This window comes from Pezoporus occidentalis, unplaced genomic scaffold, assembly GCF_034315485.1.
Source record: "Pezoporus occidentalis ecotype Australia unplaced genomic scaffold, CSIRO_AGI_Poc_V1 ctg151, whole genome shotgun sequence".
Taxonomy (NCBI): Eukaryota; Metazoa; Chordata; class Aves; order Psittaciformes; family Psittacidae; genus Pezoporus; species Pezoporus occidentalis.
In genome coordinates, this window is record NW_026913328.1 from 119911 (window position 1) to 363848 (window position 243938).

The 243938-nt window shown below is 48.9% G+C and overlaps 12 protein-coding genes across 56 annotated transcripts; 6 read left to right on the plus strand and 6 right to left on the minus strand.

The window, feature by feature from the left end:
- The first annotated feature begins 23029 nt into the window (after nucleotides 1-23029).
- On the plus strand, nucleotides 23030-25145 carry ESPNL (espin like). The gene is made up of 2 exons (XM_062611091.1): nucleotides 23030-23133; nucleotides 23223-25145. Exons 1-2 carry the CDS (start codon nucleotides 23044-23046, stop codon nucleotides 24714-24716), a joined length of 1584 nt encoding a protein of 527 aa, XP_062467075.1. The 5' UTR covers nucleotides 23030-23043; the 3' UTR covers nucleotides 24717-25145.
- A 47-nt stretch (nucleotides 25146-25192) lies between these two features.
- Nucleotides 25193-29297, plus strand: KLHL30 (kelch like family member 30). Of its 5 annotated transcripts, none has more exons than XM_062611088.1 (8): nucleotides 25193-25321; nucleotides 25630-26407; nucleotides 26492-26657; nucleotides 26871-26957; nucleotides 27190-27345; nucleotides 27433-27621; nucleotides 28156-28301; nucleotides 28851-29297. In XM_062611088.1, exons 2-8 carry the CDS (start codon nucleotides 25634-25636, stop codon nucleotides 29097-29099), a joined length of 1767 nt encoding a protein of 588 aa, XP_062467072.1. In that variant the 5' UTR covers nucleotides 25193-25321; nucleotides 25630-25633; the 3' UTR covers nucleotides 29100-29297. The 5 variants fall into 5 exon arrangements, with proteins under 5 accessions (XP_062467072.1, XP_062467071.1, XP_062467073.1 ...); XM_062611087.1 differs by having other exon boundaries at nucleotides 25221-25321; nucleotides 25567-26407; XM_062611089.1 differs by having other exon boundaries at nucleotides 25249-25321; nucleotides 25603-26407.
- A 3115-nt stretch (nucleotides 29298-32412) lies between these two features.
- On the minus strand, nucleotides 32413-43431 carry ILKAP (ILK associated serine/threonine phosphatase). The gene is made up of 11 exons (XM_062611092.1): nucleotides 43273-43431; nucleotides 42448-42513; nucleotides 41157-41279; nucleotides 40314-40440; nucleotides 39308-39414; nucleotides 38741-38834; nucleotides 36746-36833; nucleotides 36260-36381; nucleotides 34357-34476; nucleotides 32896-32977; nucleotides 32413-32693 (listed from the first exon to the last, which is right to left on the minus strand). The coding sequence occupies exons 1-11, from the start codon at nucleotides 43316-43318 to the stop codon at nucleotides 32553-32555; spliced, it is 1116 nt and encodes a 371-aa protein (XP_062467076.1). The 5' UTR covers nucleotides 43319-43431; the 3' UTR covers nucleotides 32413-32552.
- A 610-nt stretch (nucleotides 43432-44041) lies between these two features.
- On the minus strand, nucleotides 44042-85060 carry KIF1A (kinesin family member 1A). 29 transcript variants are annotated; one of them, XM_062611103.1, is made up of 51 exons: nucleotides 84902-85060; nucleotides 79284-79435; nucleotides 74515-74591; nucleotides 74241-74420; nucleotides 73673-73738; nucleotides 73302-73480; nucleotides 72843-72954; nucleotides 72413-72490; nucleotides 72029-72094; nucleotides 71739-71756; nucleotides 71316-71391; nucleotides 71124-71202; nucleotides 70710-70852; nucleotides 70275-70301; nucleotides 68710-68843; nucleotides 68113-68192; nucleotides 67715-67790; nucleotides 65583-65662; nucleotides 65188-65294; nucleotides 64491-64574; nucleotides 64202-64382; nucleotides 64049-64121; nucleotides 63693-63786; nucleotides 63414-63562; nucleotides 63083-63261; nucleotides 62856-62993; nucleotides 61778-62035; nucleotides 58453-58571; nucleotides 58285-58370; nucleotides 57806-57944; nucleotides 57463-57631; nucleotides 57040-57130; nucleotides 56573-56691; nucleotides 56337-56395; nucleotides 55798-55906; nucleotides 55610-55676; nucleotides 55434-55518; nucleotides 54784-54889; nucleotides 52993-53019; nucleotides 51533-51556; nucleotides 50068-50182; nucleotides 49691-49824; nucleotides 49483-49544; nucleotides 49226-49371; nucleotides 48905-49117; nucleotides 48669-48746; nucleotides 48248-48372; nucleotides 47961-48107; nucleotides 47650-47842; nucleotides 47456-47574; nucleotides 44042-46924 (listed from the first exon to the last, which is right to left on the minus strand). In XM_062611103.1, exons 2-51 carry the CDS (start codon nucleotides 79387-79389, stop codon nucleotides 46882-46884), a joined length of 5415 nt encoding a protein of 1804 aa, XP_062467087.1. In that variant the 5' UTR covers nucleotides 79390-79435; nucleotides 84902-85060; the 3' UTR covers nucleotides 44042-46881. The 29 variants fall into 29 exon arrangements, with proteins under 29 accessions (XP_062467087.1, XP_062467079.1, XP_062467078.1 ...); XM_062611095.1 differs by having other exon boundaries at nucleotides 61778-62011; nucleotides 68710-68918; XM_062611094.1 differs by having other exon boundaries at nucleotides 56337-56392; nucleotides 68710-68918.
- A 1816-nt stretch (nucleotides 85061-86876) lies between these two features.
- AGXT (alanine--glyoxylate aminotransferase) lies at nucleotides 86877-90986 on the plus strand. Its single transcript, XM_062611125.1, has 11 exons — nucleotides 86877-87171; nucleotides 87277-87469; nucleotides 87811-87875; nucleotides 87954-88054; nucleotides 88285-88355; nucleotides 88683-88767; nucleotides 89025-89120; nucleotides 89372-89441; nucleotides 89559-89654; nucleotides 89862-89990; nucleotides 90390-90986. The coding sequence occupies exons 1-11, from the start codon at nucleotides 86938-86940 to the stop codon at nucleotides 90495-90497; spliced, it is 1248 nt and encodes a 415-aa protein (XP_062467109.1). The 5' UTR covers nucleotides 86877-86937; the 3' UTR covers nucleotides 90498-90986.
- A 65-nt stretch (nucleotides 90987-91051) lies between these two features.
- MAB21L4 (mab-21 like 4) lies at nucleotides 91052-94376 on the minus strand. The gene is given in 6 exon segments (XM_062611284.1): nucleotides 91052-91161; nucleotides 91333-91574; nucleotides 92246-92516; nucleotides 93597-94031; nucleotides 94033-94155; nucleotides 94157-94376. Coding segments are annotated over 6 exon segments (1233 nt in total). The 5' UTR covers nucleotides 94247-94376; the 3' UTR covers nucleotides 91052-91089.
- A 9093-nt stretch (nucleotides 94377-103469) lies between these two features.
- Nucleotides 103470-123574, plus strand: SNED1 (sushi, nidogen and EGF like domains 1). 4 transcript variants are annotated; one of them, XM_062611126.1, is made up of 33 exons: nucleotides 103470-103808; nucleotides 106416-106703; nucleotides 107181-107321; nucleotides 108026-108188; nucleotides 109059-109184; nucleotides 109341-109454; nucleotides 110327-110440; nucleotides 110607-110720; nucleotides 110852-110968; nucleotides 111472-111597; nucleotides 111879-111983; nucleotides 112440-112553; nucleotides 112707-112823; nucleotides 113305-113421; nucleotides 113503-113619; nucleotides 113829-113942; nucleotides 114025-114198; nucleotides 114391-114504; nucleotides 115274-115387; nucleotides 115786-115899; nucleotides 115984-116097; nucleotides 116664-116960; nucleotides 118143-118326; nucleotides 118416-118528; nucleotides 119047-119325; nucleotides 119694-119838; nucleotides 120046-120116; nucleotides 120892-120978; nucleotides 121219-121335; nucleotides 121797-121887; nucleotides 122460-122543; nucleotides 122777-122814; nucleotides 123225-123574. In XM_062611126.1, the coding sequence occupies exons 1-32, from the start codon at nucleotides 103599-103601 to the stop codon at nucleotides 122811-122813; spliced, it is 4332 nt and encodes a 1443-aa protein (XP_062467110.1). In that variant the 5' UTR covers nucleotides 103470-103598; the 3' UTR covers nucleotide 122814; nucleotides 123225-123574. The 4 variants fall into 4 exon arrangements, with proteins under 4 accessions (XP_062467110.1, XP_062467111.1, XP_062467113.1 ...); XM_062611127.1 differs by having other exon boundaries at nucleotides 121800-121887; XM_062611129.1 differs by having other exon boundaries at nucleotides 116898-116960.
- A 1364-nt stretch (nucleotides 123575-124938) lies between these two features.
- On the minus strand, nucleotides 124939-126185 carry MTERF4 (mitochondrial transcription termination factor 4). The gene is made up of 3 exons (XM_062611130.1): nucleotides 125836-126185; nucleotides 125568-125752; nucleotides 124939-125481 (listed from the first exon to the last, which is right to left on the minus strand). Exons 1-3 carry the CDS (start codon nucleotides 126137-126139, stop codon nucleotides 125122-125124), a joined length of 849 nt encoding a protein of 282 aa, XP_062467114.1. The 5' UTR covers nucleotides 126140-126185; the 3' UTR covers nucleotides 124939-125121.
- Nucleotides 126186-127339: 1154 nt separating this feature from the next.
- Nucleotides 127340-150524, minus strand: PASK (PAS domain containing serine/threonine kinase). Of its 6 annotated transcripts, none has more exons than XM_062611132.1 (18): nucleotides 150364-150524; nucleotides 149575-149788; nucleotides 148249-148478; nucleotides 147123-147293; nucleotides 145616-145756; nucleotides 144945-145079; nucleotides 143889-144182; nucleotides 143422-143521; nucleotides 141674-141848; nucleotides 138905-139782; nucleotides 138055-138236; nucleotides 133934-134101; nucleotides 133007-133132; nucleotides 132252-132386; nucleotides 130757-130956; nucleotides 129108-129241; nucleotides 127943-128089; nucleotides 127340-127751 (listed from the first exon to the last, which is right to left on the minus strand). In XM_062611132.1, exons 2-18 carry the CDS (start codon nucleotides 149744-149746, stop codon nucleotides 127651-127653), a joined length of 3489 nt encoding a protein of 1162 aa, XP_062467116.1. In that variant the 5' UTR covers nucleotides 149747-149788; nucleotides 150364-150524; the 3' UTR covers nucleotides 127340-127650. The 6 variants fall into 6 exon arrangements, 5 of the variants coding, with proteins under 5 accessions (XP_062467116.1, XP_062467117.1, XP_062467115.1 ...); XM_062611133.1 differs by having other exon boundaries at nucleotides 150350-150369; XM_062611131.1 differs by lacking the exon at nucleotides 150364-150524 and adding an exon at nucleotides 150002-150163.
- Nucleotides 150525-150666: 142 nt separating this feature from the next.
- Nucleotides 150667-167648, plus strand: PPP1R7 (protein phosphatase 1 regulatory subunit 7). 2 transcript variants are annotated; one of them, XM_062611137.1, is made up of 11 exons: nucleotides 150704-150822; nucleotides 151554-151631; nucleotides 151799-151921; nucleotides 157024-157079; nucleotides 157886-157951; nucleotides 158603-158733; nucleotides 159506-159668; nucleotides 162799-162915; nucleotides 163878-163982; nucleotides 164928-165014; nucleotides 167255-167648. In XM_062611137.1, the coding sequence occupies exons 2-11, from the start codon at nucleotides 151589-151591 to the stop codon at nucleotides 167429-167431; spliced, it is 1068 nt and encodes a 355-aa protein (XP_062467121.1). In that variant the 5' UTR covers nucleotides 150704-150822; nucleotides 151554-151588; the 3' UTR covers nucleotides 167432-167648. The 2 variants fall into 2 exon arrangements, with proteins under 2 accessions (XP_062467122.1, XP_062467121.1); XM_062611138.1 differs by lacking the exon at nucleotides 151554-151631 and having other exon boundaries at nucleotides 150667-150822.
- A 2682-nt stretch (nucleotides 167649-170330) lies between these two features.
- Nucleotides 170331-209498, minus strand: HDLBP (high density lipoprotein binding protein). 2 transcript variants are annotated; one of them, XM_062611139.1, is made up of 28 exons: nucleotides 209360-209498; nucleotides 190092-190159; nucleotides 189438-189550; nucleotides 188410-188564; nucleotides 187674-187889; nucleotides 185797-186003; nucleotides 185123-185338; nucleotides 184088-184294; nucleotides 183757-183864; nucleotides 182556-182660; nucleotides 182030-182108; nucleotides 181274-181413; nucleotides 180866-180970; nucleotides 180472-180585; nucleotides 180059-180145; nucleotides 179774-179905; nucleotides 179253-179471; nucleotides 178204-178425; nucleotides 177765-177983; nucleotides 177107-177245; nucleotides 176186-176340; nucleotides 175451-175555; nucleotides 174618-174752; nucleotides 173952-174095; nucleotides 173582-173767; nucleotides 172073-172189; nucleotides 171476-171604; nucleotides 170331-170867 (listed from the first exon to the last, which is right to left on the minus strand). In XM_062611139.1, exons 3-28 carry the CDS (start codon nucleotides 189511-189513, stop codon nucleotides 170781-170783), a joined length of 3804 nt encoding a protein of 1267 aa, XP_062467123.1. In that variant the 5' UTR covers nucleotides 189514-189550; nucleotides 190092-190159; nucleotides 209360-209498; the 3' UTR covers nucleotides 170331-170780. The 2 variants fall into 2 exon arrangements, with proteins under 2 accessions (XP_062467123.1, XP_062467124.1); XM_062611140.1 differs by lacking the exon at nucleotides 209360-209498 and adding an exon at nucleotides 194193-194325.
- Nucleotides 209499-209563: 65 nt separating this feature from the next.
- Nucleotides 209564-232322, plus strand: SEPTIN2 (septin 2). Of its 3 annotated transcripts, none has more exons than XM_062611143.1 (13): nucleotides 209564-209668; nucleotides 211967-211999; nucleotides 213112-213232; nucleotides 217952-218038; nucleotides 218917-219040; nucleotides 220892-221026; nucleotides 221263-221380; nucleotides 223011-223112; nucleotides 223346-223491; nucleotides 226003-226086; nucleotides 229121-229178; nucleotides 231532-231639; nucleotides 231993-232322. In XM_062611143.1, exons 2-12 carry the CDS (start codon nucleotides 211991-211993, stop codon nucleotides 231634-231636), a joined length of 1089 nt encoding a protein of 362 aa, XP_062467127.1. In that variant the 5' UTR covers nucleotides 209564-209668; nucleotides 211967-211990; the 3' UTR covers nucleotides 231637-231639; nucleotides 231993-232322. The 3 variants fall into 3 exon arrangements, with proteins under 3 accessions (XP_062467127.1, XP_062467125.1, XP_062467126.1); XM_062611141.1 differs by having other exon boundaries at nucleotides 232050-232322; XM_062611142.1 differs by lacking the exon at nucleotides 209564-209668 and adding an exon at nucleotides 210247-210478 and having other exon boundaries at nucleotides 232050-232322.
- The last annotated feature ends 11616 nt before the right edge of the window (nucleotides 232323-243938 follow it).

Below are 243938 nucleotides of genomic sequence, written 5' to 3' on the forward strand. Positions count from 1 at the left end.
AAATAATGAGTAATAGGGGATGCCATTATATTACATCTTCTTTGGAAGCTGCCTGCCTTGCTCACTGAAAGCTTTGCCATCCCTGTCTTTCCTATATCTTTCCTGGTTCTCTGAGCATGTTGACAATATATCTTCACAATAGTTCTGTGCCATTAAGCGTGGTTTTTATTTTGCTTGCAAGCTGACTTTGTCCCTTTGACTACAGTTTGCAGGATGTGAAGAACATTAACGTTGTAGATTTATTTGAGTTATGCTGTACAGGTCAACAAATTCTACTTGCAAATATGCCTCTGACAACTTTTAGTCAAAGGACCTTAGGGAAATTTAGTGAAATACTCATCTTACATAAAAAGATGAACACTGGCACAAAACTTTGTGCTTCCTTTCGCAGAAAGAATGTAGCTATCTCTTTCCATTAGTATATCTGTTTTGTCCCATCAGTATTTTTAAGGGGAAATGGATAATTACAATGAATCTATTACTAAATAGATTATATTATATTATACTGGATAATTACAATGAATCTTTTATTAAAAACATAATGTCCTCCCTAATGGTTATCTCCAGCTGTCTACATGGTATAGTCTCACTAAGATGCAAAAGTTGGACTATTCCAGTGTCAAATATCACTTCTGGAAAAAATAAATCATGTCTCAAGTATGTAGGACTGGGCAGACAAAGCATGAGAATTTAATAAAGGAATTCATTCTGAACATGTCAACATGACCTCAAAAGCATTTATCAGACACACAACCTCAAAAGTATTTATCAAACACACACACCTCAAGATGTAAGGTTTCAAAAAGAATTACTAGCTTTAATGTCAGCTAAATTGGTTTATAAGAGAAGTGTCACCTTTCAAGTCAGGCATATGCCTCTTCAGAAAAGAGAAGGACTTTTAGTTTACAAATATGTATCTCTTAGTTTATTTACCTGCAATTTTTTGAGGAGAAAAAAAATAAATTGAAGCTTTTTTTTTCCTCCATCCATTACATAAGTAACAAAAAGGATATATTGAATATCAGAAGCATGTTGAAATGCTTTCTGTAACAAATGGGGAAGTGAGGGTGGGCATATACATGCTCACTAGAAATAAGCTTGTATTCGTGAAAATATTCTTCATTAATAATTCCAGTCAGTAGAATTTTGTAAACCTTTTCATTAGATAGCACAATGTCCTTGAAGCATGAGTGACATTTGCTGTTGTATTTTCTCTCCTCCAAAGCAGAAGCTTAGTAATTATTTTTTTACCAGCTGAGGCATAGCAGAAGATAAACAGAGAGAAAAGGGAACAGGATCTTTTCCAGAATGCAGAAGAACCATTAAAAGGAGAATGAAGCTTGGAAGAGTCTCCAGCAAAGGATGATTCATTGCAGTAACAGAATCCTTTAAGTAGCTCAAAATATGTGCAATAAAGAAAAGAAACTATGAGCCTGATTATCATTCTTACTCTAATTCTCTACAACTTTGAGGTGGGACCTGTAAGTAGGGAGCTTTTTCTTCCCTTGCCCTAGTAGTGCAAGCAGCTGTGCAAGTAGTGCACAGCAGCTGTGGAAAGGAACTTCACCACAGAGTGCTTCTGCTTCTTGGCTTTTCACCTTTCTGAAATACTGCAGTGAGTTCTTAAACCAAAACATTGGGACATTCCTCTCCTGTGGATAAAGAAGCTGTAGCTCCATTATAGTTTTCAATATATAAGTGAGGGCTGTGAAATACTTCATCCTCAGATTTTAATTAGGCTGTAGTTTCCTGCTCCTCCTCCAGATTTCTCCTTCAGTAGAATGGCTTACCTTGTGTTTTGACAGAAAGCGATTACGCACCTATAAATTCAAAATGGTGAGGAAGTATGAGAGCACCAGCACACTTTTCTGCTAGACATGTGAAGCAAGAGTGACATATAGTGGTCAATTCTGGTAATTACGGCCATATTTACCCAGTAATTATTCCTGAAAGGAAATTCTGTAATGCTGCTTATTTTCCACAGAAAATGGAAAGCCCTACTCACCTGTAGAGCGAAAGTACTTTACACATAAGAGTTATTTCAACATTGCAAGCTTTTTAGGAACCAATGACGTTTCCATTGCCAGTTCGTCTTCCCACATTTCTGAAGTCCCTGAACCTCAAGTCAGGGATTAAAGGACTGAAGTCCCACTCATTGTCAAAGATCAGGTTTGACACCACTTGAGGAACCTGAACATGCACATATCCATGGAACCCACCAAGATGTATCCCAGAGTCCTAGTGGAACAGGTAGGTACGGTTGCCAAGCCCCTCTGTCCAGCATACTTGAAAAGTCATTGCAGTCAGGTGAAGACCCCAGTGACTAGAGATCCAGGAATGTGAGCTTTGAACAACTTAATCTAGTGACAGATGTCCCTGCCCATTGCAGTAGGGCTGGACTAGATGACCTTGCAAAGTCATTTCCAGGAAAAAAAAAAGAAAACAACAACATTCTATGATTCCGGTTCTTGTGCTGCACTGTCTATCATGGAAGGATGGACTATGATGGAAGGGTCCTCTGAACATTTTACAGAACAAACTCCTGTTAAAAAATCAGGACTGACTTGCAAACTAGAGCAAATTGCTCAGGGTCCATTCAAAATTTTACAAACTCTAAGACCAGGGGCTCCACAATTTCTCACAGCAAACTGGTTTAGTGCTTAAAAGTTTTTACATTTTTTTCCTTCTGTATCACCAGAATTTCTTTTGCTTCAGTTTGTGGCCCTGGCCTCCTGTCCTTCTGTTTTGCACCTCTACAGAAAATCTTGCTGAACTTTCTGTCAAGTATAAGGAAGCAAGGAGGTCCACCCAAAACCTTGTCCTTTGCAGGCCAAATGGGCCCATTTCCCTCAGCATTGCCTTCTATATTGTGTGCTCAAGCCTGCTGATATAGTAGCTCTCCACAAGACATGCATGAGTTTATAGTTATTTCTTTCTTGTAAGATCCCAAAATGCACTCACTACATTTGTAGTACCATGAGTCCTAAATAGATGGAAATAAGCACTTATTCTGTGTTGGTTGCACTCATGATAATGCACCTCTGTAGGTGTAATCTCAAAATTTGGATGCAATTTGTGATCTCATAGAATCATAGAATCATAGAACAGTTAGGGTTGGAAAGGACCTTAAGATCATCTAGTTCCAACCCCCCTGCCGTGGGCAGGGACACCTAATGCTAAATCATATCACCCAAGGCCTCGTTCAACCTGGCGTTGAACACTGCCAGGGATGGAGCATTCACAACCTCCCTGGGCAACCTATATGAAATTGAAATTAAACTGATTGATTATACATAAAGTCCTTACAGGTAATTCTTTCTCAAGGCTATTTGAAAACAAAAATTTTTTTAAAATCACTCTTTTTTTTTTGCTTTTTTCCCCTTAATAATTTCTATTGAGAAAAACTATAGCATAAATTGTCTAATGCCTGAAGATTACACGATAATAAGATCATGCTTCTGTCCTGATCAATTCTATATACTGAGATTAGGAAAAATACAGAAAATTAATCATAAATTTTTAGTTGCATTTTTAATTTTAGTTTTAATTATTACCACTATACCAAATCTTAAAGAAAGATTATAGTCAGTATTAAGTCTTTTTCTCTCTGGAATATTATTATTTTTTTTCTTCTTTTTTTTTAAAATGTTTGTTATATTTTCAAAAATAAAAAAAAATCTTTTCAGGCACCTCAGTTCATCTTTGCTGACATTCAAATATCAGTGGAGGATGAAAGTCTGAACATGTTGCAAAAAAAAAGAAGAGCAGTTTTTTACTTTGTCTTGAGTTATATTTGTAAGAATATTTTTAATGGTGCCAGTGGTAAAATAATATAAACAGATTGTCACATAGAAGAGTTTATAATGAAGGACTTAGTTGTTCTTAGGAAATAGAATGGTTTTTAATATATCAGGTTGGCATTTTGCTATTTCTCAAATGAAATTAAATATTCCTAAAAGCACAATAAATAACTATACTTACATTAATAGAACACAAAATAACTGTGACCAGAGCTTTAAGCTTTACTGGTCACTTGAGCTAAGAAGAGGTTTCCTACATCAGTGAGTGTTAATCAGAACCTGAGAGTGTCAAAGAGCTACATTTTTCTTTGAAAGAAAAACAGAAAGAACTTGCATCCCTTATTTATCTATTATGTGTGCCAGGGCTTGCCAGGTACTAAAAAAAAAAAGCCCAAAACAGCGACGGTTTGTATTTTTTTCTGTATCTTAGCACAAATTGCAGAAAAAAAAAAGTGCGAACTTGGCTAATAAATATGCATTAAGCATCCTAGCATGGCGGAGGTCTTTGGAACAAATACTGAAAAGTGAATGGTAGCAAGTGACTTCATGGCCAAAGACAGCATGCTAAGTAAGGTGTGAAAATAGACTCGTGAGTGGTCTTGAAACTTTAGATTAAAAAAAAAAATCAAGATTGTAATAGTATTTCCTTCTCAAGCTCCAGGCTGAGAGGCCACCTTTACTGCTGGCAATAAAAGGGGTTTTAACTACAGTGTATTTCTACTGCCTTCATTCTGTTAGTCATGAACAAGCTAAAAGAAAACCAGAAAATGCAAACAGGTCCTTTTCATTAACTTTGAAGAAAAAAAAAAAGTAGAACTACAATAATATTTTAAATACATAGAACCACAATACTATTTTAAATACATGTTTTATTTACATGAAAAGATGTTTCAGCAGTATCCTGTTTTGGTACAGTTGATAGTCTTAGTAGATATTCCAGATAAGACAGAATTTCAATTACATATGACATTTTCTTCACAGAGACTTCACATATGACTTCTCTTTGTAAGTAGGTTCCAAAGTAGATAATGTACACTTCTTTTTTCTTAAAGAAATAGTTAATAACTGGAATTTTCTTTAATAAGAAAGCTTACAAAGTTGTATGATAATACCTTCTAAGAATGTCTTAACTGATAAAATACAGTTAGTGTTAGTAAGTTCATAGAGAGAAAGAATAAATTCAGGTACCTCTATTTTATGTAAATAGCAAAGTCCTCAGCAAAAAAAAAAAAAAGCAAAACAAAACAAAAACAGCACAACAAAAGCTATTTATAGTGACAGTTAAGTTTAGAAATGACTATGAACAGCATTCTAACAACGTTAAATCAAATGTGTTGTACCATCAGCAAAGATGGCAGAGGAGCAGAAAGAGTTAAAAAAATTAGAAGTCCATTCGCTAAAGCAAATAATTTACCTCTTCTTATTTCTATTTCAAAACCTAGGGAATGTTTTTTTTCCAAACCTGCATGATGTACAGTACACAGGGAAACATTATTTGGATCATTAAATAAAAAAAACCCACACATTTATAATTCATAAATAACATATGCCCCACAGTCAGGACTAGCATTTAATAGAGCAACAAACTGCTCTCAAAGTCCAAGCCTGTCAATCACAATGATGAATAAAGGCTTCTGGTGTAGAGGTAAAGATTTAGCTGGAGAGACAGATGCAGGGGTAAGTCATAGGGCAACATAGTGTGACTATGTAGAATTCAGCTAGAAGGCTTAGACTGCTTAATCGAAGGAAAAAACAACTCAATTGAGGGTATAGTTATTTCTTCAGTGGAACTAAATCTAATCAAACTTAACCAAGCTGCTGATTTCCTTTCCTAAGAATCTTTTAATTTTGTAATGGGAAAAAGTAAGAATAACCTTATAATAACAGATCGCTATTTAAAGACTTTATTGCATGTAGGTAAGCAGAAAATTTAACCTCTAAGAAAAGTGGCTGTGAAATTTGTAGACCAAGAAGAAACTTTCATATACATTTTAAAAGTCATGCTGAGCAAATGAGAGCATAAACAATTTAGGCTTGAAAATAGATGTTGTCATATAGACAGAACAGTTAAGCATATAGAAAACAGACATTTCTAGAGTGTACACAAGACTAAAAGAAATGGACAATAAAGCTCATCTTTAATACTTTACATTTTAAGGATACTGCACAACTAAATTTACCTATATGTATTTACCGACACCTACTCAGAAGTAGGAGACACTTCACTACCACCATGCTAAATGTTATTTTTAGCGGGGAATGCCAAGACCGCATATATAAAAATCAATTTTAAAATATGTATTGGAAAAAGTCATTATTATACACAGCCTTACACAAAAAAAAAAAAAAAATTCATGTGCTATTTTCCGACTGCTGTGATTTCATCAAAATTGCACGTGTAAAGAAGATTCTAAGGTTTAAACCTCCTGGCTCTGTTATTTGCTGACCTTCACCTTAACTTCACTAGTTAGTCTTTCTACTTTACATTATTTATTAGGTAAATTTCTTAACTCCCTGAATTTTAACTGCAGTTTTAAAAATGCACTGTTGCTGGGATGAGTGATTTCCCTACATTTCATGTCTAAAACTCCAGAGTCAGTAGGTCAAAGAAATAAAATCTGAACATTTGTAACTTACTGAACACAACATGGTTTATAAATTAAAATACCTCCCAATATGTGATTTAGATGATCATTTGTTTTATTCCGTTTTAGCCCACACTTCATATTGAAGACTCCAGAGTCAGTAGGTCAGAGAAACAACATCTGAACATTTCTGACTTACCAAACTCAACAGCATCTTTTATGCTTTATAGCCTCTATTTGATTTAGCTGGTCATTTGTATCATGTTCCTTGATAACTCTTATAGCTGTATTAATAAATAAGTAGCTTTGGAAACAAAATTGTCAGAATTGCTGGTAACTGAGTCATTTGTTCTTTAATTTTATAATACAGCAGATGATGCTTTATTGCCTATTAAAACACTTTTATGAACACATAAGAGATTTGAAATACAGGTAATGTTTTGTCTACAAGTGATATTTTAAAGTAAAATAAATGTAAAATATGTTATTCTTTAATAATCTCTTTTTTCTATTTGGATGGTCATCTATATTGTATTATTAACAAATTTTATGATTCTCTCAGCAAAATAAATCCATGAATGAAATATGATCAGTCAAAATTTAATTTGAAAAAAATACAAACAGTAGCTTTATAATTTTTCCTCTTAGAAAAAGGCTATAAGTTAATTTAGTATTTAATGGATTTTACTGTAGAATTTCTGTCAAAGAGGAAAAATATAATGAAAGAGAAGAAAATACTCATGTATTTTATATATATATATATATATATAAACTTTCTTACATAACACATTGTTAATAGTTAACAGAGGAGACATTTTCCTGTTAATGGTATGCAGGTATTTATGAGTTTTAAAGCTTTAAATTGGAAATAGTACTAATTACATTACTTTAATATTTTTATGTTTATGTTTAAATGTTGAAAGAAGTACAAGTCTTTAGTACAGAATATGTTTGTAACCACAGTAATTGTGTGTATAGAATAAGTTAATTGCTGACTGCTTTGTTCACACAGCTTGAATCTGTCACTTCATTTAAGGACTTAAAAATCATGCTAGAAGAATTTTGCTATGGAATATAGATGTGTATATAAAACTTGGGGAATTATAGAACACAGTAATGAGAGCTTTTAAAAGATGGGTAAGTGAGGCCACTCTATAACTTCATAACACTTGATTAAATTGAAATTCATTAACAAAAAATACACATTAGAAATTATTACATCTTAATAGCCATCAATTATTATCACATATTCAGAAAATTATCCCTTTAACAATTTTACTGTACTTTACCTGTGATCTTAAAGTACCTGGAAGCACATGCTGTGCAGTTAATATTGCTGAATATGGTTCTTGACGCTGTTTGTCCTGGAGACTAAAGTGGTCAGAGTTAAGAAACCTGAAAATGAGAGAGCAGATGGCTTAATGTCCTCAGACTGCTGTACACTTGCCCTCAGACCTGAGCATGACAAGCAAAGGAATGAGTTTCAGACCACCACTCAGTCCCCAGACAGTCTGAGCTTCCTGGTCTATAGTTGCTAGGCAGCTTATTCTTACAGTGAACCTGTATAGAAGTATAGCTAAAATACATAGAAGTATAGCAAAATATCAGATTTCATTAGCAGAAAAAGATTAATTCAGGCTTCCTGAAACTATGGGCTGCTTCTGGGTTCTAGCACACATGTGGTACACAATATGAAGTCCATAGAGGTTTGATGAGGACATGAAACGTACAGACTCTTTGCACTGAAGCTGCAAATCATCCTGTTTCCTCAAAGCTGTAGTTCAGTGATAAACCTTCCTTTCAATAATTTTTCCACTACGGAGCAGTGGCTGGACATTTTCAGTGTTAGAGCTACACTCTGGCTAGCATGAGAGAGCTTGACGCATCCAGGAGCATAGTATAATAGTTCTAAAAATTAGTTTCTTGGGTATCAAACTGGGATCTGAATAAGAATCATATCCAGATACATCTTCTACCGCTCTACCATATAGAAGTATTTATCCAAATATATGCTTAAAATCACACTAGGAGGAAATATTCCAACGCAAGTTCATTTTTATATGTTAAAAAATGTGTCTGTTCTTACTGCATCCAAAGGGCATAAAGAGCCTCAGAACCACCTACTTGTAGTAATACCCATCAATGCAGAGTTTGTGTGTGGGTGTTACAGACACAAATAAGCAGACCTTTTATTATTACTATTATTTACTAATGGACTTTGTAAAATACAGAGGATGTTTGAGATTGTTCTTCCCTTACTTTTATCCTTGCGTGTCCCGTAAAGACAGTTGGAACAGTATTTTGTATCAGAGGCATGTGTGTCTGAATTGTCTTTATCCTTGTTACCTGCATGTCATAGTATTTGCATCTTGGAAGGTCAGCAGTGTATAAACTGCTGACCTATAAGTGAATGAAAGTTTTAAGACTTTGCAAAACTTAGACAATCAAGTACTTCTTAATATCAGAAGAGCTTTCAATTTAAAAACCAATTCCTTTCACTGCTGTGCTAGTGGAAGTGATTGTGAAAAATTTCTTTGATCACAAGGGAAACAGTCATAAGGAAAACCAGCACTGTTTCAGTGAGATGTTGTTCAGTATTTAATTTTATTTAACTCAATCCATTTTCAATTTTCCTTTTTTTTATTATAATGTGAGCTATTATCAAGATATGTTCATTTGTCTTGTTTAAACAAGGTCTGGACAAGTGAAGCAGTCATGCTTCCATGAAGCAGATGGAATCGGAGCTGGCTTCCCCATGCAACTGATGGTTATTACTACAAAATAGCTGGTTCTGAGGCTCTTTATAGACTTTGTTCTTAACTCATGGGCTTGGTTTTTTTTCCCCAGATTCTCCTCCCCATCCCACTGGGCTAGTGGAGGGGAGTGAGCAAGCAAGCAATGCATGGTACTTAGTTGCTAGCTGGGGTTAAACCACAACATTTGGCTTAAACAGACAAATAAACAAATAAAACCACTAAACCTACCTTTTTTATGTACACATTTGCCATCTACAGGTTATCTTCATTTCCATATACAGTTAATTAAGATTTGTTTTACTGGTATAGTGTCTTCCATTCTAACACCTGAAATATTTGACATACATTAATTAAGTATCCCAAGATTCCTGTGAGATCCATGAGTGAGTTATTACATCCATTTTACATGGATATATAATGGCACTCAGAAAGATTAATTGTCTTGGCCAAGGTTTTAAAGCAGGTTTTTCACAAATGAGAAGACAATAGGAGATTAGTGGTTCTTCGTCCTAGTTCCCTACAGGCTCACCTGTAGAGTAATTGCAGGACAAGCTTTGATATAAATAGAAAGCTTATAAACAAATAGGCAGTGTTTTCTGATACTTATTATTATATACTCCCTTTAATTATTCACCATGCTTTGTTCTGCTACATCATACAATAAGGTAAGGGTATATCATGTTATTTGTGGACAGTATTTTGTATTCTTCTACAGCCATTCACATAGCTTTCGGAAAAGTAAATCAGCAATCTTTGCTGAATATTTATGAAAATATCAAAAGCTGATCCATCTGAACAAAAAGCCAACAAGAAAAAAAAAAGTTATACAATGTGTAACAAAGCAGAGGAGAATGGAAAGGGAGGGGGGGGAAGTGTGAAACATCATTGCAAAACCTAAGGTCAGAGAAGGACAAGATGCTCCAGGCAGCAGAGCAGAGATTTACTGCAGCCTATAGAGAACCCTGCACCAGAGCAGGCTGATATTTCCTCAAAGACCAATGCTGGAGCAAGGATAAAGTGTGAGCTGGAAGGATTGGCAGAGAGAATCTCCTTTGTACTGGCTGTAACCTCCCGCACTCCCCACCTCTCTTGCACGGCTCAAAGGATCAGGGGAGAAGGGGAGAGGAGTCAGGAGAGACAGTGAGCATGGGAAAGGAAGGGAAGATGTTGGGTTTTGATGTTTTCTTTTTTGCTTCTCCCTACACAAATCAATTTAATCAGCAATAAACTGTTTTTCCTCCAAGCTGACTCTGTTTTGCCTGCAAAAGTAGTTGGTAGGCCTTGGTGAATGATCTCCCTGTGTTCATCTCAACGTGTTTCAAGTATGAAATTTCTCAGCTTCCTTTCTCCTCAACTATCCCTCTGAAGAGGGTATTGGCTGACAGCTAAAGCTCACGTCTGCCTTTCCCCCCATTTTTTATACCACTAGTTAGTTCATATGAAAATTTGGAATGTTTACTTTCTAAAATAAGGGGCTATACATTAAGTAGGACAAACTCAAAGCTCCTTTGGCAGTAAAATAAGAATCTACTTGACGGTGTCCAGTGGCTTTCCTGGCAGACTGTCTCCATTATCAGCATGCCAGACATGGCTAGGAGGCTGCTGTACGAAGGACATCCTCACCTGCCATGATTTTTAGCTTCCTTTGAGTTGTGCAAGTAGGTCTAAAGGCTTTAGAAAACAACAAAAGTCTAGTTACTCACTGCCATGAAACTACCTATGTTCCTCTATGCCTTTGTTACACTGTAAAGCAATAGAATTGAATAGACTTCAATCTTATGAGACTGGCTTTTAAATCAATGTTAAAAGTGTATTTGGAGGAGAATGCATGTGTGAAGATGATTTTGTGCTCTCCAGTATTTTAGAAATATTGTCTAGACCATCACTTAACCACTGCTCAAGTTGCTTCAGAAATAGTAAGTCCTGCCTAGAATTCAGTATTTTCATGAAGAGTTGAAACTTTTACAATGCATCACATAGGGCAGAAAAATGAGAATGACCAGAGGGACTTTCACAGGTTTCATGTGGATATCCTGGAGCCAAGGAAGATAAAAACCTACTCATCGGGTATACAATCCAAGGAAAACCACACTGAATATATTACTCTAATGCCACAATCTTCATAGTTAAAAAAAAGTTAAATAGAAGTGTGAGATGAAAAGTTACCTCATCAATCACATGCTATAAAAAGTAATATTTTCTCAAGTAGTTCCCTTATGTGACCTGTTCTTAATTCCACTGTCATTGCACAGGAAGAAAAAAAAAAAACCAAAACACAGCAACAACAACAACAAAACCACAGGAAAAAAAATAAAAAAAAAAAAAAAACAGAAAAAGAAAGAATCCTGTTATTTAAAGGAGTGTTGTGGTTTAACCCCAGCTGATTGGTTCCTTCCAGGTAATTGCCCACAGTTTCTATACCGAGGGTGATATGTTGTGGTATGGAATACCACTTTGTCTAGTTTGGGTTAGGTGTCTTGTCTCTGCTTCCTCCCAGCTTCTTGTGCCCCTCCTCACCAGAAAAGCACAAGACTGAAAGTTGTTTGTCAGGGTGAGTACTGTTTATCAACAACTAAAACATCAGATTCATTAGCAACATTATTCTCAGACTAAAACAAAAACACAGCCACTAGGAAGAAAATTAACTCTACCCAAGCCAAAACCAGGACAAGGGGATATTAGGATTAGAATTACGAACAAGAGATGCAATTTTCATTTACAGTATTTTCACTTCTATTATAAAGATATTGGTAACTTCTATTATAGTATTTGTTCTGAGTACAAATTTTGTGTTGAGATCTAACTTCTTATTTTATCACAAGACTACCTAAACTATTCAGTCTTTTTGCATATATTTAGAGAAAAAAGAAAATTGACAGATTTACTATTGGCTACAACCATCTACATCTAAAATAGTTAACTTGTTCTCCTGTTTTCAGTAACAATAATGATCTTAATAGTAGTAACCAGTCTATAATTTCCTGTGCCACTTCATAATAATGCCAAGCAATGGGTAAGCATTAATATTTCTGCTTCCATCACTTTTAAAACACATTGGTGGACTTTCATATAGACTGCTGGGATGAGTCTTCCATGCAAATTTTTACTTTGATTTGCATAAGACAAGGGGTCACGGGATCAAACTTAAACAGTTTAAGTTTAGACTGGATATAAGGAAGAAATTCTTTACTGTGAGGGTGGTGAGGCACTGGAATGGGTTGCCCAGGGAAGTTGTGAATACTCCATCCCTGGCGGTGTTCAAGGCCAGGTTGGACAGAGCCTTGGGTGACATGGTTTAGTGTGAGGTGTCCCTGCCTATGGCAGGGGGATTGGAACTAGATGATCTTAAGGCCCTTTCCAACCCTAACCCTTCTATGATTCTATGATTCTATTTCCAATGAGAAGATACGGTACTCTGTCCCACCAGTGCTACTACAATGATCACCCAGTTACAGCACAGTAGCCTCTGGTTACTGCCCACACACATTTCATCTGCAGACTGATAATTATAGGAACAAGGGCATCATTGCTAAGTAAATGGAAACCTTACCTGTGTGACAGTGAGACACATGTTCCTGCCATTCCTGTATTGTTATAAGAGGAAAGGTGTTTCTATTCTGTCCAAGCACCTCCTGGTGCTGAGAGGCACAAGTTTGCGCAGTGCTCTCTGCATAGCTCATGCAGACATCCTTGTCAGCATTATGCAGTCTACAGTTATGCATTGTTGTCAAAACCAAACTCTGTTACAGGATTATTTTTCCAAGTTTGGGGTTTTTTTTTAAACAGTCACTGATAAGCTAAGAGAGCAGCTTTCTGCCAGGAAAGTGAGTGAGCAGCAAAAAGAAGGCCATTAATTTGAGTGAAAACAGAAATGAAATTTGGGTGTCCATTACCCTCCAATGTAAGAAAACAAAATTGTTCTGCTTACTGTACTCAGATTTACTGTGTTTGTAAATATTCCAGTCATATCTAGGACATAATTCAATTGTGTCTGCTAGATGGTAAAATTAGCTCGAAGATCTATAAATATGATCACTGCCCTTTTTGCAAGAAGTGTACTTCTAATCAAAGTATTCTATTTCATTTTTTTTAAGAACTAGGGAAAACTGCTTCAGTAAATCAGAGGAAGCAGACTGAGTTATGTATCTCTTCTTGGAAGCAGCTATGAATGTCATGTAGATATTGAATATATGTGAATATCTTCATTAATTTTATTACCTCTGGCACAGTTTGGATGGAATTAATTCTAACATGTCTGCTGTTTTAAAACAGATGAAGATGGGGTTTTAACATAACCGCATGACTTTGAACAATTATACAAGAGACAGATTGCAGCACTGACTAGGAGCATGGCTGTAAATAAGGGCTAGTCAAATGCCTAATGTTAACCCAAAAGAAAAATTCTCTCAGGCTTGGAATTTGGCAGACACAGTCTGTGTATAGGAGCAATTAATTTTTTAATTCATGTTGCCTTTTAAAGGGTACAAGACTGATGCAGTAACACTTCTTTAATTCTTTTTAAATCAATCTACTTCAGGAAGACTCTACTTGTGGAAACATAAGTTAGAGAATGGAGAGCAATCTACACAACTAAGGCTAGGGATGATAAGAAACATTTTAGATAAACAGGATGCATTTACCTAGGATGAAATTAGAGAACACGATGATGACTTACGGTATTAAAAACAATCTTCTAAAGCTGTTATAAACATCTGCCATAATAATAATCCTCAAATTTTCATCCACCCGTTACCACTCTGTCAGAGCAGAGCATCTTTCAAGATACTGTAACCTTTTCCTTCCCATGCCTTTGCACACACAAGTCACTGCAATATAATTGGGAAAGATAACACTAAATTTTCCGTAGAAGAACTAAGAGGACAAAAAGGCTTCAGGGAATTCTGTGGTGAACTTCATACTGAAGACAAAGTAACAAGTAGCTTTCAAAATTCCAAGAACATCTTCATTTTAAAGAAAGTTGTAGAACTCATTTGTCTACTATAACTGATTACAGACCTGTTAAATCGGGATTTTTAAATTCAGTTTACTAATGAAAGAGTATTACAAAACAGGTGATGTTTGATCTTTGTTCCACAAGACACATTTATTCTCTGACAAAATATACATGTTATTACCAGAACATTTCATAATAATTCTGATTTCTCTCAGATTCTAACTGTTGGTACTGTAAACTGTTATTCAATAACTTCTTGTAATCATATAGATTTAATATACGACAATAAATGGGCAAATGATGGAAGACGAAAGTATGTGAAGAAAATCTCAGATGCAGCAACTGGGCTGATGACTTAAACTCTTCCTTTTTAAATCAGTTGAAGGTAATACAAGCACTTCTAACAGCAGAGATTTTACAAATCCGAACATTTGAAGATACGTGGCAGTTTCATAGACATGAGTAAGATGCTCAGAAACAGTGTATCCTTGCCTGAGGATCTTGAAATAAATCAGTTCAGGTTTTTAACCTTACTCCTAGTAGAATTCATTATTTTAAAGAGCCTGTCCTGTATATCAAAAATGGCAGATGGGCATTTGTTCTTCAGTTCTCCTCTTTCCCTCTTCGCTGATTGCTTTCCAAGAAAAACGTTGCCAAGCAACAGAACATTCTCTGGCCACCTATTCTGAGCACTGAAAATACAAGTATGTATGCTGAAACCAAGGAAATAGAACTCTTCTGCTTTCCACACAGAAAAAAAAAAAAAAACAAAAACAAGCATTCCTTTCCACAGTTCTTACAGATAGCAAAACTGAGCATTTAGTAAGCAAAAGGTGCGCCATGTTGTAAGCAAGAGAGTACTCTGCACACCTTCACTTTGCTCTTAAAATGAGAGACCATCTGCAGAGAATATTCCTTGACATCACTAGGCTGTTCCTGACTCAGATCATTTTTGACCTGTAATGGCTGCATATGACCAAAAAAAGGTTCTAATCAGGGAAGGTGAATCAATTATAAATTTGTAGAAATAGGTTACTTCTAAGTCTTCAAGACCATGAAATTTTGAAATCACACAAGAAAACAGTGTGTTCGGTGAAAGCATCTTTTCTTTACAGTGCTTATGCATTCAACATACAGCCATGAAATAAAATAAAGAAATATTCTCTTAGTCCAGGTGCCTAGATATTGTCAAACTGGTGGAAATCTCAAGACCTACAAAGCATTTGGTGGAACACAGAAGAATTTAAACAAGATATGATTAATGGCACCAAATGGGACTTTCCTCTCTAAAAGAGCTATCAGGAGGTAGTGCACATCCAGAAATCGAAGTACCCAGATCATATATTGCAATGTAGCAACTATTTATATAAAATTGCTGCTAGTATTAAAGAACATGAATGGTTTTATATAAGAGCAATCCTGCAGATAGCAACTCTCCAGGTTTTTTAGTATGAGGGGGAAAGTTAATTTTATCATTTGCTGTTAAATTGCAAATACACAGATTGCATCTACCGTAACACATGGACTTTACATCCAGCAGGCATTAACTCAGGCCTCAGTATTTCTTCCTATTTTGTCAAAACAAGTCATGTTGCTATGATAATGATTATCATCATTAGGTTTTGGGGGTTTTAATAGCTATTCCTCATATACAGAAAATAATTGAGCTGTAGAATCTGTGAAAACATGCTTACTGCAAAATACAAAGTTTGAATAATCTGACTCCATCTGTCTTTGTTATGTCTAAGGAAAATCTAAATTTTAAAATGTGTCTAATAAATCTTTTAGCTAAAAAATGACAGGAAACTTTCCAAGCTCTCCACACAGCTCCTCTGACTTTGTCTTAAGACCTGTTACATAGTACAACATGAAAATTTGTGACATCTTAAAATAAATAATTTCAAAGGAAATGCAAATAAAGTCACAGTTGCTTTTTGCCATTACTAGCATTACTCGCTGTGAGAGGAAAAGGTCGCAATGGTAAAATTTCCATGAGCTTCTACATGTACAAAAGTCTAACAGCTGAAGGTAGAGAAGCTCAGAGATCTTTTGGACATCTGGCTGTCACTTTACAATTCACCAAAGCATGCCATGGAGATTACCGTAAGAAAACGCTATGTTTCAGAAGCATATGGACCCAGCTCCCCTGAGGGCAAACTGCAGGTATCTCTTTAAATACAGAAATTTTCAGTTCTGCTCCAGCTGTTGGATGAATGGTCTAGGCATAGCTAACACCTTTGAATCACACAGAAAATAATCTTGCAACTGCTCTCACTAATCTCTGTGAGGAAATACACGCACACTTTATTTTGTCAGAAAAACAAATTTGAAATTTCAGGGATACTCTAGATGCCTTGTTCTTTGAAGATAAAATAGTAGTGGTGTAGAAGCTACCTTCTTCATGTTCAGCACTGTGTACTGGTTGAAATAGTATGCTACTAAGTGCTGAAAGAGAAATTCAGTTTCACCGAACAAGGTCAGAGTGAAGTCACACATTTTTACGAAAGGAATATGTTAGCATCCTTAGTAACTGAGATATAAAAGTGCTTTTTTGCATTCCATATCTATGCCAGTTAGTCTTCCACATGGGTCCAATCCATTTTTCTTCTGAGAGTTATGTATGTTTCTAAATTAGCAGCAACATCCTCAATGATCAGAAGCAAAGGTATAGTATGTACACTGGTTTTGCCACCTGTGATGAAAGGCTAACACTTGAGAAAATGATAAAATCCCTCAGCAGCCTCCCTCAACTCATGTGACTTGCCAGATTTTGGGGTTTTGTTAAGACTGATAGCTAACATGGCCTTATCTTTCGCATGCATGACAACTAAACTATGCAAGAATATATACAGATGAGGACAAGAATGTGCTTCCCAGGGGATAAAAGAAAAGCATTTGCTTGGACTGTGGAAAATATCTGCTCCATTTCATGCAGGTATAAATATTTAGAAAGCATAAAATTATATTTTACATATAAAAAAATAAAAGATTGATAGACCTATTTATGGAACATATTTATAGTGCAGTATTTTTTGTTTACCAAGCAAAAGCAGTTTCTGTCTCTTATGTGCAGGTGCTTCCTACCAGTTTTTGTCTTTACCACTCAACAACAGGCATAAATAATTTCTAATCAGTATATTCACTTTTGTAAGTTCACAATTCTCACTTCAGCAGAGCCTTTTGTCCTGGTCATCATCCCACTGATGTGCTGCATAATGCAATGATATCTGGCTGCATTTCAATTTACAGCAGTAAATCATTTACTGATGCTAAATCATTTACCAACGGAAATACAACTTTACAAAGAAAATACAATAGCTCACATTTATGAAAGTTAACACAAAGTATTCCAGCTAGAAATGATGGGAAGAGTTGCTGCTGAAGGAAACTGCATAGGTTGTCTCATATAACAGAATTTGTAGTTTCAGCTTGCACAGTTCTACCTTTGACTGCTGTTATATCAGGAAATAGCAAATGCAAGCACCTCCAGAACATCAGATCAAAGGGAGAAAGTAAATTAATGACTAGGGAGACATAAAACCTCCCATGTGCAGTGAGTTGTCTCCCTGAGGAAACTACCTGGCTAAGTTACACCCACAAAATTCCAGGACAAGGGGGAATGGCTTTGAGCTGACACAGGGGAGATTTAGGTTAGATATTAGGGAAAAGTTCTTCCCCATGAGGGTGGTGAAGCGGTGGAAGAAGTTGCCCAGAGGAGAAGCTTTGGCTGCCCCATCCCTGGCAGCATTCAAGGCCAGGTTGGAAGGGTCTTGGAGCAACCTGGTCTGGTGGAAGGTGTCCCTGCCCGTGGCAGGGGGCTGGAACCGTTCTGTGATTCTATGATTATTCAGAATGCTGTGGTGCCATCTTGTGGCAATCCTTTTTATAGCCTTTTTGGCATTCAAGATTATGCGAATGGAATGTTTCAAAATAGCACTAAAATAACCAGAATTGCTGTAGTGAGAGTTTAAGCTATATCTTTTAGAATTTTTTCTTCGGAAAAAAAATATTCAGAGGAAGCTCAACATCAGTGTGCCAACGCTATCACAATATTGCTGTATGTAAACCTGAACTCTGTTGAAATTTCTTAGCCTGCAGTTATTAATGTAGACAAATATCAGCAGGGTTGTGCTTTCCTAATAAAATAAAACAAAAGCGATTGAAAATTTATATTAATAAAAGTTACATTGGGCTACAAATTGTTGTCAGTTTTCCCCTTGAGATTAATCTCAATAGAAGGATACACACACACAAAGGAAAAAAAAAAAAAAAAGAAATGAACAGTTTTCTTGCCCTTTTCCATTCCAATTTGGAGGCATCACAAAAAATGCTGTCTTTAGAAGGACCATGTTTCTCTAAGAACATTTCTCATCACTTAGTTTAGGAGGAAATTCTGGCTTTTTTTCAAATAATTGTATTTGTTACTTATTACCCACTGCTTCTATCACTACATCAGTGATAGAAGAGTTAGATATTGCAGTTATCTTAGTTGTTATAAATAGAAGAGATTTACTGGCATTTTCCTTTTTTTAAATCTCAGCTGTTCTTAAATTAGCTGTGTTGGTTTCTCTGAAGCAAAGTCAGTTACAGAATTTTTTTCTTTTGGTATCAAAACCAGCTATTCAGTAGCAGCATATACATTTTACTGTAGAACCAGCATTGTCCAGACTTCTTGTTCTACAGCATACCATATATTTATTGGCAATAATCATACCCCATCTTAACTTTTGCCTCTGTAAGCCAAGGCCAAAGCATGTTAGTAAGAAGAGCTAGGTTGCTAGACATCATCATTAGCACATAGCCTAGAGAGCGCCTTTCAAAGCAGAACCTGGATAATCATAACTGTGCAGTATATTTAAGGTAAAAGAGGATTTTGGCCCCATATAGCAGTGTCCGTCCCTCCCTAGTTCTAACTGGAACACACCTCTATTTTTCTGCATTTGCTCAGTTTTTCCATCCCTAGCAAAATACTGGCTCATAGCCTGTCTGTAATCACTACTAAAATCCAGTCGTTCTCCACCTTTATTGTGGCTGGTAAACATCCAGCTTTAGCATTTGTATCTCTCACTAGTTGATCTTCTAGGGTCATAAACAACATATTAGGCTTATCACAGATCACATTATTTGACTTAGACGAGTGGAGTTTATGCTCTTTAGTATTGCTATATAGGAAATCTCCCAGCAGAAAGTTATTACTCTAATTTCTTATTAATATCTTCCTTAGACCAGCTGAGTTTGCCTTGCTTAGTATTCATACAGGGGTAGTATTCCAGCAGAAAGTTAATCTTCTACTTTTTCATCAAAATAGGATTGTATCACTTTTTCTGTATATATCTACAGGGGTTTTGTCATTTATGGATTTATCACTTTGAAGCTACAGTACACTTGGATATGACTACAGGTTGCCAGACACATTATAAGACAAATAAACACCTGAAGTAATAGGATAAAAATTGGTGAAAGCTGGACTTCTGCAGTTCAAATAAGGAGTTGCACTCTATAAGCCTATATGCTGTAACTAGCAGTAACGAAAGAGTCAGGATGATACTGTGGCAGCTCACAAAAGGATTTCCCTAGGCACTAGAACACAGAAGAGTATGAGCCAGATCACATAACAGACAGAACAGCCTCAGTGCTTTACATATGCATATATGCTAAATATGTGCATACATATATTTTATATAAGATATATAAATATGCACATTTAAGTACATGAGAAGTTGTAATTCAAACAAAGGAGATTCACCTACTCTGTGTCACTAAAAAGCTGCCGGTCTTAAACTCACAAATTGTGGTTCATTGAAGAGTTCCGTAATGCAGGCATCTGGTACTGCTCTTCTGTACAAGGGTGGATTTCATCCACTGAGAAAAGAAAAACGTAAGCAATACACTGGACACTGTTGATATAGTACGTAATTTCAGGGAATACTAATAGGATTAACTGTCCATAGGGACCTTTAATTTCATATGCATGCAACACCAATTGTTCAGTGTTGTAAGATGAGTGATACTGCTATTCAATACTATCTCTTTTTCAAGTCTGTTTAATTATTGAAATAACAACAGTACTGAAATTACTAAATAACCAAAAAGGAAAAAACGAAGACAGTCCAAACTGAAACACATGGAATCCTATTCTGAGTGAGACAAACTAATAATTTGTTAAGTTAAAGGAAATACACTAACCAGTCTCTAAAATCAAGGAGGTTACTCAGGTTCCAAGTTAAGACTTTACTGTTTGGAGCACTTGCAGAACTGAAACTCAACAGGCTGACAGATAACAGTTTTGTTGGTCATGCAATAGTTTGAAAGATATTTCTCATGAATGTTCAAAGACATTATGTAGCTTTATTTTTGTGCTCTTGTTTCTAGGAGACAGCCTCCTCAGTGGATGGGTTAGGACACAGGAAATGACAGAGTTCTGCCCAAATACAGGAGTCAGAATTTCCTTTGGCAAAAATTTAACCACCACCAAATTACTTTTATTTTTTTGAGCATAGGTCTCATTTTCAGAAGTGATCCAGGAGTTCACATTTTATTGACATTATTTCAGATATTAATAAAGAGTTTTATAAAACAGTCAGTAAGTGAATTGTGTGTTGTACATTTGTCGAGTGCAATCACAACTCAGTTGTGGTTTAAGCCCAGACAGCAACTAAGTACCACACAGCTGCTAAATTTGGCTGCCACACTGAGATGGGAAGGAGAATTTAAAAAAAAAACAAGGAGAGATAAAACCTGTGGGTTGAGATACAAACAGACACAACACCCTGAGACTGTGCCAAGCAGATCCCTGGAGGGGCCAGTGTCTGCTCTCCTGAAGTCCAGAGTAAGGAAAGCGGCTAAGATGGAGGTTCAGGGGAGACCATCCTCTCTTTTCCTAATCCTGCAGAAGAGGACTGCCTGTGAGAGGAGCTGCCCCAGCCAGGATGTGCATTATATTTAGGGAGTCTCTTCTTCAGGAAAACATGGAGCTCTTCCTCATTTCGGGGCACCCTCAAGAGCTTTGTGGTGGCAGCCACATGGTGGCATGCCCCAAAGTGCCTGGCCCTCACTGCTGTCCTGCTCCATCCCTCCCATGGACCACTTAACTGGAGAGCTCCCGGCACTGGGGCTGAGCTGCTGCCCACACCTGCCTGCCACCTTTCAGAATCTGCTTCCCAGGGAGCAGGCTGAAACACTGGTGTCAAGAGTTTTGGGGACCACATCTGGCACAGCAAGGGCAGCTGAGCATGGGGTGAGGCTGCTCAGGGGGACCACAGCCTCTCAGTGCCTTCTGGGCCCCAGAGACATATGCAAAGATTAAACTCTCATAGAAATTTTGATTGGAAAATGCTGGCAGGGGGAGGTGGCTCTTTGGTAGCTCACAAAGGCTGCCTCTGAGCAGAATCCTCTTATCAGAGGTCCCAAGCCATGGAGGTGGCTTTCTGTCCTTCCCCAGCGCTCCAGGGGAGCAGGAGGCAGGATGTTTGAGAGCAGCTCTCTGGTACCCAGAGGAAGACCCAACCCTTGCAGGGCTTTCAGCAAAATCCCCCCTTGGCACAGCAGCTGGCAAAGCTCCAGCCTTCTCCTTCCATGCCAGCAGTAAGACACAGGAGCAGGCTCGCATGTGGCTCATATCACAGCTCGCAACATCTGTCTGCTTAACCTGAGATATGTGGCACCTCCAGCACTGGGCCATGTTCCCGTGTTTCATACCACATCCCCATTAATATTGCAGGGTGCCACACTGCTGCAGGCACTCCGTAACCCACCCCGGAGCTGCGGCTGTATTGCAGGGTGGTGTCAGCTCACGTACCCCACAAGCGCCACCCTGTGCCAGGAGTCATCTGGGCTGGGGAAGGATTGAGAGGCTGAATCTGTAACGGATCCTCACTGGGTGACTGGTGTTTAAGGCTTTGATCTGCTGCTTCTTGATTGTATTCCAGCCCCTTGATGGAATTTCTCACATGTAACTGAGCCCCACTAATCCATCCTGGCCATATATAATGGATGGCGCTGGATTGAAGGAACACAAACGTGGCTGAATATCGGCAACAGATATTCGGCAGCAGTGTGGTGGGTCCCCCTGCCAAAGATCCCCCACTGCCAGTACTTGCACCATGTGCCAGCCAGTGCAAAACACGTCTTGTCCCCAAAACCTAGCGTGGAGGTAGGCACAATGACCAGCTTTGGCCATTCTCTGTTGGCCTGAGGAGCGGGACAAGGCTTGGAGCCAAGCCACCGAGCCACTATTTCCAGGACTGGTGCCGGTGCCACCCACTGAGCTCCAGCACTGCCACTCGATGCTCCGGTGAAATATTAATGCAATGCTCAGTGCGCTCCCTGCCCCAGCGCTGCAGCCGCGGCCTTAGCCCGCTCCAGGGCTGCTCAGCTTCCAGCCTTCCCTCCTGCCTAGTACTGAGCATTGCTTCTTGAACAGGGGTGCAGCTGCACCCACTTTTGGGTGTTGCCCGGATAGAACCCGACCTCCTGCACTCAGCGGCGGGCTCCCAGGTGCCTCCTGTCCCCGGGGGCTGGCTCAGCCCCCCCCCCTCCGCAGAAGGTAAGGCCCCGCTGGGGCTGTGGGTGCCCCCATCCCCTGGGAAAAGCCAGCCCGCCGTGGGCATGGGGCGCCCGGAGAAGAGCTGGCGGAGATGTGGGCGGCCCCGGGCTTGGTCATCAGCTGCGGGGGCATCGCGATGTCCCCCGGGGAAAGAAGGCGCAGCAGATGTTCTGCAGCTCCATCCCGTTTTCTGACGGAAACGCTCAGCAGTGGGTCTTTCCAGGGGAAGGTTTCCCTCAAGAGCTGGGGCGATGTGCTGGGCATCTTCACGGAGTACCCCTTACCCTGTCCTTCCTTGGGGGCCCTGGGAGTGTTGGGAGGGAGGCATCTCCCCTTGCCTGCCCTCCTTCTCCAGGAGGAAGCCTGCGCCTCTCCCCCCGGCAGCCACCCGGCCCGGCTGGGGATGGAGCCCGGCGGGTTGGTACCGGCGGAACTAAAGCTTCGCAAGCCCTCACAGCGAGCCAGGATCCCGGCGCCCTTCTTCACCCACCCGGTAGGTCGCTGGCTCCGCCCGCGGCCCCCGGCCTATCCCCCTCGAGCTGCCCCCCCAACCCCGATCTTCCCGTGACTCTGCCCGCGCAGCATGGAGCGGCCGAGCCGGCGGAACCCCCGGGGCCGGACCCCGCGGAGGCAGAAGTTGACTTCCTGGTACCCACACACGACGAGAGGGGCCGCCCCATCCACGAGTGGAAGAGGCAGGTGATGGTGCGGCGGCTGCAGGCCCGGCTGGTGTACCAAGAGGAGGCGGGCGGCCAGGTACGGGCGTCCCGGGGATGGGAAGAGACCGGACCCACGCTGCCAGCCCGGGGGCCGCCGGCTGACGGACCCTTTCCGCAGAACGAGGGCTCCTGGAGCTTTTCGCCCTCCCGTCAGGCCATGTTGGGCCCCTTCGGGGAGCTGTTGACCGAGGCAGACCTGCAGCATCTGGAACGGACGGTGGAGAGCCTGCGGCTGCGGCGCCGGGGCGAGGCGTACCAGAGCGAGCTGCGGCGGCTGGCGCGGGAGCTACGCGCCCTCCTGCCTGCCCCGCTGCTCAGCATCACCGTGCGCAGCCCCCCGCCCGCTCCCGGGCAGCCGCTGCCCCTCTGGTGTGGCCGCTTGGCGGGCGCCGTGAGCAGCCTGGCCGCGATGCTGGCACACGCCGAGGGGGCGCGGGTCTCCTCTCTCGCCGCTTCCCCCGCCGGTGCCCCCGCCGCCGCCGTCGGGCAGCCCCGAGAGACGGCGGGCAGCCTGGCGCAGCGGGAGATCCGGCAGTACGGGGTCTGCGTCCGCAGCCTCCGCGGGGCCTTCGAGCCCGCCTGGGGGGCGGTGGAAGAGAAGGCGGCCGGAGGGAAAGGTACGGAGGCCGCCAGCGACTCGGGCATCAGCTGCGAGGAGGGGTTCTCCGACGGCGGCGGCGGCGGATCCCCGGGGCCGGGGCCGGAGTGGGGCAGCCTGAGGAAGGAACGGATCGTGATGCTCTTCCTGAGCCACTGGAAACGGTCCTCTGCCTACGGGCCCTCCTTGCCGGCCGCCGGGGACACCCGGGAGGCAGCGGCGACTGGGGAGTGGGGGACGGCCCGCCTGGCGCGGCAGAGGGAGGCCATCCAGCGGCTTCTGGGCGGCTGGCGGGAAGCTGCCTCCCGCCGCCCCCCGCCGCCGCCGCCCCCTACGAGCGCCCTGCTCTCTCCAGAGCAGTTCGTGGTGTTGGCCGGGGGGAAGGCGGCAGACTACGACAGCCTGTCGCTGGAGCTGTTCATGCTGGGCTATTTCCGCATCCTGGAGCAGGAACTGTCTCCCGAGGAGCGCCGCGGCCGCCACCTCCTCTGCTTCGAGGTGTTCGAGCAGCTGGGCCGGCATGGCTGGCATGCGGTGCGCGCTTTCCACCGCGCCGTCACCGACGAAATCGCAGCCGGCCGGCGGCGCTGGCAGGACGGTTTCGAGGACATCAAGGAGAAGTATTTCGGATCCCCCCAGAGCTCAGCCTGGCGGCTGGGGGAGGCTGGAGGAGATGGAGAGGAGATCTGCCGCTACATCGACCGCAGCTTCGCTTTCTGGAAGGAGAAGGAAGCCGAGATCTTCAGCTTAGAAGAGTGATGCCCACCCGCTGGCGGGGAGGGCTGCGTGAAACCGCGGGCTGTAATAAAGGCCTCTTTTTTCTGTCCGAGCTGAGTGAAGCTTCCCGAGGTGATGGAGAAAGCTATTTGTGTGGAAGGGGGACTGCCCCAGCACCCTGACCCCCTCCCACCCTCTCCAGGACCAGTGTTTTGGCCCCTGGGGCGGCCTCACTCCCTGCGGTGAGGCGGCTGCCGCTGCTTATTTGCGGCCGAGGAGGAGTGAGATAACATCCTATATTTAACACATCACAACGATAGCCAGAGGGAGTAGGGACATCGCAGAGACGCCCCCGACGGGAAGGTCGGGGCGATGCTGCAGTAACACCCGGGCTCGTGGTGCCCAGCTGGCTGCAGAGGGATGCCTTCCAAAACAGCAAAGTCACGAGGCGACAGGGATGGGGAGGAGCAGGCAGCTCTGCCTGTACGGTGCCTTTAAGAGCAGGGAGCGGTGTCCCAGTGGCGCCTAAAAATAGCGTGCTGCCTTGTCCCGGCTGTTTCCCGTGTCTCAACAAGAGTGTCCCTCCCCAGTGCCGGACCGCGGCCACTTCCCTCCCGGCGGGCTGGCCGGGGGGCTGCAGAGCCCAGGTGAGAGCGGGAGCGAGCGAGACAGAGCGGGGCTGAACTCACCCCAAACACCACCGCCCACCCCCTAAAAATCGGTGGCAGCTCCGACAGGGCAGCTTCGGAGGAGCATGGGGAGGCCACCGGTGCACGTGGGAATGGGGGGGTCCAGGGAGCACTTCCCTGGTCCCTGCTGGTGCCTGTAGATCAGGCGCTGGGAAGGTGCGGCTGTGCGGAGGGAGGGAGATGTCATCGCCTTTCCCTGGCAGGGGCACCCCTGCCACGCTCCGCGGGGTCTCTCTCAGCCAGCGAGGCACTGCGCTCATCCCCAGCACCATGGTGAGGAATGTGGACGACTTTGACTTCTGCCTGCCTTCACATGCCCAGGGCATGCTGGAGGGGCTGCAGCGGCTGCGCTCCAACCCCAAGTTGGCAGATGTGACGCTGGTGGCGGGCGGGCGGGAGTTCCCCTGCCACCGCGGCATCCTGGCCCTCTGCAGCCACTACTTCCATGCCATGTTCTCCGGTGACTTCGCCGAGAGCATTGCAGCACGGGTGGAGCTGAAAGAGGTGGACGCTGGTGCCCTGGAGATGCTGCTCGACTTTGCCTACACGGGGAAGGTCACCATCAACCAGGACAACGTGGAGGGGCTGATGCGAACCTCCAGCCAGCTGCACTTCCCCACTATCCAGACGGTCTGCAGCCGCTACCTCCGGCAGCAGATGGATGCCACCAACTGCCTAGGTATCTGCGAGTTCGGCGAGAGCCACGGCTGCCCTGAGGTCTCCTCCAAGGCCTGGTCTTTCTTGCAGGAGAACTTTGAAGCTGTTTCTCTGCAGGAGGAGTTCCTCCAGCTCTCCAAGGAGAGGTTGGCTGTCTACCTCTCCAAGGACCAGCTACAGGTGCAGGAGGAGCAGAGCCTGGCTGAGGCTGTGCTGCGCTGGGTACGCCATGACCCAGGGTCCCGAGCCCAGTTCCTTCCTGAGCTGCTGGAGCTGGCTCACCTCGTCTTGCTGCCTGACCAGTACCTGCAGAACCTGCTTACCACTGAGCCCCTTATCCGTGACTCAGATGCCAGCAAGGCCCTTGTCACACGATCCCGCACCACGGTGGGTACCCCTGCCCCAAATCCCACTCCACAAGCTGGTGGCTCAGCTTGGACCCTGATGGTCTTGTCCTGGCCTCTCCATCAGGGCCAGAGTGATGCTGGTGCGCAGAACTCCCCCACCTCACTGCAGAAGCTGGAGGAGGTGCTGGTGGTGGTTGGTGGCCGCGTGCTGGAAGAGGGTGAGGATGAGGACAGGGAGCTGCAGATGCCGGCCACCCCCAGGAACTTTGCCTTTTACAACCCCAAAAGTAGTAAGTGTGCATGGCATGGATGGGGCAACTGTACACCCATTACATGTTAATTAACCCTCCATCTACCCCAAAGCCACCTCTTGCCAAATGATCTGAGGTCAGGAGGGGCGCTGGGGAAAAAGGGGGGCGGGGGGGGGAATGAAACAGGGCTGGCTCAAAAGCATCACCACTGTCTGAGGGGGGAGCTCTTCACTTGGCTCTGCTGGGTTTCAGGGCGATGGATGGCTCTGCCAGATTTCCCCGATTACAACAAATGGGGCTTTTCCCTGGTGGCTCTCAACAATGATGTTTATGTCACAGGTAGGTGCTAGCGCAGGGTGAGTGTCCCCAGAGAGTGGGGATGGAAGGTGAAGGACAAAGATGTGGGCACAGAGCACTGTCATGGGGCCAGGGGCTACCCTCCTCTCCCAGCAAAACCCTCTCCTAGCCCCCCTCTTGGGTGGATCTGGCAGGGGATGGCAGAGACGTCTGGCAGGGGATGGCAGAGACGTCTGCACTCAGAGGGGTGTCCACCTGACCTGTCCCTTCCCAGGTGGTTCCCGTGGGTCCCAGAACGACACATGGTCAACAACCCAGGCCTGGTGCTTCTGCCCCAGGGACGGTGCCTGGAAGCCCATTGCTTCCATGCTGAAAGCCCGGACAAACCACACCAGTGCCATCCTCAATGGCGAGATCTATGTCATTGGGGGTAAGGCTGCAAAGACCCCGCGGGTGTTGCTGGGGCAGGGGTTTGTGGGTGCCCCAGAGCAGTGGGCAGTGTCCTGCCGCCTTGCAGGGACGACGGTGGACGTGGTGGAGGTGGAGCGCTATGACCCATACAACAAGAGCTGGTGTGCCATCAGCCCGGCCCTCAAGTATGTGAGCAATTTTGCAGCAGCCAGCTGCTTGAGCAAGCTCTACCTGGTGGGTTCCTGTGCCGTCAAGTACAATGCACTCACCCTGCAGTGCTACAACCCTGTCCAAGGTGAGAGCTGGCCCTGCCGCTGCATCCCACCAACACTTTCCTGGGAAGCAGGACTGAGGGTGACCCCCCAGACAGGCAAAATCCTGTGCCACTGGGCATGTTCTTGTGGGATGCAACCGGGTGCCAATGGGGCTCTGGTGATGGCTGTGGCACAGGGTAGGGGGCCATCCAGGAGTACAGCTGCTGGCAGCACAGCCCAGACCAGAGCTTTAGTGGAGACGAATCCCTGTGGCAGAGGGGTGAGGGAATCCTGCCTGCCTTAGGGAGAAGCCAAACCCCTGTGACAATGCCACCTCCTCGGGTGGTGGTCTCCCACACCACCACTACAAAAAATATCCCCCCACACACACATTTTTTAATGCAAGAGTCTCATCTGGAATGGGAACCATGGGTGCCATCCTGCCTGGCTGCTCTGTCCCCTCCCTTTCAAAATGCCCCTTAAATAGCCATGGGATAGGCAATGCTTTTTTTGGTCACTGGCAGCTGCATCAAGAGCCAAGGGTGGGACACGCTGCTGATGGCTGCTCCTTGCAGATTTGTGGAGTGTGATCACATCCCCCTTCATCCCCAAATACCTCTCTGCCCCACGCTGTGCCACCCTGCGCGGGCTCATCTACCTTATCGGGGACAACACCAAGAAGGTCCACGTGTATGACCCAGAGGCCAACATCTGGCAGAAGGTAGTGGGATGGTGGGCTGGGGCAAAGCACTCCTATGGAGGTGGGGCAGGTGTTCCCCCCCTGTCAGCACCCCACAATCATACCCTGACTCTGCTCCTTCCTGCCTGCTCATCCATTTGCTCTATTAACCCCTGTGGACCTGAAGATGCCCCAATCATTCCTTCCCTGCTCCACCGTCACCCGCACTAGGTGCATGGCTTTTGTACAGAGTTGCTCATTTTAAGCTGTATTCACAATGCAGAAGCCTACAGGACCAGGGTTTTCCAGCAGGGCTTGCAAGCCTCCTGCCTTGGCACTCTTAACAAAATCCTGCCTGTCCCCTCCACTCACCCCGGGCCCCCCACAGCACCCCCAACCTTGCTCCTATACAAGCACACCAGGGAGATGCTGCTAAAAGCAAGACGTGCCTGCAGGGACTCCCAAACCTTGCAAGGAGGATGGGGCAAGGGAGTTGCGCCTGGTGGGTTAATCTCTTCAGTGGGATTGGGAGCACCCCAAGGAAGGTCCCAATCATCTCAGCAGGGTGAGATGCTTGGAACCCTCACACAGGTGCAGCTCCTCCACACGCTCCATGAGAATGGCGGGATGGTAGCACTGGGCGACCGGCTCTTCGTCACTGGCGGCCACTGGAAAGGCATGAACGGGGACTACCGGGTGGAAATGGAGGTGTACGACTGCACCAAGGACCTCTGGACACGGGAGGGCTCCCTGCCCTGCCTGTGGCTCTTCCACAGCTCCTCCTCCATCTTCATGGACACCTCCAAGTGGACAGAGGCTTTCCAGGGTGACCATAGGTAGTAGGAGAGCCTGCAGCACTGTCACCCTGTGCAGCTGCTCTTTCCCCTCCTGCCTCTCCTCTCTGCCAGCTCAGCTCTGCAGAGTGAGGGGAGACAGAAACCCCTCTGCTGAGCTGGCCAGGGCATCAGAAGCATGTGTATCCCCCTGCCCAGCCACCACTGGGAAAATTCTTTTCCTTATAAACATGCTTTGGCTAACTCTCCTTTCATCTGGTGTTCTGGTTTCAGTTTCTTTAAGAACTGCCTTTTCCCCATCCTCCAAAACCACAAAGCTTTCAAGAGTATTTAGAGGCCTCCTGAAGTGTGGCCTATTCCATCAGACTGGCATTGCTGCTGGTGATCATGGCTGCTTTCCCCATAATGTTGACATGTAGCATGGGGGAACATGAGGGGGATTGGGTGAATCCTCTCTTTCCTGACACCTGAACTTCCCCAGCACTTTGCTTGCCAAGACTGAAGTGTGAGACCTGCTCCAGAGTCATTTGATGGTTTAGCTGTTCTGTGTAAGGTTTCTACTTTTGAAGCATTAAAAATGCACACTGTAGGTTGCGGGGAGCCCCACAGGCCACATAGGGTTTTACATACAGAGGGTCACTTGTAACAGCCAGTGGCCAATCTCCAGGAAGATCGTCCCAGGCTATTGCGTGCATCTGTGTGCCAGGCACTGCCCCTGCACTCACTGGGGGACCCGCTGTGCCAGGAGAGCTGCTCAAGGAGCTACAGCTTCTGCTGAAAGATACCCACCAGCCCTGGGGCATGCTGTAGGAAGGAGGGGCCAAAAGGGGGACCCCAGAACAGGAGCAGGGGACAGCAGAGATGAGGTACCATGGAGCTGGACGGCAGAGCTAGGCACTGTCGTTTTGGGGCCAGGGAAACTATAGAATGGTTTCAGTTGGGGTGTCCAACACAAGAAGGACATGGAGCTGCTCAAGTGAGTCCAGAGGAGGCCACAAAGATGCTTCCAGGGCTGGAGCACCTCTGCTATGGAGACAGGCTGAGAGAGCTGGGCTTGTTCAGCCTGAAGAGAAGGCTCCAGAGAGACCTTGGAGCAGCTTCCAGTGCCTAAAGGGGCTTTAAAGAGAATATGGAGAGGTATTTTTACAAGGACATGTAGTGACAGGACAGGGGTGAATGGCTTTAAGTAATTTCTCTCTCAGCAGATATCCCTGCCCAGCTTCCCAGCAGCAGAAACCAGGTTACTTGTATCACTTTAACTTCCCTGCAATGTATTAGCAGCAAATGTTTACTGGCAGAAGCCATTGTCCTTTGCAACTAATCTTCAAAGCAGAGCAATATCCTGATAACACTGCACATCCGATTAAAGCAAATTCCTTCCCCATGGTTTTCCATACCAGGCATTCCCTGCCCATGGCACAGGGCCCAGGCTGTGGGCACCACAGATACGCTCCCTGCTTCATCTCCGATAGCCATCTGAGGCAAGGACGGGCACAGGTCTACATGCCTGAGCAAGGGCTGCAGGAGTGGTACCCGGGAAGGCTGGGCATGGGGCAAGGGAGCCACAGAGTTTATTTCTTAGTAGCACATAAGCTGTGCCAGCAACACTGCGAGACAGCCTGAACTGCACGTGGCTCTACATTCCCTGAGGGATCCAGGCACACAGGCAGGGGGGAGGCAGTCTCCTTGGGCTGGACCTTACTCAAGATGGCTTTCCTGTGTATTATTTTCCAAGTTGGATTTGTGTTTTTAAGTTTTCATTTTTTTATAAGAGGGAGGGAGGAGAAGAGAAGACAGAGAAGGACAAGCTGATGCTTCTCTCGCCAGCTCTTGTGCTGGACTTAAAAGGTGCCTCCTGGAGGGAGCACCAGAGATGGGTGCTTGGCTCAGCTCCCACAGGACAGCACACACCTCTCCCTAAAAGCTGTGAAAAGCAGGGAGGTGAGAAGGGAGGGTGAGCTGCCCTTCCTGAGATCTGCCATCAGGGTTTCTTTTGCCACGGATTGACTAAACTCTATGCTGCTCCATCTTGGCTCTCCAAATCTGTCTTTCAAGAGCAGAAGCAGCAGTGCAACCTTACATCAGAGTATGCAGGAATATCTGGGAGCAGAACAAGGTGGCAGTGGCAAGCACTACCTGATGTATGTGCTGGAGGCCCACTTCCTTCCTCAGTACTCTACAGAAGTGAAGAGTTAGTGCAAGCTAGGCCGAGTGAGCTGAAGCGTTAGCATAAACCCATGAACTTTAGCTTAACTGACTTCTGCTGTAGCACAAATGGATGAGATGGTCAAGCCACCTGTCCCAAACAACAGGATAGCTTTTGTGTGCTCAAGAAAACAGACAGCCTAGGATCCAGGACCATCTCCCAAACCTTCAGGGAACATAGGGAGCAGGAAAGATACAAGGAAGCCTCACAACCCTGCACAGAACTATGCACAAAATGGCAGATACCACAGTACCAACCTCCCTCTAAGACTGCACAGTTTCTCATGCAGATCAAGGAGGCTGGGCAAAAAACCACAGACACAGTGGCTCATCTCCCTCATTGCACCTCTGACTCACATGATGGGAAAGTTGCATAATCTGGAATTTATGTTCTTTGGGAGCCCATTTGGTTTAGCTTTCACTCTGTCATTTGGTCTGAAGCCAATATTTCTCTGGAAAACAGCACACTGACTCTGCAGCAACAGCTGGTGGAGGAATGGGGACAGGATGAGATACCAGACACTTAATAGCAGCAAGTACCTAAAACCCGAGATGCCTGCTCCTCAAATAGCACACAGACAAGCACAGGACCTGCCTGTATCTCAGCTGCCTGACAGATCCATTTATTGAAAACACTTTCCCAATAAACATCAGGAGCAAACTCCAGCAACTTTTGCTGTATCAGCAACTGGGACAAAACCCCATTGTTTTCTGCTAACAGAGGGAAGGTACACTGCTGCTCTGAAAGCAGTGTTTCTATCACTCAAGCTGCATTTAACCTCACAGCTCAGCTTCAGAACCAGAATATCTCCTTCCCAGCACTAAGACAGCCCACACCACATCCCGAGTCAGTGGCCTTGGTACTGCACAGTCCATACGGTACAGCCTGACTGGGAACTCCCACCGAGTCCTAAGAGCTCATGACTCTCCCAGGGCCTCATACAAAGCTCAAAGTAATGAACAGCAGAACTACACCAGCTGTCAGAGTTCATGCCCACAGATACCTGCTCTTGCTAGCACCTCTGCCAAATGGATTTATTTGGTTTGCCAAGACATTGAAGGAGGGTTGACAGAACAAGAGATTCCCCCGTAGGCTGATCCACTCTGGCAGACACTTAAAAAACATGTTGGCCAAGTGAACTACAACTATTAGAAAAAAACCAACCCAACTTTATTTACACTGAAGAACACCCAGCAGGACCCTCCCTCCCCTGGCCACACATGCACACACCCAGACTTCTCCCTTTCCTTACATCCACCAGAAGCTGGGGAACCTGCTGCCGCTCCTCATCTCTCAGTGCTCTATCCGCACCACCATGACTGTGACATTGTCCGCCGACCCTCGCTGTACTGCCTTGTTGGCCAGTCGGTTACATGCAGCTTCATACCTAGCATCTGCTTCCAGCTTCCCTTCTCTCATCTGGATGTTTTTATCCTGGTGGGACAAGGAAAGACAATACTGATTGCTCCCAACAAAGCATGTAAGTGCCCCAAATAAGGACAAAGTGCAAAACAAGTAAGGACAACCTCAGGTATAAGGGAGGATATCCGGCAGAAGTACATTTCTGCAAGTCAGAATCATTCTATTCCATGTGCCCTGCCTTGACAAGCCCAGCCCCCAGCTGCCTTCTCCTCACCTCAAGGCAGGAAACAATGAAGTTTACAGCTTCTTCTGGTGTAAAGACTTTAAAGAGGCCATCACATGCTATCAGAATGAACCTAGAAATCAAGCAGAGACAAGTTCCAAGGCTGAATCTTTGGCACCCCAGTTACAGGAAAATCCCTCCAAGCTATTTTATGAGTACCCACACTCCAATCCAAATGGAAGGTGCTATAAATCTCATCTGAAAATCTGTCAGAAACACCAGATGTCCTCTGGTGCTCCAGAATCTACTACTCACGGAACTGAAGAAATTCAAAGAACATGTCAAAGATCCGAGCAACCAATATAAGACCTAGAACAAGACATCCTGGCAGACCCATTGATACTGCACCATTAGCCAAGGCCATATACCATGCCCTGCTGGAAACCTTCATTATTTCTTTTCGACTGCTTCTTTTCTTTAAGTCCTTTTCATTCACCTAGTTCCCTGTGAAGTAGCTAATGCAAGGAAGTAAGAGAAACACAGCCAGTATGTGCACCACTTTAAATCCTTCACATTTCCACACCCCTGAGGTATGCAGTATCTTAATTTAAATAGAAACATTCAAAGGAAAACCAAGCAGCTTAACCCAGAAAGAGAAGCATAATTGTGATTGGAAACTTCTGCCACAAGGTACTCCTGCAGGCTGCAGATGGTTGAGGGGATACAAAGGCCAAGACCAGGAGAACTGAGTCATGGCTCCTCATCAGAGGATGGGGGAGCCAGCCTGCTGTGCACTCCCTGCCTGCACGGGTGACTGCACTAACCAGAAGCCCTAACCACAGTTATCGGATAAGGAAAACCTCAGGCATCCCACAGAGGTGTCCAGCCTGCCAGAGCAGCGCCTGTCTCCGAAGACATAGTTTCAGAGCTGATGCTCAGAATATCTCTAGAAATATTTTAGTGGATCACTTGATATGGAACTCTAATCCCAGAAAAAGCAGCAGTACTGGGTTACATTCTCACCTCAGAGGGCCTGCAGGGTCATACTGACATAAAAGCTCACAGCAATTTGTCGTTGCCAATCATATGTTAGAAAAGTAACTCAAATCTTCAAATATCAGAGTCAAATGCAACAGTGTTTGCAGGCAACACAGCTGCTAGGAACAACTCTTGGACAAGATGGGGATCCAAGGATTGAAGCCTTAACTAACTGCTTGAGCAGTGGTGTGTAAACTTATTCAGAGAATGAAAGAAGTCTAAGGCTCATGTACGTTGTCACCGCTGCAAGACCGGTTTCTCCAGCAGAAGCCTTCACAGTATCTTGGCAGGGTAAGGCAGCAGCATTATCCCACTACACTAATAAGAAACAGGAGCAGAGAGACAGCAGCAGTAAGAGCATCTTCTCATTCTGCACGATCTGAAGTGCCTTGGGAGTAACCGCAGAGCACACAGGGTCGTGCAGCTGAGCAGACCTAAGACACAGCCATCCCCCCTCTGTGAGGCACCCTTTACCTGTCATTGTCTGTGAGTTGGCAGCGTTTGATATCTGGCACAGAGATAACACCACAGTGTTTGTACTGGCCATCCCCAATGGAGCGGGAAACCTCCAGCACTCCCAGGACTCTTCCATCCCTGCATAAGGGAAGAAAACATTGAGAGTCCTCCACACACATGCACATCTCACTGCAATGCCTGACCAGGACATGCTTCATGGTGTGTTCAGCTGCCTCCTACAAATCCTGACCCACTCCCCCAGCAAGTTCCCATCTTCCGTTCAACGTCTCATTCCCTTTCTGCACATTTGTGTGAAACTTTGGGAAACAAGTTGAGAGGAGGAGGAAGAAATGCAGTTAGGAGAATTCAAGGCTGTTTTCCATCTCCCTGCCCTAACTCAAATCCTGTTTGGCCTAGCAAGCCAGGGAAATAAGAGTTATATGCTGAGCTGAATTCCTGGAGGTGGAGGTTTGAATTCACAGATTATTTTTTGGCAAGGCATCCAGCAGACTGCATTTCAGTAAAAGCACATAATGGCAGCAGGCAAGACCATGTCTGAGCCAGCAGTCCCTCTCCTGTGCTCTGCCTATCAGGATAACAACCACTATAGACTGGCTCAGCTATGGGCAGTTCCAAGGAGCAAGAACCATGGCACTTCCTCCTGATCATTTAGTCTTTACTAACCACTGATTACAGCAACCAGTTCTGTGAAACCCAACTTAAAATTCTCCTTAGGAAGCATTTCTGCTTGCTAAACTTTTCCAATTAACTGAGTGCTGCTCCAAAAGAAGCAGCTTCCCACACTCCACCTTTCCAAAAACAGAGCATCTTCTTCCCAAAAGGCTCTTCTGTGCACCCTGGAAAGAAAGAAGCTCATTCATCTCAGAGTCTAAACAGCCCCACTTAACAGAAAAGCATGTCACAGAGATTTGATACTCATACGCCATGCAACTTTTCTCCTGGGTCCAAAATACTGAACTGTAACCAGTGGGAAAGGCTCCCAGGCAGCCAGGGAGATGTTTCCCATTCTAAAAAGAGCTAAGAGACACTGGCCCATTTCTTTCCTGTATGCAAAGATAGATCAGTACTAAGCATATGAAGCAGCATTTGTTCTCCAGAGATAAGGGGAACAAGGCACTCTAGACACAGCAATGTGACAGAACTGAACCCACTTCTCGCCACAGGGCATTCTGCCTCTGCAGGCACCAGGGTACTTCACCTGTACAGAGTTCTCTCTTGTGACAATACCGTTAAATCAAGAAACAGCATTCACAGAAGGAAGAAAACCTAGACAGAGAAATCAGACACACCTGTTGTGCTCAGCATCAGCTGCCCAAGCAGCCATGCACATCCATATGCACAGGAATGTTAATATATATAATGTTAATATATATAACATAATCCCACTATGGCTCCAGAAACCTCCCTCCTACTGCGGGCCTCCTCAGCACCTCAGCTAACCCCCAGGAGAGCAACGCCAACCAACATCAAACACTTTTCATGCCCTCTCAAACCATCACCGGGGAAAGGTGATGCTGCAAGGAAGTGAGTTCTATCCAATGCCACAGTGTGAAGTAAGCATTAACTTCTTAACAATCAAGTTCAACTCTGTAGGTCAAGCTTAAGCATGTGCATGCTTGCATCACGCTGCCAGGCTTTCATGCAGGCTCCCGCCTCTGCAGCACACCACCTCACTGCCATTGTAAGCCCCTGGGAAACAAACTAGCCCCTATCAACCAACTCAAACCACTGAATCCTTAAACACCTCAGGCACTGCTGTGCCTCCCATAGGCAGCAACAGATTCTCTCCATGCTGTCACTACCATGAGTGCTGGGCACAGGAAACTCCAGAAACTCAATGCTCAGGCCCATAGTTGGGCCAGGGTTTAGATCTGCTCACTCACACCGTTTAGGCATTTACCTGACATTTCCTCCAGCTTTCTGTATCCGCATACGCTCCTCATACTGGGTAGGGTTATGCTCCTTACTGAGGCTTAAGGCTGTATGCTTTTGACTGCCTTCATTGTAACGACACAGAATCGCCTGTGCTGACAAAAGACCTTTGTGAGCAAACAACAACAAAACTACAGAAGAAAGTCTTGAGAGAGAGAGCTGCAAATTGTAGTGAATGGGGCTACATTTACGTACTGTTAGATATTTAGCACCATCAAGAGAATGCTAGCACATTAGTTGTTTTATGGGAGACAACACAGTTGTCACCCTGCACTCAGCCAAAACAAGATGCTTTGTGGGAACATATAGGGAGCACCCAGGCAAAACAAGATGCTTTGCAAGAACATTTAGGGAGCTCACAGCAACTGGAGCATCCCACACACCTCACCCATCAGGGTGAATAAAGCTGTTGGAAGAATAAAGGCTCCAGCAGTAGGCTTCCTGTTCTGCTTACCCGGCTGTCCCCGAGGTTGGCTATGTAGAGAGTGTTGTCGACAGCTAGGACACAAGTAGCTGTGGAGCCATCCTTCCATGCTGGCTTCCTGAAGGGAACAAGAATGAAATTATTAAGGAGGGAAAACAATGTTTAAGAAATTAGTCACAGAGTGCTCCCAGGGTACTCAAGGAAGTTTTATGTGTATGCGTGTGTGTGTGTGTCTGCATGTTGTGAAGCGTTGTGTGCCAACATGCTACAGTCAGCTAGCACAAGCCCAAAGCAGCTGCCTCAAGCGGCTACGGAAACTGTTGATGGTGAATAGTGAGCTGGACAAGAACAGCAGAACTGCAGAGTACCACCTTCTAAATGCATGGCCAATGCCCAACTGGTTCAAATACTGCCAGCCATGCTCCCCACACCAGCCCTTCCTCATACTCGGCTCCCAGGAAAGTTCAGCTGTGGTTGGAACAGGCTCAGCCCCAATGGCTGCCCAGAAGCTACAGCACTGCAAGCAAACAAGTTCTCCAGACTCCTCAGAAGGCTCCTCATTTGCAGTAAAGGAAGGCACAGGCACAACTGCAGCAGGGTTGCCTTCCTTTTTGCTTTAATATCCCTTCCTTTTTCTCATAGTACCCCTGCACACCTGCCTCTGTCCTCATAATCCCACCTCAGCAGCAACACCACCCATTCAGTCACTCTCCTGATATTTCACTTGCTGTAGTTAAGCTTGTAAGTCTAGAGCTCCAAGTAAAATGAGAAGCCTTTCTTAGATTACAGATGCCAGACTAGTCCTCCCCACAATTAAGCCCAACTACGATGCCACTCTACTGAAACTAGCTTTGAAAGACTGATTTATAAACATATATAATCCAGTTTTCCTAACTTCGAAGGTGCATCTGAATGAAGAGCGTTTATTTAGTCAGCAATACAGCTATCACTAGAAATCCTTTGTAGTGCCTTTGTCATAAATCATATTTCTGACCAAATGGAGACTAGTTTGGGAATGACACTGTTGTGACAAACTCAAAGAAGCTCTTTTCCTTTTGCCTGGTCAAACTTATTTATCTTATAAAAGACTGAGCCAGTCTTCAGTATACTTAAAACTGAAAGTTTGCAAGGAATCTCAGAATTAGATGCATCACCAGGCTCTCAATCTGCATTAGAGGTGCACTGGGAGAGTGTGCGGGGAGGGAAACAAACAAACCCAAACATTTAAAGGACTGGTAGCAAAGTGACTGTGTTTTAAATGCAATCCACATCTCCCCTAGTTCACACAGTTCAGCAGAGAATGAGAAAAGGTAGCTTGCTCTCAAAACTCAGCTGGAAAGTGGGCTGGCATTTATCCCATTGAAAGTAGCTGCTGTGCTTTTCAGCTTTGTTTCAAAAGAAACAGCTTAAGATGAGGAACATTTTTCTTCAACATCTCCGTTTTCAAAAGATGCGAAGAAAGCAAGATTTCAGCTTACATTGGGAGAGTTAAGTCTTTCAACACACAGCATTAAAAACAACCTGAGAGATGTGCTCCAACCTGGCAAGCACACACTTGCTAACAGGAATGCGGCTCTAAAGAAAGCTGCACACAACAGCCAGCAAAGTACTGCTCTACAGATACCCTCTGCCACACTTCGAAGCCATCAACACAGAGATCCCATCTCAGGCAGTAGGGGATTAGCCACTTCACCAACATGGCAAGTCTTTAAAAAGAAGACAAACAAGATGCCCTGGTAAGGACAGAAGTGCACTCTTGGTCACATTTTGTCTCCTTCCTTTACTACAAAGGTGTATTTTGGTCTAAGGGGTCCTACAGACTGCTTTCCACAGAGTAAGACCAGAACATGCCACGATCTAGCTTTAGCAGGCACTCAGATGGCACAGTTGCAGCCTGGCACACCTATGTTTGGGGTTTTCCCAAAGCACAGACACAACTCAAAAGTTTCCTCTGCCCTGCTCAAAACTAAGGTCTGTGAGATGCACGCAAAGAAATACAAATGCATGGGAAGCATTTACACTTACTGGCTGGATGCCTGCTTTAGAAACTCTTCATCTGTGTGTTTGAAGGTATCCAAAAGGCATCTCTTCACAGTTTTCTCCACACTGGCTACCTCACCTGTCAGACAGGGAAAAGAGCAACTAAGTTCCAGCTAAAACATATCTGACCTATCCGAGTCTCTCCCTTCACCCACTCAATATGCAGTCAGCCAGTGCATCTCTCAGACCCTGTGCACAGCAGCTAAGGTACATCCTGGGTTCACACTACCAAAAATCTGTGCACTAGTATGTATGAAGAATTTAAGACACATCCCTCTCCCCCACAGGGATATTTTCATGCTTGAAGCAGCACTGCCAAAACTGGCAACAGTGCATCTCACACTTGTTTAGTGGTTCACAACTGGCTACTTGTACCCTTTTGCCTAAAAGGCTTCCAGCCCTCTTCCCCAGGAGACAGAGCAGTCTTGCAGTAACTCCCTGGGAATAAAGGATAGGAACTGTAGAATGACACCCAAATAAACCAATTTCCCTATCCACTGCAAGGCAGAAAAGATGATGGTTGTCCTACAGCCCTAATTCCAATTCTCTCACCTTTAGGAAATTTCTTAATCAGGTTCTGGTGCATGTTCTGTGCTGCAAATTTTGAGGCTCGGACTCCCCCATGGCCATCAAACACAGCAAAGTATGAGACACGTGTGCTGTGAGGGAACAAAGTGTAGCAGAAAGGGGCTAAGAGAGACAGTTAGGCAGACAGTGGGATCGAGCACATTCATCTCCATAATGCCCTGTCCCGTGTTAGCCAGACTGAGTAAATACTGTTCTCCAAGGCACAAAGGTAGCAAGTCTGTAAACTCACACATTCAAGCATATGCCTCACCTCAAGGCCACTACAACTCCCCAGCACTACACAGACATCAGCCTAAGCAATCCTACAGTTCTTTCCATGCCTAAAATTGTTGAAACCATTCTACAGACAAGAAACTCGGATCCCTCTGAACATTAAGCTCTCAGGACAATTACTAGTTCAGAAGCTAGATCCCATATCAGGATGGTCTTTGAAAGCATTCCTTTAAACACACACACTCCCCCTTACACACACTTGTACGTGTTTTTTTGCTGAAGGATTTCAGCTTTTCAAGTAAAAGAGTTTCTCTTCTTTAAGCATTCTCCAGTGCCACAGTTAAATGGCACACTTAACTGTGAAACACACTGTAAAATCCCTAACATAAGGCCTCATTACTTATAATTAAATTGAGGGTCTCTAAACACCCATGACGACACTTGGCTAACATTAGGCTCAATATCCAGAGTTACTGGGCCCTCACAACCCTTGTGAATTCAGTGACCAAATCCACTGAGCATCACTCAAAGGGAGGTATTTGCATACAGTAGTCCCGTGATTTGCACAGAGCACAGCTATCCAGGTCTCCCAGCAACAAGCCCAAACTATACAACACGACACAGGTGTAGTCAAGAGCATGAGCTGCTTAAAGCAAAAAGGATCCTATCATGGGCTTAGCTGAAGCAAGCTGGAGCTCCTTCACCCTTGTGATGGCTGCCATCCACAGCTTTATTCTGACAGTTGTGGCACACTTACATTTGGGAGGGCAGAGGCTGGCATTCCTCAGTGATATCATTTAAGATGACATGTGCATCCTGCATGTCTTCTCTTTCACCTTTCCTCTCTGCCACATAACCCTTCAATCCAAGAATGCCCACTGACCCTAAAGGGGAAGAAAGCACACACATGCAGGCAAATCAAACTCCACCATCTTCTCAACTCAGGCTAAAAAAAAAACAGCAATCTGTGATCACTTTTCAGCCTTCAGAACCCTATTCTGACATTTGTAACATGGGATTTTAAGTGACCCCAAGGTGAGCAGCTATAAAAGCTGCTTGCCCCCATTCCGGCAGGCAGCTATAACCAAGCAGGACTGCTGGGCATCAGACAGGGCTCTTACTAAATGGTGTGGGGAGAGCAGGGGAAGTGTGCGACTGAACCTGCAGATTAACAAAGCACGGCATGACAGGCAGGCACCTGCACTGAAGTCAAATGCCCTATGTATAACAGCAAGTCTCTTTTTTAGCAGCCACCCAGTGGAGAGATTTGTGGATGTGGCAAAAGAAACTGGTGTGGCTCTAGCCTTCCAGAAGTTTCACAACCAGTACCCCGTTTGGCAGTACGGTAACTTATCCTGCAAAGGCTGAGCTGCTTGCTGCTCAGCTTTTGCCACTTCAGCAGGGCTGGTAAAAAGACCTGGGTGAGGGAGGCAGAGTGCCAGGGAGCAAGAAGGGTTTCCACAGACTGCTCCAGCAGTCTGTTCCCTACAAGAGGCTGAAAACACAAGCAGACTGAAGAACCTTAGCTTTGGTCTGGACTTACTAAGCCCAATGTCAAAAGTACAAATTAAGTACATTTGTTTTCAAACTGTCTGAAAACCTTTACAAACTTTCTTTTCCACAAGTTCTTCCCTGCCATTCTTTTCTTCCTCCTCCAAGGACTTTCTCTTCTCCCCTTTCCCGTGGCTCCCTGCTGACGAGACCTGCTCAGTAGCACTGGAAGCTGAAAGAAAGCAAAAATGCAGATGATTGAAATCTGCCAGCTCTGTTTTACTTGCATGAATTCAGCAGCAACTCCTTTTTATACCGAAGCACTCCCAGGGGTGCAGGCTGGCACTCTCACACAGCATTAAGTGACCAGAGTTAGCACTGAACAAGACATATTAACTGCCCACAAATGCACACACCCAACTTCACTCAGCATGTACAACCCACAGCACATATTGATGACTTGATCACTTTACATTACATGGCCTACCTCAGGCACAGCACAGCTGTGCTCAGCTAGGAAGCTGCTGATTCTCCCCACCAACCCACATTTTGTTTCTTAGCTACCAGCCTTTTTTGCAATTAACTGCTAAGGAAGTTAAACCATGTCCTGGGCTGCATCAGAAGGATCGTGGCTAGCACGTTGAAGGAGAGGATTCTCTCCCTCTACTCTGGTGAAAACCCCCTGCAGTCCTGCATCCAGCTCTAGGACCCCAACACAAGATGGATGTGGAGCTGCTTGAGCAAGTCCAGACGAGGTCACAAAGATGCTCTGAGGGCTGGAGCACCTCTGCTATGGAGACAGGCTGAGAGAGCTGGGCTTGTTCAGCCTGGAGAAGAGAATGCTCAACAAAGACCTTAGAGCAGCTTCCAGCGCCTAGAGGCCAATAAGAAATCTAGAGAGGGACTTTTTACAAGGGCCTGCAGTGACAGGACAAGGGGGAATGGCTCTGAGCTGAGAGAGGGGAGATTTAGATTAGATACTGAAAAAAATTCTTCCCTGGGAGGGTGTTGAGGCCCTGGCACAGGTTGCCCAGAGAAGCCCTAATGCCCTGGCAGTGTTCAAGGCCAGGCTGGACGGGGCTTGGAGCTACCTGGTCTAGTGGAAGGTGTCCCTGCCCGTGGTCAGGGGTTGGAACTGGATGAGCTTTAAGGTCCCTTCCAACCCAAACCATTCTGTGATTATCAAAATAATAAATTAAAAAAAACAACAACAACAACAAAAAAAACAACACAGGAGGAGAGTAGCTGCTCTGCACACATGTGCCGATCTGATAAACCCACTGGTTTTATCCTGTCTATCAAAGAAAAGGGATTGCACTAGTTTCATCTCAAAATGATGCTGATGCAGAAAGCATGCAAAGCCAAAATAATAGAAGAAATAGGAAATAGAGCACCCATACCTGAGTCAGCACTGCTGGCTGGTGGGAGATCATCAAAGAGGAGAGGTCCTTTCTGGGCTTCCTTCCCTGTAAGGCACCAGGACAAAGTAAGGATCCACTGCATGCACTCAAGGGGTGGTTTCTGGAAGGACTGCCCTCCAGCTGAGCACAGGTGGGGTGACAGAGGAGAGCCTTGGCTACCTTTTGTCCATCTCTACTTTAGGCAGCTCCTACATGTGCAGGACAACCACTTGCTAGGGGATGATGTGAACTTTTATCTTGAGAACAACTTGTTTGTTTGGTTTCTAGCAATCCACACAACCTGTATTACCACCCCTCACCAGCCAAATTGAGATATTATAGCATGGGAGGGGCCAAAAAAGCACCAACTTATTTCAGGTAACATTACAGCTCTCCACAGTCCCACGACCCGCAGCACCGCAGTGAGGGGAAAAGCTCCAGCATGGCCTAAATCTTACGGATAACACCCTGCATCCGAACGAGCCCCAGGGAAAGAGAACAGCACAGAAACCCCACCAAAACGAACCCAAACCGAGTCATCCCCTCCTGCAGCCGCCTCTTCACCCGCCCCGCTCCCTTCTCCCCCACCCCTCAAGCGCTGGGAGTCCTCAGCTATCACCGCCCCGGTGCTCGCGCTGCAGGTGCGGCCCGGAGCCGACACTTCGCCCGCAGAGGCTCGCTGAACACAGAGCGCTGCAGCAGGCCCGGCGGGGCCGCGCGGCCATGCCGTGCCGTGTCGTGCCAGGGCGAGTCCCGGCCCCGCGGCCCGGCGCGGACAGGGCAGGACGGGAACTGGGCGCCCGTCGCGGGGCAGCGCCCGCTCACCCGCCGCCGAGCAGCCGGGTTCCGGGAGGTCCCCAAACAGATCCATCGCGCGGGCAGCGCCGCCGCCAAGGCCGCTTCCCCGTGCCCAGGCGCCGTCCCGCCTCTTCGGGCTGACAATCTCCTCTCGCAGCCAATCAGCGACCGCAGATAGACCGGAAGTAGGCCCTCGACGGGGCGGGAGCGGAAGGCCGCCATTGGCTCCGCCCCCCAAAGGCCTCTGTCAATCCCCGCAGAGGGAGGTGCTGCTCCCGTCAAACACCCCCCGGGCTGCCGCTGCTCCGCCAATTGGAAAGCGGGACCTCTGTGCCAATCAATCCCGTTGCACCCTCCCTTTCTTTTCCAGGTTGACCAATCCCGCGGCGGGGATGTCACGCCCTCCTGTGCCTAACCAATCGCTGGAGGGGGCAGGAAGGGAGCGCGGTACCCCCCTAAGCTGCAGAGGAGGGCTGTATCCGGTATCCGCGTTTACGGGTGCCCGTACCCGGTGTGCCCGTACCCGGTGTGCCCCTACCCGGTGTGCCCCTACTCGATGTGCCCGTACTCGGTGTGCCCGTACCCGGTGTGCCCGTACCCGGTGTGCCCGTACTCGGTGTGCCCGTACTCGGTGTGTCCGTACTCGGTGTGTCCGTACCCGGTGTGTCCGTACTCGATGCGCTCCTCAGCCCCCTCGCCCGCAGTCCCGGACCGGTGTGGGCCTCCCCGCCGCCGAGCAGAAGGCGCCCGCCCTACCCACCGTGGCCAGGAAGGAGAGCGGAGCGGCGCGGGGCTGTTCTGCGTTAAATGCCACATTTATTTCAGAACCGAACAAGCCTCACGCGTGCACGGACGGCCGGGACCCGAGGCTCCAGCCCCGAGCACGGAGAGGGAGGGCCGGGACAAGAGGGTACAGGGGGCAGACGCCCCTCAGGAGGTCCCGCCCCGCCCGCTGGTGCTCGCCCACCCTCCATGCCACTGTCCCCTGTGAGATTTCCCTTCGGATGGGGCTCACAGTCGTGCCTATACATCAAGGTTTGCGTTCCTCATCCCGGGGGGGGCTGCGGTGAAGGAGGGGATGGGAGGTATAACGGGGAGAGTGCGTTGTGCTGGCGAGAGCGGGGCCAGGAAGATGGCAAAAGTAGCCTGCAAAGCCGGGGACATCCCGCAGGGATGCTGCCAGCCGGGTCTCCCTCAGCGCCGTGTCCCTCAGCCGAGCTGTCTGCTCTGCAGGTTTGCTGGCCTCAGGCAAAGCTTCGGCTTCAGCTCCGGCTGGAGGATGTGCCCGCCCCGCAGCCGCCCTTCGCCTGCAGCACGGGCAGCGCTGCCCAGCCCTGGCTGAGGAACCTGTGTCTGGTCGCTGGCAGACGCAGATTCCTGTCTCCACCAGAAGCTGCCTCCGCCCTGGTAGAGCCTCCCCTCTCCCCTGGGGCACCCAGTGTTCCCTAGCCCCTTACGCTGAAATATGGCATGGCACCAACTAGTCTTTGCTGGGACGTCACAGCCCAGAACCCTCCTCCACCCCAGCCGCAGCTCTGCCCCTCCATGACCCCCGAGTGAGAACCTATCCCTCTATAAAGGGCACAAGTTGGCTTCTAGATCACGGGACGGGGAATAACCCAGTTTGATGGGGCGGACAATTTGCCACCTGCCTGGGATGCAGGGGTGGGAAAAGCAGCCCTGCCACAGCTCCAGGCCAGAGCAATGGGATGAGATGCCCAAGGAGCTGCAGCAAGGCTGGGCAAAACCTGCAGGGGCTCAGGATCCCAAAACCCTTTTCCATCACCTGAAACTCAAACTGAAAGGCCTCTGATGTGCAGCGAGGGGGTCCCTGCAAGCCTCTGCCCATCTGCCATGTCCCTTCCTGTCCGTGCCCCCCAACAACATGAGCGTAACAAGAAGACAGCACCAAGTCCCACACACACACACGCGCACACACACACACAGACAGTGCAGGGAGGTGTGGCAGAGCCAAGGCGCAGCCGTGCTGTGCAAGGAAAGGTAAGCCACCGAGGCGTGACAGCGAAGCTAGGGGGGTGCCCGGGGGATACATGAAGGAAGATGCTCGCCTTCCCGACGGAAGCTGTGCTGGATCCAGCTGACCGCTTGGGAAGCCCCAGCTGAAAGCATCCTACCCCCCTCACAATGGATGAGAGATGGAAGATGGAGGAGAGGGAGAGCTGCTGCTGGGGAAGGTGGAAGCAAGTTATGGCTGGAGGAGAAGGTCCTTTCGGCAAAGCCACCTCTGCCGTGGGAAGCCCCCTGGATTAACGTGCCGATGAAGGCAGGGTGGGAAGGAGGTGAGCACTCGCTTCTGCAGCAGGGAAAGAGGAGTGAGAAAACACCAAATACAACAGTAAAAAGAAGCCCCATCCCCACCTCAACACCCCCACCCCAGCCTCTCCCTGCCCCTCTGACTTGCTTTGAGCGTGTTGTCCTGCTGGGAGGAGAAGGGATGTGACAGCCCTCTTGGGCAAGGCTAAAGAGGGTCCTGTGGATTGGAATAGCCATTTCTAGCCTCAGCTCTTGGGGAACTTTTCCATCCAGTGTTGGAAGCAGCCACCTGCACCTCCACACTCCCTGCAGGGATGGGACCCTTGGTGTCCTGTCCTAAGAGGGGAGGAATCCCTTTGGACAAGCCCCCAGGGGCTCCTAGGCTGAGACAATGGAGGTGGCCCACATGCTTTTGGGCAGGACAGCTCACACAGGCAGAGCCATCCCCAGAACCCTCCTTTTCCCTCCAGCAGGACCAAGCTCCAAAGTGAGGTGACGTGTCCACATGGATGTGGAATTCTCCAGCCCACCAAGATGGTGGGCTCCTCCTTTCCAGAGGTAGATGGGGCAGGTAGGAATTGCCTCCTTTGGGAAGACATGGTAGGCTGTCCAGCCACCACTTAGGGGAGAAGTAGTTTAAGCTGCAGTGGGGTGCAAAGCAGAGGGTTGGGGAAGGGCAGGAAGCGAGGGCAAGAGCTCTGCTGCTGCCGGGCACATGCCAGGGATGTCCCAGGAGAGGCATCTCTGGGGCCCCAGCCCACTGCCAAGGCTCTCCCTTGCCTGGGGGAGGCATTGTCCAGGGGCCAGGACCCATCTTACAGGATTTTTGTGATGTAAATAAATACTTTATAAATATCATCTTAAACTACTGACACCTGATCTTACTCTGCTGTCTCTTGCAGAAACATCAATAAACTAGGAAATCCTCGTACTTACACTACCCCTTTCCCTTCATGTGGAGGCAATTCCTCCTGCTCTCCCACCTCCAAGCTTTACCACACTCCCACCCCTGTAGATCAAAGACCAGCTATTAGCCAAAACTGCCCTCCTCGCTCCCTCCCCTCTGACAGGGACCTTTCTGGAGCATTACAGATGGTGTGACATGAAGGTCACCCATGAGGGAATGGGCAGAAGATGGCACGTGCACAAGAGATCCTGCCCAGGCAGGTCGAGGCTTTTGCAGCTACGAACGGAAGTGAGTTTCCTCCGCGAAGGTGTGAATCGAGACAGATCCTTCCATGGAGCAGGCAGCTGGGGCAGCAGATGGTGTGAGAGATCAGACGTTAACATGGGGAGTCTTGAGACAGAATCAGCTATCTTGATCCTGTTGGCAGACGGATGAGGTGAAGGGTATTTTTCAGGTTAGATTCTCATCTGGGCTGTTCTCCTTCTGGAAAGCTTGGACCTGGTTTGGAAAACAAGGGAAAAAAGGTGTCAAGAGATGTGAACAAGGAGAGGTGTGGTCCCCCTGTGTTTGGTGTCCTGGCTCCAGGCTGGTACCTGAATCCAGCCAGAGCTGGAGGGACATGGCATTAATGTCTTTTTAGCCAGAGCACACAAATTTCTGTGCATTTACTCCTGTTCCCTTAGTCTTGCCACTTGAGATTGTCTCAAGAGCGAAGGGCCAGTCTCCCTGCCGCCAGCAATGAATGTCGCTTTGAACTCAGCACAACAATGCCTCTGTACCAGCCAGTATCTGTCCCTAGATTGAAGAATTTAAGCCAGAAGGAGCTGAAATAAAGATTATCATGGCCCAGTTCTGCCAACTGAGAGCACCTCTAGACACAGCTCTGTGCAGCAGGTGCTCCCCACGTCTGGCTGGAGGGGTCTGCACCAGGGAGAGCACTGGGTCCAAGACAGGGAGCACACTTGGCTGCTCACAGACCACCCACCAGCAACTTCTCTGCACCACCCTTCACCCAGCTGCCCCTGGTACCTTATGGACCCAGCCAGGAGGGGATTGAAGGCGTAGAGCCAGTCGTGCATGTCCTTGTCACTGCTCGCCTGCAGCAGGATGCCACGATGCTCTGTGCACACTGCAAACGTGTTCGGGGTCTGCCAGGAGAGAGCCATGGATGAGTCTCCTGCCTCAGTGGGTGCATGGAATGGGGCTGGCTCCTGGGGCCCTACCTTGAGCATGGCCTGCTGGTCCTCACTGTACTCCACCTGGGCCTTGGAGAGATTGAGTATGGCCCTCTCGACCATGTCTTTGTCTGAGTTGTAGATGTAGACATATGGGCGCCGGACCACCACGAAGCGCTTCACCCACCCATTGGTGTGAGGCTCCAGGAAGTGCAAGTAGCCCTTTTTGGAGACGATGGGGCTGCAGAAGGGACCGAGGTCAGGGTGGGGCATGGACCAGAAGGAGGTGGCGATGGTAAGGCATGGTCCCCCCTCAACCCCGAGGTGTTCCCTTTCCTGGCTGCCCCAGTTGCTCCTACCTGACCCGGATCTCCTGGATGTCAGGCACCAGCAAACGCTGGGGCTCCTTCTCCTCCTCAGGCCGGTGGCCTGGGGACTTCTTCTGCTCTCCTTCTACTGCGGGCTCCAGGTCAGGGCTCTCTGCTCTGGAAGAGACTTGGGGGGGTCTGGGGAGGGAGGAAAGGCTAGGATGTAGGAAGAGTGACAGCTAGGGAACACCCTTTGACCAGGATCATATCCCAGTGGTACAGCTGACCTGCTTGAGGGATGGTGGGACATCACCCAAACCTCCTGGCCACCTTCTTACCTGACGTCGATGGCATTGTAGCGTCCTTCCACCAGTGATGGGCAGGTTGAAGAGGGGGTAAGAGTGGTGACCCCAAGAACTGGCATGGATGGGTCTCTCATCAGGGTCACAGACATTTCAGACAGCTGTGGAGGAGTGGAGGTGTGGACTTGAGTTTCTGCCTGAAGCTGGGCACAGGCAAAGGACCAGGTGCCTACTCATACAGGGAGAGGCAAGACCTCTGGCCAGCAGGGCTCTCCCCCGGCACAGTCCCAAGAGCCACCAGCTCCAGGAACCCCAGGGCAGGTGAAGGGAGCAGGGACCCCAGAGCAGGGACCACTCGCACCAAAGTGCCCACCTGGCCCTTGCCCAGCCAGCTCCTCTTAGCCGCACATCCCTCCCAGCCCCCAGCAGCCCGGTGAGCCCAGGACACTGGCAGTACCTTGCTCTCACTGGCGCTAATGCAGACATGGCTGTGGCTGTACTCCCTGTTGAAGGTATGTGTGAGCAGGCGCAAGCACTGTGGAGAAAGGAGGAAGATGGTAGGATAGGAGGCACCTTTTTCCACCCTTCTCCTCCTGCTCCTCTTGGGTTTTCTCCTGCCGCAGTCCCCTTGCACCCTATGGGAGCCCCTTCCCAGCTTCACCCCTGTGAGCTGGGAATGCTGCAGAATGGTACCTTCACAGCCAGTTCCTTCTGCCTCTCGCTGGGGCTCTCAGGAGGTGAGGTGCGGTTCTCAGCAGCCCCATCGACAGAGAGCGGGGAGGAGACGCAGGAGGTGCTTCGGGACTCAGAGTCCTCACTGGAGCAAGTGGACAGGGTCTCCAGGCCCAAGCGCTGGGTTGTCTCCAGCTTCTCACGCAGGAGCAGGTAGTGCCTCGTCTTCTCCACCTGGGCAGATACATCACAGCTCAGAGGTGGCCGCTTCCCCTTACTGACATCCTTCTGGGGACCATGCGTCCCATGCCCCATTACCCTGTTTCTAGCCCACGCTCTTACTTCTTGCAGGAGGCTGAGTTTCTCCAGCTCCCATTGATGGTCAAGGATGAGGCTGTCACTGCGGGGCCGCCAGCCAGCCAGGTTCTCCTCTCCCCGCACATAGGCTACAGAGGTGTCTAGCACACGCCGGCGACGTCTCTGCATGCCTGTGGGGACAGACACATACTAGGGGGAACAGATGCACAGACCCAACCCCAACCACCATGCTGTGCCTGCCAGCCTTGTGGTGACCACCCAGGCAGAGACATGGCACCCACCTGGGCTGCCGGCATCTGCCACTCGGCAGAGGCTGAGCTCGTAGACTCCGGTCACACGGTTGCTGTGGTCAAAGGGAGATGAGGCATTACCAACTCTATCCCATCCGCATGCCCCCGTCATTTCACCCAGGCTGCTGGAATGCCCCAGAAAGGCCCCAGTCCTGGGTGATGGCTCTCCTCTCCCAGAAAGGCAGGAGCTTCTCAGTACCTCTCAGAAGCCCGTAGGCTGCCACTGCCAAAAAGGTTGCGGATGGAGCGGGAGGCAGGAAGCTTGGCATCCCGGGAGTAGAAAACCATGCAGAAGTCTTTGGTGATGACGGCAGGCTGAGTGCAGTTCTCCATCTGCAGCAGAGCAGGGGGAAAACGTGTCATGGTGGGGGATGGGGACTGTCTCTTGGCAACCCATCAGGTCTCTCCCACCCCTGGTGCCCAGTGGTTTCCATTCCTGTGGTCCCACCGGGAACCCCAAGCACTAGGTTGCACCCTGTCAGCATTGGTGCAGGGTAAAGGAGGGGTTTACACTGGCTGGATCCCAGCAGTAGGGGAAATACCAGACTTTGTTAGCACTACAACAAAGGTCCTTGCCTCAATGTAGGCAGACAGGGTGATGTAGATTTTCTCCCTGTACGGGGTGACACGGTTGAGCAGCAGCGAGTTGTGCATGGAGCTATCCCATGCTGCCTCAAACTGGTAGAAAGTCCTGCAACAAAAATAAAATAGCAGAACTGGTAAAAAAATGTCCCCAGAATGCTAGGCAAGCGAGCAAGGAGATGCTTTTGTCCCCCGCTGCAGCAAGGCCTGCAAGGACACATGGACATGCACACACCACAGGGACAGATGGGGACAGCCACTCCAGAGGACACAGGCTCAAGGCAAAGGGGGACAAGTTGTGGCAGGAAGGGGATGTGGCACCCTTGACATGGCCAGGAGGCCGGGGTTCTGGGGAGGAGGGACTGTGGGAGGAGTGGGGGCTCAGCTGGGGTGCAGGCAAGGCAGGGCAGGCTGGGAAGGCAAAGGAGGGCAAAGAAGGGTGCATGCCCCACCGCCATGCTCAGAGTGGGGTCTGCCACACCAGCACACCCAGGCAAGGTCCCCACTATCCAGCCCACGGCACACAGCACCTCCCAGCCCCTGCCAGGAGCAGCTGTCACCATTCAGGTGGCCAGAAGGGAGAGGAGGGAGGATGCTCAGCCCTGGGGAGTCCGATACCAGCCAAGTTCCCTTCCCCAGGGCTGCCCCACCTGCCAGCCCTGAGCCCCACCAAGACCCAGGGACCACAGTTTTTTAGTTGGCCCCTGCTGGGCTGTCTCCCTCAGCTCTTGCTCTCCCCTCATCACCAGCCCCATTCCCACCAGGCTGCCTCACTCTCCTCGCTTGGTTTTCCATAATTCCCAGGTTGGGGGAAGGAGCAGGGGACACCTAGCCCCACTTGCTCAGTGCCTATGGGGTCCCATAGAGGATGGCAAAGCCACCTAGAGCAAGAGTGGCTGCCAGCCTCTTCAGGTCAAGCAGTCAAGAGTGGGGGAAGCAGGAGGCATGGGGGATCCCTGTTTCACCTCCTGCCCTGCTCCTGAGCTGCCATCTGGGCCAGCCTTGGGTTATGGGACACCCACTCCCCAAAGCCACCTGTCACTGCTGCAGCCCTGGCTCCTGCCTCAGCATCGTCAGAAAGCAGCAATGTCTCAATGAGGATGCTTCAGCACGTCCCTGAACAGCACCCAGGTGGCTGAGGGGCTTTTTGAACATGAACCAGGGCAGCCAGAGGGAGCAGGGAGAGGCTCTCAGCTGCAATTGCCCCCGTGTAGGAAGAAGAGGGAGAGCGACGCTTTCAGAAGGTGCATAAAATACATTAAAAAAAACCCACATGAGACAGAGCCAAGGCGAAGGATCACTTTTCAGACACAGGTCACTTGAGAAGGCAGTGCTCCCCAGGGAGGAGGAAAATAGGAGCCTCAGGGGAGGGGGGGGGGAAGAGCAAAAAGCAAAGGGAGGCAAAGGAGAAAGAGAGAAAAGCAGGTGGGACCAGACCGAGCAGGTGCACGCAAAATACCTAGTGTCATTTCCGAACGAAATGCTATAAGTGGAAGGCGACCCAAGGACAAACACACACACATACACACACAGAAAAACAAAAGGTCAGAAAGCATCGTCTGTACAGGGTTGGCGTTGGAGCAGGACCACAACCATGGAGAGCCCCTCTAGAGGGGACTCACCCTATGTCAGCTCTGCTGGCCAAAGTAGCTCCTGCCCAGCCGAATGCTGAATCATAGCCGAGAAGGAGCTTGGCAAGGTCAGAGGTTTACCTGCATGGGTGAAAACCCTCTGCCACCCACCTTCCTTGCAGTCTGGCAGCTGGGAAGCAGCACATGTGCTCCACATCCCCTTAACCCTGCCCTCGCTGCCATTCCAGGGCAAGGAGCTGCTGCCCAGCGCAGCCCCTCAGAAAGGTGACCCTCATGGTACCCACACAGCAGGAGATTTCTTGGCCCATCCCTGGTCCACAGGGAAAGCATCACTGTACCGACAGCCCACAGGCAATGCCAATATGACCCCACATCTCCTGAAGTAGAGGGGTTGTATCCATGCTGGATCCATCCTCCTGCATCCTGGGATACTGGAGGGACAGATCTGCCCCCAGGCATCTCCAAGCAGGACCAGCTTCTAGCTGATGAAGGAAGGACAACTTCCCAGCTACAAAGTTATGGAGCCCACCAGGACTCAGGAGACCCCAACCCCTGTCTCCCAGACGCATCTTCATCTCTTTATCTACCACAGGACTCCCTCCTCTGGGGCCTTGGTGATGCTTCCATCCAGAGGCTGGCAGCAGCATCTGGATCTGTTGGCTCTTGCCCATACACCACATACCCATACACCCATACACCAGGCTCACACTGCAGTCCCAGCTGAAGCCCCCACCTTCCTCAGAAGCCGATCCCCACCATTACACAGGGGTACAACAGTCTATGCCACATTACGGTGTGTGTGTACCCACCATTGCACCTACGTACAAACACACCACCACCCATATGCCACATCTGCACCCACAAGTCTACTGTGCACCCAGCGGTCATCACCAGGTGTCCAGGGAAGGACTGGAGGTGGCCTGAAGCTCCCACCATGGTCTACACCAGCCCTGCAGCTACTCCGAGTGGTGCTGGGGGCTGAACCTGGGTGGGAGGCAACGGGGGAGCGGCACACTTAGCACCCGATGCCAAAGAGATGAGAGAGCAGTGAAGTCAAAAAGAAAGAAATAAACCAAAACCCAAATCAGGCGATGGGGACGCAGGCGTGCGAGGGGAGCAGCAGCCAGCGAGAGCGCGGCCCAAACAAACAGCAAAAGAGGCTGGTGAGCAAGAGGTGCCAGGATGGGAGGGAGAAAGGATGGGGCATGTAGAGGGATGTGGGGCTGGATGTCCAAGTGCTGCCTCCGGCCGGAGTGAGTGCACCAAGGTGAGGGGAGAGAAAGAAAGAAGGGAGGGTGGAAAAAAAATCAATGGAAACAAATAATACCTAGGCATATCCGAATCAAGAAACTGCCTGTGAAAACACAAAACAATCACATGGTTAGTGTGGGCTCTGATGGGCAGCAGCAGCAGAGAGAAGCAAGGGGGGACCCTGGGGGCTGCCCCCCACAACTCCTCCCTGGGCGCTCGATGCAGGGATGGATGGGTATTGGGGAGTGAGCCATATTGCTCCCTGGTCTCCTGAGTAGCTCCAGGGAACCGGAAAGGCTGGGATGGGGAGGGGAGCTAGGGCTGCTCTGGGCAAAGGAGGCTGCACGGCATAAGGCAGCAAAGCAGGGAGCACAAGCAGCCGGGAAGGAAGGTGAAGCGGGCCCTGGCTCTGCCTGCTGTCCTCTCTTTGCCTGTCCTAGCAGGCTGGTGGGGCTAAGGCATGCACGCCTGCATGCAGGATGGAAGCGGGGAGGGCCCCTCAGCATCCCGCAGGAAGCCGGCTGCCCACTCCTCCCCCTGCCTGGCCCTAGACAGGCTCACAGGACGGATAATACATGGCATGCATACTGGTCTGCAGCCCAACTGGGGCTGGCCCTGAGGCACAGACCCACTGACAGCACAGGTGAGGCAGGCCCTTGCAAATCCTGGGATCAACGGGCCAGGTCAGGAGCTGACATAAAACAGGGCAGCCCCAGGAGCCCACAGGTGCCACAGCCACCAAGCTCCCAGCAGCCCAGAAACCACTGCAGCTTTGCCTGGCCAGGCCCTCCTTGCCCAACAGTCCCCACCCGGCCTTACTGTTGTCCCCATGGCTTTGCCAAAGTCTCTTGGTCCACTGCTTCCACGCATATCTGACCCCATGGTGTGGCTCTGCTGCCCAAGCACTGCATGCCTGTCACCCATCATGTCCAGAAGCAGCTCTGGGATCACTGCATGGTGGCACCTCCCGCCCAGACCCCTATCATCCCAGCCCAAAAACACCCTGCCTTGGGACACGTCATCTTGATGCAGCAGTGACTCCAAAGAAAAAAGGAGAAAAGTGCTTCCCACTCCCCAGCAGGATGCTCCTACACTGGAAACCGCCATATGCACAGCCCAGGACTGGTCCCTGCTGCTCCCGGTGATGCCAATGACCAACCTTGTCTTGTCACAGCTACCTGCACACACGCATTCTGGCCAGGGACCCCTGCCAGCCTCCTGAGTTTTGCCAGCAGCCCTGGTTCAGAGGAGAGTTTTGCTCTCTGCACCCACTGGTTCCTCACACCACCACAGGACCCAGCCAGAGAGGTCTTTAGAGATAAAACCCCTCTGGCCCTGCTGCTCCCACAGCCCTGCCAAACCCACAGTGGGAACACAGTCCCCCAGGACAGGCATCGCCAAGGTCACCCACTGGCATCCCCCGGTGCCCGTGAGGGATGGCTTTCCTGCATCACTCCCGCACAGACAGGGACCTGCCATGGGCACCAAGTGGCCTTTCCTGTGAGTTTGCTGGGACATGGGACAAATAACCCTTCATGGCAGGTCCTCTCCAGCCACGGAGTTGATACATCCTCCTGGCAGCAGTACCAACCGGCTCTATGTGCCAGGCAGTTACAGCCACCAACAGAGAGCAGCATCACCACCCAAATTCCCTTTCATGCCAAAACCTAGTGCAGGGAGGCCTTGGGGAGAAGGAGGGAGGAGTCTGGCAACCCTGAACCCCAAGACCCTCTGCAGCTCCAGAAAAGTACCTCCCAAGGCAGCAACAGGTCAGCAGGACCCTCCAGAGGGACTGAGAGGCTCCCCATGTCTCCCCTTCCAGCCCTCACCACAGTGCAGGAAGAACAAGAGAAGCAGCAGCACTCACCGGTCATCCTGGGAGGGGTGGATGTACCCAGAGGAGAGGATGTTCAGGGACAGGATGTTGGGGTCGATGAGAGACTCATCTGCTTCTGGGGTGTTCCGGATCCGACCTGCAAGTGTAACACAGGGATAGAATCATAGAATAGTTAGGGTTGGAAAGGACCTTAAGATCATCTAGTTCCAATCCCTCTGCCATGGGCAGGGACACCTCACACTAAACCGTGTCACCCAAGACTCTGTCCAACCTGGCCTTGAACACAGCCAGGGATGGAGCATTCACAACCTCCATCAGCAACCCATTCCAGTGCCTCACCACCCTTACAGGATGCCTCTCAGGTTACAGGAAGTGGGCAGCTCACCTGTCTGCATCGCCCCAGTAACCCCCCCATTACAGACAGCAGCCTCCCAGTTCTTGTCCACTTGGTGCCAGAAGCCCTAATACAGCTCTTGCATGTGATACCCAGGACCAAGGCATCCTGCCCACACTGTCCCAGTGTCACCTTCTGGTAGCTTTGCTACTGTGGGGCAGGAGAGGAGACAAGGCAGGTGCAAAAGCTCCACATAGGAACACAGGTGAGAAACAGACCAAGAGGATGCTTGGGAGCTCGGTGGGGTGGGGGTTGCTCACAGCCTATCCAACCTAGCTTGGCTTACCTACAACCAGCTCCCGCACTTCCTTCCAGCGGATGAGGCTGCCTGTTTCATGCACCAAGGTGACAGTGATCCTCCTCTGGATGCCCTGAGACCCGCAAGACCAGAGAGAATGGATAGGGGTTAACAAAGCTCCTAGCAGGAGTTAGACCCAGAACAGCATCTCAGGGATGGAGTACCTGGTGGAGGAGGAAGGTTCCATGGCATGGCATGCCTCCACGGTGGTCCACAACAGCAGGGATGTAGCTGGAAGAGAGGATCATGGCATGACACAGAACCCCATCAGCCTGTGCAGAGGTGTCAAGCACTGACCAAATTACTGTGCCACCTCCCTCTCCTTCCCACTCCCCTTTCCAGCAGGACTTACTCGCCATTGGCTTCCAGCTCACAGATCTCAAAGAAGACCATCAGGTCATACTTGCACTGGCATGGGCCAGGGCTGGGCCGAGTCATGGTGCTCAGTTTCGTTGCAGGCACTATGGCAAGTTGGAAAGACAGCTTAAAGGGTGATCTTGCTGCTGGCATCTGGAGTGTCTGATGGCAAGCAGGATACAGGCAGAGCAGGCAGGGGCCACAGGAAGACACATGGAGGTGGCAGCAAGGAAGGAGGGAGTGCATAGAGGGGAACAGCCCCATCTCAGGGACCTTGCTGACCCCTTGCTGAGCCATCCAGGGTGGGTAGCCTCCTCCTTGAGATTCCACAGGAGGTGGGAAGGGGGATTTGTATCATCTGGGTAATGCAGGAATGGGAGCAGGCCTTTAGGGTGTCCCTGGTGGTAGTACGTTTTGGTCCACAGTACGTTTTGTGGTGCCCTGGGGTTCTAACTGGTTCCCTTAGGGAAGGGGACACTGTACCTAGCACAGGGACTATGGGTGGGCAGAGAAGCAGGAGGCCAAATCCCCTACCTGGTTTGGAGAGTGGCATCACACGGGGCAAGTGGCGCCGGGATGGCCTCAGTGGGCTGGAGAGAGAACTGTCTCAGTTAAAGCATCCACAAGGACCCCTGAACCAGCCAACCTCACCTACACCCCAGGGCCACCCCCTCCCACCACCTAGCCCCCTTTTCCAGGTCCCCAGGAAGCCAGCTGTACCAGGTGCTCTAGTGGCACCCAGCGGCTGGAGCAGTCCAGGGTGCACCCACCTCAGGACATCCTTGCAGAGGGGTGGGAAGGGATGCTGCTGGTAGTGCCCAAAGACTTCAAATACAATAGGCTGGCTCTTGATGTATTCAATGAAGGATTTGGTCACCTCCACAGCAATCTAGAAGAGAAAGAGCCATCAACAGCACAGTTCAGCTGGGAAAGGGATGCAGCCAGCAACAGCACTGGGGAAGTGGAAGGGTGCAAGCCTGTCCGATCCCCTGCAACCCTCACCCACCCCCTTCCTTGTGGCTCAGTGATGCTCTTCCCACAAAGACCACTGTTGTGAAATCCCAGCCTTTTGGGGTGGCAGATTTTTGCTCTTTGCCCCACACATCCACTTTGTCTAAGGCTGGTTTAGCTAGGCAGCTCTGACTATCTTCTCTGGGGAGAAGATCCAGCCAACAGCCCTGCAGAGATCATAGCAGCCATAGGGGTGAGGGGATGTGGGCAGGGCAGAGGTACTCACATTTTGGACGTGATAGAAGCCCAGTGGCGGCCCCCGTCCTGTGTTCTTCAAGGGCTCTGTTGAAAAGGCCTCGTCATGGCGATGGATGAAGCTGCAGAGGGAAGGAAAGAGACTCAGGAGCTGTGGGATAGGGATGTGCTGGAGCAGGGAGGAGAGAGATGGAAGAGGCTAGGACAAGAGTTCCCCTCAATACCTTAGGCTGGCACAGAATCCCTCGAACCTGGTGGGAGCCTCTCCCTGTCTTTCTCCAGAAACCAGAGAAGGTACCAGACAAGTGCATGGGCTCATCCCACAGCCTTTGGGTTTGCCTCCCATCCCTGAAGGGCTCAGAGATTCTGGGGCTCCCCTACATTCATCACCACCCCAAGGCAATGACCAGAGCGCAGTGGGAGATGTAGGGCTGGAGGGGCATAGGGGACTCACTTGAACTGGCAGAAGATGTCTGCGTATTCTGCAGAGATGCTGGAGGCTTGCAAGACTGTCACACGGAATGTGAACATGCTGCCCAGCTTCAAGTGGTCCAGAGCCGTCTCCAGTGGCCCTTCTGACACAGACTTCTCTGGGCTGTCCAAGAGAAGGTCCTCTGGTGTCACTGCAGGGAGGGAAGGGTCCTCAGTAAGTCCTCAGTAAGGTGAGGCATCGCACCCCCCAGCATCTGCCAGCAGCCCTGCACTAGGGCAATGGGCTTTTGATGCTCAGGTGGGTGGAAGAGGCTGGGTGTCAGGAGAGGAGGCTGCTCCCCAGCCACTTGTCAGCACTGCCTCACCTGTGCAGGTATTGTTGTTGACCTCATCAGCAGAGGGACCCACGTCGCTGACCTGCCCCTGGCCTTCGACAATGCGCAGCTCCTCCTGGGAGGTCCCCGAGCGAGACATCCCCACAGCTGGGCATGACTCTGACTGGAACTGCACCAGGAATCATGGAATCATAGAATGGTTTGGGTTGGAGGGGACCTTAAAGATCATCCAGTTCCAACCCCCCTGCCAATGTCAGGGACACCTTCCACTGTGGGGCTAAGGGATGCTGGTGTTGTCCAGGGTGGCTCTGCTCACACAGCTCATCACTGCCCTGAGCAGCAGGGCATCTCCAGCTACCCACCCCACAGCACCTGCCCTAGGACACAGTCAAGAGCAGGGTGATGCCTGCACCTCTAGGAGCCTGGTGGTCCCCATGAGGGAGTGCTGCCATGGCAGGCAAGGGGTCTGTGGTACCCAGGCACCCACCAAGAGCCAGCTGCCACCATACCTTCTCAAAGTGCTGGTCATCGAAGGATATCTTGGCCGTCCCCGACTGCCGCACGCCAGAGCCATAGTCAGGGGCTTCCTCATCCGCTGGAGGAGGGATGGGGGTCAGCCAGCACGGGGGGTGTGGGGGATGTGAGGGGCACATGTTTGGGGGGGGTCCCCCTCCTACCTGAGATGGCCTGGACTGCCACACGCAGGAAGCCCTTCACCTCGCCCTTCTCACTGACGATGGCCACGCGGTGGACCAGGGGCACAGGGTAGAGGAGGTTGCTCAGGTAGACGAAGGCCCTGCCAGTGAGGGGAAGGGGGGAGGGACACACAACACGGGGGGGGAGAGCGGTCACTGCTCCCACCCGCGGGTGCCCAGGCGCAGTGGCATGGCCGGCGCCGGCCGGGATCCCAGGTCACCGCTCACGGCGCAACCACGGCGCTGCAAAGCAAAACTAAAGAGAAGGCAGCCAGGGCCAGCCAGGAAAGGTCGGGAACGGGCAGCGGGCAGGCAGCGGGCAGCGTGCCATGGGCAGCACCACGAAGCAGACCGGCCTTGCCTACCTCTCCGGCTGTCACCTCCGTGGCGGGCGGGGAGGGGAGGGGGGCTGCGCTGGTGCCACCGTGAAGCTGGGAGGGAAGAGGACCTTCTCTGTGGTGGAGAGCTGGAGCGCTAGGGCAGGAGGTGCTGCGACATGGCTTGGGGGCAGCTGCGGAATCACCGAGGGGGACAGGGGCAAGGCGGGGTGGGGGAAAGGAGGGTGATGAGGGAGGTAGAGACCAGCGGGTGTGAAGGAGAGGAGAGGGGGAGGTCCTGGCTGGAGGCCAGAAGCCTCCAGAGATGAGCCTGCTCTGCCCGCAGTGTTGCGGCCTGCTGGTGGCTTTGCCCTGCTGCACGACATGGCTGGCAGCATTGGTGGCAAGTGTCCCCCTGACCCCATCCCTTCTCGTGTATGACTTCAGGACCCCAGGCTCCACACCAGCACATCACAGGCAAGGGGCCACACTGGGGTTCAGCATGATGTGACAGCTGCCCCATGTTGCTGCTGACAACTCCTGTCAGGCTGCAGCTCCCTGTTTCTCACATGTTTTGACTCCTCTTGCTGCCTTCTTCAACCTCCCCGCCAGCTGGCTCGCTCTTCAACTGGCTCCTGGCACTCTGGTGATGGTGGCTGCCATGCCCTCAGCAGTGACAAGTCACCTACATAGCCTTTGGCATCAAGCTCACTGCTGAGTGGTGCCAACTACTCTTCCCAGCAAGAGGGTGCAGGGTGCATGGCACCCTTCCCCAGGGCACCCACCAATGTCTTGACATGCAGTGTCTTCAGGTGTCATGGGGCCAGCCAGGACACTTCTGCTTCTCTGCATCTCCAGGCACCTGGCAGTGCTTTCTTCCTTGCAGACATCATTGCAGACATCCAACAGCACCCAAAGGTGGCCCAGTGGGCTCTTGCAGGAGGCCTCAGCCCCATACTTGCAGCCCAAGCCCCAGACTCTGGAGGTTCCCTCTTGCTCTGGTGAATCCCATTGACTACCAACCACTGCGTGAGGCTTTTTCCACCCAAATCATCTCCAAGGATTCAAGTTTTGAAGCAAAGGCGATGCCCCATCACTGTCTCCTGCTGGGGCAATCTCACTCCGTGTCTTTGAGGCCACCAGGGACAGGTGGCTGGAGTGGGCCAGGGCTTCTCGTGTGGCCCTGTGGCCATGGATAGGTCTTGAAAGTGCATGGATCTGGGTGCATCCACCGTCCTGAAACAGCAGGGCACCTGGTGTTGAAGCCAAGGAGGTGGAGGGGGGAGGAAAGAGAGGAAGGGAAGAGGGGGAGGAGGGAAGGAGGAGGGGGACATGTGTGTCACTAGAGGAAGGAGGGCAGGGACACTAACCACAAGATTGGTGAGGTGCAAAGATGGCATGCTCAGACCAAAGAAAAGCCTTTCCAAAGGAAGACAAAAGTGAAATAACCCCAATTTTAGCTAAAGCTTTGGAGAGACAGAGCCAGCAGCTAAAAAAAAACAAAACCAAACCAAACCAAAATAAACCAAACCAAAAACCTTAAAGGAAAAAAGAAAGGAAAGGGGAAAAAATCAAATACAAGGATCCAATCATAAACCAATCCAAGCACACTTCACAAGAAATGTGGCCGGCGGAGCTGCTGCGTGGAGAGCCAAACCCAGGGCAGACTCAAAAGAAGTCGGAATGCGCCAAGCTCCAGGGAATGTGTCCCCGGCATGGAGTGGGGCTGCTGCCACAGGGCCTTGTTTGGTTTTTTTGAAGCACCCCCAAGAGTTTTGGGGTTTTTTGATGTGTTGGTCGTTTTGTTTTTTAAAATAAGGGAAAAAGGAAAAAAAAAGGGGAAGAACCCAGCTCTTTCGGTCTGAGGCTGCAGGACTCTTATCCCACCTCCGCCCTCTCTGCCTACACTGGCCCTGCTCCTCCCCACCTCACTGCTCATACTCTGCCTGGCAGCGTTGAGCCTGGCTTTAGCACACCAAGGAAGAAAGTTCCACTGCTGCAGCTCCACCCCAGTTGGAGCAGCCCCAAGAGGGAGAGGTTCACTGTCATGAGACCCTCTTGCTCCTGCATGGGTCAGAGGCTCCAGGACGAGCTCTGGGCACACATCACCTTGGGAAAACCCTGGAGCAGAGCTGGCAGCAACCACATCCCATCTTGGGGATAGGCAGATCTAGACTGGATTTGGTAGCTGGTAAGTTTCTATAGGCTAAGACCGATGGAGCTCACAGGCATCTCCTGGCCAACAGGTATGAAAACTCAAAGCTCTTGCTCTTGGCTGGAGCTGAGGAAGAGTTGGAGCCTGTACCGAGGTCCCCATGGCCTTCCTGAACATCTCCTGTTCCAAGTTGGCAGGGATGGCCGCAAGCCAAGCATTGGGTACATGCAGTGAGAGAAAACACCTCTTTTCAGAGTCCTCCTCTCCCTCCTGCACGCTGGTCTACCCTTTCACCCATCAGCTTTGTCCTCAACTGCCTGGGGACATCCAAGCCTCATGTCTGGGGGGGGGGTGTCACACTGACCAACTCAGCCAAGATGGCCAAGCCGGTGTCAGAGGCATGCATGGCTTCAAAATGCCTGTATGTCCCCAGCCAGCAGCACTGCAAGGAGTCACCCTGGGCCAGGTCCACAAAAGTACCCAAGACCAAGACCACCATGCAGCTTTACTGGCTGCTTCAGTGCCAGGGATGCAGGAGAGCTTCCCTTTGTGGGGGCTGCCCAAAGAGGGACCTGCCTAGAGGGTCTCCAGTGGAGTTGATGTTATCTGACTCCTCCTGCTCTCCCCTACTGCTTCAATGCTTGTCACAGCCCTACCTCGGTGGGCAACTTGTTGCCCCATTGGGTGCCCCAGGCTTGGCAGCAATCCCGGACAGCTGGCCACCCACCCCCTGCACCTCCAGCACGCCTCGGAGGTGGGAGTCATGTCCGAAAGCAGTTCTCTCATGCGAAAGAGCTAGTTCCTTCCCGGCATGCTCTCCTAAAACCTCACCAACCTTCCTACTAAACTGAACAGGGGGGAGCGGTCGTAAAACGGATCCCGGCCATCACACAGTGGGCACTCCGGAAAGATGTCTTCCTCCAGGTCCTCCGCCTCCTCCTCCTCCTCCTCCTGCCCCTGGTGCTGCTCGTCAGCAGGCTCGGTGATGTCGGAGTCGGGGTTCGAGAAGGTAGGGGAGGGGGTGAGATCAGCCATGCGCTCGCTCATGCATGTGTTGAAAAGAGGAGAGCTGTTGCAGCCAGAGATATCTGAACTAAGGTTAGTACAACAAGATAGAAGACAGGTTAACACCAGCTGTTCCAAACAGAGAGAGCAAGAAAAGGAATTTTGGGGTTTTTTCTAGGTTGTTTTGCTTTTCTCCTGGTTAGGTTTTGGGGTGAGTGGGTTTTTCTGCTTAAAGCAAGGGACGTCAGGAAGACCTGCCCATCCAGTGTGTCTCCAAAAGGAAGCCACCAACCACCGTCAGCTATAAAGGGTGGAGAAAAGAGTGAGCCAAGGAACTGGTGCAAACTGTGGGGATTCCCCTTGCTGAGGCTCGCTGCCACCCCTGCCGCCAAAGGGAATCTCTCCACGCGCATGCGGCTCAGCCCCCTGCTCCCCCTGCCCGCCAAGGCAGACCCACTCTCCAGGGTAGCCCATTGTTGCTGCTGGCACGGCACCCTTCTAACCAGCATGCGGGAGGTGCAGTGAGACACGCGGCACATACCAGACAGACAGATACTCAACACCAACACGTGCTCATGTTCGCAGAGGTCACAACAACACAGGCTCTTGGCCTGCTGGACAGTTGCGGGTCCCCCACCTCCCGCTGTCAGCAAGCCAAGAGCCCATGTCTCACAGCACTGGGTTAGGGCAGGCAGCAGGAGCATTGTCAGGGGCTTGCAGGTCCCTTGGGGTCCCAGCAGCCAACGCGGAGGAGAGCCATCGCAGACAGTATGGGCCCCGACCACCATTGTGTGGGGACAACACATCCTTCCAGCGCACAGCCCCAGAGAGGTGAATGCCAGCAGTGCTTCCTCCTGCAGGCTGCCTGCGGGTCCCAGCTGTGCTTAACAAGGAGCAGAAGTGCTCACCTGCCCACCAGCCTGAACCAGGGAAAGCGGTCATAGAAAGGATCTCCGCCGGTCACCACGTTGTCACAGTCGTCAATGACACTGGAAGGCACTTCTGCTGCACGGTCATACATTTCACGCATCAGGTCCAGGCGTTGCCTGCAGGCAGAGGGGAATGCAGTGGGCAGCAGTGATAAACTGGGCTGAAGCCATCCAAGCCCTCCCTGGTGTGGGCATCATTCACCCACCTCAGCTTCTCCAGGGTCCAGTAATGCGTTGCCCCGTTCTTCTGGTCCTGCACCTCTACAGCCACGATGGTCCGGGGGAATGGCCGCTTCTCCCGGTCTTTGGCAGCATCAGGAGGCAGCAGGTCAGGAGGGAGAGGTGAGTACAGCGTGTCCGTGAGGAGAACAAACTGGAACTGGACCTGAAGAGGGGTAGAGGGAGACAGTGAGCCACCTGTGAGTACAGCAAGCTCCAGGAGCAGTAAGCTCTTCCTCAGCATTTCCCTAGCTGCCCATGCTTCTGGCTTCTGCCATTGGTGCTGCAGCAAGCCAGAGAGGAGCCCCAGGCACCCACCTTCTTCTTCAGCTCCACACTGATGGCATTGGCTTCCTTGAGGAAGATGGCATTGCCCCAGAGCAGGTCACGGAGGGAGGTGAATTGGTACCACTTCCACTTCCTAAAGGCCCAGAGGGCCAGCTCAAACTCCCGCTCCGTCCACTGCACTGTGGGGGCACAGAGGGACAGTCACCCCACCACTGGGAGGGAGCATATTGGCACAGAGGTGCCCAGGGGACCCACAGTCCACTCTTCTGCAGAAAGCATCAAAACCCTGTGGCGGCACATAGCCCTCACCTTCATCCTCAGGTTCTTCTTCTTCCTCATTTGCCTCAGGGTAATACCTAGAGTCCATCTGCTTCTGCAAAGCCTCCAATTTGCTCTCATAGTCCTGGGGGAAGCAGGGAGAGGGATGATGCAACCCACAAGGTATGACCTCCTTCCATGCAGCCACATAGCACTTCTCCCCCTGCTCCCCGCCCCAGAGGAACCTGGCATCCTTCCTCCTCTGGATCCGTGTTTATGGGGACAACCCCAGGAACAACAGGTTTGCCCTTATTTTTAGGACACTCAGAACCAACCCTTGCAAACATCTTCCATGAATTCAGACATGCCTGAAGAGCCTAAGAAGGAGCAAGGTCCTGGACACCTACCAGCCTTTGCTGCTCAAGAAGATAGTTTGCCTCCTCCCGCTCCCTCCGGTACTGGTCCTCCAGTTCTTGGAGCCTGAGAGGAATGGAGAAGGAGTATGACCAACCTGGAGGTGGATACCCGACTCCTCATTACCGCAACCCCTGTGCCCTCACCTCTGCTCCATCTCCTGCTTCATGTCGATGCCCTGCTTCTCCAGCAGCTCTCTTTGGGCAAAAGCCCAGTCTACAGGCTCAGCTGGGGTCTCGGCACACGGGGTCCGCTCCCGCTCCTGCCGAGCCTGCTCGGGGTGGTTGAAGCGGAAGACATGGCTCTTCCCCATGATGATGCGGTTTCCTACAGGGATGCATGAGGGGAGAAAGGGCATGGGTTTAGTGCAGGGCCCCTGTGAGACAGAGGGAGGTGGGTTAGAGCAGTGCTGGCATGCCAGCTGTGGGGACCCACCTGAGCGCAGGATGCTGGGCTCCGTCACCTTTTTGCCATTCACGTAAGTGTCAGCACCTTCACAGGGCTCCAGGGTCACTATTACTGGAGAAACAGCCAGAGGGGAAAAGAGGAACAAAAGATAAGTTGGAAGTAGAGGGATAAATCCTGCGTCCCTTACTCCACAGCTCCTGCAAGCTCAGAAAGGGTAAGCTGCCCCAGCCAGCACCCCAGGCATGAAGTAAGGGGACACCAGGGTACCCACTGGCAGCACTCACACCCCAGGCAACCAACAGGGCTTGGCCACCCTTGGGTTAATCAGAGCAGTCCCAACGACTAAAAGCAGCTGGAGACTGGATGTGAGAGGAGATAAGAGCCTCCAGCATGCATTTCCAGCCTCCCCAGGCTTGTCTCCCAAAGCCCTTTCACCCTCAAGTTCCTGCTGGTTTGTGGTGTGGTCTTTGCTCCTTCTCTGCTATGGTCTGCTCTTCTGTCCCACCCTGATCTCTCTGGCTTGCTTACCATGGCAGCTTCCACATGCCTTGCATGGGCTTCCCTCCCAGCTAGGTCTCACTCTGAAAGTATGGAGAGGCCACGGCTATGCAGGATAGGCCCCCTAGTCTGAGGAGGGCAGGACCACTGCCTGTGGCCAGGTTCTGGGGACATGCAGAGGGATTAGGGTCTGTGGGGAGGTGGAGCCCCTCCAGACAAGGAATACCTTCACCACCGGTTTTGTTGTCACTGCGGAAAAGGCAGTGCTCTTCCTTAATGAAGTGCCCACTGAGAACGATGTCCTGCCTCTTCTCGGCATCTTCCCGGCCAACCCTGCCAGGGAGAAACCCAAGCCTGAATCTTCCTTAAAGCAGCCCCTCCCAGGGCCTCCCCCCAAAACCATCCTTGGGATTGACAGAAGCAGCCCTTGGTACACAGCAGGACCAACATCCCTAACAAGATTATACTCAAACATGTTTTTCCCACATGGCTATGGCACTTTGGGGATGGCCTGAGAATGGTGCCCAGCCTGGGGACAGCTGTCACCCAGCTGCCCACCCAGCAAGTCAGGCACCAAGATGTAGGCTAGGTTCCCACTGCTCCACAGGACCTGGCCCTCACCTTGTTATCCCATCCTTGATGTAGTAGAGAAGACACTCAGACATTAGCGGGTCCTCATTCAGGTTGACCAAGTGGGGTGTCTGGGAGAGATAAACAAGGAGTCACACCAGTACACCTTGTCTATCCAGATGCTGAGGGATGCTCCCAAAGGACCTCACGCTGCCCCTAGTATGGGCTCTCCTGCTGTCTGCAGCCCCAGGACAGCATGTGAGGCAGGTACTTTTCAAGGGGACCGAAGTGAACCAAGCAGCTGGGATGAGGATGACCTGCCTCCACATGCCTCCTTACTTTCCTCCTCAAAGGGCTGAGCCCTGGACAGCCTTTTCCCAGCTGCCTTTGGAAACTTATGTTCCAAACAGGCCCAGCATGAAGCCAAACAATTCCCATGGGGAGCCGCTGATATGGCTTAGTGTCTCCTGGGGCAGGACCCTGCTCGCCTGCACTGTGTGTCCACAGGCCCTTACCTCACCATAACATCCAGCTGTGCTGTGGACAGTGTGGCTGAGGCAGAGACATGTCCCATGCAGAGGTTGGTTTAGGATGAGAGGAGCTAAAAGTGCCTGTTTTCCTCCACTGATGGCACAAGGACACATGAAGCACTCAAAAGAGCAGGTCCCAGACCAGATGTTCAACCAGAAGTAGTAGAGACCTGAAGCCATATCTTCATGCTGAATTTAACACCCTGGTCTCCTTCCTAACAGTTCCCTCCATCACTTTCTTCCATTGGATCACAAACCACTTTGCTCTTAACAAGAGGAGGTTTCTCCCCCAACCACAGGTCTCTCTGGCTGCAGCTAGCTTGGCTCACCCCATCATCAGCTGCTGAGATTGCACCTTCAGGCAACAGGAAAAGTCCTGGGAGCATCAGTAGGTGAAGTTCTGAGTTTCCCAGAAATAAGAAGAGACCGTAAGAAACATCTTATCCGCCCACTGACACCTGGCAGGCAGACAGAGGTTTCCCCTTCACAACAGTGCTACAAACCCTGGCTGATAGGAGAGACTCACTCCAAATAGTGCAGAAGAACTGGAGGTCAAGGGAAATGCAGGCTCTTCTCCATGGTGGCTGACAGGACTAAGTTGGCTGTAACATTTAACCTCAGGCCCCTCCTGGGGAGACACACAGCCCCAGGGCCTGAGATTCCTTCAGCTTACAGTTTTTTTCCAGAATGGTGAGGCTGGCTAGCAGAAGGCAGATGCTCTACCTTCCACTGGGCTCCTTGGAGACATAACCACCCCAGCGGTGGCATAGAGCAGGACAATGAAGTCCTGCCCCGCTTTGCCCTTATTAAAATGGAGTTTTGCATGCTATCAATGCTAACTTTCCTCGCCAGCCACTGGAATAGCCAGAGGAGTTTCCACCTCCCAGACAGCTGAAGAGCAAGGAGGAACCAAGACCACGACAGCAAAACCCCACCTCCCAGACTAACTTGCTTTGGGGAATAAACCCCCATGCTTTGTATGCAAAGGTCTGGGGTCCTGACAAGCAGCAGCTGAAACAAGAATGAGAAACAAAGATAAGAGGGTAGAGATTTGTCCTCAAAGCCACACCAAGGCAGGCAAGGGGAAGGTCCTGAAGCCTTCATCACCGAGTGTCACCACCTCAGCTGGGGACACACACATCTACTAAGGTGTCTGGCCACACGATGGTTACGCAGACGAGCAAGGGGCAGCAATGTGCTATAACTGGTGCTTGGCAGGGTTCACTGGTACACAAACTCTTCGGGGCATGGCCGGTATTTGCTTAGAAAATACCTTCCAGCATGCTACAAGCAGTAAAGAGTACAGAATATTTCTGCACCCACATTTGTCAACAAGGACTTGCCAGTTTCAGGGGCAGCAATTTCAAATACCCCAAAGTATGGATTTTTGTAAGCTAACACTGAAGTCCAACACAGCAAAGCCCCACTTGAGCAGACACAACATCCAGGCAATGAGAGCTGTACATTTAGCCATGTGTTTCTAATGATGTTCGTACCCAGCAGAGTCAACACTGTGATTTCCCCTATCTGTTTCGGAGGAAAGGCTAGGAAAATATTTGGGGCTGGCCAGCAGTGACAGGGCAGGTTGGAAGGGGCTGTGGGGTTACAAATCAGCCCTTGTTTGCCAGGAAGAAGAGATTAAGATGATCCTACCTTCTTAGGAGAGAAAACACCCAAGGTGCCTCCATCCTCCCTCATGGCCACCCCCATTTCGGCAAGCAACGCTTCCCTGAAGGAGCAAGGGAAAAAAGAGCCTGTCAAAGCCCCATGAGTCCCTGGAGCCAGCTCTAGACAAGCCCAGGACAGGACCTGAGCTCATGGGATTGCCCCATAGATCACAGCTGTAGGGCTTGCTTCAGCTCTTTTCATGTCTCAGGAGGGTTTCTCAGAGCAGACAATGTTTGTAGAGGCTAATGTGGTGGACACTGGTGTGCCCAGGTACAGCCAGACAGTCAAGTTGCCAGGTGCCCCAAGAAGGGAGGAGGGGAGATGCCTGAGGACCCCCACCCCATGCCATCCCTTGCAATCCCATCCCAGTCCAACCCACCCACCTTTCCATCCGGATTGCTTCTGTCCTACGCAGCTTCTCCTCCCATGTCTCATTCAGCTCTGCAATAATCTTCTCTGTTTCCTGGCAAGCAGAGGGTTATCAGGGGTTAGGACATCCTCCAGGCAGCACACCTTCCTGCTCTTGCCTGGCTCTGGCCAGCATGCCGCAGTGGGACACTGGTCCAAGTTTCAGGCTGGTTTACAGGAGCCACAGCAACATTCACCCACATCTTTCCATCATCCCTATCCTCAAAGAGGAACAAAGACCAGCCTCTCCATCCCCTTGCTGCCAGTCTGCTCTTCTGCCATGCTGAGCCAGGAATACCCATCCCAAGCCAGGAGTGCCCATCCCACAGGGCAAAGGCAGCAGTCACCCCACAGGGAAGACAGCAGCACCCTACCATGCCAAGTCCTCTCCCATCTGGAAATCCAGAACACTGGGCAACTCTGGGTCTGTCTGCTCTGCAAGAGCACAGCCTAGCATTGCTTCTCATGAACATTCCCAAATGGGTTTCCAGAAAATACCGGGCGCCCTTCACAAGCCTGAGTGCAAGAACATTTTGCTGAGGCCTCCACAGTGCTGGGCACCAGTCTCTTACCTTGAGCCTTTCGATTGCCTCTTCGCTGCCTGGAGCAAACATGATGCGTTCATGGAGGCTGGCGACAGAGGCTGCACGGCTGGACAAGGCTGACAGGGATGAAGAGGGGCTGATCCCAGCGATGGCATTGGTCACTGTGGAGAGATTGTCATGGCGGTGACTCAGCTCTGTCCCTCTAGCATCATTATTGTTCTCAAAGTCGGACACATCTACGGGTGAGGAAGGAGGGATGGGCCAGGGAAAGACACACGGACAGGAAGAGAGAGAGAAAGAGAAAGAGAAAGACAGAGACAAGAAAAGCTGTTGGGAAAAAAAAAAAGTGGCTGGATGCATTGAGAAAAAAGCCAGGAATTACAAGGAAAAAGCACATGCAACAGCACAGCAGCATAGGCAGCAGCAGAGTAAGGGCATATGCATGTCTCCCCCAGCCCAGGCAGCCTCCCAACAACAGCCCTGGAGACTTCCTAGACTCTTGTAAATGCTTTTTGGAAACACCAGATCCAGCAGCCATCAGGTCTATTATCAACCTCCCTCCCAAGAGTGCCACTGTCCCTCTTGTCCTCCCCCACTGACACAGCACAGATGATTTTCCTTGTCCAGCTGCCCCAGATTAGCTGGATCTGGTGGCAGGGAATGAGAAAGGAAGGGCAGGAGAGTTGGTGGCCTTATGCCCTACAAAAGGGTCCAGAGGATGGAACAGGAGAAGCCGTGGGATGCCCCCTTCCTGGCAGAGTCCAACCCCTGGCATGTTGGAACATGACCCTGGCCAGGCATCCAGAGAAAGAAAAATGAGAGCAAGGTGGCAACACTCCCATTACAGGCACTGGTAATCAGCTGCCATCAGACCCTGTGGCAAAGGGACCCAGGCATAAGGAGATGCTCCTCTAGTCTCCAATTGCAGGGGCTCAGCACGCTGTACCAGAGGCAGGCATGGCACAGGTTATCGGGTGTAGTTTGGCCAGCCATCTCTATCAGCCTGTGTCTGGGGAAGCTGAGCCAGGAGGGGAGGGGGCAGGTCCCCATCTCCTAGTGGACTCACCGTAGTCTGGCTGCACTGCCTGGCCCAGGGTTGGATGGGGGATAGTGCTTATCCACAGGCAAAAACCTACTGGCCATCCCCACGCATCCCTCTATCAGGAGAGCACCCTACCAGCCCACCCAAGCACTGTGCTGGGCTCCAGTCCCAAAGAGCCTCAATGTCAGCAGAAGCAGCAGCAGCGACAGAAATCCTCATGACAGTACGGAGGAAGGAGTCCCCACGGGGATCAGGCCTTAAGCACAGCAGAGGGGGAAGATGCTGGTCCGTCCAAGCACTATGCTCAGCCCAGGTGCTAACCATGACTGCCACCATCCCCTTTGCCTGCTCCCTGGAGACAGCCAGCCTGTAGGCAAGTAACAGCTGGATTTGATGATCTTAAAGGTCTTTTCCAAACTAGTTAATTCCATGATCAGCTGGGGCTGGCTACGGAAGCCCTTCCCCATGCTGCATAGGTGCCCCCAGGCGCAGCCTACACCTCCCAAAAGCTATGAAGCAACAGAGAGTACCAGTGATGGGGAATACACACATTTGGATCCTCCTGCAGCAGGATGGGCTAAGAAAGAGAGAGAGGGCAGGGAGCAGGAGTAAGACAGTGAGAACAGAACAAGAGTGGGTTCATCTCAGTAGGATATCTGAAAACACACAGAGGAGTGGCCACAGGCAGGTACAGCCCCATGAACCTCTGCCTGGCATGGGATGCTGAAGACAGGAGGGGGAAGGGGAGAAGGGGAGATCTGCTGGTATAAAGCAGCTCTTCCTGCTTACAGGAGTGGTATGGGGGTTGCAAATGTGCACACAGGGGCTCTCCAGAAGCACCCCAGACACACATGGGCAGCATGATGCTGCCACGTGGCCAGCAGAGCAGGATGCGGGGCAGCTGCAGGGATGCTGGCCCCGCAGGCAGGGGGGACTCCAGCCTGCTGTCTGGAGCCATTGCCAGGGAGCACCGGGTGGTACCTACTGTCAATGATGTCCCCAAGGCCCTGGGCGTAGAGAAGGTCACGCAGGCGTGCCACCTCATCCTTCAGCTCCCGGATGAGCTTGTTGTTGGGGTCCTCATTAATGACAGCATTGCAGCGGATCTGCTTTGCACGGTCAGCGTACCTAGGGAAGGGCAGAGCCCTGAGCAGCAGCAGAAGCAGGGCAAACTCCCACGTGCTGGGCAAGCAGGAGTGCTGCCAAGCCCCTCCAGCATGTGATCCTCTGGAGGATCCCAGCACCAGGACAAGCCTTTGGGCTCTTGCCTGAGGTTGCAGGTTCCCCACTCGCCAGCCAGGGATGCCACAGAGGTGAGGAGAGCATGTGGCAGTGCCTGGATTTCATAGACCACCCCTACCCTTGACCACTGTGGAGGTACAATGGTAATTCTTCCTACCTGAGAGTGCTGAGGGTCTCATCGTAGTTGATGTCAGCAGGACTGAGAGCAGCGACCATGGCTGTCCTGGAGTTGCCCCCTGCCCAGAGAGATACACCTCCATCAGGAAGATGCTGGTCCCACGCCAGGCATCACCATTCACCTGGCAGGCATGCCCACCACCAAGCCCATATCTCCCACCCACTTCCTCACCCAGGTTCTCTCGCAGTAGCCAGGTCAGCACTGAGTCCCGGTAAGGGATGAAATCTGTCTTCTTCTTCTTTTTGTTCTGGGGATGGAGAGTGGAGGGAAGAGCTGTCAAACTGCCTGCTTTCTTCCAAAGGAAGGTGACAGCTGGTCCTCAACCATGGGGACGTGGAGGAGGATGGCTCTGCCCAGCCACCATGACCTTAGGCAGCTCTGCTCAAATCCACAGGTCATTAGGGGGGGCTAATGCTGGGTTTTTATTCTGGGTACCTAGAGCCACAGGGTGATAAGCATGCTGAGGGCTCTCAGGCTCTAGAAGTGTGGCTTGGATCCAGGCAGAGCCTCACACCCAAATCACCCTGTGACCCACTACCACCCAGCTGTGCTAAAAACCAACCTTCCTTTTCCCAGCCCAGCCATAGCACCTACCTTGTTCGGCCCTGAATCCTGTAAAGAAAGTAGAAAGACTGTTTCAGTGGGCTGTTCCCCTCCTTAGCACCCACCACAGCTCCCCAGCCCCAGGCAGAGGGCAGCAGGCACAGGTTCCTGTGGAGATGGTATCCTCACCAGCCCAGCTTGTCCCAGTCCCAGGGACAGCTTGGGGTATATCTGCCCATCCCTTGGAACCAGGATGATCCATCCCTCAGAGCTAGCCCATCCCTGCTAAGCTGAGCCCATTCCCCATGGTGCTGCTGCTCTCCTACACTCCAGCTACCTACCATTTCGGCTAGGGCAGAGATGACTTTCCCCAGTGTGGTCAAGGACTTGTTGATGTTTGCTCCTTCCTGGTGGAGAGAGGAAAAGCTCAGACACTCATGTAATTTCAGAATGGTGTTAAAGCCCAGTGCATCAGGGGAATGGGGAAGTCCCAGTGCAGGGTGGGCAGAGAGCAGTTGCTCTTACTGGGTAACCAGCACCTTCCAACTGGGACTCATAGACCCTGATACAAGAGCACTGAGCAGCTTTCAAACAAAACCCTGTCAAGGATTTTGGCAGTGTAGTGGGCAAGGAACCAGGCAAGGAAAGGAGATGTCACAGCTGAGGATGAGGGGACTGGACACGGCATCCCTGCCAGCAGAATGGGACTTCATGCCAGCTCTCACCTTTAGTCTTGTGCCCTTCGCACCAGTGGAGTCAGCTCGCTCACTTCCTGCCAGGTCTACCAGGCTGATTTTGCTGACCTGCAGGCAGAGATGAGACTGTCAGCCCCAGCACAGAGCCAAGGAGGGAGCAAAGACCCCTTGACGGATGACACTGTTCTGAAGGTAAGGGTGGGCTCTGCAGGGTCATTCTTGCCAGGATTTGACTAGAAGCAGGGCTAACATCCTTGCAGGCAGAGCTGGAAGGCACTAGCTGCCAAATATCCTGTCCAGGGCCAGTCCCTTGAGAGACTGTGAGACCAGCATGTGCCTGGGACTTATCTCCAGCCGGTTCTGAGCCTCTATCAGGCTGCACCATCTCATCCCAAGTGCTGTTGATAGCACACAAAGTCTTTCCTGGGTTCATGTGGATTCCCTCAGGCTCTGCTCTCACCTTCTCAGTGGTGATGTCTGTCTCGGCATCATGCCGCTTCTGCGTGAAGATGATGTTGAACACGGCATGGGAGCGGCTGCTGGTCTCGTTCATGTTGGTGGCAGCCACCGTGCTGCAGGGAGAGGAGGACAGGAAAGTTTGACACTCTGCAAGGGACACTGGAGCAGCTGGCGATGGGGCCAGGGCTCATCTCAGGACAGGAAAGGCAAGCCTGGAGAACAGGAGAGGACTCTGGGAGGAGGCATGCAGAAGTCCAGGCCTTTTCCTGCTGGCTTCCAGGCATTTTGAGAGCAGGAAAGAGGTAAGGTGAAAATAAGTGGGGGGTACCCAATGCTCAGACAGGAGGCAACTGCCACTCTCAGAGCAGCCAGACCAGCAAAGCATGGAAGTTAGGCAGCACCTTCTGGAGATGTCTGCAAGCTCTCCAAATCATGACCATCTCCTGCTTCCCCAACTCACCGGGCCTTGTTCCCAGAGTCCATCAGGTCCTGGATATCGTTGTAGGAGGTCACAGCCAGCTTGGAAAGGTCTTCAACATATGGGCCCATGAGGGGATGCTCCCTTACTCGCAGGTTCCCCTTGTTCTTGGGGTTCAGGAGGTCCCTCACACGCTCACAGTATATCTCCATGTAGCTCACCTACAGCAGAGGGTATGGGCAAATCTAGTGACCGGCAGCATGTGGATGCTCAGTTCATAGGCAGAATGAGGCCCTGCCCACCCAACCCACATCCAGAGATGGGACCCCCTAAAGAGGGGTCTGCACACCCCCATGGCTTGCAGAGCTGGGTGGGAGGCTGAAGCTGGACTAGACAGGCAATGGGGTGCCTACCTCCACTGAGTAGGACATGTTGTCATTTGTCGTGTCGTTGATGCGGGAGAAGAGGTCCTCACACAGCTGCAGAGAGAAGAACCAGGCTGCTCACCCCCCCTCATCATAAGGATGCAGAATGCCCAAGCCACAGGGATTTCTACCTTCTCACTCCAAAAGACAGAGCCCCCTAAGTGCTGGGACAGCTCCTGGGGAGCTGGCAGGCCCCCCACACACACACTGATATGGGGGCCTCAGCATTCCCAGACCCCTCCCGGTACCCTCCTGGTCCAGCATGCAGCAGCTCTTGGTACACACAGCTGCTGCTGGCTGGCACTTGGACTGCAGCTTCTCACAAACACGTTGTGTGGCCAGACTCTAATTTATCCAGTCTCAGAGAAGTCCAGTGTTATGCCTTATTGTCCCCCTGCCCTCCATTGAGCACCTTGCTGCTGTAACAGGGTTGCATCAGACTTTGGTCAAGCCTGGCCCTGGTCCTTCCCTACTTCCCTCCTTCCTCCCCACTCCACTTTTAGTTTGGGTATCCCGCTGTGGCCAGGGTAATGGGTAGCTTTTCACCAGGTGGTACCTGAGGGATGATGCCTTGCTGGTCCTTCTCCTGCTTCCCCATCATGGTGTAGGATTTTCCAGCACCCGTCTGCCCATAGGCAAAGATGCAGACATTATAGCCTTCAAACGCATGTTGCAACATCTCCTCACCAATGTCCCGGTACACTTGCTTCTGAGATGCATAGTTGATATCTGCAGGCTGCAGAGAGGAGGGGGATAAGGAGAAATTTGGCAAGGAGGTCCTCCTGCCCTCCCCAGCCCAGTGCTCCAGGCTCAGGCCTCCTGATGCTTACCGTAGTGTGGGACCAATAGGAATAGTCAAAGCTGAAGCTTTTTGGTGTCTCTTTGGGCTGCTTCGGGTTCAGGATAGCTAGGGGCAAACAGAATGGAATGTGAGGCCACCCAGTCACACACGGTACCCTGCCACCTGCATCCCACTTCTGAAGGGAGAAGGGTGTGGGGTTCAGTCTGAAGCAGTCATAGAAAGCAGAACTTGCGACCATCCAGCTCCACAGATGTGTCCAGAGCTCCCAGACTCAGTCACAGCAGAGGAGGTGGGCACCATGGCCCCAGAGCCTACAACAGCCAAAGGAACCGGGCAGAGTCTTGTCCAAACATCCTGCTGGGCAGTGTGAGTGAAACAGTTCCTTCCTTTGGGCTCCTTTCTGCTTGTTGGAACCCAGAACCAGTACCAGCACCAGTATGGGAGGATCACAGCCTTCCTTCACCCCATGGCTGGGGGATTCAGGCCCAAGGCCACGCGCATTGGCACGGTGAGGTGGGAGCAGCCATGGCCCCATCAGGGCTCCCCCAATCCCTCTCCAGCTCCTGTCTCTCCTCCCCTGCTCTTTCTTTTGGGTACCCAGCCCCAGCAGAGTGGTTAATGCCTTGTGTTACACTGGCAGCGGAAACAAGAGCCTGCTTTTTCCTATCCCCTGGTGAAAAGGACGTTGCCATGGAAATTGGAGACTGCATCACTTCTCGTCCTCGATTCCCCCCCCTCCTCCCTGGGCATTTATGATGTTTTTTTTCTGAAACAACAGATGCGTCAGAAGAAACCCAAATCAGCGGGGTAATCACGAGATCCAGCCACCAGCCATGTCAGGCAACATTGAAATGACCTTGCGGCACAGCACAGCTCCTGTGCCCATAGCCCCCTGCTGCTCCCTGACACTGCTGGGGACCAGGAGGCTGCACAGCACCAAGGCTGATGGAGCTCCCCCCATCACAGCCCCAACCTGCTCTGCCTGGGGCTGGCACTTAGGCAGGGCTCGTGCCCTTGGGATTCAATCTGAGGCCTTCCCAACTGGCCCCAGGATCCAGCCTTGACCATGAAACTGCAGCATGGTGCTGCCCAGATGCCCCTCACTGTAGGCACGAGCCCAGCACCAAAGAGAGGCTGGGCACTGGTTCCCTGCCTACTGGAGGCAGCATGACTCATGCTCCAGATGACTACAGCATCCAGGACTAATTAACCAGGAGAAAGGGCTGGGAAGTGATAGCTGCATAACAACTGCCCATCCTGCAGGTACAACTCATAGAATGGTTTGTGTTGAAAGCAATCTTAAAGCTCATCCAGTTCCAGCCCCCTGCCATGGCCAGGGACACCTCCCTCTAGACCAGGTTGCTCCAAGCCCCGTCCAACCTGGCCTTGAACACTGCCAGGGATGGGGCAGCCACAGCTTCTCTGGGCAACCTGTGCCAGTGTCTCACCACCCTCACAGGGAAGAACTTTTTCTTAGTATGTAAAGCTGCTCTAAGCCCCTGAGCCTTCTTCAGACTGAATACCCCCAGTTCTCTCAGACTGTATTCATAGGAGAGGTGCTTCAGTTTTTTTGGGCTGGGGACTTGGAAGTCCCCACTGAGATACAGACTGAAATGGCACCAGGCTGTGGGGGCTGCCCATCCCTGTTAGTGACTGGTTGGTGTGTTGAGGATGTGTGAGCAGCCATTGCAAAAGAAAGCAATGTAAGGCCATGCAAGAAGCCAATGGAGCAACTCTAGTGGCTCCTGGGGTTCCCCTGGCACCTCTGCCATGGTACCCAGCCTCCCAGTGCTCAGCCTGGGTCTGTCTCTGCCCTGCAGAAGTGACCCTCACCAGAGCCAAAAAGGAGTACAACAAGGGCAAAAAGAGGAGCAGACAGAATGGGGCAGCACAAGGCAGCTGTTCTACACTCCAGTGCCAGCTCACGCTGGGCACGGGGCAGAGGAGCAACCAGGGATGGCACCGAGCAACTCCGGGCATCCCAGCTGCATCCATCCAGCTGGCCCGGCAGAGCGGAGACTGGGACACAGGCAAGAAGGGAGCACTTCGAGAGCAGCAGTCTGCTGTCCCTGAGCAGAAATATGCTCCCCATGCCACTTTCATTCCAGTTTATTTGCCCCTGCTCCATGGCTGGATGTCATGGGTGACTTTTTCCCTCTCCTGTGACCAGGCATCCCAGGGCTTTTTGCAAAGCTTCTGCAAAAGATCCGTGCTCTGGCCAACGGGGGTTAAAAAAGGCAGGGAGGGCACAGAAAGAGGACTGAGGCAGACATACAAACACGAGCAGGATGAGGAAAACGTATGGAGATGACCCTTGTCTTCACCCTGAAGAGGCATGGCAGAGATAGCGAGAGGTCAAGCACCAAGCAAGACAAAACCCAAGACCCACAAGAGTGAACATAATCACTATATTTCAAAGCCCACAAGACTTGTGGCTTCAGCTAGAGAATATTAATGGCCTCGAAGGATGGAAGCCAGGGTCGCTTCCTCGCCGTCCTGATGGGAGCTGCCAGGAGAGGGGCCGGGGGGGGGTGCTGGTAGCCGGGTTACGCCCCGCAGCCGTGCAGAGGCGGAGACGCCACAGCAACAAAGCAGCGGTGTTGGCAGCCGCGGCGCAGCAAGCCAAGGGGTGGGAGCTGCAAGTCCGCGGAGGAACAGGGCAGCAGAGAAGAGCTGACCCCTTCCTGCCCCGGTGCCCAGCCCGTCCTGGCCCCGAGGGCTGAGTGCATTAGGCACAAGAACAACGCTCGCTGCCCTGGCATGTCCAGGTGTCTCCGCAAATAGCGCTGGGAAAGGGGAGACTTGTTCTCGCCCCACGCAAACACATTTATTTTTGGCTTCTCTGCAAGGAGCCGGGGGCCCGAGACAGCCCCGCTCTGCAGGGGAGCAGCCTGCACCACCGCGTCCCCTGCCTTCCCCAGCCAGCAGCAGGAGCAGGACCAGAGCCTCCCTGGCGCCTGACCCCAGGTCGAGGGGATTAGCCGACGGTGTGTCCACTCATGCAGAAAAACCTCGCCGTCAGCAAAGGGCTGGCGAGCGCTGCCCCTGCGCCTGCCTGCAGCCCTGCCAGCCCTCACAGTGCAAGCAGGGGTGAAGGGCCGGGGGCACAGCCCGGGGGGGGCTCGGTGGAGCAGGATGGCCATGCACAGATTGCTCTGAGCAAACACGGCCATGGTGGAGGTGGGGGATGCCCAACGCTCTTGACCGGGAGTGGCTTCCTCGCCATGAGGGAAGCAGCTCTGCACCACGGGCAGACAGAGCATCCCTGCATAACGGGGCAGGGAGTCCCGCCCCGGGATGCCAGAGACCAGCAAATACTACCTTATGGACCCACAACTCCTCATTCCGTCTCCACAGGTTCAGGGTAAGAAGGGGACCTAGCAGGGCCACAGAGCTGCCCTGCACCTTTGGGTACCCTCCTCTCTCTCTCACTGTGGGTGTCACAGTACCCACTGGCACACTGTGGGGGTAGCTGGCGCCAGCATTTCACCCACCACCGTCTGTGAGGCAGGAAGCCCTTGGCAGGCAGGCAGGGAGTTATTTTAGACTCTATCCTTACCTGGTGGCTTCCACAGCCAAAGAGGAAGCCGCCTTCCCCACCCCATAGTTCCAGCCCATATGCTGGGCTGCATCAGAAGGAGCGTGACCGGCAGGTCAAGGGAGGACATTCTCCCCCTTTACTCCAGTGTCTGAGATCCCCCCATAGACCTGTGTCCAGCTCTGGGACCCCAACACAAAAGGGACGTGGGGCTGCTCACGTGCATCCAAAGGAGGCCATGAAGCTCCAAGGGCTGGAGCACCTCCGCTATGGAGACAGGCTGAGAGAGCTGGGCTTGTTTAGCCTGGAGAAGGCTCCAGGGAGAGCTTAGAGCAGTTTCCAGTGTCTAAAGGAGCTGACAAGAATTCTGGAAAGGGGCTTTTTACAAGGATCTGTAGTGACAGGACAAGGGGGAATGGCTTTGGGCTGAAAAATGGTAGATTTAGGTTAGATATTAGGAAGAAACTCTTCCCTGTGAGGGTGTTGAGGCCCTGGCACAGGTTGCCCAGAGAAGCTGTGGCTGCCCCATCCCTGGCAGTGTTCAAGGCCAGGTTGGATGGGGCTTGGAGCACCTGGTCTAGAGGAAGGTGTCCCTGGCCATGGCAGGGGGTTGGAACTGGATGAGCTTTAAAGTCCATTATAATTCACACCATTCTATGGTTATTTAAAGAGGGGCAAATGCCAGATAGGCCTCTGATTGGATAAGAAGTCCCAAGCTCCTGTGCTACATTCCCCCTCCCTGAGCACACCATTCCCTTGGCAAATCCCACTCCCACTCCTCCATCCTGCATGGTTCCCCACGGAAGTGGGGATGGGTCCCGGCACAATGTGGTGCATGGTGCCTGGGAGCCAGTGCTGTCAGGAGCCACTCACTGGCTAGTGCACAGCTTCCATGCTTGGCCAAGCAGCCACAGGCTGGGCATCCTCAGCCGCACATCCATGCACCAGCATTTCCAGGCTCTTCTGATTCTCCCCCTACCCCGTCACCTGCTGGGGGATCCTGCCCCATTCAGTATCACCAAAACACAAGGGCTCAGTGCCGTGTAGATTCCGATGCTGCCATTTCAACAGCAGGACTGCATTTCCCTGTGGAAAACATGAAGACCCCCCCCAGACTCCCTCTTCCAAAGGACTCCAGGAATCCACACCAAACATCTAGCACCCCAGTGCTTGCTGCTGCAGCCTGACTGCACATGCTCCAACCCAGGCAGCACCCAAAACCTCCCCAAGGCCCCTCTGTCACCAACGCTGGCACTCACTGGTGGTGCTTCCTGACATCTGGATAATGCATTTAGATTCCCGGCTCATCTCCCGGGAGTTGAATGGCCGGACGCGCACCGCCACCTTCACAGATGCTCCTGCCATCGTGCCAGCTGGAGGTGGGTCCTGCTAGCAGGGAGCAGTGGCTGTCCTGCAAGGAGGCAAGAAATGGGAGTTAGGAGACCTCACATCCCAGTCCCCATCTTGTGTGTGTGTCAGATAAATACCTGTGTGACAAAACCTCCTGGGTACCCTGGGTTGTCTCTGCTTGAAAGATGACATTCTGTTGCATCCCTTGATCTGCCCATGTTTTGCCTCTTCCCCCTTCCCCTTATGTTTCAGGTGAGGATCACCTGGTCAGTCCCAGGGGACATCCCTTCCTGCCCTTACCCCAGCGCAGCAATCAGAGCCCTGCAGCGTCACTCGGTGGGTAACCACAACAGGGTATAGGGCCACTTGGGCACAGTCAGCAACAGCATGACCCCCAAGGAACAGTTATTCCATCCCAGGGTGCCAATGGCACTGAGCAGGTAACCCTTCACCTGCAAGCAAGCCTGCAATGCCCTGCCCATCACCTGAGCCTCCTGCCTCCAGTCCAGCCCCAGCAAAGCCTGGAATGGGCAGCAGGACTGGGTGGAGGGCCAGATAAATGATGGCATTCATATTGAGAAAAGAGGTGCTTGTTGAACACAACTGCTGATATTTGCCTCTCATTCAGCTCCTAGCAAAAGCAGATGTGCAGCATCAGCAGGAGCAGCACCAGCCAACAAGCGGGTGGCAATCACACTCAGCTGAAGTTCCCATTTTGTGATCATTTGTCCACTCCTTTTACTAATAAATTATTAATCACAAACCTTACAAGATGAAATGGGCCACTCTCTAACATCTGCCAGAGCAGCCACTCATTCCAGCACTGATGTCCAGGCTCTCTGCAGCTGGTCCCATCTTCCCCAAGCCTCAGTTAAGCCTCACTAGCTTTGGCCAGAAGAGAATGCTGGGGTCCTTCCCTTGACCACTGGGTCAGTATCAGTATCATTCAGTATCAGCCCTGACAAAATCCATTCCTGCATTCTAACATCAACCCTCTTTCTTGCCTGCCTCCTGCCCCCTATGCCCTTGCCAATGGAAGAGGAGCTCAGCATCACACAGCATGAGCTCCTCCAGCATCCCTGCCTGTGTGACTCCTGCCTGCTGGATTCCTGCAAGGGTGTTTGCAAATGCCCTGGGGTTTTTGAACCTGCTCTTTGCCAGGAGCGAGCAATGGCACAGCTGTGGTTATGAAGACCGTGACCTGATGGAAGTGGAGCAGTAAGGATGTGTCCTCAACATGAGATGGGTTTTCCCACAATGGAAATGAAAAATATAGATGAGTTTGTAGGGAAAGGGGTGGGGATGGGGGAGGGAGGGTTGGAAGAAAGAAGAAAAGAAATCCAAAGAATGGACAGTGTCCCAGGAGAAGAGGATGGCTTGAAAACAAACCGAGGTTTGACAGCTCCAGTTTTATTTCCAGTGGGGTTGGGAGGAAAGCCAAAGGCAGGTATACTAATGGTGCAGTGGAAAAATTCACAGCCAGAAAGTGTTACAAGCTTGGTGCTGTCTTTGCTTGCTTTAAAAGCCAGCCTGCGCTCCTGACAGTAGGAGGACAAACCTCCCATTCCATTTCCCAAGCCCTCCTCTCACTGCCCACTCCAGAGCTCCCACTGTGCTCAGCCAGCAATCACATCCTTAAATCCCACCAGCTCCAGAGCTCAAGCATTTGGTCTCAGGCTTTCCTGAGCATGGATTATTTTAAGCGGGTGCTTAACACCACTGCTGAGTCCCTGAGCCTGCAAGTGGGCTGCCACATATCAACAGGCCTCTGCTTTCCCACCCTGCTGCTTTCTCAGATGGGGAGAAGGAAAAAATTAAGCAGGACTCCTTGCCAAAGGGGAATGAAAAAGTTGGGTTTTCCCATAAAACGATGGGATATATTCCTGGGTGGAAAGGCTACATCCTCACCGGGCCATTGGCTTGAGCTGCTCCACCCTGTGGCACCACTGGTGATCAGGGATGATGGAGCACCCATTGCCCACACAGCAGGCAGCAAGTACCTGTGTCAAAGTCTGCCCTGTCCTCCTCCACAGCTTGGATAGCTTCCTTCCCCCCTGTTCCCAGGGCTGTAAAGAGGTGGTTCAGGCCCCCAGGCTCCCGACTTGCAGCACAGCACTTGGCAAGAGCCACCAGCACTGGAATAGTACCACCCATCAGTGACCCCACCAGCCCTGGAACCGACTGCTGCTCATTCCATCCCACCCCTGTGCCGTTCCCATCACAGCCCCTTCAGCCCTATCACTTCCCACGAAGCAGCACTGGTTTCTCTTTCGTCCCACTTTTCTGGATGCCTTATCTTGCTGTATGCCATCTATTGATGGCTGCTTGCCCTCCTCTGCCAGGAGGGCCCACTCAGTCCCACTGTTAATACCACCACAGCCCACCCTCGCTGGCTGTGAGAAGCCCCCTCATCACCATCAGGACCTCTCCTCTCCCTGTGCCATCCTGATGCCCACGTCCCGGTGTATTCCCAGCAAGCCATCTGGCTTGCCTAGTCCAGGGCGTGGGCTCCTCTCCCTCCCGGTATTCACTGCTGCAGAACCACAAGCTCAGCTCCATTTTCTAGCTCCATCCATTTCCTTCAGCCTCCTCGGTCGGCAATGTGCCACTTGCTTCCTTCCTGCTCCTCTGCAGTGATCTAGTCCTATCTCTGACACAGCAGTGCGAGGACTCCAGACAGCAACGTGCACCTCCTGAGAGCATCAGCAGCCCCCTCCCCAGCTCTCTCCTGAGCCTCTTTTCCTTCCCCCAACTCCTATTTTCCTGGCTCTGCAGAATCAGCCTGCAATCCATGCAATGTGGCAGCACCACCAGCCACGGCCAGCACTCACATCCCTGGCCGCAGGTTCTCAGAATTCCCCAGAGAGGGGGCACGCTCCACGGCGGGCAGGCAGGGCAGAGGCAGGCAGCCTCCCCCCAGGGCAGCGGGTGGCTCAAGCCCAGCTTGCTCTGCCCGGGGATAGTCAGCCACCGCCTGTTTAATCTGCCATCGAGAGAAATTCAATAAGCTGCTATCAGCCTTTCCCTGGGAGCGGGCCAGCACCGTGGCCCCACTCCTGGCTTCCTCCCTGCAACCTCCCGGGACCACCCCACACACAAAGGAGACAGTGGAGGAGGGCAGTAGAGACCACAGACTGTGGTGCCAGGGGGCAGGAAGGTCCAGATCTACCCCTCAACTGTGCAGGGCATCTCTCTCCCTGCTTCTTGCGCAGCCCACAGCATCCCTGCCAGCCCTAGGTGATGAGGAAAAGGCCTAGAGAGCCATGATTAACTGGATCAGCTAAGATTAATTGGGCAGAGATTAGCTAACGAGAGCTCTCTTAAGTCCGAGGGCTACCAACTGGCAGGTCTCCTGCCACTGCCAAGAGGTGACCATTGGGACGGGGAGCATTGTCCCCAAGTGCCACCCACAGCCAGCTCCTCCCCTAAGGATGCTGCAGGGACCAGGGTTCCAGCGATGCTAACACAGGTCAGTACAGCCAGGATTCCAATTCCCAGCAGCCAGCACAAGGCAGGGGCTGCCTCCCTGGGGCCACAAGTACCTCTGGCAGCTGCCTGCACTGAGGGAAATCAAAGGTAAGTTTCTCCTTTTGTCTGCGCGGCACATCCCCACATCACCTCGGCAGTGAGGGTGGATGCCCCATCTGGCTGCGCCTCCTGAGCCATGGTGCTCTCAGCCACCAATGGCTTTGTTTTAGTAAGCCCTTACCCTGCACCCTTTTTTGCACCACCCACCCCCACCCCCCCCCCCGCCCTGTCTGAGACCAGGGGACCCTGCACTTCCTCTGGAGACAACAGGGATGGTGTGGGGGGATGCTGGGGGCACCTGGTCCAGATGACATGGCAGCACTGCGCACAGCAAAGGGCCATGACGCTGCAGTTTCCCATGGGTGGGGGAAGCAGCTTGGAGGACAGCTCAGGGCATGAGCAGTCCCCCCCCCATCCCCAGCTGAAAAACAGCATCCACTTCCCTGGAGCCATTTTGGGTACCCTGCCCCTGTGCCTTCTCGCCTCCTTCCCACCCCAATGGGGGACAATGACTTTGGGGCAGTACTTGCAGCTCCTGGTGAATTTCCATGTGGATTAAAATTTGCAGGAAGCAAATAAGGCCATGGATGAGGGGTTTTGCTTGCTGCTGATCAGCTCCCTATCCCTGCTGCAAAGGCGAGTCACCTCACGCTCCATCGCCTGCTCTCTCCATCCATTCTTCTACACACTAAAACCAACAATGGGAAAAAGCTGCATGGAAAAGGCAATGAGCTCCGGTGGGTTATCAGTATGGCTGGGCACAGACAGGGGTGGGCAGCTGGGAGGGGAGAACACCAGGTTCTGGCCCTGCCTGGGCTTTGGGGGCTGCAGCTCTCACCACATGCAGGGAGGTGGGGAGGGAGTGGTGACGGCATCTGTGCCAGCGCCCGCTGCCATCTCCCAGACAAAATGGAGGTCAGTGGCAGTGTGCAGGGATGGATGGCAGCGCCCACCACTCCCCTGGCCGAACCCCACAGGGAATCTGCTGCCCCTCCTCATGCCACCAACACCACCTGCCTTGAGGCTACTCCAGGCACTGGGGTGTGGAAGTACGGCCATGGAGTGGCAGGAGAAATGCTCAGCTAGTTCCTTGTCCTTCCCAAGCCTCACAGCCAAGGCATGGGACACGACAGGGCAGGAGATGCTCGCACACTGGGGCCTATAGGGTCCAGGGGAGGGGACACTGCCCCATGCGGGAGGAAGAGGAAGAAGAGGCAGAGGAAAAAGACAATAGAGCAGGTGCAGGGCTGCTCCCTGGGAGCCAAGGTGGCCAAGTATGGGGCTCTACACCAGCCCTTCCATCCAGGGACCATCCACTCCTTCAAGCCATCGTCACTGGCCCGCAGTGACATGGCAGCCCTTGACCTGCTGCACCCAAGCGCAAGGTCAGCAGCACACCTCATCTTTGTGGGGCATGCAAGGGCCTTGGCTTGGCAACCACCCCACCACCCCTCCCCACGTGAGACCAAATGGGGCTCTTGCGGCTTCCTCCAGCACTGTTGTTGACTCTGAAGCATAACGACGATGGTGCAAGATGGCTCAACGTCACGGCAGAGCCACCTGCCACGGAGGGGAGAGCTGGCATGGCTCTGGGGTGAAAAACAGTCCCTGTGCCCCCTCCGACGGGCAGCGGGGACAGCATCTTTCCCCTCCCCACCCCAGGCTGGTGCCGCAGCTGAAGAGGCATCGCCCCATCCCCAGGAAGGCCCCCCCCCGGCTGGATCCTTCTGGAAGCCGGGGCGGCACCCGCCGGCTGCAGCGCTGGGGACCCACGGGCATCCCCCTCCCCCTCCATCCTTCCCCGCGCCTCTCCGCACAACGCCCGCCGGCCGCAGTCCTCCGCCCCGCCGACCCCCGCGGAGGGAGCGTCCCGCTTCCCCCGCGCCCCGCCGGGGCTGCATCTCCCTCGGCCAGCACCCTGGGACCGCGTCCGCGCTACCGCAGCCCCGCCCGGGCGCGGCGGAGCTGCCCCATCCCGCACGATGCCGCCCGCCCCTACCTGTGCTTATGCCCGTGCCCGTGCCCGTGCCCGTGCCCGTGCCCGTGCCCGTGCCCGTTTCGGCTCGGCTCTGCGGGGCGCAGCGCTCAGCCGTGGGCAGGCGGCGCCGGCATGAGGCCGAGCCGCTTGGTGCGGTGCCGATGCCGGTGTCGATGCCCGGTGCCCGATGCCCGGTGCCCCGCCTCTGCGGCCCCCACCCCGCCCCGCGCGTTGGTTGGCCGACACCACCCAGAGAAAGGGGGGGTGTGCCCGGAGAGCGCGAGCAGGGGATGGAGCGGTGACGTCAGACCACCCCCCCACACGCACACCCCCGGACCGCGCTGCGGAACCGCCGCAAGGGCGCGGGGAGGGGCGGAACTCCCCGTGTCACCCGGCAACCGTCGCCTGGCAACCGCCCCCCTGCATCCCCTATTTCCCCCGGTAGCTCTGCCCCCTACAGGGCTCTCCTTCCCCAAGCCCCGCTCCTGCCTCTGCCCCGACCCCAGCCCCGGCGGCCCCGGCTGGCGCATCCACCTCCGGCAGAATTCCATCACCCCCCGGGGCCGCCGAGCCCGCAGCACCCGGCGCGCCCTGCCCGTCTGCGCGGCGGAGTTAAACCCAGCGCGGAAAGGAGATCACGCCTCGGCGGCCAGCTGTTTCCAGCAGCACATCCTCCCTGCCCCCTCCATGCCCGCCGCGGGGCCGCATGACCCACCCTGCCCCACACTTCACACACATCTCCCTGGAGGACAGGCAGCCGAGGTGTCTTCATCCACCCATCCACAGCAGCATGGGTCTCTCCTGCTGATGTTTTTGGGGACTGAGTGTTTTCGCAATGCTGCAAACATCGGGCAGCAGTCCTGGTGGTGTGGAGTCACAGGATCATAGACTGGTTTGGGTTGGAAGGCACGTTAAATCTCAGCCAGCTCCAACCCCCTGTCCCGGGCAGGGACACCTTCCACTAGACCAGGTTGCTCCAAGCCCCCTCCAACCTGGCCTTGAACACTGCCAGGGATGGGGCAGCCACAGCTTCTCATCCAGAGGAGCACGTGGCTGGAGCACAGGATGAGGACCTCAGGATCTCTCAGGACATTAGGATTTCTTGTCCTCACTTTGGTAGATGATGACAGCAGTCCCAAGGCTATCTGTGGTTTCCAAGCAGTGTCAGCCATGCCAGCTCCCAGCTCTTCTCAGAGATGACCATACAGCTGCCCAGCCAGAACTGCTGTCACCTGGCAGTGTTGCCAGCCCCACATCCCTGACCCAAATGCCTTCAGGACCAGCCATCAGTGCCAGCTTTGCCAGGGGGACTTTCCATCCAGCTCAAACATTGCTCTGGCCAGCAACCTGCTCCTAGATCTGCCAGGAGCTGGCAGTGGTAAGCTTGCTCACGTTTCAGAGTAGGGATGACAAAGACTTGCTGGAGGTTAGACATGGTACGATGGGCCTTGGGCACATGGGGCAGGTAACAGGCACATGTGGCCTGTGGCATCATCAGGACATGCTGAGATGCCCACGAGCCAGGATGAGCCACAGAGCACACAGCTCACTGCAGGAGGGACTGCAGTCATGTCCCACCTGATAGCTCTGCCCTTGTGAAAAATCATTGCAATGGCAGCATCCTCTGGGCAGCACTCAGCCAGGTGTCCTTCTGCAGGGCAGGTCCTTGATCAGGGAAACCTGCCCAACAAGAGCTTTGGGCTGCTGGAGGAGTTGTGAGTGTGCCAGTCCCAGCTCAACCATCCCATGGCACAGAACCTGCGTGCCCAGGAGCAGGGATCCCACCTGCTGGGATGGTGTTGGGAACCATCAACCACAGTGTTCTGGGAGCCATGGGGATGGGGTCTGTGTGGGTGCTTGTGGGTGCCAGGAGCTGGCATCCCTCCAGCACTAGCAAGTGTGGATCCCCCCAAATGAGGGGGCTGAGACAGCAGGGATGGTGCTGGTGTCACATTAACCAGACAAGGAGGTGACCAGGGGCAGAGTCCAGCCCACTGGAGGGAGCACCGAGCCCTGGGGTCAGGGTCCACGGGGAAGCTGGTCTCTGCTGGCACAGGATGCACTGTGCTGCGGTGCTGCTTGCTTCACGGGCAGCCTCCGCTGCTCCTCTCCGGACTCGCCACGCCATGGCCTCCAACCTGCTCCACATCCTCCCGCCCCAGCGGCTGCTCCGGCCCCTGGCCGTGCCAGAGAGGCTGCTGCTCGGGCCGGGGCCCAGCAACGTGCCCCCTCGCATCCTGGCTGCAGGTGGCCGGCAGCTCCTGGGCCACATGCACCCCGAGGTGCTGCAGGTGAGCTGCCCCGGCCCAGCCTTCCTCCCCTCCTCCCCTCTTCCTCACCTCCCATGAGGGGATGGGAGGGCAATAGCGGTGCCAGCCAGTCCCCTGTCTCCACAGGTAATGGATGACATTAAGGTGGGCATCCAGTACGCTTTCCAGACACAGAACCAGCTGACCCTGGCTATCAGTGGCACTGGCCACTGTGCCATGGAGGCTGCCTTCCTCAACCTGATAGAGCATGGCGACACAGTGCTGGTGGCTGTCAATGGCATCTGGGGACAGCGTGCGGCCGACATCGCCAGGAGGCTGGGTATGCTGGGGACAGCCAAATGGCATCAGCGGAGCTCATGGAAATGCATGCGGGTGGGATGCCAGATTGTGACCCCTGGCTTGCTGTCCCCATCCCGGCAATAGTGTCCAGTGAGTGACACAGCTTCTGCAGCCAGAGAGCGCTCCAGGTTTTTTCCAGGGTGATGTCCCTCCAGTTAAGTGGTTTATAGCTTTTCCACTGAGCAAATCCATGGGAGGCCGGATCCCCTGTGGGTGGCCATGCTAATGGTTCATGCATAACCAATTCCCCCACGGAGCAGGTGACTGTCCAGGTGAAGGCACACCAAAACCTCATTCTGCTTCTGCCCGAATGTCTCCCAGGAGCCAGTGTACATGAACTGCTGAAGCCCCCAGGCGAGTACTTCTCTCCCTGGGACATCGAGGAGGTGAGTGCTGGCTATGGTGCAGGGCAGTAGGTACAAGCTGGCCCCCGGGTCAGTCACCTTCCCCTCTGTTTCATGCAGGGCCTGGTACAGCACAAGCCCTCACTGCTCTTCATCACCCATGGCGAGTCCTCCACAGGGGTACTGCAGCCACTGGAGGGGCTGGGCAAGCTGTGCCATCGGTCAGTGCACAGTGGGCACCTATGGGGGCTAGTAGGCCCCCAGCATCACCACTGGGGATTGGGGCATGGGGGTTTACATGCCCTGTCTCTTCTCTGGCTGTGTTGTACTGGAAGTTGTTGGTTGCCAGTGAGACATGTGGCCTTGGGGAGACCAGGATGCAGGGGCTGCAGGCAAAAATGTGTCAAGAGCAGGTGGGCGTGACACCAGGCTGAGCTTTGTCTTCACACAGGCATGACTGCCTGCTGCTTGTGGATGCAGTGGCATCACTCGGGGGAGCCCCCATCTTCATGGACCAGCAGGGTAAGAGCCACAGTGCCATCATGGGCATTCAGGGGACAAGGGGGCTCACAAGGGAGGACAAAGGAGAAAGGGAAGGTGGAATCAGACTCACTGCTCGCATTTCGGGCTAGCAGCATTAGAAACTGGTCCAGCTGCAGCCAGAGAGCCTGTGTTCCCCTTGGGGAACCATCAAGTGTTAGGTGTGCTTGATGCAGGCCAAACACAAATGGGACTTGCAGCATGTGCCACTCTGTGCTTCCCTGAGCTTGGGGGGGGGGGGGGGGGGGGCTCAATGTGACCCTGCTATGAGCCTCTGGTACCTAAAGAGCTGCTTCCCCTCTTGGGCAGAGATCGACATCCTGTACTCGGGGTCTCAGAAAGTCCTTAATGCCCCCCCCGGAAGTGCACCCATCTCATTCAGTGAGCAAGCCAGGTAGGGGCAAACCTGTACTGATGCGGGGAAAGGCAATGACGGTTGGCAGCCCCCTGCTTTGCCAGACATCTGCTCCAGCTCTGCTCTGAAGAGTGCACCCAGCAGCAGCTCTATGTGGCCAGAGGCCTGCCCGTATCTGGACAGCCATAGCAGCTGGAGCCACTGTGTTCACTTTGGAGAGGCACTCCTGCAGAACTGACCCCACTCCAGAGCTGATGGGGTCAAGGTCTGTGTCCTCCCCAACACTGCTTCACCAGGGAGAAGGTTCTAAGGAGGAAGACAAACCCCCCGTCCTTCTACCTGGACATGCGTTGGCTGGCAAACTACTGGGGCTGTGATGGAGAGCCGCGAAGGTGAGAGCAGGCTGTCCCAGGACAGATGGCTGCAGCTGTCCCACCCACAGCCTTTTGCTGCAGCTTGGGGGTCCTGTCTTCCCATCACCCTGTCTTCTGGTCACCAAGTGTTCTGGGGGGGATTTGCATGCCCCCTGCGCTGTGCGAATAGGAGGGAGGACACCGAGCCCTGGTTCTCCCCACCATGAGCTGCAGTACTGCCCTGCGATGGGCTGGGCTGAACTGACTTGAGTGCTCCTTGGGTTTTACAGGTATCACCACACGGCTCCAATCAACAGCTTCTTCAGCCTACGGGAAGGCTTGGCCATGCTGGCGGAGCTGGTGAGTGGCAGCAGGCAGGCGGGGGGGCACCAGCAGTGCTGGTGGGCTTGGGGGAGTGGTGGGTGCCAGGAGGTATCCACCAGCGGCAGAGACCTTCTCCTTCCTCTCTTCTTGCAGGGTCTGGAGAACTCCTGGGAGAACCACCGGGTCAGCTGTGCCCAGTTGTGCCAGGGGCTGTGCGACCTGGGGCTTGAGCTCTTTGTGAAGGAGGAGGTGAATGCGGGGCAAGCCCATCACCATGGTGCAGGGGCAGTGTGAGAAAATGCCCCTGAGCAGCTGGAGATGTGCCTGGGCAGCTTTTGATACTGGAGAAAAAACTCACCACCCAGAGATGCTCTCTCCTGTCAGGCTGCTGGGCTCACTGAGGGACAGGGCAACAGCCAGGGGATGCAGATTTAACCCAGTTTCTCTCCTCCCCAGAAAGCGAGACTTCCCACCATCACCACCGTCAGGGTGCCTGAGGGCTACGACTGGAAGGAGATCACAGCCTTTCTCATGGACAACCATGCCATCGAGATCTCCGGGGGCCTGGGCCCCTCAGTGGGCAAGGTGGGTAGCGTGCTCCCCTCCCGCTGGCCGGGCACCAAACCCAGCTGGAACTGCACCCATGCCCCATAGTTAACTGGTGCTCCCTGGCTGCGAACAGCAAACGCACAGCTGGATGCATCCCGTCCCCTGCAGCGGCGCATAGCGGCTCCTAACCACACACAATTGCCAGGCGTAATTGAGTAACCGCGCACGTAATTATCAGGGTGACAAATCTTTAGAGGAACTGGAGTGTGTTAAAATAGGAGCAAACAGGGAGTTGTACACATGCACTTACACCCAGCAGCGCACACTGCCGTGCCCCTGCTCCACACGGAGCCTGTGCTTTGCCACAAGCCACTCTGCTCGCAGAGCATGGATACAGAGGTGGGTACAGCAGGGAAACACTCGCCCTTCTCCTAGGTCCTGCGAATCGGCCTCATGGGCTGCAACTCGACCAGCAGGAATGTGGACCGTGTGCTGCACGCCCTGCGAGATGCCCTGAGGTGCTGCCGCCGCAGCAGGCTGTAGGCACCCCTTCCCCAGGGTGCCGGCAGGAACACCAACAACACCCAGCAACACAAGCCGGAGCCGGAGGGAGAAGCTGGAAGAGCAGGGGATGTGAAGGTGAGGGCTGTGGCTTGGCAGATGCAGGTCCTGGCTCAAAACCCCTCCTCCCAGTGCCTGTGCAGGGTCACTCCCACCTGGTGGCCTGGCCCCCCAGATTCTCCCCTTCTCCCAGGCGTCAGCGCATGGCAGTCCCACCTCAAGTTGACATGAGGGCTGCATGCAGGATCTGTGCACAGGTCACTTCCCCTACCACCACCATCAACCTGCACCAGAGCCCAACAGTGCAGGACAACAGCCACCCCCCACCCCAGATTAGGCACCCTGGGATGAAACCTGCCCTGGCACCCAGCTCTACCAGGGAGCAGAGAGGCTGTGCATCCCCACCCAGCTGCAGAAGACATGTACTTGCCCTCCAGTACTATCTTTCCTCAATAAAGCAACATGACAGCATCCTGCTTCCTGGCCCCATAGCATCCCTTGCACCCCTCCCTGAGTTTCGAGACACCCAGATGGGGTGGCAGCATGATCGCTCTGAGCTCTGCTGAGGGATTTATCACTGGATCTTGGAGAGGAGCTGGCACATTCCTGAGTGGTGTGCACCATCCTGGATCTGGTACATCTGGAACTAAGTAGAGGCAGGTGGGGAGTGACAGGAGAGGGCTCTCTGCTCTGCTTGAGCCCGGTGCCCCAGCATCTCCATCCTCCCACAGCCTCCAATGGGGATGGGTAGCACATGCCACACCCTAAGCTACCCAGTCCAGGTGCTTTCTGGCACTGCCACAGTGCCTTGCAATACCAGCTGAGGGTCTGGAATTTCCTGGCTGAGCAGGATGTCAAAGCAGGCTGTGTCCCAGCAGGACCTGTCCTCAGTGGGTAGCTGCAGGAGGGCCCGGGGGTTGGGGTCTGCCTGCCAGCTGTCAGTGTGCGCAGTGGAGGATCTGGCTTGAGAAACTGGGAGACCTGTATCCTCACAGCTGGGGAGAGGATACCTGCAATGACCTGAATGCATGGGGATCCCCCCCAAGTCACCCACATGGCCTCAGGCATGCACCATCCTGGATCTTCCTCCCATACCCAACTCTGGCTAAGAGGAACCTGGGAAACTACAGCATGGGAATGCTGCTGAGCAGCTTCTGCCTTTCCAGGAGAGACAGGAGGGGAAGCAAAGCGGGACTGTGCCCTCCTACATGCAGCAGGGAGGGCTGCAGGCTGCACTGGAGAGGCCCCAAGGAGGGGCCAAGCATCCAGTTGGGCCATTTTGTGCCCAAACTAATCCTGGGCTAGTCCAGCTGGATGCTTGGCCCCTCCTTGGGGCTGGGTAGTTGTGCTGGCAGGCAAGACGTGTGTCATCCCAGCACTGCTCCTTCCTGCAGCCTGCCCAGGCAAGCACCTCATCACGCTGCTGCTGCTGGATTCCCAGGCTCACTCCTGAAGCCCGAGCAAGGATCAGAGAGCTGCCACCCTCCATGTGGCCAGGCTTCAGCTCCCGCGAACAAGTGGGGGGGCTCCTTCAGTTACCTCCTCTTCCCCTGTTTCCTAGAGCTGCTTGGAACCTGGCTGAGATTTTTCCCACACACAGGACAGCAGGTTTGGTATCCTGAGGGGATGACTTCACCCCCCTTCTGACGTGTTCCTCCACTTTCCCATCCCCTTTTTTGCCTGCATCTGGACGTGCTGCCAGCCATGGGGTATCCCCAGAGCAAGGTCACCCTGCTTTGTGCATGGCTGAGCTGCTCACTGATGGCAATGGGGAGAGGCAGGGATGTAGCAGGCCTTTTCCTTGGCCTTCCAGAGGCTGCCTTCATGGAAGCCTCTGTCACTCTGCTGCCCCATGAGCTGGAGCAGCTCCTGCCACCTCTTCACCATGGGGACGATGTCAAAGCGGATGGTCTTCCAGCCATCATGGATCAGCAGGGAGAGCACCATGGCATCTTCCTGCAGATTTTCAGTGCTGAGATCACTTAGATGCGAAAGGTTTGGCTGTGGTTAGGAGGTTACCGCAACCAGTCCTGTGGGCTGAACCCAGGTGTGTGCTGCAATGCCCATGGGCACGTCTCACCCCACTCAACTCATCCCTTTCCAACGCTGCGGTTTGGCTGTGGTTCCCCAGCAAAAGCCTTTCTCCAAACTCCACTGGTGTGGTTTTCGGGAAGGAGCATCGCTTTAACAGGGCTCAGGGCCAGTGGGTGTGGGCTCAGCAGGAAGCCCTGAGCAGCTGAACAGGGCCATGCTGCTGGGTGGCTGCACAGTGCCAACACAAACAATGTAGTCCAAGAAAAACAGACCAGGAAAGGTCTCAGGCTCTCGGGGTAGAGGAAGACACAGGGCTCTGTCTTGAACAGGGAGAAAGGAGGGAAAAGTGGGCTTGCTGGGGCTGGGTTAAGAATTCTAGACCTACTGGTCCTCCCACATCAACCCTCCATCAGGGCTAAGATTTACTTCAAGAAGCTCCTTTGAAAATGGAAATTCATGAAGAGCTGATGGGACCCCCTATGGGCATTCCCAGGGTCCCTTCCTACCATGTCCTTCCCAGGAACACCATTCCCAGCTGGGGGCCCATGCAGGGGTCAGACCCATGCCTGAAGGCCCTGGTCCAGCCCCAAGGTCCTGATCCAGCCCTGATGCAGTTCCAGCTCACTCTCCAAACAGCCTCCTCCAGGCAGCAGGAGGCACTTGGAGTCCAGGAGAGATGGGGGTTTGGGTAAGCCAAGCACACCAAGTCTCTGAGGAAACCCTCTCTGAGGACTGAAGGCAGAGGTGTGCGAATGCTGTGTGGAGCTGCCACCTGCCAAGGAGAATGCCATCAACCCAGGGCAGATTCCCAAGGGTGACTGCTGCTGCGGGATGGCAGGGAGTAGTTTACATCTCCCCTTCCTTAGCTGAGGGCAAAACCTGTCCCAGCACATGGCAGGGTGATTGCTCGTTCATGCAGACTTTGGATGGGCCACACACACAGGGACTTGTGCCCCAGCCTGTCTGAATAGGAACCACCACTGAGCTGGGCTCCCCAGCCATGCTGGAGGCAGCTCCCAGCCAGGGAAGCATCTCACTGGCCTCCACACCTGGGTGAAGCAGGAAGCAGCATTGGCAATGCACGATGGCCAAAACAAGGAGCTCTTTCAGGTGCTGGAGGACTTTGACTGGAACCAGGCACCCCGCACCACCCTCCTGCTCCATCACACACAGAGCACTGGTCCAGTCCTCCAAGTCCTCCCCAGAACACTTCCAGATACCACAGGTGTCGAGTCCCAGATGGTGCCTGACTGGGGTGTCCCCAGGCCAGTACACCAGCACCTGCAGGGCATCACTGTGAGTCCACAGGGGAACTTCCATAGTGACAGCATCCTTGGAGGCACAGAGAGAGAACTCGAAGGCTTCCAAGTTCCTGGCATAGTCCACAAGGAAGCAGGGCTCCCTGGCATGGGCATCCTCCAGCAGGGTCAGCAGGACATCCTCGGCCTGATGGAAATGTTCCAGCCACTGCCTCTCATGGGGGCATGGTGGCCCTGAGGGAGCTGTGCCAGTGGGAAGCTCTGGCTGCCATGGCAGCTCTGCTGTTGTCCCAAGCCTGCTCAGAGCAGGAGCTAAAGTATGTGGGCAGGGAGAGCAGGGCTGGGAGCCAGTGAAGGGTGGGTGGAGGGAAGTCACAGCCAGGCGTTGACAAGCGCCGCCACTGGGCACATGCCAGGGAGAGCTGGTGGGAGCACCATGTCCTCCCAGGGTAGACCCAGGGCAGAGAACCAAGTCGCACCGTGGCCTGCCAGGCAGTCCAAGGGTGTGATAAGGAATGCTCATCCAGTGGGTCACAACAGGACGATGCTGTGGTCTCCCATTCCTCTCCTGGCAGCAACATCCGCTCGCAGCCGGTGACAGATGAAGGCAACCCGCTGCCCTCCCACCCTGTCCCGGTTCATCTCAGCTGCCTGGAGCCATCCGGGCAAGTTTGCTCCCAGCTTGTGTTGCATTATGCTGTGGTGGCTGTGGGAGGGCTGTGGGACCCCACACCACCATGGAGGTGCTCAGCACAGTGCTGCTGCCCCAGACCCATGCCCAGCCAGTGGACACACAAGGCTTAGGCTCAAGCTCAGGCTCAAGCTTACCAGATGTGCGCAGACGCCCCTGCCCGTCGGCCTGGCAGAGCCCTGGTCCCGGCCAGGCTCCCCCCCAGTAGGCCCCTTGTCACCCCGGTAACACCGGCCCCGCGGTCTCCGTGGGTTCCCATCGGCACGGCTGTCGGCGACGGCGCTGGCTGCGGGGAGCATCGCCACGGGAGGACGCGCAAACCGGCGCTTAGGACCCCAGGTCCGGCGGGCAGCGGGAAGCGGCGGTCCCCAGCCCAGCCGCCGCCAGGGGGAGCAGGTGCTGCGGAGTGAAGGGCTGCGCTCGGAGCTGAGCTGAGCCGGACCTCGCTCACCTTCAGCCTGCAGAGAGCTGCCTGCCTCAGGCTCAGCCCGTGGGGTTAGGGCAGCTCTGGCCACCACAGAGCAAAGGCTGCCTCTTGCTTCCGCACTGACTTCCTGGCTGCACCCCAGTCCTCCTGCATCTCCCACAAGTCCCGGAGAGGGGAGGTGCATGCTGTACCCGTAAAGGACTCTCCGTCATGGCCTGTAGCGATAGAACAAGGGGGAACAGGATTAAACTTAAACAGGGGAAGCTCAGGTTAAATATGAGTAAGAAGTTCTTTACTGTGAGGGTAGTGAGCACTGGCACAACTTTTCCACAGGTGTGGTAAATGCCCCATCCCTGTCAGTGCTCAAGGCCAGGTTGGACAAAGTCTTGGGTGACATGGTCTAGTGTGAGACGTCCCTGCCCATGGCAGAGGGGTTGGAAATTGATGATCTTAAGGTCCTTTCCAACCCAAACCATTCTGTGATTCCTGGGGATGGTGGGTGACCCACTGGCTGATCAAGGTGAGGAGATGAGGGTGCCCCCTCAGACAGCTTGGCGCTGGTGGGGGAAACAGCACGACCCTGATGTCCTGCTCCCATCAGTGCTAGAGCTTTGGTGCCAGGAGGAACAAGTGTAATGTGACACCCCCCCCCCCCCCCCCCCCCCAGCTCCTCACTGCCTTTGGCATCCGCACTTTGTGGATCTTCTGGTGGCACCATTGAGAGATAGGTACTGCAAAATCATGCCCCCTGCCCCTTCCCACAGGCCAGAGCCTTACCCTTTCCCCTTTTACTTCCTCCTTCCCCTTTTATTTTCCTCCTTTACCTTCCTCCTTCCCTTTCCCCTTTCCCTTCTCCTTCCCCTCTCCCTTTCCCTTCCCCTTTCCCTTCTCCTTCCCCTTCCACTTCCTTTTCTCTTTTTCCTTCCTTGCTCCCCTTTCCCCTTCTTCCTTTCCCTTTCTTTTTTTTTTTTTTTCTTCCATTTCCCCTTCCTTTTCCTCTCCTCAACAGCCAAGGGACCAGGATGAGGCCCTGGAGGAGCAGCTACCCATGCTACCAGGCACAGGGGGGTTGTGCTGGGGCAAGTCACACAGCCAGGCTCAGTGCAGGGCCGGGCGTTGAAAGCAGTACCAGGACATGTAACCCAGTGATGTGTTCATACATGGCACGTCACCACTGGAGGTGAGACTTTGAGGAAGATTTCCTAGCAGGAATGTGAGGCCATGGAAGACATGGCTGGAGCGCATGGTGCTCAGTCCAAACGAGTCACTGGGAGGCTGGTGGGGAATGGCCTGGCACTGGCAGAGGGGCAGGGCTGAATGAGCTAATTGCTTGTTTTCCATCTCAGCATTTTATGGTTCTACGAATTTTTACTCCATTAGAGACAGGAAAGAGAAAACAGCCCCGAAAGAGCAAGGGCAAGTGAGGAACAGGGAAAAAAAAAACAAAAAGCAGGGCATGGGAGTACTCGACATGGCAGAGGTGTATAGGTGGCTGCAGCAAGCCCCTGGCATCCCTCACCCAGCTTGATCCGCCATAGGATCATAGAATGGCTTGGGTTGGAAGGGACCTTAAAGCTCATCCAGTTCCAACCCCCTACCATGGGCAGGGACACCTTCCACTAGACCAGGTTGCTCCAAGCCCTGTCCAACCTGGCCTTGAACACTGCCAGGCATAGGGCAGCCACAGCTTCTCTGGGCAACCTGTGCCAGCACCTCAGCACCCTCACAGGGAAGAATTTCTTCCTAATATCTAACCCAAATCTCCCCTCTGTCAGCCCAAAGCCATTCCCCCTTGTCCTGTCACTGCATGCACTTGTAAAAAGTCCCTCTCCAGATTTCTTGTTGGCCCCTTTAGGCATTGGAAGCTGCTCTAAGGTCTCCGTGGAGCCTTCTCTTCTCCAGGCTGAACAAGCCCATCTCTCTCAGCCTGTCTCCATAGCAGAGCTGCCCCAGCCCTCAGAGCATCTTTGTGGTCTCCTCTGGACTTGCTCAAGCAGCTCCACATCCATCTTGTGTTGGGGTCCCAGAGCTGGATGCAGGACTGCAGGGGGATTCTCATGAGACCAGAGCAGAGGGGCAGGATCACCTCCTTCGACCTGCTGGTCACGCTCCTTTTGATGCAGCCAAGGACACAGTTGAATTTCTGGGCTGCAAGCACACACTGCTGGGTCATGGAGAGCTTAAGAATGCCATGTGCAGCGTCACGGCTGAGGCCTGGGCCCTGCAAGATGCCACTGCCACAGAAAGACATCATCAGTTGTTTGAGCTAGCAGGTGGAGGAGCTGGCATTGGAGACTGGGATGCAGGAGGTAGGTGATGCTCTGCCCCTGCACCCTGGCTCTGCACCGGCCCCAGCGCCAGCACTGCCTGAGTCAGGAGTTCACCCCAAGTGGCATGGCCCCCAGCAAAAAGGCTGGAATGGAGACAGGAGATGCAGGCAGGGGAGGTAGAGAGGAAGGGAGAGTGATTTAACATGACAGGCTGTTTATTTTGGCAAAAAAGGGCTTTCTTTTCAACAGATTTCAAAGCCTGGCCCTGGAGCTGGGGGGTAACACAGAAAGGATCAGGAAAGCAGGGGTATGAGGGGGGGTTCAACGGGGCACTCGGACCATGAGAGAGACACAGAGGAGCCCCCTGCCTGCTCATCCGGCGGAAGCACAGGGTGCTCACAGCCCGGGGTGTGCTCGCATGCTCCGGTGGAGTCACCCCCTTCCAAGGTGCCCCCATGGGCGCCCGCATGCTCCCGCACACACGTGCTTGCCTGCACGCACCCGCGCACGTTCGCACGCTCCCTCAGCCCCTGCGCCTTCCTCCGGGCCAGGGCTCAGCTGGAGTCTTGGCTTCCCCCAGCGACGTTTCAAAAGAGGCTGTTTATTAAGAAAAAAATGCTAGGAAAGAAATAATTATTATAATCACATTAAGAGCTTTGGCTGTAAAAACCCTGTGAGAGCACGGAGAAGGAGCCGAGGCTCTAACGGCAGGGAGCACGGGGGGTGGTTTTCCTGCCTTGTTCTTTCAGTCCCGGTCCAACACCCCCCCCCCTTCCACCCCCTTTTCCTCCCCTTTATCCTGGGAAATGAAAACAATTTATTTAATGATGGATCGTCCCTTTCTCTGGTCACTGACCTTCTGAGTGAATTTCTGCTGAGTTCAGCGGAAAACGCAAGCCTGGGTTGTGGATCCCATCTGTGGGTGGGGGAGGGGGGGAGCTCACCCTCATCCTTCCTAAAAAACACAGCAACAGTCCTGGGGAGCAGGATGGGGCTGGCGGGGAGGGCCCCCACAACAGCAGGAGGCTTTTCTGCCATCACTGCCCATGCAGCCCTGGCCCCAGGGCTTCGGGAGCAGATATGGTTGCTGGAGTTGCCCTCAGAGCCCCCCAACCCCTCCACCCCCTTCTCTCTCCAGGATGCCCACAGGGGTTTCTGGCACCCACTGCCTTCTCCTTGACCTGGTCTGGGATGCAAAGGCTGTGCTGGGGTGCAATGCTGGAGTGGGAGACAAAGGAGCTGTACCCAGTGTAGCTGTGGGGAACAGTGCAGTGGTCTCCATCCTGCCAGCAGCTATTCCGTGCCTTGCTGCCCAGTGGCAGGGCAGCGATGGGCTTTCTTGGCTCGGGGTGGCTGGAAGAGGTGTTTTTCAGACCTGGACATGCAAAGGGGCCAGGCACGAGGCCAGGGACAAGGCCTGGGACGTGTGTGGGGCTACATGGGGCTCCAGCAGCAGCTGGCAGTGTGCACCCCACAGCAGGCAGTTTGGCTGCCAGCCCATCCAGTGCTTGGCCAGGCTCTGCTCCTCTGGGAGGGGAAAGCCAGGGAGCGAGGGGAAGGGGCAGGATCACACCAACCAGTCACTTCTTTTTTGGGAGGGAGCTGTCAGCACCAAGTGTGCATCGCCCGGGGCCCGGGCACGGGTGCAACCTGGCATCCCCCACCATCCATCCTGCTCAACCCCCAGCTGACCTGCAAAACAGGGATGGAGCAATCCAGCATCCAGCCCCCTCCCCTCTGCCATGGCCTGTTGCTCAAAGCATGGTTCTTGTAAAAATGCGTAAATATTTATACAAGAATAATTTAAAAAACATGGTCTGTCAAATAATCAAAGCAGCAGAACATCTGAAGAGCTTTCAGCTGGATTGGGAAATCCGGTGTTGCTTTCCGACACCATGCTGTGATGCTGGAGGTGCTCACGGATGGCCCTGGCCCTGCGGGCTGCTGGACTTGCTGGTGTGGATTCACGGCAGGTTTGAGATTTTCATCCATGTGGTTTGGGGACCATGGCAGTGGGAGGCTTTCATTTGTATCAACTCAAGCTGCCAGCTGCCAGGAGCCCCAGCTGGGGACAGAACTTCACTGAGCACCAGTTTCAGACTCACATCCTGGTTTTGGTACTGTCCCTTGCACCAGGACCCAACCAGGAGCTGGAGGAATCCTTTGGTGAAGTGCTGCATCCCTGTACTCCCCAGGCTGTGCGGCCAGGCTGGAGACTGTCATGGGGAGTGACAGGGTGGCAGCTGAGCTGCAGGGTGGCTCTTGGTGCCAGGGGTGGCAGGGATACCCAGTGGCATCCCCATCCCTCCAGAGCTGGCAGTGCCTTCAGCATTTCAAACATTTGGCCTTTGCGGTGCAGGGGTGAGAGCTTTGCGCCAGGGTTTCCCCCATGAAATGAGATTTGCGTGCATCTAAATGGTCTCACATCCCCATCTACACTGGTGTCACCAGTCACCAACATAGCCACAGCTCCTCTCCTGTGTCCCTGTGGCACTGCAGCATTCCCTCCAGCACCACCAAGAAACTGCAAGCTGCTGTTCCTCAAGGAGACAGGGAACAGTGTGAAAATGGCAGCTCCTGGAGCCCCCAGCCCTGTTTTCCTTCTGCTTGCCTGGGGCTCTCATGGCTGGAGCAAGGTAGGGGTCACAGCTGTCACCCAGTGGTGACCTTTCAGCCATAGCTCAGCTGACACACAGCCCCCCAGGTGCCTCCACCACACAGTTTGAGGGTGTCTGTGGGTACTGGGGAGAGGTAAGGGGGTGCAAGAGAGGAAGGGATTCTCCTTTTCCCATGGCCCTGCAGAGCTGTAGGGCAGAGGCGGGCATGGCTGTGGGCTCGGGCAGTGCAGGGAGAGCGGGAGCCCTGTGTTGCAGTAACCTCGGTCCTCCTGGCTGCCCGCCAGCCCTTCCCACCACCCGCATTTATGCGCGTGATTCCTGTTCTTGCATTCTTTGAACCCAGGCCAGACAACGAGTTCAAACCCCTTCATTAAAACCTCGTTCCCTCCCTCCACGTCCAAATTCCCATGTACCTCCCTGGGGTACCTGGCTGCTTCACGCACCCCTGGGAGCCTTCTTCACCCCCTCACCCCCGCAGGAGGTGATGCTTGTGCCGCGCACGTGTTCGGCATCCATTGGGAATGCTTTCTTGTGCTCAGCCTAATTAGCTGAAGGGAGGGGGAAGGCCAAATCCAAACCATGTGCTGACCTGCAGGCCCCTCCGCCCGAAAGCATCTGTGCTGAACGCTCTCTGGATCATTAATAGCTCCCCCTGGTCCTTTCCACACGTTCCCCATCGAAAACGCGGGGGGCCTGGCTGGGGGGAGGATGTGGGTAGGGCTCTGTGCTTGTTCCAGGGCTGCCTTTCGTGGGAAGCAGCGGGAGATCCCGGTGCTGTGATGCTGAGGAAACACAGGCTTGGGGTCAGTTGAAGGACCTCTGCCTCCATCCCTCACTCCTGGAGGGGACATCCTCCTGCCCCTCCAGTGCAGCTTTGCAGTGGGAGAGCTTGCACCGCAGCATGCCTGGTGCCCACTGGCCTCCCCAACCCACTTGCCCAGGTACCTACACAGCCCAAAAGGAAGCACTAGGTCCAAATGCTCCTGGGACCCACACCGAGGTGTTTTGCTGAGGAGCATCACTGGCTGTGGATGCCAGCAAGGGCAAGGGAAGCCTGGGATGAGCACCTGGGATGCCCCTGGACCTGCACGGTCCCAGTCCAGCATCACAGCCTCACCAACCCCACCCCCTGGGGTGGGCCCAGATCCATTTTGGAGGCACCCAAAAAAGCTGAGCACCCTAAAAGCAGCTGCAGGCAGAGGAAAGGGGCATTTGCTCCTGAATAAGGAGCAGGCAATGGTGGCAGTGGCCAGAGCTTGGCCAGATGTTGAAGGGAAAGGGCTGTTTCCCGCTGTGCTCCTCCCAGCCTTCCCAGCACAGAGCCCAGCTTCGCACCAGCTCCAGCTCCTGGCCCAGAGGAAATGGCTGCTGGCCGGGCCCCACAGCTGTTTTCCCCACTCGGTTTGCTTTCAATTTAACGTCCCGGGGAGCTGGACTGGGACAGCACAGGGGGAGCACAGCACTGCTTTCCCATGCACAGCCTGCCTGGAAGAAAATCCTTTCCTCACACTCAGGGCGGCTGCTGCCTGCCCTGCCTATCCCTGGAGGGAAAACCCACTGGCAGGAACCCAGGGTTGGCCCCTGTGGGGATGCTTGTGACAGGGGTCAGGTTGGTACTGCCATGTCCCCATGTTCTTTGGGAGCTGCGCTTGCAGTGGGGCATAGCATGGCACGGCAGGGCTGTGAAAGCCTCCAGTTTTTTGGAAGACCCCAGCTGATCCCTAAAAGAGATGGGTCTCAGATGGGATGTATGGAGGGGGTGGTGGTGCCCCCACTGTGTTCCCTGCTCCAGCATCCGCCGGGCCAGGGAAGGGGAGAGCAGCCTAACGCCTTCCAGAAGATCAGCTGTAAATGGCCAAGGAGGGTAATTCATATCAAACTCATAAAGCCTTTATTAGTGTCTCAGGGGAGAAATCCGGATGTGGCCGTTTATTTATTTTGGATTTAGCTTTTTTTTTTTTTTTTCCTTCCCCTTTTTTTTTTCCTTTTAACATTTTCTTCCAGGAGATTTTTAAAGGGACAGGGACACTTCACTATGTTTAGCAGCGGGGCTTGACTGCCAGCATGATGTTTGGTCCTGGAGCCAGCTGAGGTGCCTCTGGCATCTCAAAGGGTTGGGCAGATCTTAGAGTCTGGCTTTAAGGGCCACTCCAGGAGGGAGCACATCCTGGTGCTGTGGGGGACCAGGGGTGCAGAACTGCCCCATGGGCATTCCAAATCCCTGCAGCTTTGCCCTGGGTGCTGCATCCCCGATGACTGCAAGGTGACCCCTGTACCCAGGCCCACTCTTGGGCTTCCACCCCCATGCCTCAGTTCGCCTGCTCTACAGAGAGGTGATGATCCTGGCAGCCAGCAGCACTGCACAAGGATTTTGGAAGCTCCCTCACACCAATGGCAGAGCTGGTCCCCTTGGTGAGGCAAACGTTCCATGCCAGTGTCCATGGCTGGTCCGAGCCCAGTCCCACTGCTGTTTGCTGCTCTTTGCTCTTTACATAATTTGTTCCTTGGGTTCTTTTCAATTTGTACCTCACAATTGTTACAGAAGAGCATATTTATACAGCAGGGCTGTAGAATAACACGGAAAACCTCTGGAGCCAGGGAATGGATTCTGACACCATCCCAGCAGCCAGGGGCAGGCGACAGCTTTCTGTGGTTTTCCCAGAGCCCCATATAGGGCTGAATGATGGAATTCTCCCTCGCATTCCCCACTCCCTGGCTATGCCTGCACACCCTGGTTGCTCCTGCTACAGGATGGGCTGTTTGGGCACCAGGAGGTGGGAGGGGAAGGGGATGGGGCACTGAGCATCCCCCTTTTCACCCCCCTGACTCGATTCCTCAGCCCAACACCTGCCCAGCGGTAGCACCCGTGATTAACTATGAATTAATGATCAAACCCAGTGATGCTTTTCATTGGGGTCTCCCAGGGGGCAGCCCCACAGTTTTGTGGGAACTCTGGCTTGATAAAACCATTTGCTGGTGATAGATGTGGGGTGGGTGTGTTGTTTCTTTATTTTCCTCCAGTGGAAACAAAGAGGCCCTTGAGCCTGGAGTGTAACTTAAAACATGGCATTCCTGAAAAGAATTTCCTGATAATATTTTTAGCACCTGAAAAAAAAAAAGGAAAAGGGCAAAAAGAAGGAAAAAAAAAAAAGCCTATAACACTTTTTTTCCCCCCTCTTCCACGTTTTCCCCCTTCCAGCCCCTGTTTTAAGGAGGCAGAGGGGACCCGCTGCTTAACTGCGGCCGCGGGAGGTGGATCCTTGGAGGGGGGTTCTACACCCGGTGTGTCCATCCCCACTCCTCCTCTTGTAGGGCAGGGGGCTGCCATGGGGTCCCTCCGCGGGCGGCTTGGGAGGAGGGAGCGCGGCGGGGGGGTCCCCGCGTGGGGTCGCCGCTCCGCCCCAGCTCCTCCCTGAGGGACCGCAGCCCCTCGGCGGGCCCCCCCCGTCTCATTTTCATAACCCGCCTCCTGCCACCGCCCTCCCGGCGCGCCGAGCACCCATTGGCTGCCCGCCCCGCGATATGCAAATCAAGCCCCTCGGGGGGCGGGGCTGGAGGGGTGAAGGCGGCCGGCGCGGCAGCGGCGCTCCGAGCCGCCTCGGCTGATCGCTCCGGAGCCGCCGGCTCCGCGCCCCAGCCCCACAGCCCCACAGCGCTGCGCTTCGGGCAGCGGCCGCCGCCATCTGCGAGCCCTGTGCCCGTGGACGGGCGCCGTTCCCCTGCCCCGCCATGCCGCGGCGGCCGGTGCCGGCGTGAACAGGCGAGCGGCGGGTCCCCGGCGGCCATGCGGGGCCTGGCGGGCTGGGCCGTGCTGGTGGCCCTGGGCGAGTGGCTGCTGCTGCGGGCGGGCGGCGTGGTGCCGCTGGCGGATTTCTACCCCTTCGGGCCCGCCGAGGGCGACGCCGCCACAAGGAAGCAGGACGACGGCGGCTCCGAGTTGCGGCCCCTCTCTGTCCCCTTCCCCTTTTTCGGGGCGGGGCACACCGGCCTCTACGTGAGTACCCAGGAGTCCTCCCAGGGGCCTCCTATTTCCTCCTTTTATTTCCTTTTATTTCCTCAGTGTCCCACTCGGGTGGATCCAGGTGCATCTGAGTTTCCATGGTTGGGTGGTCCCGGTTTAACTTGAAGCATCAGAAGAGTAACAGTGTGCTGAGAGCAGGGGAGATCCTGTGGGACAAGAGCCAGTGTGCCGTGGCCCTTGCTGGGAGGAGGTGATGGCAAGGCTCCCAGTGCGATGCAGAATATTCAGCTGCCCTTTGAGTTGTGCTGCAGTGGGGCTTGGCTGGCCACTCGGCACATCCTGCTCCCTTTCCTCTCCTCCCTTTGCCCATGGGGTCGGACACACTGCTTGGAGCTCTGCTCATGTACTCCCTTGCAGCCCCTGACCCACCTCGAGGGAGCAGTGGCCAGAGAGGTCAAGTCATCATGGCCCATCATGTCGCCTGCAGCTGTGGCCATCAGCTCTAGGTTGACCCTGGAGCCTTTTGGGCAGTACTGGCTCCGAACGCCTGCCTTGTGTCATGGAGTGGGGTCTGCGCTCCCCAAGTCAGCTCCCACCTGGAGCAGTGAATCCGCAGGCGTCCTGGTCCCTTCTCTTTTCCATGGTTTGCTTTGGGCTGACCAATAGTATGGACCCAGCTGCCTGAGGAGAGGCTGAGCATCACCTTGGATCTGGGCTCATGTACTGTCCCACTGCCTCAGCTAAGCACAGGAGGCCCTTGGTCCTTGCTGGCAGTGGTATGTTTTTTTTTTCCACTAATAAAGGCATTAGCCCTGCCATTGAGTGGGAGGGACCTGGGCTTGGGGCTTGAGCCATGGTGGAAGGGACAAAGAGGTTGGAAGAAACCAGGGGAAGTGATGGCTGTCCCATACAGGGTCTAAGCACTGCTCTGGGACTTGGAGGAGCTGCAGGGCTCAGGGAGCACTGCGTCCGCCTCCCCAGAACCAAGACCCCCTGGCTCTGCAGGGCGAGCTCACTGGGCATGGGGTCTGTGTGACAGGGCTGCTCCTCCCTAAGGGGCTTCTATGCTGGGTGAGCTGGCCTAGTACTGTGCTCACCTGGAAACCTCTGTTCTCAAGGGCTGCCTCCAACCATCCCCTCCTCCTTTGCAAAAACCAGCAACAACAACAACAACAAAAAAAAAGCCCTTCTTGGCTCCAGCTCTCTCCCATCTTGCTTTAATCAGGGGAAGAATGTTCCTCCGCGGACACCGTGGGGTTACGGAGGCTTTGGGAAACAGGAATCCTCTTCCCCTTAGTCACAGCAAGGACTGCTCCGTGTTCACACAGAGGGGCTGGGGACCTTCCCAGGGCCTTCAGGATGCCAGCCCAGGCTGCCCCTGCCAGGTGGCATGCTGGCTCCCACATGGCTCCTGGCAGGACACTGGCTCCCAAGTCCTTGTCAACATGTGAGCGTGAGACTGCTGCCTGCTGCATGCCAGGGTTGCTCTCTCTGCTCAAGGGCTTCTTGCTGGCTCTGTGACTCCCCTTCCCTCGCCTTCGCACCCTGCAGCCCAGGGGATTGCTTGGTCAGTGTTGCTGGAGCCGGTATTACGTGCTGGGGGGGCTCAGCTGGGGGCCTGAGCTCCTGTCTGTGCTGCTGTCACTTGCAGGCAGCACTCTGGGCATGGGAGAGAAGCGCCTGGAAGCTGCTGGCCCCGCTATAGTTGCCACTGTTGGCAAGGTCTCCTCAGGGGAATTTGGAGCCTGAGGGCAAGAGTGTTTCCCTTTGATCCTTGGCAGTCAGTAATCCATCTGCTGGCATGTGTGGCACTGGGTGAGCAGGCAACAATGCAGGCAGGAGTTTTCCCTCCCCTCTCTTGCTCCTGCTGTATCCCCAAGCTAGAGGGTAGCACTTTAGGCAGCAGCATTCACTATCTCCTGGGCTGAGGGCTGCCTCTGCCATGTATCCCTAGGCTAGGCATCCCAGGACCCTAATTATCCCAGTTAATTACTGCTGGGAAGGGCTTGGAGCTCCAAGTAGCTTGCTTTGGGGTGTCTGGTATCCCCTGCTTTAACAACAGCAGCCTGCACTGGGGGCTTTGCATGGGATGCACTTGGTCATCTGGGGACTATGAGCCTGTTAGCTCACCCAGTGCCACACATGCCAGCAGATGGATTACTGACTGCCAAGGCTTTCCCCTATCCCAGGCCGGTGACTTCCTGGCCAGGAGGGCGGTAACAATGCTGAGCCAAAGACTGCAGGCCCACAGGCTGTGTGTCAGCCCTTAGAGAGCAAGCGAGGCAGCCCCAGGTCCCCACCACGAGTGCTGCCGTGAGCTGGCCGAGCTCACTGGGCACTGTTTGTTTAAAGCGCTGGGGCCGCTGCAGTTTTCTCAGCTGTTTCCCCCTTCCCCTGGCCTGGGCGCAGTGGAGAACAGGGCTGGTTTGTTCGGGTGGCTGCCTCCCTGTAGCCACACTCCAGCAAGCGGGGGGCCGTGGGCGCCGGGGCACAACTCTGCTTCCAAGGGCAGGAAGGGGAAGCTCTCCAATATTTGTGGAAAGGGAGGTGGGAAGAAAGGTGAAATGGAAAGTGCCTTTAATACATTCTGCTGGCAGGAATCAACCATGGCCACCCGTTTCTTTCCTTCCCTCTCCCCAGGTGAACAATAACGGGATCATCTCATTCCTGAAGGAGGTCTCCCAGTTCACGCCAGTGGCCTTTCCCATCTCCAAGGACCGGCGTGTGGTGGCTGCTTTCTGGGCAGACGTGGACAACCGGCGGGCAGGCGATGTGTACTACCGGGAGAGCACAGAGCAGTCCATCCTGGAGAGAGCAAGCAGGGACATTGCACAGTATTTCCCCGAGTTCCCAGGGTTTTCCGCACAGTGGGTCTTCATCGCCACCTGGTACCGAGTGACCTTCTTCGGGGGCAACTCATTTTCACCGGTGGGTATCTGGGGCAAAGGAACCACGAGTTTAGGGGTAGAGTTTCTTTAAAAGGAGCATCTCAACAGAGCTTGGATGCTTTCCATGGCAGTGGTGCTCCTGCCAGCAGGGCTAAGCCATCCCCAGCAGCTCCCTTGTGATGCTTTGCCATAATGGATCAGTGCTAGTCTGGCAAAACCAAACCCTCCTCTCTGTGTTGCCTGAAGGCTGCAGATTGCCAGCGTCCCCCATTTTGGGTACCAGGAGCTGGTCGCAGACAGGGTTTGGTGCCTTTCTTCCAGAGGCCCGATAACTACATTTCCATTTTTCCTGCTGGCTGGGGTGCTGGGCAACCAACCCAACTACCCCTTCTAGCAGAGGAGGACTGGGGCTCAGAGAAACACCCCTTTGTTAAATGCTTTTTCCATCATCTCATTATCTTCTCACTGGTTTGCCTGCCATGCTCCTGCCTGCTCACTCTTCCCTTCTGTGCTGCAGGTAAACACCTTCCAGATAGTCCTCATCACGGATGGCAAGCTCTCCTTCACCATCTTCAACTATGAGTCCATCACCTGGACCACGGGTATGCACGCCAGCAGTGGGGGGGACTTTGCTGGGCTCGGCGGCATTGCAGCACAGGTAAGTGGCAAACGTGGTCCCAGGGTGCCCAGGTAGCACATATGCCCCAAGAGCTTGCAGCTCCTGGTTTGGGTTTTTTTGGAGGTGGATAGCCTCCCTTGCCATGTTTTCTTTTTAAGTTGTTGAATATCCGTGTGTGCTCTGGCCTCCAAAGCTGAGACTGTACAGGGGGCTCTGAAATCCTGAAACCACAGGTCTTTGCCTTGGCTGCTGCCTTGTAGTCCCTTTTCCTTCCTAACCACAGCCTTTAAGAGCAGCTGCCACAGCCAGCACAGCTTTCACTTGTATTTATATTTCATCCTTGTGTTCGTTGTTGTGTTTAAGGCAAAAAAAATCCAATCCCCCACCCGCAAAAACCCCAGTACCCATTCGGATGTGTGAATTTACTGGCAGTTGATCCGTGCTTGGCTCCCTGCCTGCCAGCCTGCAGCAGGCAGGATGCTGCAGGTGGAGAGGAAGCGGATGGGTTTTGGATCCCAGGGGAGGGTCTCAGTGGGCAGCATGGCTGCTTTGCCCTGTCGTGCTGGCTGTCATCCTGGCACATGGACAGGGCTGAGTGCTGGCTGGTGCTGTGTGGACAGGGTCAGGCAGTCCGAGCAGTGCTGCTGGCAGTGTTGAGTGGCAGGCAAACAAGCCTTTGTGCTCCAGCTGCCTTCCCTTCTGCACTAGTGATGTCTCTTTACCCTCTGCCCTTGTCCTCCCAGGCAGGTTTTAACGCCGGTGATGGAAAGCGCTACTTCAACATCCCTGGATCCCGCACCGATGACATCGCTGACGTGGAGATGACGACAAATGTGGGTATCCCCGGGCGCTGGGTGTTCAGAATCGATGATGCCCAGGTGCAAGTGGGGGGCTGCAGCAATACAAGTAAGAGGACAGCAGTTAGGTTTATTTAACTCCCAACCCAACCCCATACTGTTCTCCAGCCCTGTCTTTTCCCTGCCTCAAACCTCTACAGGGTGGAGGAGGCGGCTCAAAGTACTTGGGGAGGGAGGGGAGGCAGCCATGGGGGGGACCCTCCTCAGCACCTGCCATGGCTGGAGACATCACCCATGGGTGCCCCGGGACTGGGAAGGGGCTGGGAGAGCAAATGGGGAGGGGAGGAAGACTTTTGAGATGAAAAGAGCTTGCGGGGAGTGATAAGGGAGGCTGGGAAGAAGGTGACAACACACAGTGCAACCCCACCAGCCTGCTGCAGGCAGAGAAGGGCATGAGGGGCTGGCACCCTTGAAGGATGCATGCCTCCATGAATCTCAGGAGGTTGGGAAAGCCGTGTGGAGAGCTGCTGGGTTCCAGCCTCCCCGATGGGGCTGGGGCACAAGGGCTGGGCCATGCTCCCCACCCCATGGGGCCTGACACATCCCCTTTCCCACACTTGATCTGTTTGTGTCTCGCGTGTTACCTGTGGGTTTGCTGTAGATGGGCTCTCCCATACCCTTTCCCTCTGCCCTGGGTGATAAGAAAGGGCATGTCCATGTGCCTCCAGCCTGAGGGGCTGACCCTGTGCAGCCTTTTCCCCTCCCATGGGAGGAATTAAAACTGCCCACTGTGTCCCAGGGGAGCCCATGAGGAGTGAACCCTACCCTGCTGTGAGGCAGGCAGCCCCTGTGGGCTCCCTGAGCGCTCTGGGGAGCCGGGTGGGTGCAGGGACAGCCCCTGGCGCTGGTGTGGCTGGAAGGCGGCGGGTGAGCTGTGCTGGGATGCAGGCTGATGCAGGGCCACCGCTTGTCCCCACAGCCTCTGTCTGCCTCACATTGCGGCCCTGCCTGAATGGGGGGAAGTGTATTGAGGACTGCATCACAGGGAACCCCTCCTACACCTGCTCTTGCCTGGCTGGCTTTACTGGGAAGAGGTGCCATGTCGGTGAGTGTGTGTCCTGAGCGAGCTCCCGGCACATTGCCGCAGGAAGCAGGTTTCATTCCTGGTGTCACTGCTATGTGCTGGCAGTCTTTGTGTTCCTGTTCTGTTCCTGTTCTGTCCCTGTTCTGAGCTCCTGCCCCATGTGGGGCTGTGTTTCAGATGTGGACGAGTGTCTCTCCAACCCATGTCAGAATGGAGCCACGTGTGTCAACGGTGCTGGCAACTTCAGCTGCATGTGCCCACTGGGCTTCAGAGGTGCCAACTGTGAGACCGGTGAGCATGGGGCCACCAGCGCAGCAGGGCTGGCTGTTTGCTGTGCTTGAAGAGCTAAGACCCAGGTTTGGGGAGCACTGCTGCTCTTGGGAGCACTCTTCAGATTGGGGTTCCTGCAGCAGTTTGCAACAGCCAGCTTGGATTTCTGCATGCTGCAGGCAAAGGAACCTTTGCTCTGGCCACAAGCTCTTCCTGCCCTTGGCAGCGCACACTGCTGAGGGCTCAGCTCAGTGCTGCTGCCAGCACTTCTCCCTGCTGCCCTCCACTCCTTCAGTGAGAAAAGCTGGCAGTTAGTGTTAAACAGAAGTCTTGGAGGCCCTGCTTTTGCAGGTGATGCTGTGGTTCTGAGCCCTCTGAAGTCAGTGGGGACTCTCCCGCTCCCTGACAGGTCTGTGGTGGCCGGTTTCTCCTGCTGCTGGCCTCCATCCCCCCAGTGGAAATGCTGCCAAAATGTTTGGCTCCCAGCAAGCCTCTGCACTGGTGGAGAAGGCGAGCAGGGAGCTGACTTTCGAGGAAGGGAGGGAGGAATTCCCAGACCGGCATGCTGGCATCCAAGATGTGCAGGGGGATGGAAGGGCTGAGCTGCCCAAGGAAGGTTTTGGGAAGAGCTGGGGCTGGGACATGGCCACTGTCTCCTGCCAGAGGGTGCATTGGTGGCTCCAAGCTACACCGTCTGCTCAGCCCCAGCATCGCTGTGTGTGCAGAGGCATGTGCCAGCCCTGTGCCTGGGTTGATCCCCCCTCTTTTCTCCCCTTCCCCTCTTCTCTCTCCCCTCTCCCCTTCCCCTTCCCCTTCCCTTCTCTCTCTCCCCTCTCCCCTCTCCCCTCTCCCCTCTCCTCTTCTCTTTTCTTTTTCTTGGTGTTCCCCTGCAGAAGAGCTGCCATGTGAGAGCAAAGTGTGCCACAACAGTGGGACGTGCCAGGCAGTGAATGGGACAGCAGTGTGCTTGTGCCAGCCAGGGTACACCGGGGCAGACTGCCAGACAGGTCTGTGGCATGGGGAGGAAATGGGGCACCTCATGCCTTAGCAAACTGCTTTCCCACCATGCTTCAGCCCCAGCTGGAGTTTTGGAAGGGGAGTGCTCAGGATGGGAGGCAGTGGGTGAACCAGCTGTACCTGCACCTAACTGCCCCTCTTGACCTCTCCTTGCAGAGCTGAACGAGTGTGAGTCCAGCCCATGCCTGAATGGTGGGCATTGTGTCGACCTGATCGATAACTACACCTGTATGTGTCTGGAGCCCTTTGTGGGACAGCGCTGCGAGACAGGTGCCTGCTCCTGCACCACAGAATGACCCATGTCAGGGACTGTGTCCCCAGTGCTCAGCTGGGCCATCACGGCCCTTCTCCCAGGGCTGGGCTCTGCTCATTTCTTGCTCACTTGCTTTCCCCCTGCCCAGACTCATCTATCTGTGAGGACCGGAGCTGCCGAAACCGGCAGACGTGCAACTACATCCGCCCAGGCCGCTACATCTGCACATGCTCCCCGGGTTATTATGGCAACAACTGCCAGTACGGTGAGCAGAGGTGCACCTTGCCCAGCCTGCCATGAGAGCTGTTTCTTGGGGGAGCTGGGTGGGAAGGGCAAATTGCTGAAAAGGGGCTGCGTCAGATATAGGCACTGCCGAAAGCTGTCAGGCAGCGTGTAACTTACAGAATGGAAAGATTTCTTCACTGAAAGGGTGAACAGGCTGCCCAGGGAAGTGGTGGAATCACCATCCCTGGAAGCATTCAGAAAACATGCAGAAGCCCTTAATGACACGGTTTAGTGGTGGACTTGGCAGCCCTGGGGTAAAGGTTGGACTTGATGATCTTAAAGGTCTTTTCCATCCTAGTTGATTCTATGATTCCGTGTGTGCAGGGGTTGTGGTGATGCCGGGGAGGGAACTCCTTGCAGCAGTGCTGCTCAGCTGCAGTGGGGTCTTTGGTGTGGACCAGTTCTGCATTGGCTCCCCTGGGGCAGAGAGTGTTCCAGCCCCATGCTGGGATGGGTCTAGCTCAGTCTCCTTTTTCCCTGCAGGCGGGCCCCGCGTGCCTGGCGCCTGCCTCTCCCAACCCTGCCAGAATGCGGGCAGCTGCCTGGAGACAGAGCAGGGCTACCTCTGTGAGTGCCAGGAGGGCTACACCGGACAGGACTGTCGAGACAGTGAGTATGAGGGGGAGTCTCTCCAGTGGGGTTTGGCATCTCTAGGAGAGCCCTCACATTCCTAAGAGGGACAAGCAGCAGCCTCTGAGAACCTGTTTGGTGCTCCTGGACTGAACAGTGGGTCCATCCTGCTGAAGGAGGCTGTGCCTGGGTGTCTGGAGGGGCTCATAGCTGCCACCCACCTGAGCTTCCCCTATGGATGGCATCCAGCAAGGCTGCTTGGCTGTCGCAGCCCCACAAGGGAGAGGGGTCCTGGGAAGCTCCCATCTTCTCTCTTGCAGAGCTCTCAGAGGGTTGCGAGTGTCGCAATGGAGGCAGTTGTCTGGAGGGGAATGTCACCATCTGCCAGTGCCTGCCTGGGTTTTTTGGTCTCCTCTGTGAATTCGGTAGGTAAAGGCTTCTCACTTCCTACATTTGCTCCCTCTCCAGGATGCTTGAGCCAGGGAGGCTGTGGTCAAACAAGGAGAAACTCTGCCCATGCCTGAACCTAGCATGGTGCCAGGGGTATGCCCTGATTTGAGCCTAGAAACATTGTCCCTGGTGAGAAGGCAACACTTCCATCTCCCAACACTCCCCCTTGAGCTGTGCCTCTCCCAGCCCTTTGTCCCAGCCGGCTTTTCTGGGTGGGATGGGAACCACAGTCTTAGTGTGCTCCTGCTCTGAATCTCACTGGGCATCCAGGCTGGCCCTTGCTGTTTGCATGGTCTGTGGAGTGGTACAGAGGGTCCCTCCCATCTCTTCAGACCTGGCAAAATTAGGAGACCCCCGCATTTCTGGCCAGGCAGCCAGCTGGGTGTCCTGCCACCAGCTGATGGAAACTGGTGCTGTCCGTGTGTTTGCAGAAGTCACCACCACCCCGTGCAACATGAACACGCAGTGTCCGGATGGTGGGTACTGCATGGAGTATGGTGGGAGCTACCTCTGCGTTTGCCACACTGACTACGGCACCAACCACAGTGAGTCTCGTCTGTGGGGATGTGGGACCAGCCCTGGGAAGGAACACAGATGAAGGCGGGGAGTGTGATCAGGGAACACTGTCATCAGCTGGGGAGCAGCCCTCACACCGCTGGTCCTACGTCGTCACTGATGCCCTGTGTTTGGCTTTGTAGCAATGCCATCCCCCTGCGACTCAGAGCCCTGCCTGAATGGGGGGTCCTGTGAGGTTCGTGATGACTCGTACATCTGCGAGTGTCCTCAAGGCTTCCTTGGCAAGCACTGTGAGAAAGGTACCTGCATGGAACTCTCTGCTGGCCCCAGGATCTGGCAGGGGGTGGGAGAAGAGTGGCTGCTTGCTGAGCTGCAGCTGGAAGTGGGCACCAGGTATCCCACCCCACACATGGAGGGAAGATTGCATGTCTGCTTTCATGGCCTGACAGTCACAGCAGCTGATCCAGTTGTTTTGTTTCCTGCACAACACCATCAGTGTTGGAGGTGGTTTTGCATGCTTGAGCTTTGGGCCTCAGGAGCAGCTGCCAGTGTCCTGGCATCACATGTCTGTGGCCTCCTTAGGTCCTGGCACAGAGAATCATAGCATGGTTAGGGTAGGAAAGGACCTTAAGATCATCTAGTTCTGCACGGGGTTATTCAGCAGTGTTGGGGAGGCCTGGGTGCACTCGGTGTTCCTGCAGCAAGGGGTTTGGTGGGAGGCAGTGGCCTTCGGGATATGGGCAGCAGTGGGTAACCCCTTGCTCTCGGTGTTCTCTGCAGCCAAGCCACGGCTCTGCAGCACGGGACCCTGTCGCAATGGGGGCACCTGCAGGGAGGCAGATGGCGAGTACCACTGCTCCTGCCCCTACCGCTTCACTGGGAAGCACTGCGAGATCGGTACGGCCTCCTGCCCCCCGCCTGGGAAGTGAGGCAGTTGTCCTGCTCACTGCTCAGCTCCCACCTGCCCTCTGCCCCCAGGTAAGCCAGACCCCTGTGCCTCGGGGCCCTGCCAGAACGGGGGCACCTGCTTCCACTACATTGGCAAGTACAAGTGCGACTGTCCCCCAGGCTATGCTGGCCGGCACTGCGAGACTGGTAGGTGTGAGCAGGGTGTGCCAGTGCCAGGGGATGCTTGGGGAGGTGGTGGCAGCAACAAGCAAGCCTCCCTGCTTGCTTTGAATCCCCTTCCCTATAATTTGAAGCACTTTGGATCTCATTTGTACCCTGCAGAGGTGGGGGAAGGGAAGTGGCTCTTATTTCTGGGCTCTACCAGCCCCGCAGCAGTCACTCTGTTCTTCTTCTAGTGCCCTCCCCGTGCTTCCTTAGCCCCTGTGAAAACGGTGCTACCTGTGAGGACCTTGGTGAGGGCTATGCTTGCACGTGCCCCATGGGCTATATAGGGAAGCACTGCCAGACTGGTAAGGGCTCTGTGCTGCCCCTGCCAGTCAGGGGCTCGGGGTGCCTCTCCAGGTCCTGCTCAACACCCCCATCTCTCCCCAGTGGTTGACTGTGGCACTCCCAGTGAGGTGAAGCACGCCCAGGTGTCTTTCAACTCCACCAAGGTGGGCTCTGTGGCTGAATACCAGTGTGAGCTGGGCTACACCCTCAGCCAGCACAACCACCCTCGTGTCTGCCACTCACCGGGTGTCTGGAGTGACCCCCCTGAATGCAACGGTGAGGAGAGCTGGGGAGCAGCTGAGCCCTGGGGTACTGTCCCAGTGGGCTGTGGCCATGACCCTGGCTTGGTGACCCCAGGGCATGTACTCTGGTCCTCCCCTGTCTGTGTCTGCAGACAGATCCTCCCGGAGACCCCTCCTCAGTGCTCATGTCTCTTACCTTGTCTCTCCCCTGCACAAATACCTGCAGAGATCAATGAGTGCCAGTCCCAGCCCTGCCTGAATGGTGGTCAGTGCAAGGACCGCATTGCTGAGTTCCTGTGCTTGTGTGAGCCAGGTTACACCGGCCAGCATTGTGAGTCAGGTAAGAGAGAGACCATGACAGGTACACTCCAGGGCTCCTGGATGCTGCTCCCAGCCAGCTGGAGGAGCAGGCAGGGCTATGAGGGCACATGCACTACTTGTGTCTCCCCTACTAATGGATTCTGTCTGCATGGGCATCCCCATCACTGATAGGGCACTGACTTACCCTTATGCACGTTAAGCCCATGTGGAGAAGCCCCAGATCTTGGGATCTGCGTGGGAGGTGTCCCTGGGGCTTCAAAGCTATTGGCCAGGGTGGGATGGGGCGGGGGGAAGAAGCAACTTGTGGTCATGCTGTGCTCCTGTGTACGCACATGGTCATGGTTGCATGTGGACACTGGCAGAAGGAGATAACAGGTAGTGAAAGGTCTGGTGAGACTCTGTGGCAGGCAGCTCTAGCCCTGCTTAGGAGAGGATGGTGGTGGGAAGAGGTGGGATGCCTGCTGGGGATCAGAGGAGGGCATATGCCGCAGGCACCTTATGGGACCTCTTGGCACAGCCCCAGATTGCCAGCCATACCAGGTGTTCCAGAGGACATGTCCCTATGCCCAGCTCCCACTGCAGCCCCTGTACAGGGCCAGACATGGGGTAGTGGGCTCCTGATGGCTCCGGGAGCAAAGCTGTTCTCGTCTGGTGGGCTTGGGGTAGCAAGTGATGTGGGGAGGGTCCGCACCCTGCAGGGGAAGCACTGCCTCTCCAGGTCTCCTTGTTCCCTGCTGCTGGCCCTGTCTTTGTGCTGAGCTGGTGCCTTTCTTCTTGTCACTCCCCAGATACTGACGAATGCCAGTCGGAGCCCTGCAAGAATGGTGGGACCTGCCAGGACCTCCCTGCATCCTTCACTTGCTACTGTCCCGAGGGCTTTGTGGGGACCCAGTGTGAGACAGGTAGGGACTCGCACTTCCAGTGGGAGGCTGGGCTGTGGGCACTGGTACACAGTCAGGACCTGTACTGGTTGCCATGTTGGGCACTCTGTCCCCAAGCCATTACACTAGGCACTCGCTGCCTATTGTGCCTCCTTGCCTATGGTTCCAGGGACAGAGCTGAAACTGCTCTGGTGGGGAAGGAGGAAAGGACAAGATGTCCACTGGTAATGGATCCCCTTTTGAAGGCATCCACCCCTGCCAGGGAACATGGCCACCATGGCACTTGGGTGGGATTCTGGACCCAAAATGGCTGTGCTGAGCCCTGGGCTACATGTCCATCCTGCTGTCCCTTGGGAGGCCATTGCCTGGCTGATGCCATGCTGGGGGCCTCCTCACCACCATCCTTCTCCCACCTCCAGAAGTGGACGCTTGTGAGTCAAGCCCTTGCCAGAATGGAGGGGAGTGTGAGAGCTACAGGGGCTCCTACCTCTGCGTGTGCCCAGAGGGTTTCTTTGGCTACCACTGCGAGACAGGTGAGGTGGGAATGAGCAGCTTGGTGCAGGGCGGCCGATGGCTGGCTGGCCACCTCTAATGCCACCACTGTGGTACCTCTGCAGCCAGCGACCCATGCTTCTCCAGTCCCTGTGGGAGCAGAGGCTACTGTCTGCCCGGCAACGGCACCCACAGCTGCACCTGCAAAGTCAGCTACACAGGCAAGAGCTGCGAGAAAGGTAAAGGCCCTCAGCAGCAGCACCAGGATGTGCGTGGGGCTCGACACTGGCCCAGCAGTGGCCACTGCCCGTGTGGGGCTCGACGCCATCGGGGACCAGCAGCTCTCCTTGAGGCGGGCAGGGCTGAGGCCGTGCCTCTGTGGGGGGCAGCGAGCCACTGCTGCGGACACCAGGCTTGGCGTGAGGACGCTGGGGACAGGTTTGCCTGGCCTCCTGCAGCAATGGCGATCCCGCAGGATGGGAGGCTGAGGCGTTCGAGGGAGGCCTCTCGCTGCCGGTACCAGCCTCCCGGGGCCCCTCGCCCTGTCTCACCGGTGCCATTGGCCTGGCAGACCGTGGCAAGCACTGTGCCACTGTGTTGCAGTGGCTGGAGTGCTCCTGGTGCTCCTCCTGTGCCCACTGGGCAGGTGGCAGCTGGTGCCTGCAGGGCCCCTGCTGGGTGTGCGAAGGGAGAGAGCAAGGGCCCCATGCTCCATCACTGCTGCTCTTGCCTCTTGCTGCTGGGGTCTGTTCTCTAAAGATTCATGGCGTTACCTCTCCCCTTTGCTTTTGCTCACACCCTGAAGAATTGCTGCCACCAACCTCATTAAAGGTGGAAAGGGTGGAGGACACTGGTGTGTTGATTTCTTGGCACCCACCTGAGGACGCAGCTGCCAGGCAACTCATTGACGGCTACGCCGTGACGTACGTATCCTTCGACGGCTCTTACCGCAGGACAGATTTTGTGGACCGAAGTCGTTCTGCCCACCAATTGCGGGCACTAGCCTCCGGCAGAGCCTACAATATTTCTGTCTTTTCAGTCAAACGCAACGTGAACAACAAGAATGATATCAGCAGGCCCGTCATGCTCACCACACGCACTAGTGAGTAGTGTCCCCAGGGGGATCAGGTCGTGACCACGCGTGGCTCCCGCAGGCACTGGGGCTTGTGCTGCCTCCTCCGTGCCACCGGCTCCAGCCGCAGTCCGGGCCTGTACAGAACCCCGCTGGGTTTGGTGGTGCAGATCCTAAAATGCAGACATGGGGGGGCCTTTGGAAAGCACTTGGACACAGAGAATTGATGTTCCCTTTGCTATGAGGTAAAGGGGACTGAACCCCCTGTGGCTCACTGGGCTTCTGCCCAGAGGCTGGTAAGGGAGCTGGCAGTGGGGACTGTTTCTGGATCCTGTTCACCAAGGCCAGGCTGTGCCTGCTGCACTGCTTACTCGTCACTAGCCCCAAAGTAGTGTGAGTCCCCAGTGCTGCTTGGTTGAGCTGGAGAAGCCCCCATACCAGCCAGGCAGTGGGGCTGGGTGATCTCTGCTGATAGTGAGCCCTGCAGGAGAGTCTCCCACCCCACCATCCTGCCTGGCTCAGTGTGGGGATGTGCCAGAGAAGGCAGGGGCTGGCAGAGACCTCTGCTCAAGGGCAGAGGAAAAGGGGCACAGTGATGCCTCTATGAGGGCACAGGCAGGCAGAGCAGCTGCAGTTCTGCTTTCTAGGGCAGGCAAATGTAGAAATCGAGTGCAAACTGAAGATGGAGGGGATTAGACCTAGAAAAGCTGCCCTCTAATGAGAGGGGGATGGTGGCAAGAAAGCCCATGGGCCACATCCCCTGGAGTGTGTTGAGACTGAGTGAAGGCCAGGGCAGAAGGCAGGCATGGCACTGGGCACAGCAGGAGCCTGCACCCCTGGCCACAACACCCTGGGAGGCTTCAAGCTAGGGTCAGATGCCAGGGCAGTGAGAACTGGGCTTAGTATGTGGCTGGGCCATATGGTAGGCTTAGGACCAAGCTGAGGCACTGCAGCCCCATTGGAGCTGAGGGGTAGCGCTGGGGCCAGAGGACAGCCCCAAGGGTGCAGTGGATGGCATGAAGCCTTGCAGGCAGGCAGATGCCTGCCCGCAGGTAGTGAGGATGGGAAAGCATCAGTCCAGCTGAGCTGCTCCTGCTGGGAAGTCAACCCAGACGGGAAGGCAGGACTCCCCTTGCAGGGGTGTGGGGAAGAGATGGGGCGACCCACAATGAGCAGCGGCTGACCACAGCCCTCTCCGCTTGCTCCGGCCAGGACCGCGTCCGGTGGAAGGCTTTGAGATCATGAACGTGACAGCCAGCACCATCACGGTGCAATGGGCTCTCCACCGGCTCAAGCACTCCACTGTCAGTAGGGTGCGTGTCTCCATCCGCCAACCGGGGGACCTGGCAGACCGCACCGTGGAGCTGAACAGCAGCGTGGCCAAGTACACCTTCCTGTGAGTGGGGCAGCAGGCAGGTGCTGGGCCAGCTGGCCCTCCCAGCCTGCCCAGCTTACCCCTGCCCAACCTGCCTTCCTCCTCCACAGGGACCTGCAGCCAGGAGAGAAGTACATTGTCCATGTCACGACACTGAGTGGCCTGGGGACAGAAGATCACCTCTCGGAGAGTCTGGCCACGGCTCCCTTCCATGTATGGACAAGTGAGTGGGGTTGTCTGCCACCTCCTGCTGTTGCAGGGGCCCTGAGGCTTGGCAGGGGCAGGGCAGCTGCAGCTTCTGGCCAGCAGGAAAGCTGCAAGGGAGGGTAAGGTGCGAAAGCCATCCGCCTGTCTGGCAAGCACAGCGGGCAGGAGCTCTGCAAGCAGCCTTGGGGAGTGGCAGGAAGGGCTGCGGCTTGTCCTCCCCTGCCAGATGGTTTTCCTTGTCCAGGACCAGCATGAGCTCAGCCCCGTGCGAAGTCTGCACAGGCCCAAGCTGCTCCCCTGCGTACAGCAGCTGGAGGGTGGTGAGGGCCAGACTGGGTGCCAGGGTGCAGTGAGGCTCTGCGCACCTTGGCAGGGACCCAGCGCTGAGGATCTCCTGCTGGTGTGTTGCATGGCTGGAGCCGGGCTGAGGGCTGGCCAGGGCACGCTTACAGGGTGGCATGTGAGCAAGTAGGGCAGTTACAGTCAAGTACGTGAGTGCTAACCTTTTTTCTCCCTGGCTGCTGCCTTCCCCAGAGCCTCTTCCCCCCAAAAACCTCACTGCCTCCCGTGTCACCACTACGTCCGTGTCCATGGCATGGGAACAGCCACCTGCCGGCGCCGTCGAGGGGTACATCATCAACGTCACCACCACTCAGAGTGTGAAGAGCCGCTACGTGCCCAACGGGAAGCTTGTGTCCTATACGGTGCGAGACTTGCTCCCTGGGCAGCGGTACCGCTTGTCTGTCACAGCTGTGCAGAACACAGAGCAAGGCCAAGTGCACAGTGAGCCCATCTACCTCTACGTCACCACATGTGAGTGCCCAGCTCGCTGGGGCTGGGGTTTGCTGCAGCACGAGGCAGTGGGTTAACAAGGCAGTGAGGCAGGGGGTTGGAGGCTAGTAGATCAAGAGTTCTGTGCTCATGGCGACTTGCCACCCCAGAACTGGGTGCTTGCAGGAGGTTCTGGGAACAGGAGGTGGGGGTTACAGGATGCTGCCTCTGTTAGGGGAGTGCAGATGCTTCACTGGGAATGGCACTCACAGGCCAGCCTTGTGGAGGGTGTACACGTATCCCCAGGCAGCTCTAAACGGCATCCTGGGTACAAGGGGCCTGGCTGGGAGCTGGGCTGCCATGCAAACTCATGGCTTGCCTCCCACTGAGTCTAACCCTTTGGTCTGCAGTGCAGAGGGATGGGGCTCTGGAGAGACGGTGGAGCCAAGCTGGACACCCCCGGGTCCTGCGCAACAGGCTGCCTCCAGCTTTTCTGCCTGAGCTCCGCTTGCTAGCAGATCACAATGCAGCTGAGGAGCCCTCACCAGCTCCCAGGTAGGCACTGCTCCTTTTGGTTGGCCCTTTTTCCCAGCTCCTGTGTCTGGGTGCACACATGATCAAGTCAGTCATGCTTCTGCTGTGAGCAGGTCCCCTGCGCTGCCCAGGACTCACACTGAACCCTGCATCCAGCCGTAGACTGTGGGATGGTTATGGCTTGGGGGACCCGCAGGGCCCCATAGCTTCATGGCTCTTCTGTCCCAGGTTCACCGAGCTGCTAGATGGCAGAGGGAGGATCAGTGCCAGGTTTGGCAAATCCATCAGGATGAAGACACGTAAGCGCTCTGAAGCCTTTCTGCTCACCCTCACCCCCTTCATCCAGTGTAATTTCCTGTGCCTATCCCCAGGACAGGGTGGCAGCTGGGCAGGCTGCTGTAGGGATGGTGGAGCCATAAAGGAAGGCAGACAAACACCTGCTCTGCTTGCTAGATCCCTGCCCAGGGAGAGGGGTGACTCAGAGCCAGTAAGGAAGCCCAGAGAGGGACCCTCACTGATGGGAGGCAATGCTGGCTGTGGTACAGGCTGCCCCTCCCCTGCCAGCAGCAGCAGTAGCCCAGGCAGTCACCCTGCTGCCCTCCAGTACAGGCCCTGCCTGCCCAACAGCCTGAGACCCCACTGCCAAACACAGCCTCACACTCGAGGAGGATGCCTGGGCGAGAAGCCCCTCACTAGCCCAGGACCAGCCCCCCATTTGCCGTCCCTGGAACATCAGGGATCCAAACGCCATCCCCAAGATCTCCTGCCAGGCCTGGGAACCCATGCAATGGGGTAGGAAAGGAGTCTGGCACACCTGACAACAGCCCTGGGCTTGCCATGTGTCTCTGATCTGCTCCTGCCTCCCCAGGGGAGGCACAGCCCTCTATGCCCCACAGCCCTCCAGGAAAGGGGAGATGGTCACCCTAATTCTAGGGATGCCAGCTGGGAAGGGCTAAACCGCTGCTTCAGGCCTGACCAGCCCCCTGATGCTGTGGGCAAGCTGGATCCCGTTGGAGGGGCTGCCTTTGAGTCTGGCTCTGACTGGAGGTGACACTGGACTCTCTTGTTGCTCAGAGCCAGATGCTCCAGTGAAGCTGGAGAACATGGAAGCATCCAGCCACAGCAGCCTGGCACTGCAGCTACAGCAGAACAAGAGCAAGAGTAAGTCTTGGGGGGAGACACATGAGTAGCCGGGCCTGGTTCAGGCCTTGCAGACAGGCAGAGCACTTGGCGCCAGCCTGCCTCCATGTTGCTGCCCTACCAGGAGTCCTGCCCTACCAGTCCCTGCCAACTGCCCCATCCCTGTTTACCCACTTACGGCTCTCCCAGGGAGCACCCTGGCATGCCAGTGGGGTGGGCAGGGCTGTGCCATGGGGTCTGACAACTGTTATGTTTTTGCAGGTGAGGGTCAGAACTGCTCCCTGAACCCCTGCAGGAACGGAGGCACCTGCACCAGAGATGTTAAGTCCTACTACTGCAGCTGCCGCCCGGGGTTCAAGGGCCGGCTCTGCGAGCTGGGTGAGTGCTAAGCTACTGCTGGGGGGCGAGCTCCCTCTTGCACAGGATGGCTTGTGCCCAGCCTGGAGCTGTCCTGGCCACAGGTCTCCTGGGGTGCAGGTCACTGAGCAGCACCCAGCCCCTCTCAGCCAAGGGTGCTCCCACCATGCCCAGACTCTGCTAGAGAGGGAGGGCTATGCTCTGCTCTTGTCAGTTTGGGCAGATCAAGGAGTCCAGGTCTGCTCCCGGCCAAGGCCTCCCCCTCCACCAGCCAGCCTTGCAACCCAGGCCCCTGCCCTTCCCATGCAGTTATCTGGGCACTGCAAAGCTGGGGGCTCTGCTTCTCCTGGTGGGCCAGCTCTGTTGGGCCCAGCCCCCCAGGACAGCAAAGGGGCAGCCAGAGGGGTTTCCCTGCCCATAGGCCACAGGCAGGCAGGGCCAGAGATGGGCTTGTTGGTAGCTCCCCTCTCCTATTCCCCAAGCAGCCTGCAAGAAGGTGCCGCACTCGTGCACACGGCTGTACTCGGAAACCAAGTCATTCCCTGTGTGGGAAGGAGGTACCTGCCACTACCTGTGAGTACTGCCTGCGTGTTGTGCTCCCCGCCTTCCCTTGTGCTCAGAGCCAGGGATGTGTCCCTGCAGCTTGGCTCTGGGGAAGGGAGCGCAAGCGCGAGGCCGTCTCAGACCCCAGCTGGCAGCTGCCCCCTCCCCAGTGCAGGCTGAACAGGTTTGTGTGCCCTCAAGTCCCTGGTGCTGCCCCACCAGTGGTGTTTCAGGGCAGGATACTGCTGAAATGACAGCCCCCATAGCGGTGTTACCCACCTATGTGTCATTGAGGTTGTATTTGGTGTGCGTGTGCTCCCCCTGCCTGCTGCCTGCCAGCCCAGTTCCACCTGTAAGCAGAGGGCTGGGCCAGCCCTGCTGCAATACCATGGCATGAGAGGGGGGTGCATCTGATTTGCGTCCCCCACACCACCAGTCTACCTGTGATGGAAGCACAAGGGCCTGGTGTGTGGAGCCAGTCAGTTCTGGCTACCGTAGCCTGGAAGGAAATGGGGGAGATCCACAGATTACCCCCCTTGTACTCATAGAAGCAGACCTGTCCCTGTTATTCCTTCTAACTTGCCCCTCCGCTCTGTGTGTAGGTACAGGAGAGTCTATAAGGTACACCAGGATGTCTGCTACAAGGAGAGCTGCAAGAGCACCGGTTCCGAGACAACAACCAGCAGGTAAAGCTAGCAGCAGCAGACCAAGCACTGTCCTTCCTGTGGCCCAGGACAGGGCGATGCAGTCAGACAGTGTCACTGAGCATGTGTGGGGGTGCCTGGGCTTAGCCTGGACTGGGAGAGGCACTCCATGCAGAAGAGGGTGCAGGGAGCACACAAGAATGGCTCAGACACCAGCTCTGCACTGCCCTCCCTGAAAGTGATGGCTGACAGCACTCTCCTCTCTTCTCTTTCAGAAAACCAAGCACCAGTCACACACTGAGGAAGTCCTAAAGTAAGTACCTGCTCTAGACACTCCTTAGCCATGGGCAAAGAGGGGCAGCTCCTGCATATCCCACACAGGGAGCTGGGGAGGATAGGGGGGGAAGCCAGAGCACAGTCCAGGCTCACACTGCCATGCTGATGGGGCATGAGGGCTCTCCAGCTCCTACATTGGTTTGGCTTGGGCATGCGGCTGAGGGCTCCCGGTTGTGGTGGGGTGGAAAGGCAGAAGGGAATGCCCTGCTTCCCTGTGGCTTTACAGCCCCATGAAAAATAGATTCCTGCAAAGAAAGAGGCTGGGCACTGGAGGGTGCAGATCCCCCATCTCCCAGTCAGAGATGTGTGCATAGAGTGGGAAGAGGCAGCTGCAGGGCTTTTGGGGGACTGTACATACCAGCTTATTCTCCTCCTGCTCCTTCACAGGATTCAAACAAGTAGAAGCTTCATCTTTCCACTTCTAAAGGGTTTTCTTTGTAACACCAGGAAGATCAGATCTGCTCACTGGGTTGAACACAGCAGGGGAACCTTCCTGCTTGGCATCAGCCTCTCCTTCTCCAGGCAGTCAGGGATTCACAGCCAGATAGGCATACTGAGCAGCACTCCCTTCCCTCCACTGGACCAGCACTGCCTTTGCTCTGGCTTGCCTTACTCTAGCTGTCTCTGCCCCACAAGGAGCTGAGCGCTGGTGTCCTGCAGCAGCTGGCTGACTGCCCCCCAAGTGACCAGCCCTACTGTCCCCCCCCCCACCACCAGCTGCTCTGCACGAAGGCTTCCAGCTCTGCTCAGGCTCCCTGCCAACGGCATCTGCACCAACCTGTTTTTGTAATCCAAAGCTATAAATTACCCATAACCCCTAAATAAAACAGTTTAATGCAGACCAGAAAGCTGTAGCTATCACCTGAAATATGAGCCCATAGCAATCTAGTTGGAGGAGACTTTCCCAGTGTAGACAAGCTAGAAATGGGGAGCAACTCCCCTTAGCAGTGAGGGGAGCACAGGCACTGGAGTCGCATCCCCATCTCCTCTGCTCTAGCGGGGGAAATTGAGGCAGCTTCTCCTGCCTGCCTGTTTCCTTTGCTTTGTAAACAATCCCTGGTTTAACCAGCTTTCCAGTTTAGAAAGCAGTAGAGCACCTAGAATGAATTTTAAGTGTTCTGTACAGCAGAGTTTCAGTCATAACACCATGCTATGTGCCTCTAAGACAGTGCAGGGCACAGTACAGGCTCAGGGACAAAGCGGTGCCCCCTGCCACCCCCCTGAGCTGCTCACAGCATTTCTGTTCCCCACAGAGGAGCAAACCAGCACGCAGCACTGCCCCACCAGCTGCAGCAGGGCAGGCAAGGAAAATTGTAGCTTAGAAACATTCCTAGTTTTTGTTTGTACGACAACACTAGTTAAACATAGATTTGTGTATTACCATACACAGTGTATATTATAAATTAATACATACCAGAGATATATCGTAGTTATGGTATAGAGTGTTATTTCCCCAGCAGCGTTCTGCAAGCATTGCAGGGTGCTTTGCTCTTCAGCCACATATATCAAGCTGCAGCCCAGAAGCTGCTCTCAGCGCAGAACAGGCCCAGGACTTTCAGTGCTCCTGGCACCATCCTCTCCCTCTCAGTAGCAGCTGCCCAGGCTTTGGGGAGCAACAAGGACACTGTAAAGCCACAATCAGAAGGGCCAGGTGATGTGCCCCGCAACATGAGCACTGCAATCCTGCTTCCCCTGGACATGAAAAGAAGCCAGCCCCTGCCAGGAAGAGCAGAGTAAGGGGAAAGCCACACTAGCCTCTGCTATCCACAAGGGAGGGGAAGTTTTGGGGCCATGGTCAGAAAGTGTATGCACCCCAATCTTGTCAGCCATGAAACCAACATGGACTGCAGCAACAGCAGTGGCCCTGCCATGGGATAGTCCCATGATCTGCTCCTGCAGTGACAGGCAGCATGGTGCCGCTGTGAGCCGGCACAGCAGCCTGCCACTTCCTGCCCCACCACCAACACACTATGTACTGCAGCCAGAAAATTTTAACCTAGCCTTGGAAATAAATTAGTTATTTTGATTTTCTTTTCCAAATAAAAACACTTTATGGAAACTGGATTTTTTAAAGTAGTTGGTCAATGAGGAGGAATGAGAGTTATTACTGCATTTTTATACATGGGATTTATTTTAATCCCTCAGTGGGGCTCCAACACATGGAGCCCTGCAGCCACCAAGGCATGTGCCTGTGTAGGGTGGGGGCCCTGAGCACCCACAAGTGCAGTGGGACCTGGGAGTGCACTAGCATAGGAGAGCACGGGCATCTTGGAGCCTCACCTTCTCACTCCCGGGCTGGTTTACTTCCTTCACTATCAAAGTCTTCATCTTCCTCTGTGTACAGAGCATCCCTGTTCTCCTCTTCTTCTTCCTCCTCTTCCTCCTCTCGAGCCAGCAGTTTCTTGAAGACCTCAAACTCCTCTGGAGTAGAGTGGGCCAGGTTGGCCAGGAAGTCTTTCTCCGATAGCTGAATGATGTCCTTCAGTTTGGGGTTATTAGTTTGGGTCTGGCCTTTGTACGGGGTCTGGTAGAGGCCCCGGCGCTCCAGGAAGATGTGCCGGTTCCTGAGCTCAGCAAAGGGCATTCGGAAAAGGCGGGCCTTCACCATCTCCTTCTGCTGGACTCCCATCCTGAAGTACACGTACTGCGGGCGGGACGGGGTGGCTCATAGTCTCCGGGCCCTGGTACCCACCACGCAGGAGACGCGTCCCCCGTGGCCGCCCCCCTCACCTGGAAGTGGTGGTGGAGCTGGTGCGGCTCCTCCAGCAGCACGTTGGGACAAGTCCATAGCACCTCCCGGAGCTGCTCCGCTGTGAAGAGGCACCGCTCCCGCAGCAGCCGCACCGCCGCCGCCATCCTCTTCCGGGGCAAGGTGAAGAGCTCGGGGCAGCGGATCAAGGCCCGCTGCAGCTGACCTGCGGGCGCCGGCGTGAGCGGGACGGAAGGTGCCGCTTCCCGGTTACCGCCATCCCCGCGTACCCCCGCTGCTCTGCCCTACCTCCGTCGAGCCCCAGGCGCCGAAGCTTTCCCGCGCGCTCCTGCAGCTGCTCCGTCGGCATCCGCAGAAGCTCCGGCCTCCGCTCCAGCAGGCCGAGGGTGGCTTCGGCGTTGAGCCCTAGCAGCAGCAGCTGAGCCACCGCCGCCTCCCGGCGCTGCGGACTGAGCCGGGACTCTACGCCTAGGAGCCGCTGGGCCTGCTCCTGGCTGAAGCCCATGGCCCGCAGCCCCGCCGCCTCCCCGCAGGAGCGGCGGGGGCACAACCCCGCAGCTTGCACGCAGCCACGCAGCAGCCGCCCCGCCATGCCCGGCACAGCGCGGCCGCCGCGGGGAGGGGCCGCGGAGGCTCCGCCCCAGCAGCCGGGGCACGGGGTAGTTCCGCTCCCGCTGCGAGCAGCATTGAAGGCCTGGGCAGCTTGGAAAGAGGCGGTGCTGGTGTGACCTTTTTTTCCCAGGAGAAAGCGCAACTGCCCTAACCGGCCTCTTCCCGGGCCACTGGGGTAAACTCGCCCTCAGCAAAGCAGTCGCGGTAACCCACGGGGAGAGTGCAGAGCGGCAGTGGCAAAACAGTGCAGGGAGCCTGTAATGGAACAAGGAGCAGCCCGATAGGTGCCACTCTCTAAGACTCAGCCCAGAAAGCGCCTTGGAAAGGAAGGTCTTCCCAAAGTCGATCCCGGTGCTGAGGTGATTTCTGCCACGGGAACGAGGCAATAGGGAACTATCCCCCAGTCAGGGCAGAGGAGAAGAGGTCCAAGCCCTGGAGCCAGGGTGCAGCCTTCCTTCAGTGCCACAGTTAAGCTGCAGAATACATTTTACCACGAAGTTACAATGCAATAGGATGGTTTGGGTTGGAAGCGCATGTTAAATCTCAGCCAGCTCCAACCCCCTGCCATGGGCAGGGACACCTTCCACTAGACCAGGTGGCTCCAAGTCCTGTCCAACCTGGCCTTGAGCACTGCCAGGGATGGGGCAGCCACAGCTTCTCTGGGCAACCTCTGCCAGGGCCTCAGCACCCTCACTGTGGTTTTTTTTTTCCTTTTTTCCTAACCCTAATATAAATGTGTTCAGATGGAGGTAACAGAGTCAAAAGCTGGATTCCAAGAGCTAATCTTTAATATTTTAGCTGGCTTTAAGAGCCTTGATTTTCCAGCCAAGTCCTCTTGCTTCTCCACTGAGATTATGTCTGACACCAGCAGCAGGCATGAGAACTGCTGCATTTCCCATCACTTACTTTCAGGAAGTCTGAGTCTGGCTGAGCTGCACACTGAAAGGATTTCATGTCAGTATTGTGAATTAGTTCAAGTTCTTTGTAATCTATTTTTTTTATTTCCAGCATCTTTGTCTCATCAAAATCAAGGACTATTGATTATATCGGGGGGGGGGGGAAGGGACACCCCCATCATGGAATTCTCTTTCAGAATGAGTGAAACTACATACACAAAGTAAAACCAGCCAATAAAAATAATACATCCTGAGTGATGAACAATTTAAACAAGACACTAAAATCTCTGTCTCACAACTTTAAATCACATCCTGTGTAAGAACAGTAATAAATGCTTATGGCTAGAAGGCTTTCTAGAGGAATTGAGCCCAGGCAGAGCAGCTTAAGGCTGCTCAGTACTGACCACCAGATCTTTCTACATGAGAGACACAGCAGCAATCTAAGGCTTACAGTTCATTTCTGTTGATTCTTGAATAAGGAAGTTATTGTTCTACAGGGAGGGATTTGTGCTGTGGAGAAGAATGGCAGCCAAGTTCCAGGCCCAAGCCCTGGCACTCCACAGCCGCTGCTTCTCCCCAGTGGGAATATGCATGATCAGTCAGGAGCATTCAAGACTGGCTCACTCTCCATGTGAGGAGCTGGGAGCTTGTCTCCATGCACCCACTCACCCGAACCATTTCTGAATCTGCTGCTTTCTAGGGAGAAAGACTGAGGATTGAACCACAGGTCCTACCCGACAATGAGCATACTTTCAAACTGAGCGCATTTGGATAGCAGTTGGTGACCTGGTGAGAAGTATCTTGCTAACCACAGTTCAGTCTTCTCTTAGAAATCATTCCTCAGTGGGCCCTGGGTGGGGGAGAAAGCCTTCAGGACAACATCTCACCTGTCTCAGCAGAGAGATATACCTCCTCCCAGGCATAATCACCCAGGTTCACAGGCTGCTTCAGCCATTGATCCTCTACTAACATCACCAGAGTCATGCGCTGCTCTGGAACAGGATGCAAAAGGCCAACCATGAGATTCATGAGACCTGGGCAGAGAGAAAGCAGTAAGAGGAATGGCTCAGGCTATATTTTAGGCATGCTGGGAGTGCAAAATATGGTTTATATTCAAAGAATGCAGATCATAACTACAAATCCTCCCCATTAAACCCTGGTGCTGTACTGTTTTATCACAGTCTTATTCACATGTGCTCAGGTCTGGGAACACTCTGAGATTTCCAGGTTGTGAAAACAGAGAAATGAGCACAGAGTTATGATACTGAGGAGGACAGAAGTAGAAACAAATGCCACAGAGGCCACCCTGACTCACTGTTTCCAAGCCCAGTCTTATCCTGCAGTCATCCCGTGTTTCCTATGTGACTAAATATGCACTTCAGGGGTCAGGGAAAGCTTCAAGGATTTATCAGTCAATTGCAGCCCCCTCAAGCCTTATAACCACAGTGCTCCTAAGGACCCCTGAGGATTTGTTGGAGATTTTATTAGTCTGACATGTAATTAGCATTCTATACCTCCAACAGAAAACAAGGCCAATGTATTTTTCCTGTGAGGTCAAGCCATACAATTCATTCGGAAGTTATAAATCCACACACTACCATCCATTGCCAAAGTGACAATGGGTTGACTGGTAATAGTTCAATGACATAAAACTTGCTTTAGAGTTACGTGACTGCCATTTCTGATCTTAAAGTTATCTACTAGACTGATCCTTCCCATCAGGTATTATTTGTTCTGGTTTTCTCAGGTATAAACCTCACTGAAGCTTGACCGGCTGATAGTTGATTCATCATAATACATGGATGCCCTGGAATTTGAAAGGATAAAACATAGGGCAGACAGCTGTGTTCATCACAGGCACTGAAGAACTGCAGAACTTACCAGAAAAGGATACCCTGGGTAAATCTGCTGCACTGAGCAGCTTTTACAGTCATTGCAGAGCACATTTTGAAGCATTTTTTCCAGTCTTCCCTTTTATTTCTGGAGAATAAATATTGCTCATACCTTCCCAAGAGATCTGTTCCTTTAGAAAAGCAAATGGCAAAAAGTTACCTTTTGAGACAGGCCGAGGAGGATTCAGGACAGCTGCCATGGCCTCCTCCAGCTCACAGAAGGGATTCTCTCCAAATACTAGCGTATAAAGGGTGACACCAAGTGACCACATCTCCAGCTCAGGGCCACGGTACCTATGCAGAGATAAACTTGCCTAAACTCAGACTGCACATACGTAATAGTGTGCTGAAGAAAGTAAAAATAGTCAATAAATTAAAAAAAGTAAAAATAGTCCAATAATAGTAAATAAAGTCAGTTGATAGCTCTTATTTCCAATTTCTGTTTTAACATAGGAGGTTTCTGAGAATTCTAATAAGGTTCTCACATGTTTTTGAGAAGTCATCTTCATGTTATGCCTCTCCATGAAAGAAAAACAACCAGAAGAATGGCCAACCAGTTTCAGTTAATGAGTATGTAAAATATGCATGTAGACTTCCACGTGTGTAAGCTGGTGACAGGAAAACTTAATCATCCTCCTTCTTCACCATAAGCCAAAATTATCAAGTAAATATTTAAATGGAAGGTCAGACACCTCAGTGGAGTCTCATTTACCTCCTCCCAACCTTTTCAAAGCAAGTGTTTTCTGGAAATAAACATTATTGAGATTCTATCTGATAAAAAGGGAGAGTTTCTTCACACAGTAACAGGCTGAATTCCCAGGGCAGCACTGCATTTTCCAGCTCATTCCCAGCAGGGATTTCCTCTCCTCCTTGCATTGCTTCCCCCTTTCCCATTAAGAGAAGCTGCTTGAAGGACCTATGAGAACAGCTGTGAACTGAGAGCAAGATAATATACTTGCATGTACAATTAATGTTTATCACCCTGTGATGATAAGGCTTCCCTCCAGGGGTGAGTATGAGACTGCCAGCCTCCAGGTAAAGAGCACTTGGAGAAGGAGAGAATAGGGAAAAGCCAGCTAAGATTTGGGCAGAATATCCAAGACAGGAGCACGACAGGATGGAAGGGAAGAATCCTTGAGTTCAGAGGAGCACAAACATAATGGGGAGATGAACAATGATCAAACTGCAAAAAATTCATACAGGGAAGCAAGTGGGAAGGAAGGGAGCATACAAGATGAGCATTGGAGAAGTACAAAACACAGACATGGTAAGGGGCAAATTAAAAAGCAATACTTGCTTATACCATCTCTATAGAAGAGCAGCTTTTGGTAGAGACCCATGAGTGTGTAGACACAGGTATGAAGAGAAGGTTAGCAAGCTGATGTACATGTTACGAAAGATTAAGGAAAAGGACACATTCAAGTGCAACCCAATTCATCTAAACTCTTCTACCAGGCTGGTAATTAAACTCGGGCTTGTTCTTGAACTTGGCTCTGCAGTAGGACAGACATTAGTACAAAGCTTTGCAAAACATCTGACCAGAATCAGACAGCCTGTCAACAGACTTAATCAGAAGAAACTTTGTACGTTTTCAAGCCTTTAGAACTAGTTTCTGTCACCACAGTGCCCTACTTTATATACATTCAAACCTTTACAAGTAATTTCTGTCACTGCAATGCCCTAAATCTCACTGCAGTTTTCTGTGGTTAGATATTCTAGTAGAGCACCAATGGCAAAGCAGCTTGGCTTCTCTATTCCACAATTTTTGGTGCAATGGACACAAAAATGACTTTTCAGAGGGTGACATACGGTTTGCCAGACAGCACTTCTGGTGAGCAGTATTCAATTGTCCCACAGAAGGTATAAAACAATTTGCTGGGTTCCAGGTAGGCAGCTGAACCAAAGTCCACTAATTTAATTGTGAAATCTTCAGCAATGACAATGTTTTCATCCTTGATATCTCTGTGAAGGATGTTTCTATAGTGAAGATACCCAACAGCTGATACAATCTGAAAGAGAAGGAAAGAACTGGGTGTTACTATACCAAGGTGTCCTGGATAATCTATGTGGCATCACTCAGTTTCAATAGCCACGTTTTGGCTTTTTTATATATATATATATATATATATATATATATATATATATATATATAAACAAGATCCTAATTTTGGTAACAGAATACAAACTCAGGCATGTCTGTCAGCTTTGCTGCAGTAGGGTATCTATCTTGGGAGAGACTTAAAATAGCCTTTGCTTGCTTTCCTCTCACAAATGTGCAGGAAGATGGCATATGTGCTTGTTTTTTTTGGTTAGAATGTGCTTTTTTTTTTTGGTTAGAAGCATCAGAGCTTACTGTTACATTCGTGCAGGTTACTCTATTTTTATCCCAGCTTCATTCAGAGGGTCCTTTGATTTATCCAGAAGCATATTACTGTGTGCCTCCAATAATGCAGGATGACAAAGCATTTAAGAGTGAAGCTTGGTATAAATAATAAAGTCACTCCTAATTTCCATTCTTCTTTCTGCACGATTCATGCTGTAGTGTCATAATTAAGAATAGCATCAGAATTTTATCACCTTGGAGACAATCGTGATTCCTACCATAATACATTTGAGCAAGAAAAGCAGATGGCTAAGTAAAAAAAGTTTCTATTTATAATACAAACCCCCCTCTGCAGACAAATACTGTCCAGGTCTGAGGTAATGGAGCACCCCTACAGACTTAAGGTTGATTTAGGAGAAGGGCTTATCCATCACAAATCTAAAGGGACCATTGATTGCAATTTCCACCTTCCAGCAGCACCCCAGGCAAGGGGAGTGTTCAGTGTGTTACCAAGTGCAAAGTAATCCTTTCATACCTTTGAGGAAGAAATTTACTCCAAAACATGTGAGGGGGAAGTGCCTGTTATGGTTAACTCAATGAACAGAGGACAATTTAGCTCTCAGATGAGTTCCTGACTCACAGTCAACTACCTTGAGTTATTTTACATTATGCTACATTAAGTTCCAAGATAATTTCTTGATATTAAATTCTTTAAAAAGAGGAGAGTCTCTTACCCTCATAGACCAATGCTTGGTTTAGACTGGTTAAGTGAAAGCGTAGCTTTTAGTGGGGCTTGGGGCAACTTCCATGCACTTTCCTCCCACCGCAGAGGATATGTGGCTGCTACATGGATGGTCATCCTGATGACAGGGGCTGTGTGCTGCTCCCATCACAGGCAAGAGGCAATGGATTTATAGGAAATCCTTCTTTTATTAACCAAATTTTAGCTGCATGTAGCAACTGTACATTCCCAGTTCTCACCTGTCTGAATATATAGCTGGCTAGTGGCTCATCCAAGTTGTGCTGATTATCAATGAATGTAAAGAGATCCAGACCAGATCCATGCTTCTCCATCACCAGCTGGAAGAAGTGCTCATTTTCAAACACATCCAGCACCTATAAATAACAGACTCTTAATCAGGTGCTTCATCCTCAAACTGCCTTTTTTTTTTTACTTAAGCAAACCCTCCTCTCCTCTTGGAGAGTTAATCAACATGTTTTATAATCTTCAAAGTCTCATTTCACTGAGCACAAATGTTTCTTGAAAAAAGAGCAGAATTAAAACAGAGCAGAATTAAAACCAAGAAGAATTCTCTTTCTGAGGACTCCCCCCCCGCCCCAACAACCACCAAACAACGTCAAACCAGAGGAATCAAGATATGTATGCAGATTACTTCCTGAACTAGTACATGTTCAGATGTGACATCACACTTCCAAGATACGCATCTCATCCTCTTGAAATAACATATAGGCTTTTTTTCCTATTAACAGATTTCCTGCTACAGTCAGATCTATGTTGACATCATTTGCTCAGGGTAAAAGTGTTGAAGCCAGTGACAGTCTGCTGTAACATACCCTCCAAACCAAAACAGGATAAGTAGGTTCTTTTCTTTCCTGAAAAGGTAGATTTTAATATAAGACATTTCTTCAGTCCTGAAGAGAAACACGAGACACCAAGTATACAAAAGGAGCCACGTGATGCAGTTCAAACTGCGTTCACTCTGAGTTCACTGTACCTTAATGATATTGGGGTGCTGCAGCTTCAACAGGATTGCAATTTCTTGAGTCACTCTCCCCAGATCGGGATCATCTACCCAGCAGTCCTCAAGCACCCTCTCCTTCCAGATGAACTTTACGACAACCTGCACAGACAACAGCATTCAGCATCAGCTGCAAAAGTATGGCTTTAAGTCATAATTTTTAAGTCATGGTAAGTTAATTTCTAGGAAAAGTGTTAGTGAGCCATATTACTAGAAGTACAGAAGTAAACCAACCCAATGTGCATTGCTTATAATATCTTTAAACATATTTAAACTAATTTAGGCCTAGAAGCCAAGCAATGCACAGAAATCAAATGTATTTATTTTCTTTTTATGGATGCTGTGAAATTCAAAAGCTTTGTCAGGACAGCTCTTTTATCAGTTACAACAGTGTTGACTTCTGGCATAGAGGTACAGTGGAGGGACATGAGCACTTAACACTCATGCAGAGAAACACCAGCACTTGCCTCTCAACACCCAAAATACTTCTGCTGATAGAGGAGGGTCCCATAACCTCAACATGTCTACTCCACATTCTTGAGTTGTGGCATGATAAAGACTTTGAAGTTTGTTGTTCTCTTTAGTAACAGAAAGCCTGTAATTCTGTTAAGCTTAATATATCCTTCTTTCAGCAGGTTAAAGTAGATACATGGCCAGTGTCATTCTGTGCCTGCTATCTTAGATACATTGATATACTGTTATATTCATATACATCAGTGCAAACATTCTGCTGGCCTGTTTCCATGAGGTTAGTGATTTCAGATTTCTATTTAAACAAAGGAAAAGCCCAGCTACCAAAACTCAACTTTTAATAGTGTAGTGTTGACATAACACTACACTATTACTCTAACCTTCAGTTTTCATCCTAAATTATTGCAATCAGATCTAAAAGAAATATTTAACCTCCTGATGATCTTTCTTGCCCCTGGCAGTCCAGACAAAGCCAAAAGATCCTTTGCCAATAAGACTGAGAGTGTTATAGTTTTCTGCATAATCTCCTTCACATGCCCTTAGACCCTGAAGCTCTTCAGCTCCTCGGGAATTCTCGAAAAGTGAAGTTGATCTGATGGTCTAGATACAGAAATAGCAAGAAAAAAAATGAACAAGCCATAGAATCATGTTTATAAAATGAAGTAAATACTGAAGAGAAAGTACACACCTGCAATAGATAAAAGCAGTGTGTCGTGGTTTAAACCCAGTCAGGTAACTCGTTCACTCACTTCCCCCCCTTCTTGCCCTCCCCCTGCTCTCGGAGGGATGGAGAGGAGAATCGAAAAGAATGCAACTCCCACGGGTTGAGATAAGAACAGTTTAGTACCTACCTAAGGTATAACACAAATCACTGCTGCTACCACCAATGATAATAATGATAAAGGAAATAACAAGGGAAGAGAATACATCATCTCACCACCAGCCGACCGATAACTCGCCCCCCCAGCCCGACCAAGCTCCGACCGATACCTCCTCCAACCCTGCAGTCTCCCAGCCCTTCCGGCTAACTCCCAGTTGCATCCTGGGCATGACGTGCTGTGGTATGGAATACCTCTTTGGTCAGTTTGGGTCAGGTGTCCTGTCTCTGCTTCCTCCTGGCTCCCCCTCCTCCCTGGCAGAGCATGAGGCTCACAAAGTCCTTGGCCAAACCAAAACATCGCTTGTTATCAGCTCTGTTCCCGAGCTGAAAGTCAAAACACTGCACTGCACCAGCTACCAAGAAGGGGAAAAATGACTGCTACTGCTGAACCCAGGACATTATCCACCCCTTATTCCATACCATTCACGTCATGCTCAGATCCCACATTTTCAATATACCATCACTCTTATCTCAGTGCACTCTTATCTTAGTGCATGGACCAGTCCCTATAAAGCTGCTGAGTCCATCTGGTCCATGATGTCAGGCTCCATCTCTTGTAACAGTCTTCCAGAGCAGGAGAGACTGTGTGCAGTGTTCACACTCGTGAATAACCTGGGCAATAGTGTCCATTGCTAAGTCCACCCCTCGATCATGAGTCCATCTCTGTGTTGCATCTCTGCTCTGATGGCCTGAAGTGCATTGGGCCCACCAGGCTCAAAATAATTCACTGTCCCCTTCAGCAGTTTCTGCAGCTTGTTGCTGGGGACTCCATACAGCTGCCTTCCATCTCCAATGCTTCCAAAGCACTGGAGGGGCCCAGTGGACTAGATACTTGCCCATACTGTCACACACACCCTGCCACTCCTGGCTGTCCAGCCTTGGGGAAAACCTCTTGGTCCCCCCATATCCTCGTCTAACCCCAGACAAGACCCAAACCTGACTCTGCTTAACTTTTGAGATCAGACAAAATGGTGGTGGGTAGAACACAGCCTGTGTGTGTGCCAACATGCTGATCCCCATCACAATCAGCAGGCAGGTACCAAGGATACCCAAAGGCCATTCTAAACCTTCAGAACTCTCAGTTGATGCTGCTGTACTTGTCACTGGGGCTGGTGCAGCTGCTGTGCTTGCCGGCTCTCCCACCGCCAGCTTCTCTTTTCCTGAGTCCAGCTCTTCCTCCTCTGCCTTGCTGGGAAATGCTGCGTGGTCTCCTGCATCCTCCTGGGGCTCGGCGGGCGGCTGCCGGGGAATGCTCTCGGCCGTCGCGAGGCTGGGCTCGGCCGCGGGGCTCGGCTCCTCCGCGGGGCTCGGCTCCTCCGCCGCCTTCTCCCGCTGCTCGGCAGCCGCCTCCTTCCTCTCCTCGACCGCCCCGACCTCCTCCACCGGCAGCCGTCCCCTCGCGGCCTCCGGCCCCGCTCCCGCCGCCGCTTGGTCCCCGGGGCCGCTTTCCCGGGCCGGTTCGGCTGCCGCCGGCTCCCGGGGCCGCTCCCCCTCGGCTCCCCGCAGCCTCACGAAGATGGAGAGTAGGGTGAGGGCCAGGGCGGTGAGGAGCAGCCGGACGACCAGGTACAAGTGCACGGCCACGTCTGTCCCGCCCTGCTGCTGGAGCCCGCCCGTATCACAAGCCATTGCCATAAAGCACAGTGAGACAAGAACCTTAGCCCAGGCCCCATACTTGATAAACACTAACACAGCAAATACCGGCTCTACGTAAGTTACAACATTCTGAAGCTGTGAGATCAAGCGAAACAACTCTGAGAGCCAATAAATCAGCATTGTGACGAGTGACTATTAATCCAGTCAGATCTGTCGTTATCTCAACCCTTCGTGCCCCACGTTGGGCGCCAAAAAGAACTGTCGTGGTTTAAACCCAGTCAGGTAACTCGTTCACTCACTTCCCCCCCTTCTTGCCCTCCCCCTGCTCTCGGAGGGATGGAGAGGAGAATCGAAAAGAATGCAACTCCCACGGGTTGAGATAAGAACAGTTTAGTACCTACCTAAGGTATAACACAAATCACTGCTGCTACCACCAATGATAATAATGATAAAGGAAATAACAAGGGAAGAGAATACATCATCTCACCACCAGCCGACCGATAACTCGCCCCCCAGCCCGACCAAGCTCCGACCGATACCTCCTCCAACCCTGCAGTCTCCCAGCCCTTCCGGCTAACTCCCAGTTGCATCCTGGGCATGACGTGCTGTGGTATGGAATACCTCTTTGGTCAGTTTGGGTCAGGTGTCCTGTCTCTGCTTCCTCCTGGCTCCCCCTCCTCCCTGGCAGAGCATGAGGCTCACAAAGTCCTTGGCCAAACCAAAACATCGCTTGTTATCAGCTCTGTTCCCGAGCTGAAAGTCAAAACACTGCACTGCACCAGCTACCAAGAAGGGGAAAAATGACTGCTACTGCTGAACCCAGGACACAGTGGTATTTGGTTTTGATAGCAAGAACTGCGTATTGCTGTAAATATCACCATACGGGACAAGCCAACAAACAGCTCTCAGCAGCTACAAATACTGCTTAATTCACAGAAAGGTAAAGGAAACAGAAGCATATGCACCTTAGATGCTTGCACAAAATTCTCTCTGTGAGTAGGAAAATTAAGTCCTTGTGGTCTATCACCACAGGAGACACAAAGAGCAAACAAGTTCAAGGCATACCCTCCTAAATGTTAACATCCCAGTAAAATCCCTAGTAAAGAAACACCACATGCAAGGCCTACAACACTGCATGAAAAATTAACCACAACATAAGTTTGTCTTCCTCTGAGGAGAGAGCTTGGGCTTGTTTGTCTCTGCAATTACTAAGTTCCTCCACCAAAGATGGCATCTACAATGTGTAACAGAACATCTTTATGATATACACAGCCTTCCATCCTGAGAGGAGCCAACAAATCTCACAGGGGCATTTGTTTTGAACAATGAAATTTGGAGTTATACATGGAATTATCAGAATTGCTTATATTTGGACATACATGTACATGGAAGATGATTTTCTAAAAGGAAAAATACTCCAAGTAGTAGGTTTTGCCAATAGCCAAGCTTTTCACTCAAATATCTACTTTATCTCCCATCTCATTGATTAGGCAGGGGAGGGAGCATCTCATCTGCAGTACATTTCAATAAACAGCAGCTCCTAGAGGCTCCTGTAGTTTGGAACCGTCACCACTATACATGTGATATCTATGTATGGACTTCTCTGTTAAGGTCATCATAAAATCCAGCTGTGTAAAGATCTAGAGAATGCATCCATTTATTCAAGGAATTTAGAAGCTCAAGCAGTTTTCTTTTGTTGCCACAAGTCAGTCAGTGGAAGTTTTCAGCCTGGTATTTCCTTTCTTAATAAGGTTCTGTCATTGGTGCCACTGATTTAAAAACCACACTGATGCAAAATTCTGTTGTAGATGTAATTAGAGCGGCCCAAGAACAAATTGGGTGGTTTCATTGTTCAGCCTGGGAAAGGGAATTCCACTAAGCAAAACACACACTACCAGAATGTTACAAAACAGCAATTTGAAACATTTCTTTTGAGGTAAAAATAGTGAAACAAAGAGCGAGCAATATCCACCCACAACCATGTAACATTTTAGGTTTAAAACCTTTTTGACTTTAGCTTCAGCTTAGCAATCAAACAAGGATGTGCTCAGTATTACGCAATGGTAGGATTTCTTACTTCTCCAAGACTATTTGTAGAAAGATCAGCAATAGACTGGACAGAGCTCGCTAGACTGGAGAGCAAAAGCTGACTCTTTGCTCCAGCTTCCTTCTGGCTCTGCAGGAGGTCTTTCACCACCCAGACACAGAAAAGCATGGCAGGGTCCTGCAGTTCTACACGTTTCACTTCAAAGAGTATACCTGTAGAAACAGGTGAGTAAGTTAAAATGGTACAATGAGATTTTAGTGTTGAATGGGATCGCAGACATTTTAGGACAAAATTCTGAGCTCTTATCAAAGTGCCATTATTTATTTGGGGAATACCTACCCAGGAAAGAATCACCAGAGGGGCTGACAACAGCACGGTTACTCAGAGATAGTTGGCGGCTACATCCATGGTTCCCAACCCCCAGCAGAAATTTTTGTCAGTGTTCAACTGTGATTATTAATTTCACATTGCTACTCTAAATTACACCAAAATGGGGATTTTATACAACAAGCCACTGAATCCAGATGAATGACTTAATGAAACACAGTCCATTACACAATTTAAATACAAGTTTTACAATGGAGCTTATAGTTTCTGTTCAGAAAAAAAGTTACTCAGTTCAAGCCTTTTAGTTATGTTTTGAGAATATTTCTGACTATTCAGTCAGGATTAATTGCTTAGTGACTTTGTACTTTATACACCTGCTTTTCTAATACCCTCTGAGTAGACTGTGATACCATTTTTATTTTACATGCTAGAGCTTCTTCCTTCCTCTTCACCATAAGCTTCTAACCAGAACTGTCTGCCTTCTGCAAAAATGTGGGTGGAAAAGAACACCCCAGTAAGAGTTTTGGGAAGGGGAGAAGTAGGCTTAACTTACTTAATTGTGACCCATCTCTGTGGCAGCAACTGCCAGTGTAGCTTCCTTCCAGAATCTTCAAGGTCAAAGGAGCTGCTGGGTTCAGCCTTCCTTCCTGTTTCACTGGGGTTGATGTTATTTTTATGTCCATATTTTGTTGCTTGTGCAGCTGACAGTATTTTTCAGGACTACATGTGCTCTTCAGTGGGTTTCTGTCGATGTTGTCCCCCATGGTCTCTGCAAGAGTTTCAGGCTTCTTAATAAATGCTTTGGAGGATTCTTCAGTCTCTTCTAAAGGCCTTTGGGAGGCCAGCCACCCAGAACCATTTTCTGTAGCAACACCATTCAACAGCTGCTTTTCTTGCCCAGTCGAAAAGGCACTGGTACTCTGAGTTAGTATATTGCCTACACCCAAGTCCACTGCGTCAGAGGATGCTCCTACATGAGTTGCAGTAATACCTAAACAGTTGTCTGAGTGCCTCTTGACATCAATATTCAGACCCAGTACCTCAAGACCAGAGCAAATGCAGTTCAGCTCAGTGTCTGATTCTTTAACATCTTCAGAGGTTGTGGCAACTGCTGCAGAAGCACTGCAACCCATTTTATTTCCTGAACAGACATCATGGATAGTATTTCTTCCATTTGCAAAGAAGGATGAAGCATTATTTAGCAGACAGTGTTCAACCACAACGTGCTCAAGGCTGGAATGTTTTCCATCAAACATGAAGTCTGAGTTTAACAACTGCCCTGTAGTCATATGGTTTTGAAATTCTTGTCTGCAGTCTGGTGGTGTCCCAGACCATCGCTCATCTTTTGTTGGTGTTCCAGGTGAGTTACAAGTGGCATCTGAAGGCAGCTTAATTGGGGCATAGGATTCAGTATCTAGATTGTCTTCTAGCCTAGAACAAACAAGCAACTGTTGTGAATTAAGTTTAGTTAGCTGAATTCCTTTAACTGTGTTCTTTTTGACTGGGTGGCCTTGCTTAGCATGAGTAGTTGCTTAGCATGGGTAGCTGAAGTTGCTGGAGCCTTAAGAAGCAACAACCTGTGCTTAGTTATGTAAGCAAAAGCCAGTGTAAATGACGCCAATGCAAACTGGAAGATAAAGAAGATGCATCCTTAGTAAGGAACAAAAACTGGAGTGACAAGAAAGAATTTCCTGGCCTTCATTTACTATGGCTTCAAGGCCACAAAAGAACTCAATGACAGACGGGAAACCCCAGACCAAAATTCATCATTGGACCAGCAACTGCATGGGATGGTCCAGTGCATAAAATGTTAGGGTATGAAACCTCAGGAATTTCTTTGTTCTGGGTCCCTCCCTAGAGGCATCCAGCTCAAGCAGGTCCTATTCCTGTACCACTCAATTATTACACTGCTTTTCTAAGAATCAGATGTCTGAGGCTGCTGTGGAAAACCCAGGGTGAAGAATTTTCTTTAACAGCAACCAAGCAACATTTACTGTAGCGGCTTGTCCCCAGGCATCAGCAGAGAACTGATGCTTCAGCTTTTCATATGGTAACCTGCAGATCTGATTCTGTCATGGCAGGTTTCAGGGTAAGGCTCTCTGTGGTGGGCTGACAGCCCATCAGTAGCAAGACTGTCTTTACTGCAATGGTTCAAAGTTATTAGTGATAACATGATGGTAAAAGATTGAGAGAACTGCCATACTGTCATATTGTATACTACCTGCTCTTCTGTTACTATGGTCACTATTTAAAACCTGCACCAACTGCTTTATTTTCTGAAGTTTAAAAGAAAAAGCAAAAAGCTGTTGGCACAGACATTCAAGATCCTAACAAATTCCATTTTGACCAAAGAAGAGCAGGTACACTTGAATGGCACTTTTGCCTATGAATTATTTCCTTCTCTAGCTTCATTTCTAAGTATAGATCATAGACAATTTACCACAACAAAAAGTCAACACATATGGCAGGATACTTCCAGACCTCAGAACAGATCCTTTGTCTGTCCAACAGAAGATGGACGTCCCTAACCACCAATTTAACCATGGTTCACTAAAGCCCACAGCACAAGGTATTTTATAAACATTTCTATTAGTAAAAATACAAAATAGAAACACAACCCATGCGAGAGAGCACTTAAAATCCAAATGTGATATGAGAGACATAAACCCAGGAGAGCACAAGGAAGTTCTTGCTCTAAAAAGCAGCAAGAACTGTGCTGTAATAGACTATACATTAAGAAGGGCAGTAAATGTTTTCTGACTGTTAGAATTTTTAATGCAGAAGGCTTAAAATTTGCATTAAGATAAACCTTGTAGGACCTTGAGGAGACTTTCTAACCTTGTAAGAGGAAAAAGACCTGGAAACATGCAATAAAAATGGCTGGATTTAAGTAATACAGTAGCCTGTTTTAACAGATGACCTGACAGCTACACCAAGCACCAGAAGGAACAATACTTAGAATTCATTCCAGGTAACCTGGCTTCAGTGCAACACCAGCTGGTGGATACCACAGAAGGAAATAAACATCCACTGTTTCTGATTTAGCAGAGACAGAGCAGAGTTACCTTCCCTAGTCTGGATGAAGCATTTGGTCCCCTTAAAAGATGGAACTCCTGCAACTTTACAATTGTAGGTTGCACGAATCTAAATTAAAATCTAAGGCAAAACTCAACCTGTCTTGCAAATAGCCCTCAGATTCTAAAAACAGTATAGTGCAAAAGGCTCTTGTTACATATTCCCACAGACATCACAAGGGTGATAGAACAGTTTTTGCTGGTGATTACCATCACATATGTAAATATGCAGTCCATGAAATGCCTACCTATTAGAAGGAATGGGTGCCACTTCAGGAGGTGAGGGAGTAGAAAAGAAACTGGTCACATTCTTTTGTTTAGTCTTATCATGCATTAATTTTTCGTCTTTGTGTCTTCTTTCCAATTTCTGCTCTTCATTCCTTGACAGAAGGCTCAATACAGATGCAGCCAAGAAGCTGCTGTCTGTACCAAACAAGAAACAAAACCACACCAGTTTCACCTTTTGTGTTTAGGCTTCGGAGACTACAGTGATTTAAAACAATCTTGGAAATGCTTTGGTCTGTCTCATCCCTAAGGAACTGAGTATAAAAGACTAGATTAAAGCAAGGTGGTCCAAACACGAATACTCCACTCTGCTTTGGCTTGAGGAATCATCACATGCAGGAACCTGAAAGTTCCAGGGATGCGAAAATTTGTTTTCCTATCAAAGATCCTGGGTTAGCTACTTGAAGTTCAGAGATGTAAAAAAAGGCCAGTGACCACACAGAGACTGGAGTTAATGTTAGACAAATAGCAGCAGCAAAAAAAAAAAAGAAAAAAAAAAAAGGGCAGAACACACATACACTCTCAATTCCAAACACTTTAAATGAAAAGTTTTAGACTGCATTTATAGAACTCACAGAAATTGTCAGACAAAAGTATACAGTCTAAAAAACAGTTAAGGGAAAGAATAAGAAAAGAACTTTCCTTCTCCAGTGACAACAGATCAAAAGAGAAAAACACAAGTGTGCAGGATTAAATAAACCAAATATTGCTGCTGCAGAAGAAGGTAATGAGTAGACAAATCTAGATTTAAATCTAAAAGAATTCTTCCATTTAATAGAGGCTGAGTGCCAACAATGCTTCCACACTGAAGAACTGATCCTAGATTAGAGGTATCACTTCATCAAAGAAATACCCAAGACATCGCACACTGTCTATTAATTCTTCTTTGTTCCAGCAGTGTGCATTGGTTTCAATGCACATGTGCATTTTTAAGTAAAGAGAAAAAAAAAAAATCAGGGGAAAAATACCTCAAAACAACAGAGACAAAACCAGCATAAAAGATTTATTGTGGTAGAGATCACAGAATCGTAGAATACAAGTATGTACTTGGTTGTGTTCTCTCTTTTGGGCAGAGCTAGCTGGAAAGACAGATTTGGAGACATGAGGCTTCCCTGCTTCTGTTTATCCTGTTGTGTGCAGGGAAATAAAATTTTGTTAAATTCTTTGTAAATGCAGTGAACTGCATCACAGGAATATGTGATGCCTCCTACTAAAACTCCACAGCAACATAACACTGCATAGTAGCCAGCAACATAAGCCAATTCAGAAGAATATTAGAATTCTCCCTTAAAATATCAGCCCTGTCTGTAGCTCTGTTGCAATACTGCCACAAAAACTGTATTTTACCTGACTTAAAATACTCAGAGATCCTAACAGCGGAGGGAAGGAAAGGGAAGTGCTTGTTAAGTACAAAGCATTCTCTACTAACAGTGTAATTTCCAACTTGGATATTCAGTTTCATCTTCCTAGCAATAAAGAAAGAAGCACAACCTCAGGTGAACAATTCAGTTTACCTTAGGGTCTTAGTGGAAATCCAATTTAAAAACTGTACAGAGGTACATTGCTTTTATAAAGCATGTTCATATGTTCATAGGCAAAGCTCTCATCTCTGTAATTTGAACTTTGTTGCTTAATGTTATTCATTTTGCTTTGTTAGAGCAACCAGAGCCAGCTGCATGGCAGGCAGTAACATCTTCAAAGATGCACTCACCCTCTGTCCCCATGGAGCCGTCAGGAGGAGGTAATGGCAAAGAACAGTCACTGCTTCTCTCCATGTTGTTATAGAAACCAGGGATCAGAAATGTAATGTTCTAAAACACAGAAGGAAACCTTATAAATCTAAGCTGACTCTCACAGGTTAGGGACAAATGCTAACAATCTGTATTTGTGAACCTGATTCTCATAGATAGCCAGGCAAAAGTGATCCATATGACTTAGAGAGCACATCTAAGTGCGCAGCTTGCTTTTGTGCTAGTTGAGACCCACACGAGCTCCTCAACACTGCAAAACTTATCAATTACAGTAAGGGAATGTAGTTATCATCATACAGGTCACTCACCAAACACGTGAAACACAGGCTTTGTGACAGACATGAGTATAAAAGACAACTTTACGATTCTAACGGATAAACTGCCAGACACAGCAGTCTTTTGGGAGGGATTAAACCTCCTGTCTTACCTTTCCCAACAGTTCTTTCTTCTCATAGCCAAAGAGCATTAAAGCAAAACTGTCCTTGATGCCACAGATGGTTCCATCTGACTTAACAGTAATAAGACCACTGATGGTGAAGAAAACCACAACTGTAGCAGAGTAATGATAGCCTGTGAAAGAGCTGCCTTTTTCTGCCTCCAGAACACCATTTTTCTGCACTGTCACTTCGTCCTCCTCCAGAAGGCTTACTTGCAGCTTTAAACTGAGAGGAAACATGTTACCCTCTCTGGATATGCCTACAGCTCGCTGGATCCTGAGGTTCTGAATTAAAGCAAAAAGAAAAAAACAAACAGGAAACCTCTAACTAACCAAATGGTTTGGTGTTATTTCAGTATTCATATAAAATTACACAGGAACCTTCTCAGGAAAAAGAGAGCAGAAAAAGAAAAACAAACCAATCCTGTGACTACCAAAATTAAGAAAGTCTGGTTTCCTAAGGATTTGGAATCCAGTGTTAAACTCCTGTATGAACAGCCTGATGAAGAGGACCAGGGAAGTCCATGCTATAGCTTTCCAGCAAATAAGGCATTAATACAGCCACTTTCAACTATCTAGCTGGCCATTTTAATGGCATTTGCAGGATCTGCATATCCTTTTAGTCTTTCACTCCTCAGAGTGACATGGCTGAATCCACTGAAGAATGCAAAGGAATTTTAAGGAGCTTTCAGAGACAGCATGGTTTCCTAAAAAAGCCAGGATTGGAGAAAAGTGTCTTTCACCAGGTTCCACAATGAGACGCTGGGGCTTGGTCTCTTTCCTAGAGAATAGTTAGGAAATATTCTGCCAGCAGCTCCATAAATTTTTCAGGGGACTTCTGCTTCTCTCTGAAAAGGCTTTCTTTTTACAGAAGCAGGGAAAACCATGTGCGTCTGTTTTCCAAATGGGAAGGGTACAGAATCATAGAATGGTTTGGGTTGGAAAGGACCTCAAGATCATCTAGTTCCAACCCCACTGCCATGGGCAAGGACACCTCCCACTAGACCAGGTTGCTTTGGAAGAACATGGTTGGTGCTTATACTGTACCTTTGGGACTTTTTTGTCTAGAGGAGGGATCTGCACAGAAGGAATCAGGTTCTTTATATGGAGCCCAACTACTTCTTCCAATGTTGGGTAGCCATGGAGATGGGCAAAATGGAGGTCACATGATGTAATCTCTCCCTTGGGAAGAACATTTATTTTAATTTTAGCATTTTAGCCACAGTCCACTCAATCTCTTAACAACAGTTTTGGCAAATATCTAAGCAAATGCAGGAAGTTTCATTCTGTAGCCCCTTCATGGATAAAACTGACACAGCATAATGCAATACTACACCAACATGATCATGCAGACAGCCTGCCTCTTGCCATAGCAGAAAAGCAAGGGTGTCCAGTGCTCCTCACAATGCTTTTCCTCAGCAAGCTGATCCCTTCACAAGGGCACCCCTGCCATGAATAACCAACCCCCTGCCAAACCATCACTGTTCAAGTCTAAGATGTCCCTGAAGGAGAAACAGGGTATTTTAATGTGACTTGTTGCATATGTGAAGGTGAGCCGTATGGGAGACAGATGCACAGGTCCTGCATGTGCAATCCCCATTTCAGGCAGTGCTTCATGTTCACAAACAGTAACATGCCTACTGGCTTTTAGACACATCTCATTTGCACATCAACTCTCACAAACTGCGGACTCGTTTGATCATTAGGAAAACACTTACATCAACTGTGAAGGAAACAGAAGCTGAGAGTCTTTCCACTGGTTCCAGCACAAACACACAACACTGCTTGTCCTTGCTTCTTATTTGCCTCAGCCAGACTGAGACAGGGATCTTCTCTTTGAGATGGCCTATGACATCCACCTTTCCAAAGGATTCAGAAATGTAGTCAGAACTTACTAGGTTACTTAGCAAGAATTTTAAACAAGAATAAGACATTAAGCCAAGAAATATCCCTGTCATTGTGAGAAAAACATTGTTTCTTAACTACTGGTTCTTTCACTGGAAGAAACACAGTTTTAATATAGAGATGAAAAGGTTTGCAAATAATTCACTGATGATACACAAAATGTTATTGCTTTTGTACCTTCTCTTGCTGCCTCAGGAAACCTAAAGGCATTTCCTTCAGCATGAGATATGTGCCAATCTTACACCTTGCATTCAGTGAAAAGTGCCTTTCAGAGATGCCTTGTTTAAGGAATGTCCCCTGGTGCTAATGAATACTAATATAACTAATGTTACATTAGTAGCATAGCTCTTACTTTCAGCTGCAAAAACAGCAGTTCAGTTTCTTATGGGAGGAGATTCTTCTTAAAGCAGAAAATGGTTATCTTATAAGCTGCAGTGTTCCTAATCAAGCCTTTTATCATTTTTATGTGATCTTGACAAGAAGGGGTTTATAAATTACACAGTGACTCCCATAAAGTATAGGAGCATATAGCCATTGGAATGGCTGTAGCTTTGAATTAGTGCCTTTATCAGACGTTTAATTTTAATCCTGGATTTCAGTGAATCAAACTTAAAATATTCCGCCTCCCCCACCCCCATGCAATTAAGGATTCAGGAAGATCAAGCTCAGAGATGCTGGCAATTTCAGTATGAAAATAACACACCAAGAAGAATATGAGCTCATTTTCAAAGTATTTTCTAGTGACAACTCACAAAAGCAGTGGAAAAAAAAATCATTTGGAGACATTTTTCATGCAGCTGTCTTATAAACAACCCTGCTATAGGCAAAATATCAATTCCACTCCTTTGTGCCAACTGGGGTGTTTTGGCACAGACATTTCACAGTATTTGACTTACTGTAACTTTGTGATATGCGCAATGCAATTTAAAATAATTTTAAAAGTATTTTAAAAGACCAGACAATAGGGAACTTTTTCATAATAGGTTTTTTCATGATAAGCAATTGTACTGATTTTCTTTTTTTAGAAAATCTAATGTCCCTTAAGTTCTGGTTTGGTCAATCATCATGACTATACATGCTGGCAGCTGCAAGGCTCTCATGGGTGCCTCTCAAACCATCTTTTGCCCTTTGAATTCCCATATCTGCAAACTTTTAAACCAAGTAGTCCTACAAATGCCATAATTGCCAAATCCCCATAAAGTTAAATATATCAGGGAATTATATTGAGAATGTTAACAAACCCCAACCAACCAAACCCAAACCAGACCGTACAAAACCACTGTATATGGTGGCGAATATTTTCTTGAACTTTTCACATACCACAGTTCCTGAAACTACAGATGAACATTCATCAGTTTCTATGTAGTCCTCACCGACAGCTTCCCATGCCTCTTGACTGGATTTGGATATAAAGTGGGACAGCTTTTGACCAATGAGTTCCTGACTGCTGCACCCAAGGAGCTTGCAGGCTTTGTCATTAGCCACCAGGATCTAGAAAAGGGGAAAAAAAACCCAAGCAAATCACCAAAACAAAACAAAGAATAAAAGCTCTAAGTTGTGTTCACATATCATCATCTCCTCAGGCTGTTGATTTAATGTCTTATAATATCCCTTCCTCCTGGTGGTTCTTTAAAATTCTGCATTCTTCACAAACAGTTCACTAATGCTTCTTATTCTAGGATATTCCTTGCCCACACATCTTCTTGGTTAAGAGGGTTTGAGACTTTGCTTTCCTTTTAGGTTTCCTGATTTCTTTTAAATGTAAATAATTACACCCATAGAGGAAAAACTAGAAGTTGTATTTACAAGCAAAGCCTGGGCAAGCCACAGAATTTATCCCTGAAGGCATGCAGCAATCACACCAGTCATTGGCATACTTAAGCCTGTGCTATAGAGCAAATCAGAATTAGACACCTTTAAGATGGGTAAGCACGAACTGTCAGTTCAAGCTAAAAATGGCACAGCTCTTTAAAGTTTTTTGTACTCAAATTAATATTCATGTTTACTCTCAGAATAGGAGAGAAATTCTCTCCCTCCCAATGCAAAAAAGGATATTTATAGGGCAGATAGAGACCTCATGCCATCACAAACCCATCCCATGGCTGGCGCTTAACAGGAAGAAGGCTTGAAGCACCTTCTGTTTTCCTTTCTTCCTTCATGCCACTCCACAGCTGCAGTCTTCTTTATTCCATTTTTGTTTGAAAAAAGATTCAAGACAGCTGTGCTTCTGCTGCTGCCTTGTATATTTTGCTAATTACAACCTGCAATTGAAGTAAATGTGTTGCCTTTATAAGGCTATTGAGTTTGAGCAGACTATAAAAGACCTTCATGTCACTCCAGCTGCCTTCAGATACGCATAAGAGTAACACACCTTTCAGCCTGTCTGATGTCATACAACCTATACCAGTTACAGCCTGTTTAGTTTAGCACTTACTACTGCAAATACCTCTGTTGTGTTGGCATCCACAGTGAAGATGGCTTTGTTTGGGTTGCGTGCAGCAGTTGGGAGATACTGGCTGGACTCCTCAGTGAGGGTGAGCAAACAAGAGCAAGAAGAAGAGCTTCCAATGGAAGTGGAGAGAGAAGAAGCCCTCTGAGCTCCTGAGTTACCAAGTTTGCTGGTACAAATGTTATGAGCTGCCAGTGAAGACAAACAGTAAGAGCTCCATTTCTCTCCTGTGGGAAGATAAAAATCAAGATCAGCTATGTAGCTCTACCACTCTACTACAGTATTAGGGAATGAATAAAAAAAAATTAGCTGTCAGCTGAAGCAACAGTCAAGTAATCCCAAAATACATATTCCTAAATCTTTAAAGAAATTACAAGAAAATAGAATCAATGAAACTAAGGAAAACGGAAACAGTTCTAATAAACATGTCTTTGAATCACAGCCACTGGAACAATTAAACTCAGTGTGTAGGCTAGAAAAAAATTGCCAACACCCATAAAACTCAACCAGACCAGTTCACCTTTGTTTTTCACTTAACAGAGTTTAAAAGGTTTTAAAATCCCTCAAGATTGAAGCTGTTACTAAATGCAATTACAGTAAGTGTTCCAGCCCCTATTAAATACTGCATTAGTCAGAATCCAGTTAATTAACTGTTCAGAGGATGTGACACTGAAATACCTGTGCCCACACCAGTATTTTGTGTTACACAATACCAAGTGACTGTAGTGAAATTTTCAAAGCTTTTGCCTGTAAAAGATGTTTTCTTGGGAAGTGGCATCAGCAGCCAAACGCTATCACTCCACTCCCAAAGCAGGAAGCAGCTCTGAATGTCTAGCAGTAGTAGACATTCAGTAGACTGGTAGAAGTATTATGAACAACTCATCACAAGGACGTCTCTGCACTTATACACTAAGTATACACACTGCATACAGTACGAATATCGTAATCATGATAAAGCAGGGAGACTTGTATCTGGATGCACTATGAACTGCAAAGAACTATAAACTCCCAACAGAATCCAGAGCAACATATATCTTCTCATTTCAAACTCAGGACATTGCAGGGCGGTCCGATGACAGCCAATAAAGGTCGCCCAGGGACAAGTACAGGTGCAAATCACCTATCCAGCAACACCTCTCCTGTAAACTCTCCCAGCCTGCAGTAATCTATGGCTCAGATATTCATTGAGCAAGCACTTTCTGGCAGCTACTTATTGCTATCACCTCTAGGTCTGGGAGGGAGGAGGAGAAAGATCTGCAACCTTCTGAAACACATCACCTTCACTGACAACAGGTGAACTTGATCTCAAAATACAGTGCTCACCAGAGAGAGATGCTCTAAGCCGGCAGAGTTGAGAGAGCTGGCTTTTCCTGATTTTGCTGGCCCAGGGGTAGGATCGATTTAGCTTATCAGAGTCATTCAGGTGAGCACGGTCTAAGCCTACTGATGAAGGCAGAAGGCTCCCTTCAGAGTGACTATAAGCCTCGGCTGCCATTATCACCCTCTGGTTGCCACACCACACCTAGGGAGCCACCATCTGCAACAGAAACAAGAAATTCAGTCAGGCACTACCGCTTTGATCACTGACAGGTAACAGTTCCTTCTAACCCAAAGCAGCCCTGTAAGCTATGGCAAGACTCCAGCTCATTCTTGCATGTCCCAATCAACTTTTTGTCTGTGTTCGTTAACGCAAAAGTTAACAAATAGCCAACTCTCTTGACTATTACCCTGTCCACGCAGTATAGAATACCTGTGATCGACAGGACACCTCCATCATATTCTGTAAGAGCCCCCAAGCACCCAGCCGGACACGCCGTCCCCGTTCTTGCTCCAAAGTTTTGAAAGCTTTGGTAGTTTGGAAAGTTATTCCAGGTTTGGGTCAGCGAATGCGACACCGCCAGCCCGCCTGCCTCCTGCCTCCCGTAGCCCGAGCCCCAGCCCCAGCCCCAGCCCCTCAGGGCGGTCACCACACAGCCGGAGGGCGCGAGGAAGTAGGGGGCGGGACTGGGCAGCCGCGAAGACCAATAAGCGAAGGCAGGGGAAGAGCGGCAAGGAGGGGAGCCAATGGGAGGCTAGCGCGGGAGAAGGCAAAACTGACCCTGAGTCACGGACTCTGCGGCTCCCTCCTTCCCTCACCGCCGCGGCCACCACACACCCCGCTGCGAGCCACCGACCCAGGACAGCTCTGGGGCCCCCGCTCCGGGGCTTAGAAAGCTGCATGCGGAAGGCCCCTCCACAGGATGACAGCTATTCTCCAAAGAATTAGTAGGCGGAGCGATAAGGCCGAAGCACTGTTTGAAAGGGGCCCGGTTCCCAAGCCCCACAAGGACAGCCCCAGTACCCGCCCTACCCATGGGCATACATAACTTCCAAACGGCCGCGAGGGCACGCAACCTCTGCACTGCCCCGCCCCCAGGCCGCGCTAACTGCAGATGATTGGCTGCGGCGAGCCACCAGCGGCGGGCTCTGATTGGCTGTGACGCCGCTTGAGGCGGTTTCCGGAAGGGGGCGGTGGGAGGAGAAGCAATATGGCGGCGGGGAGCGGAGAGGTACCGCAGGAGATGATGGAGGGTGAGGAGAGTCCTCTGGGGCTAACACGGTCACGGTAGCTGAGGGGGTTGGGAGGGCTCGCTGCTTGGGCACCGCCGCTCGGCGGGGTGGCTGCCAGCTGCGCGGGATGGGGCACTCCGCTCCCAGGCAGCCCTTGGGTTTACACCCCGAGAGCGGCTTCCCCGGGGGGACGGGGCTCTGGTTGGCCGCCGACCCGGGGCGGCTGCCCGAGCCGTGAGCCACTCTGTGTGTGTGTGTGTATGTGTGTATGTATGTATGTGTATGTGTTACCTGGGTCATGGAGTGGTGCCTTTCCTCGCCCCGGCGGCTCCGCGCGCGAGAGGTGGAAGACGTGGGTTTGTGGAGAGGACTCTGATGTAAAAAATGATCAGGAAGAAATCCCCAGGTGTTGCTTTTCCTCATTCGCCCATGAAACGAGAATAAACGGGGGGGATGAAGATCAACAGGGGACTTCAGGTCCTCAGGACCAGGGTAGCCACTAGAGCTGTGGCTGGGTAAATGGTGAAGGGAGCTTGTAGGTTGTGCAGGGGAGATGGTTGCTTTTATCTGCAGGGTTTTATATCTTTTTTAATTCTTTTGTCTTCACTTCTTTGTGTCATTGGTACTATTGTACATGATACTGATTTTTTTTTTTTTTCCTAAAAGCTTTTAAAATGTAATAGTTCTAATTCCATCTCAGTAGTCTTTGGAATTGCACTTCATTGATCTAAGAAATTTCCTTTTTCCTCCAGTCTTCTTCCCAGATTGTTGGTTTTAGGAAGATGTGATGGGAGGAAAAAGTGCATCCAAAATCAAAGTAGAAACAAGGGGTAAGAGGCCTTTTATTTAAGACTAAACCTTTCATTTAGTTAACTTAGGACTTCTACTAACTGCATAGTGGTGTATGTGAATCTTGATTATTGTATCTGCTTGCTACTTCTTCCCCCTACCCCACTGATGAAAATAGCCTAATTTTGCTATTATGTATCTCACACAGTTGATAAGCGGATTGAGTCAGAGGAGTCAGGAGACGAGGAAGGGAAGAAGCAAGCAGTTCGCTTAGTGACAGACCTCAGTCAGCAGAGCCTGAGAGATGAGCAGAATGGAGAGAACTCCACAGGTACCTTGACAATGTAAACGGTCACCTTAGGAAGTGTTGTCTTACCAGTGTGTCCAGTTGCATGTGTGTGTGTCAGTGTTCTGTGTTTCTTGTGGCTATGTGATGGTTGTATTGATGTGAGTTAACAACATGAACCTGCCTTAGACAATCTTCTTTAAAAATAAATAAATGGTAGTGTTATTGCTAAAATAAAGCTGCCTTCTTTGTATGGAGCCACTGATATTAGACCTCTGGTGTTTTCTTATTTATTTATCCGTCTGTGTTTCTTTTTGAGATCTTCAATATCAAAATGCAAAACACCTTTACTCATGCTTTTGTGGAAACATAGTAACTTTCTGTGTAAAGATGCTGTAAATGTTTATTAGAAATTAACATAAGCAGCTTTTCATAATTCTGCTTTAGTGTATGTAGTTTTTTTTCCTAAAAAGTTGCCAGATTGCTTTGGAAGGCAGAGACTCCTGTTTCTATATAGATTGAGGGAAGCTGTCAGTTTTTATTTCCTAGATTTAAAAAGTCTAAGACGCATCAAAATTGCATTTTTTTTGAATCCTCTTGACTTTTGCTGCTGTTTTTATTGCTCGGATTAGGGCATTGGGTAGAAATGCTGACAGACTTTTAAGCCTGTGCATGTTTGATGGAAAGGTTTGCTTTACAGTAGCTTGTATAGACTCTGTCAGAGCAGATCCATTTCTGAAGATGTATGGCAATATGACCTGGGCTTCTGGTGCTAGCTAACAATCTGAGATATAACAGCATCCTTTTTATAGAGATGTTCATGTGATTACTATTGGTATGGAAATGGAAGTGAAATAATGGAGCAAATTTCAGTCTCTTTTTGACTATGCACCTGCTGCATTTCTTGCCTAATCTTCACTTTGCCCATTAGAATCTTAACGAATCTAAATGAGTTCTGTGTAGGTCTAACTCATTGTTAATTGCAAAAAAAAAAACCCCACACCCAACCCTATATATTAATTACAGCATGCTGTGGTGATGACTGTAGAAGTATTCAGAGCTCACCTCACAAATTGTATGTCCCAGGTACTATATGATTAACACAGCCATGCAGATCAGTCGCAGTTTTCCTTTGCATGCACAACCCTGAGTATTTGTTCAGCTGACAAAATTTAGCTGAGAGTTTGAGGTTATATATTTTTATGCTGCTCCTCCAGAAATTGCAATGCTGGAGAATATACTTCAAGTGATGCACTGTTATTCCAGTGAAAGCAAGAAAAATGCATTCAGATTTGGTGCTGAATTACACTGACATTATTTAATATAAACACCGTATCGTTACTACTTCTTCCAACGTGTTAGGATTCTGAAAACTTCTAGGGCAGAAACCAAGCAGAGGGATAATTTTGGAACATTTGCGTTAGCTTCCGTGCCAGCTTTTGAGTTTCTTGTTTGAATGGAAACTGAAGAGTTTTCTACATTCTTCACAGAAGGTCAGAAATAGAAAGAGCTACAGCAGCTGAAATTTCAACTTCATCATTTATCTGATTCTCTGAGGAATAGTGCCTCTGCTCAGAAAGCTTATAACTTGGCTATTTATAATATGTTTCATGCATATGCAGTTAAGTGTAGTTAGGCTTTTAGTTGCTCTAAATGCTTGTGGTACTGTGAACTTATGTAACTCAGTAACTACCGCTCCATACTGCGGAATCTGGGTTTCCTGAATGCTGTCTTTTTTTCCTACATCTCCAAAGCTTGTGCAGCCTGCAGGCGTGGGTTACACAGGAATTCACTGAAGTAACTTCAGTGCCACAGCAACGTTTTATTCCCCCTTGAGAAACCTGCTGCATTAAAAAGTGTGAACTGAAGCACTGTTTGTATACTAACTGCATGCAAGTGAAATTGCAGTTCTGCTTGGTAAAGTGATGATAAAAAAGGGTCAGTTTAGAGTGTTCTGTGTCCGCTTGGTTCATAAATAAAACGTTGGTTGACAATTGATAGGACTGTAAATTGGGTAGAACCATTTTTCTCTTCTTTGAGAGAAAATGTAACGTTTCCATGCTCATACTGATTTATCTGTGTTATCACTATACACCCATCACTTAGACTGCTATGTGGGAGAGTGTTTTATACACAGTACATAAACTTTAAGAGTTAGCCTTGTTACATGAGTGCCTCCAGTTTTAACATGGTTTTATTTCAGTGAATTTGATACACATATCCTGTGTGATGTGGTTTTGCACCTTTGGACCCGAGTGCCTTTTTTTCCTCAGGCTGGCTCTACCAACACTGGTTGCTTAAAGCCATATGGCAAAAAATATGAGGAGCTATCCTTTCACAGATCCCAGAACAAAGCATTTAGCATATTGCGAAGGCTTCATATGTATGAAGTGGTCTGTAGTGGCTGCTGTGATGAAACTCGTCATTTTTCTGCCACCCAAACAAGGCCAAAGTTTTTTTTACCAGAGTTATTTTTTTTTGGAAGAATTTATTTTTTTTATTTACAGAGTGCATGACTGGCTTTGGTTTGGTAACTTTAAAGTCTCAAAAGGATAAATTTGTTCACCATAAGCACTAACTACTAGTACAGCTTAATACAAGGAGAACAGTTTTGGGTTTTATGTGATATCTGAAATAATTGTTGTTCCAGATTTGGACCATGTTCCTGTTGGCTGTATGTTCAGCTAGGTACTTGTTTGGCTTGCAGCACTTTGTGCTGGTGGCCTTTGCACCCTAGAAATAGGTCAAATAGATGCAGCCTTGGTAGCAGCAGGATAGGGTGTCCCACTGCCCTGCTGAAGTGCACAGCTCCTCATCTGGAAGAAACATAAGAAAATCCAAATATTGTCCACTGCTAAAATGCTGACAGGTGTGTGTATGTATGCATGCATGTCAGTTTTGGTGGCATTTCTATACCACAGTTAAATGTCACCAAACCTACCGGCTCATTTTGCATCCCCAAAATACCATTTATGCTTCCTACTAATTTATGCTATAAAGAATATTAAAATGAAGGACAGAGGATTGCTTTTCAGTTGTAACTTTGTGAGTCAGTTCAGTTAGTGCTCTTCCCTGTTGAAATGCCTGATGAGTAGCCCAGATGCAGCAAGGTAAATGATGGTGCATGGAGCTATCAAAACCTTGGCATTTGATAGCAGTATTAAAAACTATAATGCTTGTACTGTTCATCCTTACAGTACTACTTAATGGTGCCAAGCATCAGTAGGTAAATACTTGTGAAGTATAAGGGACATTTGGCATTTACAAGAATGCTGTAACCATGCTGAACTATAAGAACAGTGATTACTTCTGGCTTAATGGAATTAGCTTGCATGTGGTAGTGCAGGAGTTAATGCAAAGCCTTTGGGATGTGATTAATTAAAGCTTTTTAGTTTTTTGGTACAGAAACTAAACACAGAAGGGGAAAGAGGTTGCATATTGTATGTCTGTTTTGCAAAGTCAAATTAGACTTTCTTTGGAAGTTGATGCAACTAGCACTCTGCCTTCAACAAATGGGAATCAGGCGTGAATTATTCAGCATGAATTTATCCAGTAAACTTCACTCCTTCTTGTGCTGTGCATGCATGGCAAATGTTGGGTTGTCTTCCAGAGCTATAAACACATTTTCCAAGAAAAAAAATGCAGCGTGATCATGTTTTTCTAGCATATTAGTGAGTTCAGTCAAACAGAAGAAGGGACATCCACAGAATCACAGAATTGTTAGGGCTGGAAGGGACCTCTGGAGATCATCTAGTCTGCCAAGGCAGGCCCACCTAGAGCAGGTTACACAGAAACACATCCAGGAGGGTTTTTAATGTCCCTAGAGCGGCAGACTGCACAAAGTACCTGGGCAGCCTGTTCCAGTGTTCTGCCACCCTCAACATAAAGTTCTTCCTCAAGTTGAGGTAAAACGTCTTGCGTTCTAGTTTATGGTCATTGCTCCTCAACCTCTTGCTGGGCACCACTGAAAAGAGTCTGGCACCATCCTCCTGGCACCTTCTGTTGAGATAGTTGTATGCATGAGATCCCCTCTCAGTCTCATCTTCTCTAGACTGAACAAGCCCAGCTCCCACAGTCTCTCCTCATAAGAAAGATGCTCCAGACCCCTGATCATCTTTGTGACCCTCCACTGGACTCTCTCTAGTATCTTCTTGTTTTTCTTGTACTGAGGAGCCCAGAACTGGATGCAGTACTCCATATGTGGCTTCACCAGGGTTGAGTAGAAGGGGAGGATCACCTCCCTTGACCTGCTGGCCACTCTCCTCCCAATGCACGCCAGGACACTCTAGTGCCTCCTGGCCGCAAGAGCACACTGCTGGCTCATAGTCAACTTACCACCTACCAATACTCCCTGATCCCTCTCAGCTGAACCACTCTCTAGTAGGTCAGCCCCCAGCCTGTACTGGTACTTGGGGTTCTTCCTCCCCAGGTGCAGGACCCTACTCTTGCCCTTGTTGAACCCCATTAGGTTTTTCTCTGCCCAATTCTCCAGCCTATCAGGGTCCTGCTAGATGGCAGCGCAGCCTTGAGGTGTACCTATCAGCCACTCACCCAGGCTTTTGTATCATCAGCAGACTTGCAAGGGTACACTCTAGCCCTTAATCCAGGTTGTTGATAAACAACTTGAATAAGACTGACCCAGTATTGATCCGTGGGAACACCACTGAAAAAAATCCATGCAGGTGTGTGCACAACATTGACAAAAGCTGACAGTAATCAGGAAAGAAAAGATAAGGGTGGGGTTGCTGAAATGCTTGTTCCTTCCTGGCACTGTCACTAGATAGTTAAGAGTCCTTGGCCATGTTTTAGGTTATCAGAGGAGCACAGACACGCTGAGAGGTGTCTATCAGAGGGATGATGGCCATAAGTGTAAAGAAAAGGAATCCTGCCCAGCCTTCAGGCAGCATTATCCAGCAACTACACAGGCATGTCTTTTGCATCTAACCAAAACTTCTGTTAAGAGAGCTTGGTGTTTAGTTGTCACCATGAAAGCCAAATAGGTGACGAATATTTTTAATGCAACGGAGTATCTGAACTGTGCATCTTCTGAGGAGCATTTGTTCCCTTTGCCTCTCTAGATGTTAGCCATTGTTATCTTGCCTTTAGCTGTCAGGTAGAACTTCATAATGTATTTGCTTCTCCTGCAGAAGAAGCAGAGACTCCAGTGGACATGGAAACAATTAGCCTGGACCCAGAAGCTGAGGTAAAGGCAGATTTTTGTCCTTATGGGCTTTATACAGCAGGAAGAAAAGGTCTAGGCAAAGGCAAGTATTGAAACCCAGTTAAAAGATCTAATTCTTCTGGAGGCGCTGGCTACCAGTGAGCTGATAGCTGCTGTCAGACCCATGATTTGTAATTGGCACGGATATTTAACCAGCTTTGTGTCTTGGCATTGACAGCCTCATGAGCCAGTTAGCTGCAGAGGTTTTGAGTGTGGGTGGGGTGAATTGCTCTATTTCTCTTTAATTAACTGACCTGCAAAACTGGAACTTCTGGGACGGGACAGCATAGATGTGAAGTGCATCGACTGATTGCCAGTGCAGAGTTAACATTCACAAAATGACCAGGTTACTTGAACTATCAGTGGTTCCTGTTAGTCTGAGGCCTGGAACTGGAAATAGTGAGGTGTGTTCCAGTTCAGCGCTAGCAAAGGGGGTAAGAGAATGTTATGCAACACTTCACTCATGCTAGACAGCAGAATTTGTCTGTCTCAGTAAAATCAGAAATTACTGCAAAAGATTTCTGATTTTGGCAAAGCAGTGCTCAGACTCAGGAAAGGGCTGTTGCCTTTTCACAGATACTGTGTTTTCAGTTGACAGGCTTAGGCCACCTGCTTCCCCTGGGGTTGGTAAAATCATGTGCCAAACCCAGTTTTCACTAGCTTTTTGAAGGGAAGTTTTAATGTGTTACACATTTTGTAAGTCTATCATTTTCCTTAGAACAAAGTACCAGGTTGGTCTTTGAAAAGTGTTTTGAAACAACTGCTGAATCCTTCCGTTTTTCTTTCAGGATGTTGACTTGAATCATTTCCGAATTGGGAAGATTGAAGGATTTGAGGTGCTCAAGAAAGTGAAGGTATCAGTCTTAAGGAATTAAGAGAATGCCTCTTGGAATTTGAGAATGACCTATAAGAGGGCAGATATAGGTTGAGATCCTGATGAGTTCACTTCAGGTTTTACTGAAGGAGATAGTGTTTATCCATTTGTCAAGTAATAAAAATCCTGGGGTTTTACAAGTTGGTTTTGTACACAGCAGGGTTCATCCTAAGGAATACATGCTGTACATGCACAGGAACTTTAACATAGTATAACATAGATTAGAAAGGACCTCTGGAAGGCTCTAGTAAAGCCCTGCTCAAAGCAAGTTCAGTTAGAGCATGTTGCTCAGGGTCTTCTCCAGCCAAGCTCTTGAGTATTTCCAAGGAAGGAGATTACACAGTCTCTCTGAGGTCTTGTTATAGTGTCTGACCATCTGTGTGGTAAAAAGATTTCCTTCTGTAGAGTTGGAATGAAAGAAGAAAAGATTCTATTTAAAAAAACCAACAACCACTAACTAAAAAACACCACCCACATGGAAAAGCCCCAAACAAAACACAACAACAACAAAAAAGCCCCAAACCGAAACCCAACAGAACTTAATGGGGAAAAAAAAACAAACCACTTTATTGTCTGAATGCCATTCATATCCATTTTCCTGTTTGTTTTCAAACTCTTCCCCAACTATTAGACTCTGTGTCTCCGTCAGAATTTGATTAAGCGCATTGAGAACCTGGAGCAATTGCAGACCTTGCGAGAACTGGATCTCTATGACAATCAAATTCGGAAGATTGAGAACTTGGAGTCTCTTGTGGAACTTGAGTGAGTCCAGGGGAATCACCAGGATTAGTTTGAGGGTGGTTTGCTGAGCACTGAGTTACTCATGCTGCACTTATTCCAGTATTTATCACCCAGGCCTTTCTCATGATTCATTTGGGTGCTGTAAAGGGTAATGTCTGTTATCTGTTAACATTTAACCTGTGCAGTCAACTAGTTTCATTAACCTGAGGCTCACCTGGGACAGTCAGCTGGAAATGAAACATGTGCTGCATAAGGCAGTTTGAGTGATAGGTGATTGCAGCTTCTGTGCAGGTGTGGAAGCACTCAGGCACCCCTTGCTCTTGGCAGCGAGAGCTTGGTGTGACAGGTTTTTATTCCTGACAGGAGATTTCAGGTGAGATTAGGACTTCTTATGATGGGTGTTAGGGAAGGAGTAGTGCTCTTCACAGTTTCATGCTTAGGGGAGGCCTTGATATTGTCCTGTAAAAGGCAGATCATGTAGGCATGTATCTTTCCCAGGGGGTGTTCAGTAGCGAAGATTGGCTTCCTCCCACAGTGGTACTTCATGGCTGGGCAAAACAAGGGCTGTTTTCTGCATGAGACAGATTATCTTTTTTCCCTGACACACTATAGAAGTATCTTGAAAGTTATATTTGTTGCTATCTCCAATAAGAATAAGTAACACGACTGTAGTTTCAAGACCTAGGAAAATCTGATCTCTGCAGACAGTGAGGTTCTCCACCAATTCACAAGTGTCTTTCAGAGTCATCTGCGCCTGATGGACCGAAGTGACCTTTGTTTTGTTTTACCTCAGGATCCTGGACATCTCCTTTAACGTTCTGCGACACATTGAAGGACTTGATCAATTTAGCCAACTTAAAAAACTCTTCCTTGTCAACAACAAAATCAGCAAAATTGAGAATTTGAGCAACTTGCACATGCTGCAGATGTTAGAGTTGGGATCCAATCGAATTCGGGTAGGCTTGCTCTGCGAGATGTAAGCTGGAGAGTTCTGAGCTCTTTGGCTTGGGGTTAACCTTTTCTGAAAGTGCACTTAATTGACTTGCACTTGAAGTTTTGTTCTTGTTATTGTTCCAGTCATTTTATGTGTAATTGCTTATTGCTGTGCATGCTGTGTGCTTTAATCATGTGCGCATGGAGTGCCTGGCTACTAAAATACTGTTTATTAATTTCTTTCTTTAGCAAACTCATGCAACCCATGTGTGTTGCCTTTTGCAGGTGATGTTTTCCTCCTGCTACAGAGTACTTCTGTATCGTAAAGTTTGTGACTTTTTCAATGTAGGTGATTTAAAATCTATTCCACTTAAGCAGAAGCAGTTCTGAGTAGTCTGTCCTTCCTTAAGGTGTGCTTCCCTGCGTTTTGCCCCGTTTGTAAAACAACTGGTGAAAGAGAAGACACAAAAGACTAGCCACGTGCAAAGTAAACTATTGATTTTTAGAGGCTTTTTCAATTCTGTACACTTTAGATAATACTTCTAACAGATGAGTGCATTTCAGTCTGAAAATTGTATAAGCTGGTGCTCCTCATTTACAGTATCTGAAAAATTACTTGTTAGGCTGAAAGCGCAAATTAGGGAAAGAACTGTTTGTCCTCTCTATTTCAAGCCTTGTGCAAGCACACTTCTCTTTCTGGAAAAGGAAATTTCAGCTATTATAACAGCCTTTTAAGGCAGAAATGTATGCTGCTTTTATGGAAAAATTTTATTTTGCTCCTAAAGGTAAATTGGACTGAATTATTTTCCATCAAAAACAAATTCTATTTTGTAAATGAAATTACTTAGGGGAATAAATCTAGAGTGTGAGAGCATCAGCTAGATCAAGTGAGTGATCAGGAACCTTGGAATTTACATAGGTAGGGGAAACATGATTTAGAGAGAGGCACTTTCCTTTATTCAGCTATAGGCTAAGCACATTGATCCTTACACATCAAAAGCTGGGTTAAGCAAGAGTGTGCTGTCTTCCATATCTAAGCATCACTACCTTCTGCAAAAAGAAACAAATCATCTAGATTTCTGAATAGATACTTAGGTGGTACGTTGCCACTAATATTGTCAAGCCAAAGAATATCTTTTAAACAATTAGATTACATTTATTTTATGTGTGTTTTCTCAGCACTGAGCCTGAGCATATTAACAAAACAGCTCAGAGCCCCAGAGTTATCACTATTTGGGTAACATACATATGCTTGTATTGTGGAATTGGTGAGCTTCTTAAATTACTTCATTTTTAGCAGTGTTCTTCTGTTTATCTTCTAATTCTATTCTTCAGACAGCTATGCTCTATGCTACTAATGGCTTTATTGGAGTGGGTAACCTGTGTCTAGGCCAGGCATGAAAAAATACATCTCCTGTTAATTGGGGTGCCTCGAACTCTTTTTATAGCTTCCTATTGGGAGGGTGGCCTTGCTTTGTGCTTTACAGGTGGGCATATCCTTACTCTTTAGGGTAAAAGCCTATGGACTCTGTTCAGGCAGCATTCTTGGCTCTGAGGTGCCTCATATACTCATACCCTGTGCATTAAAGCTTCCGCAGTAGTACTGTCTTAGTCATTTTGCTGCACACTCTAACCTTTTGGAGTGAGTCAGTCATGAGTTACTAAGCACTTGCAGTTCTGTTCCTTTTGTATGAATGGTGGGGAGGCAGAACTTCACGCTTGAGCTGACACATTCCATGCTTTTTTCCAGACTTGGCCTGAGGCAACTATAAGTCAAGCACTTATTTATTTGCTCCTTAGATCTTTTTCCCCTCATGTCCATCTGTTTCATACTCTCACTTACCTGTGGCTTTTTTATAGTTTTAAGGACTGTTTTTTTTCCCCTGGCTATATCTTCTCAGTATCCTCAAGAGTCACAAGTATTTCCTCCTCGTGGCTGGGGGAGCTACCAATGAGCAGCAAATCTATCATTTTCTTGCAAAGTCAAAACAGGGGTAAGTCCGCAGGCTAGAAGGAGGGTGAATCCAAATCTGAGCTGATAAACATGTTGAATCTGGTGGCAGTTGAAGGGTAGAGGTTGAAAAGCTGCTTTCCTTTCCAGAGGGTATCTTTGATTCATAGTGTGTGTGTTTGTGTCCATCTTCCTCTTCCTTTATACATGTGCAGGTAAATACACACACACACAAACACACAGTAACCTAAGGTGCGGTAGAACTCGGTAGCCTGTCTTACCATCACTACTAGTCTCTGAAACTGCCAGACAAAAAGGATGTGGAAAAGCTGAGATGTCACAAGGTACTAAGCATCCAAATCCTCTGTTTTCTTCAGTTTCAAGGAGCCTTTTTTTAAGCCCACCCCTTTCCCCTTTTCTTGCCCTTTCTTCTCTTCATGCTTTCTGGTGCTCCTTCCTTTGTAAATAAAGAATTATTGATGCCTCACAGAGATCCTTACTTTCTCCCACTGAAGGCTGAGCTCAGGACTTAAACTGGTGTAGCATATATGTTCTGCCAGTAGCATGTGTATTTAAAACACATACATCACTTTAATTGGTCTGTGTATGTTCGCCAGTAGAAGAATATATAGTCAGTAATTAAATATATGAACACATACACGCCTGAGACAGTTAACCCTGGTCATGACAGCTGTTGTGCAGATAAGCTGAAGAGCTTGTCTGTGTGTTGTGTGGTCACTGATGGGCGTTTGCAAATTGTGTTTTCTCCTCCCAGATTCTCTTTTCATTCACTAGTGAGAGATTTTTCTTGCTTCACAAATGAGCGTCTCCTGCCCAGAGCGCACCTTGTGGTACAGGCAATGTCATTTTCAGGGCTCCCTGAGCCTTTCCATTCTCTGCTCTTGCTGCCTGGGCAGCAGAGGCAACAGCTGGGGCAGTGACACAGCCCTTGCTGTGTTGAATAGCAGTGCCACAAGCCAGCTGTCACATGGGCTGAGGTTCACTGTCGCTGCATAGTCCTGCACATACTCTTGGGTCACAAGGGAGGCCCTACCTTGTGCATGCTTTGTATTGTGGAATTGACAAGTTTGTGTTTCTCAGGAGTGGAGCTCTGTGGATTAAGGCTAGAAAATGCCAACCACATCTACAGGTTGGAGTTCTGCATCGCAGCAATAACACTGTGTCCTTTGGTCATTTTGCAGGTAATTGAAAACATCGATGCCTTGGCTAATCTTGACAGTCTGTTCCTTGGAAAGAATAAAATCACCAAGCTCCAGAACTTGGATGCGCTGACAAACTTAACTGTGCTCAGTATACAGGTATTAGTTCTACTTTGTACTGTTGTGTTTGAACAGCCTTGGTTATATGAACAGTCTTGTAATTTATGATAAGCTCTTCTGAATCAGTAGGTCTTCAGTGTTTGAGTCAAACTCCTGTACTGGAACAAAGTGTGATATTTTTTGTGCTGACTTTTCTCATTCTTACATACTAAATGAGATTGACAGGTACTGATAAAATGATAAAACAAATACTTGATTTTTATGCAAGAAAGACAGGAAATTTATGTTATCCCTCATTTCCTTCCTGAAATACAGTTCCCCAATACATTACAGTAACATCAAATGAGTTACGCCCAGGAAGTTGTTATAAGGGCTCAGTGTCACTAACCTTTCCTGAAGAGGGAATAAACGTGAACAAGCCTGTGCTAAATGAAATCTGTCCTTAACAAGCTGATGGAAAGTTTCTTTCTTTTTAAAAGGTGCAATAAAAGACACTCAACAAATTTGTTTCATTGAGTCACCTTCTCGTCCATATGACAGTGGTAGTGTATTCTGGTACTTCTTACAGCTGTTGGTGGGACAGGCATGCTCACTACATGTTGTAGTACCTGTACGCATCGTTATTCTATAAGATGTAAAGAATTATCTTCTGTGGAGTGTATTGGGATTGAAGTGTTGTAACTCCTGTTCTGACCTTTCCACTGAAAAGACTTAAAAAATTAATGCTATTAAGGCCTAGGCCTGTCCAAAGACACTAAATGTAAAACTTTCAGGCTACAACTTTTGATGGGAAGTTCAGAGTCTGATTCTTCCAAACGTAAATGCCTTGGCTTGATGGAACAAGCTAAGCTCAGGAAGATCAGTGTGGACCCAAGCAGGCTATTTTCCCTGCCCATCTATACTTCAGATGGATGAATATATGAAATACATGCTTTTTCTTCAGTAACTCCCCTGGGGTTTGGTTTGTTTAGAGTTGACTTAAACTGCTGTTCCACTTTCAGAATAACCGTCTGACCAAGATCGAGGGGCTGCAGAGCTTGGTGAATCTGCGTGAGCTGTACCTCAGCCACAACGGCATTGAAGTTATCGAGGGACTAGAGAACAATGTGAGCATGCTCTTGCTAAGTGTGTGACAGGGCTGTTACCCCAAGCTGCTCCTGTTAGTGGCTGTGTTTGTCTGGAAGCTTTTGTTCCTCAGCTTCCCCATTTGTATTTGGGGTCCTCAGTCTCTTCAGAAGACCACAAAGATCTAAGTATTTGTTATGTATGTTAAAATATCTTGCATGGGTGAAGCTTCTCCAGAGTTTCTGGAGTAGATGTATTTTCATGACCTGGGGTGGGGAAACACAAGATGTGATTAATGCAGTAGCCTGGCTGATCTTCAGCAGTGGAGAGACTGATGGCCACAGCTGGCTGTCTCTGCTGCAGCCTTTCAGACAGCAGGTTGTAGATACCCAAGGAGAAGGTCTCAGTGTGACAGCAACTGGAGCTGGGACTAAGAGCGACAAGCCGTGGCTTGTGGCTTCATGTAAACATATATTTCTAGATGTCTGGATAGGATTGATTTCACTGAAGCCTGTAGTGTTTTCATTCTTGCCTAACAGTAGGTGGCATTGTGAGAGAGCAGAGACAGTCTGGAACTTAGTTGGCTGGCAAGGCAGGAAAACATAAAACTTCTAAAACTTGATTTTCCTCCTGCCAAAAGTTTTTCAACTCTGCTGCTCAAGAAGACACTTAAGAGCTGATCTTTAATGTGTTTCTCTTCTTAATGTACTGCAAGGAAAGTTCACTTTTTAGGAGTCCTCAGCTGGCAGTTGCCATCTGGCCAGTGATTGCTTTCATTTTTTCCAGAGGGACTGGGAGGTCAGTGACCCAGCTGAATTAAAACAGTGTTCCTTGCTATGTTTAGGCAGTGAGAGTTCTTGTGCTGTGTGCAAGAGGCTGGCAATAAAGTGTCTACTTCTGACAGTTTCCAGCTCTGGGCCTGGAAAAACTGAGGCGGAGAAGATGAAAGGAAACTCAGTCTGATGTTTTTGTGTTTGCTTGTCTAGAACAAACTCACAATGCTGGACATTGCAGCCAACAGAATCAAGAAGATTGAAAATGTCAGTCACCTAACAGAGCTGCAGGAATTCTGGGTAAGCACAGCCTGGAGTTGTTCCTGAAATGTCTACAATGGTGAAAAAAACCCTTCTGGTAGGGAGCAGTGGGAGGGTGGTGTGTACTTGTGTGTCTTGGAGTAAATTCTTCCTGTTCTGGTGGTCAGCTTGACAGTCTGCATGGACAGAGTAAGTGATGCTTTCCTCAGGGAAAAGGGTTCATCTTAAAAACTTCTTTGCAGGGCTTTGCTTAGTGTTAAGGAGCCTGCCTGTACCTAGGAGATAGCCCCTGCCTTCACATGTGTGAGGGTTATGAAACAGCCCTACTGTGTCCTATTTTTGCAGATCTCATCATTCCTTAAGTGAACATGACAGTGTAATGGGGGCAAGCTGATATTGTCTCACCAATGCAGTAGAGCACAGTACCTGTTTAGAGCAGAGTTCATATGTTCATGTCATTATGAAGAAAACAAAACTATCTTCTTGCATCCATTCCTGTGAGGTGGATAACTGTTTAGGGTTGCTTCTGTTTCTTTCTGGCACCCTAAGTAGGTAAGCCCCTTGTCATTGGGGGGGGCTTGGGTCAGGTCAGGAAATATGCAGAGACACCCCCTTCTGAAACATAAAGTCCTGTAACAACTTAAGGAAGCAGAATTTCAAATCCTAGAGATTCTGGGAATCTTCTGACAGTTTCCCAGCACCACATCCCCAGTGGAGGGACTACGACATCTTGAAGGTCCAGTGACCTGGCTCAGGTAATGCTGTGATGAGCTGTAGCAAAAGGAAAGATCTAGCAGGTTTTCTTCAGGATCTTAGACCAGGGTGTTAACTACAAAACCTTCCTCAGCTGGAACACTGGCAGTTCCCATGAAGAAGCAGTTTTCTTTCACTGAACTAGCTAGTGGGATGCAGCTGGAGAAAATAGAGCTGCTTATTTGCCATGTAGTGAAGAGAAAAGCAGAGAAGAGATTCAGAGCATCCCTGCAGAGAAGGGCTTGGGGGTGTTGGTTGATGAGAAAATGAACATGAGCCAGCTGCAGTGTGCACTCGCAGCCCAGAAAGCCAACCGTATCCTGGACTGCATCAAAAGGAACATGACCAGCACGTTGAAGGAGGTGATCCTGCCCCTCTACTCCGCTCTCCTGAGACCTCACCTGGAGTATTGTGTGCAGTTCTGGTGTCCTCGACATAAAAAGGACATGGAACTGTTGGAACAAGTCCAGAGGTGGGCCACGAGGATGATCAGGGGACTGGAGCACCTCCCGTATGAAGACAGGCTGAGGAAGTTGGGGCTGTTCAGCCTGGAGAAGAGAAGGCTGCGTGGAGACCTCATAGCAGCCTTCCAGTATCTGAAGGGGGCCTATAGGGATGCTGGGGAGGGACTCTTCATTAGGGACTGTAGTGATAGGACAAGGGGTAACGGGTTTAAACTTAAACAGGGGAAGTTTAGATTGGATATAAGGAGGAAATTCTTTCCTGTGAGGGTGTTGAGGCACTGGAATGGGTTGCCCAGGGAAGTTGTGAATGCTCCATCCTTTGCTATGTTCAAGGCCAGGCAGGACAGAGCCTTGAGTGAGATGGTTTAGTGCGAGGTGTCCCTGCCCATGGCAGAGGGGGGTGGAACTAGATTATCTTAAGGTCCTTTCCAACCCTAACTATTCTATGATTCTCTGTTTCTCAAATGGGGCACAAATTTCCCACTTTACTATGGATGCCCAGTGCAAGGAACTACAGTTGTTGAGGAGTACCAGGGCAATATTTTTAAAGGTGGTGGTGGTGTAGTGACTGCCTCTGTATTCAAAAGCAACGGGTGGCTGAAGTCTCTAGGTTGGACAGCACATGGCCACCTTGCACGCTTGGCTTTCTTGCCCAGGCAGGTGAAGCAGTCATTCCTTTGCATGGGAGTTCCTTTGTAGTGCCACCACCGAGGCAGCTCCCAGGCTGAGAGGAGAAGAGCCTGAACAGGAGAGCTCGGTGCTTTCTCTGGTGTACAGGAGCAGGTTTTGTGGGGGAGAGAGGAAAATGTCACTTCTCACATCAGTTTGGGACCTTTTTTAATGTTTCCTAGGAAGTCGTGAAAGTAATGATAGATGTTACAGTAGAAGAAACACTTAACAAAGATTTCCAACCCTTACATGAACAGCATATGGGCTGGGACACTACAGACTGTCTCAGTGTCCTGCTAGGGCTTTCCCAGCAGTGCTGTGGGTAGTTTCCTGCTCACCATGCTTACTTTGGCAGTGCCTGTGTGTGTGAGGGTGCCTGTGTGTGCTCTGCAGATGAATGATAATCTGGTCGAGAGCTGGAGCGACCTGGATGAGCTGAAGGGAGCAAAGAACTTGGAAACTGTCTATCTGGAGCGAAACCCCCTGCAGAAGGACCCCCAGTACCGGCGCAAGATCATGCTGACCCTCCCCACTGTCCGGCAGATCGATGCCACTTTTGTTCGATTCTGAGCCTCCTGCTGCCCTCTCTCTCTCCTGCCCTCCTTGCAGCGATGTCCCAGCTGGGTTTTTTATCCACTTACCACTCACTCCCCAGGTCTTCAGTACACTGACACTCGCAGAGCAAATGGTCCAGCGAAAGCACTGAATACCAGATCTTGTGTACAATGCACTCATTGTTTTTGAAATGTTGTTGTTATAATAATAATTATTAAATCTTAACACAAGAAACTTCCTTGTGATTGCGTCTATTATTTATGGCCAAGAAAGATTGCAACACACTGGGGCCACTTACCGACTTTTTGGTTGACTCTGTGGGAGTCATCACAGTGGGGAAGCAGATCATCAGCCTGCGCAGCATATGGGGCTTCAGGATACGGGTGTGCTGCAGGGGGCTTAGGTGAGGACATGGACCCTCATATCCCCAGGAAGCTGAAGTGCTGGTGGCACAAGCTCCTTTCCACCAAGGAGGAAGTGGGGTGGTCCTGGTGAAGCAGACACCCTGGGTGTCCAACGGTTGCTGGTGGTCGAGGGGCTGTTTGGCGAGTACCTGGAGATGGGGAGGGACAGGCCTCTCTGTGGGGAAGGCTGGAGCACTGGGAGAGAGAAAGCTGGTGGGGAGAGGCAGGAGCTCCCTGGAGGAAGGGACCAGCCATGGGAGCTTTCACTCCGAGTAGCCCATGGGTGCTGCAGAGAGAAGGGCTGCTCACTCCCTCAGGACAGGGCTAGGAGATGGTGTAGCTGCTGCTGCCATTTATCAGACTGTCCCTCCCAGTCCTGCAGTGGTGGCCCCTCTCCTCCCTGCTCACCACTGGGAGGAGATCCATCTGGATGCCCAGTTTCATTCATGACTCCCCACACCCCCCATGACTGAGCAGGCGCAGGGCTCTGCTGCCTTTTCTGCTGCTGTCACCTCCACGCCCTGACCCTGCTGCATGAGCCCCACCTCAGCAAGGGCATCGCGGCAGCAGAGGCTGACGCGTGCAAGCTGGAACTCTTCAAACCAGCCGAGCAAGGGCTGCCCTGGATCAAAACCCACCATGGAAATAATACCCATGACACTCTGAGCTGTTTCAGGTTTTTATTTTAGAATTTATAAAATTCCAGTGTCATCCATACTCATGAGCCTTTTTACATGTTTGCATATAGTCTCCAAATTCCAAAGTTAAGGCCAAGGGATCATTGCTATGGAAATGTACAATATGGAAGACGTCAAAGAGAAGAAATGGACACACGCCACAGTCTGCTGCGGAAGGAGGGTGGTGGGGGGGACAGTATTGGGTACAATCACTTCATGACCTTCTTTAGAGTGGAGGGTCGGGCTATGGGGCATGAACTCAGATGGTGGTGCCCCAAATGTAACTCAAGCCTAGCTGTGCAACTGGTGAGGGGCCGTAAAGAGAGAGGGGGTGATAGGCTTGGTGACATAGGACAAACCTAAGCTACGGGGGTAATAACCATTTTCTGACAGATGCAGATGGGAGGGTGTCACCCTAGTTCTGTCTGACCCACCCTGTGTCTCCTGTGCTGGAGGCAAGGCCACCCTGGGCAGCCAAGTGCCCTGCATCAGGCCGAGGTCAGCTTCAATCATGTCTCAAACCTAAGGAGAGCACTGTGAGGTTTTGGTTCAACTTCTGCATAGCAGCAGCTTCCAAAGAAGAGCTGGCATGGGAAGAAGCGTCGGCATGTCAAGCCCGCCAGATAGAGGGAAAGGCAAGAATGCTTGTCTCAGCTTGCCAGTTTTGGACCTCTGCTCTGTAAGCAGCATTAGAAAGGAGAGCCTAAGGGACTCCTGCTTGGCCAAGGCTGAAGCAGCTGGGATAGAGGAATGGCTCGGACTACAACCTGTAGGACTGAGGCAGGTGAAAGAGGGAACAGAAACCCCATGCTCCCTGCCTCCCTCCTCAAAAACACCCTCTTCCTGGCTGGAGGAGCTTGGACACAGCCCCCACCCCCCTTCACACAAGCCACAGCAGGACCTAGGCACAAGCGGCACAGAGTACAGAGCATGGATCACTCTCTACCACCCATATGATGGAGGCCTCAGGGAGGGCTTGACACACCATCAGCCTCCCCAGTGCCATCAGACCAGAAGCCTGGCTCACAACCTCTGCAGCCCAGGGTGTCAAGCCCTGTTCTAGCTCAGCGAGCAGTCCTACAGTTCTCTCCATTCACAGCTTGCCTCATCATCACCGCACTCAGCTTCCACCCAGCGGAGCTCCCTCTGCCCCTCGGAGACAAAAGGCTCCTGTTGCTCCTCCTCCATGCTTCTGCTCTGGATGCAAGGGAAAGAACCGGAACAGCTGCTCACCCAACTTACACAGAGACCACCATCGTACTGACTTTTGAGGTAGAAAGAAGGCAACAGTAATAGGTGTTCCTACCGCTTGTGCCTAGATCCTGCAGTGCTAGTAGAGGACTACAGCTTCCCAAGGCCGTGCTTCCCACCAGCTCCTCCTGGGCCATGCCACTGCAGCATCCTTGGCCAACCCAAATCTGTCCCATCTGGCAATACTGTCATGCGCAGGACCACCTGCCTGCTCCCACTGTGGGCTGTTGGAAAAGGTGAACATGGGCACACAGGAACTAGGAGGTGGGTCTGTCATCACGCACTGGAAGACTTGTCAAGCGTGCAGGTGGGGACTGTGCTTGGTGCTGTGCTCCGAGGTGTTTACCTGACCAGGGTAGCCGTAACGTTGCTCTGGTCCTTTCTATCTCTGCTGCTTCTACAGCCTACTGAAGGCTTTGCTCCTTTAAAAAGCAAGTTTCTGACCTTTTAGATTACTTTAAGCTCTCCCCACAGTCAGCTATCAGCATTAAATGAATTTTTGGCAGTTAAAAGGAAAAAAGTTGATTGCACTCTACAGGTAAGGTAAGGCCTGGGATAAACACAAAGGAAAGAGGGCAAACGTTTTGGCTTTAGAAAGTCAAGGAAATTTATTTCCTGAGGTCATGAGACAGGAAGTAGATTCCTAGCCACAGTAAAGGAGGTCTCCTAATGAAGGCAAGAATGCCTAGTAAGACATGCTCAAGAGAGCAGATTGCTCTTGGGAAGCTGCAAATCTTAGCCACTTTGAGTCAATCATGAAGTTTCTAACAAAACCACACACATTTAGTGTTTGAATCTGAGTGAAGTCTTGTTCCAAAGGAGGAAAGAATATCCATCAAGAAATGAGGGTGGGTCCTAGCCACGGTGATAGCTGAGGGGAGCAGGATGGGGTCTAGCACTCCAGACACCATTAGGAGACCTCTTGGGGCAATAGACTTGTGCTCCAGCCGCTGGGTCAGATTTCAGACAGGAAATATTTGTGGCAGGTTAGTGTCAGGTCAGCAGGCTGGAGGAGGTTCTGCTTCCAGGTCATTATCGTTTGGGTCCCCAGGGAAGAGTCTTGGGGGCCACTTGAGCCCCAAAGCTGGGGAAGTCTTCAGAACTGCTCATATCAGGGGCCTAGGGCAAACAAAAAGGGAACAAGTTAAGCTCCTGCCCTCCTACAAATCTGCACGGAGCTCAGCAGCATTTCTGATGTCCCACGAGTCCTTAGGACTGCATAGGTTGGGTGGTCAAGCCATCTAGAGATGACATCTAGGAGGGTGCAGATAGGAGCAAGGCAGATCAAGGACTCCAAGGGTCCAACCTCAGTAACTCAGTCCCTGGAGCAGGGTCAGGCCCGTCCTGCGGCAGCTCTGCAGACAGAGCTGCCACGTGTCCCAGATCACTGCTCCCAGCCAGAACACAGCTGCAAAGGTGGAGCTGGTTCTGTGCTGCAGGAGAAGAGGCAGAAGTCCCAGGGCCCTGCCCCTAGAAACAACACAACCTGGCAGGACACTTTCTCGTAAGGAACCCCCATTCTCCAGCAGCTCCACAGCAGAATAAGTCAGTGCTCTGGAAGCTGGAGAGGCATAACCAGCCTGCTCTCACCTTGCAAAGGTCACTGCTTTCTCTGCCACCAAAGGAGGCTCTGTTTCCCCAACCAAGAGAAGAGGGACAGACCTCAGAGTAAGTTCTTGGCAGAGGGGACCCTGTGCCCCCAGGCCTGTAGCAGAAGCAGCACTCACCTTTTCATTGTTAACAGTAGCCCAAGGGGCATCTCTCACCACAAAGCCCTTGGATGGGGTCTTGGACTCTTCATGTGAAGAGGGCTTCATATACACCTGCATTGCCTCGTTGTCCACCACATCTGCAAGCTGTAATGACACAGCCCAGTTAGGGGGGAGGATCCTGATAGCTCCTCAAACTGGTATAATATGGCTCCCTCTCACCATCTGACCATTCTGCAAGCTGTCCAAGGTCACCAGTCTGTTCTACAATGACCAAACACAGTGTTTCTGCACTAATCCAAGGGCCACCAATAACTAACTGATGCAAGCTGCAGCAAGACAAGCATATGGACATCCTGCTGGTGCCCCAGCATTCTCATACTCTGTCCTCTCCTGGACACTGGGACCAGTCCTTGCATTGCTTCACAAAGCACAGCCCGGGCTCTGCACCCAGTTATTCTGAGGGACAGTTGCAGAGGACTGACTGCCACTTGCACAGGGCTTAAGTTCTTCAGTGCAGTGGCAGAAAATACCACATACAGACACTTCAGACATCAAGCTCTAAGGCAGAGGAAGTACCTTCTAAGCCCCTGCACGTATTTGTTGAACACTTACATATTCTTCCTCCAAATTCAGGATGTGATCGATAGCTTCTTCCACATTCTCAGGGAGTCCTGTCACAGTCACACAATTGGGGTCAGGAGCTCCACTCTGGGGAAAGCGAATGTCCACCTGCAACACAAGGAACAGGATGGGTCTTGCATCTGCATATCTGAAAATCCAGACTCCCTGAGACCCCCGTCATTAGATTCTCAGAAGACAAAAGCCATGATCTGTTCACTGCCACGAGTCTCTTTAGGACTTCTACAATTCACATGCTGGAGAGTGCACTGGGATATACCTGTCCTTGAAGCCTGTCCAATTTCCCCATGACGGAAGGCAGAAGAGAGTCTGCAGTAATGACCCATTTTCCAGAAGTTTCATCTGTTCTCACTGCCCAGAGGACCACCGCTTTCTGTGCGGCACTTGCAGCAGAGGCACGAGAGTCTGCATTTCCAGACAGTGTCCTCACACTGCTGTAAGCATTTTCATCATCAAGCATGTGCATGAAGCACAATAAGCTTTCTGTCTCCTCCACGGACAGAGTAATCCTGGCTGACAATCGCTTTACAGAGCTGGCTTAGTGCACCACATACACAGCCACCAAGTTTTCTCACAGTTTGCCTTCCAGATGGGTGCAGGGAAGCCAAACTGAGTCTAGCCAAGATGCAAGTCTCCAAAAGCTTCATCACTTCGGATTCACATTCGCTACTGGCCCTGCAGTAAAGCTCACTGCTACTGCCACATGCTGTCAGAGGCAAAGGTCTCTGCCCTTCCCAAGCCAGCTGACTGCCACATCTGGAGCCCTGAGAGTGCGTCAAGATTCCCAAACTCAAGAGCATCAACAGCAGCCTGGAGAGGTAAAGAAATCCAGAGTATTTCCTTGCGTTAAACTCAAGTGGAGGGGGTCTGGGCACAGACTCCTCCCAGAGCTCCCCAGCAACAGGCCTAGCTGTCCACTTTGAGTACTCAAGAGTAGCTGACATAACCACCTCCTCCCTTTGAGGGCCACCTGGGGACCCTGTCTGCAAGAAAACCACAAAAAGGGCCGCACAAAGGGACAGACCTCAGTAATGTTTGCTGGGCTAACCCAGAACACCAAGGAAGCATTTCCAGGTTCCTCTTCTGGCTGTGTTCCAGCAAGACAGAAGAGCTCAGCCTCTTCCCTGTGTGGCTCCCAGAAGAAAGATGACTCAGAGCTGAGGTTGCATGGGAATGGTTCAGCTGGTGTCTGGGTGTGGTGTCCAGGTAGCCCAGCTGCCTTGGGCATACCATGGTGCCCTGGCCCAGAGATTCTCCTCACATGCTTGTGGTGACAGAGGTGGAGGTAAGCAGGACAGCACTGACGTTTCTTTTGTGCCTCTTTCAGCTGAAGGTGCTCAACAGGCACAAGACAGAAAGACCACAAAAGATACAAGCCTCATGCTCCAGAATTCAACCCCCAGCATCAAGCTGATACCAAGCTCTTGGCACATTGGCCAGTCAGGCCCAGCCCAACCTGTGTGGCATTGCCCCACTGCTCACCTTGAACTCATCCATGATTTTGCGGATGGCTTTACCACGAGCACCAATGATGCGTGCGTGAACACGATGGTCCAGAGTCACATCTTCAGACACCATCTGCTCCAGCTCACCAACGATCTTCATGATGGCATCCCGGGCAGCCTCGGCATTCTTCTCATAGCCAGTGATGGTGATCTGGTCTTGAGCCTGGTAACAGGTAAGTGTGTGTGAAACCAGGCTCACAAGCAGCCAAGCAAGTCTTCTCCCTGATTTACACCTCCACCTTACCCAGAGGCAGTGCTGGGAATCCAGAGCCCTAAAGAAGATGCTGTGCTTCCTATGCTCAGAGACAACCAGCAGCCCTCCCTTGCACACCCTTCTGACCTCTCACCTGGCTTTCATCATCCTTGTCAGGGAACTGGATGTTGACCTCGTGCTCTGTGCGTATCTGGGTGATCACTGCTCCCTTCCGCCCAATGATTTTAGGGTGATACTTGGGATCCACAGTGACCGTCAGCTTGAAGCTTCGCAAGGCCTGCAACAAGAGAAGCACCATGAGATACAACAGCAGGGAACACATCACGGCTGGTCCAGTGATGTCCATCTACATCCCAGCATTTCCTTCTGGCTTCTGAGATGCACAGAACAGGTTCTGCAGGGTCATGCATGAGTATATGTGGATACAGAAGAGGACCCAAGACATACATATGCTGGAGCCTTGTGCTTTCACCAAGTTCAGAAGGAAACTACAAGTAGCAACCAACCATCCAACTCAACCCTCACTTCAGAGCTGTGATAAGGATACAGTGATAATAGGTTCAGAGAGATGCCTAGCACAGTGAGGTTCCCAGCCTGGACAGTCCTGAAAGCACATGAAGTGATAAAGCCCTGGACAGTCTAAAGTTACCTGAAGTAAAATCTGAGAACTCTCCTTTCAGTTCATGTAAAGTGAGTTACTTTTGGGTAACACACGGATGAGCACTCCACACACACAGAGCACCTAAGGGTACTCCGAAAGGAAAGGGCCTTCACCTGAAAGGACAGGCACAGGCCTTACCCGATCCTCTTGTTCAGCCTGAAGCTCTTTCACTCTTTCCAGCAGCCCTGCCTTGGCACGGTCCAGGTTGGTAGACAGCCCAGTGATGGTGATGATATCCGACTGCAGCTCAGGAGCAGGGACCTGGATGTTCACCTGAGTAACAAGAAGCAATTACCATTTTGTACCACTCGTGACGCTTGTCACTGCAGGTTGGTATCACTGAGACTGGCTCCCACCCACACAGCCTAAACCACAGAATCACAGAATGTTGAGGTTGGAACGGACCTCTGGAAGTCATCTGGACTAACAACACATCTCAAGCAGTTGTCTGGTACTGCATCTAGATGTTCTTTGAATAGAACACTGTTTCTTTAGGCATTACCAGACTGCTTTGCTCTAGGGCTTCAGCCCCTAGCAGTGCCTGTGCCAGCCTGGAGAGGCTAGGAAACAAATCCATATTCAACAGGGCTGTCTGCAGCCAACCTGCATCAGCCCCAGGAGTCCCTGTGGGCTTATGGGGAATTTTCCCAAATGGGCAAGCACAGCAGAGATGTTTCCTATGGCTTAGAAGGAAAACAACTCTCACACTGGCAAGAAATCCCTGTAGGCACCAAACAAGTTATGCAGCACTCATGGCAACAACACTAATCGTACAGCTTCAGCACAAAATCTACTGAGCTCCAGAGCCAGTGACTAAATCACACAGGTCTCATTTTCTTACTACAGAGCCTGCATTCCATGGTCAAGCCACAGCGGTCTTGAGTATGTCGCAAATGACTGCCACCACCCCAAACGTGGTCACTTGAAGGTTCTTCAGGAGAGAGGAGATCAGAGGAAGGGTAACAACTTACTTCAAACTCATCCATCATTTTGCGGATCCCAGTTCCCTTCTGGCCAATGATGTAACGGTGAAGATCAAAGGGAACCTCCACCTCAATGGTGACAGGAACCAGAGCCTGCAGGGAGCGGAGCACAGTTTACCAGCTGAAATACTTCTCCTGTCTTTCAGCTTGCCATATACTTGCCCAAAAGAATGTGTAGCTGCACTGAGTTATATTCCCTTGTAGTCAGGATACAAACTTTACAGGAAGAGAGAACAGCTGCAAACACCAACATGACCTGTTGGGTGTTAAAAGCATTTTTTCCAAACAAGCAATCTTAAACCCTGCCTCTAGGGACAGGCTGTTTTCATATCCTTGGCTTCCATCTAGCAGAGACTTTGAAATCATCACTAAAGCAGCATGGTAAGGTCTGCTAAAGCTAGAATGATTCAGCCTCAGACTCCTCTTTCCAGCTGTGCTCCATAAAACAAGTCTGTCACGCTTTTATGGCATAAAAAAAGCAGGACTGCCTATAAGCTCTAGCAACTGCGAGGTCAGGCACAGTGATTCAAGCTGCCAGGCTAAATCACAAAGCAGAGAACTTCCTTTGTGCAGTACAGACCACCTCTGCAGTCAGCATCAGTGACCACTTGGACTGCAACTGTGACTGTGTCATTTTTATTACCACCACTAAATCCTGCAGTGAGCTTCTTGCATCAGGACATCAATACATCACAGGGCTAAGAGGCTTTGAAAGCCACATACCTGCAGCGCCTCCTTTGCTGCCTCGCACTTTTCCCTGCGGCCAGAGATGATGATGATATCGCACTTCTTTGGAGAGCTGGGATCTGCATCCTTCCCATCCTTGCCTTCCCCACCTTCCTCACCATTCTCCTGCACAGCTGGCTCTGCAACTGGGGCTGGAAACATGGAAGGTCTCACATTAAATGCACAGAGGCCCCTCTTTGTTCGTTATGTCCCCCTCTAGATCCTCAGGCTCTGACTGGGCTTTGCCACCAGAGGTCCGACACTATAGACTACTATGGAGCAGGTCACTCCTAGCACAAGCAGCTCGCCATGGCTTAGCCTGGAATGAGCAGAACAAGAACATTCACTGAGACAGTCTGCTTCACACCTCTCTGCACAGCATTGATATTGCTTTTGTCTGCACAGAAAGGACCTGCAGCTGCACTATACAAACAGAAGCTGCACTCCTATGTCATCAGTAGCTGCACTCCTACATTAACAGAAGCAACAAGTAATGCTGGCAGTTTCTTCCCCCAACAAGGAAGCTCACCAGCACAGCACTGGATATTGCAGCAGGATGGCTGGTGGTATGCCAGAGTATCCAACAGGCCCCAGCTGTGCTGAAGTTCAGTACATCCAGCAGTGAGGGCATGAGCTCAGAGAGACCTTGGTAAGCCTGTAGAGCCCTTTTTGTTGGGGTAGGTCGCTGTGCTCTGCAGTGAGAATACATTCAGAACACTCAGGTCTGCAGTTTCACCTCCCAGAACTGTCCTCTCTTCCCAAAAGGGCAAGGCTGGTGCTAAGCCCAGATTCAAGGACAGTATGGGGAACACCTGAGGTCAGTTCTCCACAGATTTTAAGTAGAACACCTTCCCTGATGCAGAGTGTAGGCACTGCATTCATGTGATCACACCAGCTACCATGCAAACATGGCTGTACCTGGGTTCTCCTCCCTGTCAGGGAATTTGATTTGGACAGCATAGTCCCGGGTGATCTGCTGGATTCGGGATCCTTTGGGGCCCATAATAGAGCGGTGGAACTTCTGTGGGATGGTGCATTCGATTGTCACTTGGGCTTCCTGTGAGAAAGCAGAGTTGCTCTATTGCAATGCCGCCTCTTTCACACCAGAAAACAGGATGCTGGTGCATGGTGAAATCCGTAACAGACATAGAGAGAAGTCAGAAAAGGTAATAGCTGTTGACAGGGGAAAAACTGAAAGTTTCCTAGAATCTGTCCTCTCTCAGAGAAGTTAACAGAGGATTTCTTAATGAAGGCTGTCTCCAACCCATGATGTTAAGGGCTTCCAGGACCGAAGCTCAAGGTCTCTATTACCCTGAAGGGGAAAAAGCATTAGAAGAACGGAAAAAGATGAAGGAAAGAAGGAAAAAGAACAGGTCTGACAGTTGTCCACTTCCAAAAGCCTATACCAACACCACGGTAAACCCCAGAGAGCAATAACTGCCCAAGGCCAGGCATAGAGAGGCACAAGAAGGCTCCTATCTTTTAATGTCTAGAAGTACACCAAGGAAGGGTCTCCTATTTCTACTCCTAAAACCCAAGAACAAATTAAAAAAGAAACAGTTTTCCTGTGACATACCAGGTCTTCAATGATCTCCTGGATGCGTTTCTTGGCTGCCTCCACACAGTCCTTGGCTCCCTTGAGGGTGACTTTGTCACTCTGGGTGCCGGAGCGCGGGAAGCTGACCATCACACCACCATACTCATCTGCAATCTCACGCAGAACCTGCCCTCTCCGGATGACAAAGTGGCGGTGGTGCTTGGGGTCAACCACCATGGAGTCTTCAACCACATTATCCTGCCAACAGATGACAGCCAGTCAACCCTGCCTGCCCTGGCGATAATGAGTTTGCTGAACTCAACAGCAATCAGTTTACAACCTCATCCCCACCAAGCAGAATGTTCCTGAGCTCCCATAAAGGGCAGCAGATGTTTTAGGAGAAGTAGCACCTCCACACTAGCTCACTACATCTTGCTACAGTGATAGGCAAGAAAACAGAAGTAGTAGTTCATAATACCAGGTTCTTGATGAGGGCCTCCAACTCCTTCTGTGCCTCTTTGACAGCCTCCTCAGTTCCCATGATAGTAATCAGCTCCTGATCTTTGTCCTCGGAGGTTGGGAAGATGATGCGGGCCCCAGTGTTGTCACGCACCTTACGGATGTTGCCACCTCCCTTACCAATAAGGAATTTATGGTACTCTGGCTTTGCACGAAGGTCCACGGTGTAACTCTTCGTTTGCTGAAAGGAGTCACATACCCATGGAACATGACAATGTAGCGAAAATACACTCAGCATCAACAGTATGCATGTACATATGTTACCTGCACCCACTAACAGTGTGCTGTAAGAGCAAGGCAGATGTAGCGTGCTGTCCAAGTCAAAAAGGTATACAATGTCTTAAATTAATAACACTACCTGAAAGATGTTCTCAGGTAGTGTTATTAATCAGCTGAAAAACTAACTCTGCACCCAGCACAACTGGTGAGAAAACGAGCAGAAAAGACTTCCCTAGGAGAAGGGTTTGACACGCAAGTCAGCATAACCATTTGCCAGCTGACTGTTACAAGCCAGGCAGCAGAGGCAACCAACTAATCAGGAGAACATGTTCATATGCTTGTGTTAGAAAGGCTTTCTTGCTATTAAAATGACCAGTCAGCCAGCCACAAACCTGGATATATGCAGTAAAATGAAAGAACTTGAGCTGGAATTTAGAGATCAAGAAAAAAGTAAAGGAGATACGCAGAGTAAGCCCTTTTGAAGAAGTGTGGATACCCAACAGCAACCAAACCACAGGAGCAGTGAGCCTTAACCTTTTGAGTATGCGCTAGCCTTGGCAGAGAAGCATTACAGCCAGTTCTACAAATGGGGGAAGATCTCACTGCCACAACTACGGAAGCATGGTTTTCCTTTAATCATCTAAACTGTACTCATATCCCTCAAAAGAGGATTAGGCTGTCTGATGCCAGGAGCTTCCTAGCATCCCCCTAGAGGGGATCATTTCAACCCCCCAAAAAGAAACACCTGGCCAAACCAATCTGCTCCTTCCCTTATGAGACAAGGCTCACCTTTTCCTCTGCCAGGTGCAGCAGCTGCTTCTTGGCTTTCTCCACATCCTGGGCTGGGCCCCTGATGGTCACGGTGTCACTGCCAGAGCCCTCGGTGGGGAAGTGGATGTGGACTCCACCACACTCCTCCATGATGGAGCGGATGAAACGGCCTTTGGCGCCAATAAGGGAATTGTGCAGTTTGGAAGGAATAGACACCTCCACCTCTGTGATGTTGGCCTAAGAGAGGACAGCACCAGGCTTTTAGACAAGCTGCAGAAATGAGTTTGCACCCACTTGGCTTACCCTTGAACTCCTAGGAGCTTTGCAGAGCTGTGTGTAAGAAATGCCTGACCAGAGAGTTTGAGACAGGCTACTCTTGACACTTGAGCAGCCACAAACTTAGGATCAAGAGTCAAGAAGACGACTGACACTCACATTTGTCTCCTCCCTGCCCTCCCTGACTACCAGCTCTTCTGTGTTTATGTCTTCTAGCAACATTTTTAAGTCCTCATACATGACAGGCCAGTCATTTCACTTACCAGCTCCTTCTGGATAGCAAGAATCCTGTGGCGAGCAGCCTCACAGTTTGCTCTCTTGCCTGTGATAACAATTGTCTCTGAGTTGCTGTTCTCTGCCGGGAGGTCAATTTTGGTGTTGCTTTCTTCGCGGATCTGCCACAAAGGAAAAAAAAATCTCAGAGATGTCTAATGTCAAAAAAAGGAGATTATATTTGCCATTACCAATGAGCAGGAGAGAACAGCAAGTCAGATTTAGCTGCAGGCAGTGACCATAATGAGCACTGGTGATTAAGAAAGTTATCTCACCTTCTTTATGTTGGCACCTCCTTTCCCTATGATGTTCTTGTGGAATTGTTTGAAGATGGGGACAGAAATAGAGAAACTGTTTTCAACCTAAGAGGGAAAGGAAGGAAGAACCAAAGATTACACTGTCATGGTGATGCTCCATCCCAGGAATTTGATAAACAAGCTTTTGAGAACAGACTTAGACCCAATAAAGTTCTCTATAAGGGATTCTTGCAAGAATAAGCAAAACCAAGTACCTTCCCCTACAGCCCTTAAAAATAACAAATACCATTCCCCTAACCCCAGTCAGCCAGAAGTGTTCACAGCTTCCTCATCTTGAGGTGTTTCAGCCCTAGCCAAGCCAGTACAGCTCTGCCCTATGCAGGGTTATCCAGGCATGTAGGAGAGAACATCAGACAAGATGACCGCCTTACCAGGTCTGCCACCATCTTCTGCATGTACTTGGTGCACTTCTCCACCTCATTTTTGGGACCTCTAAGTTGGACGATGTCACTCTTGTGCGCAGGGTCTGGGAAGTTGATGATAACCTGCAGGAGGCCATCATTTACAGTCAGCTCAAGCAAATGAAAGAACTGCTGTGTCAGACAAATGCAAAGTGTCAGGAAGATTCTACACATCCACATTCTCATTCGGAAAGGGTAACCATGTTAGCAGCCTCTGGTCAAAAGAACTATCTTCTCACACATATTACATACAGAGCAAATAAATTTATGAATTGGGAGACAATGTGTCTACTGCCCAAGTAGGATATATCCAATGGATATCTACTGGAATCCTCTGGATTCCTCATCTCCTAGAAAGCCTTACCTCTGGGAATTTCTCCCGGATTTCCCGGATCCGCTCACCCTTCTGCCCAATAATGGTCCGGTGGAATTTTTGTTCAATGATTAGGTCCTTGGTGCGTTCATTTTCCTGATGAAAACAGAGTTTACACTGAGCGTTCAGCAGGAGAGCCACAGACTTAACTCCTAGTTTGCTGCCTCACAAGTTTACTTGCCAGCACTCTCCCTCTTTTCTCCTCCAGTGAAAATTCACTCTAAGTTGACAGAGAAGTGGTATGCAAGGGTATAGAGGGCCATATCCATGAAGACAAATTCACAGTTGTCATGACATCCAAGTGCTTGGTGGGCAAGGGGCACACAGAAGTCCCTGAAGGTTCCAAAGGAATATAAAAGCCTAAACCCTGTGGCTTCCCAAGCATCACATCCTACTTACCATACGGGAAGCGAGTTCCAGCAGCTCTTTCTTGGCCTGTTGGACCCCCTGTGGGTCTCCTTCAATTCTGATCAGATTGCTCTTCTCATTGTCCGGTGGAATGCGCACAGACACCTTGTAGAGGTCCTTAATCCTGTTAACTTTCAAGGCAAAGACCGTGGTGACACAGTCTGCTAGGGCAAGACTTGGAAACAAGGCATCTTGCTTATCAATGCCTAGAGACTGTTTAAAAAGTAAATCAGCCTCTGAGACGGCACCAGAGTTCAGCAAGAGCAGCTATGTGCCACACAAGAACCTGGAACAAGTAAATACTGTACCATCCACAGAGCAAATTGCTCGCATGCCAGAGTGAGGCATCTGTCTCTTCTCCATCTAGATCAGAACATGATCGTTCATTTATAATCTCAAATTCTTTTTTGGGAGAAACTCACCAAGCAGATTTCTACCACTCCTAATCAGCTGCTAAAATGTAATACACATAGAGCGACTTCAAAACCAGGCAATTCTCCAACCTCAACTCCAACAATGTATTTTCACCAAAACAAAGTAATCCCACCACTGTTCAACCTCCCAAGACACCTTCACACGTTAAAGCCATCCCAAGGCCTCACCACCCATTTACCTTCTTGTGCCCACCCCAGAAAAGCAGAGGAAATGTGATGAAGAGAGCACACTGGATGAGCTACAGAGTCCCTTATATGCTGGACTAAACACAGAGTCCAAGCACAGGAAGGATTAGAAAGGCACCCCACTTACTGTTAGCTCCGTTCTTGCCAATGAGGTGTCGATGGAATTTGTGGTCAACATTGATTTCTGCATAATCCATCCGGTTGATCTATAAAGAAAGTATAGAGCTTAGGTAGGGCAGGCCACCACTTCTGTTTTATACCCTAAGTAATGGCCTACTGCCAGTGTTGGCACTGACTCTGCAATAGCCAGCTACAAACACTCCTCCTGCTATTAAGCAGAGCAGTAGCACTTCTCTGGTTTGAGCTGAGAGCACCATATTGTAAAAATTAAAAAGGAACTTAGAGGGCTCTCCAACTATGACTGAAAGAGAATCCTTCCTTGTCTGCATCGAAAGATTTAAGACCTGCAGCTGATTTTTTAAAGAATGCTATGGGCGAGCTTCGTAACCAAGGGTTTCATCCATCTGCCACAAAACTTGTCTTCTGCAAGTTGTTAAGCATGCCAAGACATCACAGGGACATGACAAACACGTCATCATCTCTGCTCTGTTGCCCCTTCTTCCCCCATTTTCTTTTTATGTACCAGAACTTACCAGATCCTTGACCATGACTTCAATCTGTTCCTGAGCCACATTCACATCTTCTGTAGGTCCTTCCAAAGTGATTTTATCCTCTCCTTCAGTGAATTCGATGTGAACCTTGAGAGGCAAGACAATAAATCCAGTAAGATACATGATACAAGCCAGGTCATGCTATTAGTGAGACCTATACCACCAACCGGTTATTAAGGGATGTTTTCCTTCCCACAAAGTACACAGATCATTCCCATGGTTTCAGAAATAGGTAACTTACAATTCTGGCCATATCACAGTGCCTGGAGACCAAGGCTTTGTTGCTGTCCTGGAGTCTGCAAGGGCTTTGCAGCACTTATCACCTAGCCTTTCTGTAGATATCATCTAACTCGCAGAAGTCATCATTTGCAGGTATCCTACTACATCAATTCTTTTACTGTTTGCAGCAGTAAAAGAGAGGGTCTCCTTGACATCTGTATCACTTCCTCCCTGGTTTTACCCATGTGTCTTGGATTAGCTGGGATAGAGTTAATTTTCTTCCAGTAGCTGGTGCAGGGCTGTGTTTTGGCTTTAGTCTGACAATAATGCTGATGATACACTGACATTTCAGTTGTTGCTCAGTAGCGTTTACCTTTGTCAAGGACTTTCAGTCTTGTGCTCCACAAATGAGGAGGGACACAAGAAGCCAGGAGGGAGCAGAGACAGAACACTTGAATCAAACTAGTCAAAGGAATATTCTGTACCACAGCACATCATGCTCAGTATATAAACTGGGGGGACTTACCTGGAAGGGGCCGATCGCTGCTTGGGCTGGCTATGGGTCAGCAGGTGGTGAGCAATTGTATTGTGCATCACCTGTGTTTACTGGGTTTCTGGTGTTGTGGGGCTTTTGTTTTTTTGTTGGGGGTTTGTTTGTTTGGATTTTTTTCCCCTTTAGTTTTACATCTCTCATTATTCTCCTTATTATTAGTAGTAGTGTATTATACTTCAATTATTAAACTGTTCTTATCTCAACCTGCAGGTTTTGCATTCTTCTAATTCTCCTGCTCATCCCACCCAGGGAGGCGGGAAGAGGAGAGTGAGCAAACAGCTGCATGGTACTGAGTTACCAGCTGGGGTTAAACCACACCATGCTAAAATACGTTTCCCTTTTCTATAAAGAGTGATCTGGACTAAACCATATCCTACATCAAGGGTGCCAAGCTAACCAGCTCATCCATACCTTTGGCATTTGCTGAGTTATTTTGGCCAGGTTTTGTCCCTTCTTTCCAATAATGAAACGATGAAGCCAAGAGGGGGCAGAGACCGAGGAGACGGTAAAACTGTTGGCCTGAGAGACAGAAAAACAGAGAAGCTGTTTGGTGGACAGACTGGAAGAGGTCTTCACAAATATTCAGTTTCAATTCTCATGCTGCACCTGCAGTATTGACTTCTAAGCTGCAACTCTGACAGCTTAGAGACAAACACCAGACACCACCCCCCACCCCACGCCCATTGTTTGTGGATATATGCTTATGGGACTTTCAAAGAAGGCCTAACCATCCTGTATGTACCTTTGCATAGACTTCAGTCAGTGCTTGCCCAAGCTTCTCAGGCTCGCCTCGCAGTATCACCGTCTCCGAGCTACTGTCAGTGGGTGGGATCTCGACAGAGACTCCAGTTTTCTCCAAGATCTCCTGCAGGGAATTCCCCTTAGGGCCGATGACGTACTTGTGCTGGGACTTCTTCACCTCCACTGCAATGGTTGTAGTCTTCTTTTTCTGTAGGGGCAGAAGCACTAGGCATCAATCACAAGGGGGAAGGGAAGGACAAGAGCAAAAGGAAGAGGCACAAGATGCAGTGGAACCCTGCACCCGGGAAAGAATGAAGCAAAGGTGAGCACAGAGGTTCTGCAGTATTCTAGCACCCTTTCTGCCTACAGAATGCCTTGTGCCCAAAAATGCACAGGTGAAGTACAAAACTGGTATTCAGTGTCAAGCTCCCTCAGACACTATACGGAAGAGACCACATACACACATCCCCTTGCACAACAGGGCTCAATGCCCAGCTGTCCCCTAGGTGGTACTGAAATGCAACACCATGTAGGCTACTAGGCTGTAAGCTGATTATCTCTGTTGAAATTCCAGACTGGTACAAATGCAGACCTAACCATGAAGAAAAACAGCCTGACAACTCACAAGAAGGATATTGTAGTATTGTAGAAAATTGCAGTATTGTAGAAAATAAACTGGAGTGAAATTCACTCTTCAGCAGCTTCTACTTATGTAGCAACATTGATCCTGTCAGCTGGCTGCCACTGTAGACTTCACACTTCCTTCTTTAGTAGCACCTGTGTGAACAAGAGCTAGAGGAGCTCTCTGTGGTCTGCTAATTCCCACCATGTAGAAGAATGAGAAATCTGTCACCTCCTCAGTAGTATCACCCCAAGTCCTACTCTGCTCAGTGAGGAAATTGTAAGATCCAGGGCCACGTACTGCGAGGGCTGCTGAGCCAGAGCTGACATGAGAAGGACACAGCAGAGGGACGCAGAAAAAGAGGGACTACAAGCAGGAGGGGGTAAGATGGGAAGCGTTATGGACCATCTATACCTTCTCCTCATAGATCTTCTTAACACGAGCCACAGCCTGGGCCAGCTGCTCCTTTTCTCCTGTGAAGACTATCTCTGTCTTGTTGACGCTGGGTGGAGGAATGTTGATGCGTGTCCCTGTGTCCTGCATGAGCTCGCTCACCAGCTTGTTGTAAGGGCCAGCAATGAAGGGATGGTACACTTTCTCCACATCCAGCCGCTCCACAGCACGTTTATCCTGGAAAAGCCCAGAACAGAACTTGGTGGGAACTGCCCTCCATATTACAGTCTCTGCCAGACACAGCTAAGTTCCCAGTGCTGTCTTGCTTGACACTCTGGCCCAAGTACCTTTTTTTCAGTTTGCAGGCTTGTAGATCTCTATCCTTTTCAATCTATGAACACTGCTGCTGGTGATTTACAATATTCACCTCTGTAATCTCCTGTCTTATCTCAGCTGGCATCTAATAGGGTTCACTTCAAACATGAAACCTGCTTATCTGACTTCAGAGATGGACAAAATGGAGAACCACAAGTTGCAGAACCTGGCAGCAGTGCTCACGCAGCCAGTGGCACAGTATAAGCCTCGGTATAAGCCACTGACTATGGCCACGATGGCTAAAGGCATCTAACATACCATGGAGAAGCAAAATGGCTGCCCAGCTAATGCCACTGAGAGATACCAGAGTACTGAAGTACCTGCTCAGCAGAGATAAGCAGGATCTCGTGTCGAGCCTTCTCAATCCCTTCTTTAGTGCCGGTGATCTTGATCTGGTTGCTGGGGTCATCCGGGCGGGGGATCTGGATTTTAGTTGCAGTTTTGAGCTCCAGGTCCTGCAGCTTCTCACCATTCTTTCCAATGACAAAACGGTGGTGCTCCTTGGGGATGGCAACTGTTGCTGAAGCCTGCAACACAACAATCAAGCATCTATGAGAACGTTTGCCTGCACTAGCAGATCCACAGGAAAAAAAGCCAGGAAAAGCAATTTAGATGCTTCTTAGCAGTACTGCTAAGGAGCAGATACAATGACTTCCCAGCACATTCTGTGTAAGGACTGATACTGTACCAGAACAGTTGATCTACAGTGCCTGTATACCAGGAGTCTAAAAGCCCACCTTTCCCTCAAAACCCTTCTGTTTGCATAGAGTAGTACTCTGTGTTAGCAAAGGCATTTGGGTACAGACAAGGAGGTGTCTATTCTCCAGTGCAAGACACTGGAGCAGTACCAGACAGCAACTGAGACAATGGCTCATGGGTGGAATTTATCTGAACTCTGACATCTGCTGCCAAGGCTATAGAAAACAAGACACAGCCTGACTCCTAGGAAACAGAAATTCAACACCGCAAACCTATTTCAGCAGGCAGACAGCTCGGAGATGCTTACCATTACTAAGTGCTAAGGTGTCTTCACTGTAGTACTTGCTGCTCCTGGGACTGCTTCTAGATGGTCCCTCTTGGAACTGGGGTCCCAAGAGCTTCTTTCAATCTACCATTAAAGGGCTGGTCTGTAACAGGGATTCCTGACTTCTTCCCTTCTGAGTTTTTACTGACCTGGTAGCTTATGATTGCTACCATGTTTGTGAATATTTGACTACTAATTGTAATCAGACACTTAAAACTGAAGCTACAATGGACAAAAAAAAAACAAAACAAAACAAATCAAAACCAGATCACTTGGCGTGACTCTTCAATTTGGTGTCCCTGTATCAAAGCCAGCCAAGCCTAGGAGAAGCTGGAATACAGGCACACCTTTCAGACCTGGGGCCAGGGCAGTAGGAGGTATATTTGAGGACAGTGGGCAATTGATCTGTGGCAGTACGACCTGAACTATTTTTTCAGACGCATATTATGTAGGGTTTGTCCCTTTCTCTTCCCTCTGGCAGGCTATGACACATGGGCTGAACAGCACTAAGCAGACATGGTATTAACTATTGCACTAACTACCTTTGACATCACACTTTAAAACATACTAGGACACCTGGCTGTATTATATCCTAACAAGAACTGCCATCTTCAATATGAACTCAAGAATCTGAAGGGAAGAATTCAAAACCCAGCAGAATGAAAGGAGAAGCAACGGAAACAACGGGTCTGTGGCTCCTTCCCAGTGTCGCTTGAGTTACACAATACAGAACCCTGACCTGAAGCTTCCAGCTTTTGGCAAGGCTTCCTCTTCGCTGCTTCTATTTCTCCCATCCCTCCACATTCTCCTCTGAAGGATTTCAGAGAAAGCACAGTCCTGTCCTCACATACTACTAACCTTGCATGAGGGGCCTGCACTCTCTCTAGCACCAGCACCTCAGCACAAAGTCACTGTTTGCAATTCAAGTGTTCAGAGGTTGCAGACTCCACCCTTCGTGCAACACCGTGGCCTTTAATTATCTTTGAACCCTATTTTAAGCCTCATTTCCATTCCAAATTGCCAACTGTGTGCTTTGAAAATATATGGCAAAGCTGAATTAGTCATCTAATAACACCTCTTTGGCTTATAAGCACACACGCCCAAGGGTCTCAAAGCATTTGCAAGACCTGGGGAAGAGCAAAGATGAAGTGAGAAACAGTTAGATGCCCTCACCTGAGTCTGCAGCCGAGCGACAATCTCCTTCCGAGCCTTCATGACTGCTTCCAGCTTGCCAGAGACCATGATTGAAAGGCCCTGGTCCTTTGCAAGAGACAGCTCCAGGTGAGCTCCTGTCTTCTGCATGATGTCAAGGCAGATCTTGGCCTGCTCGCCTTCTCCAAACTGATTCATGTCCTTGTATTTCCTCTCCTCCAGTGGCACATGAAACACCTGCTCAGGCACAGGATAGATAAAAGAAGGGCAAAACAAGCTGTCAGGATGCTTCTGATTGCCAGTGCTTCCCTCTCTTATTGCCATACAGGACTTTATTGGCATACTAAGTTTCAAGGTTTGTGCAATCCATCAACTTTTCCAATGGAAACACCAGCTGTGAACTGGAAAAATGCAACAGCACTGAGCAGGCAGTCTGACCCACACTGGGTGTCTGCCTAAAGTACGTGCTATGGAGGGAACAGTGCTCACTACTTGAATTCTGCAACTCTCCCGTTGGGCCTGCTCCAGCTATTTGTGGAACAGGGATGCAGAACTTTTAATGGACAATTTTCCAACACATCCCACCCCTCCAGAACACTCCTAGCTGCCAGCTGCAGCCCTCCTCGTGCCCCAGCATACAGCACAGCAAGAAGGCTGTCAATATGACACACTAAGGATTTCATACTCCAGGGAAAGCTTCACTTCACCTGCTTTTTGGAGGGAGGAAATCAGAGATAAGATACCAACTCTCACCAACCTGAGTGATGACAGAAGCCTTTATTGGTCGGATTTTGCTCCAGGGCCCAGCAGGTTCCTGGGCAGCTTCCAAACATGGTGCTTTCTCAGGGAGCGGAGGGAAGGCTTCCTTGTAGGTTGGAGGATCATTCTCTTCTTCAGAGTTTAAAGCTGTAACTGGGGTGAAGCAAACAGGGTAAACAAGATGCCCCTATTCACAGGCAATGCAATTGTATTTAGGCACCAATAACAAAAGAAAGCAAATGACTTATGCACTACTGTAATCCTATTACAGTTACGCCTGTGGAGCAGCCAAGTCTGGAGCACAACTGACCTCAGCACAGCACAGACTGCAGTAGATGTCATTAACAACCAGCCTTATCTGAGCTGGCACTATGGATGCAGGAAGTAAACATGCAAGTGAATAACAGCAGCGAACAGCACATTTTTGCAAACTTTGTCAAGAGGGGTTTAATTAGGGGAGAACAGGCTGAGCAGAAAGAAAGTGAAAGGAACAGAGCAGGGCTGCAGTCAGAAGGGGGTCAAACACACCCAGAAGGAAGACAATGAGAAGCACTGTAGTTGAGTCCAGGGAAAGGCTGTACCTTATGCTAGACTCAGCTGTGCACTGGGCCATGCCAGGTGGGCCAGCTCAGAGTTGGAGGATATGTGCCAAACCCATCAGTGAGGCAGTTAATAAGTTACACTGACTTTCCCCAGCACCTGGCTGAGTAGAAGGAGGAAGCACACTGATCCCATGAGGCTCTCTTGTAGCTCAATGCCCCATTGTTGCATGTGACCTGTCCCACAGCTGGCAGCACTGCTAGCCAGAGAAGATGAAGATCTGAGGCCCGCCTCCTCCTGGCACTGCACTGTGCAGCATCACCACTGTGTTCTCGTGGTGGAAAGCCCCTAGCCTAGGAATGCAGAATGCAGCGCCTTCACACTTTTCAGGAACTGGACACATGGAGTGAGCTTGGGTGTAAAGAACCTTGCCTGTGCAGTCTGTATTTTGAGGCACATCACAGGAACTGAAGCGCATTTCCTCACCTTTCACCTGCTGCTGAGCCAGGCCGCTGCGATGTTCAGCGAAGCTCTCCTGGGTCAAAACTGCCACGGAGCTCATTGTCGACTTCCCACCCACACACAATCCGGGTATGCCACTGGAAGAAGCAGCGGTGGCAACACTATTACACCACCATTCAAGATGTGTAGAAGTCACTCCAAGAAGACAAAGTATGTGTTACTGAGCACTTCTCCAGTCAGCCTCTTGAAAAGCACCTAAAGTGCCAGCAGCTGACCGGTTTTCTTGCTGAACCAGACAGGAAATTCAGGGAGGCTATTTCCTCACAATACAGTGATCACCAAACCAGTGCTCCTCATTAAAGAGACAGAAGATGTGCAACCTAAGAAGGTCACTCAAAGGGGGGACACCAGCAGCTGTCAAAGCATACTCTAATTAATCTATAAATTATTAATGGTGTGCAATTTTTAAACAAGCATCCAAAGGTCTGGACAGTCAGTCCAAACCACTGTGTAACCCTATAGGTAAAACAAAAAAGGGTCCACGATGCTGCCTTTTCCTGAAAAAGACTTATTTAGGTGCCTGAACTCCCACTGACTTAGGGCTGCACTCAGGAAGCCACTCTGAGGAACAAGCTCAGCAACAGCAAGATCTTTGGTTCTCCCAAAATAAGAACTTACCAGCTAAATGGTCAGTAGCCAGAGAGTCCGTCCTGTAAGCTGCCCGTTTGTCAGCCTGCCAGCTTTTGCTTTAGGAAAAAAAAAAAAAACAGAATAAAAATTATGTGCCTGCTCCAAGACAAGAGGAAAACATGACACCCCGTTACTGTAATTCTCAAAAGAGCACCGCCTGTACTGCATTTCAAACTTGCCACCTATCCAAAATGTTCTCATACTGAGTCACATCTCACCATACTTTACCTGTCATGTTTTACTAGAGCTACAGGCAACACCACTATCTACTTAAACCTCACAGCAGGAAGCCTGGAGTAGCTACTCTTTCATCAAACTGGCTACAAGAGCAGCCATTCAGTATCAGGCAAAAATATAGTCAATTATTAACAGATGTGCAAGATAGACATGAAATTTCAGGGTTGCAAGCAAGAGCATCGACATCTAGTCAGAAGAGACTTAGCAACCTGAAAACCTGCCAACAACACTGCCATCAGTCAGAAGTTAGGAATGTAGTTTAGTGGAGATGGGCTGAATCAACACAGACGTCCTCACAAACAAAGGCAAACAGAGCTATCCACATACAGCTGCTGGTCAGTCCACCTCTTCATTTTTTATTGTAATATGATGATGCACCAGGTACTGAACTCTGTTTCCAGACCTAAATCGGAAGAACAAAACCCATGCTGGTTTACATGGACTATTTAAACACATGGAACCAGTAAAAAAAAACCCAGACCGTTGATGGGAGTTTTACATCTCCTGTATCTGGACCTGCAGATTTACTGAAAAAGGGGTTAGGAATCTAAGTAAAACTGCACAAGCCAGTAAAGCACACACCGCTAGACATACAAGAATTCCCCACACCTGAGTTCCCCTAAGTGGTTGTATGTGCTCTTGCAGGGCTTGCACTCTCCTAGAAGTCAGCAACTCTGACTTCTCAGGGACACGAGGCCCCTCTCCTACACAAACTTTCTCAACAGCAAACTCTGACACTTTCCAGTAAACTGACAGTTGCCATTTCTGGCTCCCAAACCCAAAGTGTTGCTGATATGGCATCTCACATCATGACACAGTAAGCGAAGGCAACACTGGCAGAAAAGGAGCAGAGAAGAACAAGAACAGTAATGCAACTGGGCTGTGCAGGCCTAATCTGCACCTCAGTGAAAGCCAGAGGGTTTCTTCCTCTACTTCAACATGCCTCTTATCAGGCACGTGGCAACAGCACCTGTGCTATCGAAGTAACAGAGCTAATGCTGCAATTAATCCTGTAATGATCTGCTACTACGAGGTGGCAGCTACCAGGACAGCCAGCCAGCCATGCCTAGGCATTGGCTGGTGCACATGAAAGGGTGGCTAGTTAACTGATCTCTTGCTGTTCATGGTTACGCTATGGTGTAGCATATGGTTCCATGTACATGGTACACAACTGCATGGTTCAAGCTGTCACAGAACCAAGGAAAGCCTGTTAGCAGCACAGCATCTGTCCCACAGTATTTCAGCAAGACCTGCAAGACCGATGCAGTAAGCTCCTCCAGCCCGCTGGGTCACATCAAGGCTGCCACCACCTCCTGGCAAACTGCAAACAAGGAAGAGGGCAGGAGCAAGCATTCTAGACATCACAGGCAGCTTCTAAGGTCTGGCTAAAGCCTCACGAACAGCACAGATGTGCTTGTAACTCTCATTTCTCTGGAAAGCACCACCTGGCTCATCTTGCACGTTCTCTCCTCTTTACAGGGGCAAGGATGATAAGCCAGTCAGTGACATCCAATATAGCACCTGCCTGAGTGCGGCAGCACACAGCTGCTGGTTACACTGTGCACACCAGCTGCAGAGCTCTTCCTTGCAGTCTCCACCTCAGAGAACAGCTAGACATTCAAAGAGGAATCTTGAGGGCAGCGTTTACCCATATGAATTTCTGCTTTGTCATCCATACAGCAAGCTAAGAACAAATACTCTTCATTTCCAGTAACCTCAAACATCTGGTACATTGTAGGCCTCAAGGATTCACCTCTGGCCAAAATTGGAGGCGGCCATCAGAATGGTATTCTAAATGTAACATCAAAACCAGCAGCTCGGGCACTGCATTTGGAGCCTACACCTCCTTGACTTCCCACCTTAGGTTTTGAAACTCAGATTACAGCTACGTCACACCAGCACTGCGGCTGACTGGGTTAACAGGTTTTCAACTGCCTAAACACTGTCTGTAGCACTGGCTTTATGCGACAAAAGAAGTTTCAGAAGTCTAGAACACACTTAAAATACAGAGAATGAAATCATCCTAAAAATAACCACCAGCAAGGAACAGACCTAACCACATAAGAAACATTTGTATGAAGAGAAACAAAAGCAAAGTCATGAGTTACACTGCCAATGCAACCAGTACGTGTGGACAAAAACATCAGTTATGTGTTATTTAAAAACATATTTAACAAAAAAATTAGCTTTTTGTTAATCAAGGTAGCTAAAATCAGATGCAGGTAGGACTGCACACTGCAATGGGGCTGGGCTGGCTGGGGCAGCATCCAACTGTCCTCTGTCAGATGTCCATCAGGGCAGAGTGATCTCTTGGTAGATGAGTGGTCAGACATGAAAATACCTGCTTTCTGAAAACCAGCAGGCTCTCCCAGATGTTGAAGGCCCAGGCCCTTTGGTTTTGAAGAGATCATGCAGGCAGACAGCTGCTGTGTGGCAGGACAGAGTCTTTCCCTTCGTACTGATCCCTGATGCAGTACATCTGAGAAAGCAACACAACTGGTGCCTGAGCCACAGACAGACTTACACCTGACCTATCCCTCTATTTATTCTTTCACCAGTACCATGACCCACCACACTCCCCACTGTCACTCCTCGTCCTTGGTCAGGAAGCGTTTTGTGTGAGCCCAGCTACCAACGTGCACTCACACACGGTCCTGGAGAGCCCTGGCAGTACTTCTCGCCGGGGCCGGGCTTCCATGGCCACGCACCCAGAGGGGCAGCCGGCCTCCGGGGGCCGCCTCTCGAGTGGGGCAGGCTGCGCCTGGAACCCGACGGGCCTGTACCGCTACAGCGGCACGGGCAGCGCAGCACCCTAGGCTGCTGGGGACCGTCCGCCGATCTCCGCGGTGCCCGGCCGCGCCGAGGCAGGGAAAACTCCGGGACCCGCGGCCTAGGCCAAGCCACGCCGGGGCGGGCGGCGCCGCCAGCGCCACCTCAGCACTGCCGGCACCGGAGGCGGAGCGGCGGGGCGGGGCGGCGCCCTTAAAGGGCCCAGCGGGGCCCCGCTGTCACCCGCGCCCCCTGCGCGGGGCTGAGCGTGCGGGCGGTGCGCGCCCCAACGCACCGCTCGTGCGGCAACGGGACCGGGAGCACGGCGGGCGCCGCGCCTCGGGACAGCGGCAGCCCCAGCACAGTGCATCTCGGCCCGGTCCGGCGCGGCCCTCTGGGCTGCAGGCCGGGGGCGGCCGCAACACACAACTGGGGGGAAAGGGGCTCCCGCGGGGGAATCGGTGACAGCCGTGAGACTGCCGGGGGCGGCAGCGAGTGAGGCGCGGGACTGTCCCGAGTCCGCGGTTAGCACCTTACCAACGTCCGCTCGGCCCCGCCGATGGCCCAGGGAGCGGGGCCGGGGCGCTCGCCCCTGTAAGTCACAGCAGCATCCGGGGAAAGGCTGCCCGCCGTCGCCGCTCCGCGGACTGATGCGGCACTTGGAGGAGCGCCCGCCGCCGACCGTTTTGGCTTGTACGAGGCGCAAACCCTCCGACTACCGGGGACTACGTGGAGCCATCCCGACCCTTGCTGCCCCCTCCCCACGCACCCACGGGGCCCAGCGCCCCCATCAGCTGGGCCCCGGGACGGCGCCGCACGCCAGCGCTGTCCAACAGCTGCTGTCGGCTTGCACCGCCGTTTCGACACAGCCCGAGGCCGCACCACCGGCTGCTCCGAGCGCCCTTCTCCCCGAGCGGCTCCCGCCGGACTTTGCCCGGCCCAGCCGGCGGGAAGTTGACCCGGAGTTTCCCGGCACGTCGGTGCCGAGGCAAAGGAAGTGAGGCCGCGCCGGGCCGAGCCCCCCCCAAGCCTCCACGTCGGCGCCGCGGCAGAGGAGCCGCCCCCCCGTCCCCCGTGACTCACTCCGGCCGGTGCCCGCTCGCCCGCCCTGCTGGAGAACCGGAGCGCTCCTGGGAGAGCGGCGCGGCGCCCGCCCCGCCACCTATATAGGCCGGGCCGCTGCCAATCCCCGGCCCGCACGTCAGCGGGACATGCCCCTTCCCGGCGGGGCCAGACCGCCACGCGGGCCTCGCGCCGCCGGGGGCGCCCCGTGGCCTGCCCGCCGCGGAGGAGCGAACCTGCGGCTCTGGCGGCGGTCCCGCTCCCGCCGCCCGGCCCGACGGACTGCACTGCGAGGGAAGAGCCGCGGGTCCCTTCCACCCGCGCTGCGCCCCCGGGGGTTGCCAAGCCGCCGCCTGCTCCAGCCCCAGGCTGCCGCTCGAGGGAAAGCCCACGGCCGCCTTGCCTTCCACAATGCAGACACGGGCAATGCCTCCCTTCTGCGGCCCGGCGGCTCCGTGGGACGCGAAAGCTACAGCTAGAGCTGCTGCAGAACCGAGCCTGCGCGGCTGGCTGTCCCCAGCGCCGGGCCAGGCCCCTCTGCGGTGGCGGAGTCAGCTCAGCTCCCCAGAGCTTCCAACTACCCAGTGTGTTTAGCTGAGGCCGGTTTCGCGCAGGGCTTGTGAGCTAGAGAGGCTCACGAGGGCTCTAAGCACTTTTAAAACCACGGCTGGCACCGGAGAGCAGCCAACACCTGGGGCTTCTGCCCTGCCCTACAAGTGGAGAGGGACACTGAGGTCCCAGCCCCAGACAGCCAGTTCCTTCTCCGTGCAGCTTGTGCCAGAGCAGCAGCTTCTCTTCTGCTGAGGTTGCAAACAGAAGGAGCAGGTTAAGAGCAAGATTAAAAAAAAAAAAAAAAAAATACCCCCTCACCCACCAATAGCCCCCTCTCCTTATTCTAATCTCTAACGTGGAAATGGGGAAGAGCTAAGGCAAGGCAAGCCAACAAGCACAATACTCTCCTGCTGAGAGGATGTTTATTAAAGTTTGTGCAATATAGATGTTTTTAATTATTAGCCCTGCACCCTCAGGGAACTGAGGGAGAAAAAAAATCATCACATCAGTGTAAAAATACATGAAATTCGAGCTGATTTTTGCTTTAGCTCAGTCTCTGCCTGTTTCCCTACACAGGATATATTTTCCTCATCATTCATAAGCTGCACTTAGTGACTGCTTTTCTCATTCACATCTTGCTCTCTCCCAGTCCCTAGCAAACTAAACACAAGAACCTGCTTTGTGGAGCTCTGACCACAGCCGTTCAAGGTCTTCGGGAACAACTGCTTTTGATTACATGCAGTAATCTTTAGATATATTCATGTGCTGTATTTTATGGTAAGATAGACGGTATTTAGCCATAAGTAAAATTATGATTACTTATTACTATTATTGAGCAAGAGCAGATTTCTCCAGTTTTCCTTTTTTTAATCCTGTGTGTTTTAATGATGAGGACATCATTAAACACCTGAACTCTGACTCAAACAACAATTTATCACTGTAAATAATACACTTGTGGGTGAAATGGGGCAGTATGTTAAAGGGAGGCTGCAGGGATATCGCTCCAAGCATGGAGCTGCCACACAGAAAGGCAGCAACTACTACTGCCACGTCATATACGCTTCCAAGAGCTGGCTCAGGCGCCTCCAACACAAACCATCTAGGCTGTGCATGCCAGCAGCACCCCGTAAGACACACAAGCAGGATCATGCCTACAGAGACAGAGGTGGTTCATGCAAAAGCAGAGCTTTAGGGGCCTGAAGCAGCACCTCCAGACTTTGGACGCTTCTGCTTCCAGGCAGCAGCTGGGAATGCAGGGGGTTCTGGTTTGGGACTTAGAGCTGAGCACTCTGAACCTCCCTTGAGGTGCATGATGCTTTCACCCCCTCAAGTTTATCTCCCCAGCGGAAAGCAAGCAGCCTCCTCTCAACACTCAACTTCGCTCCATCCAATTGACCACAACACCGGTAAGTACTGCGATACCCTGTGCGAGGAATCAGAGGAGCCTCACAACCGCCAGACCAGAGCATCTTACTGAAACACCAACATCCTTCTCCCTCTCATTATCTGGTTTAGTATGGACCTTCTGTAGGGACATGACAGTTTAAGCCTACGGGACAACAAAAGCCCCTCTGCTCTATGCAGTGTTGCTGCCACTGGGGTTGCTAGGAGAGGGACTTTTTCAGTAGGGCTTGTAGGGACACAACAAGGGGGAATGGCTTCGAACTGACAGACGGAAGATTTATATTAAGATACTAGAAGGAAATCCTTCTCTGTGAGGGTGGTGAGGCGCTGGCACAGGTTGCCCAGAGAAGCTGTGGCTGCCCCATCCCTAGCAGTGTTCAAGGCCAGGTTGGACAGGGCTTGAAGCAACCTGATCTAGTGGAAGGTGCCCCTGCCCATGGCAGGGGGTTTGGAACTGGATGAACTTTAAGGTCCCTTCCAACACAAACTGTTCTGTGATTCTATGATTTCTTGGCTTTTATCACAGCTTCCTCTCCAGGACCATTTAAGAAGGAATCTTCCCCATGTGTTTCTGTAGCTCTTCCTTTATTTGCAGCTGCAAGTAGTGGGAGGGAAGCCTGCCAGGCCCAGAAGTTACTGGAAGGCGTAGAGCATCTCACTGCATGCCACCCTCAAATAATGATTTCTGTCACTGCAAAACTGTCACAGGCTGTTCTCCTTAGAGGAAGGTCTTGCACAGGAAAAGAGGGTAGTGCAGGGGGAGAGCTCACCTTTCCTCCCACGTTCAGGAAGTACAGAAATGTCCTGTGCATGGATAAAGGCATATTTGCTCCTCCTGCCAGCACAACATCAACCATCTACATCGCACCCCATCTTTCTTCTTCAATAAGGCAATGGCATACGGGCAGACAGAGGTTTGCAGGGGCTACTTGGTATCTGTTCGGTCTCTACTCACCCCCAAAGTGCAATGTCACACCAAGAAATTAATAAAAGCTTGTTGTGGAGATGCATGTAAAAGTCTCCTCTAAGTCAGGCATGGGAATTTTTGGTAGCTGAGTAGCGAGGAGACAGAAGGAGGTACCCAGCCCCTTGACAAACACCAACCTGCCTCCCTTCCTCTAGCATCCCGTATTTTAGCAGCATTGTAACAGACCCTGTTTTCATGATTTGAAATAAAATGGAAGAGAAAGCCTCCCCAAAAGACCACAAATGTGTGACAGAAAGGTTGAACAATTGGGTAATATGTAGTTTCCATGGCTTATCAAACTGGCAGTTCCTATCACCAGTCTGAGGGAGGACACAGAAATAGGACCAGCAAAAATATGAAATGCACACAGAGATAAAACTAACTCTGCACAAGTTAGGAGCTTGGTTTTTTGAACATGTGTTTGCCAGTGAAAGAAAAGGTTGAGGAGTTAAGAAGCTTTCCATAATCACACCACCTCAGGACTCCTGGGGAAGGGAGAGGAAACTTTCAGCTCCTTAAACCACTGGAGCAAAGACCACAAAAAAGTTGGTCTTTCCTGGCACATGCACCCTTAGCTGAGCTAGGATTTTGCAAAGGATTTCTTTTAGCCTGTTCTTATTTTCTGTTGTTACAAGAGATCCCTAATTTTCCTTCCAGAGACTGCAAGCCTTATTTGGAAAGCAACCCAAGTATGCTCCAAAGAGTGTGTGCTGTGATTTTACTTTCTGTTAAATATAACTCCAGATTTCTAGAACTGTACAAACAGGCCCCCTTTTTGTACTCTGGGTGCTTATCCCACACACCTAAGTTAGAGAGCACCACAAAAAAAACTATTCCTGAAATCATCTACTTCAGCACATCTTTCACCAGTGGCATGAGCAGAAAAGGGCTGGGGGAATACTTTGCATCACGCTAGAAAAAGAAGTGGATAAGGATTTAGGACGCAAAGCACACATGGTTTTCAGCCACAGCAAGTGAGAGACACCTCTCAGCTCTAAAGCCATCTCCATGGCTTGCCATGGGATCTTCCAATAGCATGCTTTTATTTTTACCGGAAAACCTGTATTAAACTGAAGCTAAGGCTCAAATTACATAGATCCTTCTGCCAAGAGAATGAGAAAACCTCCATCATAAAAAAAAAGACTGAACGTAAGAAACATGAGCAACATGGACTCAAGTGACTTTGAGACCAGATTTTCTATATTTGCCACAAGGAAGGAAACTTCCAGGGATGTGCAAGTCAGGCATCCCTCTTCCCCATTCACATATCAGTACTAGGAAAAAATGATTCTGTAGGCTAAATTCTGCCTCTCAGATGTACTGAATGCAACCCCATCATCTTCAGAGGCCCACCGTAAATATCCAAGTAGAGAACTGCTTGTAGAAAGAGAGAAGTCTAACTGAACCTATACGCTAATTCCAACTCCAACCATTTAATCATGTTGTCAAGAAAGGAGGGAGGTGGAAGAAAGAGGAACAACTGCATGTATGTGTCTCACATGGGACCTAGGTGGTACAGATAAGGGATCCCAGGGGAGTGCAACACTACTCCTGGTAAAACCTACATTGTTTATCGAGGGCAATTCTCTTGCACAAGCAGAAGAGCTGACCAGACATCAAATGAAGGTGACTAACCTCAGCAGACCTCTCAGGCCAAAATGGTTGTTTAAAAGACTTGCTTTTACTTCCTGGGCACCCTGACAATAAAATTATGCAACCACCAGTTAGCAAAAACCATATACGCTGCGCTTCCTAGACTATCACAGGGTACAATATAAAAAGGGGAAAGCAAATTAGGTAGGAAGAACAGGAGCAACTTACTGGTGCGGACAGAGCTCCAGCGTGAGCAAGTAGCTTCAAACCCTCTGACTGCAGAGAGAAAAAAGCTGCTAGTTAACGGGCAGAGATGCATGCTCTACACAGGAACACTGTGAGATTTAATGCAGACAAACCAGTGAAGAGACTCAAATTCTGCTCTTAGTTTTGCTGCTGATTCATTGATCAGTGAAATTCAGTTACCCTGGCTGTGCATACGCAGCAGTCTTGATTTACTCTGTGGACTCATTATTTTATTTCAGGTTGCTCAGAAGGCTGTGATCCTTGGATGTCAGGTGCTCTGACAAAACAAATGCCATTTCAGAGATGAGGAAGAAAGTCAGTGGACAGTTTAATAAGATCAATGCAAAAGCAAAGCAAAAGGAAACCACACAGGATAGGTCAGAGCCTGTCCTTCTACTTACACTGGGAGAGAAATCTGATTATTTAACACAAACTTGGTTTTCAGAAGTCGGATTTCAAATAACCAAGATAAAATGTAATGAGATGAAAACAGAAGTAATACATTCAGATCAAGAATGATGGATTTGAATTTCCCACCTGTATTTCAAGCGTGGTTATAGGCAAATTTAGGAATTGAAAAGGTTGTCAAAAGTAAAAGCAAATTTCAGGTTCTTGCCCTTGGGGAGCCAATAAAGACTTTGAGGAGGAATGTTTTTTAAATGTGAGGGACAAAACAATATAAAGTATCTTCCTGTGTTGCTTTACAATTTCACAGCAAAGCAAAACACTGGCTCGATTCAAGATTAGGAGGAGGACTCCAAAACAAAGATTCCTGATATATTGCCTGGAAAGCGGCAATAGCACAGAGTAGCAGAAGTGAAAGTAGTCAAAGAAATTCAGAGTATCTGACAACAAGCTGGAGGTCTGAGTCTCTGGGGTCTCTAGTCCAACCTTCTGCTCAAAACAGGGTCAGACCAAGGCATTCAGGGCTTGCTTTAGATCTTTGAAACCTTCAAAGATGCACAAGCTTTCTGGGCAACCTATTCCAACATCTAACTATCCCAAGTTTCTTGCCTGCAGTCAGAACCTTTAATTTCAATTCTGGATCTTAATGCTGATCAGAGCTTCCTTGTTAATTTAGATTCTCCCCCCCCAGCCATGTGCCCATCACAAACAGGTGCTTTCACAGTGGTGCTGCCACACTGATCTCTGCTGAACCTTCACTGCAGATGGAAAAGAAAAATCTTCCACAAGTAATTAGCTGAGAGCTACTTCCCGATGCCTGCTAATGTCACAGTTACCCAAGAGTGAGGATTGCGGGGATACTGCAGAACATGGCACAGGCTATTATTCCTTTTCTGTTCTTCAGAAGGAAACTTTCACTTCACCCTCCTCTGGCAGCTGGGTTGGAGTTCTTTTGTTTACCTTTCCAGTGTCTCTTGTTCCCTTTTCCTTGGCCACTGCAATATAAAATGAACACGTGGCAATTTTCTAAGTCTTTTTCTTTTTTTAGAGATGCTTCCAGAAGCTCTCACGTGCTACACATCACACAGCTTGGAAAGGTAGAGGACTTGCAAGCCCTAAACTCACCCTTTTGCACATTAACTGCCCTATATTCAGACAATTCAAAGCTGACCCTTGTCTCACAGCTTGAACCTGTCACCATGCCCCCTAAAGACCCTCCTACAGATACTGTTAGGCTAGTGTTTTGCAGGGCAGAATTTAAGGAGCTGTTTATAAAGATGAGAATCAATTAGCTAAATATATACAGCAAATAAAAAGTAGCAAACTAAATGAGACAACCCAAATGACATTTTTCAGGGGGGCAGGGGACAATTTGCAACTTCAGCATGTAAACTGTGTTTACAGACATTTGCTTTTGTCTGTTTTGATTGGTTTTTAACTTGCTTAGCTACTAGGTATTTATTGTGAAGAAAAACCGAAGCAAGGTTGTTGATGCTCTGTGAAAGATTTTCAAGATTCCTCAGTTACTAATGTTTATTGGATAACAAAAGCCTCAGAGAATGCTGGCACTCCATTTTTATAAACTTTCTATGTGCTCTGGTATGTTTCCCTCCAAGTTCCAGTTCCCCAAGTCACATGGCTTCACAAGACTCTCCAATTCTGTAATATTTTCCCCTTTATTTCTATCTCTCAGTTACACTAAGCAGTTTGAAAATACGACCCAAAGATGATTGTGCTATTGTGATGAACAAAACCCTCAAAAGAATAAAATAAGCTTTCAGGGAGGCTACTGCTCTGTTTGGAGAGGGAATGAACAATTTAAAATTGAACACCCCCCCCCCCCCCAAAAAAAAAAAAAAAAAAACACAACAAAAAAAAACAACCAAATCCTAAAAAAAAAAAAAAAAAACAAAACCCAAACAAAAAAAAAATTTCCATACAAAAAGAACCCATCTTCACTTTGGCAACAATTCCTCTGAAAGGGCATTAAAGGAAATACCTGATTCCAACTGCCACTTGTTTAAAGCACTGATAGGACCCTCACTATTTAACCACAGCCTTCCCTTTGTCATATTCATGGCATATGCAACAGGGGCTCAACACAACCACAGAGAAGCACTAATTCCTAATCTCTGCTAGGCCAAGCAAAAGGCTCTTCATGTGCTAGACAAAATTACATCAGAGTGATCTAAACTCACAGTGAAAAAAACAGACAGTCTTCTCTTCCAAATCTGCAAGGCCACTCTAAGCCTGCTATGAAAGGGGAGCAAGCAAGAACTCAGAGTAAACCCATTTCCACGAATTGTAATAAATAATATTATCCTACGCTTAAACCCGCTTTTCGTAACTGACTCATTGCCAGTCCCACCTTGCTCATCTTTGGGCTGAACAAGAAAGGTACATGTGCCATTTTAGGTAGAATTTTTTTTGGTTTGATACCTTATTTTGTACCGTCCTCCACCCAGATGCTACTGGGTTTGGATTAATAAAAAAGAGTGCCATAAGCAATATGAAATTTCAAATGAAAAATTAATAAAGAGGGATTAAGATTTCTTAAATTTCCAAGAACATCTAAACTTCTCTGAACAGTCACTGCTTGCTCTCATTTTTACCCACATCTGTCACAATCAACAGAGCCATGAACTCAGTATTTTAATTTAATGAAACTAAGAGCAGAAGTAGAACTTTAAAGTTTCCTCCATCCTATTTAACTTTCTCTACTTTTAAGCAACAGTCACATACATACAACTTGCTATTCTTCAGATTTCAAAGGTCCTTGTAACACCTAAATCCCAGCAGGCTGCACCAGCTGCTGAAGTATTCATTTTGAAAACAAAAGCATATGCAGTAACAGGCCAAGCATAACATACTCCCATCTATACGCTCACCCTGCTGCTCTGTGAGCTGTTGCTCTCAGCTTTTCTTTCAACTGCTTCAACACAGGTTTACTTTCAGCTTTATCACTTGAACAGAGATAACAGCAAACTTACCTTCTACTGTGCAATGGAAACAGCCAGGGCCTTGTTTGCAAAGAGCAGAGCCCTGCTCCCCTCTTTGGGAAGGGCAGGATAGATCAGCTAGCCCATGCCATCCCCAGTGCTCACAAGAGACACAAACACCCCCAACTCCTCACTCAAGGCCACAGCCAGGGCAAGCAGCAACCAGCTCATTTGGATTGCTCCTGGCCTCTCACACTCAGTGGGGCTCTCTAAGACTGCCTCTGTCCCTGCCAGTGGAGAAATCTTCCTTGCATTTTAACTCTGACCCTTATTCTCTTCCTTTTCCCTAACTTGACCCATGTACCCACCCCATGCCTGATGTCCCTGTTCCTGCCACACAGCCTGGCCTACGCTTTGTTTGTTGCTCATTTTTGGCAAATATCCAGTTTATTTTGTGAAATATCCAGTTTAATTCTCAGTGACAGAAGTGCAAGGGTAGACAGAAAGAGAGTACCAGAAACAACAGGAAGAGAACAGCAAGTGGTACTACTGCAGGTGGTAATAACCAAATATAGCAACAGCATCAAAGTGTTCACTGTTGCCCTAAAAGAAAAAAAAAAAAAAAAAGCTTTAGATGATTTTTCAGACAACCCACTGCAAAACCTCAGAAATCCAGTCAACCAGACCTAGAAGAGCTGGGGGAAAAGGGACAAGAGACTGAAGCCCGTGCTACATGCCAATACCCTAAACCAAGCTTGACATTTGAATCATGCAAGAAGATTATTCCAGTTATACAATCCCTGAGGAAAAACATGCTAGAGGTTAACTTTGTGAAAGTTAGTCATGCCTGCCTCATGATATTTACTGTAAGATATAATACTGGTAACCTTCCTTTAAAATCAGAGTGCTGATACAGACCTTATCGCCTGCCCTGCATATGGCTCAGACAGCACTTTTATGGGCTTTGACAGAGACTCCAAAAAGCAGTTATCAGTTTAATAACATGGGGAAAGGACTGGGTCCTGCCACCTCCAAGCTGAATTGTAACAGTCAAAACATGACAGGGTTCCAAGTCTTTCATCCTTAAAATCTGGTTAGTTGCTGGGCTGCTGCTAACCACATAGCTACAGCACAGGAGTATCAGTTGCCATATCAGCACTTGTTTCCAGACATGTTTTATTAACCGATATTTTTTGTGCAGGTAAAAGGTATGGTGGTACACACAAGTTATACGCACAGATGTTTTATCCAGAATCTCCCCACTTTGTGACATGTTCACATGCAAGTCACTCGTGGAATTCTGTTTGTTACACTGGGTTTGGTTGGGTATTTTTCTTTTCTTCCATTAATGCTAAGTAAATCTATCAGTTCCATCAGTTCTTTCTCATCAATGGAAAACCTTTAGTAAAGACCTCAAAACTGCCAGAAACTGTGCTGCTTAGCACAAGAGGATGTGGCACTACTTCCATTTCCTGGAAACAAGTAAATCAATTTTACTTTACAATTAAACAGCATCACTGAAGGAAGGTTGCTTGAATATTACTCTGCTATTGAATCCTCTCAAAGGCAAAACTTTTCCTGCGAATCATTATTTCTTGGTATCTTACAGCTACTGAACCAACCCATTCCCTTCTTCCAGTGCTGTTTTTCCACTGAAGTTAAATTCATTGCAATTTCCTCTAACCAAGCTTTTTGTGGTTCACCATTTCTCTCGGGTTTCTCCCTCTTTTTCTGCCTGCTGCTTTGTGAGCACCTCTTTTGTGACTCTAGCTGGACACAGCTCCTTGCTTCAACCCTGCTCCTCACAAAAGAATTACATGCTTCTATCGCTGCCTCAGCGGCACAGCCTCACAGTAAAGGCAGCTGTGGCCAAGGTCAGTCCTCCGCACCCACACAGCAACTGGACCAAGACTGCTCCTTCAGCCTCTGCTCAGGAACCTGCTCCTGGCACTGAGACCACAGGTTTATTCCCATGTCCAACAACTGAAAAAGTGCAACACTTCGCTAAGGCAGGAGCATTGTTAGCACCGTAAGTGCAGTTACAAGTCCTGTTGTGTCAGCCTCCCCCCCCCAATACCGCTACCATTTTGCTTTAGAGTAGTAAGTAGAAATCCAGCTGGCATTGTTATTACACCAAATGTTTTTTTTTTAGAGTCAGATGAAAATAATAAATTAGCATGATGAGGTATAAAAGTATCTAAGTTATTTACATACTATCATATCTAGTAATAATTTGTAAAATACTAATAGGGCTCTTTCAAGCCTTAAAAGATCCATCAGATTCAATAGTCAACAAAATTGAACCAGTTGTGAGGGACAAGTGATGTCTACCAGCAAGTTCAACGCAGCATCTGTATTGTATGGTAGCTGCTAGAAAGGATGCTCTTATTTCTGTGAGGCTACTGGGAAAACACCAGAGCTTGTGTAGGTAGAAACACCAAAGATCACCTAAATGAAGGAAAATAGAACCATTTCAGCTTTAACATACATAAGTATCTCACAAAACAACAAACCCAGAAAATCCGTAACAGTCTGACTACTTTTGCATGTTAGAATCAAAATTTTAAGCCACATAATCTCCCAGTAACCTGAAGTCTTCTATACACCTTTTTTCAACCTGACTCCATGATTCTCTTTCACTGAAGTCACACCAGGAGAGCTATGGGGCAACATGAGTTCACAGAAGGAAGACAGGGAAAAAGGTCACTCGAATTATTAGGTGTGCAGGACTTTTCCATTTAACGTGGTAAAGTAAATCACAATATTTTAATAGCAGATTTTTCTGACATAAACAGCCTTTCTTTTAAAGCTAAAGGACTGCTAAATATAAAGCCACATGCTGAATTCTCTCAGGTATCCAGGATAAGCCTGTAACACAAAATTATTCTTCTACAGCTAGGAATTTCTAAAATGAAACCAGCTCTTGAAACCAGCCCCAAACTGAGGATTTCAGACTCTTGCCATAATTATGAGCGAAGCACCTGAGGTCTGGAGACCAGCTCCAGGTGTCTTGCGCTCCTCCACAATCCCTCCCTCAGTAGGTCATACTGACCTCCTACTCCAAACAGTATCACAGCCCACCCACCATAAATACCAAAGCCTCCTGGTAACACAGAATCCCCTGGAATAGCTTCTGGATCAAAGCCCTAGGAAAAAAAAAATAACAATAATCAAACAAAAACAAACAAACAAACAAAAACCCCAAACAAACAAAAAAAAACCACCAGCAAACCACACAATACAACCTCATACTCTCTTCTTTCAAGGTCAGGATAATTAGGAAAAGGAACAGAAGCCTAATCCTGCAGCTGGGTTTTATTTTCCTACCTCCTCTTTATCTGTTTTCATATTTTAATACAACACCACCTACTGAACTCTTGCACAGACCCATGTTGCAAAAGTTTTACAGGCTCTGCGCCTCTCAGTAATGTGCTCTTGGACAAGTCAGACTTGTTACTGGGTGAACATGAATTCCTCAGCCCACTTTGAAAACCCCTGTTGAAACTTCTTCAGCAGTGCATGGGTTTGTCAAGATTATAACAGCATTCCCATAAGGGTAACTACAGAGAAGAGGCTGTTATTATGCATGATCCACGGGGTACTAAGAGGCTTATATTTCTTGTTACAGTGTCTTACTTCTATATGCAAAAGGAAGAGTATGATCTGGAAAAGGTGGTATCAGCTGAAATACTGTAACCAATAAAACATCCCAATTTTGTTTGAAAAAGTATAAACTGCAGAGGCTGGCCTGTCAGGGATGGCTCTCCAATCTGATAACAGCTATGAAATCCAAGATTACAGATCCCTCTTCTAACAAATCATACATCTTCAGAAGCAGCTTAATGTGAATTGAAAAACTAAATGAGCTACTTGACTGAGAACTATTAACTGCCCCTACTGTACCAAAAATAAGTTACTGTTGCTACCACCATGCTGCATAACATAACGATAACATTATGTTCCAATTCCAGGTCAGGGTTTACCCCTTTCCTGATCATCCCAGTCTAGAGAAGTAGGACCGACGAAAAAGCAGGGAACATAATAACCTTTAATACATAAGAAACGGGGTCATAATTTTTTTCACGTTTTCAGGGAGAACTGGCGGGGGGGGGTGAGAGGAGAGAAAGAAGACAACAAGAAATCAGCTTATCTTGCAGTGGAGGAGACAGGAGGAGTATGTGTCACCATCAGGAGTGAAACACCAGAACAATCTATATAGGACAAACACAAGGGAATCTTTTCTAACTGCTTCTTAGAAGCCCCTTAGAAAATCTTGAGAATGACCTAAGCTTACTGCATGTTGCTACAGTAGCAAAGCTTAGGCTAGACAGTTACACTGCCTCTTCTACCCTACATTTACAGACCTCCATGTTGTTACCTCCACATCTAGTGAGCGCGTTTCCCGTGCCTGTCATTCTGATCTGTGAAAGACATACTACTGTGGACTTTCCTGGAAGTAAAAGCTTAGGGTTTTTTTATGGCTTGACTATGTGGGTGTCCCTACCTACGATTTGGGCCACACTGCATGAAAGCCCATGTAAAAACAGGAAGACTTTTTTTCTAACAGCTGAAACCTGAACAGGCAACTGGTTGGAGATACAGAGCTTTAGCACACACAGAACTACACATTACATTATTGCTTCCATTCCTGTCCTGCCTCTGATACATGCTCCTCTGTCAGAGGGAGGAATATCCAATCCCCCTGTGGAACAATACATGAAACACCACTTTCAAGTCTGGGTTGAATGGTGGGGGGAGGAAGAGAAGTAATAAAAAAAAAAAAAAGCCATTATCATATCTGTTAAACTGTCTTCTAACTGAAAACAATTTTGTTGCATTTGAAGAGCAACAGTAGGAAAAAGTGAGGACAAATCATTGGGCAACAGCTTTATTGGCTTTACAAAAAAGAAAATATGCAAAAAGTCAATGCAGCACATATCAGTGTGCAGAATTTTCTCTGTTATTACACACCAGTATAAGAAGTGACTCTTTAAAAAAAAAAAAACAACCAAAAAAAAAAAAAAAAGGAAAATGTACAGTTCTGGTCTCCTCAACATAAAAGGACATGGAACTGTTGAAACAAGTCCAGAGGAGAGCCACAAGGATGATCAGGGGCTGCAGCACCTCCCATATGAAGACGGGATGAGAAAGTCGGGGCTGTTCAGCCTGGAGAAGAGAAGGCTGCGTGGAGACCTCATAGCAGCCTTCCAGTATCTGAAGGGGACCTACAGGGATGCTGGGGAAGGACTCTTCATTAGGGACTGTAGTGATAGGACAAGGGGTAATGGGTTAAAACTTAAACAGGGGAAGTTTAGATTCGATATAAGGAAGAAGTTCTTTACTGTGAGGGTGGTGAGGCACTGGAATGGGTTGCCCAGGGAAGTTGTGAATGCTCCATCCCTGGTAGTGTTCAAGGCCAGGCTGGACAGAGCCTTGGGTGACATGGTTTAGTGTGAGGTGTCCCTGCCCATGGCAGGGGGGTTGGAACTAAATGATCTTAAGGTCCTTTCCAACCCGAACTAGTCTATGATTCTATGAAATTCCTTGGTACTCAGTGTCTCTAATCTTCTCTTCTCCCAGCCATAGAGTTGCAAATTTGAATTCAAATTCCAAACTGGAGCTGTGAATTCAAGGACCTTGGCTCTCATCAGTTACAAGTGAACTGCTGATGCTATTACTAACACTCCCAGCACAACCAGCTCTCTTGCTTCTTGTGTTTCAGTGGAAGGAATTGCTCTTGCCAGTTGGGAATCCTTTCCTACTGCTTGGGGAAGGCCAGCAGAAGAAGCACTACTTACCATATGCCAAGCCACTTCAGCTACAGCCAAACTGGGCCCAAGAACCATGAGCATCCTGTGCTTAACCCTCTTCAGTTCTGCTTAACTGCAGGATCACCCTGTTCTATAAATAACCTGCAATAAAACCACACTGCAGGACTAGAGAGCAGTTAGTGAAAAAGAGCAACTTCCCTTCTATCACACAGAGGTAGCTGGCTCTGCCTGAACAATCAAATAATTGTTTGGGTTGAAAAGGACCTTGAAGCTCCCCTTGTTCCACACCCCCTGCCATGGACAGGAACACCTTCCACTAGACCAGGTTGCTCAAAGTCCCATCCAAGCTGGCTTTGAACACTGCCAGGGAGGGGGCAGCCGCAGCTTCTCTGGGCAACCTGTGCCAGTGCTTCAGCGCCATCACAGGGAAGAATTTCTTCCCTCATATCTAATCTAAATCTCCCCTCTGTGAGCTCAAAGCCATCCCCCTTGTCCTGTCACTACATGTCCTTGTAAAAAGTGTCATTGTCCGTCCCCTCCCTCCCACTCCCTGGATTTCTTGACAGCCCCTTCAGATATTGAAAGCTGCTCTAAGGTTTCCCCAGACTATTCTCTTCTGCAGGCTGAACAAGCCCAGCTCTCTTAGCCTGTCTTCATTGAAAGTCACAGGTGAGACAGAAACCTTTCTCCAGAACAGCCCATGACCATAACCTCACCCACCAGCAGTGCAAAATGAGACTATTACACTCAAGCTCGAACTCTAACAGTCCAAGAGGCCGGCCAGACCCCAGGACAGGACCTGCCATCACGCTGACACGGCGGCGGGGCTGTGGAAGACGACCTCATCCGTGTCACGGCTGGAGGCCCCACGCAGGGGCAGCCCGGAAACACCGCCGGCTGACCCACGGCCGCCGCAAGGGGTGGAAGCTGGGCATGACTCATGTTTTTTGTTCGCTCCCTGGCGCAGCGCGGAGCAGCCGCTGCCCGAGGGAGCGGCGGAGAGACCCCTCCGAGCAGCTCCTACGCCCGTCCCGAAGGAGAGAAGCGTGGTACGAGGGGGAGGGCGCCCGGCGGCACGTGGCGCACCCGTCGCCAATCGGAAAGGCCGAGACCATAGAGCGGAGCCGGGCGCTCGCTAGACGTTCTGCCCGGGGAGCCCGTCTCTCTGCTGCCGCCATCTTGTTGGAGGCAGCAGAACCCGCTCGACCGCCCAACTGGGCCGCGCCCTCCTCCTCACTTACCTCAGGCGCTCCCCACCCTATGCCGCCCTCCCGCGCGGTCGGCGCCACTGGGCGCGGGGACCGGCTTTACCTCTAGTAGGCCCGCAGCGAAGCCTATGCTGGGTACGAGGCCGAGGGGCCGGCCGCCATCTTGGTAAAGAAGAGGGATGTGCGTGACCTACCAACATAAGGATGATCCCTCCCCCCACGTACCCTTGGCCGGCGGGTTGCTATGGGAACGGGCAGGGCGCATGCGCGCCTGTCCCGGCACAGCCCTTGGGGCGGGGCCCGAGGGGCGGGGTGGAGCCGTCGCGCTCCTCCCACTTACCCCCAACGGCGCGCGCGCGCGGGAGCTGCGGTTGTGGACGTTGGCTGTGCGCGGCGCGGTTCGGGTGCTGAGGTGAGAGGAGAGACGGTGAGGGCAAGGGGCGGCGAAGCGAAGGGGAAGGAGAGGGGGCGGTGGGGTGAGGGGGTGACGGGGTGGTGTCGCCTGGGTGTCTGAGGTACCCGCGAAACGGGAGGGCCTCGAAGATGCTGTTCGCTCTTTTCAGAATGGTTGAAATATTCACTCTAGGGCCGTTTGCACGAAGTGCATCAGAAGACATTCGCCTGAAGAAAACAAGCCAAACCCAAAACCCAAACCAAAACTCCAGCGGGGTTGTTAAAACCGGAGGGTAGGGAACATGATGGACCAGCTCCAGAGGAAAATCTGGACTGCGTGCTCCTGCTTATGTGGGAGCACTCAGCCGCTGCCCTCAGGGGAATGCTGTGGGAAAGATCTGTGAAAGATTTCTGTGCTTGATCCATATGCTAAAACCTAATGTAACTGCAGCCATCTGCATAAATAGCTCTCTTCTGTTTCTTGGTAGCTGTGAGAAACTTTGCTCTTGGCCTGCCTCTAAGAAATAGTTGGGCGACAGACAAGCCTCGTGAATTAAAAGAATGTCCTTCTGTGTTCTAGCAGGATCTAGTTTTGTTTGGCATTGAAGATCTCATGGAGAATGGTTAAGTAGGAGTCAGTGACATCACTCGGCAGGAAACACTCTTGGAAGGAAGAGTTGCTATCAAAGCAATCTTACATGATGATAAAAGACTCCCAGATAACCTCCTCTGTAGTTGAAGACTTACTCCACTGCTCATAGAGCTGCTTATTGACTGAAATACAGACATTTCAGATAGTGGATTTTCAGCATGAAATGTCATTTGATAAGTATGTTATTCAGTTTTTATTCCGTGTATATAATCAGGATGCCAGATTTTTGTTAGTGAGTTCAGCTTCATGTGAGATGACAGCAAACTGCTTCAGTGCTCAGATCCTTTAGTCTGTTTCTCCCATCAAAAGGCCTTCCTCAGAACTGACCTCTTATCTTGGGAGTGGAGAGGGAAACCAGCTTGGTAACTGTTAACAGTGAAGTAATCATAGTGAGCTAAAAAGTTGCATCTTCATAAACCTGTATTAGTTTGCACTTGCATATATATATATATATAAAATACAGTAGCTTTGAGAAGAAATGTGATAGCTGCCATAAATCATTACCAGTTTGAAAACAACTTTGCCTTCTACTTAGCACAAAAGAGACTGGGTTTCTGTCCATCTGACATTGGGCAGTTTGCTTTGACCTGAAGATGGCTTTTTGATGGGAGGGGCAGACTGGAGGGTGCTGTGCATTGAAGCAGTGTAGTGGCATTTCACATGAAGCTAAATTCACTGACACAAATCTGCTTGGAAGACAGAAAGAATCAGATGGTGATCATTTTAAAACCATAGAATGGAAGTGGGAGTGAGCTAGATAGATAAGAGGTGGCTGTGATATATAAGCTTTGTGAGTGGGAACAGGTACCTTTTTCGCTAAGAGGGCAAGCCAAGGGGGGCTCTAGAAAGGGGTCTTGGAGCACTCATCACTTGAAGATACCAGCTGACATTTTTATATTGCCGTAGTAAATTACATGATCTCTTTAACTCCTGTAAGTTAATGAGATACAAGCGTGTTGATGGGTCTTTGTCATAGAGGTGTTAAATGATTTTTTAAGGTTTTTTTTTTGCCTGTCTGCTTTGTGATGCAGCTGCATGTGAAAATCTTACCTTGGCAACAGAAGTTAAAGTGACTGAGTTTGCAAACATCCAGATGAAAGGAGAAAATGCTTCATTTTGAAGCTGTCAGCTCTTTACAGACACTCAAGCATGAAAGGAAATGCTGAGGGGAAGGAGGCTTAAAAGGAAAGAATACTAGACCTTAGTTGTTTTGTTTTGTTTGTTTTTTTTTGGGGGGGGTGTCTTAGCTTTGAAAGATATGTTTCCTGTAAATAGTGAGATGTCTTTAGCAGTGTTTGGTTTGGTTAGTTTCCGGAAAGGATGTGAACTTTGCCTCTGAAGGCTTCAAAATGGTTTGTCATATATTTGGTGCCTTTAGCACCCCATATTCATGTTGCTTGAATTTATTGTTGTTAATAGGAGTGATGGTTGCCGAAAATTGTGCTCTGCCCTAGCACCGAAGAGTCAAGTACTGTTACTCTGTGGAGCAGTTGACACTGTTCCAAAATCTAGACAGCCAGTCAAGAACGCTTCTTTTTTAATTTAATGTGCAACAGTGGATGTTATGTTTTCTGATTTCTGTTGTTGTTTGTGGGGTTTTGGGGTTGTGGTGTTTTTTTTTTTGTATGATTCTTAGTAAGCTGGAAAACATTACTTTTTTTCCAGATTTGTTCCTGACCTTCCATAAAAATGTCCAAGGTAAGAATAGCATTTCTGTCTTCCAGTGTAACAATCTGAAACAGGCATATGTTTTTAAATGTTAATCTACAAGGGCAGAATGTGTAAGTTTCATTGTGTTTGATGATGATGTGTATGCTAAATTGGGTAATAAATTTGAGAGAATTCACATAATATTATATCACATAGTATTGAAAACTTGAATGATGTAAAGCATACATTAGTTTCCTAGAAGTATAAACCTCTGCAGTTAACTAATATTCTTGGAAGGATTTAATTTTGGTTATGGAGTTGCATACAAGCTCCCTGGTGCATTTTCATTGAAACTTCCATTCTGCTACTGTGTTTTGAGCAGGAATCATTAAGAACAGGATGTTCTGAGATTTAATTTCTTCATTTACTAATATGGTAACTGATCTTACAGTAAAATCCTTCATAAACAATGTGGTAACTTAATGTATTATTGACACGCTGGGATACATTTAATTTTTGGCTCCCTGCACTTGGTATGACAGATAAAACATCCATGTTAGCTTATTGGAGTGATTCGATTTAAAAGATACTCAGGGTAATGTGTCTGAAGAGGGAAACTAGCAGATCTAAGGATTTCTCTGCAGTGTTTGTAGTTGTGGGCATTTCAAACACTATTGTGTAAATTCTGTCCCCCCCTCCTTAAAAGAGATCTCGAAAGAGAACTTCCAGCAGATGTCTGTCACTTCAGTAGTCATTTAGGCTTTTTATTTGGATGTGTTAAAAACTAATTAGAAATGGTCACCTTTTTATTTAGGTCCATAAACATTGGACACAAGCTTTTTTATTTTAAGCATGTGTGAAGACACTGTCTAGAAACTGTGTGATTAGTGCATGCACTTAATACTTCAGTAAATAAATGCTCAGAATTTTTTCTTCTTCAAGTGATCTTGGCTGGATAGCTGAATAAATGAAGCTTTTTAACTCTAGGTGAATGCAGTTGCTCTGCATTACATTGTGAAAATGCCAAGTAGTATTTTTCTGTGTAGTTTCCTCTCTGCATGTTGTGTAGCTTAAAGCCATTTGAAATAACTGAGGAAAGCAGTTATACAAACAAGTATGTCACGAGTGGTTGCTTATTATTGTCTTATTTTTTATTTTAGCAACAGCCTGCTCAGTTTACCAATCCAGAAACCCCTGGCTATGTTGGATTTGCAAACCTGCCCAATCAAGTTCACCGAAAGTCTGTGAAAAAGGGGTTTGAATTTACTCTTATGGTGGTTGGTAAGGAAATATTTTATAGTCTTTCTCCAAATTAGTACTTCCTCACAGGGAATTTGGAATTAATGTTACTTCCACTATTGTAAGTCTCCAGCTTGCATTAGAAAGCTCTTATATACTGTAGCATTTTACTTTCTTTTGTAGGTTTATGAATTCATGCAGCAGTTGTTGTCCCCATCACAAACTGAATACACTAACAAGTTTGTGGGTGAAGTGAAAAAAATCTGTCGCGCGCTCCAGTGATCACTGCTTCCTTCCTTCTCTCCTGTCTTACAGAATTCAAGCATTCTATTTAAAATACAGTTTAAGACTGGTTTTGCACTTGAGTGAAATGTTTGCATGTTTTGATTAAGAAAACAGTATTAAGGAGACTATTCTATTAAAAAACGTTTATGCTTCTGCAGTTCCAAAGAGTCAGAGCTGTGGTCTTTCCACCCCTTCTAAATACTATTCTAAGAGAAGAATAAGAATTTGATTAGTTGGTTTTAATGGGAGCTGTTACTTTTTAAATTGATCTTGATTTTCTTTTAGCAGTTATAAGTCAAAGTTTAATTCTGTCTGATATTTCACTGAGTTTCTGTGTTGGTATGTAGAAAGGAAAGAAAAATTTAGTGTGTCTGCAGAAATATGTTGGTCCTTCGAGAAGTCAATGTAACTTTTACAAATGAAATAGGATCCCAAATCAGACTTGGGCATCTTCTGTATCTTTCCTGGTCATGGTGCTTGAGAGCTCTGGCTTCTGGGTTTTGGTGTTTGAATTCTGTAATTTTCCCTTTTAAAATAGGCTTTTGCAAAGAAGTATACTCTAACAGAATCAGGTTCTTTTTTTCCTGGTGTAATAAGAAGTAAATCCCATTTGCGTGTTATGCTTGTCCAAGAGAGATCACAGTGGAAATGAGAAGAAGAGGTGAGGCAGTACATGATAGGAGGTGTTTAAGTTCTTAATTGTTCTGAATTCCAGTAGTTACAGAAAGAGTCTGTCTTCAAACCTTTCATTAGTTTTGCCAAATGAGAGTCCTGGCATTGCTTTTATCCTGTTTCTGTCTCTTGTAGTTCAGTGTTGCACAGAGCTGTGCCTTATTTTTGTCTTCTAGAACTTTATGGTATCTTTCATTGGATTTACTTAGGATATCATAATGGATATCTTATAAAATCTAAGTGTAAAGCCAAACTATAAGCAGATGTTTCAAATTACGGTATCTACTATAACTCTTCAAAATTTACTGTTCAGTGGTCCTAAAAATCTGGACAGTTCTGAGAATCAAAAGACCTGCTTTCTCTGCTGCAGCTAAACTTAATTTCCAAATAGTGCTAAGTGAAACAGTTCTTTCAGAAAGCTATGTGAAATGGTAGAAAGCAAACAGTTTTTCCTAGCCTCTTGTAAAATAGAAAATAGGGGGGAAAAGACATGGTGTCAGAGTAACAGAAAGGCGGTTAACTCCACCTGTGTCTTATTAAAATTTGCCAATATTCTAAGGGATAAATGAAAACTACAGGAAGAAAACTTGTAAAAACGTAGTTTCATTGAAAATTAGGAGTGATATTTTAAGATACACTAGCAGAGGGAGGCAGGCAACGTAAGATAAACCATGCTGTAGAATGTTGATTATTTCAACAGTTTGGAATGTGAATTCTTTCTCTTGAAGTATGCATGGGATTGAAGTATGCTCTCATGGGCTATATCACAATGTCTGTATTGAACTGTTATTCTTCATTAAGTTGCCATGCTTCTTAGTTTCTGAGCAGGAGAATGTTTCTTTAAAAGCTGTCTGCACTGACAGAGTCTTAATCAAAATTTTTTATTATTAGCATTTTTTATGCTATTGTTTATTGTTTGTGATAATGTGAGCTGGAATTTATAACAACTTGGCTGCTTGGCTGTATTGCTTCCACTTTTATTTATTTAACAATTTCATGTTCATTCCCATTATTAAGCTATGACTTCATCTAGATAGTCATTTCTCTTAGGGGTCACTAAACTCTTAACTATTGTGGCCAGTATAATCCTTGACAGTGTCTATGAAAACTGGTTTGTTTTACATGTAATATTTACCCAGACTGGAAGTATGGAACATGCCGCTGGTTAAAATCATACTTTTGTGGGTTTTGCTGAAATGATGCCATTTGGCTGTTACTTTGTCTCTCTCACTGGAGAAGGCTGCGCCAGTCTTGAGAGGTGCATTCTATAAAGCATTAAAAACTGGCAGATCCTAGTCAAATCTTTATTTAAAAAATTATTTCATCTCTTTTTTTTTTTTTCCTCTTGCTCAGTTATCTGTTAGACTCCTATGGCAGAATAGTGTGGTCCTGTGGTGAGTTAACCCTAGCTTCATGCTAGGTGCTCACTGAAGCTGTTCTATCACTACCCCTCAGCTGGACAGTGGAGAGAAAATATAGTCAAAGGCTTTTGGGTCAAGATAAGGACAGGGAGAGATCACTCTCCAGTTACCACTGTTGGCAAAACAGACTTGACTTGGAGAAATTAGTTTAATTTAGCAATTAATTCAAAGTAGGGTAATGGGAAATAAGACCAGATCTTAAAAATGCCTTTCCCCTCCCTTTTTCTTGGGCTCAACTTTACTAGTGATTTTCTCTACTTCCTCTCCCACAGTGGTGCAGGGGGACAGGAAATGGGTCACACATTGTTTGCCACTCCTTCCTCCCCTGCTCCAGCATGGGGTCCCTCCCACAGGAGACAGTTTTTCATTAGCTTCTCCAATGAGAGTCCTTTCCATGGACTACAGTTCTTCATGAACTGCTCCAGTGTGGGCCCTTTCAACAGGGTGAGTCCCTCAGGAACAGGCTGTTCCAGTGTGGGTCCCCTGTGCAGTCACAAGTCCTCCCAGCAAACCTACTTCAGTGTGGGGTCTCCATTGGCTGCAGGGACTTGGCCTGTGCCTACAGAGTGTCTTTGGAAAAAGGTGTCTATTGATCTGTTGGCAAAGCAAAGCAATAGCCAACACAGATACTCAACCCCCAGGCACAGCAGCTATACCAACACTGCAGCCACTCTAACCCCAGTGACAGACACTGTTGCACACATGTGGTTTGACAATCATGTTCATGAGGTCGATGCTACAGAGAACCAGAGTGGTGCTTCCTTTGACAAGAGCTCACCTACTTGGACTGCTTTGTCCAGAATTGCAGGTCTCTGCAGCCATGCCGTGTTTCAGGCCAACCAGGAAAATACAACAGTTCTTGAGAGAGCAGTGGCAGGAGGTACCTCTGAGTCTGCACTTTTGAAATGCATTGAGTTGTGCTGTGGTTCTGTCAAGGAGAAGAGAGAAAGGTACCCCAAAGTGATGGAAATACCATTTAACTACCAACAGGTGACACAGGCATCCCAGGACTTGGGTTTCCAGGAAACCCAGGTTCCAGAGGAGATAAAGGGCTTGCAGGAGGCAGAGAGTCATCAGGTTGTGAAGCAAAGATTGGAGATACAATCTCCAATCCGAGGCTGAGCTGGAAACATAGGACAACCATGAGAAAAGGGTGACCCACACATTGTTAGTATACCTGCTCCACTGTGGACCTCCATGGGCTTGCAGGGGCATAGCCTGCCTCACCATGGTCTGCACTGTGGGCTGCAGGAGAATCTGTTCTGGTGTCTGGAGCACCTCCTGTCCTTCCTTCCTCACTGACCTTAGTGTCTGCTGGGCTCTTTCTCACATGTTTTCACTTCTCTCTCCAGCTGCAATTGCTCCTGTGTACTAATTATTTCCTCTTAAATATGTTATCTCAGAGGTGCTACCACTGTGACTGATGGTCTCAGCCTTGGTCAGTAGTGAGTCCTACTTGGAGCCAGCTGGCATTGGCTCTATGAGACATGGGAGAAACTTCTAACAGCTTCTCACAGAAGCCATCCATGTGCCCCATCCCCCCACTACCAAACCCCTGCTGCACAAACCCAGTACAGTTACTCAGAGGGGTCATGTAGCCCATCATTTTTAACGTATATATATATTAATTACCTCTATCAACACCTGAAATAAAATTCTAGGAAAAGGATTTGTTCAGTGAATTTAATACTGATCCCTTTGAGCTGCCAGTCTTTTTTATGCTGTGAACATCTGTTCTGATGAAGATCTTGATCTTTAACTAATTAGGTGGCTTTTGAACTCTTTATGGCTCAGTCAGTAGCCCTATAACAAAAATATATTTGTGGTACAATGTGGTAATCCCCAGTTTCATCAGTGAAAAAATTACTCTGTGTGTATGCTCAGTGGCCACTTACCTTGGGTCCTTGTTTGCCATATTAGCATAAAAATCAGAAATAAGTCATACTTTTTGAGGGCTGGCTGTGCAGAAGTTCAGAAGTGCCTTTTTTGTTACGTGAATTGATGATATAGCCTAGGCAGGATCCAGCTTCCCCTTGTGTATGATTTTTCACATCCTGAAGTGGTAGCAGAAAAGCATGCCTTAACAAATCAGGAGACATGAAATGGGGAAATTTTAAGTCTAAATTGAGCAGAACTCTACTAACAGGTTTAATTAAAAATCATCAGTGAAAGCTCTGAGAAAGTGTATTATAAAGCTGAGATGTAAAAATTGTTATTCAACCTTTTTGTGCAAACCCTTCTAATACAAAATTATAAGGTGTAAATTTTTAAATGAAAATATTTACATTTAACATGAAAAAATATATAGTTAGATGATACTGTCTGGATATAGTTGAAATTATTTATGTAAATATGTTGAATTTATTTTTATATTGAATCACAGGTGAATCTGGATTGGGGAAATCTACATTAATAAATAGCCTCTTCTTGACAGATCTCTACCCAGAAAGGATAATCCCAGGAGCTGCTGGTAAACACGCTTTCGTTCGAGTTTATCTGTTGTCAATGATTTTTGGAGTTCAGTGGCTTTATCTCTGGATTTTAGTAACAGCTGGTAGTCATTCCTAGCTGTAACAATTTCTAATGTGTTTCCTGATGCTGCATGGAATTGGTTCCCTCTGTACCCAGGATGTATATGGGGTCTTTGTTTAGTGCTCAGATGTATTCATATGGGAAAGTTAATCCCTTCTTTTGCTTAGGAAAAGAAAAAAAAGTTATGGTGTCACAGTAAGAAACAATCTGAAGTTTTCTTTCTGTTGCAATTCTAAATGTATGCATTGTTGATGCCCGCTTGGAATTGCAACTTGATTCTTTGATTTGGGTTGATATGTAGTGGATGTGAACTTCACCTCCTTTTCTTCTTCAGTCCTGTCTCTTTTTTATTCTGTTAAACAAGGTGTACAATAATCCAGTGAAAGAGAATAGTGTAAGAAAATAGAGGAAGAGGCTATTCCCCCCCCCCCCTTTGCTACCTGTTGAATGACTTGCTTTAATAATTTACAATGTTAGCTGATGATAACTTATCACTTTCAACCTTAGGAAAAAAAAGATCCATTATGTATAATTTAGTATTGTTCTCCAGATTGCTGATTACCTACTGGTTTATTTTTTTTCTCAGTCCCTTTTGCATTAGTTTCTGTTATATTTAAAACCAGTATGAAATCTCCTGTATCTTCTAACAAAATCTGAAGACCTTTAATAGTGAGTCTTTAAGTTATCAGGTCTTAGGAGATAATATATGGAATAATCTTTATAGAGTTAAATCTGCAAATTAGTCTTTTGAGTTTATCTCAAAATGACAGTGTCTTACAAATTCTATTCCGAAAGATCAACTTCATTGTCTTTCAGAGAAGATTGAGCGCACTGTGCAGATTGAAGCCTCAACAGTAGAAATTGAAGAGAGGGGTGTGAAGCTACGCCTGACTGTTGTAGATACACCAGGATATGGGGATGCTATCAATTGTCGAGACTGGTATGTACACAGAGTATATACTGACGTATGTGTAAGCAGTGACATCCATTTCATATTTGTCCTAGGAGGGTGAGAATAAATAACTGAAGTAGGGCTATACTAATAATGATAGGCAGCTCAAAGTAGGATGTCCCCAGTGGCAACCGTAGCTCTTTTAAACACATCCATTCCAGAAATGGTTCAAAGTGATTTTACTGTTGTTATCTTACCTTTCTTTGGTGTCTTATATGAAATGCTGAATTTCAATGTTACAAGCTAATTCAGATACATGTCATAAGGCATCAATAACTTCTACACAGCTCAAAATACGTTTTATGACAAAATTCTTTTTTGCCATTATTAACTTCCTTAAGTTTGGAAGTGTTTTATGTGAACAGTGACCTTGATTTTTTTCTATAGTCAGAAAGCAGTGGAACCACCAGGCACAAGAAATTAACCAATACTTTGAGGAAGTAATTCATCTAGTATTTAGTGCAAGTAAAAATCCACCTTTAGATCTTATCCATGTTCATTAGAGTGTTCTCAGATTCTGTGCTTCATTTTTAAGAACATTTTCGTCATCTTTGGGTTTGATTGTTTGGGTTGTGGTTTTTGTTTGTTTTTGTTTGTGTTTTTTTTTTTAAAGAAATTTACATTACAGTAAATACTGAGAAATAATCTTAAAATGAGAGGTAATCCTTCCCACATCTCTCAAACCCCTGAAGCTCAAAGCACAGACATGAAATTAAGTTGTCCCTATCATGAGAGGATCAGGTTTGAGGCCACCTGAGGAACTTGAGCATGCTAAAGGACTTGATCCTCACAGGGAAGAATTTTTTCCTAATGTCTAATCTAAATCTCCCCTCTGTCAATTTAAAGCCATTCCCCCTAGGTCTGTTCCTACAGGTCCTCGTAAAAAGTCTCTTTCCAGATTTCCTGTAGGCCCCTTTAGGCACTGGAGGCTGCTCTAAGGTCTCTGTGGAGCCTTTTCTTCTCCAGGCTGAACAAGCCCAGCTCTCAGCCTGGCTCCATAGCAGAGGTGCTCCAGCCCTCGGAGCATCTTTGTGTCTCCTCTGGACTCACTCGAGCAGCTCCAAGCCCCTCTTGTTTTGGGGATCCCAGAGCTGGACACAGGACTGCAGGGGTGGGTCTCACGAGAGCAGAGTAGAGGGAGAGAATCCCCTCCCTCCACCTGCTGGCCGCGCTCCTTTTGATGCAGCCCAGGACATGGTTGGTTTCTGGGCTGCAAGCACACACTGCCAGGTCATGGTGAACTTCTCATCGACCAACACCCCCAACTCCTTATCCTCATAAGGAAAAAGTTTTTTACAGTTGTTGTGGTGAGATACTGGAACAGGTTTTCCAGAGAAGCTGTGAATGCCCTGTCATTGGAAGTGTTCATGGTGAGGTTGGATGGGGTTTTGAACAACCTGACATACTGAAAGATGCCACTGTCTGTGCCAGGATTGGACTAGGTGATTTTTAAAGGTCTCTTGCAACCCAAACCATTTTATGATTTTAAATAAATTTGGAACAAGAAGCTTAGACTATCTTGAGCATGTGTTATTAATACTGGTTAAAATTACATCTAAACCCATGAGAAGTTTACTATGGAAGTTGTGTGTTATATATATGTATATTTTATCTTATGTATATATAAATATGCAGAGTAGTTATTCTAAAATTTAATCAACATTTTAAGATATATGCTTTTCTACTCCTGCAGTTTTACAGCATCTCTAAATGAGTTTTTGTCCAGCAGCAGGTTGGTTCAGTAGCAGCATGTGTTTGGTTTAATATTACCTTTGAAATACCACTGAAATGATTATTTGGGAATGATCCTGATTTCTCAAATCCATGTATGTTTTCCAGTTTCAAGACCATAATCTCGTATATTGATGAGCAGTTTGAGCGATACCTGCATGATGAGAGTGGTTTGAACAGAAGACACATCATAGATAACCGGGTCCATTGCTGCTTCTATTTCATTTCGCCATTTGGTCATGGGTAGGTGTTTGTATGATTGTATTTTCTAAATTATTTTATTTTGGGAATTTGGTTTGTGCCTGTTGAGTTAAATTTTTCCAAATGAGATTGCCATTGTTTAAGGAAATACTATAACTCTTTGGGTTAACTGGGTGTGTTAATTTCTTTCCGTGTAAAGAGAGTTCTGTGCTGGTGTGAAAATAAATTGGTAGTCTAGATTAAAAATAAATTAAACTTTTTCCACATCTTAATTTTAGCCTTAAGCCTCTGGATGTTGAGTTCATGAAGGCTATACACAACAAAGTAAATATTGTACCAGTGATTGCAAAAGCTGATACTCTTTCACTGAAAGAGCGAGAAAGACTAAAGAAAAGGGTAAGTATTCTTGTAGCTTGCAGAAAAATATTGTACTTTGGTTACATCAGCACAGTTGCTGAAGAGAGGGGTGTTCTCATGCAACCTTACCTGTCCTAGCCAAGAAAACGTCATTTCATATGTAGTTTGATATCTTGTAAATTCTTCTATTATGTCTGTGACATCTGGGAAATTCACCTTAAAATGTTGCCTGTGAAATGGCAGACTGGCTACATTTCCAATTACATTAGAGGGAATCTTGAAACCTTGGAAAAATATTTAAGTGCATTTTTTAATGGTCATTCCTCGCTTACCTGTTTAATCCAAACAAAAAGCAAAGAGAGTTATCTGCATCTATCATGTGTGTTATTTTCAGTATTCTGATGATTGAAAAATAGGATTTTCAGAGATTTTTCTGACCTGGGGATTGTTTTTCCTCCCTTATGTCACCCTCTTTTAATACATTCCAGATATTTCTTCCATAGACAAGATCCCTTAACACATTCAGTCTTGCAGGACTTGATGCTCTATTTGCTGAGGAGGGGGAAAACGCAGCAAGCCATTGTGAGTTAGTAACAGTATGACATTTAGAAAGAAGTGTTAGAATTGATTTGCCAGAAGACACACTTTTCCTGTCTTGACTTGATCCAGTCTTAGGTGTTCTATTTAAAATTTTTCTGTTTTTTTTCTGGGATTCCCCCCCCAATTATTCTGAAAATTATTCCAGTTATCTGACCAAGCTTGCAACAAAAAATGGGAGAAACATACTTCAGTTTGATATATGTATTTTGATAAAACTCTGCAGAAATATTTTATTTTTTTAAAGAACAAAATTTGGATTTATGGCAAAGGGATTCCAGCTGCAGATGCCATTCTTGGCAGTCATGAAGACAGAAAAAAGTGTTTGTGTTGTCTGTAGCTTAGTTAGGTTTTGAAACACTCCTACCCCTGCTCTTCTGAATAGTAATTTAGCGGGAAGTGTTCACAAACCTTGTAGATGAGGCCCTTAGCGACATGGTTTAGTGATACCCTTGGCAGCACTATGGAATGGTTTGACCTGATGATCTTGAAGGTCTTTTCCAACCTGGTTGATTCCATGACTCCATGATTGCTAGAGCAAGGGGTTATAGGCTGTTCAAAGCAATTATGACTTCTGAGTCAATGCTTTATAATAAGAAAAAAACCCAAACAAACAATTGCAAATATTTTAAGAGTGAAATTTCTTATGTGTAGTCCAAAAAGGACAGTGTTCATTTGAACACTATTGTTTGTCTAAAAGTCTGTGGCAAGTAGTTGTTGAATATCATGAAGAAATTATCGTGTTTAAAACCAAGTACTTCCTAGGTGACTTAGATCAGCAAGATAGGCCCACATTGCTCAAGAGACTATGTATTGCCAATTAAGTAGTTTTACATTAAGATTTGAAAGCATTGACTTTTTGCCCAGGGAAGTTGTGAATGTTCCATCCTTGGTGGTGTTCAAGGCCAGGTTGGACAGAGCCTTGGGTGGTATTGGTTTAGTGTGAGGTGTCCCTGCCCATGCCAGGGGGGTTGGAACTAGATGATCTTAAAGTCCTTTCCAACCCTAACTGTTTTATGATTTTATGACTTTACATGTATATCATCTCAGTTCCTTACATTATAAATCTCAGATTCTGGATGAAATAGAAGAGCATGGCATTAAGATTTATCACCTGCCTGATGCTGAATCTGATGAGGATGAAGATTTTAAGGAGCAGACTAGACTCCTGAAGGTATGACAAGCTTCATAAAGTTACAGATGTGGGTAATATACTGGATCTTTTCAGACTGCTCAAAACAAGGTACATTCTGTGACCTGTGATGAGACTTGGAGTGAGTCACTGTGTCTCTGTGTCTTCAAATTTAAAAGCATTGAGAACTTATTGCCATAATATGCATTGTTGAGCAGAACTTGAGTTGTTTGTTCAGGTTAGTTATTAGTAATTTTTGCATTTTTTGCTTTCAGGCCAGCATTCCATTTTGTGTAGTGGGTTCCAATCAACTTATTGAAGCCAAAGGTAAAAAAGTTAGAGGTCGACTTTACCCCTGGGGTGTAGTTGAAGTGGAAAATCCGGAACATAATGACTTCCTGAAGCTGAGGACCATGTTAATGTAAGTGAGAAAATTCCAATTAGATAGTAGTTTAAAAAACAATCATTAGGAAGATACTAAACACTGTATTGGGCATTTGGAGTGGTTGTGGAATCCTCAGAAATGCAGAATTTTTCTGGAGAAAGCCATGAGCAGCCTTGACCTAGCTGGCCGAGGCCTAGGCAGGAATTGGACCACTTAGGTTCAATAGGTTCTTTCCATTCTGAATTAGGGATTCTGCAAAAATAATCTTTTGTCTAACTCTTTCATCAAACAGAGCTTTGTGTTGCTATTCAGATCCCCAGGAACATAAAATGGGTTGCTTCACTCCTTGTTCTTATTTAAATGTATCTATATGTACGTACAATCTGAAAAGGAGGAGACTTCAGAAGTCCACTGGTTGATTCTTTTTCAGGCTTTGCTACTCTGCTTCACCTGCCTAGCACTGCTTTATCAAATGCCTCACCCAGGAGAACAACTAACACCAGTGCTGCCTCAGGGTCTGAGGTGGTCTCTCTCTGTGTCTTTCATTGCACCTATTTGACCTAAATTAGAATCACAGAATAGTTAGGGTTGGAAAGAACCTTAAGATCATCTAGTTCCACCCCCCTCTGCCATGGGCAGGGACACCTCACACTAAACCATGTCACTCAAGGCTCCGTCCAGCCCAGCCTTGAACACAGCAAAGGATGGAGCATTCACAACTTCCCTGGGCAACCCATTCCAGTGCCTCACCACCCTCACAGTAAAGAACTTCCTTATATCCAATCTAAACTTCCCTGTTTAAGTTTTAACCCATTACCCCTTGTCTTATCACTACAGTCCCTAATGAAGAGTCCCTCCCCAGCATCCCTATAGGCCCCCTTCAGATACTGGAAGGCTGCTATGAGGTCTCCACGCAGCCTTCTCTTCTCCAGGCTGAACAGCCCTGACTTTCTCATCCCGTCTTCATATGGGAGGTGCTGCAGCCCCTGATCATCCTTGTGGCCCTCCTCTGGACTTGTTTCAACAGCTGCATGTCCTTTTTATGGACACCAGAACTGTGCACAATACTCCAAGTGAGGTCTCAGGAGAGCAGAGTAGAGGGGCAGGATCACCTCCTTTGACCTGCTGGTCACGCTTCTTTTGATGCAACCCAGGATATGGTTGGCTTTCTGGGCTGCAAGTGCACACTGAAGCCAGCTCATGTTAATTTTCTCATTGACCAACACCCCCAATTCCTTCTCTGCAGGGCTGCTCTGAATCTCTTCTCTGCCCAACCTGTAGCTGTGCCTGGGATTGCTCTGACCCAGGTGTAGGACCTTGCATTTGGTATTGTTAAACTTCATAAGGTTGGCATCAGCCCACCTCTCAAGTGTGTTAAGGTCCCTCTGGATGGCATTCCTTCCCTCCAGCATTTCAACGGGACCACGGGTCTTGGAGTCATCAACAAACTTGCTGAGGGTGCACTCAATCCCACTGTCCATGTCACCAACAAAGATGTTGAACAAGCCCGGTCCCAACACCAGTCCCTGAGGGACACCACTCATTACTGGTCTCCAGCTGGACACTGAGCCATTGACCACAACTCTTTGCATGCGGCCGTCCAGCCAGTTCTTTATCCACCAAGTGGTCCATCCATCATATTGATGTCTCTCCAATTTAGAGACAAGGATGTCATGTGGGACAGTGTTGAACGCTTTGCCTAAGTCCAGGTAGATGATGTCAGCTGCTCTACCCCTGTCCATCAATTCCATAGCCCCATCATAGAAGGCTACCAAATTGGTCATGCAGGATTTCCCCTTAGTGAAGCCATGCTGGCTGTCACCAAGCACCTTGTTGTTTTTCATGTTCCTTAGTGTGCCTTCCAGGAGGATGTGCTCCAAGATTTTGCCAGGCACAGAGGTGAGACTGACTGGTTTGTAGCTCCCTGTGTCGTCCATTTTCCCCTTCTTGAAAATGGGGGTTATATTTCCCTTTTTTCAGTCATTGAGAACTTCACCTGACTGCCATGATATTTCAAGTATGATGGACAGGGGCTTAGCAACTTCATTTGCCAGCTCCTTCAGGACCCGCAGATGGACTTCAGGTCCCATGGAGTTGTGCACATTCAGATTCTTAAGATGGTGTCAAACCAGGTCTTCTCCTACAGTGGGCCTAAGGTCTTCATTCTCAGAGTCCCTGCCCCTGCCTTCCAGGACTTGGGTGGTGTGGTCAGAGCATTTTCCAGTGAAGACTGAGGCAAAGAAGTCATTAAGAACCTCAGCCTTTTCCAAATCCAGGGTAGACAGTTCTGCTGGCTTCCAGAGAGGGCCCACGTTGTCCCTAGTCTGTCTTTTATGCGTGCTGTACCTATAGAATCCCTTCCTGTTATCTTTCGTATCCCTAGCCAAGTTTAATTCTAACTGGAATTAAATTACATTTTAAATCAGCACGTTAGATGGGTGTGCATGCCGAACACTTTGACCCATACAGTGCTGAATGTGAGAGCTCATTAAACAAGCTGATGTGACACAAGTATATTTTATCTTTTAATGATTTTTATTCTTCCAGCACCCATATGCAAGATCTTCAGGAGGTGACCCAGGATCTTCATTATGAGAACTTCCGCTCTGAGAGGCTCAAACGAGGCGGCAGGTTGTTATCTTACAGTTACATGCTGTTTCTTCCTCTTTTGAATTTATTTTTTGGTCCCTCTCTCTATCTCTTCTACCATTTCATTGCTACAGTTTGGTAGATGATGGACAGTTTGGTAGCGGCAGTCAGCACCAAGCTCAATTGATCAGCTTACAGTGGGTGTAAGAAGTACTACATAAATGTAATGGGGCCGTGGAGGCATTAATAGGGTAGAGTTAGAGCTTTGCTTTGTTTTAAGGCTTGAAACAGTTGGACTGGAATGTTTGAGGTTAAGTAAGTAGGGCAGGTGTCTAGGATAATTGTCTTTTTATCTGCAAGCTAGATTAATGCTGATATTGAGGTGGATTTTTTTCAGAATTATCTACTGTAATATTTGGACTGTGTCTTTAAGAAGAAAAACTCAAATCGTCTGCAGTTACTAAATACAGAATCACAGAATGGTACACATACATGGTTTTTTTTGCATAGCACTAACAGGATAATGGCTTTCCACCCTATTTTGAGCTGTGGTGGGCAGGGCACAGCTTTCCTGGTAAGAGAGACAGTCAGAACACCCCATATATATTTTATGGGGTGTTAGTTAGTTAGTTAAAAACTAAAATAGCAAGGTTTGTAAAGTTGAGTTTGAGTTTTTGTTGAAAACGATGTTTCCTTTAGATTTTTTTAGTTGCATCTCTTATTTCAACCACTAGAGGGTTTCATAATTTCACATTTCAGTAGGTTTGATATATTTTGCAAAGCTTTTTCCAGCAAGCTGTTTATACAGGTTTTGTCACATGCACAGTCAGTTTTCAGGAAAAGGAATTTGTCTCTGCCTGGAGCATTTGCCTACAAATTCAGTTTTCCCTTCAGGCAAGATGTCATGCTCTTCTCCCCCCACTTTAAATCCTCTCTTCTGAAGTTCAAGCTAAAAAACAAACAAACAAACAAATATTTTGCCAAATTCTGGTGTCTGTTTTTGAACAGGTATGTACAAAGATCTCAGAAGTAATATAACCTGAGGTCAACCAGAGTTAAAATAAAGTTGTCATGGGTTTTGTCATGGTTTAAGCCCAGCCAGTAACTCAGAACCATGCAGCCACTTGTTCACTCCCCACCTTCTTCACCCCCCAGCTCCCAGTGGGATGGGGAGGAGAATCAAAAGAATATAAACCCCACAGGCTGAGATAACACTTCAGTAACGAAAATATAATACAAAACTACTACTAGTAGTTATTTCCCTTGCCATGATTGTTTTTACAAGGGGAGAGAATATAAAAATAAAAAGGGAAGGGGGAAAAAAAACCAATAAGCACAAGTGATGCACAATACAAGTGCTCACCACCCACCAACAGACAGCCAACCCAAGCAGTGATCTGGGCCTTCTGGGTGACTCCCCCCCCCCAACATATGTACTGGGGATGACGTGCTGTGGTATGGAATACCCCTTTGGCTAGTTTGGGTCAGGTCTCTGCTTCCTCCCAGCTTCTTGAGTCCCTCCTCACTGGTGGAGCGCGAGAGTGGGGAAGTCCTTGATCAGAGTAGGCATTACTTAGCAACAGTTAAAACATTGGTGTGTTATCAGTGTTGTTCCCAGAGTAAAACCAAAACAAATCATTGCACCAGCTACTAGGAAGGAAAAAAATAACTGTTACAGCTGAACCCAGGACAAACATTTACCAGTTTTTAGAGGATTTAAAGTTACCTCTGCCAAGGACTTGGGACAACTTGATATTGAGCTGGGCTATCTTTCCTTGTGAAATTAAAACATGGGTTTGTATCTTGTCTGGTTAAGTGGCCCATATATCTTTGTTTTAACATTTCTGAAATGGTGCTAGAATGTAGTTAAGTTTACTATAAGTTAGGGTAGTTTGCATGTGAATTGATTTCAAACCCCACTGGCAGTTCTTGGCAGTTAGTGCTTGTTGGCTGTATTCACTAATGTGAACACAGCCTTCTTGGAGGCTTCTGATATGCATCAGGTTGTTCACTTTGTGCTTTTGATGGCACTTGTGTGATTAGATATGTCAGCAGATCTTCCCCATTGTAACATGTGATAGGAGAAATCTGTTAGCAAAGTGGTAGGAAACCTTGAAAATACAGTACATAAAATGTTTTGTTTCTCAATGTAAAACTGGAATGTCCCAATTAAGCAGGAGTTTGCTGAGGTACTGATTGAAAGCATTTGCTTTATTTTAACTGGAATAGTAAGTGTTTGTATTATACTGCAACACGTTACATACAACAAGTCTTTTGGCTTTGCAAAAAAGAAAAATATGAAAGTGACTATACTAGAAAAATAATCAAAGTCTTAAGTGGAGCAGAGGATAGGGAGTTCCTCTAATTGGAAGAATTCCAGACATGTACAATGGTCATGTTAGTTTTATGGTTTTGGTTATGGTTCTTTAGATGTTTGGTAGCAAACATGGTTCATGAAGTTAGAGATGGGATAGAATTGCATGGCAGGAAGGTTCTGCCTGGTGGTAGTCAAGTTTACAGATACAGAGTTTCTTAGAGTACTTGTTACTTGTTGCTTCCATATTTTGTTATATTTGTCCAGCATTACCTTGAACTTAGATTTTCATTTAGTTGTATTGATTTATTTCACCCATGAAAGGGAAGAATTAAATAAGGGAAGAATAAATCTTTGAAGGAGTTTTGAGTTTGTTCTATCTGTGTGACATTCAAATTGCAATCAGTTTGGATAATGTTAAGTTTGAGTAAACTGCTATACTTGAATACTCTTCAGAAAGAGTTTTTACTGATACCTTCATGCGAAAATCTGTCATATTTTAGTAATAGCTAGAATGAGTTTTGAAGTTTATATTTGTTCTGGGTATAACTTTATGAAGGAGTAAAGAATAAACTGGTGTGTTAAAAAGAATTTAAAACCATGAATTTCAGCTATGTGGGGAACATGTTTTAGTGAATTTTGGTTGTATTATGAAAATCTGACATGTGTCTTAACAGCCTTGATTGTTGTCAAAAAAGCCTTCTGTGGAAGCAGAAAATCTAGAATGTATGTATGTTACTGAAGAATATTCATCTTTTTTAGGAAAATAGAAGATGAAGAAGTAAATAAAGACCAGATTCTGCTCGAAAAAGAAGCTGAAGTAAGATGACAGAACTCTGTACTCTTGTGATGGGGGAATTTTTGTTCTTGTGCCTCTACTTTAGGTCAAATGATTTATATCCATTTACATATGGATATAAATATTATATATATAAATGTCTGTATATAAATATTGATAATTTGAAAAGGAAAAGAGAACTTGCTAATACAAAATTATTCAACGTGAAGTAACAAAATAATGTGAGGAGGTCTGGAGGAGTCTCAGACTACTGATTTACTGGAACAAGTGTAATCTGATAAAATGTCTGATTCCATTGTATTGATCATCAGTGCATGTTATGTGGGGAAAGAGAACCATTCTCACATGAGTAAAGGTTCTAAATTTAGCAATTGCAGATTGGAAAGAAGTCAGATCAGCTCTGCATCAAAGGAGGAAACAATGGTAGGAATTGTTAGGAATAAAGAGTGAAACAGGAGTTCTCATTCTTCCACAATGATAAATTCATAATGCATAGCTCCAACACTGTTTCCATTGTCCCCCTAACTCAAAAAGGATATAGCCAAGACTAGAAAAAGTATAGTAAAATGGCAAAAAGCAGGCAAAAAAGGCTGAAGTGGAGATCTGAAACACATCTTGTACAAGGGGAGATGAGGTTAATGATCTTGTTGGGAAGTAGATAGCAGAGGGGAAGGATCTACTAAGGGGCTTACATAAGCATAGATAGCAGGATGCATGGTAGGTGGCTGATTTGAAATAGAAGGATAGTTTTAAGATAGCCTATAAATTGTAGAACTCATTAGCATGGAATTTTGTGCATAAGAAGAATGCTCATAAGCTCAAGAATGTTGAGAGACTGTAGAGTTTTAGTTTCTCCGCAAATCTGCTCACTAAACAAAAAGGTAGAATTTTTTGGTTTAGGAAGTTCAGAAATGACAGACTTTTAGAGTTTGAGAGCGTATTTTGGGAAATACTGAGTGTGTGCATCTGGTTTTTGGGCTCTTCCATGCATTTGCTGATAGCCAGAATTGGAGAGAAGGCTGAATTAGATGGACTATTTGGTCTGCCCCAGAACAAGCAGGTGTTCAGTCTTCTATTAGTGGTCTTAATGGCTATGCAAGTCCCAGAAGTAAAAATGAAAAGGGTTGTTTTTTCAAGGAATATAAAAAATGTAACTATTTCTTAGAATCATGGAATGCTTTGGGCTGAATGGTACCTTTAAAGCCCATCCAGTTCCAACCCCCGTGCTGCATTAAACAGGGACATCTTCAAGGAGATCAGGTTGCTGAAAGCCCCATCCAAACTGACCTTGAATGTTTCCAAGGACAGGGCATGTACCACCTCTTTGAACAACCTGGTTCAGTGTTTCACCACCCTCATTGTAAAAGAATTTCTTATGTAGAGTCTGAATCGACCCTCTTTTAGTTTAAAATTATTACTCCTTCTCCTTTTGCTACAGATCCTAATAAAAAGAATAGGGCCTGTCCCCATCTTTCTTATAAGCCCCACTTTAAAGGGGTATTGAAAGGCTACTCTAAGATCTCCCCAGAGCCTTCAGGCCAAAAAAGCCCAGCTGTCTCAGCCTGTCTCCGTAGCAGATGTGCTCCAGGTCTCAGAGCATCTTTGTGGCCTCCTCTGGACTCGCTTGAGCAGCTCCATGCTGAGAACTCATAGGTTTAACTTTTCACTGTTAAGCTTAAAAGTTTAGTTTGGGTTTACAGCATAGGTGCACAAAGGCAAAACCACACAAAAATACTTCAGTAGTGAGGTTCACTTCTACATGTCAAAGTTGGGTACATTAAACAAATTTGACTATTGTACATGCAACACAGCTAATTTAATCTTAGTAGCTGAGTTACATAATTGGCAATGTTGCAATGCTCTAAAATTGAGCTTCAGCCATTTCTAATTACATTTATGTCTCCTTGGATAGTTTGCTTGTAATATGTGATTCCACCTAGTCCTCACTAGCAAGGGAATTGGGAAGCGATCCTGACAATTTTTTTAATGACAGATCCAGGTGTAGTTTGGAGGGACATACATAAGCTGCCTTTCTTCTGGTGATAAGCTTTAGTAACAAGTGTTCAGCACTTCAGCACCATCATTTTTATTCATTTAACTTCAGAGGAAGCAGAGACTCCCATTTATGGATGCTCAAAAATCTCATCCCAGTTTACAGTAATGAAGCCTGCTTATTTCAGTCAGTAAACTTCCAACCTTCTGAAGGATGAAAAGAGCAGTAGAAGACACCAGAACCTGAGACTGTTACCTAACAGATAAAGATAATGCAGATGTGTCCTCTCTTTAATATAAATAATTAATAATGTGGTGGCAGCAAAGAATCATATTCTGAGGTGAGACTAGGCCACAGGATTCTTTTGTGCTACTTTTCCAGCTTCGTCGTATGCAGGAGATGATTGCAAGAATGAAGGCCCAGATGCAGCTGCAGATGCAAAGTGGAGACGGAGATAACAGCGCAGTTCATGAGCACCATGTATAAATAGTAAGATGTTTATATAGTCACTTAAAGGGTTTTTCCTTTAACTGCTCATTGCTATGGTTGGTATTAAGAAGTTTTGGAAAAATGTTCACAAGGTGGGTTTCTGTAGGTTTCAGTCTTAATTTTTAAGGTTTAACTGCTGTTTGTGAAGTAAAATGGCTTGGAACTGAGCTAAACATTAGTGTGGTTGTGTGTATATGTGTGTCTGTATATCCAAATTTTCCAGAAAGTCAGTACAATATATGCTGGCAAGAATCACTGAAGGAATCTTTGGAATTGGGTGAGCGGGTGATTCTCAAACTCATGATGAAGTCATTGTTTCATTGTGGTTTTTAAAATGCATGCTGTTCTTTCAGGTGTCTAACTGTAAGAAGATAGCTGATCTTCAATTTTATTTTCTGTCTTGATTTTAGATTATACCTTGACTTAACGGAGACCTTCTGAAGTTGAATTACGGTGGTGTTATACCAGAAAGGATGCCTTTTGTTCAACATGTGACTTGGAGTTTGCTTTAAAGTTTAATGTGGAAATGCATTGTGGTAACTTGTGATGCATATTTCATAACATGTAGTCAGTATTTTATATATTATGCACATTTGACTTTGGTTTTGTTTAGTAATTCTTATATTGAGCTGATTTTTCAGTTTCCCATTGTATGAGGGATAAGAAATAGACATTGAAACTTTTCCAGCCTGATAAGGTGTTAGATGATATTTTTTTGTATGACTTACTGGCTCCCTGCTCTTAACTTTGTATTACATATAGAAATATGTAGAAAAATGTTGTATTACATGTAGAAATAAGCAGCTGTCAGTGTTACCTCACTAAAGATCCCGGCAAGGTTAACTTTGTATTTTTTGCCGTGTTTGCGGGTGTGTAAGTCCATGCCGTGAGTCCATCAGCCCTTTCTTTGTCTCTACTCACTGCAGATGTTTTCATTGGCCTCTGCAAGTATCAGATTAATTTAAGCATGCATTTTGTCTGAAGAAAAGAAATAAGAGAAATGTCTCTTTAAGAGGCACACTGTATTTTATATAATAAGCATGATTTAACCTTGTGGGACATATATTCTTTATTCTATATTGTTTGCCTAAACTCTTTTTGCAGAGAATTTTTAAGATTTTCTTGTAGGCCAGCACAAATCAGTCCTGCTATTTTCTGGCTTTACTGTAGCCAAAGGAACTTGAATAATGCCAATGTTGTTAAATGAGTTAAACCCCAAAGAGTTATTTTCATGGGTGCTTCCTATATCCAAACACATAAGAGATTCTAGAATTCCTAATGAGTATTTTCATACAATTTTTAGGACATTGGAAACTGTTGATTGTAGTATAAAATATATATGGTAGCACACTCCTCTTGTTTTTGAAGTGATCTGTGCCTGACAGGATCAATGCAAACTGTATTTTAAGGTCTTGCTCCAAGATTGAGTCAGCAGGATTACTTCAGAAGTGACTCTGATAAGTTATACTTCTCTTTTTTTTTTTAATGCCAAGGTCACTTTCCTTAACACTGACAGTAAAGGAGACTGGTTTTTAGAATGGCTGGACTTGAACTACATATCATGTCTGGTATTGCATTTGCATTACATAAGAACAGCTGTAGTGTACAGCTCCATAGGTGGCAGCTGGGACGGTAAGCAGTAATATACCATAGTTGGTTTTTACTACTTCTGATAAAGCCAGCAATCAGATTTCCTAATCTGATCTGTTATAAAACATTGCTATCTGAACAGCTAACAAACAGCTAGAATTGCAGCTTTTCTCTTCTTTAAGCTCAGGTGCAGCTATGACTTTGATAGGTTTAGGGTTTTTTTTTTTAACGTTTCTTTGAAAAAAAGAATAGTATTTGTACAGCTAACGTGCGAATCCAGCCCTATTTCTGTGGCTTGATTAAATACAAACCTGCAAAGCAACTGAAATGTTTACCTGTCTGAAACTGCTGTTAGAGAGTTGATTTATATTTGATCTTTATAAAAATGTGAAGTAAAATCCTGCATTGTAGCCTTTGCTAGGGAGCTCCAGTTTTCTCCTCAAAAGCAGTTACTGCCAAAGTTTTGTACAACTCGTCTGACCTTCCTTAACCTCAACAAAAGTGAAAATGAGAACCTTATTTTTGTGTTGAGGTGCTCAGAAGAGTTAAGTCCTGTTTTTCATATACTTACATATAAAACTTAGATGGGAAAACATGCACTTCTAAGTTTGTCTTGCTTTTTCAAAAGAAAGTGTAGAAACAAAGTAATGTGATAGTATTGTCAGAAAACACTCCACAACACCTGATTTAGTTCTACATATTTTGATGAATTTTGTGAATCAGTTGTCATAAGTTTCCAAAACGAAGTTATGATACACTTAAGTCATTGAGTACTTTGTGAAGTACCATGCTGTGCTTCGTTGCCACAAATCTGTTTTGTTTTTTGGGGGTTTTGGTTTGTTTGTTGTTGTTTTTATTTTTCCCTGATAATGCAGCATTTATCCAGTTTTAAGCTGTTTGTCTGGTCTTTCTCTGTTAAATGTTTTGCACACAGTATGCTTCAGATGCTGTCTGCTTTGCCATCTCTGGGACATCCTGTGTTTTCTCCTATAAGCTTGGTAGGGTCTGGTAAGCTGCAATAGTACTATGAACCCATACTTGAAGAAAAACTCTGAAATCAAAAATGCATGCAAAGGGAGACTGGTTGCGTCTCTCTCTCTCTGTATGTTGGTTTGATAGTTTTTTCCTGTATTTTCTAGCATGGGAACAAAAGCAGATTGTCCATGCATTTAGTGCTGTTGGGTCACTACCTGTGGAATTATTTTAAGCAGTGTCTTATTCTTTGAAATATCATGTTTCTATTAAAATACCTGATCAGGGTATTCTGTTTTGATTCTTAGGCAGGTAATTTTTGATCTACAAAATCTAGCAGGAGAAGTATTTTCCTATGTTTTGGTTTGGTTTTTAATAAGAAAAGGCAAGTTTATGTCACTTGCTGTTTTAAGTGAAATACTTAAGACAGCCAATAGTTTCTTCTTCCCAAGTCTTTGGGGCAATCATTCATAGTGTGCCTGATGTCTCTGAAGGTCTGTTTCCCCTTCACTTTCTTGTGGTGGTCTTGTAATTAATGGTTTCATGGTAAGACATGAAAAGCGAGACTGCCTTTCTCAGATTCTGTTTCAGACAAACTCAACTACTGGTAGAAGAAATACTTGGAGACAAAACATAGCTGTTGTTCAGTGGCTTGCTGAAGTAGCCACAATTCTTCTTCTGTTACAGCATTGTAACGGTTTTTATTTTAGGAGTCAAAATACTTTTGGATTTGCAGAGCTTTATAGTTAGTAGTAAAAATTACTTGCTCTTGATACAAAAATTGTTATATTCTGTTTTATGTACTGCCAGTAGCCAAAACTAAAATAAAAAATGCTAAAATGCACCTTTTTTTGTTATGATTCTTTATTATAATCAACCTTTGCAATATTAATTTGTTTGTGGTGATATGTTTTAAATATAAAAAAAGAAATGCAGATGTGTTTGAAAGAGAATGCACTGGTGAACCTGCATAAAATATGGTCATTTAGTATGATATGCTTCAAGTGTATTGGTACAGTGCATTTCCCCGTGGGTGTTCTCAGAGCTGCCAAAGTCCTACCTATGGGATCATACCTTTTCAGCAGTTCTCACCAGACTTGTGTGTCCTGTAATTATTATGTATTTATGTTTCATTTATCTGCAGTATTTAGTGTAGAACTGGTACGTTAAAGGAAGATGCATCTTTAGGCTATAGGGAGAAGAGAGAGAGGCAAGGAAGCATCCTGAATATGTCAGACCTACTTTTTGAAAGAAGACAACATATTGTAAGTTTTCTATTCGTAAATGTATGGATTAGTGGCAGGGGTCTTCTCAAACCTTTTTATTATATGCTGTTATGTAGAAAGAGAAAGGAAGATTGGGCTTGAAACAAAAAATAAAAATATTACAGTACTGTAGTATAAATATTATTAAATTCATTATAAGCCTAACTGTCCACATTGCAAATGTCCTTTGTGTACTTTTTTTGCCATTGACAGTGCTAGAAGCATTTTTAGGAATGCACTAATGCATTTTTAGGCAGCATGTTGTCTTATGTGCTTAGAGGCTGGAACAAGTTTTATTTTACTTTAAATCTTCTTCATAAAACCAAGCGATCACATTATTTTGGAGGAATTGCAGTGAATTGTTAGTATATGGCTATGCAGATAAACTCTCATGGGTTTTAGATGCAGTAGCATAATACAGCTAAATATATTTGGATTTTCTGTGTAACTGTGTGGGTTTTAAACTTTTTTTCTCTGAATTCATTTATCATCCAATTTATACCTGCACTTCTATGAACGTTTTTTTCCCAGTCCTTTTCACCTACTCATACCATTCTTCAACATACTCAGGATTAATTTTCTTCTTATTGTCTCTGTGCTATTCAGTCGATTTTTCTCTTCTGGCTTTCTACTCCTACCCTTTTTTTGTTTCTTCAAGAATCCATTGGTTTTCTTGTATTTCATCCATACCTTTGGAGTAACATTGTTGTAGGTTCTATTTGTCTTGGTTAGAGTGACAGTTGTCTAGAGATGTGTTCCCTTTTCTGAAGAGAGTACTCGGAGCATACTTCCTGGCCACCTTGGTTCTTTAGCAAAAAAGGAGATTGTGTAGAGCCTCTTGTGTACTTGTTTCAGGTCATTCTAAATATTAGGATGGCTGGGATGGCAATCAAATTAACACCACTTGCTCCTAGGCTTTCATTTAGATGACACCTGTGGATAAGTTACTCATACTTTATAAACATTCTAATGACCTCAGAGTGAGCAACTGAGAAGAAAGCTGTCTTGTGATGCGAGGAGAAAAGAATGTTTGGCATTTCATTAACAAGCGTACCAAAAAAGACTGCATTCAGCCTTTTTCTTAGCAGTGCACTGGCAGTTTAACTGTCCTGGGCAGTATTAAAAGGTCTATGGAAAAAGAGGGATGTGGGGGTTTGCTGGTCTTTTGGGGGGGTTGGGTTTGTTTTTTTTTGTTGTTGTTTGTTTTTGGTTTGGTTTGGGTTTTTTCATCTGATTGTTTGTTTTCTCCCTTAGAATCACCAAATGGTTTGGGTTGAAGGGACCTTAAAGCTCATCCAGTTCCAACCCCCTGCCATGGGCAAAGATACTTTCCACTAGACCAGGTTGCCCCGAGGCCTGTGCAACCTGGCCTTGAACACTGCCAGGGGTGGGGCAGCCACAGCTTCTCTGGGGCAACCTGTGCCAGTGCCTCACCACCCTCACAGGGAAGAACTTCTTCCTAATGTCAAATCTAAATCTTCTCTCTGATTCCTCCTTGTCCTGTCACTACAGGCCCTTTAGAAAGCCACTCTCCAAATTTTCTGTAGGCTCCTTTTAGGGACTGAAAGCTGCTCTAAGGTCTCCCCAGAGCCTTCTCTTCTCCAGGCTGAACAAGAGTCTCTTCATCATCAAAAAAAATGGGAGGTGCTGTTACCTGCTTGTGTGTCCTTTTATATGAAGATTTGAATGATGCCAAAATCAGGCTGTTATCACAGTAACCAAGTGAGAGCATGTGCAGGAAAGGCAGATTTTGTGTAATTCTGGGTTAAGTTCAGAAACTGGGAATGGAGGGAGTATGAGGAGAAAGAAGTTTGTCTAAGGAGTGGTTTGCTGGCTGGCTTTGTTCACAGTGATGCCCAGCTGTGACAGGATTGCCTGGGTCTGGATCATAGCCATAGATGGGTGTGTCAAAGTTTCAGGTGTGTTGGTGAGTTTCTACAATGTTTAGCAAGGCAAGATCTTCTGATGGAGCTGTGCGTTTGCAAGGTTAGTTTCGGTGCTTGAAATGCAGCAGACAAATGAAGTTTACTTCCACCCACAGGAATGAGAGCCTGTAAATCCAGCAAGACAGAGGAGGTGACCAGCTACCTCAGACAGAGAACAGCATTCTTCTTGGAAACTACCTCTGGCTAGAGTGGAGGCAGCCTTGCAGACAGCTCCAGTTGTTAAGAAACAGGTCCCACAAAGGAAGGGGTTCGGTGCTTTGATTGCTGTGGGAAAGCCTGAGCTCCATGGTAGGAAAAGAATGAGGAGAACCACTCACTGCCAAGCCTGGGGCTTACTCCTGTTCACATTGTTTGAAACCCAGTATATAAATGGTTTTGTGGGATTGATGCAGTTAATTGTTCATGCTCTAGTCTCAGTCCTCATTGGATCCTCATCTTTGCACATATCTTCTCTGGTGATGTAACTGGTGTGGCACCTCAGATTTAAGCTATGGCTGTCTTCCAAGAGGGGTCCATGTTGCCAGGTACAAATTTCTGCTCAACCATGAGTCCCATAAGGGAAGATACAGCCAGCAAAAGGTCACTAAGATTTGAGTTAGAAGATGTGCTAGCCATTAGCAACTTCACTGTGGAGGTATCATATTTAAAGTGTCTCAGGCTGGCTGCCCTCCTGATTTTTATTAAGAAACAAATTGAGGATGGTGGGGCAAAGAGAAGGAATCACCTCACCTTTATGAGCAGAAGCGAAAATTCATGGGAAAATTCCTATGTGGGAAAATTCCTATGTAGGAAGCAGAGGAGCTCCCAAGTTATGTGAAGATAACTCAGCATACTCTATAGAATGAGTAAATAAACACACCCCGAGAGCTAATGTAAAACACTCATTGAAACAGATCCTGTGCTGCTTCAACAGCATGTTTATTTAAAAAAGGGAAAGGCACTGACAGCGAAATGCTTTATTCGGAACATGCCCACTCCTGTGCCTCCTAATCTGCAATTCCCCTGTTGTTTTGATGTTCTTGATTAAGTTCTACTTTTAAGAAGCTTTTCCGTAAGGGAATCCCTAAAACCTAGGTCAGGCTGTTCCTTTAGTGGTACTTGCTCCAAGCTCAGAGCCTTTTCCTCTGAAGAGAATGTGCGATTTGGCTCTCTGGTGGTATTTTGGTGAAGCAGTTATCTTGCTGACTAGAGCTCTCTTAAGGAAGTTTGTTCCCAGAGAAAGAAAAATGGTTTTAATCTTCCTGTCATATCCAGCAAATAGCATCAGGCTGCCTACTTTATCTACTTGGAAACCTTGGAATGGCAGCACGTGTGTCCAGTCGCCATATGCAGCCCTGGGCTGTGCTCAGTTATTGCCTTTCAATGGCATTGGGAGCTTAAGGGCTCTATTCAGTGGCTCAAACAGCTGAAACAATGTGTTTGTGGGGATCTAACAGTTCGCTGTTTCGCTAGCAGGCTACCATTTGGTTGCCTCATTTTTGAAGGTAACAAAAGGTAGCACAGTTAGTGTTACTGAAAATCTCAAGTCAGGTTTATTTGGCAGTAAAATAATTGTTATCTGTGATCATTGTCTGTAGATCCCTTTTTTCTTTTATTTTTGCTCTGAAGTATTTTCTTTATTAAATAGGTCTAAGCCTTTTTCTCCTTTATATTTATGGTTGTTCTTTTTGTTCTGTTTTGAAACATAGATCTTTAAGACACTGAGCTGTATGGTGTGGTTGACACACTGGAGGGCAGGGATGCCATCCAGAGGGACCTGGACAGGCTGGGGAGATGGGCCCATTTGAACCTCATGAAGTTCAACAAGGCCAAGTGCAAGTCCTGCATCTGGGTCACAAGCACAAATACAGGCTGGGCAGAGCCTGGATTGAGAGCAGCCCTGAGGAGAAGGAGTTAGGGATGTTGGTTGACAAGAAGCTCAACATTGACCCATTAGTGTGCGCTTGCAGCCCAGAAACCAACCATGTCCTGGGCTGCATCAAAAGGAGGGTGACCAGCAGGTCGAGGGTGGGGATCCTGCCCCTCCACTCTGCTCTGGTGAGACCTCCCCTTGCAGTCCTGCATCCAACTCTGGGGCCCCCAACACAAGAGGGACGTGGAGCTGCTCAAGTGAGTCCAGTGGAGGACAGGCTGAAATATTAGTCAAATTCTTTCAATGTACCCAACTCTGACAGGTAGGAACTAACCTCACTACTGAAATATTTTTGTGTGGTTTTGCCTTTGTGCACCTATGCTGTAAACCCAAACTAAACTTTGGTTAAACTAAACTGGTAACAGTGAAAAGTTAAACCTATGAGTTCTCAACATGGAGCTGCTCAAGCAAGTCCAGAGGAGGCCACAAAGATGCTCTGAGAGCTGGAGTACCTCTGCTATGGAGGCAGGCTGAGAGAGCTGGGCTTGTTCAGCCTGGACAACTGAATGCTCCACAGAGACCTTAGAGCAGCTTCCAGTGCCTACAGGGGCCCACAAGAAATCTGGAGAGGGACTTTTGACAAGGGCCTGTAGTGACAGGACAAGGGGGAATGGCTTTGGGCTGACAGAGGGGAGATTTAGATTTGACGTTAGGAAGAAATTCTTCCCTGTGAGGGTGCTGAGGCCCCGGCACAGGTTGCCCAGAGAAGCTGTGGCTGCCCCACCCCTGGCAGTGTTCAAGGCCAGGCTGGACAGGCCCTGGAGCAACCTGGTCTAGTGGAAGGGGGTTGGAACTGGATGAGCCTTAAGGTTCCTTCCAGCCCAACTGATCTATTCTATGATTAACTGGGCTCTTGTGTAGTTGTGTAGGCTAAAGTTTACTGGCATGTGAAAAAGAGGTGATCATTTTCTCTTTTTAGAAATTCAGATTTGGGGGGTGGTGGTTTCTCTTTGGTGATGTCTTTTTCCTCCTCCTAGCCACTTACAGAAGTTTTTGATGTAGATCTTTGAAGCACCGTACAAGTTGTGACTGGATTGTACCCTTGTGCGGCTCCTCTAAAGAAATAAGTAGTTGCCTGATTTTAATTGGTAGGGAAATAAGATGAATATCAATGAGATTTTAAACAAAAAAAAAAAATGGGGGAGGGGGAACTTTCTGATGCTTCCAGTTGTGTGAGGTTGGGTTTTTTAGGCTTTGCTGCTTCAAATATGCTTGGTCAACCTTAGGTGCGGGTTTTGGTAACTAAAAAAAAAGATGTATAAATTTCATAGCTTTAGAAAAGAACGTTTCATACCTGTTCAATTTTTAGGCTATTACAGTCAAAGAACTGACACCTATCAAAATATGTTAGAATTCAGTTTAAAGCAAAAATAGAATTCTGTGGATAGTCTCTTCTGCAATAGGATGATTTACCACACGGGGGCAACATGCGGTTGGACTGAGTTGTTTACCTGTAGGTTAAGAAAATAGGTGGCACAGTTGGCAGGTTTTGCCTGGACTTTTGTTTCAGTGTTTTGTCTCAGCAGCCGTATTTCTTTGCAGCTTGTAGCCTGTGCATGCCCTCGATTCCTGTGCTGTTGATTCAGAGCTTCTACTGGCTACACACTGAACCTTCTGGGTAGTGAGAACGTGTTTAGACTAGTATACTAATCAGACTGAAAGAAGTTGCAGAGCAAGTGCCTGCGCCTGCGTGTGCACACACAGGTATGAACATCTGCTGTGTTTCATTTGTCTGTTATAATTGCCACTTTCACCATGATAGCCAACTTAAAATGCAGCTATGATTAGGAAAGTCAACATAGGCAGTTGTAAAAAAGGATGGCATCCACTATTTTTTTCTGTTAGCAGGTGAGCAGTATTTTCCCTCTATGTAAGCGTCCATGCCTGTTCTAAAGAACTGGTTAACACTGAAGGTTTAATTCTAGGTCACAGTCTGAGGCTAGTGGACTTTGCACTTTATAAATGATAAGGTAATTGGTTACATACAGTGTGTGTAAATGGGCTGCTCAAAAATGCTGCAGAGGTAAGCAGCCTGAAAAACCCAAAGGATTACACTGGTGGGAAGTGTTGATAGCATGACTGGGAAGGGGGGAAGCAGAAGCAGGTTAAGATTGGAAGTGGAAATCCCCTTCCCCTCCAGAGTCCGCAAATTTCTGTACCATGGAAGTTAGTTTCTCTGTTTGGCTTAGCAAGATGCTGCTAATGATAAGTACTTTTGACATTATATCTTTGCCAGTAGAACAAGGTGTGTTCTGCCAGGTTTTGAAGTCCCTTCATTAATACTGAAGAGCAGAATTTCTTGTACCTCCAGGTCAATTTTAACAGTAAGTGAACTTGGTATAAGAGTAATTCTGTGAAGTAATATGTACAGGTATTATTCAGGTGTTATTCATTCTTTGTGCTGATCATGTGGATCAAATCTCTGATTATCCAGGAATTCCTGTTCACCTTGGCTTGAGTCTTTCACCCTTTGCTTATGACAGTCAGTGTATTGATCAAATTCTGTGATTTCACTCTCTTCTTTTTCATTTTTTCCTACCATCTGGAGTACGATTGGGCTGTAAGTACAGAACAGCACCTGGCTATAATGCTGAAATTGCCAGATCTTCCTATTTGAGAAGTGGTCTGATGCAATTCTGAGTTGTTAGGAGGAGGGCTTGTTGAGGAATGATTTGGCAATCCATGTAGACCAGTCTACTGAGATGTCTGAGTCAATGTGAAAGACAATACAGTGAGACAAGACAACTGGTCTCCTGTCTGGTTCTGCTGCACAGACCATTACAAACTACAAAGTACTGCAAAGTATTCGACTGAGGTCTTCTGGGATGAAACTCATTCAGATCAGGAATAAGACCAGGTCAGTCACTAACTATCATGACAATCAACTTAAGATGTGGCCACATTTGTGGAAATGAGAAGTTTTCCCTTGGAGGACATCTGAGGTGCTTTATGGCTGGTACTGTGAAACCAGGTCCTCAAAGATGAAGGGAAAGAAGAGTGACCGTCCTGTAGAGAAAACTGTCAGCCCTTGCAGTTAGTCCTAACCAACACCATGCTTAGGCTAACAATGTGTACAGCAAGTCACTGAATATCTCCAGATGCAAGAACTGTAGTACAAGGCACTGTACCAGCTTGAACCAGAGCAGGACAATGGCAGTGAATTGTAGCATTTGCCCCAAATGCAAAAGGAATGTGAACCTGTTGGAGTGAGTCCAGAGGAGGCCACAAAGATGATCCGAGGGCTGGAGCACCTCTGCTATGGAGACAAGCTGAGAGAGCTGGGCTTGTTCAGCCTGGAGAAGAGAAGGCTCCAGAGACACCTTAGAGCAGCTTCCAGTGCCTAAAGGGGCCAACAAAAAATCTGGAGAGGGACTTTTTACAAGGCCACATAGTCGCAGAGGAGCTGTGGTTGCCCGACTCTCAGAAGTGTTCAAGGCAAGGTTGGATGCAGCTTTGAGCAACCTGGTCAAACCCCACTGCCAGGTACCATCAGCATAGGTGATATTTTCTGCCCTGAAGAATTGGGAATGCAGATATGAAAAGGAAAGAAGAGAGACTTCTTAAGGTTCAGGTTCATGGCAAGAAAGCAGGTCTTGGAGAAGTACTCGTGCATCCTGCTGAACTCCTCATGCTATGGTGGAAAGGCTAGAAATGAGCTGCAGGTAGAAGCCAAAGTACTGGGTACGTGGACACTTAAACACGCAGCACCTTCAGTGCTGGATTGTTTCAGCACCGTAAATTACATGTGTTTTGTGTTAGCAATAACAGCAATATACAGTGAAGCATAAACAGCAGGGTGTTGATGCTTCTGAAGACTTTACTATATCTGTAATTATTACTTCCTCTCTGATTGTTGTTGTATTTTGCCTTTAAAGTGATCTCATCAGATCTGTTCTCCAACTTAGCAACAGCTACTTTTTTGCACAAGACAAGTTCTACTCTTTTTAGATGTTAAAGCAAATGATTGAAATGAAGATTGCTCTGAAATATCTGCACTTTAAAGGATGCAAAACTATGTTAGTGCTTAAGATGCGACTAAAACCCATGCCTATGGAAGTGTAATATAAATGGTGGGCAAAACAGGATACTGAGATATCAATTTTGCTAATGAAAGCACTTCAGTTTATTGGAATAATGAGTGGTTTTATGAATGGAGTTATCTAAAATACTGTGCATGCTTTTTGTAACTTTCCTGATGTTTTTGTATGCATAAGATTCTTCAGCTCCATTTCACTTTTAAAGAAATAATGGGACATATTTTTAAAACCTTGTGTCTTTTCTTAAGAGATGAAGATGTTGCTAGTCAGGAATTACTCATTAAATTTGCTTATTTCTGTGGGTGAGAGTGGTGAAGCTCGTCCAGGTTGAAAGGGCTGTTCTACATGAATTGTGTGTTTTGTTTAATATAAAAGTCACGTGCTATGCTAATACTTTGTTTTTCAAATTGCTGTGAAAAGGTCAAGTTCTCAGAAACAAGGTGGCTCTTGACATTTCTTGGGCTATTGGCCATCAATCCATTCCTAGAGAAATACAAATATTTCTCTTATTTTTGTTACTTCTCATCTTGAAAAGCAGGCTCTAGTGACACATGGTACCTCAGGGATCGGAAGGGTT

Coding starts and splice junctions, on each gene's coding strand:
- SNED1 (XM_062611126.1), top strand. CDS start 103,599: ATGCGGGGCCTGGCGGGCTGGGCCGTGCTGGTGGCCCTGGGCGAGTGG. Junction 113,943..114,024: donor AGGGAAGCACTGCCAGACTG/GTAAGGGCTCTG, acceptor ATCTCTCCCCAG/TGGTTGACTGTGGCACTCCC. Junction 118,529..119,046: donor TCCCTTCCATGTATGGACAA/GTGAGTGGGGTT, acceptor TGCCTTCCCCAG/AGCCTCTTCCCCCCAAAAAC.
- PPP1R7 (XM_062611138.1), top strand. CDS start 150,780: ATGGCGGCGGGGAGCGGAGAGGTACCGCAGGAGATGATGGAGG. Junction 151,922..157,023: donor GAATGGAGAGAACTCCACAG/GTACCTTGACAA, acceptor CTTCTCCTGCAG/AAGAAGCAGAGACTCCAGTG. Junction 157,080..157,885: donor GCCTGGACCCAGAAGCTGAG/GTAAAGGCAGAT, acceptor TTTTTCTTTCAG/GATGTTGACTTGAATCATTT.
- KIF1A (XM_062611093.1), bottom strand. CDS start 79,389: ATGGCAGGAGCATCTGTGAAGGTGGCGGTGCGCGTCCGGCCATTCAAC. Junction 68,919..70,274: donor TGCTGCAGGAGGATCCAAAT/GTGTGTATTCCC, acceptor CCTCACCCGTAG/ATGTGTCCGACTTTGAGAAC. Junction 49,372..49,482: donor GGCAGATGCCGGCAGCCCAG/GTGGGTGCCATG, acceptor CTGTCCCCACAG/GCATGCAGAGACGTCGCCGG.
- HDLBP (XM_062611139.1), bottom strand. CDS start 189,513: ATGAGCTCCGTGGCAGTTTTGACCCAGGAGAGCTTCGCTGAACATCGC. Junction 182,109..182,555: donor AAGTCATGGTCAAGGATCTG/GTAAGTTCTGGT, acceptor CTTTCTTTATAG/ATCAACCGGATGGATTATGC. Junction 180,146..180,471: donor AGAAGATGGTGGCAGACCTG/GTAAGGCGGTCA, acceptor TTTCCCTCTTAG/GTTGAAAACAGTTTCTCTAT.
- PASK (XM_062611132.1), bottom strand. CDS start 149,746: ATGGCAGCCGAGGCTTATAGTCACTCTGAAGGGAGCCTTCTGCCTTCA. Junction 134,102..138,054: donor CTACAAATAGTCTTGGAGAA/GTAAGAAATCCT, acceptor TTCTGTATCTAG/ACCATCAGATCAACTTCACT. Junction 128,090..129,107: donor TCCTCGGCCTGTCTCAAAAG/GTAACTTTTTGC, acceptor CTCTCTGCCCAG/GTCTCATGAATCTCATGGTT.
- ESPNL (XM_062611091.1), top strand. CDS start 23,044: ATGGAGCCCGGCGGGTTGGTACCGGCGGAACTAAAGCTTCGCAAGCCC. Junction 23,134..23,222: donor CGCCCTTCTTCACCCACCCG/GTAGGTCGCTGG, acceptor CTGCCCGCGCAG/CATGGAGCGGCCGAGCCGGC.
- SEPTIN2 (XM_062611143.1), top strand. Junction 213,233..217,951: donor ATTTACTCTTATGGTGGTTG/GTAAGGAAATAT, acceptor ATTGAATCACAG/GTGAATCTGGATTGGGGAAA. Junction 219,041..220,891: donor GCTATCAATTGTCGAGACTG/GTATGTACACAG, acceptor TATGTTTTCCAG/TTTCAAGACCATAATCTCGT.
- KLHL30 (XM_062611085.1), top strand. CDS start 25,544: ATGTCATCGCCTTTCCCTGGCAGGGGCACCCCTGCCACGCTCCGCGGG. Junction 26,958..27,189: donor CAATGATGTTTATGTCACAG/GTAGGTGCTAGC, acceptor GTCCCTTCCCAG/GTGGTTCCCGTGGGTCCCAG. Junction 28,302..28,850: donor AGGCCAACATCTGGCAGAAG/GTAGTGGGATGG, acceptor ACCCTCACACAG/GTGCAGCTCCTCCACACGCT.
- ILKAP (XM_062611092.1), bottom strand. CDS start 43,318: ATGGATCTGTTTGGGGACCTCCCGGAACCCGGCTGCTCGGCGGCGG. Junction 41,280..42,447: donor AGCCAGCAGTGCTGACTCAG/GTATGGGTGCTC, acceptor GCTTTCTTTCAG/CTTCCAGTGCTACTGAGCAG. Junction 34,477..36,259: donor AAAGCTGGAGGAAATGTCAG/GTAAATGCCTAA, acceptor TCCCTTATGCAG/GGATGGAAGAGTCCTGGGAG.
- AGXT (XM_062611125.1), top strand. CDS start 86,938: ATGCACTGTGCTGCGGTGCTGCTTGCTTCACGGGCAGCCTCCGCTGCT. Junction 89,442..89,558: donor TGGCCATGCTGGCGGAGCTG/GTGAGTGGCAGC, acceptor CTCTTCTTGCAG/GGTCTGGAGAACTCCTGGGA. Junction 89,991..90,389: donor TGGGCCCCTCAGTGGGCAAG/GTGGGTAGCGTG, acceptor CCCTTCTCCTAG/GTCCTGCGAATCGGCCTCAT.
- MTERF4 (XM_062611130.1), bottom strand. CDS start 126,139: ATGGCGGGGCGGCTGCTGCGTGGCTGCGTGCAAGCTGCGGGGTTGTGC. Junction 125,753..125,835: donor GCGCCTGGGGCTCGACGGAG/GTAGGGCAGAGC, acceptor CGGCGCCCGCAG/GTCAGCTGCAGCGGGCCTTG. Junction 125,482..125,567: donor AGCTCCACCACCACTTCCAG/GTGAGGGGGGCG, acceptor TCCCGCCCGCAG/TACGTGTACTTCAGGATGGG.